We start from the raw sequence: 288358 nt of genomic DNA, 5'->3' as shown, positions 1-288358 counted from the left end.
ATTTGTCGCGCTCTGTCATGCATAAGAGGGGCGACCGAGTCAATAGTTGATGTGAGAGTGGCATTGTAGAAAGCAGTGGCGCTGTGTCGTGGAGCGAGGAGATGGATGTCAGTGGTAGAATAGAGTCAGAGAGTGTGTGAGTGTCTAGATGTGCAAGGTTTCTGTAGGGGTGTGCTAGTTGCTGGACATGGGTGACAGGTGAGGAGGACAGGGATGAGAGAGTGAGTATATGGTGGACAGATAAGGGTAAGGGGGAGGTTGTGAGGTTAGATAGGAAGCAGAATCGGGTGAACATGAGGTCTAGTGTGTGTCCATCTGTGTGGGTGGCTGAGGAGAACCACTGAGTAAGTCCAAAGGATGAAGTAAGCGACAGGAGTTTGGATGCTGTTGACTGGCGAGTGTCAGTGGGGATGTTGAAATCGCTCATGATGATTGTGGGAATGTCAGCTGAGAGAAAGTAAAGAAGCCAGGAGGAGAATTGGTCAATAAAGGTAGTGACCAGGCCCGGAGCTCGGTATGTGACAGCCATAGGTATAGAGAAGAACAAAGTCCATCTAGCCTGCCTATGGTTTAATTTCTTTGCTGGTTCTAAATAAGTAAGATTGTGGGTTAATTGTGACTTTATTTTTGACACCTTTGATGAAGTGGCGCCATTCCTTGAAGGCCCAATTAATTGACAAAAAAGTCACAATTACCAATCAAAGCATCTGGGAATGTTTAGCTTACAAAAAAGAAGGCTAAGAGGAGACGTAATAGCTGTGAACAAATATCTGAAGGGCTGTCACAGCATAGATGGATCATCTTTATTCTCATTTTCACATGGAAACACGAGAAGCAATGGAATGAAAGAGAAAAAGGAGACGATACAGATTAGATATTAGAAAAAACTTTTTGACAGTGAGGGTGATCAATAATTGAAACAGGCTTCCACGAGAGGTGGTGAGTTCTCCTTCAATGGAGGCCTTCAAACAGAGGCTGGACAGACATCTGTCTGAGATGGTTTAGTGAATCCTGCATTGAGCAGGAGGTTGGACACCATGACCCTAGAGGTGCCTTCCAACTCTAACATTCTATGACCTTGTGATAACACAACTCTACCTCTGAGTCATCAATCTCCTCTACAAAAGTAGTTTTAGATCAGACTGCACCAATACAGGGTCAGATAAGGAACTTCCTTTAACTCAGTGAAGACAGGATTGCCTCAGATTTGAGGTTAATCACATCAGCCTCTTTCTTAGGTAGATCAGTTTGGCAATCTTGGAAAAAAATGTGAATATATTTACAATGGTAATTAGCAAACCCAAGAAAGCTGCAAAGGTCTTGGAGATTTGTACCCAATCCTTAATATTTTGGACCTTTGAGGGATCAATTTGGAAAACTTTTGGTGGACAAGTGTGAGATGTCGAAGTAGTGCTGTTGCTTCAAAAGCATCCAGCAACTATTAGAAGTAACACAAGCACAGGAGGCAGGAAGTGTTGTGCTCCAAAAGCATCCAGCAACTAAAGGGGTTAACACAGTCACCCGAGACAGGGAGTGTTTTATCAGAGCCCCACAGGGATTGTGGGGTAGTTGTTTACTGTCTGGCTAGAGCCAAAGAGAAAGGTGGTGTATGATCTGCATCTCACAGAAGGCAAGGGAACAGAATTCAGGTCAGGAGGGAAGCTAAACACAGGTCAGATAGACTCCCTGAGCTAACAGTGCAGAGTATTATCAGGCAGAAAGATAAGGACTGGAAGGAATCCTGTCATAAGGATCATCTCCCTCATCAAACCCTCCCCCGCTCCATCTCCATGCAGGATAAAGAATGATAAGTACTATTGAGTCTCGCCCCTAAAGGTCTCGCCCCTATCTGAACTTAGGCGGCATATGTGTAACACAGGATATACCCCAGAACGTTTATTTCTTGAACCCAAAAAAAAGTTTTCATGTTAAGCAAATAAAGAATTTTCTGAGTCTTCGAAGCACTTTCCATACAGGTAGGATGTGTGACTCATAATCTGGTGAATACACCAATATTTCATCTACATAGATAGTCACATATCTCTTAACATGTCATTACTTTGCCCAAAAGGCATCACAAGATGCTCATAGTGACCCTCAGGTGTATTAAATGCTGCATTTTACTCATCACCTTCTCTTACATTGATCAGGTTACAATCCCCCTTGAGATCAAGTTTGGTGAACCAATGGGCTCTCAACCGCTGGTTATAGAAATCAGGGATGAGTGGCAGAGGATACTGATTCTTTACAGTAATTTTAAGTTCTCAGTAGTCAATACATGGTTTTAGACCACCATCTTTTTTATGAACTAAAAAGAAACCTGTCCCTACTGGTGACGAGAATGGTATTATGAACTCTTTTTGCAGACTGTTTGCTATATAAAATTTTATGGCCTAATGTTCTGAACCTAAAAGATTATATATTTTGCCCTTGGGGGGTGGGAGATAGGTACCAGATCAATAAGACCACTTGGTAAAGCTTTAGACAAATCCCCATTGTACAATATCACCCAGGTGACAATCATTCACCAGGTAATTTTGCAGAACCATAGGTAAAAATATCCCTGCATCTAACTAGGTGCTGGTGCTTTTTTGGCAGCAGCTGTCTCGGGCAGGCATTTATGTGATGTCCAGAATCTCCACAATTTCTAAACAGATCTTGCTTTAGACCAGGGGTGGGGAATCTTTTTTCTGCCAAGGACCATTTGGATATTTACAGTATTATTATTATTCTATCCTTCGGGGGCCGTACAAATCGTGATAACTCCTCCCACAAAGTACATCCTGACGCTGGGTGTCAGGACAGAATCTTTCATTGCACGGGCTTCAGTATTGAACACAGAGCAAGAAGAAATGAATGGGCCGGCGGTCGTCAATATACAGGTGCCGGCCCAAGCACTGCAGTCCCCCGAAATCTGCCTGGAGGCCGGATAAAAGGTCATCAAGGGCCGTAAATAGCCCGCATGTCTGAGATTCCCCACCCCTGCTTTAGACGCTTGATCTTTTGTTGTTGATTGGACTGAGTCACCCTAATCTGCATGGGATCCTCAGTAAGCGTAGTAGGCACATGAGTCTTAAGTGGAGGTAAAAAATTAGTGATATGCTCCTGTCTGGGTTCACGCAACCTATCAAGAGGAATTGCCAAGGACTGGCAGAGTTAAGGGAATCAGGAGAAGGAAACTGTACTAACAAGTCATTAATTTGGTCAGAAAGTCCAGTACGAAAATGATAGTGAAGTACTCGGTAGTTACATTGAGAATCTATGTGCTCAGTATGGCATTCCTGGGTAGTGTTTCGCTTGGCGGAAGGATGCAATTTTACTTTCTGCTAATGCTACACAGGGTCATCATAAAGGAGCCCAAATGGCCTCAACAAAAGAGTTACATGAGGAGAGTTCTGAAGCAGCAAAGGGTTAGAAGAAGGCCCAAGCCTGGGGTCACCTTGCAACAGGGAAACCATGAGTCCTGCATGCTCGCTCTCAGAAACAGATGAAAGTGGGCTCTTAATAAAGGTTCCACAGACAGGCTTTGCACAAGCTACTCCATTTAGCAGGTCCCAAGAGGACGACCTTGGGCTTCACCTTAAACTTCTATACAGAGATCTGGACTTGGGCAAGGTGCCTTGGGTTATGTCCATGGAGTGGCTGCTGGGTGGTAGAGCAAGCTGGCAGCGACAAGTGTGGGTCAAGCTGGGTCATTATCACGAGGTTAAGGTCCGGGACAGAATCGTGAATCAGTCAGGTAAACATAAAAAATAAATACCAGAAGATACAGGGCACAAGGGGCAGACAAAGAAACAAACTATTGTAGTAATGCACTATTACCGGCAGGTAGAAGTAGCTGTTGAGGGTTTAAATAGAGTGTAGCACCGCCAAGGCTCAAAGCATGGAGCTAATTACATTAACCCACAAGCTTCCATTCTGGATGGCACCATAAGTCTCAAAAATCACCCAATAGACTGCTCTTGTGTCGCTAGAGAACACATGCAGATGTTTTTTAATACCTGATTTCTTATTTTTGACCAAGGCTTTCCCCATTTTTTTTAGACTCTCTTTCCATGCCAGAAAGGTGTTGCGTGATGCTGACCTCAAATGTGACCGGTTTACCTACCTAAGGTCAATATAAAGTTCTGTCTGGTCATGTGTCTCTGCAATAGTGTTCCTCACGCTTCCACATTGATTGTTGTGGCAACAAAGGCATGCTAGTTCTTGGCAGAATATGACATTGTGAAGCCTGTGGCAGAGTAAAAAAGAAAAGTAGGAGCCGCTGCCAGTTCTCGGGGCCCTAGGGCATAAGAACTGTGGTTAACTATATTTAGTCTGTATAGTCTGTCTGTCTGATACGTTCATTTCCACTGTGAATATGAAATGACCCATAGTCATTGGGCCTCATGTAGGAATGAAGTGTGGAGATGAAGTAGAGGTTTTGACCCAAGAAACGAATCATATTGAAGATTTGTTTGTCTAGATAGATGACCACCTGCAGATCGCTGCTGCTTCTTTGTGATTGCTTTTAGATAATGTGGCGCCCCTGCGGGTCCAGTTGCCACAGAGGTACTGCATCTCACCAAGAGGTGTTGTACCCCACTCTCAGGTAAGAAGGGAGTACTACCCTGGACCCACACACCCAAATCCAATACACTCCACTTCAGTAAGGAAGGGCAAGATTGCTCCTAAGGGAGAGCACAGTCCATGGTCTCTAGCTGGAGGGTGGAACTAGGTAGAGGAGGTGGGTGGAGGAAGAAGTTTAGTGGAGCACAAAGGGTAGGAGTATAAAAAGAAGGTAGGAGGTTCTAGAACAAGCCAGTCTCCTGCTCCAGTCCTTGGAGCAGGAGTGCAGAGTGAGTTGGGAGCTCAGGAGAAAGAGAGGAAAGAAGATGGGAGCAGTGAGGAGGGCTCCAGAGAGACAGAGGGGATCCCAGGGGCATGGCGAGTGCAGATGCCACCCGTGCGCCTGAATTCATGCTGACGTGGAGGGATCAGGCCGCAGTAGGGTACCGGCCTCAGCCTAGTGGAGTACTTTAGGTATCAGCTAGCAAACTGGAGGCTGCAGCATTTCAGATGCTGAAGCCACACTCCACACCTAATCACCGAAAAGGTGGCCATAGAGGACCCAGGGGACGAAGAGGACGTCGCCCGACAAGGCCCGCGGCCACTGGCTTGGGACACTGGGTGTGAGGCACTGAGCAGGAGGGAGAAAGCCAGCGCAGTGAGAAGACCTGGAAAAGTACATAGAACGGAGTCCCGTCCAAGTGCTCCTGAGATACCTGAGAGTTTGCTGGACCCCTACCCCGGAGGACACAGGACAACGTGGGCGGTTACACACCGGTAACTGTAACCTTGAACAACTGTGAGTAAAACCTGAAGACTGCACCCCTCTGTGTCCTTAAATAATTGCTGCACCATCACCCGCCCTGCACTACACTGCACCAACAAATTCTACCTCTTAAAATCATCTACACTGCCCTGGAGCTTAGCTCTGCCCGTGGAGAGCTGAACCAACTCTGCTGCGTCACCATCAGCTCCAGAGGATCTGCACCGCAGAGCCGGCCCCATATAACCGCAAACCACGGGTGGCGTCATGAACATTATTCCCAAAAACTTTATTCCCCTTTTCTTTAATTATTTGACCGCCCGGGGCCATGGACTGGGTCACTGCCACCATGACTACCCCGAAAAGGACCGGCCCGGCTACTGAGTACCCTACGGCCCCAAGGGGTGCGTCAATAACATTCACAGTATATTTTTACTTGACTACTTATTTCACTTTTTTTGTTAATAAGTGCCAGCATATTCAGTGTGTCTACTGATATAACTTTACACTGTGTTCCAAATTATTATGCAAATAATATTTTCTCAGATTTTCCCAAATTACCTATATGAATTGCAGTCATTGTAATTTTCCAGTCAAATAACTATTAGAGTACAATTGAAAGGTTTTTGTACAAACTGCCTTTGATAACAGTATATTTTTAAAAAAATAAAAAACTCAAACTGCACTCAAAATGCATGTTCCAAATTATTATGCACAGCAGAGTTTTCAACCTTTTCATTTTAATAAAGAACAAAAAAATGGTCATTTTTGAAATTATAAGCATTAGCAGGTTATTACAAACTGAAATCAAACAGTTTTCAACTCAAAACTTTATTCTAGGTGATGTTACATTTGCACATAGGACCCCTTGTTCGAAAGAAGCTTCTGAACTCTCTCGTCCATTGAATTTGTCAGGTTTTGGATGGTTTCTGCTTCAATTGTTTTGCATGAGGACAGAATACCCTCCCAGAGCTGTTGCTTAGATGTGAACTGCCTCCCGCCATCATAGACACTCCTTTTAATGATGCTCCAAAGGTTCTGAATGGGGTAGAGGTCAGGGGAGCATGGGGGCCACACCATAAGTTTGTCCCCTTTTATGCCCATAGCAGCCAGAGATGCAGATGTGTTATGTGCAGCATGAGACGGGGAGAGTTCCCCAGGTGGGAGTTCCAGAGCGTCAGGGACAGAGAAGATAAGTACCGGCCATACTGGCAATATAGTTCCCTAGAGCGGAAAGAAGATGCGTGTTGAGAATAGGACTCTTGCTAACTGGACTGTAGTACTGAGCTGGGCTGTAGTGAAGCTGAGGGGAATGGTGAAGATAGAGAACAAGTGAGTAAAGAGGAAGGAATTGGAACTGTGTCTGGAAAATGCTCCGTATTGTAAAGGAAACGTTCATAAAGTTGTGTGCCCGCTATCTACTGTATATAATTCCCAACAGGTTATCGTTTAGTAAAAAGTTTATTTTGGACTGATGGTCTCCCTCACTGAACTGTTGAACATCAGGTCCTGGCCAACCAAAGTCATCGGTAACATGTGGCCTGCAAGGGCGTAGCGCCCCCATAGCATAAGTCCACACATCCAGCCAGGACCCCACCTTTATGTAATGTGCCGGGGCGTAAGAGATGAGTACCTCACCCACAGCTACCGGCCCACGCCACGTTACACACCCTGGGAACAGCAGTACGTCATCCTTCCTACGTGTCTTCCATCTCTCTCCTCTTCCTCTTTCTTTGTGATTAACAGCTCTAGCTTTACAGGAGCGATGAATAACAGGTGTACAGTAGGTGTAAGGCTGTGTGCCCACAATGCGTTTTTCAAGCGTTTATGCTGCGGAATTTCCACAGTGTAAACGCTTGGTAAACCTTCCCCAATGGTCTCCAATGCAATTGCGCACTTTCAATGCCCATGCTGCGGATTTTTCTGCAGCGTTTATGCTGCGCTCAAAAATATGCAGCATGTCCATTAATTTTGCAGACACGCAGCGTAATCGCCGCCTTTGACTTGCATTAGAAAGCGCCAATTCCGCAAGACTGCATCGGTACTTGCGTAATTGTCGCGTTCTAATGTGCGGATGGTACCCAAGTCTGGAGGAGAGAAGACTCTCATCTAGACCTGGGTACCATAGAAACTGTAAAAAAAAGAATTTAAAATAAAAAATAAAGTTTATACTCACCCATCACATGACTCAATGACGTCACCGCAGGTCCTTCACACCACCGCAAGCAATGCAAGAGACAGGACACAGCAGAGATGACACCGGGAAGACACCGGAAGGTGAGTATAATCTTTTTTTTTTTTTACCATTCTTATTCTTTTTTTAACTATTACTTGGTCACACTATATAAATCCATGCCGGTTGCATGGATTTATATAGTGTGACCAACTTGTCAAGCACTTTTCCAAGTGATGCTCAAAATCGCTTGGAAAACTGTTTGAAAAAACGCATGTGAAAACGCATGTAAAAACGCTTCTCTCTGGCAGAAAAAACGCATGTAAATCTGCATGTAAATCTGCATGCATTTTTTTCTGCCAGAGAGAGGCAAAAACGCTCTGCATCAAATCTGCTACGTGGGCACATAGCCTAAGGCTATGTGCCCACGTTGCATTTATGAAGCAGAAAATTTCTGCTGCATAAATGCAAGTCCTCTCCCGGAAAAACGCATGCGGAATTCCGCACGCGTTTATCGCGCATTTTTCGCGCGTTTATCACGCGTTTTCCACATGCGGAATTGCCTTGCGTTTTTTATGCATTGGACAAAGGCAATTCCGCTTGCGGAAACGCAAAATTAAATGACATGCTGCGGATTTTTGAACGCGGCATAAACGCTGCGGAAAAATCCGCAGCATGTGCATAGAACTTGCGGAATCCCATTGGGGACCATGGAGTGCGGATATACATGCGTTTTTCAAGCGTTTACGCTGCGGAAATTCCGCAGCATATATGCTTGAAAAATGCTACGTGGGCACACAGCCTTAGGCTATGTGCCCACGTTGCATTTATGAAGCAGAAAATTTCTGCTGCATAAGGCTATGTGCCCACGATGCAGAAATGAAGCAGAAAATTTCTGCAGCATTTCTGCATCTCCCTGGCAGAAAAAAACGCATGCAGATTGTGCATGCGTTTTTCCTGCAGAATACATGCGGATCCACATGCGGGTTCACATGCGTTTCCGCATGCAGATTGACAAGCACTTTCCAGGCGATAGCATCACTTGGAAAGTGCTTGACAACTAGGTCACACTGTATAAATCCATGCAAACAGCATGGATTTATACAGTGTGAACCGTAAAAATTAAAACAAATAAAGCTATACTCACCCCCGAGGCCCCGGCGTGGCTGCAGCGCTCGTTCCTGTCTGGTTCCTGGATGCCGGCATATCGCGAGACAGAGCGGTGAAGGGCCTGCGGTCACATGACTGTGACGTCACCGCAGGTCCTCAAGCGATGCCGGCATTCAGAGAGAAGCCGCCGGACAGGTGAATATAAACTTTATTTGTTATTTTATTCTTTTTTTCCAGGTACAATGGTACCCAGGTCTGGATGAGAGTCTCCTCTCCTCCAGAACTGGGTACCATCCGCACATAGAGACGCATAGAAGCCGCTTGTAAAAATGTACAGTCGCGGTTTCTATGCGTCTCAATGCAAGTCAATGGCGGGAGTTCCGCTGCACTTCCGCAAAATTAAATGACATGCTGCGGATTTTTGTACGCAGCATAAACGCTGCGGAAAAATCCGCAGCATGTGCATAGAACATGCGGAATCCCCTTGGGGACCATGGGGTGCGGATTACCTAGCGTTTCACATGCGCTTATGCTGCGGAAATTCCGCAGCATAAACGCTTGAAAAACGCTACGTGGGCACACAGCCTAAATGCAAGTCCTCTCCCGGAAAAACGCATGCGGAATTCCGCACGCGTTTATCGCGCATTTTTCGCACGTTTATCACGCGTTTTCCACATGCGGAATTGCCTTGCGTTTTTTATGCATTGGACAAAGGCAATTCCGCTTGCGGAAACGCAAAATTAAATGACATGCTGCGGATTTTTGAACGCAGCATAAACGCTGCGGAAAAATCCGCAGCATGTGCATAGAAGTTGCGGAAACCCATTGGGGATCATGGGGTGCGGGTTACCAAGCGTTTTACAAGCGTTTCCGCGGCGGAAATTCCGCATCAAAAACGCTTGTAAAACGCTACGTGGGCACACAGCCTTAAGGTGTACTGAGCTGGTTTGCCACACCAAGTGTGCGCCAAGTGCCTGTGCTTGGTTTGAACAGTCATTTTATGCTAACAGACTTTCTTTAAGCCGTGAATTGTGAGTGGGCACAAAAGATCCTTTTGCACCATACATAAAGACAAGTACTATAAATTAGTAGTGTTGAGCGAGCACTAAAATGCTCGGGTGCTCGAAGCTCGGGCCGAGCTCACTGTGATACTCGGTGCTCGACCCGAGCAACGAGCCCAATGTTAGTCTATGGGAGACCCGAGCATTTTTGCGGCGGCACCCCCGGCAGTCTGTAGAAAGCCTAAAAAGTGCCCAAAACGATAGTGACAGTGCTCAAATGACATGGGGACAGCATGGGGATCGCCCCTGGAAGCATTTCTGACCCCCAGGTCACTGCTGTCAACAACGTGGTCAGAGGTATTAAGCCACTTTTACAGGCTCACAATAAAACGTTCAAAAACGAAAGTGAAAGTGCTTTCCTGTGAAATATGTTAACCCCTTAACGACCATGGGTCTTTCTGTTTTTGTGTTTTCCTTTTTTGCTCCCCTTCTTCCCAGAGCCAGAACTTTTTTAATTTTCGTTCAATATGGCCATGTGAGGGCTTATTTTTTGCGGGACGAGTTGTACTTTTAAACACCATCACTGGTTTTACCATATCTTGTGCTGGAAAATGGGAAAAAAATTCCAAGTGCAGTGAAACTGCAAAAAAAAATGCAATTCCACAGTTGTTTTTTGGGTCCTTTTTTTACCACGTTCACAGATTGCTAAAACTGACTTGCCATCATTATTTTCCAGGTTGTTACGAGTTCATAGACACCAAACATGTATAGGTTCTTTTTTATTTAAGTGGTGAAAAAAAAATCCAAAGCTTGCTAAAAAAACAAAAAAAAAATGACGCCATTTTCCGAGACCCTTAGCTTCTCCATTTTTCGGGATCTGGGACCAGGTGAGGGCTTATTTTTTGCGTGCCGGGCTGACGTTTTTATTGATACCATTTTGGGGTAGATCCGATGTTTTGATCGCCCGTTATTGCATTTTATTGCAAAGTTGTAGCGACCAAAAAAACTTAATTCTGGCGTTTAAAATTTTTTTCTCGTTACGCCGTTTACTGATTGTATTAATTCTTCTTTTATATTGATAGATCGGGCGATTCTGAACGTGGCGATACCAAATATGTGCATGTGGTTTTTTTTTTTTTATATATATATATATTTTATTTTGAATGGGGCGAAAGGGGGATGACTTAAACTTTTATATATTTTTTATTTTTTTAATATTTTTAAAAACTTTTTTTTTACACTTTCTGCTTGCTTCTATAGTCTCCAGAGGAGACTAGAAGCAGCAGTTGTCTGATTGCTTCTACTGCATACAAGCGATGAGCAGATCGCTTGTATGCAGGAGAAATGCTCACTTGCTATGAGCGCTGACCACTAGGTGGCGCTCATAGCAATTGAGACATGACAACCACAGGCGTCTGCGGCAGACCCTGAGTTGTCATGCCCACCCACTGGTGACCCGCGATCACGTGACGGGGTCACTGATGGGCGGGGCTTAGGACTCCCGGAAGCGCGAGTTAAATGCCACTGTCAGAGATTTAACATGTTAACAGCCGCGGGTGGATTGCGATTCCAATAATCAGCTGACATGTGCTCGCTTCAGTGCGGGCTCACCGCCGGAGCCCCTGCTGAACCGGCCTTCCCGACCTGGTGCGTACTATTACTGACCAGATCGGAAAGGGGTTAAGGAACATCCTTTCCAGGGTAAAGACTTGTGTATAAGGTAAAATAAATATCCAAAAACAAAAATACTCCTCCACACCTTGGGCTATGTTCACAAGTAGCATTTTTTATGCGTTTTTGCACGTTTGTATTGCTTTCAACCGTGACAAATGCATTCACCGGGAAATGTCATTTTAACATTTTACAACCTTATCTGGCCATGTGCTGTGTGACACATGCATACAGTGCTAAAAAGACATGGGAACATCATGGGGTAGACCCCTAGAAGCATCTCTGACACCCAGGTCACTGCCTAAAAGTGTGCCCATCAGAAGTGATCCTTGCCGCATCAGAAGATGCAGACTTGCAACTATCCCCGTGCAAGTCCTTGTCCCAGGGCAGTGTTCAATTGTACCTCCCCCATAACTTGCAATACAAGCGCAAGTATGCAGCCTGCCACCCACCCACCCCCAGGCTGCAATACCATACTGCTAGCTTGCTTGCACTTGAAATTGGGCCTTTTAGGCATGTGGAGGTGGAATCTGGCCACCACGTCATGGCTGCGTCGGTAGCCTGGTATTCATACTCAGTCCCCAGCCGCCCGGCGGCCGGGTGTCCACGCTTGGTCCCCAGCCGCCAGGGGGCGGCCGGGTGTCCATACTCAGTCCCCAGCCGCCCCGCAGCCGGGTGCCCATACACAGTCCCCAGCCGCGTGGGGGTGGCCGGGTGTCCATAAACGGTCCCCAGCCGCCCCTATTTGTCCCGGTGCACCTTATACACAAGCGCGCATACCAAAACATTACCTGTGCCCTCCCCAGTGCATTTAGTGGGAAGGACAGCCTAACCACAAACACGTGTACAAGTGAATGTCGCCAGGAATGGTCCATCTCACTGACGCCTTCACACTGGGTTAATATTGTGGAAGCCGGGACACAGTTGGACAGTGGGATGCAACACGTCCTCCAGACATAGAGGATTGCGGGTCCTGGGTCAATCAGGCTTCAACACAAAGTTCAGAAGGTAGACAGCAGCAGTGGTCGGCCTCCTACACAACGAGTAAATTATTTATGATCATGAGGTCATCCACCTCCTTAGCTTTCTGTTCCTTGAAATGCAAGCGCATGTATGTAGTAGCAGCTAGGCCTGAGGTGGTCCGCGTTTTGGCGCATATTCTACCTCCTTCGAGGATTGCTGGATGTTTTCCTGCTACTATCCCAGTTCTATGACTCCCGTTAAAACAAAGCTTCAGGTGATGAATGATGGATGAGGTGGTGGCAAAGGAGAAAGAGCAGGAGGAACAGGGACCATTCACATCAATATCAGGCCAGCCAACCACACATGTCTTGTAGGATATGTTTCTGTACCAAAAGGAGCGGTTCAGCTACACAGTTATAAGGCATACAGTGAATGCACTGCCTACCAAAAATTTCGAGGCACTCCAATGCCCCTTGGAAGTGACATGGAGGTCAGAGGGCCTTAACTAAACTGTTTTTTCCATTTATAGCAACTGGGTCTCCTGTACACTGTTGGCCTAAGCAGGGAATGGAAGGCTTTCCAAAAATTATTAGGCACTGCAATGCCCCTTGAAACAGACATGGATTACAGCGTATTAAAAACCTTCTACCCATTATTGGGGAGTGGGTCTCCCTTAGTGTTCGCCTATGCATTGAAAAGCAAAAGCTGACAAAAATTAGGAGGAAATGCAATGCCCGTTGCAAGAGTCGTGGAGGTTAGAGGTAATTAAAAACAACATGTCAATGCCCCTTGGAAGAGCTGTGGAGTTCAGAGTGGTTTAACAAGACGGTTTTAATGCCCCTTGGAAGAGATGTGGAGGTCACAGTAGCTTAACAAGATGGTTTTAATGCCCCTTGGAAGAGACGTGGAGTTCAGAGTGGTTTAACAAGACAGTTTTAATGCCCCTTGGAAGAGTGGTGGAGGTTACAGTGGAATAAAAAGACAATATCAATGCCCCGTGGAAGAGACGTGGAGGTCACAGTAGCTTAACAAGACGGTTTTAATGCCCCTTGGAAGAGTGGTGGAGGTCGCAGTGGAATAAAAAGACAATATCAATGCCCCTTGGAAGAGTGGTGGAGGTTACAGTGGAATAAAAAGACAATATCAACGCCCTGTGGAAGAGACGTGGAGGTCACAGTAGCTTAACAAGACGCTTTTAATGCCCCTTGGAAGAGTGGTGGAGGTCGCAGTGGAATAAAAAGACAATATTAACGACCCTTGGAAGAGACGTGGAGGTCACAGTAGCTTAACAAGACGATTTTAATGCCCCTTACAAGAGCCATGCAGTACAGCATATTAAAAACATTATTCCCATTATTGGGGAGTGGGTCTCCCATAGTCTTTGCCTATGCCTTCCAAGCAAAAGCTGCCAAAAATTAGGAAGGGGGAACTTGCAATGTCCCTTACAAGAGCCATGCAGTACAGCATATTAAAAACATTATTCCCATTATTGGGGAGTGGGTCTCCCATAGTCTTTGCCTCTGCCTTCCAAGCAAAAGCTGCCAAAAATTAGGACAGAGGAACTTGCAATGCTGGCAACATGGACCACGGTCACCCTGGTGGTATAGTGGTCGTGGAGGCTGAGGATAAGGAGAAGAGCAAAAAACAGCCGAAATGAGGAAGCGTATACCCATGTGTGGGTGTGAAGAGATGCATGGGAATACACCTCCCGAAATAACACAGTGGATTTGACTTTATGTTACTCTGCTGTCATTTGGTGGTGATGAGAAGTCTGGCCCAATCCAGCCCTTGTTCATTTTGATAAGGGTCAGCTTGTCAGCATTGTCAGTTGACAGGCGAGTGCGCTTATCAATTATAATTCCCCCAGCGGCACTAAAAACACGCTCCGATAACACGCTAGCGGCAGGGCAGGCCAGGACCTCCAAGGCATACAGAGTGAGTTCATTCCAAGTGTCCAGCTTGGATACCCAATAATTAAAAGGCACAGAGGAATCACAGAGGACGCTGGTACTCCCTCACCATCTTTTGAAACTTTCCACTCCTTGTGAGAGTACCCTGCGCCTCAGGGCCTGTAAGCTGGGCAGATCTCAGAAAACTGTCCTAGAACATTGACAGTGTTCCCCTGCCTCTGCTGGATTGGAGTTGCGTCTCTCTCGCCTGTATGCCTTAGTTGGGCAGCAAACTGTGACCTCTGCCGCTACCGTGTTCAGATGGGAATTTTTTTAATAGTTCTGTAGCAAGGGCCTTCTGGTACTGCCCCATTTTTGTAGACCTCTCCAACTCAGGAATAAGAGAGTGAAAGTTCTCCTTGTAGAGGGGGTCTAAAAGTGTCATCAACCAGTAATGACTGTCACCCAACATTTTGACAATGCGAGGGTCACGGTTAAGGCAGCGTAACATAAAGTCAGTCATGGGTGCCATACTGGTAACGGGCAAGACTTCCGTGTCCTCACCAAGATGACGACTGATAGTGTTGAGCGATCACTAAAATGCTCGGGTGCTCGAAGCTCGGGCCGAGCTGACCGTGATACTCGGGTGCTCGACCCGAGCAACGAGCCCAATGTTAGTCTATGAGAGACCCGAGCATTTTTGCGGCAGCACCCCCGGCAGTCTGTAGAAAGCCTAAAAGGTGCCCAAAACGATAGTGACAGTGCTCAAAAGACATGGGGGCAGCATGGGGATCGCCCCTGGAAGCATTTCTGACCCCCAGGTCACTGCTGTCAACAACGTGGTCAGAGGTATTAAGCCACTTTTGCGGGCTCACAATAAAACGTTCAAAAACGAAACTGAAACGGTTTTCCTGTGAAATATGTTAAGGAATTTCCTTTCCAGGGTAAAAACTTGTGTATAAGGTAAAATAAATAACCAAAAACAAAAATACTCCTCCACACCTTGGGCTATGTTCACAAGTAGCATTTTTCATGCGTTTTTGCACTTTTGTATTGCTTTCAACCGTGACAAATGCGTTCACCGGGAAATGTCATTTTAACATTTTACAACCTTATCTGGCCATGTGCTGTGTGACACATGCATGCAGTGCTGAAAAGACAAGGGATCAGCATGGGGAAGACCCCTGGAAGCATCTCTGACCCCCAGGTCACTGTCTAAAAGTGTGCCCATCAGAAGTGATCCTTGCCGCATCAGAAGATGCAGACTTGCAACTATCCCCATGCAAGTCCTTGTCCCAGGGCAGTGTTCAATTGTACCTCCCCCATTCCTTGTAATGCAAGCGAAAATATGCAGCCAACCACCCACCCACCCGCAGGCTGCAATACCATACTGCTAGCTTTCACTTGAAATGGGGCCTTTTAGTTTGGAGGAGGCCGAAGCTGGCCACTACCTCATGGCCGCTTCGGCAGCGAGGTATCCATACTCAGTCCCCAGCCGCCCGGCGGCCGGGTGTCCACGCTCGGTCCCCAGCCGCCAGGTGGCGGCCAGGTGTCCATACTCAGTCCCCAGCCGCCCTGATTTCTCCTGTCACCTTCCCCCACACTTTTCTTAGCCTGGCCTGCTTTAGGGCAGCATTGGACGAGCCCACCAGAGAACCAGACTCCTCCGGTGGGCCCTGGCTTCTCCATCAGGGGAGTTGAGAGTGCCTAGGTGAGGAGCATGATGATGATGATAGAAGTTAGCATCTGCTTTGTTTTCTTGGAATGCAAGTGCATGTATGTAGTAGCGGCTAGGCCTGAGGTGGTCCGCGTTTTGGCGCATATCCTACCTCCTCCGAGGATTGCTGGATGTTTTCCTGCTACTATCCCAGTTCTATGACTCCCCTTAAAACAAAGCTTCAGGTGATAAATGATGGATGAGGTGGTGGCAAAGGAGAAAGAGCAGGAGGAACAGGGACCATTCACATCAATATCAGGCCAGTCAACCACACATGTCTTGTAGGATATGTTTCTGTACCAAAAGGAGCGGTTCGGCTACACAGTTATAGGGCATACAGTGAGTGCAATGCCTACCAAAAATTTCGAGCCACTCCAATGCCCCTTGGAAATGACATGGAGGTCAAAGGGCGTTAACTAAACCTTTTTTTCGATTTATAGCAACTGGGTCTCCCGTGCACTGTTGGCCTAAGCAGTGAATGGAAGGCTTTCCAAAAATTATGAGGAACTGCAATGCCCCTTACAAGAGCCATGTGTGGCACCCCAGGGGTCTGGTCACCACAGTAATAGAGATATTACGTCGGAGAGCAAGTGGGAGGTTTCCTGGTCAGGATCCCTTAAACATGCAACATCCTCCTGCCCCAGTCCTGGGAGGGGAGAATTCTGCCCTTATAAATTGGATCTGGGGCGGGGTTGAGTGAGTCAGAGAACAGTCAGAGTCAGAGTGAGAGCAAGGGAAAGTAACAGCAAGGAGCTCTGTAGAAGCTAGGAGCTAAAGACCAGGGGCTGGAAGCTGAGCAGAGCTCGCCCTGGCAGAAGACAATAGGAACCGGACACAGGAGTCCGAAGCTGTGAGGACTTAGATATCCAGCAGCAGAAACCAGCCGGCAGGGGATTTCAGGTCCTCTGGCCATAGAAGCCCGGAGGCTCAGTCACAAGCAAGGGACCAGCACCGCCGTCGTGGAGCGGAGGCTAACAGAAGGCCCCAAGTCACCAGCCATACGGGTGAGCACTACACGGTACACTCAGGGACGTGGGCTACTTCTACCCGCTTACAGCAAGGTAGCCAGGAAGAGTGCAGACAGACGGGGAGGCCTACAACTCCACCTGGCCAGGGGAACTCCTGCTTGCTCACAGACTGACCAGGCCTCTTATGCTAGCCAGTACTCCCGGGAGGGTCTACTTTATAATCATCAGTAAAGACCCTGAACTGCACTGCAAAGACTCTGAGTCGTTCCTGCTGCGCTCGTGCACCATCACCCCCATCATCCACACTCACTGCCCTGAGGCTATACTCCTCCCGAGGGGAGTTATCCCATTCTATGCTGCGCACACAACACCAGCCTCAGCGGTCTGCCTCGCAGCGGTGGTACTCCCTGACCGCAATCCACGGGTGGCGCAGTCGGACAATTAACCTCAAAACCTAAGAAAGACTGCCACTGGTTTGACCAGCCTGAGCCACGGGACCGGGTCACCGCCACGGAGAATACAGACCCCAGAGACCCGGCACCGGGTATCCCACACACGTGTACACACGGCCCAGGGGGCGCGTCACATGCAGTACAGCATATTACAAACAAAGTCCCATTATTGGGGAGTGGGTGTCCCATAGTATTTGCTTATGCCTTGCAAGCAAAAGCTGCCAAAAATTAGGACGGAGCAACTTGCAATGCCCCTTACAAGAGCCATGTAGTACAGCATATTACAAACATAAGTCCCATTATTGGGGAGTGGGTGTCCCATAGTATTTGCTTATGCTTTCCCAGCAAAAGCTGCCAAAAATTAGGACGGAGCAACTTGCAATGCCCCTTACAAGAGCCATGCAGTACAGCATATTACAAACATAAGCCCCATTATTGGGGAGTGGGTCTCCCATAGTATTTGCTTATGCTTTCCCAGCAAAAGCTGCCAAAAATTAGGACGGAGCAACTTGCAATGCCCCTTACAAGAGCCATGCAGTACAGCATATTACAAACATAAGTCCCATTATTGGGGAGTGGGTGTCCCATAGTATTTGCTTATGCCTTGCAAGCAAAAGCTGCCAAAAATTAGGATGGAGCAACTTGCAATGCCCCTTACAAGAGCCATGCAGTACAGCATATTACAAACATAAGTCCCATTATTGGGGAGTGGGTCTCCCATAGTATTTGCTTATGCTTTCCCAGCAAAAGCTGCCAAAAATAGGATGGAGCAACTTGCAATGCCCCTTACAAGAGCCATGCAGTACAGCATATTACAAACATAAGTCCCATTATTGGGGAGTGGGTGTCCCATAATATTTGCTTATGCCTTGCAAGCAAAAGCTGCCAAAAATTAGGACGGAGCAACTTGCAATGCCCCTTACAAGAGCCATGCAGTACAGCATATTACAAACATAAGTCCCATTATTGGGGAGTGGGTGTCCCATGGTATTTGCTTATGCTTTCCCAGCAAAAGCTGCCAAAAATTAGGACGGAGCAACTTGCAATGCCCCTTACAAGAGCCATGCAGTACAGCATATTACAAACATAAGTCCCATTATTGGGGAGTGGGTGTCCCATAGTATTTGCTTATGCCTTGCAAGCAAAAGCTGCCAAAAATTAGGACGGAGCAACTTGCAATGCCCCTTACAAGAGCCATGCAGTACAGCATATTACAAACATAAGTCCCATTATTGGGGAGTGGGTGTCCCATAGTATTTGCTTATGCCTTGCAAGCAAAAGCTGCCAAAAATTAGGACGGAGCAACTTGCAATGCCCCTTACAAGAGCGATGCAGTACAGCATATTACAAACATAAGTCCCATTATTGGGGAGTGGGTCTCCCATAGTATTTGCTTATGCTTTCCCAGCAAAAGCTGCCAAAAATTAGGACGGAGCAACTTGCAATGCCCCTTACAAGAGCCATGCAGTACAGCATATTACAAACATAAGTCCCATTATTGGGGAGTGGGTGTCCCATAGTATTTGCTTATGCCTTGCAAGCAAAAGCTGCCAAAAATTAGGACGGAGCAACTTGCAATGCCCCTTACAAGAGCCATGCAGTACAGCATATTACAAACATAAGTCCCATTATTGGGGAGTGGGTGTCCCATAGTATTTGCTTATGCCTTGCAAGCAAAAGCTGCCAAAAATTAGGACGGAGCAACTTGCAATGCCCCTTACAAGAGCCATGCAGTACAGCATATTACAAACATAAGTCCCATTATTGGGGAGTGGGTGTCCCATAGTATTTGCTTATGCCTTGCAAGCAAAAGCTGCCAAAAATTAGGACGGAGCAACTTGCAATGCCCCTTACAAGAGCCATGCAGTACAGCATATTACAAACATAAGTCCCATTATTGGGGAGTGGGTGTCCCATAGTATTTGCTTATGCCTTGCAAGCAAAAGCTGCCAAAAATTAGGACGGAGCAACTTGCAATGCCCCTTACAAGAGCGATGCAGTACAGCATATTACAAACATAAGTCCCATTATTGGGGAGTGGGTCTCCCATAGTATTTGCTTATGCTTTCCCAGCAAAAGCTGCCAAAAATTAGGACGGAGCAACTTGCAATGCCCCTTACAAGAGCCATGCAGTACAGCATATTACAAACATAAGTCCCATTATTGGGGAGTGGGTGTCCCATAGTATTTGCTTATGCCTTGCAAGCAAAAGCTGCCAAAAATTAGGACGGAGCAACTTGCAATGCCCCTTACAAGAGCCATGCAGTACAGCATATTACAAACATAAGTCCCATTATTGGGGAGTGGGTGTCCCATAGTATTTGCTTATGCCTTGCAAGCAAAAGCTGCCAAAAATTAGGACGGAGCAACTTGCAATGCCCCTTACAAGAGCCATGCAGTACAGCATATTACAAACATAAGTCCCATTATTGGGGAGTGGGTGTCCCATAGTATTTGCTTATGCCTTGCAAGCAAAAGCTGCCAAAAATTAGGACGGAGCAACTTGCAATGCCCCTTACAAGAGCCATGCAGTACAGCATATTACAAACATAAGTCCCATTATTGGGGAGTGGGTCTCCCATAGTATTTGCTTATGCTTTCCCAGCAAAAGCTGCCAAAAATTAGGACGGAGCAACTTGCAATGCCCCTTACAAGAGCCATGCAGTACAGCATATTACAAACATAAGTCCCATTATTGGGGAGTGGGTGTCCCATAGTATTTGCTTATGCCTTGCAAGCAAAAGCTGCCAAAAATTAGGACGGAGCAACTTGCAATGCCCCTTACAAGAGCCATGCAGTACAGCATATTACAAACATAAGTCCCATTATTGGGGAGTGGGTCTCCCATAGTATTTGCTTATGCTTTCCCAGCAAAAGCTGCCAAAAATTAGGACGGATCAACTTGCAATGCCCCTTACAAGAGCCATGTGTGTCACCCTGGCCTGGATGCCACAAGTGTAATTAAAGCTGTGTCTGATAGCAAGGGGGAGGTTCTCTGGTCAGGGGAACATTAGCATGCAATGCCTCCTGTCTCAGGCCAGTAGTGGGAGCTGGCTGCCCCTATAAAAGCTGGTACTGGGGGCAGGGTTAGAGAGAACTGGACGACCTGCCTCAGCACTGAGAGGTGTCCCAGAGCAGGGACAGAAAGTTGTGTTGCACCTAAGAGGAAGTGTGGCAGGAGGAGAGCCACAAGCCAGAGACAAGAGGCGAAGAGAGCCTGTCTTGGCAGATAAAGGACTTAACTTACCAGACTTTGGTGTCTGAGGCTGGAAGGATTCCACATCCCCCAGCAGATAACCAGTCCGCAAGGGACTGTATATTCCTTGGCCTAAGAAGCCTGGAGGCCCTGCCACAACCGAAGGGACCAGTAAAGCCGTACAGGGCTGGGAGCAGAAAGGAACCCACGTTGCAGGCCATACAGGCGAGAATACACGGAAAGCTCGGAAACGTGGGCTGTTACCCTATAACGAGGAGAAAGCCAGAAGGAGCGCAGAAAGCACGGTAGGCCTACACACTCACCCTGACCAGGGCCAATTTCGCCGTTGCTCTCAGACATCCAGGTCCCCTCCTAGCTGGGACTGTTGGTGGGTCAATTTACCTGTTCTAGTAAAGACCCTGGACTGCAACCTGTTGTCTGCGTGCTCCTTGCTCCTCCAGCACTATCAGCACTGGGACTCTCACTACCATCACTCCCACCATCCACTACACTGCCCTGGGGCTGCACTCTTCCCGTGGGGAGTCACACCATCCCAGCTGCATACATCATCAGCCCCAGCGGTCTGCCTTGCAGCGGCGGTTCCTAATGACCACAAATCCACGGGTGGCGTAGTCAGACATAATCAATAGCACATAACGGACTACCACTGGCCTGACCACCCTGAGCCACGGAACCGGGTTGCCACTACTACTCCCATCGTTCCCTATTGCCCGGATCCGAGTGCCCCAAGGCCCAGTGGGCGAGTCAGCTTTGGCGTAGTCGGCAGGATTTCGTGCCCGCAACCACCGGGTACTGCGTGCCTGAAAAAGACTTTTGTAACTTACCTGTGGCGAAGTTTCCCGCCGTCCGGAGTCGTTTCCCGCCATCCGGAGCCGATTCCCGCCATCAGACGCCATCTTGGACCGTTTCCCGCCGTCTTCTGCCGTCTTCCCGCCATCCGCAGCTGCTTCCCGCCATCGGACGCCATCTTCAGGACGCCGCGCGGGAAGAAGAGGGGCGTGGACGTCAAAACCGCGCGAGATCCGAAGCTCCGCCCCACGCACCGACGCTGCGCAAGGTCCTGGAAGGGAGAGAGAGCGACGCTGACGTCATCAGGACGCGACGCCAGGTCCTCGTCCATAGCAGCAGCAGCGGAGCCGCGGCATACAGAAGAGGATCGTCGGAAGGTAGGCCACGCTTAACTAGGGGGGAGGAAGATGTCGGACACAGAGGCGCCCACTACCACCAACGCAGCTGCAGCAGCGGTGATGCCCTTTTCCCTGCCTTACATCCCTGGAGCGGCCTGGCTGCCCAAGTACTCAGGGGAGCCCCATGCCCTAACTGACTTCAAGGAAAGGCTGTACAGTTTGTTCCAAGTCTACCCCCTGACAGAGGAACAGAAGGTCAGCATACTAACAGGGCAGTTAACTGGCGCAGCCCAAAGGGAGGTAAAATCATGGCCCACTGAGGAGAAAAGGACTGTGAAGGGTATTCTGGCCCGGCTGCGGGGTACCTTTGACACACGTACCTCCGCTGAGATTAAAATGAGGTTCTATGGATGTAAGCAGCGGGCACAGGACAGCATCAGAGACTATGCCCTAAATCTGCAGGAAGCCTTGAGGGCTATTCAACAAACTGACCCTGGCAGTGTGCAGGAATCCGATAAGCTGCTAACAGAACAATTCATAGAAGGTCTGCTGTCTAGCGCCCACAGGGCCCAACTGCGCCTCATGTTCTTTCAGAACCCCGACCTGACCTTTGCCCAATTTAAGGACAGGGCCATAAGGGTTCTCCGTGAATCTGCAACCAGTGGCGCTATAAACCCCCGGCGCCCTGCTATCACCTACCACCAGGAGGCGGCGCCCTCCTCTATGGACTCCGTGGAGGCTGATGCACAGGCCCTGAACCAGGCCCCGTCGAAAGACCTGCACCACCAAGTCCAGGAGCTGACCAGGAGCGTCGCGGCGTTGACCAGGACCGTCCAGGCGTTACAAGTGGACCCGTCAAGACCCATCGAGCTGGCTTCAAGTCCGGAGGATGTCCCGTGGCGTCGACAGAGGAGGATCCCGTCGTTCCGAGGGAGGCCCACAGACCGCTACGCAGAGGATGGACAGCCCATTTGCCGTCGATGCAACCAGCCCGGACACATTTCCAGGTACTGTAATTTAAACGGGTCCAACCTGGGGCAGAGGGCCGACCCCCAGGCATAAGATCACCAGGCCCTTATAATTGGTGTGATAAGTACGTTGGGGGGCGCCCGGTTTTACCCGTGGTGCTGGACGGTATCCCCATGAGCGCCTTGCTGGATACTGGGTCGCAAGTAAACACAATCCCTTATGTACTTTTTAAGCAGTATTGGACTGATGCTGATATCACACGGTATCCAGACAGTAACTTGAGCATCATCGCCAGTAATGGCTTACCCGTGCCGCAGATGGGGTTCAAGGAGATGACCATTAAAATTGGTAAAGTTGAACTGCCGGCACAGGGAGTGATTATTGTGGACATTGACCGTCATGAAAGTCACCCTAAAATAACTGTGGGTAGTAACATAATTGAAAATTGTCTTTCAGAGGTAATTGTAATTCTACAACAGGTGGCGGTGAATGCTAGTTCCAGCCAACAGAGAGTCCTCAACAAGGAGATAAAAGCCCTGATGAGACGGCAGCAGGTAGAACTGTCTGGTGGTGAGATCGGTAGCGTAAGACTCAGTGATCCATTCCCCATTTCCATGCCTCCCAAAAGTGAAATGATGATCTGGTGTCGGACTGCAATCGGGTTGAGAGGTAGAGACTACCAAGCCATGGTAGAACCCGTGTACTCAGACAGCAGGCCCACCATTTTGACAGCCCGGGGGGTGGTTGATGTCCGTCATGGGAGGGTGCCCGTCCGCATCCTCAACATTGGGGAGAGGGAGTACACTTACCCAGGTACGCTACACTCGCCAAACTGTTTGTTGTCGAACACCAAGCTATCAGGGCCGTGGAGCCCTTGCCTCCATCTCCACAGGCGGAGGGTAATGGCTCCCAGAAACAAAAGGAGGACTGGTGCCAGAAACTCCATGTGGGTGCTGACTCCACTCCCCTGCACCAAAAACAAGGAGTCTACCGGGTGGTACAGGAGTACGAGAGAGTCTTTAGTAAGCACCCGCTAGACTTCGGCAGAGTAAAGGGGATAGAACACTACATCCCCACAGGGAGCCACCCACCGATAAAAGAAAGACACAGACCTGTACCCCCTGCACATTATCAGAACGCAAAGGGCATGCTAAGGGAGATGAAAGAAGCTGGGGTCATTAGAGACAGCTGTAGCCCCTGGGCAGCCCCCTTGGTTCTGGTAAAAAAGAAAGACGGCACCATGAGAATGTGCGTGGACTATAGACAAATCAACCGTATCACCCACAAAGACGCATATCCGCTGCCTAGAATAGAAGAGTCTTTAGCCGCACTAAAATCAGCTAACTTCTTTTCTACTTTGGACCTTACTAGCGGGTACTGGCAGGTTCCTGTGGCAGAGGCTGACAAGGAGAAGACCGCCTTCACCACCCCGATGGGACTGAGTGAGTTCAACTGTATGCCTTTCGGGCTCTGCAACGCACCAGGGACCTTCCAGCGGCTGATGGAATGCTGTCTAGGGCACCGAAACTTCGAGACGGTCCTCCTTTACCTGGACGACGTGATCGTCTATTCAAAGACCTACGAGGACCACCTAAATCACCTGGCCGAGGTGTTCGAAGCCCTGGCAGGCTATGGCCTGAAGGTAAAACCATCGAAGTGTCACCTGCAGAAACGAAAGGTCCAGTACCTAGGGCACGTGGTAAGCGCGGAAGGAGTGGCCCCCGACCCTGACAAGGTCACGGCAATCAAGAGCTGGCCAAGCCCCTCAAACATCAAAGAGGTGAGACAGTTTCTTGGGTTGGTAGGCTACTACCGAAGGTTCATCCCCGGGTTCACTAAGATGGCAGCTCCTATGCAGGACCTCCTGATCGGACAGTCTAAGTCCCGAAGTCAAAAGCCACCCTTCAAGTGGGATAAACCGGAAGAGGAGTCCTTCCGCCAGCTAAAGATGGCCCTCACGGAGGAAGAGATCCTGGCCTACGCTGATTACGGCCAGCCTTTCATTCTCCACACAGACGCCAGTAATGTGGGACTGGGAGCCGTACTGTCCCAAAACCAACAGGGCAGAGAACGGGTGATCGCATACGCCAGTCGGAAGCTGAGGCCCACCGAGAGGAACCCGGAGAATTACAGCTCCTTCAAGCTAGAATTCTTGGCGGTGGTGTGTGCCGTGACGGAACGCTTCAAGCATTACCTGGCCTCCGCAAAGTTCACCGTGTACACGGACAACAACCCGTTGACACACCTGGACAATGCAAGACTGGGTGCCCTGGAACAGCGGTGGATGGCCCGTCTCTCCAACTATGACTTCGTGATCAAGTACCGGGCAGGCAAAACCAACGCCAATGCAGACGCCCTATCAAGGATGCCTCACTTACCTGAAGGTGACGAAGACCCAGAAGAGCTGGAGGAGGTAGAACTCCCCGCGTTTCACCGGTATGGAGCCGCTCAATACTCTCACCGCGTGAAGGAGGAGGATCTAACAACTGTGATGATCAATCCCCTACCTCACCACAGCTGGGCCGAGACCCAAGATAGTGACCCTGCAGTCCGCCTGGTGAAAGATCTGCTGACCCGGGAAGATGCCCGCCTAGATCCAGATGCCCCAGAGGAAGCCAAGCAGCTATGGAAGGAGAAGAGCAAGCTGTTCCTCTACGAAGGCAAGTTGTGCAGAAGGATTGTTAACCACCGGACGCACAAGCTGACCTGGCAAGTCGTGGTCCCAAGGCGAGATGCAGCTATGGTCCTGGGGGCTTACCATGACAGAGCGGGGCACTTCGGTTGGAAGAAACTGGAGTTCCTACTAAGAGGAAGGTTCTTTTGGGTCGGCATGAGAGGAGCAGTAGAAAAGTGGTGCAGAGACTGTGGCCCTTGTCACCTGAGGAGGAAGGACCGCACCAGCCAGAAGACACCCTTGAGGCCCATCGTCACCACGCAGCCTCTTGAGCTGGTAGCTCTGGACCATGTCAAATTGGCTCCCAGCCGGTCAGGATACATCTATGCCCTGACAATCGTGGACCACTATTCCCGTTTTCTAGTGGTGGTCCCGGTAAAGGACTTGACAGCCCAAACAGCGGCCAGAGCCTTCCAGCAATACTTCTGCCGTCCACACGGGTATCCGGAACAGGTCCTGACAGACCAGGGTCCAGCGTTCGAGGCTGAAATCTTCCAGGAGTTCTGCAACCTCTATGGCTGTAAGAAAATTCGGACAACGCCTTACCATCCACAAACCAACGGGATGTGTGAGAAGATGAACAATATAGTCATTGATCTCCTGAAGACGTTGCCCCTGGAGGAACGCAGCCTGTGGCCAGAAAAACTGCCGGACCTGATAGACCTATACAACAATATCCCGGTGAATGCTACAAACTGCACCCTGGCTTACCTGATGCGAGCTAGACCAGGTAAGCTGCCCGTAGACCTGGAGATGGGAGTCCTAATACCTGAGGACACCTCCCCGGATGCGGACTGGGATACGGAAAGGCAACTGCAGTACAAGAAGGTACAGGAGAGTGTGGAGAAGAGCCTGGCCCAGGAGAGAGAGAGTGAAGAAAAACTCTTCAATCAACACGCCCCTGCTGGTCCCCTAGAACCTGGTGAGCAAGTCCAAAAGCGAAAAAGAAGGCTACATAAGTTAGACGACCAGTGGGAAAGGGAACCCTACACCGTACTGCAGTCTGACCACGACAACCCAAAGGTGTGCGTAATCACCAAGGACGGAGGAGAAACCACTAGTGTCGTCTCCAGAGACCACCTCAAAAGATGCCCCGAGCAACTCCGTAGTGCAGAAGAGGATCAGAGTGACCTTGAACCCGCAGAGGACAAGGAAGAAATGATCAGCACCATTCTCGGAGAGTTCCCTCAGTCCTGGACTCGCATAAATGATGCTATAGTGGTACCCGTCCTGCATTTCCTGCAACCGGCCCAGCAACAACCAACACCAGAGCCGGAAGGTGAAGAGGAGCAAGCGGTTCCAGAGGCAGAAGAGCCTGTACCAGCAGCCCAGGAGAGTCAACCCTCTGCTGACAGTGAGCCTGCCATGCCTGCGGTAAGCCAAAGAACCCGCAGACAGCTGCCTGCCCTACCTGTACACCCAGCTGGTAGCTGTACCCCTAACGCTAGTGGGGAAAGCCAGGTTGGTCCACCACCAGACAGTGGGCTACGTAGGTCAACCAGGAGCACAAAGGGACAGATACCCGCTCGCTGGAGAATATAGAGTGTACTAAAATTGTAAATAACCCTGTTGCAAAATGTTGAAATGTTTGCCAAGTTACCTGCGTGATTATTAATAGCGTGTTTCAGTTTCTTGCAGCTACCGTAAGGACTCAAAGGTTATGGACTTTTTATAACCGGGACCTTGTATGGACTGCGTTCGGAGCCTAACCCAGGAATGAACTAAGACTGTGAAGGACTTGGGGTAGGACAGACCCCCACCTGGTTAAGGCTCCCCGTTGTGCTGGTGATATGGACACCCGGTCACAGGCCACACTGTGACCTTAAGAACTCAATCTGTGCGTAGTTTGCCTATTAATGTTTTATAGTTATGCATATTGTCTTTGTTTACTGTTTAGTCCCGGAGTACTAAATTTCACTAGGGGGGAATGTGTCACCCTGGCCTGGATGCCACAAGTGTAATTAAAGCTGTGTCTGAGAGCAAGGGGGAGGTTCTCTGGTCAGGGGAACATTAGCATGCAATGCCTCCTGTCTCAGGCCAGTAGGGGGAGCTGGCTGCCCCTATAAAAGCTGGTACTGGGGGCAGGGTTAGAGAGAACTGGACGACCTGCCTCAGCACTGAGAGGTGTCCCAGAGCAGGGACAGAAAGTTGTGTTGCACCTAAGAGGAAGTGTGGCAAGAGGAGAGCCACAAGCCAGAGACAAGAGGCGAAGAGAGCCTGTCTTGGCAGATAAAGGACTTAACTTACCAGACTTTGGTGTCTGAGGCTGGAAGGATTCCACATCCCCCAGCAGATAACCAGTCCGAAAGGGACTGTATATTCCTTGGCCTAAGAAGCCTGGAGGCCCTGCCACAACCGAAGGGACCAGTAAAGCCGTACAGGGCTGGGAGCAGAAAGGAACCCACGTTGCAGGCCATACAGGCGAGAATACACGGAAAGCTCGGAAACGTGGGCTGTTACCATATAATGAGGAGAAAGCCAGAAGGAGCGCAGAAAGCACGGTAGGCCTACACCCTCACCCTGACCAGGGCCAATTTCGCCGTTGCTCTCAGACATCCAGGTCCCCTCCTAGCTGGGACTGTTGGTGGGTCAATTTACCTGTTCTAGTAAAGACCCTGGACTGCAACCTGTTGTCTGCGTGCTCCTTGTTCCTCCAGCACTATCAGCACTGGGACTCTCACTACCATCACTCCCACCATCCACTACACTGCCCTGGGGCTGCACTCTTCCCGTGGGGAGTCACACCATCCCAGCTGCATACATCATCAGCCCCAGCGGTCTGCCTTGCAGCGGCGGTTCCTAATGACCACAAATCCACGGGTGGCGTAGTCAGACATAATCAATAGCACATAACGGACTACCACTGGTCTGACCACCCTCAGCCACGGAACCGGGTTGCCACTACTACTCCCATCGTTACCTATTGCCCGGATCCGAGTGCCCCAAGGCCCAGTGGGCTAGTCACATGCAGTACAGCATATTACAAACATAAGTCCCATTATTGGGGAGTGGGTGTCCCATAGTATTTGCTTATGCCTTGCAAGCAAAAGCTACCAAAAATTAGGACGGAGCAACTTGCAATGCCCCTTACAAGAGCCATGCAGTACAGCATATTACAAACATAAGTCCCATTATTGGGGAGTGGGTGTCCCATAGTATTTGCTTATGCCTTGCAAGCAAAAGCTGCCAAAAATAAGGACGGAGGAACTAGCAATGCTGGCACCCTGGTGGTATAGTGGTGGTGGAGGCTGAGGATAAGGAGAAGAAGATTAAACAGCCGAAACGAGGAAGCGTATACCCATGTGTGGGTGTGAAGCGGTGCATGTGAATACACCTCCCGAAATAACACAGTGGATTTGACTTTATGTTACTCTGCTGTCATTTGGTGGTGATGAGAAGTCTGGCCCAATCCAGCCCTTGTTCATTTTGATAAGGGTCAGCTTGTCAGCATTGTCAGTTGACAGGCGAGTGCGCTTATCAGTTATAATTCCCCCAGCGGCACTAAAAACACGCTCCGATAACACGCTAGCGGAAGGGCAGGCCAGGACCTCCAAGGCGTACAGAGCGAGTTCATTCCAAGTGGCCAGCTTGGATACCCAATAATTAAAAGGCACAGAGGAATCACGGAGGACGCTGGTACGATCGGCAAGGTACTCCCTCACCATCTTTTGAAACTTTCCACTCCTTGTGAGAGTACCCCGCGCCTCAGGGCCTGTAAGCTGGGCGGGTGTCAGAAAACTGTCCCAGAATGTTGACAGTGTTCCCCTGCCTCTGCTGGATTGGAGTTGCATCTCTCTCGCCTGTACGCCTTGGTTGGGCAACGAACTGTGACCTCTGCCGCTAGCGTGTTCAGATGGGAATTTTTTTAAGAGTTCTGCAGCAAGGGCCTTCTGGTATTGCCCCATTTTTGTAGACCTCTCCACCTCAGGAATAAGAGAGTGAAAGTTCTCCTTGTAGCGGGGGTCTACAAGTGTCACCAACCAGTAATGACTGTCACCCAACATTTTGACAACGCGAGGGTCACGGTTAAGGCAGCGTAACATAAAGTCAGCCATGCGTGCCAGACTGGTAACGGGCAAGATTTCCGTGTCCTCACCAAGATGACGACTGACCATGCTCTCCTCCTCCTCTTCCTCCTCCCCCCTGACTTCAGGCCACCCACGCTGAACCGACGGTATGACACTTGTACAGGTACTACCGTCTACAACACATGATAGCAGCTCCTGTTTTTCCTCCTCCTCCTCCTCCTCCTCCTCTCCCTCATTGTCCCCCAATGCACGTTGGGATGAGATGAGGCTGGGCTGTGTGTAATCGCCTGCTACGGCTTCTTGATCCATCTCATCGTACTCTGGCTGCAATGCCTCTTCTTTAATTCTCTGCAGAGAGCGTTGCAAAAGACAGACAAGTGGGATGCTGACACTAATGATGGCATCATCGCCACTCACCATCTTGGTGGCCTCCTCAAAGTTTGTCAGGATGGTACATATGTCAGACATCCAGGTCCACTCCTGAGGTCTTATGTGTGGAGTCTGACCTGAATATCGACGGCCTTGTTGCAGCTGGTACTCCACAACTGCTCTCTTCTGCTCACAAATCCTTTGCAACATGTGGAGGGTAGAGTTCCAACATGTGGGGACATCACACACCAGTCGGTGTGCCGGAAGCTGCAAACGCTGCTGCAACACAGCAAGGGCCGCGGAAGCTGTAGCCGACTTGCAAAAATGAGCTGACAGGCAGCGTACTTTCACGAGCAGATCTGGCAACTCGGGGTACGATTTAAGAAACCGCTGAACCACGAGGTTAAGCACATGAGCCAGGCATGGTACGTGTGTGATCTTATCTCGCCTCAGAGCCGCCACCAGGTTACGGCCATTGTCACACACGACCATGCCGGGATGTAGGTTCAGCGGTCTCAGCCACAGATCTGCCTGCTCTTTCACAGCTGTCCACAACTCACAAGCAGTGTGAGGTTTATCACCTAAGCTTATGAGTTTCAGCACAGCCTGTTGCCGCTTGGCGGAGACAGTACTGCAATGCTTCCAGCTTGTAACTGATGTGGTGATATCTGAGATGGAGGCTGAACATGAGGAGGAGGAGGAGGAGGAGGAGGATGCGCAGGAGCTGTACACTGTGGGGGCAACTCTGACTGACATAGGGCCCGCAATCCTCGGTGTGGGGAGGATGTGTTCCGTCCCAAGGTCCGGCTGGGTCCCGGCTTCCACTATGTTTACCCAGTGTGCCGTCAGAGAGATGTACCGTCCCTGGCCACAAGCACTTGTCCACGTGTCCGTTGTCAGGTGGACTCTCCTAGTAACTGCGTTGTTGAGGGCACGGCAGATGCTTTGGGACACGTGCTTGTGTAGTGCGGGGATGGCACACCGGGCAAAATAGTGTCGGCTGGGGACCGAGTACCGAGGGACAGCCACCGCCATAAGTTTGCGGAAGGATTCCGTCTCCACCAGCCTGAAAGGCAGCATTTCCAATGCAAGCAGTCGTGAAATGTGCGAATTTAGGACTGTGGCCTGTGGGGCGTTAGCTGCGAATTTCGGCTTTCGTTCAAAGGTCTGGGATATGGACAATTGAACGCTGCGGTGGGACGTGGACGTGGACGTTGATGCTGTTTCTTGAGAAACTGCCATAACAAGTGAAGACTGAGAGGAGGGGGCATCTTTACATGCAGTATGGACAGAGGATTGCCTTGCACACACAACAGGGGGTTCTATTGCACGCACAACAGTGGAAGAAGCAGTGGTGACACCCGCTGACACTGGTCGTGGACCCTGGGTTTCGCCCCACAAAGTCGGGTGCTTTGCTGCCATGTGCCTCATCATGCTGGTGGTGGTCAGGCTGGTAGTTTTGTCACCCCTGCTGATGCTGGCATGGCAGGTGGAACATATGGCCTTTTTGGGGTTATCAGCAGAGTCTTTAAAAAAATTCCAGAATCTGGAAGACCTACCGCTTGTACTGGCAACGTCCCTCGTGTTGGTGTTATGTGGAACGGTTGCCTGCCTTCTGTCTGCGGCCACCACACTGCTTCTTCCTGCCTGTTGGGGTACTCTGCCTCCCTCCCCCTGTGTGCTGCTGGCCTCACTCTGCATGTCCTCCTTCCACGTTGGGTCAGTTACTAGATCATCCACCACCTCCTCCTCTTCCACTTGCGCACCACGATCCTCCTCCTTACTTCCTGGCAATTGTGTCTCGTCATCGTCCACCTCTTGTGACAGATTGCCAACGTCGACTTCCTGTGGCCGTGGCTGTTCAAATATTTGGGCATCGCAACATGGGATCTCCTCTTCCACCACTTCAAGCGTATCAGGCGAGGGGCCCAAATATGGAAATGGACCAGTGAACAGCTCTTCAGAGTGTCCAAGTGTGGGATCACTTGCTGTCTGACGACACTTGGCATGGTGGGAGGAAGGAGCATCAGGGTGAGGAGGAGTATGCGGTCGAGACTCACGGCTACTAAGAGTTGACCGTGTGGAAGACAGACCGGAGGTGGTGGTGCCCAGGTAACTGGAAGTATTGTCTGCTATCCAATTAATAACCTGTTCATACTGATCAGTTCTCAATACTGGTGTTGTTCTGTGCTTCCCTAGTAAATCGGTCAAGAAGTGGGAGCGAGAAGATGTGACTGTTGGTTGTGGCACATTTTCACCTTGGCCACGGCCCCGTCCTCTGCACGAACCATCACCAGAACGTCCACTTCCACGTCCCTTGCCACGCGCCCTGCCCATTGTAAATGAAGTAAAATAGCTTACACTTGCACTATCAATGGAAAAAGGGTAATAAAGAGTAGATTAGAACCGTGGAAGAGGAAAACCACAGTTATTGTTTACTGGGGTATACCACACTTTTTTAAATAGAGATATTTGCGGCTGAACAGTGAGCGACACACTCAAACTGCTTTTTTTTTAGATACCAAAGGCCCAAAACTGGATAGTACAGCGATTTGACCCGTGGAACTGCGAAACCACACTGGGATGTCGGGCCTACACAAGACTATTTTCAACAGATATATTTTTGTGTCACAACAGTCAGGAGACACTACTGTTTTTCTTTACGGAAAAAAACTACCAAAACCTGAATAATAGAGATTTTTTACCGTGGGATGGCAAAACCACAGTTATTGTTTACTGGGGTATACCACACTTTTTTAAATAGAGATATTTGCGGCTGAACAGTGAGCGACACACTCAAACTGCTTTTTTTTTAGATACCAAAGGCCCAAAACTGGATAGTACAGCGATTTGACCCGTGGAACTGCGAAACCACACTGGGATGTCGGGCCTACACAAGACTATTTTCAACAGATGTATTTTTGTGTCACAACAGTCAGGAGACACTACTGTTTTTCTTTACGGAAAAAACTACCAAAAGCTGAATAATAGAGATTTTTTACCGTGGGATGGCAAAACCACAGTTATTGTTTACTGGGGTATACCACACTTTTTTAAATAGAGATATTTGTGGCTGAACAGTGAGCGACACACTCAAACTGCTTTTTTTTTAGATACCAAAGGCCCAAAACTGGATAGTACAGCGATTTGACCCGTGGAACTGCGAAACCACACTGGGATGTCGGGCCTACACAAGACTATTTTCAACAGATATATTTTTGTGTCACAACAGTCAGGAGACACTACTGTTTTTCTTTACGGAAAAAACTACCAAAAGCTGAATAATAGAGATTTTTTACCGTGGGATGGCAAAACCACAGTTATTGTTTACTGGGGTATACCACACTTTTTTAAATAGAGATATTTGCGGCTGAACAGTGAGCGACACACTCAAACTGTTTTTTTTTTTAGATACAAATGGCCCAAAATGGATAATACAGAGGTTTGAACCGTGGAAGTGCAAAACAACACTTCTATTTCTCTGGCCTACACCAGACTATTTTCAACAGTTATATTTGTGTCTGAAAAATCAGAGACACGCTTTTTTTTTTGGGGGGGGGAGGGGAACGGACACACCAAAAGGTTAATAAGACGGGTATTTGTACAGTGTGAAGGAGGAAAAAAAAAGGAGGATTTAGATGGAAAAAAAAGGATTTTTCCTGGCCCCCGACACCTGGTGCTAAGTCCAGCAATTTGAGCAACAGGAGCACACAGGACTGTAATGCAGCGTTTGCTGGTATAACCACTGTGTCTCCTATACAGCCTGCCTGCCTGGTATCTGGGATGGATATTAGTCCTGAAAAGGACTGTTTGTTTGATCTGGCAGCCTTTACAGACCCTACACTAACTATTTCGCAGTTTATATCTCTCCCTAAATCAGCAGCGCTGTCCGATCCGGAGCGACTGTGTCCAAGATGGCGGCGCCCAGTTTTAAATACTCGAGGTGACGCTGTGAGGCCAGCCAATCACTGTAATGCCCACAACCAACATGGCTGCAGCATTACAGTGACTGGCTGGCAATCCCTGCATGTTCATTGGCTCTGTAAAGAGCGCCAAACATGCAGGGCGGAGACCCGAGCTCCCGCCCGAGTAACCGGAAATGCTGGGTGCTCGCCGAACATCCCGAGTAGCGTGATGCGCGGGCGAGTACCGAGCAGTGTCGAGCATGTTCGCTCAACACTATAAATTAGCCATAATACTGTGAGAGTAGGGTAGGGGGTCTGTTATATGTGTTGTGCTGCCCCCATGGCTCTGACCACTATCATTACAGGACACTATGGGGTATCCACCTGTGAAGAGAAGCTCCGTTCCTGTTTTCCTCTTCTCTAACCTATAATACATTGGCAGTGTTACAAAGTCCTGGTCACTAGCTGTGTCAGCCTGTTATCTGAACTTTGCAGGGCTGTGTTCAGACATCCAAGAGAGGAACAAAGAAAGCCTGACAACATTTCTTGTATTGCCTAAGTACCTATGCCAGAAGCCCCAGGATGCAATGCTTGGGATGCAGCCCCTTTAAGAAGGAGAAGGTACTGATGATGGAGTGCTGGCATGGGCCCCTGAAGTGCAGCACACATCCTTCCATTGTACATGTCTTTGGGTCTTCGGCATAAAGCAAGACCCTTATACAGCCTTGTGCACAGCAGGGGAATGGTAGAATGTGGCAGGAGGCAGACAGTGAGCAGAAATGCCTCTGAGGAGGGAGCAGCAAGAAACTCCAGCTGAGGAAAGTGGCCAGTGAGGGACTTGAGCTAAAAATAATTTTTTGCAATTGGTTTTCATTAAAAAAATGTTTTCCCCTATTTGACTTTACAGGCTTTTTGTTTCCCTGCATATTGCTGGCTACTATATCAGTTAACCTGAGAATCTGTCAGTGAGCTCAGACTCCGGGAGAATTTGTAATTGTTTAATTGCCCATAAAGCTTAATTCATTTTAGATATAGTCTGATATCATAAGTCAGCTAAACAAAAAGTAAGGGAAAGCTCTGAGCCTGTCTTCACGTAAATTCATGTAATCCATGCAATCCCGCAACCACAGAATTGGGGACAATTACTGGATTTACTCTAACATGGACTACATCATAAATCAGCACATGGGAGCTCATAAAAGACAGTCAACGCTCCCCTCAAAAGGAGCTCACTGATGGATTCCCAGTTAACTCATTCTGCAGTCAGTAGTAGTGCAACACAAGGGCTATAGTAGGCAAATTGTGGGAAATTTTCAATTGAACCTAATTGAAATAATCATTTTTAGGTCAAAATACATACATTTAAAATGCACTGAAGGTATCCATATCATTTAAAGGAGTTTTTCTTTTTGGTAAAAATGTCTAAAAGTAATAATAAAGAAAAGTACTGTTGCCCATGTTGCTTAGTGCCTACATACCATAAACTGTGAATATCTTTTCCTTTCCATGTAGTCCCTTTCAAGCTGCAGCACTTGTTTATACCCTAATGCAGCAGGGATGTGGTGTGTCACTAGTTTAGCAAGCCCCCTTTTGCCTCCACTCTTCCCCCCTTCTCCCTTCCCTCTCGCCCCCTTCTCCCGCCCCCTTCCCCCTCCCTCGTTACCTCTTGGTTCCTCATCTTACTGTTCGCTCTACCTCTCTCTTATCTGTGTTGCTTCTTCTGCAAAATGGTAATACTAATTGTAGTGGAATGGCCGGCGCTCCTGCATAGTGTCGCTTTCCCCCGCCATGCAGGGACACCTGCTTACTCACCTTCCAGGCCCCACGTCGTGCTCCCCTGCACGTTCCCGGCTCCCTGCTCTGTACTGAGTCCCGGCAGAGTGCCTAGTGCACGCGTGCTCTCCCCTGCTCTTAGGCTATGTGCCCACGATGCAGAAATGAAGCAGAAAATTTCTGCAGCATTTCTGCATCTCCCTGGCAGAAAAAACGCATGCAGATTGTGCATGCGTTTTTCCTGCAGAATACATGCGGATCCACATGCGGATTCACATGCGTTTCCGCATGCAGATTGACAAGCGCTTTCCAGGCGATAGCATCACTTGGAAAGTGCTTGACAACTAGGTCACACTATATAAATCCATGCAAACAGCATGGATTTATACAGTGTGAACCGTAAAAATGAAAACAAATAAAGCTATACTCACCCCCGAGGCCCCCGGTGTGTGCAGCAGCGCTCGTTCCTGTCTGGTTCCCGGCTGCCGGCATATCGCGAGACAGAGCGGTGAAGGGCCTGCGGTCACATGACTGTGACGTCACCGCAGGTCCTTAAGCGATGCCGGCATTCAGAGAGAAGCCGCCGGACAGGTGAATATAACCTTTATTTATTATTTTATTCTTTTTTTACAGGTACAATGGTACCCAGGTCTGGATGAGAGTCTCCTCTCCTCCAGAACTGGGTACCATCCGCACATAGAGACGCATAGAAGCCGCTTGTACAAATGTACAGACACGGTTTCTATGCGTCTCAATGCAAGTCAATGGCAGGAGTTCCGCTGCGCTTCCGCAAAATTAAATGACATGCTGCAGATTTTTGTACGCAGCATAAACGCTGCGGAAAAATCCGCAGCATGTGCATAGAACATGCGGAATCCCCTTGGGGACCATGGGGTGCGGATTACCTAGCGTTTCACAAGCGTTTCCGCTGCGGAAAATCCACAGCATAAACGCTTGAAAAACGCTACGTGGGCACCCAACCTTAAAGGGGCAACGCGCATATGGTAAATGCCCTCATCCTGTTACTGAGAGACATTTAGTCTAATGACCTCACCTGCTGGATGGCTCTCAGACTTTTTCTGAGAGTCATCCTGTATAAGGCTGTGTGCCCACGTTGCGGATTACAAGCGTTTTTGCTGCGGATTTTCCGCAGCGGAAACGCTTGTAAAACGTTTGGTAATCAGCATCCCATTGTCCCCAATGAGAATCTGCAAGTTCTATGCCCATGCTGCGGATTTTTCCTCAGCGTTTATGCTGCGTTCAAAAATCCGCAGCATGTCCATTAATTTTGCGTTTCCGCATGCGGAATGGCCTTTGCAATGCATTAAAAACGCAAGGCAATTCCGCATGTGGAAAACGCGTGATAAACGCGCAAAAAACGCGTGCGGAATTCCGCATGCATTTTTCCGGGAGAGGACATGCGGAAATGAAGCAGAAATTTTCTGCTTCATTTCCGCAACGTGGTCACATAGCCTAAAAGACTCCCTCTCCCTTGGGGAGTCACCGAAGCAACAGCTTTTATTAGTATGCAGTCACCCCTACTAGCGAGTTGTTAGGTCCTCTGGTCCTGGTGTGGCCAGTGTCCTGAACCCGGATCCCTGATCCATGTGCTGCCAGTGACTGAACATTGTCCCCTGGTCCCGGTGCAGCCAGTCCTGTTCCCAAAGTCCCCTGGTCTAGGTGCGGCCACAACGTTTCCAAATCTGAATCTCCGTGTCACTAACCGTTCAGCAGTGATCTGAACTGAACCTATTAGTCTGAATGGAGCCCTAGTCTGTGTCAGCTAACCCGACTCCTGGGGTCAGCAGCTGCAGTACCGGGCACTGCCTAGGAGTGGTACCTGGCGGATACCTGCAGCCCAGCTTGTCTCCATCATCAGGAGCTCCAGTGAACACCAGGTAGCCGGTGAGCTACGCCCCTCCTAAGTAAGCCCGGCCCTGTACCACAGTGGGTCCACTAATCCACAAGCGCCACCGTGGGCGTAACAATAATGCTTACTATGGCGTTTTTTTTAATTTCATCCCACCTTTCATCCAAGTTGAATTTTCTATACTCTTCTCAAGGTGTTTGTTCTCCTTCCCACAGCTTAATCATTCACTCTGCCTTTAACTACTGTGCTGTGGAAGATCTACATACACAGTCAGCTCTGCTACACCAGACACAACACACAGTCAGCTCTGCTACACCAGACACAACACATATACATCTCTGCTACAGCAGACACAAACACACAGTCAGCTTTGCTATACTACACACAACACAGTCAGCTCTGCTACACCAGACACAACACATAGTCAGCTCTGCTACAGCAGACACAAACACACAGTCAGCTCTGCCATACCAGGCACAATACACAGTCAGCACTGATACACCAGACACAACACACAGTATATATATTGTGTATGGTATAGCTCTGCTATACCAAACACAACACAACACACTGAGCTCTCCTATACAAGAAGCAACACACAGTCAACTCTGCTGCACCAGACGCAACACACAGTCAGCACTAGTAAACCAGGCACAACACACAGTCAACTCTGCTACACCAGACACAACACAGTCAGCTCTGCTACACCAGACACAACACATATTCAGCTCTGCTACCAGCAGACACAAACACACAGTCAGCTTTGCTATACTACACACAACACAGTCAGCTCTACTACACACAACATAGTCAGCTCTGCTACACCAGACACAACACATAGTCAGCTCTGCTACAGCAGACACAAACACACAGTCAGCTCTGCTATACCAGACGCAACACACAGTCAGCCCTGCTATACCAGACGCAACACACAGTCAACTCTGCTACACCAGACACAGCACACAGTCAGCACTGGTAAACCGGACACAACACACAGTCCGCTCTGCTACACCAGATACAACATAAGACACAGTGAACTCTCTGGGATGGTGGGTGCAAAGATATTACCACCACCTACAAGAGGCCTCATTCACATATTTTTGCCATGGACGGTCCCCTCTGCTCTATGTGTACTTCTGTAGGTTAGTGGCTATCTCTACAAAATGTGTACTTGTTTTTTTTTTTCTATTGTTAGAACCGGTATAAACAGTGATTTAGTTTAGCTGCATTTTTCTCTTCCCCCATGCTTTATACTGCAGTGAAAGAAAAAATAGGAAGGGAAATAGGTGATTGCACATGACTGGATATCTGTATAGAAAGGCGAAATGCTGGCGTTTGTCTTTAGCAAAAAAAAAAATCCAGTACGATTAATGCAGCATTAAAATGTAAAAATAAGACTTTTACTTTTTTTAAAAAATATTAGCATGTTTGATTTATCTGTTTTGTTTCAGTTTTAAAAATGCAAATTTACTGTTAAGTCATATGGGAAAGAAATATTATAGGAAAACATCGCGCTGCAGTGTCCTGCTCACCAATTCTGTACAGTCGTGAATGTAGGGGTAATGTTAGACAGGCTGGAACATGAACGCGTGATTTCATCTTCCTGCAAAAGCAAACACAGTTTAATGAACTTTGTTCTCCCCGGCAGCTCACAGCGGGGCCTTCTGCCAACCTGCCGGCGCTCCTGACAATATCGTTATACGGGCTAGAGCCGATCAAAGGATCGATCATTACATGTGAAGGCCGACGCCGCCGACCCATCGCTTGTCTTGTCGCCTTTTATCTAGCTTTATCTCTAGTGTATTTGATCAGTAAAACAGAACAGGAATATAATGTTTCTGGTGATACAATGTGTTTTCCTTTTGGAGCTGGTTAATAATTTTCTTCTTCAATCATACAATAGTGTGCTTTTACTGGGACACATATTTGTAAGGAAGTTGTCCTCTAAAGTGAAATTCCACCTTTAAAACGGTCATTTTACGGGAGATTTTTCTTTTTTAATATATTCAAATCTCTTGCCGAGATATGTAGATAAGAGATAAAATTCTGTCTGCCATCACTAGGGCGAGCTCAGGAGCTTACTGCATACTGTTAGTATTCTAGGGGTTCCCCAGCCACCTAATAAAAAAATACTGCTTAGAATGCTATAAAGTAACAATCACCTTCTTGATTCCCCGACACTCTCATATTGACCCTTTCCCAGTTCTCATGTGGTTGCTGTTCTTCAGGGAACCATCGTGTCAACATGTGATGACTGCAACCAATTTTTATTTTGCACATATAATGTTTCATTACCAGTCCCGTCCATATATGCATTCCTGCCTCCTGCTTGTAAGAGATGACAGGGAGAAACATATCACAAGTAAAAAGCAGACAGACAGTCTGAAGTTTCATCAGAAATGATACACTGGGAACCTGCATTATGAAGCTGCATCACATAGGATACAATGAGTCTCTGCAATATTAAACTGCATCATATAGTATACACCGTGACTTTGCAATGTGAGCCCACCAGTCAAAGGCATCCTCATGATCCTGATTTCTACAAAGCATGAGTAACACGGTTTTCATAATGCCATGTTGATCCAAGAGCTCAAATACATTCTTGATTCTGCATACAGGGAGTTACTTCTTATCTGTTATAGAATAACTACCATAAACTGGTCATGACTGGATGGGGAAAAAGAAAGCGCTGTAGTCAAAAAGGGCATAAAACAAGTTTGACATGGACTTAAGCTTTCTATTTGAAAAAATAATGCTCTATATTTAGCACACCCTAACTGAAGTGTCCTCCATAACTAGTTAATGTGCACCAGGTTGTCTGTCAGGGCAAAATTATGTTATAAAGTAAGCAGAGCTGGGCTGGGATTAAAAAGCATCTAAGGCACACAAATACCACCTGTCCAGATACAATGTCATCCCATGTTGCAGAAAAATTGTAACACGCAATGCACACTATGGTGAATTTTGCTGAATATTCTTCTAAAGAGAACCTGTCAGGTTGGATAAAACTATTAGGGAATGTGCCCACACCACAACAAATCACCCCAGAAGTGCAAAATACTACAGTGCACCATCACAAACCACCACAGAAGTGCCAAATAATACAGCGCACCAGAACATACCACCCCAGAAATACCAAATAATACAGTGCACCGCAACAACCCCCCCCAGAAGTACCAAGTAATATAGCGCACCAGAACATACCACCCCAGAAGTACCAAATATTACAGTGCACCGCAACAAACCACCACAGAAGTACCAAATAATACAGTGTACCAAAACATATTACCCCAGAAGTACCAAATAATACAGTGCACCGCAACAAACCACCACAGAAGTACCAAATAATACAGTGCACCAGAACATACCACCCCAGAAGTAACAAATAATACAGTGCACCAGAACATACCACCCCAGAAGTGCCAAATGCTGCAGTGTACAGCAACATACCACCCCAGAAGTGCCAAATACTACAGTGTACCACAACATACCACCCCAGAAGTGCCAAATACTACAGTGTACCGCAACATACTACCCCAGAAGTGCCAAATACTACAGTGTACCGCAACATACTACCCCAGAAGTGCCAAATACTACAGTGTACCAGAACATACCACCGCAGAAGTGCCAAATACTACAGTGCACAAGAACATACCACCCCAGAAGTACCAAATAATACAGTGCACTGCAACAAACCACCACAGAAGTACCAAATAATACAGTGCACAAGAACATACCACCCCAGAAGTGCCAAATAATACAGTGCACCGCAACAAACCACCACAGAAGTACCAAATAATACAGTGTACTAGAACATACCACCGCAGAAGTGCCAAATACTACAGTGTACCGCAACATACCACCCCAAAAGTGCCAAATACAGTGAAGGAAATAATTATTTGATCCTTTGTTGTTTTTGTAAGTTTGCCCACTGACAAAGACATGAACAGTCTATAATTTTAAAGGTAGGTTAATTTTAACATTGAGAGATAGAATATAAAAAAAAATCAAGAAAATCACATTGTATAAATTAGATACATTTTTTTTGCATTTGGCAGTGAGAAATAAGTATTTGATCCCCTACAAACAATTGAGTTCTGGCTCCTACAGACCAGTTAGACTCTCCTAATCAACTCATTACCTGCATTAAAGACAGCTGTCTTACATAGTCACCTGTATAAAAGACTCCTGTCCACAGACTCAATTAATCAGTCAGACTCTAACCTCTACAATATGGGCAAGACCAAAGAGCTTTCTAAGGATGTCAGGGACAAGATCATAGACCTGCACAAAGCTCAAATGGGCTACAAAACCATAAGTAAGACGCTGGGTGAGAAGAAGACAACTGTTGGTGCAATAGTAAGAAAATGGAAGAAATACAAAATGACTGTCAATCGACATCGATCTGGGGCACCATGCAAAATCTCACCTCGTGGGGTATCCTTGATCATGAGGAAGGTGAGAGATCAGCCTAAAACTACACGGGGGAAACTTGTTAATGATCTCAAGGCAGCTGGGACCACAGTCACCAAGAAAACCATTGGTAACACATTACGCCTTGCTCAAGAAGGCACATGTGCAGACCCATCTGAAGTTTGCCAATGAACACCTGGATGATTCTGTGAGTTATTGGGAGAAGGTGCTGTGGTCAGATGAGACAAAAATTGAGCTCTTTGGCATTAACTCAACTTGCCATGTTTGGAGGAAGAGAAATGCTGCCTATGACCCAAAGAACACCATCCCCACAGTCAAGCATGGAGGTGGAAACATTATGTTTTGGGGGTGTTTCTCTGCTAAGGGCACAGGACTACTTCACCGCATCAATGGGAGAATGGATGGAGCCATGTACCATAAAATCCTGAGTGACAACCTCCTTCCCTCCGCCAGGACATTAAAAATGGGTCGTAGCTGGGTCTTCCAGCAAGACATTGACCCAAAAAGTACAGCAAAGGCGACAAAGGAGTGGCTTAAAAAGAAGCACATTAAGGTCATGGAGTGGCCTAGCCAGTCTCCAGACCTTATTCCCATAGAAAACTTATGGAGGGAGCTGAAGCTCAGAGTTGCAAGTGACAGACTGAAATCTGAATGATTTAGAGATGATATGAAAAGAGGAGTGGACCAAAATTCCTCCTGACATGTGCGCAACCCTCATCATCAACTACAAAAAACGTCTGACTGCTGTGCTTGCCAACAAGGGTTTTGCCACCAACTATTAAATGTTGTTTACCAGAAGGATCAAATACTTATTTCTCACTGCAAAATGCAAATACATTTATGTACTACAGTGCACCACAACATACCACCCTAGAAGTGCTAAATACTTCTACCCCTAGAAGCATCATACAAATATTACAATACAACACTAAATACCTCCCCAGCAGCGCCAAATAAATCAGTGCAGCAAAACATACTATTCCAGCACCAAAAAAATAGCACATTGCAGTACTTAAAAGGGTTGTGCGGTAGTTTAGATTACCCTCCCATGTATCCGGCCCCCAGGTCCCTAAGACTTTTTGTAAATACCTTCTGCTATTGATAATGCCTGTGAGTGGCGCTATCGGTGGCCGCTCACAGGCATCACGTGACCCCAGCGCCTACGTCACGACAAGTGAGGCATGACTCAGCGCTGGGGTCCCCGCGGTGGCTGCTGTGTTGCGGGCGGGGTTACCCCCCGCGTCACACCCGGCATCCAGGGGCGCTGTGTGCATGATTTGCGACTGTTTGACAGCTTTATTACATTTGAGGAATGTGTAAGAAATAGACATTCCTCACATATTTTAAAGCTGTCAAACAGTTGCAAATCATGCACACGGGAGCGATTCAACCATATCACCGAGCAGCTGTAAATACTCGGAGATCGGCCCGAGCATACTCGGCGAAAGGGTTAACAGAACATACTCGCTCAACACTATTCACAACCGACACATCAGTACTGTTAGAGTCTCGTGCTGCCCTGTGAGAGACTGGTGCCTATGAGAGACAGGTAGGACAATAAGTGTGTCCTAATAAGGGAGAAGATAGGGCCCGGTTATCGCACGATCGATCTGCAGGACCGTGTCAGAAGGAAAGAGGTGCATTGCATATCCAGTGTGGTTCTCTCCGAGCACCTGTATCCTGAGGGATGAAAAAACTCTGTGGTACCAGTGATCCCTCAACATTGAGAGTAGGAATGAGTCTTGCCCAGACCTGGAAGAGGACGGATTTGTTAACCTGAAGGAAGAGCTCAATACAAACAGCTTGGCTCTACTGCATCAGGACTAAGCAGCAACTACCAGACTTTCTTCTAAACCATACAGAACGGTGAGTGTGACATCGGTGTTCAACTGTGTTACAGTGTAGAGAAGGTTTCTCTAGTTGGGTGCTGTAGCAACGTGGCCAGATTATTGGAAGCCAGGTAGTAATTTAGCAGAGAGTAGTTTGTAGAAATTGTTTATACTGTTTGCATTTAACTGTGCATTGCCATAGCTGGAGCGCAGCTTGTGTGACACGTTCCGGCCATCTCTTCTTGTATCCACTATTGCTATTATCATTACAATAACTACTACTCTTATTTTCCAGCATATAATCCTCTGTCTCTCAATAAAGCAGGTGTACTGTTTCTGCCTACTCTACCATATTTGAGTCCTGCCCGGCAGAGTTGTTCAAGCACCGCTACACCTGCGCAGGAGCACAGTGACGGGGACACTGTGTGGATGCATCATCCACATGAAGCAAGAATGAGGACGGCATCACAAGAAGAGGGCAGCACGGTGGCTCAGTGGTTAGCACAGCAGCCTTGCAGCCCTGGGGTCCTGGGTTCAAATCCCACCAAAAACAACATCTGCAAGGAGTTTGTATGTGACCCATGTTTGCATGGGTTTCCTCCGGGCTCTCTGGTTTCCTCTAACACTCCAAAGACTGATAGGGAATGTAGACTGTGAGCCCCAATGGGGACAGTGACAATGTCTGTCTGTAAAGCACTATGGAATTAATGGCGCTATATAAGAGAGTAAAATAAATAAATAAAGAGAGGAGGTGTCAGGCCAAGACAGTGACACCCCTCAGACTGGACCACCCCCAGGTGATAATAATAAAAGCTCTTTTTCTTTTCTTGCAGGCCAGATCAGGGGCATATATACAGCATTATAGAATGCTGTACAGTATATCAGGGCTACAAGGTGGTGTTCTTACCTCATATGGGACAAACCTGGTGATGGGTTCCCTTTAAAGGCATTATCCACTACTAGGACAACCCCTTCTCAATCTGAGTGTTTGGCACTGATAAAATAAAAACAACTATACTCACCCCCGGTGCCGGTGCTATTCCAGCAGTGTCAGCACTTGCTCTCCGGGGCGCACGTGAGGTTGCGGCTGGCCATTCACTCCCTGTTAATTACTTCTACGACTGAAGGTGGGGACAGTGATGTGGCGCCCCTGAGGGTTCAGTCGCCACAGGGGTACTGCACCTCAAAATGAGGTGTGGTATCTCCTCTCCAAGGTAAGGATGGAGCACCACACAGGACCCCACTACACACTCAACACTACACCACTCCAGTTCTGCAGGGGGCCTAAAAGCACCATAGTGCTGCCCCGGTCCTGAATGGAGGAGTTGGGGGGAACCAAAGTTAGGGGGAACCAAGTAGTTAGTGAGGGTGGAGAAAGCACTTTACTTTAGCACTTAATAGAATCATATATAACTGGAGGCCATTTTAATAACCAGGTCTTTAGTCGTGGGTCTTTGGGACGGCAAGTCAGCACAAGTCTGCTGCCGGCTGGAGGGTCCACGGTTCCCGGTCTCAGGCCTCGAGACGGGGGACTGGGGCAGAGTTAAAACCGGCTCTGTCCCCGGTCAGAGTCCAACAAAGAAGGCCCAGGAGGGGAGCAGAGGAGTTAAGCTCCACAGGCGAAAGGATCTCAGGGGGTGCGGACGGAGCGGAGTCGCCACCTGCATACCTTATTCTGGCCCAGCCAGAGAGACCCTGCCGCAAGAGGGGGTACCAGTCCCCGATTATCTGACTTTGCACTTCACGTCTCTGTCGGAAAAGTCTGGAGGCTTACGTGGATCCCAGGGGGATACGGACGGAGCGGAGTCGCCACCTGTATTCCTTAATCTGAGTTCATCCAGAGGGACCCGGCCTTACGCCAAGTTCTCACCACTAGTAACCAAGAAGGGCACCCAGTCGGTCCGGGAGCTACAAGCTACCCATCCAGGACATCGCAGTACCCGTACGGGATGCAGTGGGGGACACAAGGCGGGAAAAGCTTCACAAGGAGAGGAACACTTTGCAAGCGGGGGGTCCTGTCAAGCGCTCCTGAACTACCTGGAGTGTGCTGAACTCCACCCTGGCAGCCGCAGCTCGCCGTGTGACTGCAGAGAGAAGCTTTGAGCTGAGAAAACACTACCGTGCGTAAAGACTTGGATGACTTCAAATCCTGCCTCTGTCTGTTCTTTCCTCCGCGGCTCTGCACCCGCCAGCGCTCTGTTCTGCATCCCTTCTCCCACTCTGCCCTGAGGCCTCGCTCCATCTGTGGGGAGCCGCACCAACTAAGCTGCCTGACCACCGGCCTCAGAGGACTGTAGCAGCACTGGTGATCCTCACCAGACACCACGGGTGACGTCACAAACGATTCCCCTATCCCATACACCTTTTCCCATTCCTTCTTGCTTTTAAGAGTGACCCCAGGGTACGGCCCCGGAGCCGGCCACCGCGCCATCCCCCAAAACCAACAGCAAGGCCTGGGCGCCGAGTCCCCATCCCTTGGGCGCGTCAGTGACACCAGCAATGATTGGGCACAGGGCTTGTGTGACATAACAACCCCACGTGAGTCCCGGGAACGTGAGTGCCAACTCAGCTGGAACAGCGCCGGCATCGGAGGTGAGTATAAGCTGTATTATTTTAATGGAGCCAAACATGAGGAATGAGAAGGGATTGTCATAGTAGTGGACTTTACCTGTGCATTAAGATCTATAAGTTCAATTCTCTGATGGGGGATCACAGCATTTGAATCTGAGGTTTTGAGTACAAATCCCACCAAGGACAACATCTGCAAGAAGTTTGTATGTTCTCCCCGTGTTTCGTTGGTTTCTTCTGAGTTCTCCAGTTTCCTCCCACACTCCAAATTCATACTGATAGCGAATCTAGATTGTGAGTCCCAATGGGGACAGTGATAATGTCTGTAAAGCGCTGTGGAATGAATGGCGCTATATAAGTGAGTAAAATAAAACATATATATATATATATACAGTACAGACCAAAAGTTTGGACACACCTTCTCATTTAAAGATTTTTTTGTATTTTCATGACTATGAAAATTGTACATTCACACTGAAGGCATCAAAACTATGAATTAACACATGTGGAATTATATAGTTAACAAAAAAAGTGTGAAACAACTGAAAATATGTCTTATATTCTAGGTTCTTCAAAGTAGCCACCTTTTACTTCGATGACTGCTTTGCACACTTTTGGCATTTTACTTGATGAGCTTCAAGAGGTAGTCACCAGAAATGGTTTTCACTTCACAGGTGTGCCCTGTCAGGTTTAATAAGTGGGATTTCTTGCCTTATAAATGGGGTTGGGACTATCAGTTGTGTTGTGCAGAAGTCTGGTGGATACACAGCTGATGGTCCTACTGAATAGACTGTTAGCTGCTTTTTTATTGCCATAATACAAATTCTAAGTAAAGAAAAACAAGTGGACATCATTACTTTAAAAAATGAAGGTCAGTCAGTCCGAAAAATTGGGCAAACTTTGAAAGTGTCCCCAAGTGCAGTTGCAAAAACCATCAAGCGCTACAAAGAAACTGGCTCACATGAGGACCGCCCCAGGAAAGGAAGACCAAGAGTCACCTCTGCTTCTGAGGATAAGTTTATCCGAGTCACCAGCCTCAGAAATCGCAGGTTAACAGCAGCTCAGATTAGAGACCAGGTCAATGCCACACAGAGTTCTAGCAGCAGACACATCTCTACAACAACTGTTAAGAGGAGACTTTGTGCAGCGGGCCTGGTAGGAATCCAATGCTAAGGACAGGCAACAAGCAGAAGAGACTTGTTTGGGCTAAAGAACACAAGGAATGGACATTAGACCAGTGGAAATCTGTGCTTTGGTCTGATGAGTCCAAATTTGAGATCTTTGGTTCCAACCACCGTGTCTTTGTGCGATGCAGAAAAGGTGAACGGATGGACTCTACATGCCTGGTTACCACCGTGAAGCATGGAGGAGGAGGTGTGATGGTGTGGGGGTGCTTTGCTGGTGACATTGTTGGGGATTTATTCAAAATTGAAGGCATACTGAACCTGCATGGCTACCACAGCATCTTGCAGTGGCATGCTATTCCATCCGGTTTGCGTTTAGTTGGACCATCATTTATTTTTCAACAGGACAATGACCACAAACACACCTCCAGGCTGTGTAAGGGCTATTTGACCAAGAAGGAGAGTGATGGGGTGCTACACCAGATGACCTGGCCTCCACAGTCACCAGACCTGAACCCAATCGAGATGGTTTGGGGTGAGCTGGACCGCAGAGTGAAGGCAAAAGGGCCAACAAGTGCTAAGCACCTCTGGGAGCTCCTTCAAGATTGTTGGAAGACCATTTCCGGTGACTACCTCTTGAAGTTCATCAAGAGAATACCAAGGGTGTGCAAAGCAGTCATCAAAGCAAAAGGTGGCTACTTTGAAGAACCTAGAATATAAGACATATTTTCAGTTGTTTCACACTTTTTTGTTAAGTATATAATTCCACATGTGTTAATTCATAGTTTTGATGCCTTCAGTGTGAATGTACAATTTTCATAGTCATGAAAATACAGAAAAATCTTTAAATGAGAAGGTGTGTCCAAACTTTTGGTCTGTACTGTATATATCTTCTGCAGAAAATATGCATTTGAACCTGTACCTTTTCTGCAGAATGTATAGGTACAGGGGTGGACATACCATTGGTGCAACCTGTGCAGTTGCACAGGGGCCCAAGGCTTGAGGGGGCCCATTTTGACCTCCAAAGCATTTGGAAATGTGCACTATAATGAGTTATTTGGACTGTGAAGGGCCCATTCATTGTTCTTGCACAGGGGCCTCTTATGTCTGTGTCCACCATTGTATAGGTACAAATGTTGGGAAATCAACAGTTTAATATTTGGTCATCTTTGAAGAACGGCTTTAAGTTTAACATTTCTTTTTATTAATTGTATCGATAGATGGATCAATTTTAATTCATTTTTATTGTCATAATACCCAAGGTATAATTTCCTACATAACCGCAATGGAAAATCAGACCCATAACTCATTTCTCATTGCAGCTTATTATCCCATATAAGAGAATATATTATTTTGAATCCAGTTGCCGCTTTGGCTTTTAGCCTTTCTCTGACGACATTTATTTGTCTTTAGATGCTGTGAACTTTCTCATGTCGCCGCTGCTTGTGATGTGAGTGAAAATTTAGATAAAGATTAGAATTGACAGGGAGGATGAGGCTGCAGGGGACAGCAGCTATTGCCACTGACTTCAGGGTTCACTCAAGGTGACTCCTTACTTGCATTGATCTCATGCACGTTTTATTCCTGTCCGTCAAGACTTGCTTTTACTTCAGTTTTTACAATTAAAAAAAAATACCTTTTTTTTAAATTCCTAATATAAGAAAATAACAAAACAGAGATTTTTTTGTTTGTGTTTTTAGATTTTTGATCCTACTATTTAAAGGGAATCTATCAGCAGGAGTTCACCCCCCCCCCACCAAACAATTTATATACTCATGTAGCTCTTTCAATGTCAAATCCAGCAATACCTTGCCATGGCCAGTCCACTGCTCCATTACCGAGAAATCAGAGTTTGAATTGATATGCAAAAGAGGCTGAAGAGCTATGGTAGATCTGAAGCCTCTGTCACTCCAGTTCTATTCTCCTCCTGCTTGACTGACAGCTCTTCTGTCTGAAGTAGCACAGCATTGAGGCTGTCAGTCAGGCAGGAGTAGGCGACGCTGGGCGGGGAATAGAGCTGGAGTGACACATTTATATGTCGTGTCCCCAACTTTGATGTGGGCTCCGGCGCTGAGCCTGCATCTTTCCCGCACATGACAGCTGATTTAATCAGCCTTTAACAGCCGCGGGTGGACCGGAGCTGCAACCGCGGCTGTAAACCAGTTAAATCCCACTATCAATCACTAACAGTAGGATTTAACACGCGCCATCCGGAAGCGCGTCACAAATCCCACCCATCGGTGCCCCTGTCACGTGATCGGTGCTGAAGCCCTTCTATGCGTAGCACAGGTGATCGGACGATCGCAGCTTCAAGTCTCCAAAGGGAACTATTCAAAACAGTAAAAAGTGGGGAAAAAAAGTTTTTAAAAATATGAAAAAAATAAAAAAACACTAAAGTTCAAATCGCCCCTCCCCTTTTGCCCCATTGAAAATAAAACAATTAAAAGAAAAAAAATACACATATTTGGTATCGCTGCGTTCAGAATCGTCCAATCTATCAAAATATAAAGTAAATTAATCAGATCGGTAAACGGCATAACGCCAGAATTACGTTTTTTGGCCGCCACAACATTGCAATAGAATGCAATTAGAGGTGATCAAAACATTGTATCTACCCTAAAATGATATCAATAAAAACATCAGCTCAAGGCGCAAAAAATAAGCACTAACCCAGCCCCAGATCCCGAAAAATGAAAATGCCACAGGTCTTGGAAAATAACGACAAACACAAATACTGTTTTTCATACAAATTTCGGATTTTTTTTAAAATAAAAAATAAAATATATATGTTTGGTATCTGCTTACTCGTACTGACCTGGGGAATTATAATGCCAGGTCAGTTTTAGTATTTAGTTAACATGGTAAATAAAAACCCAAAAAACAATTGTGTAATTGCACTTTTTTTTCAATTTCAACGCACTAGGATTTTTTTTCCCGTTCTCCAGTACAATATGTGGTAAAATCAATGGTGTTATTCAAAAGTACAACTAGTCCTGCAAAAAACAAACCCTCACATGGCTATATTGACTGAAAAGTAAAAAAGTTATAGGTCTTGGAAGAAGGGGAGGAAAAGATGAAAATGAAAAAACGGAAAAGGTTGTTTCCATTTTTTTCTTCATTTGCAGATGGTTAATGTGTCTGTTCAACCTATGACTCCCATAATTCCTTGAATTTTCCTTCTTGGTGTTGCAATGGTACAATATTGAAGAGAGTAGTTAAACCTTCCCAAAAAAATTTACACTTCAAAATTATAAACTAAGTAGCTTCTTCTGGAGCCTGTGGGAAACATGAACAAGAAATGCACCATCTCATCTCCTTGAAACGAGAGTCAAAAAGATAAAGAACGCCTCCTGATCAGAAGCCCCCGGGATCACCGTCAGAAGGAAATCAAGTTTTAACTTCTGCTGTGGAGCAGGACATGGCAGGAGCACCTTTTCATCCGATCCGATCGTAGCCAGCCATTTTGCTTCTTTTATCCATGCCTTGTGATTATGGTATTGCAGCTCAGCCTTATTTCACTGAATGGGGATGAAATTAATGATGGCTGAAAGGTAGAGATTTGCTTTAGAGCACCCCCATGGACAATAGGAAATTTCTATAAAATGATTAGTAACCTTTTCATATGTTGGGAAGGAGGAGGAGGTGAGCTGTGACCATCACTTCCAAGAGCCACAACCTCTTCATTTTTACATAAGATTCACTATATGACTCTGCTTTATTGCTAGAAAATTTTTAGTTTTTTTATGTGCCATATTGCCAAACACATCTGTAAGGCCATGTTCACACGTAGAGTAAATGCTGCATTTTTTTGCAGGTGTCCACACCAAACTACTCACTAATACATCTTCTCTGGTCATCACATGCCTCCTTAATTGATCTTTTTTGGTGAAGGTTTGAGCCGCGTTTTTAATGCATTTTTTATGCCTTTTCCTCCTTATTTGATGCATTTTTTGGTGCAGGTTTGTAGCAGCGTTTTAATGGATTTTTTTGCTGCATTTTTTATTCCTTTTCCTCCTTATTTGATGCGTTTTTGGTGCAGGTTTGTAGCAGCGTTTTTAATGCATTTTTTGCTGCATTTTTTATGCCTTTTCCTCCTTATTTGATGCATTTTTGGTGCAGGTTTGTAGCAGCGTTTTAATGGATTTTTTTGCTGCATTTTTTATACCTTTTTCTTCTTATTTGATGCATTTTTGGTGCAGGTTTGTAGCAGCGCTTTTAATGCATTTTTTGCTGCATTTTTTATGCCTTTTCCTCCTTATTTGATGCATCTTTGGTGCAGGTTTGTAGCAGCGTTTTGATGGATTTTTTGCTGCATTTTTTATACCTTTTCCTCCTTATTTGATGCGTTTTTGGTGCAGGTTTGTAGCAGCGTTTTAATGCATTTTTGCTGCATTTTTTATGCCTTTTCCTCCTTATTTGATGCGTTTTTTGGTGCAGGTTTGAAGCAGTGTTTTTAATACATTTTTTGCTGCATTTTTTATGCCTTTTCCTCCTTATTTGATGCATTTTTGGTGCAGGTTTGTAGCAGCGTTTTAATGCATTTTTTGCTGCATTTTTTATACTTTTTCCTCCTTATTTGATGCGTTTTTGGTGCAGGTTTGTAACAGCGTTTTAATGCATTTTTGCTGCATTTTTATGCCTTTTCCTCCTTATTTGATGCGTTTTTGGTGCAGGTTTGTAGCAGAGTTTTAATGGATTTTTTGCTGCATTTTTTATACCTTTTCCTCCTTATTTGATGCGTTTTTGGTGCAGGTTTGTAGCAGCGTTTTAATAGATTTTTTGCTACATTTTTTATACCTTTTCCTCCTTATTTGATGCGTTTTTGGTGCAGGTTTGTAGCAGCGTTTTTAATGCATTTTTTGCTGCATTTTTTATGCCTTTTCCTCCTTATTTGATGCATTTTTGGTGCAGGTTTGTAGCAGCGTTTTAATGGATTTTTTGATGCATTTTTTTTATACCTTTTCCTCCTTATTTGATGCAGGTTTGTAGCAGCGTTTTTAATGCATTTTTTTGCTGCATTTTTTATACCTTTTCCTCCTTATTTGATGCGTTTTTTGGTGCAGATTTGTAGCAGCGTTCTTAATGCATTTTTTGCTGCATTTTTTATGCCTTTTCCTCCTTTTTTGATGCGTTTTTGGTGCAGGTTTGAAGCAAAGTTTTTGATGCATTTTTTTTTATAGTACAGAAGAACTTTGATTCTGCACTGAAAAACACAACTGCATTTTTTCAGGCTCCATGTAGTTCAGTGTCTGTAGACGCACAGTGGGCGCCGTTAAATGCTGCAGATTTTCTGTACACATAAAAAACGCTGCATTTACGCTACGTGTGAACCTGGCCTACCTGTCCAAACAAAGTGGATGTGATTTTATGAAAACTCCTGCCCACTGTGCATCTAAAAATGCTGCTGAACTGTGCGATTTTAGTATTTTTGTTTCACTATAGGCTTCAACGTACATTACATTTTTTTTTTTTTTTAATGGAAAAAAAATCAATCACAACATTTTTTAACGCCATTTAACGATCACCATAAATAATCTGATCGCTGTGTTGTGCGGGTTGTTGTGATGGCAGGGACACCAAATATATTCATAATATTTGCTGATTTGTGATGTCTATTTTTTTTTTTAGATGTGCATTAATATGTTTATTATTTTGTAGTAATTTTAGAGGAAGAAAAAAAAATCTGTCCTAGAATAACGGTTCACAGAAATGCAAAAAAAACCATAACAGAAAAAATGCAGCTGTAATTGCAAACAAACGTCACAAAACTAGCATTACAGAATGCAGCAGCCACCATGATAAAGGCGGGGACAGAACCGGTGCAAAATACTGATGGGTGCACTTATATAGTGCTGGGCAGCCCACCTGATCTAATAGTACGGGCATCACTAACAGGCTGTCAGCCAGACACTGTGCACTACACAAATCTGTGTGACTGGTGCCCAATACAAGTCTTATCTGTGTACATTTATAAAACTAGGCAACCGTCTCCTCCATGAATGGTCGGCGTGTGAGTGGTTGTTTCATCAGTATTTTGTTTTACACCTGTGCTGCCTCTGCCTTTATCATGGGGACTGCGACATCCTGTAAGTGCATTAGTTTTGGGACCTGCGTTGGTAAATATGGCTGCGTTTTTTCTGCTATATTTTTTTTACATTTTTTTTTGTCATTTTGCTGTATATTTACATAGAAATGTACTGGTATATAGAGATGTATCTCTATATACCAATCCACTGAGAAGTAGAATACAGTGCACATCCAAGTATAGAAAATTGTCCTACTCACTACAGTGCTGCCTTTGTCATATACATTTTGCTGCTGCCTTCAGTGATATAGGTTGGGAGTTTGATTCCCGGGGAGACCAAAGTTTGAAAAAAGAGCAGTTATTTAAATGACTGTAATTATAAAAGGTACAGAGAGATGCCGGCCCCACTTCCCACAGAGGAAATGCACACAAGAAGCAAAGATTTCACTTCAGAAGACATCACAGACAGCGCGAGCAAACGTCAGGATATAGCCCGCTGACCTCCCGGGACAGCTCCCCCAAATCGGGACAGTCCAGCTGAATTCGAGATAGTCGATAGCTACGTATTTGGTACGTTGTTGGTGCTGCAGATTTTATGCACCAAATAGTTAAATTAGATTACTTGCGTTGTTTCATTGCATTTTCAAGTGCGTTTTTATTGCATTCTTTGTGCTGCTGGTTTTTGTCTCCTTTTGGTATGTCATGTTTTCAACAAAGTTTTTTTTTTTATATATATATCCTGATATTTGGCTTTGATAAAATTGACCACATGCGTTTTTAGTATGTTTCTGCCGCAGAACACTAAAAATGCATATGCGTTTTTTTATCTGTGGATTTTCTGCATCTCATTCAAGTCTATGTAGAAAATATGGAAATAACTCACACCTATGATAGTCTATGGGGCTGTTCACATATCCGATTTTTTTTATTCTTTGTGGAATGAGTGGTCTGAGCTAAATCATGGAGACAAGTCCAATATTGATCCAAGTGACCAATCAAAATGCAAGTCTATGAGTCTGTGGAAAAAATCCAACAGCACTCTGATGCCGTCCAAGTGCTGTTCTCTTTTCATGGACTGCTAGATAGAAGTTAGAGAAACTTTTTCTTTTTCTCATCGGATAAAGTTCGGATGAAAGTCTGATGACACTCTGAACAAAATCATTGATGAAACTAGGACTGTTTTTTTTGTATGTGAAAAAATGGACGTCTGAATGAGCTGTAACTGTGATTTTCCTGCAGGTTACATTTCTGCCCATGGACAGGTATCTGCACAGTCGGGCCCCATTCCCATATTCACATTGAGGTCGACTGACGCAAGGTAAGGTTTTAATAGGAGACAGGATAGGATCATCCCGATTGGGTACACCTTGTCGTGGTGGGATGACTTTTACTTAACTTTTAGCAAAATAGTGAAAACTAAGTCCCCTATGTTATTTACATGTACTATTACTATTTACTTATTTCAGGGTATATGCTCATTTTGTTTTTTTTCTTGGGTTTTCTCTGTGAAAAGGCCACAGTGTGAACATGCTCTGACTCATTTCATTGGTTTTCAGCTTACATTTCTGTTAGATGATTTGAGCACTTATTCTGATAATTCTGATTTTTAAAATTATGGCAAAAACAATGCAGTGAGATTGCATTGTATGAACACGGTCCTATCTTGATGTCTGCATTAGGCTGCATTCACACAGTGCAATTAATGGTTGCAGGAAAAACCACACTGTTATGCCACAAAAAAATGTGCTGCAACTGCAATGGGTGAATACAGTCTGGCTCTGCACCTGTAACGTGGCGCAGCGAGGTAGCTGTGGGCGAGGCACTCGTTCCCAGTGTCGCCCGGCACGTTACATGAAAGTGTGGGTCTTGGCTAGGTGTGTAGACTTGTGATGTGAGGGCCTAAGGGTGGTTTCACACGTCCGTATATTTCCCTGTATATTTCCGGTACCGGAAATATCCGTGTGTCTCACACTTGTAAAACCGTGTGCCGGCCGTATACTGCATCAGGAGCACACGTACTGGCGCCTGGGAATCCGTGTACTGTTAGCGCTGTTCCCAAGCGCCGGGTGCTGAACACTGCCCTCATCATGGTTCTTTGCTCACGCTGTGATCAGCACAAGCAGGCAATGTTGTTAGTAGTAGTGTCTGCTCCCGCAGTCTGTTGCTGGGCAGACTTAAACTTTCACACAGTTCTATGCAAACAGAACACCTATCTCTATCATGCATTATATTACTATACATTACCAACGTTGCCTAAATGTGTCACCCTGGCCTGGATGCCACAAGTGTAATTAAAGCTGTGTCTGAGAGCAGGGGGGAGGTTCTCTAGTCAGGGGAACATTAGCATGCAATGCCTCCTGTCTCAGGCCAGTAGGGGGAGCAGGCTGCCCCTATAAAAGCTGGTACTGGGGGCAGGGTTAGGGAGAACTGGATGGCCTGTCTCAGCACTGAGACGTGTTCCAGAGTGGAGCAGGGACAGAAAGTTGATTGCACCTAAAAGGAAGTGTGGCAGTAGGAGAGCCACCAGCCAGAGACGAGAGGCGAAGAGAGCCTGTCTTGGCAAATCAGAGACTGACCTTACCAGACTTTGGTGTCTGAGGCTGGAAGGATTCCACATCCCCCAGCAGAGAACCAGTCCGCAAGGGACTGTATATTCCTTGGCCTAAGAAGCCTGGAGGCCCTGCCACAACCGAAGGGACCAGTAAAGCCGTACAAGGCTGGGAGCAGAAAGGAACCCACGTCGCAGGCCATACAGGCGAGAATACACGGAAAGCTCGGAAACGTGGGCTGTTACCCTATCAGGAGGAGATAGCCAGAAGGAGCGCAGAAAGCACGGTAGGCCTACACCCTCACCCTGACCAGGGCCAATTTCCCCGTTGCTCTCAGACATCCAGGTCCCCTCCTAGCTGGGACTGTTTATGGGTCAGTTTACCTGTTTCAGTAAAGACCCTGGACTGCAACCTATTGTCTGTGTGCTCCTTCGCGTCTCCAGCACTACTGGCACTGGGACCCTCACTACCATCACTCCCACCATCCACTACACTGCCCTGGGGCCGAACTCTTCCCGTGGGGAGTCATACTACCCTAGCTGCACACCTCATCAGCCCCAGCGGTCTGCATGCAGCGGCGGTTCCTAATAACTGCAATCCACGGGTGGCGTAGTCGGACATTATCATCAGCACATAACGGACTACCACTGGCCTGACCACCCTGAGCCACGGAACCGGGTTGCCACTACTACTCCCATCGTTCCCCCTATTGCCCGGATCCGAGTGCCCCACAGCCCAGGGGGCGAGTCATATACACTACTTCACACGATGCATATTATACTTATACTTCACATGATATCACCACAATAAAACTTGTCTTCAGGGGGGAAACTATCTGATAACACCCACTTGGCCTTAACTAAAGTTAACTTGTTAAGTGCCAAATACTTTGATTGCTAATATCGATACAACAAAGACGCGAAATAAAAAAAACAACACATTTTTATTCTTCTCTGTAGCCACTATTACATAGTGTTACCAGCTCAAAATGAAAAATTTGGTGAAATGTCCTCTTTAAGGCTATGTGCCCACGATGCAGAAAGGAAGCAGAATTCATTTCTGCATCTCCTTGCCCGGAAAAACGCGTGCGGAATTTGAAACGCATTTTTCGCACGTTTTTTGCGTGTTTTGCACATGCGGAATTGCCATGCGTTTTCTAATGCATTGTAGATGGCAATTCTGCAGCATGGGCATTGAAAGTGCGGAATTCCATTGGAGACCATGGGGGACGGATTAACAAGCGTTTCCCAAATGTTTACGCTGCAAAAATTCCGCAGCATAAATGCTTGAAAAACGCATCGTGGTCACGGACCCTTAGGGTACAAATAAGTATTTTTTTTTTTATACATTCACATTTTTTACTCTGCTATTCTTTTTACAGCATAACTTGATGTAGTGGCAACTATGCCTTCACATTTTCTAGTAACACCCCTAGTAACACCCCTACCAGGCACATTTCATATGGGGAGAGAGATCTCCACCCCTGAGATTCCCTGTTTGGTGATCTTGTCTGTCTGGTAGGACGTGACAAGGTGACCACACATCTACAATGCTCTCTCCAAAGGAGTTGCCGTCTTTGTAACTCTCATAGACTTTAATGGAAACGGCCACTCACATACACACAACAACATTTTTATATCTCCATTTTCCAAGACCTTTAAGGTTTTTACTTTTCCATCAATAGAGCTCTGTGAGTGATGGCTTATTTTTTTGTGGTAGTTTTCATCGATTTCATATGAGGGTATATACAATGTTTTTTTTAATAACTTTTTATTGTATTTTTTCAGGGAAAAAGCGCATTTTTGGCATTTTTTTCTTGTTATGGCGTTTATTGATTGGCTTAATAATTTTTTTATATTGATAGATCTGGCTTTTGCAAAGGCGGCGATACCAAATATATGTTTTTTTTGTCTCTTTATTTTTAATGGAGAAAAAGAGGGATGATTCAAATTTTTAGATTTTTTTTGTAATTGAATTAGATTTTTTACTTTTAACTTTTAGAAGACTTGAACCTGCAATCGTCCTATGACTTAAACTATATACTGGAAATTCCAGAGTATTGTAGTATATGCAGTGTAAATCTTGGTCCTTCCGCTTTAGAGGAGTACAAAGATGGTGGACAACTGTCATAGTGACCCATCGGCACCCCGTGATTGTGTCACAGAAGGTCGATCAGAGCCGGTGCCCGCTTGCACCGCCTGTGACATCATTGAAATGCGACCGCCAGTGACTGTTTTGACCTACAATTATAATTGAGGAAACTCATGCAAACATCCTGAGATCTTTACAAACTCAAAGCGGATGATGTCCTTGGTCAGGTTCAAAATCCAGAACTCCAGCTATAGTGCTCGCCACCATGCTGCCCATAGTTCCCCAATGTATTGACTAGACCCACTGTACATGTTCAACTGTTAAAAGAAGAATAATATTCTGGCCGACACCTTTAGTGTCATCTGCTTAGCTCCCAGGTGAACAGAGGGCTGCGTCTTACCTGCTTGGGATTTTTTTTTCCTTTTAATACAGTGGTGTGTGTGTTTCCTTTTTATTACTGGGTCAGTGATAGGGGGGGGTCTGATAGACACCTCTCTATGACTAGCACCAGGGCTTGATGTCAGCTGTGTCATTGGACAATTCCCAGCTGATATCAACCCCAAGCCCCATTACACCGATTGCCACCGCACTAGGGCAACCGGGAAGAGCCAAAGCTAAGCATCAGAATTGGAGTATCTCATGTGATGCTCCAATTCTGGGGTGACTGTGTAGCACCCCGAGGGTTCGGTTGCTACAGAGGTATTGCATCTCACCCAGATGTGCGATATCTCACTTCCAGGTAAGGATGGAGTGTGGCTCAGGACCCTAACACCCACATGCACTTGGTGGATTTACCGGGAATCCTTTGTACAGTTAGTGGAGCGTAACCCAGGATGGACTAAAAGACTGTTAAGGACTCGGGGCAGGACAGACCCCTACCTGGTTACGTCTCCCTGTTTTAGGAAAATGGACACCTGGTTGCAAAATAAACTGTGACCTGTTATAAAGAGACTTCTTCGTGGATCTGCTGCTAGAAATGTTTTATATGAAAAATTTATATGCTAGAATGTGTTACTATGAAAAAGAGTTCCAGAACAGTACATATGCACTTATACCGTTTAAGAGAGAGCCGTTCCCATAAAGGGAAACTGAATGTTGATACCTGTTATACTTGTTGTTTATGAAAAATTTGCATGTTCTAATGTATACCCTGTCTTTTGCTCAGTTCCAGCCCGCGGACGTGCTGGGTTTTGCCAGGGGGGAATGTAGCACCCCGAGGGTTCGGTTGCTACAGAGGTATTGCATCTCACCCAGATGTGCGATATCTCACTTCCAGGTAAGGATGGAGTGTGGCTCAGGACCCTAACACCCACATGCACTACACCACATTTCCGGGGGACAGCTCGACGGTGCTCCCATTAGTTATGCAGGCACGAGTGAGCATGTCCCTGGCTGGAGTGGGGGGAGGGAACACCTAGAGAAGGGAACCCGGTAGTGTGTGCGTGGGGGAAGTAGATCCTGGGTGCACTCTGTACAGGAGTATAAAGGGAGGCACCATCTTGGAAAGGGAGTGAGTTGAGAGAGGAGAAGACAGGGAGCAGAGCTGCTTTATGGGCTCTGCTCCACAGGCAGGCCCTGTCAGGAGGCCTGAGCCTGGAGGAGGGAAGAAGGAGGAAGAGGAGCAGACTGGGCTCCAGGAAGGACAGAGGGGACCCCAGGGGTGTGGACTGGCTGGTAGCCACCACACGCCCGCCGCTACCTGAGTAGGGGGGTCAGGTCAAGAAGATGGGAACCGGATCCCAAATTAGTGGAGGAGAGAAACTACCCTCAACTAAGAACCGGAGGCTGCGACATTACATGTGGAGCAGCCCCTCACCACACCCGCTAGAAAGGCACCACATAGGACCTGGGAAACGCAGGCCAACGTTTGCCCACCAAGAAGGTCCGAGGCAGCTGGACATAAGCGTGGTCACTAGTGGGGTTGAAGACCAGAGACAGGGGACATAAAGGGGGTCCTGCAAAGCACTCCAGAAAGACCTGGGAGTTAACCGAGCCCCTCACCTGGTGAGCACAGCGCGACACAGGCGGCCACCTCTGCAGCGGTGGCTTGGAGCAGTAACCAAGTAACCGTGAGTAAAGACCCTGAACTGCACCACCAAGACTCCGAGTTGTCTTTGTTGCGCTCGTGTACCACCATCACCCCCATCATCTATCCCTGCTGCCCTGAGGCCATACCCCTCCCGTTGGGGGTTATACCACCACGCTGCACATCCTCATACACCTGGCCTCAGTGGACTGTTCTGCAGCGGCGGCTTCAAAGCCGCACTCAACGGGTGGCGTAGTCGATCAAGTTAACATCTACTGCCATAGACTGCCACTTAGTTTGACTCCCTGGGCACGGACCGGGTCACCGCCACGAGACTACTACCCCCATCTGATCCGGCTCCGGGGAAGTCCCCGTGCGCGCAAAACCGCACGACACAGAAGGCCCAGGGGTGCGTCAACTTTTGGCGTAGTCGGCAGGATTTCGTGCCCGCAACCACCGGGTACTGCGTGCCTGAAAAAGAGACTTTTAAAACTTACCATCCGTGAAGTTTTCCCGCCATCCGGCGCCATCTTCAGCCTTCTTCCCGCCATCCGTGAAGATTCCCGCTATCCGGCGCCATCTTCAGCCTTCTTCCCGCCATCCGTGAAGATTCCCGCCATCCGGCGCCATCTTCAGCCTTCTTCCCGCCATCTGTGGAGTTTTCCCGCCATTGGGCGCCATCTTGAGGACGCCGCGCGGGAAGAAGAGGGGCGTGGACTCCGAAAGCGCGCGAGAACTGAAGCCCCGCCTCACGTCCGGACGTTGCGTAAGGTCCTGGAAGGAGCCCAGCAGACGCCGACGTCACTGGAGCGCGACGGAAGGTCCTCGACCCTGATGATCAACTGCGGAGCCGCGCCTACGGAAGAGGATCATCGCCAGGTAGGCCACGGTCCACCAGGGGGGAGGAGGACACCAGGAACGGACAGCAAGATGGCGGACCGGCAGCAGACTAAGCTGCCCAGCATCGGCAGCGCCCCAGCCGTCGCGGGCCCCGACCAGCACCAGGAGAAGACGCGTGACGCAGGAGCGGTCGCGGGAGCAGGTAAGAGGAGTCTCCCTGTCCCGGACGCTGCCAGCGTCAGCCTGCTCCCGGGCCACCCGGTGGAGCCGCCGATTCCGGGCGCTGCAGACGCAGACCTGCTCCGGACCCCGCAACAAGCCCTGCAGCCGAGCCCTCCAGACCTGGGCACTGCCACCACCAGCCCGCGCCCAGGCCCAAAGTCGCACCCCCTGACCCCGGGCGTCATTAACAGTACCACTCAGACCCCGAGTACCAAGAGGGCCCGGACGGGTCTGAACCTGAAAAAGAGAAAGGAGCGGGTGGAGCACACCGTTAATCGTAAACGGTAAAAGAGGAGATGTAAATAGTTACCCGACCGGGTATAAGGACTGTTGTGGGACTGTTTCCACTAAGAGTGTGGTCCCCGTTGGGACAGAAAGAAAACTGTTTCCCTTACCCCCTATCTGGCTGGGGACTGAGAACAGCCACCCCTACCTGGCCGAGGACTGAGAGCGGCCATATCCTGTAAATAATTATGTGTTTCTAGTAATGTATAGGAGTCCTTGGTGGATTTACCGGGAATCCTTTGTACAGTTAGTGGAGCGTAACCCAGGATGGACTAAAAGACTGTTAAGGACTCGGGGCAGGACAGACCCCTACCTGGTTACGTCTCCCTGTTTTAGGAAAATGGACACCTGGTTGCAGAATAAACTGTGACCTGTTATAAAGAGACTTCTTCGTGGATCTGCTGCTAGAAATGTTTTATATGAAAAATTTATATGCTAGAATGTGTTACTATGAAAAAGAGTTCCAGAACAGTACATATGCACTTATACCGTTTAAGAGAGAGCCGTTCCCATAAAGGGAAACTGAATGTTGATACCTGTTATACTTGTTGTTTATGAAAAATTTGCATGTTCTAATGTATACCCTGTCTTTTGCTCAGTTCCAGCCCGCGGACGTGCTGGGTTTTGCCAGGGGGGAATGTAGCACCCCGAGGGTTCGGTTGCTACAGAGGTATTGCATCTCACCCAGATGTGCGATATCTCACTTCCAGGTAAGGATGGAGTGTGGCTCAGGACCCTAACACCCACATGCACTACACCACATTTCCGGGGGACAGCTCGACGGTGCTCCCATTAGTTATGCAGGCACGAGTGAGCATGTCCCTGGCTGGAGTGGGGGGAGGGAACACCTAGAGAAGGGAACCCGGTAGTGTGTGCGTGGGGGAAGTAGATCCTGGGTGCACTCTGTACAGGAGTATAAAGGGAGGCACCATCTTGGAAAGGGAGTGAGTTGAGAGAGGAGAAGACAGGGAGCAGAGCTGCTTTATGGGCTCTGCTCCACAGGCAGGCCCTGTCAGGAGGCCTGAGCCTGGAGGAGGGAAGAAGGAGGAAGAGGAGCAGACTGGGCTCCAGGAAGGACAGAGGGGACCCCAGGGGTGTGGACTGGCTGGTAGCCACCACACGCCCGCCGCTACCTGAGTAGGGGGGTCAGGTCAAGAAGATGGGAACCGGATCCCAAATTAGTGGAGGAGAGAAACTACCCTCAACTAAGAACCGGAGGCTGCGACATTACATGTGGAGCAGCCCCTCACCACACCCGCTAGAAAGGCACCACATAGGACCTGGGAAACGCAGGCCAACGTTTGCCCACCAAGAAGGTCCGAGGCAGCTGGACATAAGCGTGGTCACTAGTGGGGTTGAAGACCAGAGACAGGGGACATAAAGGGGGTCCTGCAAAGCACTCCAGAAAGACCTGGGAGTTAACCGAGCCCCTCACCTGGTGAGCACAGCGCGACACAGGCGGCCACCTCTGCAGCGGTGGCCTGGAGCAGTAACCGAGTAACCGTGAGTAAAGACCCTGAACTGCACCACCAAGACTCCGAGTTGTCTTTGTTGCGCTCGTGTACCACCATCACCCCCATCATCTATCCCTGCTGCCCTGAGGCCATACCCCTCCCGTTGGGGGTTATACCACCACGCTGCACATCCTCATACACCTGGCCTCAGTGGACTGTTCTGCAGCGGCGGCTTCAAAGCCGCACTCAACGGGTGGCGTAGTCGATCAAGTTAACATCTACTGCCATAGACTGCCACTTAGTTTGACTCCCTGGGCACGGACCGGGTCACTGCCACGAGACTACTACCCCCATCTGATCCGGCTCCGGGGAAGTCCCCGTGCGCGCAAAACCGCACGACACAGAAGGCCCAGGGGTGCGTCAACTTCGCGCTGGCATTTTTCAGGCTGGGAAGGGCCAATATCTATGGACTTTCCCAGCCTGGTAATATCAGCTGGCAGCTCTCTGCTTTACCTTTGCTGGTTTTAAAAAATGGGAGGGGACCACATCATTTTTTTTTCATTTATTTATTAGGTAAAATAGAAAGCTGTATAATAAGCTCCACCAGCATTGCACTAATGTATCGTGGGGTTGTGAAATTATATATCTGCCGGATATCTATCTATCTCGTTATATAAGCTTGCCTCTTTTTTTTTTTTTTTTTCTTCAACTAGCTTTATAAGCTACAAATGGCAATCATTGCTGAACAAAAATGCTTCCGAAAACGCACTTATTGTTCGCTTCATTTTTCCTGCCAAGAGATGCAGAAATGGTGCAGAAATTTCTGCATTCAAATACTCAACGTGTGCACATACCTTTACCCACCTAGCCTGATTGAGAGCTCCTCAGTGTCTCTCCTACCTGCTGAGATCTCACAATGCTAAGTACAAGCTGCAGCTGTCAGTCAAGCTGGGTGAGTGGAGAATGAAAACACTTGGATCTCTCACTCTTTAGCTGGACTCCTAAAATGTTCATTTTTATATCAGGTTCATACAGTCATTCTGACATGGATTTTCAGAGTGGGTACTCAAACTTCATCAGGTATAAGAGTTCTATTTAATGATGATGAAGTTTTTATTAAGCAATCTGGTAACAGATCTGCTTTAAGTAGCCCAGCATAAATATGAAGGTGCATACATTTATATAAATATCCATGAAGAACTCCACTAATAAAGTAATTGGGATTGTCTGCTCACATCCATGCTGTTCTTCTTCACTAGAAGTTTTTACAGTCATTGAATAATTCTTTGCTGTTTCTGAATGTTAGATGTATACTTTCCTTTTTGCACACCTGAAGAAGCCAACGTGACTCAGCTCGTTTTTGTGGGGTGCCCTGAGGGGGTTCAGTGCAGCAAATCATATGAGAAACTGATAATTTGGTAGTTTCTAAAGGAGAAAAATAACAGATCAGGTCCAGACTTGATGCGGAGGCGCATCGTGTAATGCAGTTACTTCTCTCTGCACACATATACCTGCAGGATACACCGCGCGACAAGGCCTCGTAAATCAGTCTCACTCCTCATGACGTGGACAAATTGGGCAGAGATTAAACGGTTAGTTTTATGAGCCCTGAAAATCTGCTATGGAGATTTTGCAATGTTGCCTACCTCTGCCTGCCCACCACATAGGCAGGAGTCACCCTGGCTACTGCCGCAATGGTGACGCAACTAGTGCAATCCTGTTGAGAGAAAAAAAACATAGAAGGACTGAATATCCTTGTCCTTATATCCTCCCTGTAGCCGCTGCCCATATTCAGGCCAGTGCATGGAGTGGTTACCGTCACTGCTCACCATATTGTTAGCACGACTGTGCTTGCTCCCAGACATATTGATTGACAGCCTGCTCTGCACACGCTGCACATGCCCGCTGCACAGCAGACTGCCAATCAATGTGCAGTGTAGTGATTTTTGCCGCGCTCACTGCATAATGAGTAGTGATCGTTACAGCCCCCTGCACCACCCCGATGACCATAAGCGAATAGCTGAAAGGACATTATAACTTAATTTTCTCCCTATAGCCACTGCTCCAGTTAGGTAGCATGATGTAAACACCATTTACCTGCAGATCACCATTGTATTGGCAGATAAATAGAATTTTTGTATGTGACAGGTTCCCTTTAATTGAGCTTTGTCATCTCGTCATCTCGGTTGTTGCCTATGGACAGCGTAATGGCAGGTGATGAACAATTCATTTTGAGTACAGTCTGCAGCTCCCTCCCTCTCATCTCACTTGTAATTTTATGAGAGGCGAGACAAGGACCGGTTGGAGGATAGACCAAAATTTATATACGTAAAAGTATTCCTTGTAAAAAAAAACAAAAAAAAACAAAGGAATAATGCTATAATAAACCTCATTTTTTTGCATAACTTTTCTAACACTAACTAGGATTTCTGCTAAGACTAGGGTTAAGGTTAGGACTAGATTAAGAGACTGGACTAGGGTTAAGGTTTGGAATAGAGTTAAGGGTAGGACTAGGGTTGGGGCTAAGACTATGGTTAGGACTACGGTAAGGGTTATTGCTAAAACGAGGGTTAGGGATAGGACAAGGATTTGGACTAGGGATAGAATTAGGATTAGGAGTAGGGTTATTTGCCAAGACTAGGGTTATTGTTAGGACTAGGGTTATTGTTAGGACTAGGGTTATTGTTTAGGACTAGGGTTATTGTTTAGGACTAGGGTTATTGTTTAGGACTAGGGTTATTGTTTAGGACTAGGGTTAGGGATGGCACTAGGGTTAGGGATAGCAGTACGGATGGGACTGGGGTTGGGGATGGGACTGGGTTTAGGACGGCGGTTTGGAATAGTGCTAGCGTTAGGGATAGGATTAGTTAGGTTTAGGGCTACGTTAATAAAATAGTAAAAAAAAAAAAAATAAGACAAAAAGTAATAAAAAATAACAATGCATAATGTTAATTTTAAAATGTTATGTTTAACAGTCTATGTGTTTTTCGACACAAAATAGTTGCCTTGTCCCAGGCCCTGACAACCCATGTCACTGATTAGAGTCCACATCGCTATCATGGATACCTCCCCTACACCAGCTCTGCACAAGTGTCTCCTGACATTCCCAGCTCTGCTACATCGCTGGGCACTGCTACATTGCCACAAGTTTGTCTCTTGACAAACCTAGCTCTGCTACATCGCTGGACACTGCTACATTGCCACAAGTGTGTCTCTTGACAAACCTAGCTCTGCTACATCGCTGGAAACTGCTACATTGCCACAAGTGTGTCTCCTTACATACCCTAGCTCTGCTCCATTGCTGGGCACTACTACATTGCCACAAGTGTGTCTCCTTACATACCCTAGCTCTGCTCCATTGCTGGGCACTACTACATTGCCACAAGTGTGTCTCCTGACATACCGAGCTCTGTGCCTCTTGTCATTCTAACCCTCCGTTCTTCCAGCTGTCCTCCGGCCTCTACAGCCTCCAATGCTTCAAACGATTCAACTTGCTGCATCAACATGTTATTTGTCCTAGAGACTTACAACTGGGTGGTACCATTTCCCTTGACAAAGGGGTGTGTCCATACAGAGTCCTATTCTGAAAACACTAATGGGACAGTCTTAGAGTGTGTAGGGATAAATTCCCAAATGGTAACACCCAGGTGATAATTTATTCATTAATTTCCAGGAGGAATAACAGAGGAACAGCACAACACATAATGATAAGAAAAGATGGCCCAGAGTTATTATTGGACATTGGATAGAGATGATATGTTGGTGACAGTAAATCTGTACGGGCTACATTTGGGCCGATGTCGGTTCCGGTGTAAGTAGATAAGATGTCCACATTATCAGCAGAAAAAGTTTCTTAGAAAGTGACGTTTCTTTGCCAAGACAGATTCCCAGAAGTGTAATTTGAAGCTCCTGGGCCCCAAAGCAAAATCTACAAAAGTTCTCCCGTCCTCACCCACTATGGATCTGCTTATATAGTAGAGGGGCTTTTGGGCCTCCTCAGTCATGGTGACATTAGCTGTTGTGAAACCACAACTCCCAGCCTGTGGCTGTGGGGAAATGCTGGAAGTTGTAGTTCACCATGGGTCTACTGCTACCTTTACGCCCCTACAGATTGCCATTAGTTGTTTTTTTTTTATCCTCCGTCCTAATTGTGTTCGCCGCCTTCTTCTCCAGTTCTAAATATTGTACGAAAGTAACAAAAAAAAAAAGAAGTAAAGAAACCCTTTGTAAACCGCACCTAATCCAGCTGTAAATAGTCAGCTTTTGTCATCCCAGTTAAAAAGTCACATCCGTTAACACTTCTGATGCCTCCGATCCAGCGCAATGAAAAGAGGCCGGGAGTCATTTTTTCCTCTCCTCGTCCCTCTGCCAATATTAACATTCCCAAACAGAACAAAGCTCACACTTGGAGGCTGGCCAGTAAAATGAGAGGAAACAGACTGTGATCTATGACATAGTTGCTGATTCTGAATCTGGAGTAATACCCAGGGGTTGGGCGAGTTTGGAGGCATTTGCAGCCTCTGTTTATAAATAGCAAACCCGGCTAAGAAGCCTCACAAGACACACAATCGACCGATTTCAAAATAACTGTTGAAAACAATGTAACGTGAGACGCTGAAGCTCTACCCCCTTTAAACTTTTGCTCCTGGACCAACCTCCCCCCCCACTCTCAAAACTGACTCATAGGGTTTTTATTGCTGTCTCCTAAGTGCCATCTAGTGGCCACGTGGTGCTTATGCAAGAGGGCTGTTAAATATACATTTATTTATCACATCTCATAAAGTCAGATGCTGACAATCCAATTGCTTTGGTTCTTGTAATGCTGACCAGTCTTCTGTCCAGATCTGCCGTCAATGAAGTGCATTGTGCTCACATGGGACGCGATACACCCTACGATGTGTATTCCGACCCACTGAACTGCGTTAGGCCAAATCAGCGCTAGAATGGCCGGATCAAAGACTGATAGACATGTCCTGCAGCGGCAGGACAGGTGAGGGTAAGGCCTAAGTATTAGCCATTAAGTGAGATGATTTTTAAACTGGCATAAAAATAAATCATCATTCTCGACAGCACATCTTGTGTAAACAGGACATATGCAGCTGAGAGTAATGATCTCTTATGCGGACTGAACAGACATATTAATAATTGTTCTGTGTATGGAAGTGTAGCTGGCTTGCATGCACCGCTTGCCTAAATAAGCCCTCTCTCTGCTGAATCTGTCCCATTCTACACATCAAAGTTGACAGGGAGCTGCAGCAAATGTCAACATTTTGTGCCAGTTTCATTTTTATTCATATTGATAGACATAAAATTGATTTTATTGGTCGCTCTATGCACATCTCAACCTAAAATTACACTCCTGCTTAATATAGACCAAGCTCTGCTTAATATGCCTCATTCTACACAGCAAAGTTGATAGAGAGCTGCAGCAAATGTCACCATTTTGTACTTGCTCTAGTGGCCAGTATAATTCTTCTTCATATTGATAGTCATAATTGATGTGATTGGATGCTGTAGGCACGTCTAAACCTAATATTATTCTCCGCTTGATGTAGCCCAACCTCTGCTTAGTATGTCTCATTCTACACAGTAAAGTTGACAAGGGAGCTGCAGCAAATGTCACCATTTTGTGCTTGCTCTAGTGGCCAGTTACATCTTTCTCCGTATTGATGAGCTTGGAGTCTGTAGGCATGTCTAAACCTAAAATTACTCTCCACCTAATGTAGCTCAACCTCTGACTAATATGTCTCGTTCTACACAGTAAAGTTGATAAGGAAGCTGCAGCAAATGTCAGCATTTTGTGCTTGCTCTACTGGCCAATGTCATTGTTTTTATATTGATTTGCACAAATATATTAACATAGTGATCCCTACTGAGATCTATTGGGGTCTTCTGGTAGGTTTTAATTGATATCTATATAGGGAAGGACCCACTGTAAAGACCAAATATTTGCACAAAATGAGAGATTTCCTATACCAATCCCCAACCACATGTATCAGACTGGCACACTCCAATGTTGGCTGTCATAAGAGCTGCCATTTTTTAGATCATCTTTCTATAGAGCTACATAATGTCATAACTCATAATCTTTTCCACATACCCTAAAAAGGTTTCATAAATAGCACCATTATGTTCGCTGTGCAACATTTTGAGAAGTATATGGGACAGAAGTTGGTGCTTTTCCAAGTCCCATATCAGTCATGTGCAGTCACATACGGCCCTGTCAGAGAGATGGCTATAGGTAGCAGCTGCATCCAGGCCCTATTTCCTTGAGGGGACCAAAACACCCTTCGGTCACATAATGATAGATCAGCATCATAAATGCCACATGATAGGAATGGGAACCTATATCCTGGTTTGCATTGTGGTCAAGAAGACAGGATTAGCGTTAAGGAGGAGAAAAGCTGGACGATTGCCCAGGATCCCAGTCCTTAAAGGGCCCTCAGGCATTATAAGCCAGAAACTGCATTGATAATACCAGTCCTGAATTATCAGCATAGTTTCCAAGGTTAAAAGTAAAGAAGCCCATTTGGTTAAATCATTGGATTATGGAGAAACCGAAGAGGAGGAGAAAGTCTGGTATGTCCTTTACAGTGTGTATGTGTAATATATATAGTGTGTGTATGTGTGTAACATGTAGTGTGTGTGTACCTTTGTGAGTGTAGCATAGAATGTGTGTAACATAGAGAGCGTGTAGCATGGAGTGTGTGTTTGTGTGTAACATGCAGTCTGTGTATGTAACACAGTGTGCATCGCATGGAGTGTGTAACAAAATGTGTGTAGCATGAAGCATGTGTGCAACATGCATTGTGTGCGTGTATAACATGTAGTGTGTGACACAGTGTGTGTAGCATGGAGTGTGTGTGCATGTAACATGCAGTGTATGTAATATAGTGTGTGTGTGTACCATGGAGTGTGTGTGTATGTGGCGCCCCTGAGGGTTCAGTCGCCACAGAGGTACTGCACCTCACCCAGAGGTGTGGTGTCTCCCTTCTCTCAGGTAAGATGGGAGTGCTGCCCGGAACCCCAAAACACCTGCATCCAACACTACACTGCTCCAGGCCGGCTGGAGGGGCAAGACTCAATGTATGTTTCTGCTGAGCCCTGACCCTGGCTGGAGTGGGGGGAACCAGTAGTGGGTGTGGGTGGAGGAAGTAGATAGAGGGAGCACTTTAGTAGGAGTATATATAGGGAAGCCATCTTAGGGTGGCAGGTCAGTAGTAGTGTGAGTTCCAGGGAGCTGTTCAGGAGAACAGCTCGGGACTGTTCACACGAACAGTCCGGGAGCAGAGTCTCATTAGGAGATCTGCTCCACAAGCAGGGCCAGGTCAGAAGGCCCCAGAGGAGAGCAGGGAGTAGGCTCCGTTTTACAGAAAGGATCCCAGGGGGTACGACGCGTGCAGGACGGCACCCGTACGCCCCGCATCTGTCAGAAGACAGAGGGATCGCTGCGGCATTCTAATCCCCAGGAGGGTCAAGTAGGTCCCGGATCTGACGTACAGGAAGGACTCCAGAGCACCCGAGCGGGATTGAGAGTGGGCAGCGCAGAGCGGGAGGGAGAAGGACCAGAGTAAAGCCGGTCAAAAATAGGAACACGAGAAAGTGGGGTTCTGCCAGGTATTTCCAAGTTGCCTGAGGAAGGATTGAACCTCGGCCCAGTGAATGCAGCGCGACGCGGGAGGCCTTTACCTGTATAGTGCACCTGTGAAGTGTCTAAAGAACTGTGAGTAAAATCTTGGATGACTGCACTGCACTGCCTCTGTCCATTCTTCATCGGCGCTATCGCTCCCCCTGCACTACGACCCCCAGCGCGACCCACTCTCTTCTACTACACTGCCCTGTGGCCTGCTCCACCTGTGGGGAGCCGTCCCATCACAAGCTGCCCTAACATCTGCCTCAGAGGACTGTTGCAGCGCTGGTGATCCTCACCAGACACCACAGGTGGCGTCACAAACTTTCTACAAATAACCCCCTTTTTGCACTGACCGCCCTGGGTCATGGACCGGGCCAGCCACCGTGATATTCCCCGCCAGCCGGCATCCAGAGGCCCGGCTGCCGAGTACCCCACGGCCCTGGGGGCACGTCATGTATAACATGCAGTGTGTGACACAGTGTGTGTAGCATGGAGTGTGTGTGCATGTGTAGCACCCTGAGGATTCGGCTGCTACAGGGGTATTGCACCTCAAGCCAGAGGTGTGATATTCCACTCCCGGGTAAGGATGGAGTGTGGAACTGAGCTCAGTTAGCTGCATACACTACATACATCCCATTTCCGAGGGACAGACCGATGGTACTCCCACTAGGTATATGTGCAGGTACGACAGTGTCTGTCCCTGGCTGGAGTGGGAGGGGGGTGGAACATCCCAGTAGTGTAGGGGCAGATAGGGGGAGCAGTCTGGGTAAGGCTAGGAGCTCATTGGGTGCTGGTCACCTGAGCTCACACATAGAGGGAGTATATAAGGTGGGAACCATCTTAGATCAGGGTCAGACAGGCAGACAGTTACCAGTCAGTCTTTTGTAGAGGGTCAAGCAGTCCTGAAAGAAGAGAGAGAGGAGAAAAGAAGGACCCAGAGGGGAAGAAGAGGGAACCCCAAGAGCCCAAATACAACCAGAAGGGTGAAGGGTTGGCACAAGGGTACCGGATCCCAAGCTGGTGGAGGGCACTAATCCTCAGCCAGAGACCGGAGGTTGTGGGCAGGATCTGCCACGACCCCCCACTAAATCCACTGCAAAGGCACACCGAGTATAGGGTCAGGGAACCCAGAGACAAGGGTTTTACCAACAAGAGGCCCGAGGGAGCCGGACATAAGTGGATCCCTGGTGGGGAAGGCCAGAGAAAAGGAACGTCAGAAAGGGAGCTCAGAATCATGCTCCAGAATTACCTGGGGGTTGGCCGAGTCCAGGACCTGGTGGACGCAGCACGGCTCGGGCGGTCACTCAAGGCCGGAGTGACCAGCACAACAGCAGTAAGTAAAAACCCTGAACTGCACAGCCCGACTCTGAGTCTGATTACCATCCTCACTGCACCACCACAACCACCATCCTCTACAACTGACCCCCTGAGGCTATACCCCTCCCGTTGGGGGTTATACTACCAGAAGCTGCACACACACCACCAGCCTCAGCGGACCCTGCTGCAGCGGCGGCCGTATTGACCGCAAATCAACGGGTGGCGTAGTCGACACTAAAGAACATCCAGCAACATCTGTAGGACTGCCACACACGGAGTTTGACACCCTGGGCACGGACCGGGTCACCGCCACTCGGAGACTACAACCCCCATCTGATCCGGCTCCGGGTATCCCCCAAACAACACTGGCCCAGGGGGCGCGTCAACTTTGGCGTAGTCGGCAGGATCACGTGCCCGCAACAACCGGGTACTGCGTGCCTGAAGGAAAGTTCACCGTTACCTCAAAAAGAAGTCTCCCGCCGGTTCCGGAGGGTCCCCGCCAACGGACCCCATCACAGGTCGTTTCCCGCCGGTTGTCCGCCATTTGCAGCTTTTTCCCGCCATCCATGGAGTTTCCCGCCACTGGGAGACGATTCCCGCCATTTCCAAAGATTTCCCGCCTTGGAAGAGCGGACGCCATTATGGGCGTGCCAGAGGGTGGCAAAAGGCCACCTCCCATCGTGGGGCAGGTCGAAGAATGGCGCCAAAAGCGGAAACCGCGCCCACCAACAGAGACTGTGATGCTGGAAGTGTCCATCAGCGTGAGAGAACTGCCCCTGGAACTGACAATCACTAAGTTGCCCCGGGACCACCCTCAATGTGGGCGGAGACAGAACAAAGGAGCGAAGATGGGTGCAGCCTGGAGGAGTCTGGAGAGAGCGCACCCGGAGACAAGAAGTCTGGAGAGGAGTCCAGAGAAAGCGTACCCGGAGATGGAGGGAGAGACAGGCAGCACCGACCCAGTGGTCAGGAGCCTGCTGCAAGCAACAACCCCACTAGGCTTAGTGGAGATCCTAGCACAGCTCCCCCGAGACTGGGAGTGTGCACAGACCGCGGTGGAGGGCCTCGCACGGAGGATGGTCCAGGTGCAGCAAGACACGCTGACGGAGTGGAGCCGTGAGATGGCCCAGCAGACCGGAACCCGTCAGCGGAGCACGCCGCCCGAGACGAGGAGACAGACCGCCTCTGAGGATGGCGCAGGAGGAATGAAGGCAGGAGACGGCGCCGAGAAGGGAGCTGAACGGACGGAGGCAGGTAAAGGGGACGTCTCTACCCCGAGCCGAGAAACCGTGTACCTGTCCCAGCTCCCCGTCGCAGAGCCCGAAATTCCCCCTGCCGTGCCCGTCGCTGCATCGTCACCGTGCCAGACTAGGCCTCAAGCAGAAGCCGCGGCCGCGACCCCTGTGACGTCACGCGCCTCAACTCTGAGCGCGGCGAAGCAGGAAATACCATCGGCCTGGTCGCAAGGTCTAGTACCTCCGGGCGCCGCAATTCCAACAGCGCCCCCTACCTCCGCGGAGCCACCGGCCTGGTCGCAAGGCCGAGTAACCCCGGGCGCCGCCGTCCTTACGGTGCCCTTTACCTTTAGGGTGCCCCAAGCCTGGTCGCAAGGCCTGGTCGACCCGGGCGCCGCTACCATCAACGCGCCCTCAACATCTTGAGTGCCGCACCTGGGCGAAGATCTATTTGCCCAGCACACGTGCCCGGATGGGCAGCCCTTTGTATGGCCCCAGGAGTACTACCAACTGGAACTCCAAAGAGCAAGGCCCCTGTGCGAGCCCCTGATTCCGGCTCCGAAGCCCGTCAGGAGAACCCCGCTCCCGCTAGAAGAAGCACAATTCGAGTGGGACCCCACCGGAGGAGACCTCATGGGGTTCACTCAAGAAACGCGGGCAGCCGCAGCAGAGCGAGTGGAGTGCTGCCGCCAGCAGTTGGCAGCCTTCGAGCAAGAGCGGAAAGAGAGGCGGATCCGTGAGCAGCGGCTGCAGGAACAGAGCGCAGGGCAGAAGAGCCGGACCAGGAGGAACCCCCGTGCAGCTCATGGTCCCCGTACCACCGGGACTGTGATTAAATTCAACCTGCAGCATGGGTGGGGCTTCATAAGAGACCATCATACCCCCGGCGACGTCTTTGTAACCCGCAGAGACGTAGAAAGCCATCTGCCGGAGGGACACAGAGGTCGTGACCTGTACGTAGGGGACGAGGTCACGTTCACCCGGCACAAGTGTGCCAAAGGACCCTACGCCCTCCATGTACATCGCCTGACGGAGGAGGAGCTGCAGTGTGAGGAGGAGCAAGAGGACCCGGACGGGTCTGAAGACAAAGAAGGAGCAGGAGGACGCCGTCGTTACGGTAAAGAGACTGTAAATAGTTACCCGTCGGGGTACAGTGAACTGTTGCTGCTTTAAATATGTCCCCGTTGGGACAAGAGTGAACTGTTAACCCGTGTGTCCCTTAATCCCACTGGCCGAGGACTGAGAGCGGCCATACCTCCCCTTGTATATAGTTGCGCTTTTTAAGGCGCCCCCTACTGGTTTTTTAGGAAACCGTGTTTCTAAAAGAGACTGTCGCACTTTACCCGGTCACAAGTTGCACCGTGGCCGAAGGAACAAGAAAAAGTTTATGCTGATGATATATATATAATGTTTTATATGTTTATGTTGTTATGAAAATTTGTATGTTTGTGGATGTTTTGTTTTCTTACAGCCCGAGGACGTGCTGTGATTTACCAGGGGGGAATGTAGCACCCTGAGGATTCGGCTGCTACAGGGGTATTGCACCTCAAGCCAGAGGTGTGATATTCCACTCCCGGGTAAGGATGGAGTGTGGAACTGAGCTCAGTTAGCTGCATACACTACATACATCCCATTTCCGAGGGACAGACCGATGGTACTCCCACTAGGTATATGTGCAGGTACGACAGTGTCTGTCCCTGGCTGGAGTGGGAGGGGGGTGGAACATCCCAGTAGTGTAGGGGCAGATAGGGGGAGCAGTCTGGGTAAGGCTAGGAGCTCATTGGGTGCTGGTCACCTGAGCTCACACATAGAGGGAGTATATAAGGTGGGAACCATCTTAGATCAGGGTCAGACAGGCAGACAGTTACCAGTCAGTCTTTTGTAGAGGGTCAAGCAGTCCTGAAAGAAGAGAGAGAGGAGAAAAGAAGGACCCAGAGGGGAAGAAGAGGGAACCCCAAGAGCCCAAATACAACCAGAAGGGTGAAGGGTTGGCACAAGGGTACCGGATCCCAAGCTGGTGGAGGGCACTAATCCTCAGCCAGAGACCGGAGGTTGTGGGCAGGATCTGCCACGACCCCCCACTAAATCCACTGCGAAGGCACACCGAGTATAGGGTCAGGGAACCCAGAGACAAGGGTTTTACCAACAAGAGGCCCGAGGGAGCCGGACATAAGTGGATCCCTGGTGGGGAAGGCCAGAGAAAAGGAACGTCAGAAAGGGAGCTCAGGATCACGCTCCAGAATTACCTGGGGGTTGGCCGAGTCCAGGACCTGGTGGACGCAGCACGGCTCGGGCGGTCACTCAAGGCCGGAGTGACCAGCACAACAGCAGTAAGTAAAAACCCTGAACTGCACAGCCCGACTCTGAGTCTGATTACCATCCTCACTGCACCACCACAACCACCATCCTCTACAACTGACCCCCTGAGGCTATACCCCTCCCGTTGGGGGTTATACTACCAGAAGCTGCACACACACCACCAGCCTCAGCGGACCCTGCTGCAGCGGCGGCCGTATTGACCGCAAATCAACGGGTGGCGTAGTCGACACTAAAGAACATCCAGCAACATCTGTAGGACTGCCACACACGGAGTTTGACACCCTGGGCACGGACCGGGTCACCGCCACTCGGAGACTACAACCCCCATCTGATCCGGCTCCGGGTATCCCCCAAACAACACTGGCCCAGGGGGCGCGTCACATGTAACATGCAGTGTGTGTTTGTGTGTAAATTGAAATGTGTGTGTATCATGCCACACTTTGTCTTAAACCGTCTATGCTTTTATATAACTTGTTCTCTCACAATGGTATATTCTATGGAAGACACTTATGATGGGCCCTGAGCTACAATAGTGGCATGAAAAAGTCAAATATTTTTGCACAAGCCTCACTATAGTGGGAAGGGCTGCTGATGTGAGCAGATCTGTCCATCAGTCTCATCCAATTGAAAAATATCTTCCCTATGTGCAGTGTTTTTTAATTGGAGGAGGGCTTGGACAGATCTGGTCACATGCTTCTCCGCGAGCAGCCATTTTGAGAACAGGAGAGCTGTGCAGTCTGTGAGGAAGGCGACAATAACAAGTGAGGGAGGATCTGTAACATCTCTATATTAATAAGTGCCACAAAATCATGTCCCCAGCACTTTTTCTAAAATATAGATAAGATGGTCAACCCGTTTAAGTAATTTACGATTCGGTATCCCTTCCCTTTTTAACTTAATCTAATGTTAAGACAATAAACTTTTACTTATTTCCATGATTTATTCCTATAATAACTTTCTTTAACCATAGCCTATCTTTCTATGTAGCTGAATTCGGGCACCTGACGTTCTGTTCGCAGCACTTTTTTTTTTTTCATATATTCAGAGTTCCGAGACCCCCAAAGAGCATTTAATATGACTCATGTTAGAAGCGATATAAGTAATACTTAAAAAAAAAAATCACAGTTCTTAAAGCGGATTTGGCTCATGACTCCATTCTTAAGGAAAGGAACTGACTGGTCCTCTCTTATGCACTTTTGGCCGGGTGCCAGGTTTAAATGAACTATTCAACTTGAAAGTACAAAAGCGCATTCACAGAAATGAGCAAATACGAGGGGGGACTGATTTTATATTATACTTTTTATTGGTCTCCTGTAAATCTTTCCTGCTGAGATTTTAAATCATACTTTGTTGGATATAAAATATAATACAATTTACTGTACAGGTCAACAGAGTCCTCAAAAATGAGTGTTAGAAGCAGGTGACAAATACGTCTGGTTTTGGTAAATCCACATTTTGTTTCTCCATGCTGCTTTTTCTCCCCTCTCACAGCAAGCAATCTCATCCAAGCACTGGGAGAGGTGCTGAAGTTCCACCCCGTCCTCCTTACTTGCATCTTTAGTTTTTACTGTTTTATTCTATACCAGGGATGTCAAAAGCAAACACAGAGAGCCAAAAAGAAAAACTAGACAAAGTCGCAGGCCAACCAGTATACAGTATAATAGGCCCCATATAGTCCGCCATACAGAATAATGGGCCCCACATAGTCCTCCATATAGTATTATGGGCCCCACATAGTCCTCCATACAGAATAATGGGCCCCACATAGTCCTCCATACAGAATAATGGGCCCCACATAGTCCTCCATACAGAATAATGGCATCACATAGGCCTCCATACAGAATAATGGGTCCCACATAGTCCTCTATACAGAATAATGGGCCCCACATAGTCCTCCATACAGAATAATGGCCCCACATAGTTGTCCATACAGAATAATGGGTCCCACATAGTCCTCTATACAGAATAATGGGCCCCACATAGTCCTCTATACAGAATAATGGGCCCCACATAGTCCTCTATACAGAATAATGGGCCCCACATAGTCCTCCATACAGAATAATGGCCCCACATAGTCCTCCATACAGAATAATGGCCCCACATAGTTGTCCATACTGTATAATGGACTTCACATACTCCTCCATACAGAATAATGGGCCCACGTAGGGCCTGTGGTTCTGGTGTCGCGGGCCAAATAAAATCACCATGCGGGCCAGAGCTTCACATGTGTGCCCTAGACAGTTATTAGAGACTCGGAAGATTCCGGACATCTTCAAACAGACTGCCAGCAGAAAACGTTGGCTATTGGAGGATGAGAAAGATGCAACGTATTATACTGTATATTCACAGGGAGTACTGATTTATGCACCACCCTGTGACATTCACAGCCAACAAAGGCAAATATTTGCGTCAAATTTTTCAAGGTATTTTTGCAGTCCTCCGAAATTCATTCATCTCCTCCCAGGATAGGTAATAAATATCTGATCATTGGTGGACACCACCGGTCACTGGTGGAATTATAACTGATCAGCGCATCCGCCTGTCAACTGAAAATGCTGACAGGCTGACTCTTACAAATGAACAAGGGCTGGATTGGGCCTGAGTTCTCTATACCACCGAATGATAGCAGCGTAACAAAAATTCAAATCCAGTGTCTTTTCTTGGGAGGTGTATTCCCATGCACCTTTTCACACCCAGACATGGGTATACGCTTCCTGATTTTGGCTATTTGCTCTTGTGCTCCTCCTTCTCCTCATCCTCCACCACCATATCACCAGGGTGACCGGGGTCCGTGATGCAACACCCACATAATTTTTTGAAGGAGTGTTTATGATGCCCGTAAAAAATTTTTTTTTATACAGTATGTTCATGTATACCCCCAGGGGTAAATGTTTGTCAGCCCATACACTTAGTGCATGGGTATTACAAGTATAGGAGGCCCGCTCCTTTCTAATGGGAACATTTTTTATGAGGCCCTCCTCCACGTCTCTTCCAAGGGGCATTGAAGTGCCTCCAAATTTTTGGCAGCCCTTGCATTCACTGCATAGGCCAACACTATGGGAGACTCTCTCCTTTCTAATGGTAATTTGTCGTTACTGTGGCCCTGCTCTATGTGTCTTTAAATTCTTAGTGGGTTTTTTCCTAAATTTGGTCAGCTGTTGGACTCACTGCATACCCTATAACTGTATAGCAGACCCTCTCCTTTCCAATGGGAACATGTCGTACCTTGTTACTGTGGCCCTGCTCTATGTGTCTTTCAGAATCCCTCCATCATCAATGAAACAGGATGTGTTTGATGATGTGTCACACACCACATTGCCAGATAAGGTTGTAAAAGGTTAAAATGACATTTCCCGGTGAATGCATTTACCTTAAAAATAACGTAAAAAAACAAAACAAAACAGTAGGATCTTTCTTTAGTATAAAAACAGAGTCGCCAATGTAACCTTAATGTAATCACATTGTTTAGCTCCTGCACCTCCTCCTCAATCTCCGAAATGACCACATCAGTCACAAGCTGAAAGCACTGCAGCACTGCCTTGGCCAAGCAGCAACAAGCTGTGCTGAAGATAACATGCTTAAAGCTTAGGTGACAAACCGCCCAGCGATGCAGAGTTGTTGAAAGCTGTAACACAACAGCCTGATCTGTGGCTCTCATTGCTGAACATACAGCCAGGCATGATCGTGTGTGACAATGTGCAGAACCTGGTGACGGAGAAAAGACTGCCGGAGTAGATACGATTTCCCTCTATGCCAGTCCTTTCACCGAGCTAAAGAATGTGGCTGTGGTGAAATACAACTCTCAGCAAAAAAAGCTGTGGACTGGCTCCGTACCGTCCCTGGCCGCATTCACCTGTCCACGTGTTTGTGGTTAGGCAGTACTTCCCAGTAAGTGGACTGGGGAGGGCACGGGTAATGTTGTGGGACCCGTGCTTGTGGAAGGCGGAGATGATACCGGGAGAAACAGTGGCAACTGGGGACCTAGTATGGACACCTCCACTAGCCTAAAAGGCCACATTTCAAGTGAAAGCAGCTTTAGGCTGCGTGCTCACGATGCGTTTTTCAAGCGTTTTTGCTGCGGAATTTCCGCAGCGTAAATGCTTGTAAAACGCTTGGTAATCCGCACCCCATGGTCCCAAATGACAATCCGCAATTTCAATGCCCATGCTGCGGATTTTTCCGCAGCGTTTTTGATGTGCGGAAAAATCTGCAGCATGTTCATTATTTGTGCGTTTACGCATGCGGAATTGCCTTCTCAATGCATTAAAAAATGCAAGGCAATTCCGCATGTCCAAAACGCTTCAAAAACGCGTGAAAAACGCGTGTCAAATTCCGCACGCATTTTTCCGGGCAAGGACATGCAGAAATGAAGCGGAAATTTTCTGCTTAATTTTTGCATCGTGGGCACATAGCCTTAGGCTGTGTGCCCACGATGCGTTTCCACAGCGGCAAAAACGCTGCAGAAACGCTTAAAAAACACATGGTAGAAGGCCTGACACGTCCCCCAATGATAATCCGCATGTGCTGTGCACATGCTGTGGAAATTTCCGCTGCGGATTATAATTGCCGAAAAAAACGCAGCACTACCAATTATTTTGCGGAAGTGCTGCGTTTTCGCCGCCATTGACTTGCATTAGAACGCGCCAATTCCGCAAGACTGCATCTGTACTTGTGTAATTGGCGCGTTCTAATGTGCGGATGGTACCCGGGTGTGGAGGACAGGAGACTCTCCTCCACACCCAGGTACCATTAAAAAAGCTGTAAAAAAGAATAAAATAAAAAATAAATGTACACTTACCTTCTGGCGGCCCGCGGTGCGCTCTTCCTTGCTTCCCGGCACTTCGCGATGAAATGAAGGACCTGCGCTGATGTCAGAGTCATGTGACGGGTCACGCGACGCTGATGTCGGCAGGTCCTTCAGTCTACCGCTACCGGCAGCCGGGACCGAGCGAAGCAAGACAGCGCGGGCCATCGGAGGGTAAGTATATATTTATTTTTTTATTTTTTGACATTCTCTCGGGTCACACTATATAAATCCATGCCGTTTGCATGGATTTATATAGTGTGACCAAGTTGACAAGCACTTTCCAAGTGATGCTAAAATCGCTTGGAAAGCGCTTGTCAACCCGCATGCAGAAATGCAAGTGAAGAACGCTTCACTTCCACATGTCCCTGGCAGGAAAATGCATGTACAATCCGCATGCGTTTTTTTCTGCCAGGGAGATGCAGAAACGCTCAGGAAAAAATCCTGAGAATTTCTGCATCGTGGGCACATAGCCTTAGAGGACTTCCTTCGAGAAATGACAGCTGGGTAGATATGGTTTCCCAAGTCCTTTCACCAAGCTAAAGAATATGGCTGTGGTGAAATACAACTTGGCAAAAAAAGCTGTGGACTGGCTCCGTACCGTCCCTGGCCACATTCACCTGTCCACGTGTTTGTGGTTAGGCGGTCCTTCCCAGTAAGTGCACTGGGGAGGGCACGGGTAATGTTGTGGGACCCGTGCTTGTGGAAGGCTGAGACGATGCCGGGAGAAACAGTGGCGGCTGGGGACCGAGTATGGACACCCGGCCGCCGCCGGCATGAGGTTATGAAAAGCTTCCGCCTCCACGAGCCTAAAAGGTCACATTTCAAGTGAAAGCAGCTTTAGAGTACTTCCTGGGAGAAATGACAGCTGGGTAGATATGGTTTCCCAAGTCCTTTCACCAAGCTAAAGAATTTGGCTGTGGGAAAATACAACTCAGCAAAAAAAGCTGTGGATTGGCTCCGTACCGTCCCTGGCCATATTCACCTGTCCATGTGTTTGTGGTTAGGCGGTCCTTCCCAGTAAGTGCACTGGGGAGGGCATGAGTAATGTTGTGGGACCCGTGCTTGTGGAAGACTGAGACGATACCGGGAGAAACAGTGATGGCTGGGGACCGAGTATGGACATCCGGCCGCCGCCGGCATGAGGTTATGAAAAGTTTCCGCCTCCACAAGCCTAAAAGGCCACATTTCAAGTGCAAGCAGCTGTCAAAAGTTTGGCAGTATAGTATTGTAGCCTGTGGGTTGGTGGGTGGCTGGCTGCATACTTGCGCTTGCCTTCCAAGAAATGGGGTAGGGACAACTGAACGCGGCACTGGGACAAGGACGTGGACGGCGATTGTTGCAAGTCTGCAATGACAGGTGCATGGCGGGAGGCATCTTCGCATGCGCCAAGGATCACTTATGATGGGCACACTTTTAGGCAGTGACCTGGGAGTCAGAGATGCTTCCAGAGGTCTTCCCCATGCTGTTCCCATGTCTTTTCAGCACTGTATGCATGTGTCTGATGATGTGTCACACACCACATGGCCAGATAAGGTTGTAAAATGTTAAAATGACATTTCCTGGTGAATGCATTTGTCTTGGTTGAAAGCAATGCAAAAGTGCAAAAACGCATCAAAAACGCTACGTGTGAATTTAGCCCAAGGTGTGGAGGAGCATTTTTGTTTTTGGTTATTTATTTTGCCTTATATGCAAGTCATTACCCTGGAAAGGATGTTCCTTAACATATTTCCCAGGAAAATCCATTTTGGTTTCATTTTTGTATGTTTAATTGTGAGTCCATAAAAGTGGCGTAATACCTCGGACAACGTTGTTGACAGCAGTGACCTGGGAATCAGAAATGCTTCCAGGGGTCTTCCCCATGCTGTTCCCATGTCATTTGAGCACTGTTCCCATCGATTTGGGCAATTTTTAGGCCCTCTGCAGACCGCTGGGGGGAGCCGCCTGAAAAATGATAGAGTTTCCCATAGACTTACATTGAGCTCGTTGCTCGGGTCGAGCACCCGAGTATTCCAATGTGCTAAACCCGAGCAACGAGTACCCGAGCATTTTAGTGCTCGCTCATCACTAATAATAAGTATGAATCATGCAGTCCCAAAGGGCTTCCAAAATCAATGGCAGTCAGATACTAGACCTTACAAGATACCAGTCTTATGCCGCCCCATACAAATTACCTCTCAATGTCACTAATTAGTACCAGCCACATGCCCCCACATACAGTGCTCAATGTATTCCCCTAATGCTCTGCATTGGCATACAATTTTTTTTTTTACATTTTCATACATCCGATTAGTGAATTTTGAGCTAATAGAGGGGTGGTCCTCCTTTCAGGATCCTCTTCTAAAGAAAGTGTAACAGGTTACAAAGGGTGTAAGGACAGACGCCCTTTAAGTCCCCATACACCTTAGATTAATGGAAGCCAAATCAGCGCATTTCAGTGGCCATACTGACTATCCGATATGTATGCCTCTCGACTTTCCCCCGACACATGATTGGGGTAAGAAAGATCTAGCAGTTGAAATTTCATCACCCTATACTTTTTGCTTTCAGGTGAGATAAGCCACTGCCAGAAGAGTCTAGCGGCATTTTTTTTTCCTCTCTATCTGGTAAAAACACGGCCAATCGAGCACTCATATGTATTGGGGAGTTGGGAAACATGGCGGTCTACTGATCGAGTTTTCAGCTCGTGTGTGTGTCAAGCTTTAGACTACTCATCTCAACTGTCAGTGCCAACCCTAGTTGACCCCAAAAATGGATCTCATCCGTGACAGCTGTACTGACATGATTAATGAGTCCACCAACAAGAGCCAATAATTATTACACCTTAAATATTTTAAGTCTCCGTAATTATATATATATATATAAAAAAAAATCCTTTCTTAATGGGCCGTTCCATTGTTTACACGGCGTCTATGAGAACTTCTACCTTTTAATCAACGCAGACGCATCTCCTAATGCTACATAATTACAAAAAAGAAGGTTTGTAGCCGACGATGACTTCCCGGACAACTGACTATTTACATAACACACAGCCGTCTTGCACACTTCGAAGGCAACGCTAGTTGTAACATGTGCAGCTTTCTTACTAAACGGCACAAAAATATGCCTCGAGGTGTCCTACAATTTCCATTCTAAAACTTGCAGACACGCGTGCGGGATGATGAGATCATATATCCAGACAAAGTTTCCAGCTATATTTTTTTTTTTCCCTCTTTGGAAGAGAAGCTGCCTGCCATTTATTTCTATAGACTGGGGGAGGGGAGCGGATAAACTTTTAAGAAATTTGGAAGGGAAATAAGAGTGCATGGCTAATCAGAGACAAAATACAGAGCTTTCTATACAAATGAAACACAGTCTTCGAAGAGTTCTGTACTGGGTTATCTTTGCCTGGAATTCATAAACCTAATAGGCACAATGCCTTGACCTTGACTGACTGGGGAAAGTGTACAGACGGTTTAATCCCTCGCCCTCCCCGCGTTCTCACTGCCGGTTTATTACAGCTAAACATTGCCTGAGTTTCAGCTTCATATGTTTAACTACTTTTGCAATCCTTTGATATCGATCACCTTGCGTAGTTCTATACTTTTGTTATTGCAGACTATGATGACGTAAGAGAACAAGTTTAACTCGTTTTGGAAAATTAGAAAAAGAAAATTGACAATAAAAATCTAAAAGTATTGAAGGGTCCAGACGGGAGGAAATAGAAACACCCTAAACTTTGCTTCTACCCCCAACCCCTCCCTACTTTTTATCAAGTTATTTCTCGGGGTATGGTTTTGCACGAGAACGTCACCCAATTCTAGTAACCCTCCAGGCACTTACTGATTTATTGACCTATCAAATAGTATAGAGAGAGGGGTACTCAGTCCTTGTGGATCCCATCCCCTTTGCTTCTAGGAGGCACTAATCTGTGAAAAACTCCTCTTTCCTGAAATATGCAAATTGGGTCTTCAGAGAGGAAGAGAACTTGAACTCCAGCGCTACCTATTGGAAGTAGCAGTAGGATTGCTACTTCCAATAGGTGGCGCTAGAGTTCAAGTCCTCTTCCTCTCTGAAGAGATACTGTAATTTGCAAATTTAATTTTCCAGAGGAACATGCAAGGCGTTTAAGTCCCCTCATACTAACATGCCAAGACCTGGCATGTCGGTCTCCATAAGGAGAAGACTTACCCCTTAGATCCCAGCCTTAGCATTGGATGTAGAAAGGGCATGGAGGGGGACACAAAAACTTCATGATGGGGAACCCATTTAGATCTTTGTTGTAGGACCTCTTCTCTTCTGTGTGTGGCTCTGCTTGTAGGGAACCCCTTGAACTGTAAATTGTTTCTAAAATCTGTGTTATCATTGTGAATATTATTAATAAATCTTGTTAATTGGCCATAGGGGTCAAGTATAAAGGGAATGCCTAATTTATTAAGAGGGAGTCTGACGCTGCCAAAATGCCAAATAAACTGCATACACATTTATATAGGGGATGTAGCCCCTATAAAAATCAAACTAGGAAAAATCAGTTTAACTTAAGATTTGCCAAAAAATCTAATTTTATTTCATATGCATATGAGGGTGCTAAAAGGTGCACCCTTGGCGTTGCTTTATGCCTGGGTGTACAACACTAAACTATTGACAGTGCGCCGTTGTTGAGAGAAAGTGCTGTTTAAAATCAGTCTGCGGCGCGCATCTGTGCTTGCACACTGACACTGGAGGAGCGCAACGGCATGCTCCAAGTGTCAGTGTGGTCGCGCACACAATGCCTGTCTGTATTCACTGCTTCAGCATCTTCAGTGAGAAGGGGTGGACGATGGAGTGAGCAGACAGCACAACACCCTCTTCTCTTCACTGAAGCCGCTATCTACACTTTAGGGTGTATCGAGCAGCGGCCACAGACGCCAAGCAGCAAAGCGCACCTGCAGCCACATTGTGTATGCACCTCCAGTGTCAATGCGCAAGTGCAGACACACAAACGTATTTTAGACAGTGCTCACCCTTACCAATGAGTAAGGCAATCAAGCAAATAGGGTGCTTAACGGTGCGCTAAGGCATAGGTCACCCCAAGGGTACACCAAAGCGCCCTCATTTGTATGCCAAATAAAAGTAGATTTTTCAGAAAATATTAAGTTAACCTGTACATTTCTGGTATGATCTTCATAGGGGCTACATCCCCTATATACAGTGCTGGCCAAAAGTATTGGCACCCCTGCAATTCTGTCAGATAATACTCAGTTTCTTCCTGAAAATGATAGCAATCACAAATTCTTTGTTATTATTCTCTTCATTTAATTTGTCTTCAATGAAAAAAACACAAAAAGAATTGTCCTAAAGCCAACTTGGATATAATTCCACGCGAAACCTAAAAAAGGGGGTGGACAAAAGTATTGGCACCCTGTGAAAAATCATGTGATACTTTTCTAATTCGTGTAATTAACAGCACCTGTAACTTACCTGTGGCACCTAACAGGTGTTGGCAATAACTAAATCACACTTGCAGCCAGTTAACATGGATTAAAGTTGACTCAACCTCTGTCCTGTGTCCTTGTGTGTACCACATTGAGCATGGAGAAAAGAAAGAAGACCAAAGAACTGTCTGAGGACTTGAGAAACCAAATTGTGAGGAAGCATGAGCAATCTCAAGGCTACAAGTCCATCTCCAAAGACCTGAATGTTCCTGTGTCTTCCGTGCGCAGTGTCATCAAGAAGTTTAAAGCCCATGGCACTGTGGCTAACCTCTCTAGATGTGGACGGAAAAGAAAAATTGATGAGAGATTTCAACACAAGATTGTGCGAATGGTGAATAAAGAACCTCGACTAACATCCAAACAAGTTCAAGCTGCCCTGCAGTCCGAGGGTACAACAGTGTCAACCCGTACTATCCGTCGATGTCATAATGTAAAGGGACTGTATGGTAGGATACCCAGGAAGACCCCACTTTTTACCCCGAGACATAAAAAAGCCAGGCTGGAGTTTGCCAAAACTTACCTGAGAAAGCCTAAAACGTTTTGGAAGAATGTTCTCTGGTCAGATGAGACAAAAGTAGAACTTTTTGGGAAAAATCATCAACATAGAGTGTACAGGAAAAAAAAAGAGGCATTTAAAGAAAAGAACACGGTCCCTACAGTCAAACATGGCGGAGGTTCCCTGATGTTTTGTGGTTGCTTTGCTGCCTCTGGCACTGGACTGCTTGACTGTGTGCATGGCATTATGAAGTCTGAAGACTACCAACAAATTTTGCAGCATAATGTAGGGCCCAGTGTGAGAAAGCTGGGTCTCCCTCAGAGGTCATGGGTCTTCCAGCAGAACAATGACCCAAAACACACTTCAAAAAGCACTATAAAATGGTTTTAGAGAAAGCACTGGAGACTTTTAAGGTGGTGGCCAGCAATGAGTCCAGACCTAAATCCCATAGAACACCTGTGGAGAGATCTCAAAATGGCAGTTTGGAGAAGGCACCCTTCAAATATCAGGGACCTGGAGCAGTTTGTCAAAGAAGAATGGTCTACAATTCCAGCAGAGCATTGTAAGAAACTCATTGATGGTTACCGGAAGCTGTTGTTCTCAGTTATTTTGGCTAAAGGTTGTGCAACCAAGTATTAGGCTGAGGGTGCCAATACTTTTGTCCGGCCCTTTTTGGAGTTTTGTGTGAAATGATCAATGATTTGATTTTTGCTTCATTCTCTTTTGTGTTTTTTCCTTGCAAGCAAATTAAATGAAGAGAATAATACCAAAGAGTTTGTGATTACAATCATTTTCAGGAAGAAACTGAGTATTATCTGACAGAATTGCAGGGGTGCCAATACTTTTGGCCAGCACTGCAAATGTATGTTTATGTAATTTAATTGGCATTTTGGGAGTGACAGATTCCATTTAATTTTTGCTTCATTATTCTGATATATTGTAGTTGTCTAGTCTGTAGAAGAGAAATATTTTAAAAAAAAAAATGTTTTATTTTTTAAAACTTCTTTGGCAGTAGGGCATACTGGAGGAACGGTCACGGGTGTGTCAGGTGTGACAGACAGTCGCTTTGGATCTGGCTGTAGGAGGTCACTGCGCTTGGCATTGCAAATGCCTTCTTTATCCTCTCATCTCTGTGGTATAGTAATTTCCTTCTCTCTTTCAGATCCAGCAGCTACTTCCACCTTCTGCTGATGATTGACACACCCTTGCTTGGTAGTTAAAAACTCTCAGTTTCTCCAGGTAGTCGTCGGTGATAGTTCCTCTGTGCAGACTTGGAGTACTGGCAGTCGGCTAGTCTCATCTTTGGTGCCCTTAGAGGACAGTTGCCGTTATCTCTCTGGTGTCTGCTCAAGCTAAGTGTATCCCCTTTGTTTGCCTTGTTGTCTTTAGTTTGTACTGCGGCCTGACTAGTGCTCACCCTGTCCTTTCCCTACCTAGGGCCAAAGTCTAGGGACATTCAGGGTTTAGGTTCCTGCTCTGCAATAGGTGCAGAACCTATATAGGGACGATAGGGTAGGCAGGGTGATATTAGATCTCCTTTCCCCCTCTTCCCGTCATTGTACACTTATTCCTTCCTTCACCTTGAGTGACATTATCACTAGCCATAAGAACCTGTCATATCTTCAATCGGTTAAACGTCTCAACCCTAGGCAATCTAGATGGTCCCTGTTTTTTACTAGGTTCAATTTTGTTGTCACTTTCCATCCAGGGGTCAAAATCATCAAGGCTAATGCTTTGTCCCGGAACTTCCCTGGTGGTGGCCATGAGAACCCTGCCCCAATTTTGCAGAAGGGGTTAGTCATTTCGGCATTGTACCCTGAACTGGAGGGAGAGGTGTTGGAGGCTCAGGGGGAAGCTCCTGCCTCCTGCCCTTTGGGGAGGTTATTTGTACTATCTAATCTGCGCTGCAAAGTAATTAAGGAACATCACAACTCTGTGCTTGCTGGTCATCCAGGTGGTAAGGCAACTGTGGACCTCATTTCTCTCCGTTTTTGGTGGCCGGAGTTGCATCGGGATGTGGTTGAGCATGTGTCTGCTTGTAGTATATGCGCACGTTCTAAAGTATCGCATACCCGTCCGTCTGGTACTCTTCTTCCACTACCTATTCCTAGCAGGCCATGGACACACTTGTCCATGGATTTTATTACTGGTATTTGCAGGTAAGACTGTTATTTTGGTGGTTGAAGATAGGTTCAGTAAAATGGTTCACTTTGTCGCATTACCGACACTTCCAAATGCCAAGACTCTTGCTCAGGTATTTATGAATGAGATTGTGAAGCTTCACAGGGTTCCCTCCGATGTGGTGTCAGATCAGGGGACCCAGTTTGTTTCTAAGTTCTGGAAAGCTTTCTGTTCTCGACTAGGGGTGCAGCTGTCCTTTTCCTCTGCCTTTCATCCTCAGTCGAATGGGCAGACCGAGCGCATTACTCAGAATTTAGAGACTTACCTCAGGTGTTGTCTACGAAACCCAGGAGAATTGGGTATCTTACTTACCGTTGGCAGAATTTGCTATTAATAATCATCGCCAACAATCTACCGGCAGGTCACTGTTCTTTGGTGCATACGGTTATCACCCACAGTTTGGTACTTTTAGTGGGGGAGGGGCTTCGTGAGTTCCTGAGGAGGAACGTTTTGCTTTGTCACTCTCCTCTGTGTGGCGGGGGGTTCTGAGTAATTTGAAGATCATGGGAGACAGGTACAAACGTATGGCTGACAGGAAATGCTCGCCAGGTCTGGGCCTATGTGTAAATGACTTTGTGTGGTTGTTTACCAGGAATGTCAAGCTTAAGGTTCCTTCCTGGAAGCTGGGACCTAGATTTATTGGTCCCTTTAAAATAACCGTCATTATTAACTCAGCAGCGTTTCGCCTTGAGCTACCTCAGGGCCTTAAGATGCACAATGTGTTTCACAGGTCTCTGCTCAAAAAATATGTAGAACTTCTTGAGTCCTCTCCCCTACCACCACCCCTAATCATGGTTGATAGTAATTTGGAGTTTCCAATTTCGAGGATTGTAGATTCTCGCCTCCAGCGTCGTTCCCTACAGTACTTAGTGCACTGGAAGTGTTATGGTCCACTGGAAAGAATGTGGGTTTCGGCATTAGAGGTGAATGCTCCCAGGCTGGTTTGTTCGTTCCACACCTCTTATCCTGAGAAACCTGGTCCTGAGTGTCCAGAGGTCACTCGTAGAAGGGGGGGTACTGTCACGGGTGTGTCAGGTGTGACAGACAGTCGCTCTGGATCTGGCTGTAGAAGGTCAATGTGCTTGGCATTGCAGACGCCTTCTTGATCCTCTCATCTCTGTATAGTTATTTCCTTCTCCCTTTAAGACCCAGCAGCTACCTCCACCTTCTGCTGCTGATTGAACCACCCTTGCTTGGTAGTTAAAAACTCAGTTTCTCCAGAAAGTCGCCGGTGATAGTTCTATGTATGTCTGTGCAGACTTGGAGTACTGGCAGTCGGCTAGTCTCATCTTTGGTGCCCTTGGAAGACAGTTGGCGTTATCTCTCTGGTGTCTGCTCCTTTCTCCTTTGCTTGTTTGTTTACCTAGTTGTCTTTAGTTTGTAGTGGGGCCTGACTAGTGCTCACCCCGTCCCTTCCCTATCTAGGTCCAAGTTCTAGAGACATTCAGGATTTAGGTTCCTGCTCGGTGATAGTTGCAGAACCTATACAGGGATGATAGGGTAGGCAGAGTGATATTAGATCTGCCTAGGGGCCTCTACTCCCCCTTTCCCTAGTTGTTGGGCTCCCTTCCCCCTCTTCCCATCTTTGTACACTTATTCCTTCCCTCACCTTGCGTTACAGGAACACACATTTCTGTATTGTCCTTTTAAACATTGCAATGGTTAATGGAAGTTCATGGTCATAAAATTGTCCATAAACATATATGCAAATTGCCTCTTCACAGAAAAAAAGGACTTGTACTCTATAGCGCCACCTATTGGAAGTAGCAATCCTACAAGACACAATCAACCCTTTAACGAGTCGTGCAATATGACTTAGGACAAAAGCCAAATCAGAATCTCAATTTGCAGACACGGTGTTTCGGGCTGTTGGCCCTCGTCAGTGCAAAGTGTGAGAACTGATTTGGCTAGGTGAGAGGCTCTGGAATGAGGTCTAAGGGGTAGCGTTTCTCCTTATGGAGTGTGACACACCAGCTCTGGCACGTCAAGGTAAGGAGGTTTATTCGCCATGTAATGCTTCTCTGGGAAATTTTAATATGCAAATTGCCTCTTCAGAGAAAAACAATAAACATAAACATATAGCTTCTTCAGAAAGGTGGTGGAATATACCTCGGTTGGCAACAGAGCAGGGTTGCCAACCATCCAGAGATTCAAGGATAGTCCGAAAAATAGGGTTCTTTTTTGTCCTGTCCGTAATAAAAATTGAAGGTGTCCTAGATTTTTTTGAGGCTGAAGAAACTTGCACAAATTATTTTGACTGTAATTCTCATCATTTTACAGCTTACAGTGAATGCAGCTAATGTCTTCATATCAGGATTATGGGCTGTAGACATTTGACTTATAATCATAATGATTAATTATGGTTTAAAATGTGTCTGTAAAAATTGTCAAGTTAAGTTGGCAACCCTGATACAGAACCTTCTTTATGTGTATAGTGACTGTACTGCCTTACCTTGCAACTTGCTGTAAAAGTCAACAGTCATATGGTAATAAACCTGAGAAGACTCGGATCATACTGTCAAAGTCTACACAGCAAATCTGAAAAATGAGCTATAGTAAACAGTGATAAGCGAGCGTGCTCGCAACTACTCGAAACTTGATCAAGCATCAGGGTGCTCGGGTACACTCGTTACTTGATCGAGTATTGCGGGTGTTTGAGCGCCAATAGATAGCCAATAAACATGAGTGGATTGCCCACAATACACGGTAATGCCGTAGCCATGTTGGCTACTGGCATTACTATTATTGGCTGGCCACATCGCATCATCGGGTCTTGTAGAAGACTCGATGACGCGATGCTTAGCACACTGTCCTCTGGAAGCAGGTTAGGGAGAGTTGTTATAAGAGGGAGAGCTGTGGGCTGGTAATTTTAGGCTGGGAAGAGCTAAATAACCATGGACCTTCCAGGCCTTATAATATAAGCCTGCAGCTGTCTGGTTTACCTTGGCTGGTTATCAAAAACTATTTATTTAATTATTTATGTAGTTCACAGCAGCGGCCTGCGAGTCAGAGATGTGTCCAGGCTCCTTCCTCATGATGATCCCATTCCATTTGAGTGCTGTTTCTATCCATTTCAGCGATCTTCCTGCTCTCCTCCCAGCCTTCCTGTTAGTCTCCTGGAAAAATACTTGAGTTTTCCATTATATTCGGTACTCGAGTCGAGCCCATGTGAGCGTCCGACCTGCTCGATTCGAGTACCAAGCAATTGAGGATTTTAGTGCTCATTTATCACTAGTAGTAAACATGAAATGTCAATCTATTGTGTCATTCTACTCTAAGCACTAATTTTAATATAGTAATATTTCAGGATTTTTCTATATGAATAGCCACAAAAAACCTAATAAAATATATCTATATTTATAAATCCCATTTGGTGCTACAGTATTAAACTCTTAATAGACCGGTGTAAACCCAATTAATCTGCTCACTATAAACAACATATTGGAACAGTTTAGTAAGCTGATGGAGACATGACTGTTTTCCAGCATGTTAAAGTGTGATAATGGATAACAGATCATGAGATACTTTTGTATGTTTATTTATTATTGGATTTGGGATTGCATAAAAGAGCATTTCTGAATTACTTCCAACTTACTCGATTGCTCTTGCTGAGCTGGGTGGGTTCCCAAGAGAGAACAAGCTCGGTTCACATGTTTTATACCTCCAGTAACCTCAAAAGTCAAAGTAGAGAGCAATGTGATCTGGCAGCAAATATCAGTAGTTCGATTTTGACTATCTTTGTTGTCAACCTGGTCTGAGGTCTTTATAAATTGAATAGTTGTACTTGTTAATAGACCTGGGTGTTATTTTTAGATGGTGACCACTACCTCTGCAACCCTATACCTGCACCCTTTTTTACCATCAATGTTAACACTTGACAGAACTTATCCTGCACTTTTGGCCCAGATTAATAAAAGAGAATACACCAGAATTATTTTGCACAGTGTGAAGTTGCACAAAGATGTTGTGTCTTTTAGTGTTTTTACGCTAGTTTCACTCAGCGCCATCAAAATGGGTGGCGTTAGGGAGACATGGTGGGGGGCGTGATGCCACAGTTACTCTAGTTCATGACGAACGTTGACGTACCTTACAGTTGTCATTTGTGGCAAGGTGCCTCTTAATAAATCAGGAGCCTCTGACTCCAAGACCCCCCTCATCAAGACCAGAGTGAAAATTGACAGTCTTAATGAATCGAGGCCTTTGTCTCATGTCAATGTCCAGTTGGCAAAGGCCTAACACTGACAGCTACTGATAGGCAGCCCATTTGTTAATCCCACTAAAAGAGCAATCTTAATTTACTTATTATTTCTGTCTCTTCTTCTATCTCCTGTATTGTTTGTATAATCAGGCATTTTCATTAATTTTGCTTATTTTGTCTAATTTTCTCATTTATCTTCTTTCTTGTAGTTTTTGCTCCTGATTTTTCTCTTATCAGTTTCTTTATGCTCTTTTCATTCTGTTCATTTCTCTACTTTCTGTCCACTACCCCGACCTACAGTATATTACCACTCTTCTTACCTTCTTCTTCACTTTTTCCCCTACCATCCCTTTTTAGTTTGGATATAATTTTTTCTCCCCACTTCTCATTTATCTCCCCATCTATGTTTCCTATTCCCTTACTTTGTTTTTGTCTTCTTTTCTTCTTCTTTTACCTATTGTTTTTCTTTATCATCACCTTTTAGATTTTTGCTCCTCTGTCTTCTTCCCTGTTCTCTAATCTATCCTCTTCTTATGTCAGTATTTATTTTCTTTCTTTGTCTTTTTTTCTCTTTCTTTTTCATTCGCTCATTCATTCTTCCTTTCTTTCTTATTTCTTCATTGTGCTGGTCTTATCTTTATTTTAATTTCATTATTGTATCTTTGTTTATATTTTTTCCTTTCTTTTATTCCAACGTTTCTTTTTTTTACCTCTTGTATCCCTAGAATTTCCATATCACTTTCCCTCCTTATGCTTTTTCACTCCACTATCTGTCTCCTTCTCGCTTTTGATGTCTTCTCTCACCTCCAATTTATCTTCTTCATTCACCATTGTACTCTTTCTTTCTCCTCTTCCATGTTTTCTTTATTGTATTCTTTTTATGATTATAATACTTTGATTTAATCGTTTCATCTTTTTCTTTTTTTTCCTTTCTATTATTCCCACGTTTCATCTTAAACTTAATAAAAAAATATTTCTACTTTCAACCCAAGGAACTTTGTAACATTTCTTGACCGTCCCTCCCCTGTTATCTCCTCTGTTCTCATGTTTCCCCTCTTCTTCGATTCTCTGCTATACTCGTAAGGTATATACTGTATACTATAAAGTACTTGTAATACACATTAGTTGGAGATAGGCTAATCCCACCCATTTAGAAGGCTGTCTAATCGACCATATTAGGTGTACTAAATATATGAAAAGTATTGAGTCAGAGAAAAAAAAGAATTGGGTATTTAATTTTTAAAATGTTAACTCCTTCTTTTTTTTTTACAAGAAATAAGCTGTTGCCAAAAGTGTCTGGCAGTGACTTACTCACCTCTATCTATTTTGAACACCGGCATATTCATTCAAACTGAGCGTGCCGGTGTATGTGCATTTAATTAGGAATAGCTGTCAGACTAAGGGTTTGTACACATTGAGTTTTTTAGGAGCTTTTGGAACGGAAACTCCAAGTTTTTCAGGAGTTTTGATTTTTGAGGAAGATTTAGAGAATTTCTGCTTCAAAAATAATTGCACATTGACATTTCCTTTAAATCCTGTGCCCAGATGACTCCTTTGTACAATAGTACCCTTTTTTCAACAGAAAAAAAACATCTTCCATAAAATGACAGATTCAAGACATTTATTTTTAGACTGTACAGACTGCTGAAGATAAAGTTCTCCGAACCATGTAAAGACTGAGGACATTTTTGAGGACATTTTTGGCTATTAGCGGCCGTGTGTACAAATGTCAGGTACTTTCCAGATAAAGTTATATAATATTATTATTATGCCTTGATCATTGTCCACCCATTAGCACTTTTTAAGAATACACGACGGAGGCAGACATTTTTCTAGCTGACATTTACAATTGTATCATAATTTGCTGGTCGATCAGAAATATTGTATAATAATAACTATCTCTTGCACTGCAGGATTTGCCAAATCTGTGCTTTGAACGGACAGCATATACATTTCAAAGTGAACTGTGTAATGCTCCATTTTGCCTGCGGGGGCATTGTAGGGTAGCTGAACACTTAGTGACAAGCTCCTGTTTTCTTTGCACTTTCATTTCAATAAACAATTACTAAGCAAAATGTAGAAAAATTTTGCAGGAGATTGCAGCAAAAGGACATAGTACATTGCTTTTTATTTGACAGTTGATCTGATGAACATGTTTCCATGGAGAAGGTATGACATTTTGACCACAATTCCCTCATGAAGACCATTTCTGGCCAGACTTCTCTGAATAGCATATGGGCATAGCTGGGTTCCACTGGATTCTGCCAGTTCTGAGATGATGGCACTCCTGGACATCTTCTTAATTTGTAGGATGGTAAGCATGATTTGTCTTTCATCTGCTGCACTCTTTCCTTGGCCGATCACTGCCTCTACAGTCCTCATTATTGACCATTTCTTGGTGCTTCTTCAAAAGAGTTTGAGCAGCACATCTTCATTCTCCTGTCTGCTTTAAAATCTTTGCCTGGGATTGATCTCGCTGATGCAGTACAACTACCTTGTTTTTGTTGCTGTACTAAGTCTTGTCATGTTATATAACCTATGACATGAATCTGTCTTGCACAACCCCACCCTTATAGCTGGGTTTGGCCGTTTCTCACCTAGTTGTAAGCCTCCTACACACCTATTTCTGCTTCAGTTAAAGAAGTTCTCCAAGAATGTAATAAAATGCCCCCATCATGTCATTCAAACAGCAGCCAATCCTAGTCATGTGCGAGGACCGACTGCAGTCTGAAGAAGCACAGGTCCCCAGATCTGTGTCTCAACCAACAGAGGAGCTGTATCGTAAGCACACCTCCCAATGAGGTGCCAGACAAGGGTAGTGACCGGAAAAGAAAAAAATCTTCTCCTCGGCTCACTGAACACTGAATATTTTTCTCCAGCCTCAATCCTCCCTTAAATGACTGTGTTTCAACCTACATATGAAAATGATGATCATTATCAATTGTTTGGTATAATTGATTTCTCGTACACCTGACTATAATCCAACAAAATCCCTGACTTTGCCATCAAAACATCATCAATTCTGCTACTTTCACTTGCACAAAGGGCAGTCACGCCAAATATTGATTTTATTTAGCTATCTCTATCTGCGCATTCACTTTCATTTTGACAATTGATAAAAATAAACATCTTAGGCCTCAGTCACAGGTCGGTTCTTCTCGTATGAGTGCTATCCGTGTTTTTCATGGATAGCACTCGTACTTGTGATAATCTATGGGGCTATTCACATGGCCGATTCTTTTTTTTCCTCGGACTGAGTGGTCTGTGCAAAATCGTGAAGACATGTTTGATTTTGGTAAGTGTTGGATCAAAATTGTCAATGCAAGTCTATGGGCCTGTGAAAAAATTGAACTGCACTTGGATACCATTCGAGTGCAGTCTGATTTCAATGGACTGTCACATAGGAAACGGTAGAGACACTTATTTTTTGTATGTGTGAGAAAAACTAATGAAACTTGGATGAAGCTGATGAAAATGACTGATGAAACTTTTACTTGTGCATGAAAAAAACCGACGTGTGAATGAGGCCCAACACTTCTATTTTTTAAAGCATTCTTATTTTGCAGTATTTTTCCCACACTTGCCTACAACTTTTGCACAGTTCTGTATGACCAACCTCTAGATGAGGTATTTTATCCGGTTGATTCATTCTTCCAACATTTGTCCTCTATTTACAGTTATGCTCAAAAGTTTACATACATTTCTTGGCCTTGTTTCAGAGAATATGAGTAATAACAAAAAAACTTTTTCTCCACTCATGGTTATTGTTTGGGTGAAGCCATTTATTGTCAAACTACTGTGTTTTCTCTTTTTAAATCTTAATGACAACCAAAAACATCCAAATGACCCTGATCAAAAGTTCACGTACCCCAGTTCTTAATACCGTGTATTGCCCCCTCTAACATGAATGACAGCTTGAAGTCTTTTGCGGTAGTTGTGGATGAGGTTCTTTATTTTCTCATATGGTAAAGCTGCCCATTCTTCTTGACAAAAAGCCTCCAGTTCCTGTAAATTCCTGGGTTGTCTAGCATGAACTGCGCGCTTGAGATCTCCCCAGAGTGGCTCAATGATATTGAGGTCAGGAGACTGAGATGGCCACTCCAGAACCTTCACTTTGTTCTGCCGTAGTCAATGACAGGTCGACTTGGCCTTGTGTTTTGGATCGTTGTCATGTTGGAACGTCCAAGTACATCCCATGCGCAGCTTCTGGGCTGATGAGTACAAATTTGCCTCCAGCATTTGCTGATAATGTGCTGCATTCATCTTTCCTTCAACTTTAACCAAGTTTCCTGTGCCTTTTGTAGCTCACACATCCCCAAAACATCAGCGATCCACCTCCATGCTTTACTGTAGGAATGGTGTTCCTTTCATCATAGGCCTAGTTGACCTCTCTCCAAATGTAACGTTTATTGTTGTGGCCAAAAAGTTCAATTTTGCTCTCATCACTCCAAATTACCTTGTTCCAGAAGCTTAGAGGCTTGTCTCTGTGCTGTTTGGCGTATTGTAGGTGAGATACTTTGTGGCATTTGCGCAGTAATGGCTTTCTTCTGGTGACTCGACCATGCAGCCCATTTTTCTTCAAGTGCCTCCTTATTGTGCATCTAGAAACTGCCACACCGCTAGTTTTCTGAGAGTCCAGAATTTCAGCTGATGTTATTTGTGGGTTTTTCTTTGCATCCAGAACAATTTTCCTGGCAGTTGTGGCCAAAACTTTTGTTGGTCTACCTGACTGTGGCTTGGTTTTTACAGAGCCCCTGATTTCCCATTTGGTAATCACAGTTTGAACTCTGCTGACTGGCATTATCAATTCCTTGGATATTTTTTTGTATCCCTTTCCTGTGTTATACAGTTCAACTACATTTTCTCATAGGTCCGTTGACAATTCTTTTGCTTTCCCCATGACTCACAATCCAGAAACGTCAGTGGCTGGATGAAAGATGCAAGAGTCTGTCTGGATCCCAGAAACTCACTCACCTTTTATGCACACACACTGATTACAAGCAAACAGGTTACAGGTGAGGATGTTACCTTTATTAGACATTCAAACCCATTTTTGTCAAATCTGTGCATGTTATCAGGTCAAAATCACCAAGGTATGTGAACTTTTGATCAGGTTCATTTGGATGCTTTTGGTTGTCATTAAGGTTTAAAAAGAGAAAACACAGTAGTTTGACAATAAATGGCTTCACCCATCCAATAAATATGAGGGGAGAAAAAGTTTTTTTGTTATCATTCATATTCTCTGAAACAAGGCCAAGAAAGGAAAAATGTAAACTTTTGAGCACAACTGTATATAGGTGGAAGCTGCTGGGGAATGGGCAGATCTGTGCAGATCACATACATGTGGCAGAATAAGTAGAGGCTAAAATAAACAGTAGTATTGTACTGTAGACAAAAGTGACCAGTGTTTGCTGCCTTTTAGCACTCCAGCATTTGCTCAGAGGAAGATGGTTTGTTTAATGTGAGCCAAAGCAAACATATTCTGAATAGAGGTCATGAAGAGGTCCCTAGAGATGGGCCAACATTAGGGTGCGACCCCTATAGTCACCCCTATGTCAGATCTCTCAAGACACTGTAATACAGAAAGCTGTATGCACTGCAGAACCGTGCGCCCATATTGTGCTTTATTTTAAACTTGGCCCTGGGATGTAAGAACAGTAGGAAATTATCACATTAAGACAGATTTTCTCCTAATTTCAAGGTTACAATCCCTGGTCTACAACTGTGAAAGAGTCAATGATAAATTCAAGCTTCTGCTGCCTTTGAGAATCCCCTATGGAAGTGGGCAATGCCCTGTATGCCACCCACTAAATCCATCCTCATATGTGGCATTCAATATTCTACTGCCCTCTGGTGGTACTTGTAATAACTATAATATTCTATAAGAAACAAAAAATGTAGAGTTAGGGTATGTGCACACGATGCAGAAATGAAGCAGAAAATTTCTGCATCATTTCTGCATCTCCCTGGCAGAAAAAACGCATGCAGATTGTGCATGCGTTTTTCCTGCAGAATACATGCGGATCCACATGCGGATTCACATGCGTTTCCGCATGCAGATTGACAAGCGCTTTCCAGGCGATTTTAGCATCACCTGGAAAGTGCTTGACAACTAGGTCACACTGTATAAATCCATGCAAACAGCATGGATTTATACAGTGTGACCCGAGAGAGTGTATATACTTACCTCCGATGGCCCGCGCTGTCCTGCTTTACAAAGTTCCCGGCTGCCGGCAACTTTGAATTGAAAGACCTGCCGACGTCAGCGTCACGTGACCCGTCACATGACTCTGACGTCAGCGCAGGTCCTACAACGCACTGCAAGTGCCGGGAACCAAGCGGGAGCGCTGCGCGGGCTGACAGAAGGTAAGAATACATTTATTTTTTATTTTATTCTTTTTTTATAGCTTTTTTAATGGTACCTGGGTGTGGATGAGACTCTCCTCTCCTCCACACTCGGGTACCATCCGCATATTAGAACGCGCCAATAGCGCAAGTACAGATGCTGTCTTGCGGAATTGGCGCGTTCTAATGCAAGTCAATGCCGCGTTTCCGCAAAATTAATTGACATGCCGCGGATTTTTGACCGCAGCGTTCACGCTGTGGAAAAATCCGCATCATGGGCACAGCACATGCGGATTTCCATTGGGGAACATTGCTTCCCTTCTACCATGCGTTTTTCATGCGTTTCCGCGGCGTTTCCGCAACTGCAAAAACTCCGCGGAAACGCATGAAATACGCATCGTGTGAACTCAGCCTTATGATTAAGGGCATTTGTTGTGTCAGAAACACATCAGTTTTTAACATGTTTCTGGATGGATCCACTTGTTTTAAAGATGTCCTAATAAAGAATTTTCATTTTACCCGGTGGACGTGCTGCATTACTTCTTCTTCTACATGCAATATTTGAGTTGGCATAAAGGTCATGTTTTAAACCATTTTAAACCAATGCATTTTTTTTACATAAAATAGAAAAAAAATAATTTAGCTTATCATTAATTTTTTCATGAGCTACAAAATTCCATAAGCTTTTTTTTTTGTTTTTGTTTTACTGCGTCCAGTTTTTCATCTCTGTGAATGCTGCGAATGCAGCTCAGCCATGAAAGCAATGGATGGGGGGACAATTGACAATTTCCCCCAGACCTCTCTTCATCCCCCTCCCCTATAGTATTTGTCAAAAGCGAAAAGCTAACACTTTGGCCAGTGGAATCTATGCAAATTAACACACAAAGAGAGGTAGCAAATGCTAGCAGTAAGTGTGCTACCAACCCAATTCAAATGCGAGGGCAGTTTCCACTGACGCAGGCCTGCGATAATTTACACCTGGATGAGGAGGAAAGCTTGTTTAGGCTTCAAACACACTCCCAATATTCCAAGAGCTTCAAAGGGAATTCAACAGACATCTTTAGTCGGGTCGGCGCCGATACGGAATATGGAATATTTCAAGTTTCATATGTCCGATAATAAGGGGACCTATATTTTTAGTGGCAGGGTCAGCAAGGAACAATATGCTTATTTTTACACAGCTGTGAGCCCCTCCGCGGAGCTGTGGCGCAAAAGTACCAGAATAACGGATCACAGCTATGCCATGTATAGTCTCAAAGGAGAGGTAAATTCCTAATAAAAAATATGGTATCCCTTTCGGGCTTCTGCGATCAACCAGTGAGGAGTTTTTGAAGAAGTTAGAGTTTAATAAAAACATGAAGGGTGGAGCCGAGCCCACATGATGACTTGTGGGCAGGTCCCCCCTTCGGCATAAAAAATTCAACTGAAGATTGATCCATACTCATGTTGGAGTACATATTGATGTGTAACACGGGCCACTTTCGCTGAACGGTCCAATAGGAGCGCTTCCCTCCAACTATACGGAGTCGTCTCTGCGAACTTTATAGTAAGTTTCTTCTTTAATCCTGTTTTATTTTGTGTAACTGTCTATTCTGTACTGTAAATGTCCCCTTTGTAAAATACTTGTATATTTTTCATAACTGCCTCCCTTTTGGATTAAATATAAAATGTAATAGTCTTATTTCTTCTGCTCTGTAACCGTTCCCTCCCCCGAAGCCATATACGCTACCAAAAAGCAGGCGTCCGACCCGGCCTGTATTATATTTCAAATTGGGTTAGTGGTGGCAGCGAATAATAATAAGTGGGCTATTGTGAAGCTGGCAGTAATTGTACTGGGGCGTATACCGATATTCCATGCGTCGGAATCCGGAGGTGTGATGCCATACGCTTTCTGCTCGCTTGCCATCGGGATCGTGTGCTCGCGAATCCCTGCTCAATCGTGAATTATTGACAGAGCGATGGCAGCGGTGGAATATTGTGTGATCTCCCTGGTGTCGTCCCTGATGTTCCTGACACCGGCTCTTCTGCGTGAGCGGTCAGGTGGACTACAGTGCGGGACACCTTCGGACAGGTGAGTATAAGGATTTTTTCATTTTATTCTTATTTTTACACCAGGACACAGCGGTAGCAGACACTACTACTCTCATCATTGTCTCTTGATCTTGCTGATCACAGAGCAAGCAGGGGACAATGATGAGGGCTGCGTTCAGCACCCAGCGCTTGGGAACAGTGCTAATGGTACACTGATTCCCAGGCACCAGTACGTGTCACACGGATGTCATCCATGTGTCATCTGTGTGGGACATTTTGCGGCCTGTGCAGAGTGAAAAAAAAACAAATGTCAGCGTATTTTGCCCATGGACACATGGTCCATGGAAACACACTGACATGTGCTCAGACCCATTCATTTGAATGGGTCTCCGTGTGTATGTGTCTTCGGTACGTGTGGAACCTGTCACCACATGTACCGGACACACTGACTTGTGAAAGAGGCCTAACGACCCAAACGCGACATGGCGTCCACTAATTATTCAAGCAAATTTTACATGCAAAAAGTCAAATGGCGCTCCTTCTCTTCCGAGCCCTGACATGCGCCGAAACAGTGGTTTTCCCCCACATATGGAGTATCGGCTTACTCAGGAGAAATTGCACAACAAATTTTGGGGTCCATTTTTTCCTGTTACCCTTGCAAAAATAAAATTATTTGAATCTAAAGTAACATATTTGTGAAAAAAAAAGTTAAATGTTCATTGTTTTCTTCCATATTCCAAAAATTCCTGTGAAGCACCTGAAGGGTTAATAAACTTCTTGAATGTGACTTTTGGGTATCTTCTGTCATAAAGACCCCTCAAAGTGACTTCAAATGTGATGTGGTCCCTAAAAAAAAAAAAAAAAAGGGGTTTGTAAATTTTGTTCGAGAAATTAGAAATCGCTGGTCAACTTTTAATCCTTATAATTTCCTAATAAAAAGAAAATTTAGTTCCAAAATTGTGCTGATGTAAAGTAGACATGTGGTAAATGTTATGTATTAACAATTTCTTTGACATGCTGTATCTCTCTGATTTAAGGGTATGGAAATTCAAAGTTTGAAAATTGTGAAATTTTCGCCAAATTTCCGATTTTTTTCGCAAATAAATGGCAGTCATATCAAATACATTTTACCACTATCATGAAGTACAATATGTCATAAAAAAACAATCTCCGAATCAGTGGGATCCATTGAAGCGTTCCAGAATTATTACCTCATAAAGTGACAGTGGGCAGAATTGTAAAAATTGGCCCGGTCATTAACGTGCAAACAACCATCGGGGGTAAAGGGGTTAAAATATGAGATTCCCTGATATAGTGGAGAATAGTCGTGCACCATACTGCCCTCTTGTGGCAATAAAACATTTACAGCAGCTAGTTATCACAGTTGCAGTTCGTGCTGCAATTGTTTCGTTCAAGATTTTCTTCTCTCCGCTTACTTTAATGCCCAGTTAAAGTGCACCATATTAATTTAAAGAAAGGAATATAGTCCAGCATCGTAGTAGATTAAAATAGACGTTTCCTTATTGTGCACACATATTAAAATCCATAATTGAAAGTGGAATTACCACTGATGGGTTTCAAACAAATACTCACATGTTTAGTCATTGTATTCTGAAATTCAAATGTGGACAGATTATATAGTATTTCCAATTTCTTCCAATGTTCCATCCAATTGTTGCAGCCTTTGGTTCCTTAAATGAAAATATATGTGCCTAGGTTGACCGGCTACTTCAGCCTATTATTAAATTCATCCCAGGTCACATCCAATATTCTACAAATGTTGTAACTGTATTGGATAACTGGGAGTGGAGGACAGACTACAACTGGATTTTGGTTGTTGTCATTTCCCTTTATACAGATATTCCACACAATTTAGCATTAAATGGGGTGTCTGGGACTTTTACATTGATGGTCTATCCTTAGGATAGGACATCAATATCTGACTGGTGGGAAGAAATATTCCAATGTGGGAGTTCACATGCATTAAACGTAATTGCTCCGATGATTGTGAATGTGCGATCAAGGGTGATAAATTGGCCTCCAGATTGATGAATAGGGGCATCCTAATTGGTCCTTACATAGAGCAAAAAAAAATTGTGGCTCATAAAAATAGACATGATCTGTTCCAATATAAATCAAAAACATAACAGATAGCTATGTAGCCATTTTTTCATCAATTTACAGTTTGGAATATTTGGATATTTGTAATTCCTGTCCCCATTCTTCATCAAGATTATGGATTATTCACAGTCGAGGTCTGAGTGTTACGATACTGGCCTAGTACTTTTGGGAACCAGTGGCCGAAGGAGCACGAGCAGGAATAGCTAGCAGTAGTAGAAATTCTTGTAGTTAGCAAAAGGAGTTGTAGGAAACAATCCGTAGATAGGAGAGAACAATCTAGGTAAGAATGTTCAGGAGCTTGGAGACTGGAAACTAGGCTAACAGCTAGACACAATACTCAAGCAATGAGTGAGAGATCCATGCGTCTTTAAGTAGGACCAAACAGGAAACAAGATGGATCCCACAGGTTCAGTATCAGCCATCTTAGTAAAGGGCAATTGCAACAGCAGCCTAAAGTGGTAAGGAGTGGGATTGCAGCACAATTATTAAGATGAACAATAGCAGCCACTAGTGGTCAAACTGTAGAAGGACAACCGGAATTCTGACGCTGAGATATCACGTAAAGCCTGCACCTTTGGTAACATTTTGTCCCCTTGTTTTTTCGGCAGCTTTCAAAATTCAGGGTTCTCACAGAAAGGGCTTGAGCATACTAACGATTTTCTCAGACGAGTGCTAACCGTTTTTACAGATCGCACTCGTACTCATGATATTCTATAGAGCTGTGCACATGTCCAATCTTTTCTTCGGGCTGAGTGGTCTGCGGAAAAATTGGTGTCATGTCCAATTTTGATCTGAGTGTCGGATCGCACTTAGCTATGCAAGTCTATGGGTTCATGAAAATAATTGGAACACAATCAGATGACATCAGAGTGTGCTCTGATTTTCACAAATTGACAGAATGGAGGAGGTGGAGAAACTTACTTTTTTTTGTCCAAGAAAAACTGATGCCATTCTGATCAGCATAATCGAACCGTTTTTCTTGGATGTCGAGAAAACAGTCGTGTGATACTACACTTGCTTCTTGGTGATGTGCAAAATTCTACTACATTTAATTCTTTACACTATACAATAATATATTAATTGCAAGTCATCTTTTGTAGTTTACTTGATATCACGTTCTCTTTGTTATGTTCATTATGTGGGGTGCACAACTGGCCCTCTGGTTTCTCTGTTAGACGGATTGAAAAGGTGAATGTTCCTTTAAGAGGCTGCGATCATTACTGCAAACTTTGCAATATGGAATCCTTCTGGATATTTAAGAAAGGAACTTGTGTTCCAAAAGGTTTTAATAGAAAAAAAGATATCATGCTACATGAATGAATAAATTGGACTCTTTATCTACATATGTTGCTTGTGATACATAAAGTGCAGTTCTCCACCCAACCCCCCACAATTCATCAGTATAAATAAAATAAAAATATTTGTATATCAGTTTTATTTTATATTTGTTGAAATATTGATACTTGTGTCATTCTCATTCAAACATACGCTTTTCCTGAAATGTTGATCCTGAATCGTAATTAAGCATACATTCACCATCCGTTCTCCCTTTTTCTTCTTAATGTGTTTATTTTAATTATTTAATTAAATAAATCCTCCTAGTATTATTTTTTTATGTCCAAAATGCGTCAACGGTAATTCTCCTCTTTGTTATGGGTCTTTATATGTGTTCACAATAAGGGTAGACAAAACTTCTGTTTTAATCTACAACAGTGCTTGACTATATTCCTTTCTACCAGTTACTGCTAGTGCACCAGAACAGGTCCTTGCTTGTGAGCTGAAAATTACTCTACCTGTTTATTTTATTTACTATCTCCCAAATGTCTCAGATTCAGCAGGGCATTCTTGGATTTACGTAGTAGTCCCACTGTCCCGGGAGTTCAGGGGTTTGTCTGGATTTCAACTGTATCTGCATCTTCAGGACATACAGTGGCATGTAAAAGTTTGGGCACTCTGGGTCAAAATTACTGTTATTGTGAACAGTTAAGCAAGTTGAAGATGAAATGATCTCTAAAAGGCCTAAAATTAAAGATGACACATTTCCTTTGAATTTTTTTTAAAAAAAATATATATTTTCATCTTTTACATTTTACATACAAAAAGGAAAATAGGTTGATGCAAAAGTTTGGGCGACCTGCATGGCTAGTACCTAATAGCAGGGGCGTACAGACCGCGGCAGCAGGGGCGTAAATACCGCAGTTGACCGGGCCCGGCTTGTCAGGTGCCCACAGACACCAGCAGAAACTTCAACTGAATGCGAGTCCAGACACATCGGGTCTGCGTGCCACAATACACGCTGCCAGCCAATCAGAGGCCAGCAGCTGACATCGGTGTGCATGTGATGGAGCGCATGGCAGTGACGTCACATGTTCCCGCATCACGCTGAAATCAGCTTCCGGCTTCACAGGATGATGCGCGCGTCAGGGGAGCGAAGGGAAGATGAGTATTTATTTATTTATATCAGTTGTGATACTACTATGGACGATTATGGGGTGCATTATACTTTATGGATGACTATGGAGGTGCATTATACTTTATAGGATGACTATGGGGTTACATTATACTACATGGATGACTATGGGGGTGCATTATACTTTATGGATGACTATGGGGTGCATTATACTTTATAGGATGACTATGGGGTTGCATTATACTACATGGATGACTATGGGGGTGAATTATACTACATGGATGACTATGGGGTGCATTATACTTTATAGGCAACTATGAGGTTTCATTATACTACATGGATGACTATGGGGGTGCATTATACTTTATAGGATGACTATGGGGTTGCATTATACTATATGGATGACTATGGGGGTGCATTATACTTTATAGGATGACTATGGGGTTGCATTATACTACATGGATGACTATGGGGTGTATTATACTTTATGGGCGACTATGGGGTTTCATTATACTACATGGATGACTATGGGGGTGCATTATACTTTATAGGATGACTATGGGGTTGCATTATACTACATGAATGACTATGGGGTGTATTATACTTTATGGGTGACTATGGGGTTGCTTTTTACTACATGGATGACTATGGGGGTGCATTATACTTTATGGGTGGCTATGGGAGTGCTTTATACTTTATGGGTGACTAGGGTTGCGTTATACTACATGGATGACTATGGGGGTGCATTATACTTTATAGGATGACTATGGGGTTGCATTATACTACATGGATGACTATGGGGTGTATTATACTTATGGGTGACTATGGGGTTGCTTTTTACTACATGGATGACTATGGGGGTGCATGATAACTTATGGGTGACTATAGGGTTGCATTATACTACATGGATGACTATGGGGGTGCATTATACTTTATAGGATAACTATGGGGATGCATTATACTTTATGGGTGACTATGGGGTTGCATTATACTACATGGATGACTATGGGGGTGCATTATACTTTATGGATGACTATGGGGAGTGCTTTATACTACATAGATGACTATGGGGGTGCATTATACTTTATGGGTGACTATAGGGTTGCATTATACCACATGGATGACTATGGGTAGTGCATTATACTTTATGGATGACTATGGGGTGCATTATACTTTATGGAGAACTATGGGGTGTGCATTACATTATATAAAGGATATGAGCTGTGCAGTATATTATATGGCGGACTGTGGGATGCATTATACTACATGGATGACTATGGAGGTTGCATTATCCTTCTTCTATGTACTCCCCTGGTGAGTATAATGGTTTATTTTCTTCTAGACATTAAAGAACAGCGGTAGAATGGGGGACATATACCAAGATGGGGGATATATTTACCAGGATGGGGCCAGGATGAAGGACATACTGTTATTATGAACAGTTAATCAAATTGAAGATCTAATGATCTCTAAAAGGCCTAAAGTTAAAGATGACACATTTCCTTTGTATTTTAGGAAAAAAAATGTTTTCATCTTTTTACATTTTAAATACAAAAAGGAAAATGGGCCGATGCACAAGTTTGGGCACATTGTATGGCTAGTACCTAGTAGCAGGGGCATAACAACTGTGGTCGCTGCTGTGACCGGGCCCGGCGGGTCAGGGGCCCACCAACGCCAGCAAAAACTTCAACTGGATGTGCGTCCAGACACATCGGGTCTGCGTGCCACAATACATGCTGCCAGCCAATGAGAGGCCAGCAGCTGACGTCGGCATGCACGTGACGAGGTGCATGGCAGTGACGTTATGCGCTGCCGTCGCATGCTGAATTCAGCTGCCGGCTTCACAGGAGGACGCGGGGGAGTGAAGGTAAGGTGAGTATTTATTTATTTAAATCAGTGGCCATACTACTATGGATGACTATGGGGTGCACTATACTTTATGGATGACTATGGGGAGTCCATTATACTTTATGGATGACTATGGGCTGTGCAATATACTTTATGGATGACTGAGGAGTGCATTATACTATATGTATGACTATGGAGGTGCATTATACTTTATGGGTGACTATGGGAATGCATTATACTACATGGATGACTATGGGGTGTATTCTGCTGCCGATGTACGTAGGTGAGATTTGTCTGAGAGATGTGAACACGGATCTCTGTACACTGTGTGCAGAATTATTAGGCAAGTTGTATTTTAGAGGATTATTTTTATTATTGATCAACAACTATGTTCTCAATCAACCGAAAAGACTCATAAATATCCAAGCTTAATATTTTTGGAAGTTGGAGTGGGTTTTTTTTAGCTTTGGTTATCTTAGGAGGATATCTTTTTGTGCAGGTAACTATTACTGTGCAGAATTATTAGGCAACCTAATAAAAACCAAATATAATCCCATCTCACTTGTTTATTTTCACCAGGTAAACCAATATCAGTGCACAAAATTTAGAAATAAACATTTCTGACATGCAAAAACAAAAAAATTAGTGATCAATATAGCCACCTTTATTTATGATGACACTCAACAGCCTTCCATCCATAGATTCTGTCAGTTGCTTGATCTGTTTTCGATCAACATTGCGTGCAGCAGTCACCACAGCCTCCCAGACACTGTTCCGAGAGGTGTACTGTTTTGCTTCCCTGTAGATCTCACATTTTATGATGGACCACAGGTTCTCTATGGGGTTCAGATCAGGTGAACAAGGGCGCCATGTCATTATTTTTTCTTCTTTTAGACCTTTACTGGCCAGCCACACTGTGGAGTAGTTGGATGCATGTGATGGAGCATTGTCCTGCATGAAAATCATGTTTTTCTTGAACGATACCAACTTCTTCCTGTACCACAGCTTGAAGAAGTTGTCTTCCAGAAACTGGCAGTAGGTCTAGGAGTTGAGGTTCACTCCATCCTCAACCCGAAAAGGTCCCACAAGTTCATCTTTGATAATACCAGCCCATACCAGTACCCCACCTCCACCTTGCTGGCGTCTGACTCGGAGTGGAGCTCTCTGCCCTTTATTGATCCAGCCTCTAGCCCATCCATCTGGCCCATCAAGAGTCACGCTCATTTTATCAGTCCATAAAACCTTTGAAAAATCAGTCTTAAGATATTTCTTGACCCATTCTTGACGTTTTATCTTATGTTTCTTGTTCAAAGGTGGTCATTTTTCAGCCTTCCTTACCTTGGCCATGTCCCTGAGTATCACACACCTTGTGCTTTTTGATACTCCAGTAACGTTGCAGCTCTGAAATATGGCAAAACTGGTGGCGAATGGCATCTTGGCAGCTTCATGCTTGATTTTCCTCAATTCATGGGCAGTTATTTTGCGCCTTTTTTGGCCAACACGCTTCTTGCGACCCTGTTGTCTATTTGCCATGAAACGCTTGATTGTTCGGTGATCACGCTTCAAAAGTTTGGAAATTTCAAGACTGCTGCGTCCCTCTGCAAGACATCTCACAATTTTGGACTTTTCAGAGGCCGTCAAATCTCTCTTCTGACCCATTTTGCCAAAGGAAAGGAAGTTGCCTAATAATTAAGCACACCTTATATAGGGTGTTGATGTCATTAGTCAACACCCCTCCTCATTACAGAGATGCACATCACCAGATTTACTTAATTGGTAGTTGGCTCTCAAGCCTATGCAGCTTGGAGTAGGACAACATGTATGAAAAGTATCATGTGATCAAAATACGCATTTGCCTAATAATTCTGCACGCGGTGTATAAGCAATGGCAGATAGCGTTACTCACTAACCTGTGCTTCTATTCTTATAAACTGCACGTGATAGTCCGGAAGGATGATGCAGTTATACATTTCAACAGGTTTTATTCACAGCACTTTGATGAGATGAAATGTCAAGGAAAATGAGAGGATGAAGATGAGGTAGAAGTTAGAACTGCAGGTTATTAGAAGTGCCAGGTAGAGGTAACAAGAGAATCCTTTCTCCAGTCCTGTAGCATGTGTTGTCCAAGATGGCACTGACAAGAAGAAGCAAGTGTGGAAAAGATAGGAGGGGTTGCAGACAGGAAGGATTGTGGGTAACACAGTAATAATACATAACCGACGTATTAAAACAATGGCCAGTAGATGGTAGCAAAGTACAACAAATACAATAGCCATATTATATCTACACTAAGATATAACATTAAGTAAATGTTCCAAAATGGCTGAAAGTCTTTGCAAACAATTAGCTAACAACACACACCCTGTCTGAAATCCTTGGATTTCACCATTTTAACAGTCTAGAAGTAGAGATGTTTTCCTGAAGTACCCTGAGGGATACCTCAACCTGAAAGACAAAGAGTGCATGCAATTCAACAATAACATTAACATATAAACGAGGTAGACGAATGTCTATAACAAGTTCCTGAAGTAATCCAAAGGATAACCCATCTTCGGATTGGAGAAGCCGCACTAGGCCAAACTGTCTCCAACCCAATTGTAATCCAAAAGTTACAGTTCCTGGTTGCAATCAAGAGAGCATCTTAAGTAGTCCGAAAGTTCCTTCTGGTTGAATGGATAGTTGTTAATTCTCAACTGACATGAGGAAGATAACCTCTGATATAGGCATAATGAAAGATTTGGGGTCACCTCGCTTCGTGACTGTCACTTCCACTTTGCGCATCTTGCCATCTTCGCTTGGAAAGGTTTTTGATATAAGTCCCATGGGGCATGCATTTCTTTCCGCCTTCTGGTCTTTCATGAGGACAAGATCTTCTACTTGTAAGCTCGGTTTTACTTGTTGCCATTTTCTTTCTTTGGAGGAGAGTAAGGTACTCCATCTTCCATCTACTCCAGAAACAATTAACCAGATGTTGTACATGATATTTGTTGCCGGACACAGAGTTTTCAGGTGGGATAGGAACGGTTCCAAGTTTCTGAGTGAGGAGAGTAGGTGATGTAAGAATAGTAGGAGATTCTGGATCCATAGATATGGGAACAAGAGGTCTTGAGTTTACAATAGCAGACACTTCTGCTAAAAAAGTGGTTAAGGTCTCGTGAGTGAGTCTCGAAAGGTTTGAGTCCATCAACATAGACCTCAGTATCCTACGAGTGATGCCTATCATTCTTTCCCATGATCTGCCCATATGGGAAGCGTGAGGAGGGTTGAAGACCCACGAACAGCAATTGTTTGCCAAGAAGTCCTGGACTGGTGTTGAATTTAATTGTAGTCCTCGACAGGCACCTACAAAGTTTGTTTATTTGCTTGACTGGTCCTCGTATGGTGAGGAATCGTCTTAAGGCATTGATAAAACTGGAGGAATCCATTGATTCTATTACTTCTATGTGTATTGCTCCTACACTCATGCATGTGAACAACACTGCCCAACGTTTACTCTCTCCATGTCCGCCTCTGGTCCTACGTGCAGTGACTTCCCATGGGCCAAAAACGTCCAAACCAACATAGGTAGATTGTGGCTCTGTGTTTGTCCTATTAGCAGGAAAATCAGGCATCTGTTGTTGCAGTTTTCCTCTTGTCTTGCGACACTGAACACAATGATGAATTAAATGGGAAACCTATCTCTTTGCTCCCAGAATCCAGAAGCCTGCAACTCTTAAGGCACCTTTGGTGTCTGCCTTGATGTTTGATTTTTTTTATGGTAATGTCGTATTAGTAGAGTGGTGATATGGTGATGGCCAGGAATGATTAGAGGATTCCTGTCTGACTCCTCCAACTTGGATTTGTTTAAAAGACCACCGACTTTCAGTAAATGCTTCTTTTCAATTACCGGATATAAGTCGACAATGGGGCTATTTTTAGGAACATCTTGTTTTTTACATATACATTCCAGTTCCTTGTGAAAAACTTTCTGCTGCACATTACGTATCACAAACAGTTCACTCAGAGCAATGTCTTCTGCAGAGAGAGGCTTATGACAGATGTGCCAACCGCGACACTCAACATTACTGTCCTTATTGCGATAGCATTGTGCGATATGGACTAACCTTGCAATTGCACGAACAAGCCTTGTCCATCTGGAGAAGCGATCAAATCGCCGACAGTCCAAGCCCACTTTCTCCTTGGATTTGGTGATGAGGGTGCTGACATCAGGACGGATCTCTGGGTCGACGTCCGGATCTTGAAGGCTGAAGCTGTCTTCAAAGGCAGTCTTTTCAAACTGGCTGAAAAGGACCTCCGGTCCTGTTAACCAAGAAGAATTTGAAAAAGCACCAACAAACACTGGTCTGGTAGCAAGGTCAGCAGAGTTAAGATGGGATGGAACATACTGCCATTGCTCAGGTTTAGAGGATTTCCTGATCCTTTCTACGCTGTTACTGACATAGACATAGAACCGTTTTGTCTGGTTGTATATGTAGCCCAGAACAACCTTGCTGTCTGTGTAGAATCTTGTGTCATTCATGTGAATAGCTAGTTCACTCTGTATAAAGTCTGCAATCCATGTGGCTAGTACAGCCCCACAGAGCTCAAGTCTGGGTATGGTGTGCTCTGAGTTAGGAGCCAATTTAGTCTTTCCAAATAGAAATCCAACATGGGCGTCATGGGAGTCTATAACCTTCAAATAGGCAACAGCTGCAATAGCTTCAGTAGAGACATCAGAGAATATGTGGATCTCTTTCCTTTGACTCGTAGCAAGGGATGCTGGAGTGTAACAATGTGGTATGTGGATTTTATCCAAGGCGCAAAGAGATTCCCTCCATGACTTCCATTTTAGTTGTTTGTCAGCAGGGAGTGGTACATCTCAGTCCTTAATAGACTGAGAGTTGTCTTAACAGAAGCTTGCCTTGTATAGTCAGGGGTGTAACAAACCCGAGTGGATCGTATAGACTGTTCACTGACAGAACCCCACGCTTAGTAAATGGTTTTTCTGCACCACTAACCTAAAAGCTGAAGGAGTCCTTTAACAAGTTCCATCTCAAGCCCAGACTTCTCTGTACTGGTGGATTGTCTGAGCCTAGATTCAAGTCTCTGAATTCAGCAGCATGATCATTAGGGTGCAAGGCCTTCATGACAACAGCACTATTGGAGGCAATTTTATGAAATGTTAAATGAGCTTTAGAAAGCATACCTTGTGTCTGTTTGAGAAGATCTAAGGCTTCTTCTTGTCATGCAAGGTGTGGGAAAGACTTAGTGCAACACAAAGGGAAGAGGAAAAGGGAGGCCAGACTCTAGGGAAAGGGGGGAGTGGAGACCTCCTAGGCTGATCTAAAATCACCCTGTCTCCACTAACGTCCTTGTATTGGCTCTTCACCAATTGCCGTACGCGAACCTCGCCCTGTCTTTCCCTGGAGTTGAGCCCTGGCTAGGTAAGGGAGGGGGATGAGCGCTAGTCATTCCCCACTGACCACTAAAGACAACAAGGGGGAACAAACAAGGGAAGATAGCTTAGCTTTTAGTCGACTTCAGAGAGATTAACACCTATTCTCATAGTTCCAGAGAGGATGACGTAAAACACTTGCTCCGAGCCTTCACAAAGGGTAATGTGAGTATCGCCGGCACCTCCTCCTATCAGACAGCAGGTATTTATACACCCAGGCCAGTGTGTTAATTAGCCAGAGGAACGTAGTCGCTGGGTCCTAGAGAGACAACCTATAAGAAGGTGTCTGCAATGCCAAACGTAGTGATCTCCTGCAACCAACTGCAGGGCGACTGTCACGCAAGGTGTAGGAAAGACTTAGTGCAACACAAAGGGAAGAGGGAAAGGGAGCCCATACTCTAGGGAAATGGGAGAGTGGAGACCTCCTAGGTAGATCTAATCTCACCCTGTCTCCACTAACATCCCTATATTGGTTCTTCACCAGTTGCCACGCGCGTACCTCACCCTGACTTTCCCTGGCAGTGGGCCCTGGCTAGGGAGGGGAGGAGATGAGCGCTAGTCGATCCCCACTGACCACTACAGACAACAAGGAGGGACAAACAAGGGAAAATCGCTTTGCTTTAATCGACTCCAGACACGTCCTATAGCACCAGAGCGGTAGAAGTACTGCTCTTGCTCAAGCCTTCACAAGGGATAATGTGAATATCGCCGGTACCTCCCTCTGGCACACAGCAGGTATTTATACACTCAGGCCGGGGTGTTAGGCAGCCAGAGGAAGGTAGCCGCTGGGTCCTAGAGAGACGGCTTCAAGCAGATGTCTGTAATGCCAAACAAAGAGATCTCCTGCAACAAACTACAGGGCGACTGTCTGTCACTTCTGACACACCCATGACACTTCCGCTGTGGGCAGGGATTTGAGACCGTCGTCCACATAGAAGTCCTTCTCAATGAACTGTTCGGCATCCTTCTCGAACTCTGATTCGCCATCAGAAGCAGTCCTACGTAGGCCGTATGTAGCAACTGCAGGAGAAGGACTGTTTCCGAACACATGCACCTTCATGTAGTATTCAACCATTTCCTTGTTGGTGTCGTTGTCTCGGTGCCATAGAAAACAGATAATTTCTGTGATCTTGTCGCACAGTGAAACAATGGAACATTTGTTCAATGTCAGCAGTAATGGCGACTGGCTCTTTTCTGAATCTCATGAGCACTCACACCAGGTTATTAGTCAGGGTGGGACCAGTGAGGAGAATGTCGCTCAGAGATATACCATCGTGTTTGGCGCTTGAATCGAACACCATTCTGATTTGTTTAGGCTTTCTTGGATGATACACTCCAAAAGAAGGTAGATACCAGCATTCTTCATTGGCTTGCAAGGGTGGAGTTGGCTCTGCGTGGTCATTGCGAAATATCTTGTCCATAAAGGCTACGAAATGATCCTTCATTTCAGGCTTGTTTCTCAATGTTCTCTGCAGTGAGATGAACCTGGATAAGGCCTGTTCTCGGTTGTTAGGAAGCTTGGCCCTTGTAGCTTTGAAGGGTAAGGGAGCAACCCAACTGTCAGATTTGTTCTTGAAGAATACACTGTTCATTATTTTAATAAACTCCTTGTCTTCTATGGATAAGCCGGCCTTGTTGTCATCTTGTGTTGTGCGAAACACTGTTTTCCCTAAGTCATCACTATAGGGAGTGGGAATGATGTCAGGCTCTTGGATGAAGTCAGAGAACCTTTCTTTCACTTCATAGTGATGAGAGCATGGTTTGAAGTGAGTTGTGCGACCATTTTGAAGTACATACGTTTTAAAGGAGTTGATTTCGGATGCCTTGTGACTCTTATCCAGACATACATTGCCCACGATTACCCAGCCTAGATCGAGTCTTTGGGCATATTGAGCATCATCTGGGCCATTGCATTGTTGGCGCACCTTGTGGACTTTCAGAATGTCCATCCCTAGTAGAATTAGAATATCAGCATTCATGTCCAGAAGAGGAATTTCGTTAGTCTGTGTTTGCAGACTTTTATCTTCTCCAGTGTTCTATAGCAGTGGTCCCCAACCTTTTTTGCACCAGGGACCGGCTTGAAGCAAGATAATTTTTCCATGGCCCAGCAAGGAGGGGGTGGGGTGGGCGGGGCTTTGGTCATATGGGGGCGGGGTAATGGAGGGATTTGGAGTTTAGTGCATACTTATCATATAGTGTAGACCAGGTCCCCGCCAGGAGCCCCACATAATGTGCTGTGCCAGGAGCCGCATCACTGAGGCCCCATCACGCCCTGCAGCAGGACAGGGCAGCTGTCCTGACAGCTGCTGTTCAGCTGCATTTACTTCATCCCAGGGGCGGACACAGACTGTAGTGGGCCCCTGTGCAAGAAATTTTTGGGGGCCCCCCCCGCCCTTCATAAGGCAACAAAGTTATGTAAACATAACCCCCCCATGTGCATCTCTCACCCCCCCATGTGCAGCTCACCCCCGTGCATCTCTCATCCCCCTCCGTGCATCTCTCATCCCCCTCCGTGCATCTCTCATCCCCTCCGTGCATCTCTCATCCACCCCCCGTGCATCTCTCATCCCCCCCGTGCATCTCTCACCCCCCCGTGCATCTCTCATCCACCCCCCGTGCATCTCTCATCCCCCCGTGCATCTCTCACCCCCCCGTGCATCTCTCATCCACCCCCCGTGCATCTCTCATCCACCCCCCGTGCATCTCTCACCCCCCCGTGCATCTCTCACCCCCCCGTGCATCTCTCATCTCTCCCCTCCCTACCATGTGCATCTCTCATCTCTCCCCTCCCCCCATGTGCATCTCTCATCTCTCCCCTCCCCCCATGTGCATCTCTCATCTCTCCCCTCCCCCCCATGTGCATCTCTCATCTCTCCCCTCCCCCCCATGTGGATCTCTCATCTCTCCCCTCCCCCATGTGCATCTCTCATCTCTCCCCTCCCCCCCATGTGGATCTCTCATCTCTCCCCTCCCCCATGTGCATCTCTCATCTCTCCCCTCCCCCCCATGTGGATCTCTCATCTCTCCCCTCCCCCATGTGCATCTCTCATCTCTCCCCTCCCCCCATGTGCATCTCCCATTCCCCCCACTACTAGTTAATTGTATTTAAAAAAAAATAAAACTTGTTATACTTACCCCCATGCGATCCCTGCAGAATCCTGGCGCTCGTCCAAATCGCTGACACCAGGTTCTCCTGACTTCCGGCCATGTGACGGCGCCGTCACATGACCGGAAGTCAGGGGAATCATGACGGTGCTGCCGCAGCAGCGCAGCGCTAAGATGTCCCGGACCCGGCGCTTAGCATGGGGCCGGGGGCCCCATGAGGAGAGAGACGCACAAGAGGGGGGCTCCGAGGGGGCTCCTACCGGCCGGGCCCCATACTGGAGTCAGGGCAGTCATGCCCTGATGGCGGCCCTGCTGGAGGCTGGAGGGGCCCCCTCTCCCCGCGGACCGGCTGAAAAACCCCAACTGCCCGCTCCTGGTCCGCGGACCGGCGGTTGGGGACCTCTGTTCTATAGCACTGATACAGTGTCTTTAAAAATAATACAGAAATTAGAATGCCACCTGAATAAAAATCACCACCTATTCTGTGCCGTAAATAAGCCCTGAATACAATAATTGCTCCTCACTCTGCTCCCTGCACAAAACAACTCTCACATTGTTCCTCTTATGTTTCATGATGTTCACACTATTCTCTCCTATAAAATATCCCCACCACACTGTCCTGGTTATATACTATGACCACCACCATACTGCATGCCCTGGTGAATCACAATTGCCACACTGTCCTCCCATAAGAGTTATACCCACCATACCTTGGTCCATTATAAAATATGACCTCCACATTGTTCCCCCATGCCGATCCCCCACTATTCCTCTACTTCAAGTTGAGCCCCCTCTTCACACTGTCCCCACACTCCATATTGAGCCTTTTCTTCACACAGTCCTTCCCATGCTGCCTCTTCTCCATACTGATCCCCCCCACACAGCCCCTCCAGAAGCTGGAGGAGACCGACACATCTGAGAGAGGTCTGGGCCTACCCAAGTAAATCCGTGGAATCCATGCAGGAAAAGCTCCATCAATCACCAGGAAAACCTTCTCTGACCCCATCGAGCCAAGAGGATCCCTTTGAGCCCACTCTTGCAGGCAGACACCACCTCTGCAAGTTAAGGCCTACCTGACTGCCTGAAGCCGCAGACTTTCCTGTGGGCTGTCCTGCGTTCCGGCTTCGCTTTCCCCTTGTGGAGAGACTCCTGTTGGTGGTGAGGAGTTCCTAAAGAAGGAGGCCTCCCTCGCATCTTCTTCAGGGGCTTACCCATATCCTCACAGCCAGATGAGGTGTGGGCCGGCAGTGATGCAAAAGTCAAGACCCACGCGGCTAGAACCAGACAAACATGCCTCATCAGTGGGGATTCCTCCCTCTGGCCACACAGTACCCCAGTTGAGGGATTTCTCACCCAGTGCCCTTCTCCTTCAGCACTCTGGAGATGTTGTGGGGCCTTACTGTAATCCCAGTTGGGGTCCCCCTGCTGCTTCCCACCTTTAGCTGCCATCTTGGAGCGGTATAGGCCAGAGACCTTGTGCCCTTCCTTGGAGACTACCTCTGACATGGAGGTGTAGTGATCACATAGCCTTTCCTCACAGGCCTGAATCACTCTGAGGCGCTGAAAAGATCTGGGCGATTCCATCACTTAAAATCTTACGCTCAGTCTCAATTTCTTGCAGTGCTCTGCTGACATCTCATGGCCTTTTTCTATAATTGCACCCTTGTTCTCAAATATAACCGTCTTTATCTCCAGCAGAAATTAGTGAAGGCAACAACATACCCCCTTGAACACAATATGCCTTCTAAGCCACAAAGACCTCCACTAAAGGGTACAACTAAAGGAGCTTTCATCTCTGGAGAACAGGCTGACCCGCCCCCTGACAATCTGGGGGCTACACCATCTCTCTGGCCTCACTGAGGGACCGAATCCATGGTATGACACCTTTGATCTCACTCCTTCAAAATACTAACTCTCCCTCAAGCTCCTCTATACCTTAAGTGTTTCCCTCTAACTTATAATAAACAAAGAAGACTTTAAAGCCCTCATCTCAGAAGTGAAAACCACTTGTAGATGTGAGATCACTGCGATCTGTAAAGATATCAAACTTATTGCGGAATGCGTGGAATCACTGGAGGGGGCTCATGATGACACACGTAAACACATGACCCTTCTACAAGAAACCGTTTTCTCTCATGCAGAGGCTCTCAGGGTTGCCAATCGGCATCTGGAGGACCAAATCAATAGAGGAAGGCGCAATAATGTTTAATTGAGGGGCCTACCTGAATCTGAGAGAATTGAGGACCTTCAGAAAATAATAGAATCTATCATTAATGGAATCCTAGGTCCACCACATTCCAACAAATCAAACTGAACAGAGCTCACCGTGCTCCCAGACCAAAGGAGACCTCATCCTTAACCCGCAACATTATATGCTGCGTACATGACTAGATGACTACATGACTACACCACTTAAGAAGCTATTATGTCTAAAGAATGCAGCATGTGGACCTTTCTTGGATAACACTGCAGAAAAGGCGACACCTCACCCCCCTGCTCTTTACTCTTCGCGACTGCTATATCATTTACTGCTGGGGATTTCCTTTCTCTCTTACACTTACAGCTAGGATGGACTGTCGTTCGGTTTTCATGACAGCATATAGAGACCTATCTACTTTCTGTAAAACTTTGGACATTCTGCTCACGGAGATTTCAGATTTGGAATAGGGGCATCCATTGCTACTGTCACTTCACTATGGCAATCAAACCACAAGAAGCGGATCCAAACTCCACCCAATCCACTCCATTGCCTTAGCCATTCAGACAATACACCTCTTGATAAATTTACATAAGAGATGTTCATCCTTCCTTGGTTTCTGAGATTTAACATGACAATTTAGGGTTGCTATTACTAGTCCCTGTAAAGATTTCACTTAAGGCCTAAATATATATAACTTTAGCCATATAGTTGCCTGGGTACTTTCCTCAACTTTTTAAAATTTCTGCTCATTTCAATCACTATTGATTATAACTGGGTTTTTTTCTGTGGTGTGCTCAAGACTATGCCATTGCTTCCATGGAGATCTTGGACGCAAACCTGCTTGACGTGCAGATTTCCCTAGGAGTCAGGAATCCTGAATCAAGAATTCCTTGAAGTAATGTTTTATTAACATGCTTGATAACCATATTTGCTACTTATCTAATGTCATTTTATGTCCCCTTTTCATTTTTGTTTTTACCCTTCCTTCCTACAATTCTAGATCTATTGATTTTAGGGATGACCTGATGGACCTCAAGACCTTTTATCTCACGCCTGGCATTGGTAGATCTACTACCTGACCTGGTAGATCTGTACAACAACATACCTGTGAGTTCCACCAATTGTACTCCAGCATATCTCATGCGAGCCAGACCCGGGAAGTTGCCCATGGACCTGGAGCTTGGCGTAGTAAAACCAGAAGCAGATATGTCCACTGAGGACTGGGACACGACCAGACAGGAGCAGTACAGAAGAGTACAGGCCTGTGTCGAAGACAGTCTCACTCGGGTGATGGACAAGCAGGAAGCCCACTACAATAAAAATGCGCCCGCAGAACCCTTCACACCAGGAGAAGTGGTGTTAAAGAGGAAAAGGAGAAACCACAAACTTGATGACCAGTGGGCGAGAGAACCCTACACTGTGTTGAATTCAAGATTTGATAACAAGAAGACCTGTTTGATAAGCAAAGACGGAGGAATAACGACTGCAACGGTATCTAGAGACCATCTGAAGTTGTGTCCAGACCTGCTAAATCCCCAAGAAGAAGTGCCTCTCACCGTACCGGAGGAGCCTAAAGAAGCAGTACTCCATACTGACTTAGGAGATTTCCCGGCAGATTGGACTCAACTAGGAGGAGCAGTAATAATACCTGTGATCCACTTCTATCAACAGCCAGAGGACCCTCCACAGCAAGTTGACCCTGTAAGTGCTGCAGAAGAGCCAGCTCAAGAAGAATCCCCGGAAGAAGGATTCCCGGTTGGAGCAGAGCAAGAAGGCCCAGCCAATTGTATACTTGCCAGTCCTGTGGAGAGGTTAAGGCGACCCTGCAGTTCCCCAACACTTAGAACTGACAGAATGGGAGGTAGTGCAAATACTAGTGCCTCATGCATCCCAGTACCACGTAGGTCGACACATAGCACACGAGGTCAGACCCCTGTCAGATATAGAGAGTAAAGAAGGAAACTCTGACAGTGTAAATAGTTGCCACTGGGGTATTATATTGTGTATTTTCATGTATATGTATTTATTAACTTGTGTTTTGCCTTATAATGGACAATCTAAGTGAAATGGACACTTCCCTTGTTACCCCTAGTTACCCGTCAGGGTACATAAAGAACTTTGTGGCTGAGGACTATGTGCAGCCGAAAAACTATTTGTTGTAAATAATTGCACTCCCAGGAGTGCCCCTTTAGGTGACCTCAGAAGAAAAACCTGTCTGATGTGGCACAAGCGGAGGTCCAACTCAGGATCACCATGCCCTGCAGCCACCCCATTGCCTACGTGGAGAGTTTGCTTTGGACAGGTCCCTCAAGCTACCAAGTACTCTACCCTGTGAGATGGACATCCTGTCGGGGAACCTCACCAGAAGAGACTTGAATTTCGAGGTTGCTTATTGTATATATATGTATATATTTGTTATTTATAATGTTTTATTATGTAACGTTCAAGCAAAGTGCCTCCCATAAAGGGAAGATTGTTATTATTGTTATTATAAAAAGTACTTCAGTCCGGGAGTACTGAGCTTTGCTAGGGGGGAATGTGACGCCCTGTTGTGCATTAGTGCCACAGATCCTAGAGGGGTGAATGGACGGATTCCTCCACAAGAGGCCCTCACAGCATTCACACACCTCCACCTTCCACCTCAGTCCACCAGAGAGAGCCCGATAGGGATATAAATAGGGAAGGTGGAGCTAGACAGTTCAGTCTAGAGAACAGTTTCCTCAGGGGACAGAGGTAGTTCCAGTCCCTCTAGAGAGAGTTCAGACTCCAGAAGCTCAGTCAGTAAGCCTAAGGCGTGCCGATGCCATAAGAGCGGTGAAGAGTAGCGACAGCAAGGCCCGGGAGCCGAGTCCCCATCCCCTGGGCGCGTCAATAACACTAATACTGCAGCCTGCAAATAATCAGTAATTAAAGTGGTGGTCCAAAATCCAAATTCATTTTCATCCTAAATCTATATCTATTTAATGCCATAATCTAAACTATATTCTAATATACTTGGATTAAAAATCCTGTATCCTTCCCTCACCACACGATATAGCTGCTTTTCTTTTTTTTCCTACTTCCTTTTTGATGACATTTGAGAATCCCAGTGCATGACCCTTGACATTAAATTAAATGCATTTAATCATGGTGGAGAAATAAGAAAATAGGCTAATGTAGACTCACCAATTCTGGCACCACCTCTCAATGGAACTGTGCATTCCTACCCAATAAAACCGACACTTCAGCAGGGTTTCTAGCTTCTTCCAGCCAAAGTGCCCCGCCTGATCGTGGTAGGCCTTCAACACCATCTGGATGTCTGTCTTGGGCACCACTATCTGCCATACCATCTCATGGGTTTTGGGGTTGACGTACCTCCGGCACAGCTTCTCTCTATAGATGAACAGCCGGCTCTTCTCATTCCACAGCTGCTTGGCTTGTAGAGACGCTTCCTTCTCCAGGGAGGAACCTTCCTGGGTTATAAGCTCTTTGATACAGCTGACAACCGGGTCGCTGTCCTGGGTCTCCTTCCAGCTGTGGTGAGGCAGGGGGTTCAACGTTTTACCACGAGGCCTCCTGGAGGCTCGTTGCTCGTGGACCATTCCATTCCAATGAAAGGCGGGTAGTTCAATCTCCTCCAGGTCATCCACTTCTTCTTCAGTGTCTGACTGGTGAGGCATCCTGGACAGGGCATCGGCGTTGGCGTTCTTGCGACCCACCCGGTACTTAATAGTGAATTGGTAGTTTGACAGCCGAGCCATCCATCGTTGCTCCATGGCTCCTAGCTTGGCTGTTTCTAGATGAGTCAAGGGGTTGTTATCAGTGAAGGCAGTGAACTTACTGGAGGCTAGATAGTGCTTGAACCGCTCGGTGATGGCCCAGACCAGGGCCAGGAACTCCAACTTGAAGCTGCTATAGTCCTCTGGGTTCCTCTCGGTCGGGCGGAGCTTCCTGCTTGCATAGGCGATCACCTTCTCTTTGCCATTCTGCTTCTGACTCAGTACAGCTCCTAATCCTTCGTTGCTGGCATCAGTATACAGCAGGAACGGTTGGCTGTAGTCAGGGTAGGCAAGGATCTCTTCGCCGGTCAGGATCTCCTTCATCACATTAAAGGATTCAGCTTGCTCCTTACCCCACTGGAACGGGGGATTTCTGCCTCTGGGGGACTGTCCTACCAGGAGGTCTTGCAGAGGCGCCGCTTTCTTTGTATAGTCCTTCACAAACCTCCGGTAATACCCGACTAGTCCCAGGAACTGACGTACCTCCTTGAGGCTCTTCGGCTCCTGCCATTTCTGGATGGCAGTGACCTTCTCCGGGTCTGGTGCTACTCCCTCTAGACTAACGATGTGCCCCAGGTACTGTACCTTTCGCTTGAGCAGGTGGCACTTTGAGGGCTTCAGCTTCTTCCCATACCGGGACAACGACTCAAATACCTCCGCCAGGTGCTTCAAGTGGTCCTCATTCGTTTTGCAGTACACTATCACGTCGTCCTGGTATAGTAGTACAGTCTCGAAGTTGCGGTGTCCCAGGCAGCATTCCATCAATCTCTGGAACGTTCCGGGGGCGTTGCAGAGTCCAAACGGCATACTATTGAACTCGCAGAGTCCCATCAGGGTGGTGAAGGCCGTCTTCTCCCGACCCTCCTCAGCAACAGCTACTTGCCAGTACCCACTAGTGAGGTCAAGGGTGGAGAAGTAATTTGCACGCTTTAAGGCAGCCAGGGATTCCTCTATACGTAGTAAAGGGTATGCATCTTTATGTGTAATGCGATTTACTTGTCTGTAATCTACACACATTCTCATGCTTCCGTCCTTTTTCCTGACTAAAACTAGGGGAGCTGCCCAGGGACTACAACTATCCCTTACTACCCCTGCCTTCTTCATGTCATGCAACATCTCCTTCGCCTTCTGGTAGTGTGCTGGTGGTATAGGCCGGTAACGTTCTTTGATGGGTGGAGGGTCACCTGTGAGGATATGGTGTTGAACCCCCTTAATCCTCCCAAAGTCAAGTGGGTGCTTACTGAATACCTGCGCGTATTCCTGAACCACCCGGTGTACACCCTGCTTCTGATGGGCAGGAGTGGTGTCTGTCCCAACATGGAGCTGTTGACACCAATCCTCCACCTGGGTTGCCGGGTCATTATCCTCCACTTCGTCTGGTGAGGTTAAGGACTCCGCTGTGTGTATGGAGTTGTTATTTACTGTGTACAGTTTAGCAACAGTGGCGTAGCGTGGTAATCTAACCTCTTCCTCCCCATAGTTTTGGAGGCATACGGGCACCCTCCCATTGCATACATCCACTACCCCTCTGGCAGTCAAGAGTGTAGGCCTATGTTCCGAGCTAAGGTGCTCTACTACCGCCTGGTAGCTCCGTCCTTTGAGACCTATTGCTGCTCTACATCAAAGTATAAGCCTGTCTGTGCAATCTTCACCACAGTTAAATACACAGTTCAGAATAAAGGCGCACAGTACCCGGTGGCAATGGGCACAACACTCCGTCGTTGCAGCGGGCACGGAATCCTGTTCGTGACGCCAGGAAGAGATGACGCGCCCAGGGGATGGGGACTCGGCGCCCGGGCCTTGCTGTTTGGTTTTGGGGGATGCCGCAGTGGCCGGCTCCCGGGGCCGTACCCTGGGGTCACTCTTAAAAGCAAGGAAGGAATTGGGGGAAAGGTGTATGGAATAGGGAAAGTTCGTGACGCCACCTGTGGTGTCTGGTGAGGATCACCAGCGCTGCTACAGTCCTCTGAGGCCGGTGGTCCGGCAGCTTGGTTGGAGCGGCTCCCTACAGGTGGAGCGGGGCCTCAGGGCAGCGTAGAAGAAGGGATGCAGGACAGGGGGGACCCAGCCGGGTCAGAAGAAGAATAGGCACACACACGATAGTTCACTTCAGTACCTTTACTGGTGGTGTTTCAGGCATGATCCAGGGCACTTTAGGGTGAAGGGTGCACTTCAGGACTCTCCCCAATGAGCGGGTGTGGAGCCTCCTGTTTCTTGCCTTTTCCTGTTAAGCTTATGGCCTGCCTGAAGCTAGGCCTAACTTGGTCTCTGTCTTGCACCTGCTGACCTGGTAGTAGGGCCTTCCATTGGAGATCACACTCCCTAGTCTCTTGGGCCTCTGTGATTCCTGACCCTGGTATAACGGTCAGCTTCTGGTGTTCCAGGGACATGTAGTTCGCCAGGAGTTCCGGTAGTTTCAGCTGGTCCTAGAGATCCCTGCAGACGCGGACCCAGTGTCCGGTAAATGAACTTGGAGTGAGCTGGCTAAGCTCCTCTGCCCCCTATGTAGCTCGCTTACTCCACTTGCCTTCGGCCGCACTCGGGGCCCTCACTAGGCTTCACACTGGCAGTAGGCCTCGCTACTCTTCACCGCTCTTATGCCGTCGGCACGCCTTAGGCTCACTGATTGAGCTTCTGGAGTTTGAACTCTCTCTAGAGGGACTGGAACTACCTCTGTCCCCTGAGGAAACTGTTCTCTAGACTGAACTGCCTAGCTCCACCTTCCCTATTTATATCCCTATCGGGCTCCCTCTGGTGGTCTGAGGTGGAAGGTGGAGGTGTGTGAATGCTGTGAGGGCCTCTTGTGGAGGAATCCGTCCATGCACACCTCTAGGATCTGTGGCACTAATGCAAAGCAGGGCACCACATTATAACTATAGAGATATAGACTATATCTGTTCTTTACCCATTAGTTTGCAGCCTCGCTGCATACAACTACTTATTGCAGTAGACACTGACATCTACCGGATGCTTATTATAATGCCACAGTATTAGCACTAATATTACCACTGGTGACATTATACACAGGAGATCTGAAGATTCTATGAGTATATGTAAAACAGATAAATCCAGTGATCTACCGGCAATGCATCCAAATAAAGCTGTTCGTTTTCCATTTTCTTCTTCATCCGGCACAAACCGCTATGACTTCTTTCAGGTAGGACTCATCTCTGCAGAAAGTAACACACATACACTTATGATTGATCACTTCGACAGCACCCGCCATACTTTTTCTCCCACTTCTACAATGCACCAGATGAAGAAAAAAAGTGCAATAGTGCCACCCTGGTGCTGTGCACAGTAACAGTACTGTACCTCTCTATTGTTCACCCCATAGTAACAGAATCCGCAGGAATCACAGTGGCAATGTCCCCCTCTGTAGCCCTCATACAGTATTAATGCTTATGTCCCCTTCCCTTTTGTGGCCTCCGTGCAGTAATACAATTCCTCTTTTATTTTGTAGTAATGTCTGCCTTTTTGCTCAAATACAACAGTAGTGCCCCCTCCCCAGTGGCAACAATACAGTAATAACAAACACCATTTCTGCCCCATACAGTAATATCTTTTCAATACAGTTGGAACATCCCATATTGTGAGTCCCCATAAATTAATAATAATGCAAAAACCACAATGGGGAATATTATTAATGTTCCCCATTGTGGAATTATAGTGTTCCCTATTCTGGCCCCATACAGTAATGTTGTCCCCATACCGTAATTATGTCCCCCAATTAGTTTCATACAATGATAAAGTCCCTGATTGGCCCTACACAGTAATTATGTGCCTCGCCACCATAAAATAATAATGTATGTTTCCCATTCTGGCCCCCATACAGTAGTTATGTCCCCCATCTTCTAATAATGCCCGGTTCCTGGTCCCTTCCTGTTATCATGTCTCCAATCCCCTTCCTTTAAAAATGTCCCCTGTCCTTCTCCCTTACTGTAATAATATCCTCTGTACTGGCCCCAATCCTGGTCCTCAACCTATAATAATGTCCCTCGTCCTGGCCTCTTTGTTTAACAATGACCTCTGACCTGGCCTCTTTTTGTAATAATGTCCTAATTCCTGGCCCCTTCCTGTAATAATGTACCCCATCCTGGCACCTTCTTGTAATAATGTCCCCCTTGCTAAATAATATGCTCTATCCTTGCCCCTTTGTTTAATAATGTCCACCATTCTGGAACCCTTCCTTTAATAATATCCCCATCCTTGCCCTTTGTTCAATTATGTCCTCTATCTTGGCCCCTTCTTGTAAGAATTTCCTTCTTCCTGGCTCCTTCCTGTAATAATGTCCCCTGTCCTGGTCCCTTTATTGAATAATGTCCTCCGACCTGGCCTCTTTGATTTATAATGCCACCCATAATGGTCCCTTCCTGTAATAATGTCCCCCAATCCTGTCTCCATTCTGTAATAATGTCCTTCATCTTAGCCCCTTTGCTTTATAATGTCCTCCATCCTGGCACTTTTGTTTAACCCCTTTACCCACCAAGCCTCCTTCATGACTAGGCCAAATTTTACAATTCTGACCACTGTCAGTTTGTGAGGTAATAACTCTGGAACGCTTCAACGGATCCCACTGTTTATAATTTTTGTGCCCCCTAAGTCAGAGAGTTGTCACACAAAATAGTTAATAAATAACATTTCCCACTTCTCTACTTTACATCAGTACAATTTTTGAAACATATTTTTTTTTATTAGGATGTTATAAGGGTTAAAAGTTGAAAAGCGATTTCTCATTTTTTCAACAAAATTTACAAAACAATTTTATTTTAGGGACCACATCACATTTGAAGTGACTTTGAGGGGTCTATATGACAGAAAATACCCAAAAGTGACACCATTCTAAAAACTGCACCTCTCAAGGTGCTCAAAACCACATTCAAGAAGTTTATTAACCATTCAGGTGTTTTGTTTTGTTTGTGGGTTGCCAGGGCTTATGGAGCAGCAGCTCGCTCATGGCTACCGCCCTGGGCACCTTGCACAGTCATGACTATCTCCTCCCAATCCTATGGAACACAATGCCCTGAAATGGGAGCTGAGGGATATAAAAAGGAGACTGCTCCTGTCAAAAGTGTGATTCTACAGGACTTCAGCCTAGGGACCATGGTTCCAGTTTGTGGATTACAGAACTGTTCCACTGCCCAACACTGAGCCCACAAATTTGTTTGGATAACCCAGGTTGGGACTATTCGGTCACCTCCCACATTCCTCATTGTGCTTGGTCAACTTCCTAGGCTTGCCGCTACCTCCTCTCTGTGGGTACCCGCCAAAAGTGGGGTGCTGCTGGTTGGGGTAGTTGGCCCTGGATGCCCCTAAGTTGCGGAGGTTCTTAACCCTGGCAAACCAGCGAAGGGTAAGACTCTGTCACTCGCACCATCTTGGGTCTTTGTTAGGAATGTAATATATGCTGTTAACTGTTGGTGAATCAATAAAGTCTTACCAGAGTGTGGTACTTTCACCCTGTGTTGTCTGAATAGTGTTCTGCCCACGGGGAAGGAGTATGGGCATTCAATGGGATGAGCCCCGGCCCGTGCGGTCTTTCTATAGATAGCCAGGCCAGCGGACAACAGGACCCACTGACCCTGTGTCTCCACAGTATCCTCTGTACTGGCCCCTTTGTTTAATAAAGTCCCTCATCCTGGCCCCCTTGTTTAATAATTTCCCCCGTCCTGGTCACTTCCTGTAATATTGTCCCTCATCCTAGTCCCTATGTTTAATAATGTACCCCATCCTGGCCCCATCCTATAATAATTTTCCCTGTCTTGGCCCCTTTGTTTAATAATGTCCCTGACGCGCCCCCTGGGCCGTGGGGTACTCGGTGCCGGGCCGGTGCTAGGGGAGATGTCACAGTGGCGGTGACCCGGTCCATGACCCAGGGCGGTCAATCCAAAGGGGAATATTATTTACGGGGGATTTATAGTTCTTATATACAGTTCGTGACGCCACCTGTGGTATGCGGCTAAAGGGAGCCGCCGCTGCGGAGCAGGTCTTCTGGAGCTGGTGTGAATGCAGCAGAGTTGGTTTAGCTCTCCACAGGGAGAGCTTAGCTCCAGGGCAGTGTAGATGTTGCTGTTATGGTGCAGTGCAGAGGATGGCGCAGATAATGATCACAGAGACAGTAAGGTGCAGGCCTCAGGGTTTACTCACGGTTTCTTAGACTTCCAGTTACCAGTACTAGAGTAACTTCTCACAGCATTCTGTGCTCACTCAGGGAGGGGTTCAGCAAACTCCCAGGTCTCTCCGCACTTTGGTATCCCCCACTCCAGCCAGGGACAGGGCTCAGCAGGGAAGCGACGCATCTTGCCCCTCCTGCTGGTCTGGAGTAGTGTAGTGTTGGATGCAGGTGTTAGGGTCCCGGGCTGTACTCCTTCCTTACCTGAGCGTGAGATACCACACCTCTGGGTGAGATGCAGTACCTCTGTGGCAACTGAACCCGCAGGGGCGCCACATCCCTCATCATGGCCCCTTTGTTAAAAAATGTTCCCGGTCCTAGCCCCTTTGTTTAATAAGGTCCTCTATCCTGGCCCCTTTGATTAATAATGTCCCCCATACTGGCTCCTTTGTGTATTAATGTCCTCCATTCTAGCACCTTTGTTTATTAATGTCCCCAATTCTGGCACCCTTCCTGTAATAATATCTCCATCCTGTAATAACGTCTCCCATCCTGGCCCCTTTGTTTAATAATGTAATCTGTCTTGGCCCCTTCCTAGAATAATGTCTTCCTTCCTGCAATAATGTCCCCCATACTGGCCCCATGTGTAATAATGTCTCCTGTCCTTGCTCCTTTGTTAAATAATATTCTCTGTCCTGGTCCCTTTATTTAATAATGTCCCCCATACTGACCCCTTCCTGTAATAATTTAACCGATCCTAGCCCCTTTGTTTAGTAATGTCCCCCATCCTAGCCCCTTTGTTTAATAATGTCCCCTGTCTTGGCCCTTTCCTACAATAATGTCCCCCATCCTGGCCCCATCCTGTATTAATGTCGCCTTTCCTGGACCCTTTGTTTAATAATGTCCTTTGACCATGCCCCTTTGATTTCTAATATTCCCCATATTGGCCCCTTCCTGTAATAATATCCCCCATCCTGGCTCCATTCTGTAATAATGTCCCTTAATGTCATCTTAGCCCCTTTGCTTTATAATGTCCTCACTCCTGACACCTTTGTTTAATAATGTCCCCCGTCCAAGCCCCTTTGTTTAATAATGCCTTCCATCCAGGTGTAACGCTGGTGGGTGTGGACCCACTGCACCACGGGCTGGGCTTACCCGGGAGAGGCATAACTAAGCATCTGCTGGGTCTTCACTAGGTCCTCTGATGGTAAGGATAGGCTGGGCTGCTAGTAGACACTAGGTGCCACTCCAGGGCTGTCCCCGGGATAGCACAAGGTGACCGGAGGGTCAGAGATGCAAGTACGAGGCACAGGAGGGCAAGACTGAAGTGTAGTCAGATGGTCTGAGGTTGGGGCAGGCAGCACGGGTTCACTATTCAAAGCTGGAGTCAAGAATGGAAATGTCAAACAAAGTGGGTGTGACATGCACAAGTAGTGCTGTTGCTTCAAAAGCATCCAGCAACTATAAGAGTTAACACAGTCACAAGAGACAGGAAGTGTTGTGCTTCAGAAGCATCCAGCAACTAGAGGGGTTAACACAGTCACAGGAGACAGGGAGTGGTTAGCAGAGCCCCACGGGGATTGTGGGGAAATTGTTGATTAGTCTGGCTGGAGCCGAAGAGAAAGGTGGTGTGTGATCTGTATCTCACAGAAGGCAAGTGAACAGAATTCAGGTCAGGAGGGAAGCTAAACACAGGTCAGATAGACTCCCTGAACTAACAGTGCAGAGTATTATCGGGCAGAAAGATAAGGACTGGAAGGAATCGTGTCACAGGGATCATCTCCCTCATCAAACTCTGCCCCCCTCCATCTCCATGCAGGATAAAGAATGCTGTGCACTATTGTGTCCTTGTGAAGGAAAAATCTGTGGTTGTGTATGCATAGAAGTGTGCTGCAAAGAGATCTGTGCTGAATTATGCTACTGAAGAGACTGACGTTACTGTGCCTGCTTTAATAGACTGTACTGTGGTGAAACCTGTTGCTTCAAAGAGTTAAATGGTACTGGCCATACTTCATTAAACTCCACTGTTCAACTGTTTATGAAGACTCTTGTCAGATATGTCTGGTCAGCAATTGAATCTATCGTGTGCCTGAGAGAAGCTGCAGCCTATGGTCACTCTGGGTAACTGTTCCCCCAAGAAATCCAACAAATTCATGAAACCCGTCTCGCCCTATCTGAACCTTGCGGTGTGCGTGTAACACGGGTAAACAGGCCGGGTCGCTAACGGGAGACAGAATATGCAGAGGTACGCATGAACTAGGTACTAGCAGGCTTGGAACCAACATTCAGGTGAGGAATGGAGGGTGGAGTCGCTTGATATATCCTCTGTTAGCAGGTGATAGGCTAGAGAAGCAAATCTCTGCAGGACAGAGTGGATACAAATTCCTGCAGAGTTTGGCCACGGCACCTATGACTCCCAACCAGCACATGGCAACTCAGAAGGATGGTCAGGTACTGGGTGGAGCTGAGCAAAACACACGGTGAGTAACCGGTTTTACACTGGACCCCATCCTGGCATCCTTTCTGTAATAACATCCCTATCCTGTGTTAATGTCCCCCTTTTTGAACCCTTTGTTTAATAATATTCCTCATCCTATCCCCATCTTGTAATATTGTCCCCTGTTCTGGCCTTTTCCTGTAATAAAGTCCCCCATTCTAGCCCCTTTGTTTAATAATATCCTCTGTCCTGGCTCCTTTGTGTAAAGCACCACTCCAGCCGGTTGTTTTTTTTTTCAGTGTTTGAGTGGCGCTTTAAATATAAGTCCCCTGCCTCCGGTCATTTATTCACCCTCCGGCGTCTTCACCAGTTTTTGGCACCGCTCTGGTCCCCACGCCATCTTGTGAATACAGCTTCTGAGTAGTCGGAAGTCCTTTTGCTACATCACAATCTCTCAATGCAAGTCTATGTGAGACAGAACGAGGATCTCATGGACTTGTATTGAAAAGTGACCCCGGAAATACTGGAGCAGCTGGCAGGTCACATTTTTTGCCAGACATAGACTGGAGCAACGATGGAAAAGGATAAAGGCGGCGGCAGGGGAATTATATTTAATGCACCACTCAAGTGGTGGTGCTTTAATAATGTCCCCCATCCTGTCCCCTTTGTTTAATAATTTCCCCCGTCCTGGCCCCTTCCTGTAATAATGTCCCCCATCCTAGCCCCTTTGTTTAATAATGTCCTCCATTCTGGCACCTTTGTTTAATAATGTACCTAATCTTGGCCCCATCATATAATAATGCTCCTTGTCTTTGCACCTTTGTTTAATAATGTCCTTCATCATGGCTCCTTTGTTAAAAAATTTCCCCGGTCCTAACCCCTTTTTTAATAATGTCGTCCATCCTGGCCCCTTTGTTTAATAATGTCCCCCATACTGGCCCCTTCCTGTAATGTCCTCCATTCTAGTTCTTTGTTTAATAATGTCCCCAATTCTGGCACACTTTCTGTAATAATATCTCTATCCTGTCATAACGTTCCCCGCCTTGGCCCCTTTGTTTAACAATGTCTCCCAACCTAGCCCCGTCCTGTAATAATGTCCCCCATCCTAGCCCCTTCCTGTAATAATGTCCCCCATCCTAGCCACTTATTTTTAATGATGTTCTCCGTCTTGGCCCCATCCTATAATAATGTCCACTGACCTGTTGTTTTTTATGTGACTACTAGTACTTTTGAATGCCTTGATCCATTTTATCATACAGTGTACTGGAAAATGGGGAAAAAAGTCCAAGTGAAGTGAAATTGGAAAAAAATGCAATTCCACGATTGTTTATTTGGTTTTGGGTTTTTTACAGCATTCATTTTGCAGTAAAAATTACCTGGAAATATGATTGTCTTAGTCAGTATGAAACCAAACTTGCATATATTTTTTTTATTTAAGTGGTAGAAAAAAATTCAGATCGCCATTTTACAAAGCCTTTAACTCTTGGTTTTATTGATACTATTTTGGGGTAGGTATGAGATTGCTTCGTATTGCATTTTCTTGTGGAGTTGCAGCAACCAAAACTCAGCAATTCTGGAATTTCCATTTGTTTTTAATCTTTGCACGTTTTACAGGTCGGCTTAATTCATTTGACATTTAGATAAACTGGACTTTTCTGGACAAGTTGAAACTAATATGTGCATTTTTTTTTTACATTTTTACATTTCTTTATTGTTAACTGGATTCAAATTTTTTTTTTTTAAATCTTATTTTCTTTATCTATATTTTAATTTTTAATCCCCTTAAGGAATTTGAACCTGCAATTGTCTAATTGCTTGTACTATATACAGCAATAGCACAATATTGTTGTATATGGTAAAAATCACGGTCTCCTATGACGCCCTGCCACAGGGTGGACATCATAGAAGAGATCAGATGACAGCCACGGGAACATTCAGCTAGGCTGTAACAGAAACCCATGGGCTCCCTGCAATTAAGTCGCAGAGAAGCTGGTGGCCTCCCAAACTAACATCCAGCAAACTTGACTCCATGCAGGCTGTGCGGCTGTCTGCTGCCCTCCAGGACTCAGCACCCATATCCTCCCATCTTTCCCATACAAAGTTGTGAGCTCCGCCTGGTTTCTTTTTCACTGCCTGTTCAGATAAGGCTGGTTTGGCACATGGAGAGGTAGGACATATAGTGGTTAGGGATCAGTGGCATATCGCGGCACGCCACGCGACTATGGGACCCATGAGTGGGGGGGTCCCATAACAGTCCAGGGGCAGACATACTGGCAGTGCAGCTGCACTGGGGCCTGGAGGGTCAGGGGGATCTTTGCCGGCTGGCAGGGAACGATCCCTGCAGCTCCGCTGCTGACAGGAGAAAGTGGCAGTGGAGCTAGAGGGATCCGTCCTCTGCTTCCTACCCGGCACTTCCTCCCTCACACAGATACGCACAGCTTGATGATATCATCATACAGCGCGCGCCTGGGTCAGGGAGAAAGTTTCCGGCAACGAAGAGGATGCTGCTGGGGAGCGGGCTGAGAGGTAAGTTGTGTTTTTTTTTTAACTGAAACGCTGGGGAGAGGAACAGGAGAATGAAGGGAGGTGGGGGAGAGCAATAATGAGGACGGTGGGGATGGGGAGAGCAATGATGGGGATGGGGAGAGCAATGATGGGGATGGTGGGGCTGGAGAGAGCAATGATGGGGATGGTGGGACTAGGGAAGAGAGCAATGATGGGGATGGTGGGGCTGGAGAGAGCAATGATGGGGATGGTGGGGCTGAAGAGAGCAATGATGGGGATGGTGGTGTTTGGGAGAGCAAAGATGGGGCTGGAGAGAGCAACGATGGAGATGGTGGCGATGGGGTGCAATGATGGGGATGATGGGGCTGGTGAGAGCAATGATAGGGCTGGGGAGAGCAATGATGGGGGTGCTGCGAGAGAGCAATGATGGGGGTGCTGGGAGAGAGCAATGATGGGGGTGGTGGGGATGGGGAGAGCAATGATGGGGCTGGGGAGAGCAATGATGGGGAGAGCAATGATGGGGGTGCTGGGAGAGAGCAATGAAAGGGGTGCTGGGACAGAGCAATGATGGGGGTGCTGGGACAGAACAATTATGGGGGTTTCACTTTGCTTGTACTATAAAGCCTTCTGTATTTTCCGCGTGCACATAGCCTTACAGTTAATTGGGGAGAGTCACAGAGACTGAATAATTTATATTATTGGCCAGTGGAGATTATAGTTAATGGCGGGCACAGTGCTGCTTATCACTTTATATTTTGATTACTAAGTGGTTAATAGTATATTAATGGGGGGGGACATATCTCTAGTCAGGGGCACAGTGCGGGGGAGACACTGGTATCTATACAATATATGTGACCTTGTTATTTTTAGGGCTACGATGATCATCGTGACAAGATGAGTCGTCACTGGGAGATGTCGACATGAAGGTCTGACCAGATGGAGAAGAAGCAGCAGAAACCGACTCTGATCAGATGAGACGTCAGCGGTAAGTGTCTGGATGTAAATATTGTTCTGTATCTGCACTGAGTAACTTTGAGTGATATTGTTATCTGTAAAATCCCTTAGGCTGCAGATTTTTTTTGCCGGATGGTCCACAGACTTGTAGAGTTTTAAAGATCCATTCACACAACCATGAAAATCATGGATCTGAGAATGAGATCCATGAAGGTCAGAGAATGTCCTGTTCTGATCCGATTTTGAGGCTCACAGTTGGGGGATCAGCATACTTTGCAGTGGGAGTTGAGGTGGGGTTCAGTAGGGTCATTATACTGCGCATGTGGAGGAATTCACCATGGGGGTATGTCGTGCCCCCGTGGGCCTTACTGTTTAGATTAGTGTTGAGCAAGCATGCTCGACACTGCTCGGTACTCACCCGAGCATCACGCTACTCGGGATGTTTGGCGAGCACCGAGCATTTCCGGGTTACTCGGGCGGGAGCTCGGGTCTCCGCCCTGCATGTTTGGCGCTTTTTACAGAGCCAATGAACATGCAGGGATTGCCAGCCAGTCATTGTAATGCCGCAGCCATGTTGTTTGTGGGCATTACAGTGATTGGCTGGCCGCACAGCGTCACCTCGAGTATTTAAAACCGGGCGCCGCCATCTTGGACACAGTCGCTCCAGATTAGACAATGTAGGGACAGCGCTGCTGAGCTAGGGAGAGATTTATCCTGCGGAATAGTTAGTGTAGGGTCTGTAAAGCCTGCCAGATCAAACAAACAGTCCTTCTCAGGACTAATATCTATCCCAGATATCAGGCAGACAGGCTGTATAGGAGACGCAGTGGTTATACCAGCAAATGCTGCATTACAGTCCTGTCTGCTCCTGTTTCTGAAATTGCTGGACTTAGCTCCAGGTCTCGGGGGCCAGGAAAAATCCTTTTTTTTCATCTAAATCCTCTTTTTTTTTTTCCCTCCTACACACTGTACAAATACTCGTCTTATTAACCTATTGGTGTCCCCCCCCCACCAAAACAAAAGTGTGTCTCTGATTTTTCAGACATATATATCTGTTGAAAAGAGTCTGGTATAGGCCACAGAAACAGAAGTGTGGTTTTGCAGTTCCACGGGTGAAATCTCTGTATTATCCAGTTTTGTGCCTTTTGTATCTAAAAAAAAAACAGTTTGAGTGTGTCGCTTACTGTTCAGCCGCAAATATATATATATTTAAAAAAAGTCTGGTATACACCAGTAAATTATAACTGTGGTTTTGCTGTTCCACGGTAAAAAATCTCTATTATCCTGCTTTTGGCATTTTTTGCTGTAAAAAATAAATAGTGTCTCCTGATTGTTCAGACACAAATATATCTGTTGAAAATAGTCTGGTATACACCAGTAAATTATAACTGTGGTTTTGCTGTTCCACGGTAAAAAATCTCTATTATCCTGCTTTTAGCATTTTTTGCCATAAAAATAAATAGTGTCTCCTGATCGCTCAGACACAAATATATCTGTTGAAAATAGTCTGGTGTAGGCCCGAGAAATACAAGTGTGGTTTTGCAGTTCCACGGTTCAAACCTCTGTATTATCCACTTTTGGGCCATTTGTATCTAAAAAAAAACAGTTTGAGTGTGTCGCTCACTGTTTAGCCGCATATATATATATATATATTTAAAAAAGTCTGGTATACACCAGTAAATTATAACTGTGGTTTTGCTGTTCCATGGTAAAATATCTCTATTATCCTGCTTTTAACATTTTTTGCCGTAAAAAATAAATAGTGTCTCCTGATTGTTCAGACACAAATATATCTGTTGAAAATAGTCTGGTATACACCAGTAAATTATAACTGTGGTTTTGCTGTTCCACGGTAAAAAAATCTCTATTATTCAGCTTTTGGTATTTTTTCCGTAAAGAAAAACAGTAATATTTTCTCCCTGATTGTTCAGATTGTTTAAAAGAGTCGGGTGTAGGCCAGAGAAATAGAACTGTGGTTTTCCTCTTCCACGGTTCTAATCTACTTTTTATTACCCTTTTTACATTGATAGTGCGAGTGTAAGCTATTTTACTTACTTTACAATGGGCAAGGCGCGTGGCAAGGGACGTGGAAGTGGACGTTCTGGTGATGGTGCGTGCAGAGGACAGGGCTGTGGCCAAGGTGAAAATGAGTCTGGAATTTTTTTAAAGACTCTGCTGATAACCCCAAAAAGGCCATTTGTACCACCTGCCATGCCAGCATCAGCAGGGGTGACAAAACTACCAGCCTGACCACCACCAGCATGATCTGGCACATGGCAGCAAAGCACCCGACTTTGTGGGGCGAACCCCACGGTCCACAACCAGTGTCAGCGGGTGTCACCACTGCTTCTTCCGCTGTTGTGCGTGCAATAGAACCCCCTGTTGTGTGTGCAAGGCAATCCCCTGTTCATACTGCATGCAAAGATGCCCCCTCCTCTCAGTCTTCATTTGTTATGGTAGTTTCTCAAGAAACAGCATCAACGTCCACGTCCCAAAGCAGTGTTCAATTGTCCATATCCCAGACCTTTGAACGAAAGCGGAAATTTGCAGCTAACGCCCCACAGGCCACAGTCCTAAATTCGCACATTTCACGACTGCTTGCGTTGGAAATGCTGCCTTTTAGGCTGGTGGAGACGGAATCCTTCCGCAACCTTATGGCGGTGGCCGTCCCTCGGTACTCGGTCCCCAACTGACACTATTTTGCCCGGTGTGCCATCCCCGCACTACACAAGCATGTATCCCAAAACATCTGCCATGCCCTCAACAACGCAGTTACTGGGAGAGTCCACCTGACAACAGACACGTGGACAAGTGCTTGTGGCCAGGGATGGTACATCTCCCTGACGGCACACTGGGTAAACATAGTGGAAGCCAGGACCCAGTCGGACCTTGGGACGGAACACATCCTTCCCACACCGAGGATTGCGGGCCCTATGTCAGTCAGAGTTGCCCCCACAGTGTACAGCTCCTGCGCATCATCCTCCTCCTCCTCCTCCTCATGTTCAGCCTCCATCTCAGATATCAACACATCAGTTGCAAGCTGGAAGCACTGCAGTACTGCCTCCGCCAAGTGGCAACAGGCTGTGCTGAAACTCATAAGCTTAGGTGAGAAACCTCACACTGCTTGTGAGTTGAGGACAGCTGTGAAAGAGCAGGCAGATCTGTGGCTGAGACCGCTGAACCTACATCCAGGCATGGTCATGTGTGACAATGGCCGTAACCTGGTGGCGGCTCTGAGGCGAGGCGAGATCACACATGTACCATGCCTGGCTCATGTGCTTAACCTCGTGGTTCAGCGGTTTCTTAAATCGTACCCCGAGTTGCCAGATCTGCTCGTCAAACTATGCCGCCTGTCAGCTCATTTTCGCAAGTCGGCTACAGCTTCCACCGCCCTTGCTGTGTTGCAGCAGCGTTTGCAGCTTCCGGCACACCGACTGGTGTGTGATGTCCCCACACATTGGAACTCTACCCTCCATATGTTGCAAAGGATTTGTGAGCAGAAGAGAGCAGTTGTGAAGTACCAGCTGCAACAAGGCCGTCGATATTCAGGTCAGACTCCACACATAAGACCTCAGGAGTGGACCTGGATGTCTGACATATGTACCATCCTGACAAACTTTGAGGAGTCCACCCAGATGGTGAGTGGCGATGATGCCATCATTAGCGGCAGTATTCCACTTGTCTGTCTTTTGCAACGCTCTCTGCAGAGAATTAAAGAGGAGGCATTGCAGCCAGAGTATGATGAGATGGATCAAGAAGCCATAGCGGTCGATTACACACAGCCCAGCCTCATCTCATCCCAACGTGCATTGGGGGACGATGAGGGAGAGGAGGAGGAGGAAGAACAGGAGCTTGTGTCATGCGCTGTAGACGGTAGTACCTGTACAACTGTCATACCGTCGGTTCAGCGTGGGTGGCCTGAGGACAGGGGGGAGGAGGAGGAGGAGGAGAGCATGGTCAGTCGTCATCTTGATGAGGACATGGAATTCTTGCCCGTTACCAGTCTGGCACACATGGCTGACTTTATGTTATGCTGCCTTAACCGTGACCCTCGCGTTGTCAAAATGTTGGGCGACAGTCATTACTGGTTGGTGACACTTTTAGACCCCCGCTACAAGGAGAACTTTCACTCTCTTATTCCTGAGGTGGAGAGGTCTACAAAAATGGGGCAGTACCAGCAGGCCCTTGCTGCAGAACTGTTAAAAAAATTCCCATCTGAACACGCTAGCGGCAGAGGTCACAGTTCGTTGATCAACCAAGGCGTACAGGCGAGAGAGAGGCAACTCCAATCCAGCAGAGGCAGGGGAACACTGTCAATGTTCTGGGACAGTTTTCTGAGACCCGCCCAGCTTAAAGGCCCTGAGGCGCGGGGTACTCTCACAAGGAGTGGAAAGTTTCAAAAGATGGTGAGGGAGTACCTTGCCGACCGTACCAGGGTCCTCCGTGATTCCTATGTGCCTTTTAATTATTGGGTATCCAAGCTAGACACTTGGAATGAACTCTCTCTGTACGCTTTGGAGGTCCTGGCCTGCCCTGCCGCTAGCGTGTTATCGGAGCGTGTTTTTAGTGCCGCTGGGGGAATTATAACTGATAAGCGCACTCGCCTGTCAACTGACAATGCTGACAAGCTGAACCTTATCAAAATGAACAAGGGCTGGATTGGGCCAGACTTCTCATTACCACCAAATGACAGCAGAGTAAAATAAAGTCAAATCCACTGTGTTTTTTTGGGAGGTATATTCACATGTACCGCTTCACACCCACACATGGGTATACGCTTTCTCATTTTGGCTGTTTTATGTTCTTCTCCTTATCCTCAGCCTCCACCACCACTATACCACCAGGGTGACCGTGGTCCGTGTTGCCATTATTGAAAGTTCCTCCGTCCTTATTTTTGTCAGCTTTTGCTTGGAAGGCATAAGCAAAGACTGTGGGAGACCCACTCCCCAATAATGAGAATAATGTTTGTAATATGCTGTACTGCATGGCTCTTGTAAGGGCCATTAAAAGCGTCTTGTTAAGCTACTGGGACCTCCACGTCTCTTCTGAGGGGCATTAAAAGCGTCTTGTTAAGCTACTGGGACCTCCACCACTTTTCCGAGGGGCATTAAAAGCGTGTTGTTATACCACTCTGACCTCCACGTCTCTTCCAAGGGGCATTAAAAGCATGTTGTTATACCACTCTGACCTCCACGTCTCTTATGAGGGGCATTAAAACCGTCTTGTTAAGCTACTGCGACCTCCACCACTTTCCCAAGGGGCATTAAAAGCATCTTGTTATGCTACTGCGACCTCCATGTCTCTTCCGAGGGACATTAAAACCGTCTTGTTAAGCTACTGCAACCTCCATGTCTCTTCAAAGGGGCATTAAAAGCGTCTTGTTAAGCTACTGTGACCTCCACCACTTTTTCAAGGGGCATTAAAAACGACTTGTTAAGCTACTGTGACCTCCAAGTCTCTTCCGAGGGGCATTGAAATGTTGTTTTTAATTACCTCTAACCTCCACGACTCTTCCAACGGGCATTGCATTTCCTCCTAATTTTAGTCAGTTTTCGCCTTTGCATTGAAAAGCAAAAGCTAACGGAGACCCACTCCCCAATAATGGGTAGAAGGTTTTTAGTATGCTGTAATCCACGTCAGTTTCAAGGGGCATTGCAGTTCCTCATAATTTTTGGAAAGCCTTGCATTCACTGCTTAGGCCAACAGTGTACAGGAGACCCAGTTGCTATAAATGGAAAAAACGGTTTAGTTAAGGCCCTCTGACCTCCATGTCACTTCCAAGGGGCATTGGAGTGCCTCGAAATGTTTGGTAGGCATTGCACTCACTGTATTCCCTATAACTGTGTAGCAGAACCGCTCCTTTTGTTACAGAAACATATCCTACAAGACATGTGTGGTTGACTGGCCTGATATTGATGTGAATGGTCCCTGTTCCTCCTGCTCTTTCTCCTTTGCCACCACCTCATCCATCATTTATCACCTGAAGCTTTGTTTTAACAGGAGTCATAGAACTGGGATAGTAGCAGGAAAACATCCAGCAATCCTCGGAGAAGGTAGGATATGTGCCAAAACGCTGACCACCTAAGGCCTAGCCGCTACTACATACATGCGCTTGCATTCCAAGAAAACAAAGCAGATGCTAACTTCTATCATCATCATGGTCCTCACCTTGGCGCTCTCAACTCCCCTGATGGAGAAGCCAGGGCCCACCGGAGGAGTCTGGTTCTCTGGTGGGCTCGTCCAATGCTGCCCTAAAGCAGGCCAGTCTAAGAAAAGTGTGTGGGTCGGTAACAGGAGAAATCGGGGCGACTGGGGACCGTGTGTGGACACCCGGCCGCCCCCTGGCGGCTGGGGACCGAGTATGGACACCCGGCCGCCCCCTGGCGGCTGGGGACCGAGTATGGACACCCGGCCGCCCCCTGGCGGCTGGGGACCGAGTATGGATAAAAGGGTCGCCGACGCAGCAATGACATGGTGGCCGGCGTCTGCCTCCACAAGCCTAAAAGGCCCAATTTCAAGTGCAAGCAAGCTAGCAGTATGGTGTTTCAGCCTGGGGGTGGGTGGGTGGCAGGTTGCACACTTACGCTTGCATTCCAACAAAACAAAGCAGATGCTAACTTCTATCATCATCATGCTCCTGACCTTGGCAATCTCAACTCCCCTGATGGAGAAGCCAGGGCCCACCGGAGGAGTCTGGTTCTCTGGTGGGCTCGTCCAATGCTGCCCTAAAGTAGGCCGGGCTAAGAAAAATCTGTGGGGATGTTCCGCGGAGAAATCGGGGCGGCTGGGAACCGTTTATGGACACCCGGCCGCGGGGCGGCTGGGGACCGAGTGTGGACACTCGACCGCCCCCTGGCGGCTGGGGACCGAGCATGGACACCCGGCCTCCAGGCGGCTGGGGACTGAGTATGGATACCTCGCTGCCGAAGCAGCCATGAGGTAATGGCCAGCTTCGGCCTCCTCAAAACTAAAAGGCCCCATTTCAAGTGCAAGATAGCAATATGGTATTGCAGCCTGCGGGTGGGTGGGTGGTTGGCTGCATATTTGCGCTTGCATTGCAAGGAATGGGGGAGGTACAATTGAACACTGCCCTGGGACAAGGACTTGCACGGGAATAGTTACAAGTCTGCATCTTCTGATGCGGCAAGAACCACTTCTGATGGGCACACTTTTAGGCAGTGACCTGGGAGTCAGAGATGCTTCCAGGGGTCTTCCCCATGCTGTCCCCATGTCTTTTCAGCACTGTATGCATGTGTCACACAGCACATGGCCAGATAAGGTTGTAAAATGTTAAAATTACATTTCCCGGTGAATGCATTTGTCACAATTGAACGCAATACAAAAGTGCAAAAAACGCATAAAAAATGCTACTTGTGAACATAGCCCAAGGTGTGGAGGAGTATTTTTGATTTTGGTTATTTATTTTACCTTATACCCTGGAAAAGAAATTCCTTAACATATTTCACAGGAAAAAAGTTTCACTTTAGTTTTTGAACATTTTATTATGAGCCTGTAAAAGTGTCTTAATACCTCTGACCACGTTGTTGACAACAGTGACCTGGGGGTCAGAAATGCTTCCTGGGGCGATCCCCATGCTGTCCCCATGTCATTTGAGCACTGTCACTATCGTTTTGGGCACTTGTTAGACTTTTAAAAGACTGCCCGGGGTGCCGCCGCAAAAATGCTCGGGTCTCCCATAGACTAACATTGGGCTCGTAGCTCGGGTCGAGCACCCGAGTATCACGGCGAGCTCGGCCCGAGCTTCGAGCACCCGAGCATTTTAGTGCTCGCTCAACACTAGTAGCGATTATTAATAAGTTCTGAGAATTTATGACGTCTGCTGTCTGGTGAAGGTCACCAGCGCTACAGCAGTCCACTGAGGCAGGTGTCAAGGCAGCTAAAGATGGTACAGCTCCCCACAGGTGGAGCGGGCCTCAGGGCAGTGTAGATAGATAGATAGTGGGTGCGCTGGGCGTTGTGGTGCAGGTAGAGATATAATGGCGCGGCCGGAGTAATGGACAGAGACAGGGGGTTTTGCTTCGTTACTTTTACTGGTACAGCTGGTAGATATGGTCCAGTATACTCTAGGTGAAGGGCACACTTTTGGACTTCTCCCCAGGGAGCGGGTATAAGGCCTCCTGATCCGTGTCTGCCTCTGTGTAAGCTCCTGGCCAGCCTGCAACTGTGCCTAGCTTATGTGTCTTGCTTTTTCTCTACCTGTTGCTCTGAAGTAGGACCTCTGGTTGGTAACCACTTTCCCTGGACTTCTGGGCCGTCGTGGTTCCTGGTCCTGTACGTGTCTAGCTTCAGGTTTGCCAGGGACTTGTAGTCCTCCTGGGATTCTGGTTAACCCTACTGGGTGTAAAGGGGTCCCTGTAGGCTCGGACCCGGTGTCCAGTGTATATACTGGGGTGAGCCTGGTATGCTCCTCTGCCCCCTAGATCACTCCTTTCTTCCACTCGCCTTCGGCCACGCTTGGGGCCCTCACTAGGCTTCAGGGCTGCTGGAGGCCTAGCTTGCCTCACACAGCAGCCTGCGTGCTCCTCTCTGAACACTCACTGTACTGTAACTAAGAACTGGCTAAAAACTTAACTGAGAACTGAGCTGCCTGGCTCCACCTTCACTTTAAATATCCCTATCAGGGCTCCCTCTGCTGGTATGAGGTGGAAGGTGGAGGTGTTTGCATGTAGTGAGGGCCTCTTGTGGAGAATTCCGTCCGTGCTCCCTTCTGGGTTCTGTGGCACCATGCGCAGCAGGGCGCCTCAGGTATACTGTGGTTGAGGGACACTTTTGTTGGCATCATACTTTATGGGGCAATGAAAGAGGAATCTAGGACTTCAGCAGGTGGAAAATTAATATGTAAAGGATGGAAAGTTGTGAGATCTGCTCTTCTATGACCCCGACAATTATCTTCATTTTTTTCTTTTTTTGGGGGGTGGGAATTAGAACTTCTGCTATGGGGCCCCATGATTCCTATGTACGCCGCTGGTAGGGACCATCCATAGTTGGGTACACTGATTCCTATTCTACTCCGTAAACGGTTTGCAGATCAAACTTGGCCATGCAAGTCAATGGTGAAACACGGATAGAATTCGGAAGGCTTCCAAATTTTCCAGGGGTCTTTCTATTGGATTCAGACTACATTTTTCAGTAGAAAAAAAAATGAAAGAGAACAAAAATGGATGCATTGTGGATTCAACAAGGATGACACTTGGGATAAAAAAAATTAAACTGTCCTTTTCTCATGGAAGGTAAAATGAACACGGATGTGTAAGTGTAGTCTAAGGCAGCGAATCCTTGTGTTCAAGTGCCTGAAAAATGATCACACACCACTGTTTAGCTGCCACTAGAGGGAGCTCACTGTACTAGTATTCATACAGCTCTGACATTACAGCATGATGTGAGCTCCTGTAGGCTACGTTCCCACCATGACCTTTTGGTAAGTTTTTGATGATTATCTGCAGCATTTCTGCACCTATTAAATAAATTAACGCAAGTAACTTTTTCCTTGTATTTTTAGTGTGGTTTATTCTATGCTTTTCTTATTGCTTTCTGACGCTACTTTTTTTCTCTCTTGTTGATATGTCATATTTTAAATAAAGCTGCTTTGTTTTTGATACTTCTGGGTATTTGGCTTTGACAAAACTTTAGTGTTACAGTCATGTGCAGATTCGATGAGTTTTTCCCTGCTTATTTTCCTCATCTAATGCAATTGTATGGGAAAAATCTGCACATAAATCTCAGTGCATCTGCAGGAGAATTTGACATGTTGCGGATTTGAAACGCGCAGTTCAAGTCAGTATACGCATAGTGGGCAGAAGATTTCTATAAATCCCATCCATTTTACTAGAACTGTAAGATGCTGCATTTTTCAAGCAGCGAAACTAAGCAGGGTCAAAACCTCATCAAAAACTTATCGTAGGCACACAGTCTTAGGCCTCGCTCACACTAGCATATAATACGGAGGAGTGCAATGCGAGAAAACATCACATTGCACTCTGACCAATGTTATTAAATGAGCTAGTGCTCATCTGTGAATAAATCGCAGCATGAATAGTATCACACTTGTCAATGTAAGTCAATTGGTGTCAGAAAAAAATTTCACAGCACACGCACCATGCGCCAGCCCGAACAAAGCTTGTTGAAAGGCTGCAGCACAGTCAATCATCAAGCATTCTTGTGTGGGCCCTTTCGGCTCAATCACAGACATGTCAAGTATTAGCATAGTTGTGAGTGGCCAGTGCAGTGTGTAAAATAAATACATTAAAAAAACGCAGCATGCAGTCCCCTCTATTCTTGATAACCAGCGCAAGTAAAGCTGACAGCTGCGGGCTGCAGCCCTCAGCTGTCAGCTTTATCTTGGATGGTTATCAAAAATAGAATAGAATAGAACCCACTCTGCTTTTTAAAAAAATTATTTAAATAATTTAAAAAACGGCGTGGAGCTCCCCTCCATTAATGATAACCAGCCAAGCTAAAGCAAACAGCAGGGGGCTGGTATTCTCAGACTGGGAAGGGGCCATAGATATTGACCCACTCCAGCCTAAAAAGAGCAGCCCGCAGCCGCCCCAGAAAAGACGACTCCATTAGATGGGATATATGGATTATCGACAGACAGGTCATGAATACTGTGATTTTTTTATTTTTATATTAATAAATGGGTAAAAGAGGGTCGGGTTGTATTTATTTCAATTAAAGGACTTTTTTTCTGTGTGTCATCCGTATGTCTTCAGTGATTTGGATCAGGGTGCCATCAGTGTTTTTCTGGTATGGCAAAAGAAAAAGAAATTACAAAGCTTCTCCTATACTTTGCAATGTTAAACTCGTACATCACACGGATTGTAAACTGATGTCATCCATGTGCTGTATATGTTTTTCACTGAGACTTAGACTTGTTATTGGCCCTTGTCATCCGTGCTTCCCGAAAAACATGAAAATTTGAACAAAAAAAGCACTCCTAGTACCGATCATAGAGCTGAATTGCTGGTTAGGTGGGAATAATCGCTCGCCTGTAAGTGTTGTGCAATGTCTGGCACAATGGCTGGGAAACACAGGAATAATCTCTCCCACAGCTGCAGCTATGCCCGCTGGATTTTGGATATTTTAAGTATTACGGTGCAAGAAGGGCTTCTGGCACCATAGCATATTTCAATTGAGGGACGCACAATCAGTTGAAACCAGCGAGCCCCCAGAACTAGTGATGAGCGAGCATACTCGCAAGTACTCGGTACTCGCCCGAGCATCTCAGTGCTCGAGATGCTCGGAGCTCGCCGAGTACTTGCGAGATGCTTGGGCGGATGCTCGGGTCCCCTCCCTGCATGTTTGGCGCTCTTTATAGAGCCAATCAACATGCAGGGATTGCCTGCCACTCATTGTAATGCCGCAGCCATGTTGGTTGTAGCATTACAGTGAATGGCTGGCCGCACAGCGTCATCAGGTCTATATCAGACCTGGCGCGGCTGTGCTCGTCACAGTCACTCCGGAATCAGGCAGAGTAGGGAGAGGTGCTGCTGCGTCAGAAAGAGATTTGCTTGTTTATTAGGTAGTGTAGGGATAAAAACCGTACATTACACACATCCATCTTAACAAACAGCCCTTCTGAGGACTAATCCATCTACAGAGATATCAGGCAGGCAGTGTATATAGGCAGGCAGGGTATATAGCAGATTGCAGTGCATATATCACAAGAGGCTTCATTCCAATTCTGCCTTCTGCTGCTGTTAGATATTTCTATACAAAGACCCAGGTCTCAGGGACCAGGAATACTTTTTTTGGGATCTTAATCCTCATTATTTGCTTAAAAAGCAATCCAGGGAAACCTGCACCATTTGCTTGTTGGCACTGCAGAATATAGCCAGATCCTTTCCATATTACAGCGCTAGAAATACAGCTATTTAAAACTCTGTTTTCTCTGTCACACGGATCACATATAAGTTCGCTCCAAACTCAGTCATTTGTAGTGAGCATGGAAGATACTGTCCTCCATTTAAAATGGGCAAGGCACGTGGCAAGGGAAGGGGAACTGGACGTGATGGTAATGGTGCATGCAGAGGCCGAGGACAAGGCCGTGGGCAAGCTGAAATTGTGCCACAACAAACACCCACATCTTCTCGCCCGACCTTCCTGTTCCAATTCCTAGGGGACCGCAGCACACCACTATTGAACCCAGTGCAGTGTCAAAAGGTTGTTGGTTGGATAGCGGATAATGCTTCCAGTCACTTAGCCACCACCACCACCACCACCACCCTGTCTTCCACACGGTCAAGTCTCAGTAGCCGTGAGTCTGGACCGCATATTCCTCACCCTGATCCTCCTTCCTCTCACCAAGCCGAGTGCCCGGAGACAACTGATCCCACACTTGGACACTCTGAAGAGCTGTTCACTTTTCCTTTTATAGATTCGGGCCTCTCGCCCGATCCACTTGAAGCGGGGTAAGAGGAGATTGCATGTAGCGATGCCCAAATATTTGAGCAGCCACGGTCACACAAAGGCGACGGTGGGAAAGTGTCACAAGAGGTGGACGATGATGAGACACAATTGCCAGACAGTCAGGAGGAGGACCAGGGTGCGGAAGTGGAAGATGAGGTGGTGGATGATTTCGTAACAGACCCAACCTGGCAGGAGGACATGCAGAGCGAGGACAGCAGCACACAGAGGAAGGGAGGCAGAGCACCCCAACAGGCAGGAAGAAGCAGTGTGGTGGCCGCAGACAGAAGGCAGGCAACCGTTCCCCGTAACACCAACACGAAGGAATTTGCCAGTACAACTGTTAGGTCTTCCCGAGTCTGGTTGTTTTTTAAAGACTCTGCCGATAACCCCAAAAAGGCCATTTGCACCACCTGCCAGGCCAGCATCAGCAGGGGTGGCAAAACGACCAGCCTGACCACCACCAGCATGATCAGGCACATGGCAGCAAAGCACACCGACTTTGTGGGCCGAACCCCAGGGTCCAGGAACAGTGTCTGTGGGTGGCACCATTGCTTCTTCTGCTGTTGTGCATGCAAGCCAATCCCCTGTCCATGGTGCATGCGAAGATGCTTCCTGCCCTGCACCTGTCGTTGCAACATCAGGAAGCACGTCCATGTCCTTGTCCCAGCGCTGCGCTCAGTTGTCCATACCCCAGTCCTTGGAACGCAAGCGCAAATATGCAGCCAATGTCCCACAGGCCACACTACTAAATTCTCACATTTCACGACTGCTTGCGCTCGAAATGTTGCCTTTTAGGCTCGTGGAGACGGAAGCATTCAGCAACCTGATGGCGGCGACCGTCCCTCAGTACTCGGTCCCCAGCCGCCACTATTTCTACTGGTGTGCCGTCCCCGCATTACACAAGCACGTGTTCCAAAACATTAGCCGTGCCCTCAACAACACAGTAACCGGGAAAGTCCACCTAACCACGGACATGTGGACAAGTGTGTAACATACCTGGCCGCGTACTTGCATAGTGCACCATCTCCCACTATGCAAACTTAATCTTCAGTCCAGTCTGCCAGCCTGGCTTCTGTTCTTGGTGTCTGCTTGTCCCTGTCCTGACTGCTTAGGGCGGTGGCCCGGTTACTTCCTGTTTCTTGTAGCTGCTGTGGGCACACCCCTAATGCGTCTCCAGCCTATTGCTGTCTGTCACTGGATATTTAAACCAGCTCCACCCTGAAGCTGGTGCCTGAGCAACTCTTACCTTCAGAGGGCTCCTTGCCTCTGATGTGCCAGGTCCCGTTCTGTTCTTGCCTGTCCGCCAACCTGGGGGCTGTATTCCCAGGCCTGTCTAAACTATCTCTTAGCCTGTTTGTCCACCTCTCTGGGGGCCGTATACCCATACATGCTCCTGTATCTTGTTGCAGTGTCAGTTCCTGTCTGAACACTCTCCTAGCCTGTTTGTCCGCCTCTCTGGGGGCTGTATACCCAGACTCGCTCCTGTATCTTGTTTCAGTGTCAGTTCCTGTCTGAACACTCTCCTAACCTGTTTGTCTCTGTGTCCGTACCTTCCCTTTTCCTGCAGTCTCTGAACCTGCACCTAAGTCCTACTGGATGTCTCTGTACTTCTGTTGTGAGTTTAGAGTCCACTCGCTACTTCATTGCAAGTACCTTGTGTGTATCTGGTTCTGCTTTTCCCTTCCAGTCTGTTCAGTGTGAACAGAGCCCTGTCCGCTCTTCTTTGCTCACCGCTCCGGCGGTTCCTGCCCGCTCTGCCTTGCTCACCGCTCCGGCGGTTCCTGCCCGCTCTGCCTTGCTCACCGCTCCGGCGGTTCCTGCCCGCTCTGCCTTGCTCACCGCTCCGGCTGTTCCTGCCCGCTCTGCCTTGCTCACCGCTCCGGCGGTTCCTGCCTGCTCTGCCTTGCTCGCTGCTCTGGCGGTTCCTGCCTGCTCTGCCTTGCTCACCGCTCCGGCGGTTCCTGCCCGCTCTGCCTTGCTCACCGCTCCGGCTGTTCCTTCCTGCTCTGCCTTGCTCACCGCTCCGGCGGTTCCTGCCTGCTCTGCCTTGCTCACCGCTCTGGCGGTTCCTGCCTGCTCTGCATTGCTCACCGCTCCGGCGGTTCCTGCCTGCTCTGCCTTGCTCTCCGCTCCGGCGGTTCCTGCCTGCTCTGCCTTGCTCACCGCTCCGGCGGTTCCTGCCTGCTCTGCCTTGCTCACCACTCCGGCGGTTCATTCCTGCTCTGCCTTGCTCACCGCTCCAGCGGTTCCTCTCTGCTCTGCTTGTCTACAACATCTGCGGTTCTGTTCCTGAATCCCAGTCTGTACTGGACCCTATCCAGCCTGTGCTCCAACCTGCTAGTACCTCCCCGCCTGCACGCCAGCCGTACTTGTCAGTACCCTCCTGTCTGCATACCAGCCGTGCCTACCAGTATCCTCCCGTCTGCACTCCAGCCGTGCCTGCCAGTGCCCACCTGTCTGCATGCCAGCCGTGCCTGCCAATACCCACCTGTCTGTGTGCCAGCCTAACCTGCCTGTTCCTGTATTCCCAGGTGTGGTTCAACAGCCGTGTCCGCGGTCTGGCCTGGAGTAGCACCCGGTCCCTCTGCTCGGTTCCTCCCTGGTGCACGGCGTTGTTAGCCGTCGTGCAACCTTGGTCGGATCGGATTGATACTTAGTTACGCCCCTCCAGGCACTCTCCGGTTTATGGCACAGTGGAATCACTAAATCACGCACACGCCAGTCAGCCCGGGCGTGTGCATAACAAAGTGCTTGTGGGCAGGGACGGTACATCTCGCTGAAGGCACACTAGGTTAACATAGTGGAAGCCGGGACCCAGTCGGACCTTGGGACGGAACACGTCCTCCCGACGCCAAGGATTGCGGGCCCTAGGTCAATCAGGGTTGCCCCCACAGTCTACAGCTCCTGCACCCCATCCTCCTCAGCCTCCTCCTCCTCTTCAGCCTCCATCTCCGAATTGACCACATCAGTCACAAGCTGGAATCACTGCTTCGGCCAAGCGGCAGCAAGCTGTGCTGAAGCTAATATGCTTAGGTGACAAACTGCACAATGCTGAAGAGTTGTGGACAGCTCTGAAAAAGCAGGCAGATCTGTGGCTCACATGGCCGGAACCTGGTGGCGGCTCTGAGGCGAGGCGAGCTCACACACGTACCATGCCTGCCCCATGTGCTTAACCTTGTGGTTCAGCAGTTTCTCAAATCCTACCGAGAGCTGCCGGATTTGCTTGTTAAAGTATGCCGCCTGTGTGCCCATTTTAGAAAGTCAGCTACAGCTTCCGCCGCCCTTGCCGTGTTTCAGCATCATTTGCAGCTTCCGGCTCACAGACTGGTGTGTGATGTCCCCACACGATGGAACTCTACATTGCAGATGTTGGGAAGGATTTGTGAGCAGAAGAGGGCAGTTCTTGAGTACCAGCATCAACAAGGCCGTTGGTATTCAGTTCAGACTCTACACATAAGACCTCAGGAGTGGACATGGATGTCAGACATATGTACCATCCTCCAAAACTTTGAGGACTCCACCAAGATGGTGAGCGGCTATGACGCCATAATTAGCGTCACCATCCCGCTTGTCTTCTGAAACGCTCTCTGCTCACAATCAAAGAGGATGCATTGCAGGCGGAGCACGATGAGATGGAGCAAGGAACCATACAGGGTGATTACACACAGCCCAGCCTCATCTCATCCCAATGTGGATTGGGTGACAATGAGGAAGAGGAGGAGGAGGAAGGACAGGAGCTAGTTTCATGCACTATAGATGGTACTACCTGCACAGCTGTCATACCATCTGTTCAGCATGGATGGCCAGAGGACAGAGAGGAGGAGGAGAAGGAGGAGAGCATGGTCAGTCATCCTCTTGGTGAGGACACGGAAGTCTTGCCTGTTAGTAGTCTGGCACGCATGACTGAGTTTATGTTACGCTGCCTTTCCCATGACCCTCGCGTTCTCAAAATTTTGGGTGACAGCCATTACTGGTTGGTGACACTTCTAGACGCACGCTACAAGGAGAACTTTATATCTCTTATTCCTGAGGCGGACAGGTCTACAAAAATTGGGCTGTACCAGAAGGCCCTTGTTGCGGAACTATTAAAAAAATTCCCATCTGAAAACTCTGGCGGCAGAGGGCACACTTCCCATTGCACAGGCCCTGAGGCGCGGGGTACTCTCACAAGGAGTGCAAAGTTTGGGAAGATGCTGAGGGAGTACCTTGCCGACCGTACCAACATCCTCTGTGATTCCTCTGTGCCTTATAATTATTGGGTATCCAAGCTGGATACGTGGAATGAACTGGCTCTCTATGCCTTGGAGGTCCTGGCCTGCCCTGCCGCCAGCGTTGTATCAGAGCGGGTTTTTAGTGCCGCTGGTGGAATTATAACTGATGAGCGCATCCGCCTGTCAACTGAAAATGCTGACAGGCTGACTCTTATAAAAATGAACAAGGGCTGGATTGGGCCAGACTTCTCAACACCACTGAATTATAGCAGCGTAACATAAACTCAAATCCAGTGTCTGTTCTTGGGAGGTGTATTACCATGCACTTTTCACACCCAGGCATGGGTATACGCTTCCTCATTTTGGCTATTTGCTCTTGTCCTCCTCCTTCTCCACCACCATATCACCAGGGTGACCGTGGTCCGTGATGCAACACCCACATAATTTTTTTAAAGGGTGTTTATGATGCCCGTAAAAATTTTTTTTATACAGTATGTTCATGTATACCCCCCAGGGGTAAATGTTTGTCAGCCCATACACTTAGTGCATGGGCATTACAAGTATAGGAGGCCTGCTCCTTCCTAATGGGAACATTTTTTATGAGGTCCTCCTCCAAGTCTCTTCCAAGGGGCATTGGAGTTTTTTCCAAATTTTTGGCAACCCTTGCATTGATTGTATAGGCCAGCACTATGGGAGACCCACTTCCTAATAATGGGAACATTGTTTTCAGGAGGCCCTCTGACCTCCATGTCTCTTCCAAGGGGCATTGAAGTGCCTCCAAATTTTTGGCAACCCTTGCATTCACTGCATAGGCCAGCACAATGGGAGACCCACTTCCTAATAATGGGTACATTGTTTTCAGGAGGCCCTCCTCTAAGTCTCTTCAAAGGGGTATTGGGGTGCATCCAAATTTTCAAAGTGGTATTGGGGTGCATCCAAATTTTGGGCATACGCAATAATAGTATAGGAGACCCACTCTTTAGTAATGGGAACAATAAAACATAGCCGGCTGATGGCTCTCTAAGAATAGTAAAGGCCGCCTGATGGCCCTATAAAAATAGGCTTTGTGACTTTCAGAGTCCCTCCTTCATGAATGAAATACAATGTGTCTGATGATATCTCACACACCACATGGCCAGATAAGGTTGTAAAATGTTAAAATGACATTTCCTGGTGAATGCATTTGTCACGGTTGAAAGCAATGCAAAAGTGAAAAAACGCATCAAAAATGCTATGTGTGAACATAGCCCAAGGTGTGGAGGAGCATTTTTGTTTTTGGTTATTTATTTTGCCTTATATACAAGTCATTACCCTGGAAAGGATGTTCCTTAACATATTTCCCAGGAAAATCCATTTTGGTTTCGTTTTGGTATGTTTTATTGTGAGTCCGTAAAAGTGGCGTAATACCTCTGACAACGTTGTTGACAGCAGTGACCTGGGAGTCAGAAATGCTTCCAGGGGTCTTCCCCATGCTGTTCCCATGTAATTTCAGCACTGTTCCCATCGATTTGGGCAATTTTTAGGGCCTTTGCAGACAGCCGGGGGGAGCCGCCTGAAAAATGCTCGAGTTTCCCATAGACTTACATTAGGCTCGTTGCTCGGATCGATCACCCAAGTATTCTAATATGCTCGACCCGAGCATCGCGCACCCGAGCATTTTAGTGCTCGCTCATCACTACCCAGAACTGGATCGGGGCACTACTTCCTGCCTGTTCAGGGAACTAGTTGCAATTTCAACAATCTGTTCCCTCGAACCGGTCGGAACCGACTGAATCCTACTCTTGGTTGAGGGAGATGTAGATTGTGGATGTCCAATTTCAGTCTACCAATCACATTGTTCTCCTGGAGATTAGTCATCGCCAGATATGTTTTTACAGTGGATTTCTCATAGAACACAGGAGAGTTCGGCCGAACGAGCGTTCATGTGTGGAAGAGTTGGATGAGATGGCTGCCGTGTGGACGATCGGCCGAAGCATCGTTCATCCGACAGCCATCTAATGTATATGGGCTTTAAGGCTGCACAGATCCTTTTTTTTTTTTGGTTAAATTTTAACGATTTATATCAGTTATTGATTTTTGAACCTTGTTTTAAAATTTGATAAGGCAAATAATACCCTACACACTGATGAAATAAACACTGATGCTCTTTTGAGTTACTAATGAAGATATTTTAGCAGAAATCATTGGAGGAATCTAAAGTTGCGGATGGTCAGCGCCTGATTCTTTTTCTATTTGTGTCACTGATGACCTACTTCTTCATGTACTGTAAATATTTATGTCCTATGACGGAAAGTCACAAGATAGAAATGTAAATACATTTCCTTGTATAACACCTGACCTCTTATGTGCAACTAGCATGGGACTTAGCAAACTCCTAAATTCCCAATGCATTTACTTACTCCATCCATGTGATATTTTGAGTGAGTGCAAGCTTGCTAAGTAATGATATAAAATATCCTACAGCAATGGGAATGAATCCACAGCTGTGTGTGTGGCAAACAGGTGTGGAGTCAATAACCCAGAATATGTTGTTGCTCCAGGCGACCACCCAGATTCCAAAATTGTTCCAGACGCTAGACTAGACACCAGTTAGTCATCACATCCCCAATCTACAACCTTTTATTTACCTTTTATTTTTCATTTTTTAGCTTGTAAAAAATGCCATGAACTTGATACAGTTTTCATTTAGTTTTTCAACACTTCTCGACATGAATATTTTCCATTTTTGCGTTTTAATTTTTTCCTCTTATTTTTCCAAAAGCAATAATTTTTAATTTTCCGTCGACATATGTGGGCTTGTTTTTTTGTGGAACAACTTGTACTTTTGAAGGACATCATCAGTTTTATCATGTGATGGACTTGAAGCGGAAAATTTTCAGCAGACCCCCCAGACATCATGGCAACTCATGGAATGACAAGCCTTTGTCAAAGATTGACAGTGGCACTTAAAAGGTTAACAGCTCCGCTCCACCCGCAGCTGTTAGAGGCAGATAATGCTGTGGCACCCATGAGGGTTCAGTCGCCACAGAGGTGCTGCATCTCACCCAGAGGTGTGGCATCTCCTTCTCTCAGGTAAGGATGGAGTACTGCCCGGGACCCCAACACCTGCACTCAACACTACACTACTCCAGGCCGGCTGGAAGGGCATTATGCACTTCTTTTGCTGCCCCATCCCTGGCTGGAGTGGGGGGGAACCAAAAGTGAGGGGGAACCAAGTAGTGGGTGTGGGTGGAGGACACAGAACAGGGGAGCAATGAATAGATACATATATAGGGAAGCTATCTTTGGAGAATGAGTTTAGTGTGAGTGAGAGAGAAGAGGAGAGGAGCAGTCTGAGGAGCAGAGTCTCTTCAGGAGCTCTGCTCCAGACTGGGGCCTAGAAAGAGGCTCAAGAGTGAGAGAGGAGCGGAGGAGAAAGGCTCCAGTAACAGAAGGGATCCCAGGGGGTACGGTGAGTGCAGGACGGCACCCGTACGCCCGAATCTGCCAGGCATCAGAGGGATCAGGCCGCAAGAAGGGCACCAATCCCTGGACTAGTCGAGTTACTTCAGGTTTCGGCTGGAAAACCGGAGGCTTCTGCACTTTCAGGGTGTAGTTGCCACTTTCGCACCTAAGCCGCCAAAAAGGGCACCAAGTCAGGTCCGGGAACTTCAAGTTGCCCAGAGGGATCTCAAGGTACCCGTTTGGGACTTCGTGTGGCGAGGCGCAGGGCAGGAGGGAGAGACCCAGTGTGGGAAGACGGTTAAGCAAGGAACATAAAGAGAGGGGTCCCGTTAAGTGCTCTTGAGATACTTGAGGGAGTGCTGAACCCCTGCCTGGTAAACGCAGCGCGAAGTGGGAGACTGTCAGCTATCTAGTGCTACCTGAGGAACCTAAATGACTGTGAGTAAACTCGGTTGACTGCACCCCACTGTTTCTGTCAGTTATTTCTACCACGCTATCGCTCCTGCACTACAACGCCCAGCATCACCATCTGCACCTACACTGCCCTGGGACTGTGCTCTGCCTGTGGAAAGCCGCACCAACCAAGCTGCCCTAACACCTGCTCCAGAGGTCTGCAGCAGCGCTGGTACTCATTACCAGGGACCACAGGTGACGTCACGAGACAAAACTAATATTCATCCCATCAAGTGACAAGACCCTTTTAGAGAGTGACCCCAGGGTACGGGACCGGGAGCCGACTGCCGTCACATCTCACAGAAGGTAAAGGCCTGGGTACTGAGAGTCCCCCATATCCTCCCTGGGCGAGTCAATGGCTGAATATCACACCCATCATCTGTTGGGAAAGATGTAGACTCAGTTCCTGAGCCCGCATCAAAGTCAGGGAGTCGGCTTATGATGTAACTTTAAGGGGTTAAAGAATCTTTGGCAGTTTTTTTGCCATTTTTCAAGTCCAAAAACTGCCATGCCCAGAGAATGCTACATCTAAAAAAATTAAACAAAGGCCAATGTCCCCTGGCTCAAGAAATACTACCAAAACATATTAGCCTTAACAAGTAGCATAGCTGCTGGGGGGGGGGGGGGTAGAGGGGGCCATCGCCTCAGGCCCTGTCACTTGAAATTGACAACCCGGAGCCACAGCCACTTCTGTCATAAGCCTCTGAGGTGTCAGGGAGAGCAGCAAAATGCCTGCTCTCCGATCTGACTGAGACCCTCAACATTGGCTAGCACAGTGGCAGAGTCTCAATCTGTGTAGTACAGTGCTAACCTGATAAGCTTCTGACAGTCAGCTCCGCTCCATGCTGGAACTCTCGGGAGTCCTAGTGCCCACCGTAGATTTACCTCAGACGCTGCCTGGCCCTGGCCTTATCTTATATTCTTTGTTTGCCCCAGCAAGCTGGATGACAAATTGCCAGTGCCATCCATTAACCACCTGCCTACAACTTCCATCTGAGGGTGACCAGAATTTATTGGGTTAATTAAACTCAGATAACTCATGTGAAAGTGAGTGGATGGGGGTATTGTGGGAGCTGATGTGGTGGTGGAGGGAGAACCTTATTATTATTGTGTTTAGTGTTCTGAGATTACATGCACTCCATCGCATTTAATAGGTGCTGCTTGAGGAGGGTGTAGATGGGGAGGTAAGGGGCTTATTATTCTTATGACCTGAGTCTTATTATAAGACCCAGCCTGTTAGTATAACAAGCCACCATACAGTAACCATGGAAGGAGCTCTACTGTATTTCATAATAAGAAACTTATTAGAAAGTTAATACAGGGAACCTGACATCTGATGAATACTTCCCAAACCATGTGCAGCATGTATCAGGCCCCAGCTGTAGTGTTCCAGCCATGTATGTTTCTCTCTGTAATGCAAACACCATGGATTTATATAGTGTGACCGAAAGAATGGTAAAAAAATAAAAAAATAAATATATACTTACCCTCTGATGGCCCCCGCAGTCTTGCTTCACCGTCCCGGTTGCCGGCAGCGGTACACTGAAGGACCTGCCGACGTCAGCGTCGCGTGACCCGTCACATGACTATGACGTCAGTGCAGGTCCTTCAGTCCATCGCGAACTGCCGGCAAGCAAGGAGGAGCGCATCGGGGGCCGCCAGAAGGTAAGTATATATTTATTTTTTATTTTATTCTTTTTTTTAACAGGTTCTATGGTACCCGGGTTCGGAGGAGAGTCTCCTCTTCTCCAGACCCGGGTACCATCCGCACATTAGAACGCATGGAATGCGCATCTACATATACGGTGATGCGGAATCCATGCGTTCTAATGCAAGTCAATGGCGGCGAAAATGCAGCACTTCCGCAAAATAATTGGTAGTGCTGCTTTTTTTTCCGCAATGATAATCCGCAGCAGAAATTTCCGCAGCATGTGCACAGCACATGCGGATTATCATTGGGGAACATGGCAGGCCTTCTACCATGCGTTTTTTAAGCATTTCTGCAGCATTTTTGCCGCTGCGGAAACGCTTAAAAAACGCATCGTGGGCACACAGCCTTAGGCTATGTGCACACGATGCAGATTTGAAGCTGAAATTTCCTGAATATTTCTGCATCTCCTTCGCAGGAAAAACTCATGCAGATTTTACATGCGTTTTTTTCAAGCTTTTTTCCAAGCGATTTTGAGCATCACTTGTTAAAGGGCTTGACAAGTTGGTCACACAATATAAATCCATGCAACTTGTATGGATTTATATTGTGTGACCAACTTAGAGGAAATTTCTACTTCAAATGCTGCATCTAAAAAGTAAAAAAAAGAATTAAAAAGTAAAAAGAAATAAAAAAAACTTATATTCACCTCTCCGGCGGCCCCCAGTCACTGACGTCAGCGGTCAGGTGATGGTCTTCTGACTATCAGCGGATTAAATAACGTCACTGCAGGTGCTGCCAGTACACCGCGGGACGCCGAGGAGAGAGGACGTGGCCGGAAGGAGACTGGGGGCTGCCTGAGAGGTGTGTATGAATATTTTTTTAATTTTTTTACTTCATAATTCTCTTTTTACTTGCAGATACGATGGTACCTGGGTCGGATGAGTCTCCTCTTCTCCAGACCCGGGTACCATCCCCGCATTGAACCGCATAACATCCGCAAGTATACAAGCGGATATTATGCTATACAATGCAAGTCAATGGCCGCGATTTCGCCGTGAAATCGAGCCCAAATTGGTTGTGCTGCTTATTTTTCCGCAATGATAATCCGCAGCGGAAATTTCCTCAGCATGTGCACAGCACATGCGGATTATCATTGGGATACATTCCAGACCTCTTAACAAGCGATTTTAATACATTGCCACCGCGGAAACGCATTAAATCTGCATCGTGGGCACTCAGCCTTAGTATATTTGCGCAGCATAGATGCATGGGACAGGGCTTGGACCAGCATTTCTAGCTTAAACATTGATCAGTAACTGGTGGATAAGTGACAGGTGTAGGCCTGGTACTCTGAGAGCCCTGCCAAATTCAGGCAACACACATGAAGGAGACCCAACTTGGAGTCCAAACATTTCCAAAAATTAGGGGCAGACACCAGGAAAAGTGGCATCAATTGACCCACAGTATAAATTTTATAATGGCACAGCAGCAGTCATGCATTGGCCAGGCATGAGGTATCAGGGTCTGGGCCAGCATTTACAGTTTGAATTAAGTTCAAATTAAGAGGTGGGTGAGCGACCGGTGTTATCATGCTGTGCTGGGAACCCTGATACCTCATGCAACAGCTCAAACTGCTTTTTTGCTCAGCCGCACTCAGGTGGCACAAATATCAGCTTCGTAGACTACTATTGTAGAAAAATTTAAGAATAGTAACACAGGTAGTTGACTGAAAGTAAGTGCAGACCTGCCGGTCTGGGAGCCCTACTGCTACAGTCAACACACATGAAGGAGACCCAACGTGGAGTCTCCACATTTCCAAAAAGTATTGGCACACACCGCTAAAGTGGCATCAATTTCCCTAGAGTAGAAATAGTTGAATGGGGCTCTGACACCCCTTCCACTACAGGCAACCCACCAGATGGAGACAAAACTTGGAGTCTCCACATTTCATAAAATTGTTAGTAACATCAGCAGCAGCAGCAGCAACAGCAAGCACAGAATTCACAACAAAGGTGTCACAGACTGCAATAACGCAAGATCAACGTAGCACACTAAAAACTACACTATCGCCTAATCTGCCGAGTTTGCGAATGGGGTGCAAAAGTTATTGGAGATCCTTGACTTGTTCATCTTGATCAAAGTTAGGTGTTCTACACTTTCAGGGGATAGTCGGATGCACTTATCCGTCAGGACACCACCAGCAGTGCTGAAGACACGTTCTAAGAGAATGCTGGTTGCCGGGCATGACAAAACCTCCAAGGCATGACAGGCAAGCTCAGGCCACTCTTCCATTTTTGAAGACCAAAATGGAAAAGGGTCCAAACCCCACCTGATGGCATTGATATTGAGCTTGAGATACTCCTGCAACATCCTCTCCAGTCGTTCACTACGTGTCAGACTTGTATTCTGTTCTGCTGGTTCCCGGGCTCGTCTAAAAAATGTGCGAAACTACTTACAGAAATTGCTTCTGCCACTTACACTGCTACTGCTGCTAATGTTTTTGCATTGACGACTCGACGTTCCCGGGGTGGGTAGTCTAGAGCTGCGAAGCATTGTGTGCCTCACTGTTGTCTTGGGGAAAACCACTCTTAAGATTTTCTACAAGCGTGTTTTCGGGATCATTATTAGTGTTGAGCCACCCCCGTAGTGTTCGAGTTCGGTTCGGTTCGTCGAACACCCGTGTGTTCGCCGAACTGTTCGTCGAACTGTTCGTCGAACACCTTCGAACACCGTTAAAACCAATGGCAGGCAAACAAAAACACATAGAAACACATAGAAAACACCTTCAAAGGTGTCCAAAAGCTGACAAACTGCTCTGAAGACACAACTAACACATGGAAAAGTGACAAGTACATATAGTCATGCGAAAAGAAAAGAGGTGGAGGAGTAAAAGGAGGGGGAGACACAGATATAGGCATGTCATGCCCTTCTAAAATCCAAAAAGTGAGAAGCCGACACGTTCAGTCCGCTCCTGCCCGTGCCACCTCCGTGTCACCGGGTTTGTGCCAGAGCCGCGGTGAACCCTGACGGCCAGCCCCCCTCTCCCAATACTGGTGCCTGTCCGCTGGTGGGTCGAGCGAGCCCCCCTGTGGTGGAGGCAGCTCTAAGCTTTTTAATTTAAATTGTCTCTCTAATTTGAATGAATGCACTTTAAATCCATTTACAAGGATCTATTGGAGGGCAAGTCTCATGCCAGCAGCCGCGTAATTCCAGCTCCAGTAGCGTCCACTAAAGCTGCTGCAGTTAAAAAGCTTTTATAAGGATCGAGTTCGGCTGTCCACCGCAAGGCATCCTACTGCCAGTCCCAGCCCCTATGCCTTGGGGTGCCTCCTGATGCTCTTCACTGAGTATCCCGTGGTCCCGAAGCATTTCCTTTGAAAAAATGAAGTGTCAAAACTACAGGTGGTGTAGCTTGCTTAACAGCCGGGATAATCCGCTGACTAGCAGACACTGCTACTAGGCACAAAGTATTTCCTGGGCTAGATGCAGTTAAAAATTTGTAATTAGATACTCTCGTTGGATGCTGAGAAAGCATTCCATAGAGTCTCCTGGCACGCCATATATGATTCTCTTAAAAAGCTTGGGGTAGGGGTCTAGGGGACCCTTTTATAGCCAAAATCACGGCCCTGTATCGCAATACGTCACCTAGGCTGAAGATAAATGGAAATGTATTACCCTGAGGGCTCGGTTGCTACAGAGGTATTGCACCTCACCCAGAGGTGTGATATCTCACTCTCAGGTAAGGATGGAGTGTGGATCAGGACCCGACACCTGCATGCATTACACCACATTGCCGTGGGGCAGGGCGACCAATATGCCCCTGAGATGGGCACGACAGTCCCTGTCCCTGGCTGGAGTGGGGGGAGGGAACACTGAGGAAGGGGAACCCTGTAGTGCAGGAGCAGGGAGGAAGCAGTTCCTGGGTGCATTGAGAAGGGAGTATAAAAGGTGGGCACCATCTTAGTTCAGTGCAGAGAAGTCTGAGCAGAAGTGGCAGGGAGCAGGGGCTCTGCATGAGCTCTGCTCCGGAGGCGGGCCTAGTAACAGAGGCCCAGGCCTGGAAGAGGGAGAAGGAAGGAAGAGGAGCGGAGAAGGCTCCAGGAACGAGGAACGAAGGGATCCCAGGGGTGCGGACGGGCGAGTCGCCACCGCACGCCCGAATCCACCTGCGTGGAGGGGTCAGGCCAAAGGGGGAGACCGGTCCCCGAAACTAGTGGAGGCAGGAAACGACCCTCAGCTAGAAACAGGAGGCTGTGACATTTTATGTGGCGCAGCCCCTCGCTACACCCGCTAGGAAGGCACCACATAGGGTCAGGGAAACTGGCGCCAAGTTTACCAAGAGGAGGCCCGAGGCAGCCGGACAGAAGGGTTGGTAAGAAAGGCCAGACAAAGGACACACAAAGGGGGTCCTGTGAAGCGCTCCAAAGTTATCTGGGAGTTGTCTGAGCCCCTCACCTGGTGAGCACAGTACGACGTGGGCAGCCGTTACCTGCAGACGTGGTCTGGATAATAAGAACTGTGAGTAAAGGCCCTGGACTGCATCACTGACTCCGTGTCGTTACTGCTGCTGCCCTGCACCATCACCCCCATCCTCCGCATACACTGCCCTGAGGCTATACTCCTCCCGTGGGGAGTTATGCTACGCTCTGCTGCACCCACAACACCAGCCTCAGCGGTCTGCCCTGGAGCGGCGGTTCACTCTGACCGCAATCCACGGGTGGCGTAGTCGGACATTTAAACATCAAAACCACATAAATAGTTCCGCCACTGGTTTGACCGCCCTGAGCCACGGAACCGGGTCGCCGCCACGGAGACTACAACCACCAGCATCCACCAAAAAGGGTCCGGCTCCGGGTGTCCCAAGGCCCAGGGGGCTCGTCAGAACATTTTCATCACCTTTCACAATCACCAATGGGACAAGGCAGGGATGTTCTCTGTCCCCTCTCTTATACATCCTAGTGACGGAGCACCTGCTCTCATCAATTCGCCATAACCCCAATATTAGGTGGATTGAGGTGGGAGGCACCGAGTACAAGTGCTCTCTATTTGCTGATGATGTCCTAGTATATATCACTCAATCACATATATCCATCCATGCTGTTATGGCTGAAATAGATCACTTTGTTACATGGTCAAATTTTAAAATCAATGCAGCGAAGTCTGAGGCCCTCGATGTCTCCCTCCCCAAATCCATATAGGATTCCATCCAGTCCAACTTTCCCTTTGCCTGGCCCTCACAGGGTATCAAATACTTAGGAATTCCTATTCATAGAGACCTCTCCCATCTATGTTATCTTAATTTTGTGCCCTTTATTGAACAACTCCATACAGACCACGGTTGGCAAGTTAGAACTGTAAGATTCACTACGTGAACCACTGGTGTTTTGTGGAAAAGCACATGTACACTGTGTTCCAAATTATTATGCAAAAAGTGTTTAGGAGTGATAAGGGAAGAATTTGTTTGTTTGTCAGTTAAACTCATTGATGGTGATGTGTGTCAGGGCTCTTTATATCACTGTAAGCAATTGCAGACACCTGTGCTAATTAGTTTGGCAGGTGTGTCCAATGAAAGGCAAGACTACTTAAGAAGGCTGTCTCACATTATTAAGCAGCCTACATTTTCTGCCAAAATGGGAAAGAAAAAGGATGTGTCGGCTGCTGAGAAGCAACAAATTGTGGAGTGTTTAGGTCAAGGCATGACTACAATCAACATTGTGCGATGATCAGGATGAAGTGTCTTGGCAATCAAGAAGTATGTAGCTGATTCACAGTACACACGTGTGCGTGCTGATAAGGGCAAATTGAGGACTCTTTCCTACAGGCAATTACGTCAGGTTAAAAGAGCAGCGGCAAAAAAGCCTTGTCATAGCAGCAGACAAGTTTTTGAAGCTGCTGGTGCCTCCAACGTCCCCCGAACAACAAGATGCAGGGTCCTTCAGAGGTTTGCAGCTGTGCATACGCCATCCTGTCGACCTCCTCTATCCACTTCACACAAGCAGAAACGGCTCCAGTGGGCCAAACATTACATGAAGACTGATTTCAAAACTGTTTTGTTCACGGATGAGTGCCGTGCAGCGCTCGATGGTCCAGATGGATGGAGTGGAGGATGGCTGGTTGATGGACACCCCACGCAAACACGGCTACAGCGCCAACAAGGAGGAGGTGGAGTAATGTTTTGGGCTGGAATCATGGGGAGAGAGATTGTCGGCCCCTTTAGGATCCCTGAAGGCGCTAAAGATGAACTCCATAATGTATGTGGATTTTCTCAAACAGCACTTCCTGCCATGGTTCAAGAAGAAGAACCGTGTATTTCACAGCAAGATCATTTTTTTGCATGATAATGCACCATCTCATGCTGCACATAAAACATCTGCATCTCTGGCTGATATGGGCATAAAAGGGGACAAACTTATGGTGTGACCCCCATGCTCCCCTGACCTCTACCCCATTCAGAACCTCTGGAGCATCATCAAAAGGAGTGTCTATGATGGCGGGAGGCAGTTCACATCTAAGCAACAGCTCTGGGAGGGTATTCTGTCCTCATGCAAAACAATTGAAGCAGAAACCATCCAAAACCTGACAAATTCAATGGACGAGAGAGTTCAGAAGCTCCTTTCGAACAAGGGGTCCTATGTGAAAATGTAACATCACCTAGAATAAAGTTTTGAGTTGAAAACTGTTTGATTTCAGTTTCTAATAACCTGCTAATGCTTATAATTTCAAAAATGACCATTTTTTTGGTCTTTATTAAAATGAAAAGGTTGATCGAAAAGTTTGGGGGATCTAAGAGTGTGGCAACCCAGTAGTCATGATTACTTCGAATTCTGACAATATGAGGGTCATGTTGCAGGTAGTGCAGCAAGAAGGCACTTATGTGTCTTGCACATCTCGGAGCCCCAAAATTATTTTCCGGGCTAGATGCAGCTAAAAATTATTATTAATTTTAAATCTGGTGGAGCTTAGTATAGATGGCCTAATAGAATCAGTGCTGCACACTGCTACAAAGCCCAAATTATTTTCCAGCCAAGATACAGATAAACATGATTAGTAATTTTAAATCTGGTGGAGCTTATTATAGATGGCCTAATAGAATCAGTGCTGCACACTGCTACAAAGCCCAATTATTTTCCAGCCAAGATACAGATAAACATGATTAGTAATTTGAAAGCTTAAAACGGTTGGTAGGGTGATTTTAACCAATCATCCATCTTTTACTCTCCCCAGGATGACACAGGGGTAGAAAAGTCATTTCGGATCCATGATTTCTTCATCTTTATGAACGTGAGTCTGTCTACATTATCAGTGGAGAGCCGCGTGCGCTTATCTGTCAGCACACCACCAGCAGCGCTGAACACACGTTCAGACAGAACGCTGGCTGCGGGGCATGACAAGATCTCCAAGGCGTAAGTGGCTAGCTCCGGCCATTTATCCAGATTGAAAGCCCAAAAAGAGCAAGGGTCCAGTGACACAGTCATGTCTTCAATGTTTACTTGGAGATACTCCTGTACCATCGTCTCTAGGCGTTGACTATGTGTCAGACTTCTTGTCTCCTGTGGCCTTGCAAAGGATGGGCTAAAAAAGTGGTGAAATGATTCCGCAAAATTGATGTTACCAGCAGATACTGTGGTTCTGTTACGGTTTGAGTGCTGAACACTTGACGGTCCCACGGTTGGCAAGTTGGAACTGTGAGATTCACTACGTGCACCACTGGTGTTTTGTGGAAAAGCACATGTAAGATTCTGCAACAGTCTCTGCTGATACTCCTGCATGCGTGCATCCCTTTCTATGGCAGGAATAATTTCTGCAAATTTACTTTTGTACCGGGGATCTAACAGTGTGGCAACCCAGTAGTCAGGATTATTTCTAATTCTCACAATTCGAGGGTCATGTTGCAGGTAGTGCAGCAAGAAGGCACTCATGTGTGTTGCGCATCCAGGAGCACCAAGTCCCTGTTGTGTTGGTGGCGAGGTAACAATCATGCTTCCTTCCTCTGTCCTCTCCCCCCAACCTCGCACAACAGAAATGTGATCAAGGTCTCCCTCATCTGATGAGTCTTCCATCAGTTCGTCCTCCACTTCTTCCTGGGCTCCTGCACCTTCCTCACTAGTTTGGCTGCTACCATGCGCCCTGGTAAAACCATCTCCCCCACCCTCACATGCCTGCCGCCTTGGTGCTGCCGACCGTCTGGACCTTGCAGATGTTAGCCCTTCCGCATACAACTCCTCCTCCTCTACTTCCTCCACCTCCTCTTGTGCCACCACCTGACTCCGAATTCTGTTTAACATGTGCTCCAGCATGTAAATCACCGGAATAGTCATGCTGATAATGGCATCGTCAGCACTAAACATCTTCGTCGCCATTTCAAAACTGTGCAGAAGGGTGCATAGGTCCCTGATCTGAGACCACTCCTCCAGCGTGATATGCCCCACGTCTGGATCTCGTTGGCCCAGGCTATACGTCAGAACGTATTGCACCAGGGCTTGTCGGTGCTGCCACAGTCGCTGCAACATGTGCAGAGTTGAATTCCACCGGGTAGGCACATCGCATTTTAGCCGGTGAAGTGGCAGGCCCAACGACTTCTGTAGAGATGTAAGTCGCTGAGCTGCGGGATGCGAACGGCGGAAGTGAGCACACAGCGACCGTGCCCTCTGCAGAAGGCCATCTAGTCTGGGATAGTGGGCTAAAAATTGCTGGACAACCAGGTTCAACACGTGAGCCATACAAGGCACGTGTGTGACATTGCCCCGGCGAAGGGCCGCACCCAGGTTTGCAGCATTGTCGCACACGGCCTTCCCTGGTTTCAGGTCCAGTGGAGACAACCATTCATGAAATTGGTTCTCCAGAGCTGACCACAACTCCTCAGCTGTGTGACTCACATTTCCCAGACATTTCAAAGTAAAAACCGCCTGATGACGTTGAGCCCTACTGCCAGCATAGTAAGGAGGTGTGCAGGATCCCTTCTGCGCAGTTAGAAAGCTTGTGGCATGACCAGACAGGCTTTGGGTGCAGGTGGAAGACCGAGAGGAGGTTGAGGAGGCAGAAGCAGTGGAGGAACTTTGACATAAAGAGGATTGACGCACAACTCGTGGGGACGGCAAGACTTGGACAGCAGCCCCTTGTCCTGCTGTCACCATAGTTACCCAGTGCCCAGTCAGCGACATGTAACGCCCCTGTCCAAGCCTACTCGACCAAGTGTCTGTGGTGAAATGCACCCTGTCACACACAGAGTTTCTCAAAGAAGCGGTGATGTTGTGTGCGACATGCTGGTGGAGCGCAGGCACACCTTTCTTTGAGAAGTAGTGCCGACTGGGCATCTGGTACTGGGGCACTGCGACGGACATAAGGTCTCGAAAATCCTCTGTGTCCACCAGGCGGAAAGGCAGCATTTCTGTAGCCAAGAGCTTGCAGATGGTGAAATTCAACCTCTTAGCTTTCTCATGGCTAGGAGGAAATGGTCTTTTACTTGTCCACATCTGAGGGACCGAGGGCTGGCTATTGTGCTTAGACGGGGTTGATAAGGGTGTCCCCGGCAAACTGCCGGTCTGTGAGGAAGATGCAGGCGGACATGTTAGGTTGCCTTGATCCAAAGGTGGTGCTATCGATGTCGGACAGCGCTCAACACCAGCTGGTGTTACCACCTCCAAAGAAAATGATGACCTGCCAATCACGCTGGCTGTTGCGGGTAAAGAGGTGGCAGGTCTGCGCCCCAAAACAGGTGTGACTGCTGTCCCCCCAGTCACAGAGGATGAAGAGGCCGCGGATGCACAAGATATGGCAGACGGTGGTTGGCCCGGCCGGCTAGGCCGCATTGTAGCACACTGAGCTTCCCACTGCAACTTATGCTTCATGTCCATGTGCCGGTTCATGCATGAAGTACTCAAACTATGTATTTTTTGGCCTCTACTTAGCTTTTGCTGACAAATGTTACAGATAACACGAGTTGGGTCATCTTTATCGATCTGAAAAAATGCCCAGGCTATGCAAGGCTTAGCACCCATGCGACCTGAAGAGCCACCACGACTTGTGGTGAGAGGCAGAGTTGTGTTTGAGGATGCAGTTGTTGACGTGCTTCCAGTACTACGTCTCTGTCCAGGAAGGCGCAACCTGACCTCGTCGTCACTAGCATCTTCCTCCACCTCCTCTGCTGACCTCATCTCTTGGCTGACTGTGGGTTGACAGTAAGTGGGAACTCCAACCTCATCATCATCACCCTGTGCGTTATCACACCCGTCGTCCTCAGAGCCAACCTGTTCCTGCCCTGACAAAAAACTAAAGTTGTCGCTCCAATCAGGTATTTGAGTCTCATCATCGTCTTCCTCATTGTCTCCACCAACAGGAGTTACAGTTTGGGAATGAGGGTCTACATTATGGTCAGAACCTTCTGCGTCTGGTCCTGGATCCGACTCATAAAGATTCTGGGCATCAGTGCAGATCATTTCCTCGTCTGGATTCACAGAAGCGCTGGAGTCGACCTCTGATTCCCAGGCTATAGTATGAGTAAACAGCTCTGCAGACTCAACCATCTGTTCTACCTCATACTCAGACGGGCAGCTGGAGATTTGGGAGCTGTGAGGAAGCAAGTGCGATTGGGGTGACACCTTTGAGGACTGGAGTATTTGTGATGTTGAAGTTGATGTGGAGGAGAGCCCACTTAAAGGAGCACTTGATATCCGTTGAAGCACCTGCTGTTTTTGTGCCTCATCTGGAATTTGTAGCGATTGGCGTGGCCGTAAGAAAGGGATCTTATCACATTGTCCGCTAAAAGAAGTAGACATTTTAGTTTGGCTGGAAGATGGTCTTTCTTCTGCAGATGTTACTGTTGCTTTAACACCTACCCCACGGACACAACCTTTTTTCCCCTTCCCAACATGCCTATTCCCCTTTCCACCAGCAGCAGGCCTTTTTCCACTCATTTTGGTGGTTAACTAATTCACAACTCTGGAGTTGTTTGCACAAAAAAACAATGGATGGGAACCGAGCAGAGCCGAGTGGCCAAACTGTGGTATTAGGCCAAAACTATTGGCTGGGTTAGATGCAGAAAAAAATGATATTCAATTTGCAACCTGATGGAGGTCAGTATAGATGGACTAATAGAACAAGTCCCACACACAGCTAGAAGCCCAAATATTTTTTCAGAGGTAGATGCAGAAAAAAATATATTCAGTTTGCAACCTGATGGAGGTCAGTATAGATGGACTAATAGAGAAAGTCCCACACACTGCTAGAAGGCCAAATATTGTTTCAGAGCTAGATGCAGACAAAAAATTATTTTGAATTTGCAACCTGATGGAGGTCAGTATAGGTGGACTAATAGAACAAGTCCCACACACCGCTAGAAGCCCAAATATTTTTTCAGAGCTAGATGCAGAAAAAAATTATATTCAGTTTGCAACCTGATGGAGGTCTGTATAGATGGATTAATAGAACAAGTCCCACACACAGCTAGAAGCCCAATATTTTTTCAGAGGTAGATGCAGAAAAAAATATATTCAGTTTGCAACCTGATGGAGGTCAGTATAGATGGACTAATACAACAAGTCCCACACACAGCTAGAAGCCCAATATTTTTCAGAGCTAGATGCAGAAAAAAATTATATTCAATTTGCAACCTGATGGAGGTCAGTATAGATGGAGTAATAGAACAAGTCCCACACACAGCTAGAAGCCCAAATATTTTTTCAGAGCTAGATGCAGATAAAAATTATTTTTAATTTGCAACCTGATGGAGGTCAGTATAGATGGACTAATAGAGAAAGTCCCACACACTGCTAGAAGGCCAAATATTTTTTCAGAGCTAGATGCAGACAAAAAATTATTTTGAATTTGCAGCGTGATGGAGGTCAGTATAGATGGACTAATAGAACAAGTCCCACACACAGCTAGAAGCCCAAATATTTTTTCAGAGGTAGATGCAGATAAAAATTATTTTTAATTTGCAACCTGATGGAGGTCAGTATAGATGGACTAATAGAGAAAGTCCCACACACAGCTAGAAGCCCAAATATTTTTTCAGAGCTAGATGCAGATAAAAATTATTTTTAATTTGCAACCTGATGGAGGTCAGTATAGATGGACTAATAGAGAAAGTCCCACACACTGCTAGAAGGCCAAATATTTTTTCAGAGCTAGATGCAGAAAAAAATTATATTCAGTTTGCAACCTGATGGAGGTCAGTATAGATGGACTAATAGAATGATGCTATGCCCAAAAGATTTTACTTCACTAGGTGCAGTAAAAAAATTGGTATTCTATACACAGGTGGTATATCTTGCAACACAGATAGGCTACTCCACTGACTAACACACTCTGCAATAGGCCAAAAAGGATTAGCTTTGCTAGATTCAGCCAAATGCTGTGAAAAAAACTTGCACAGCACTGGCACAGACCTGCCTGGCAAAAACTGATAGGAACTGATGTAACCTAGTCCTGAAAAGGACTCCAATTACAATTAGTCTTTACTCCCACAATCTATCTATTTAAGAGCACAGACCTGCCTGATAAAAGTCGTAGGAAATGCTGTAACCTAGTCCTTAAAAGGACTGCAATCACAACTATTCCCTACTCCCAAGCTATCTGTAGATTTGTGCGAAAATTGGCTTGAAATTAACAAGGTATAGCGCACACAGCAACAGCGGTGCCGTCTAACACGCAGCTGCAGCAGTGAGAAAATGGTGGCGACGGGGAAAATGGCTTGGTCTTATAGGGCAAGGACATGTGACATACACTGCCCATGACACATGCCCTTGCTTGTGTGAAAAAAAGTACTTCGCTCCGTGTGTGCGCTGCTGATAGGCTGACAGATTGCACCTCCCCACTGTAAATGCGGGAAAGAGAAAAAAAATGGAGATCTTCATTATTCCTGCAGAGATCCATCCCCTGCCCCTCCCCCCACCCCGCTGTACACTCAAACATTAATTTTCATCATTACTGAGAAAAAATCCAGTTATGATTTTGGTGCACGAACAGTTATCGAACATAACCTCGAACAGCCAAATTTTTCTGAAATCGTTCGTGTTCGCCGAACGGCTCGAACACCGCCCAAAACAGCTCGAATTTGAGATTGGCGAACAGTTCGAGTAGAACAACGCTCATCTCTAATCATTATCCTCTTTATCTCCTGACTGTTGCACACCCATCACCTCTTCTTCCTTGCCCTCCTCCATTTGTTCCTCGGCTCCTGCACCATCACTAACAGTTTGTCTGTGTAGCGCCGGCGTCCCTGCCCTCTGCTAGGCAGGGACGCTGTTCCCCTCACCTCTCTGCTCCGTGCCCGGCGTCCTCCTCCCGCTCTGCTGGCAGCGCGCGCTCCTTCCCGGCCACTGTGCTTAGGGCGCGCGCGCTCTCCCTCCCTCTTAAAGGGGCCGCGCGCGCCGTCCTAAGGAGTCCCCGGCCAATGGCCGGAGGACTTCACCATATATAAGGCACCTCTCCAAAATGGAGATGCCCGAGCAATGTTGTTGCACTGTTCACTACTCTGCTTCAGCCCTCAGGTCCCGTTGCCAGTTACCTGCCAGATACCTGCCAGATTCCTGCCAGCTTGCTGTCTTATTCCTGCCTGATATTCTGCTACCTGCCTGCTAGCCTGAGGTCCGACGGTCTGCCTTACTACTCCTGTCAGTCTGTCTAAGGACCAGCTTGCCCGCTCACCTGGGAGCGCACATCTGCTACCTGCCTGCTAGCCTACCTGGAGGCTCTGCCGTCACGTGCTGTGACCACCTGCCTGTCCAGTGACTCCTGCCCGCTCACCTGGGAGCGCTCATCTGCTGCCTGTCTGCTAGCCTACCTGGAGGCTCTGCCGTCACGTGCTGTGACCACCCGCCTGTCCAGAGACTTCTGCCCGCTCACCTGGGAGCGCTCATCTGCCGCCTGTCTGTTGGTCTTCCTGGAGGCTCCGCCGTCACATGCTGTGACCACCCGTTTATCCAGAGACTCTCGCCTGCTCACCTGGGAGCTCACGTCTACCATCTGCCGCCACAGGTCGTACCAACCCTTTACCCAGAGACTGCCCCGGTCACTTGCCGTGACCATCTGCCCGTTCACCCAGAGACTGCCCCGGTCACTTGCCGTGACCATCTGCCCGTTCACCCAGAGACTGCCCCGGTCACTTGCCGTGACCATCTGCCCGTTCATCCAGAGACTGCCCCGGTCACTTGCCGTGACCTCCTGCCCGTTCTTCTAGAGACTGTCCCGGTCACCTGCTGTGACTGCCTGCCTGGTCGCCACCCGCTCCCTTACAAGGACCGCCCCCTTGTATAGTAGCTCAGAGGTTCCGCCTCCCAGACCCGTTACAGTTTGCTCGGGCCATGGAACCCGGTGGCACCCAAGCTCCCTCGCTCTCGGACCTGTGTCATGAACTGTCCCGTCAGAGGTCCCAACAGGAGTCCATCCTGGGTCACCTGCGGAATGTCAATTCTCACCTGGACACTCTGACTGCTCCGCCAGCAACCTCCGCCAGTGCCATGACTCGCAATCCGGCAGCTCCGCTGTCCACTAATACCATGGTATCCTACCCCGGACCCCGGCTTTCTGCACCTCCTCGCTTCGGAGGCGACTCTGCCCAGGCTCGGGGCTTCATAAATCAGTGCACCCTGCACTTTGAACTCCTGTCCCACCAGTTTAACTCCGACCGGGCCAAAATTGCCTTCATCATGTCCCATCTCACCGGGGAGGCCCTGGCCTGGCTAAATCCTCTATGGGAGAGAGGAGACCCCCTGGTGTCCGACTTGCCTGCCTTTCTCATGGCTTTCCGGAAAGTCTTCGACGAACCCGGACGGAAGACCTCATCCGCATCATCACTGCTACGCCTCCGTCAGGGAAGTCTCACCGTGGGCCAATATGCCATACGGTTCCGTACCCTTGCCTCGGAGCTGGCCTGGGATAACGACGCTCTGGTATCCGTCTTCTGGGAGGGTCTGTCCGGCCGTATTAAAGATGAACTTGCCGGTCGGGACATTCCTACCACTCTCGATGACCTAATAACTCTTGCCACCCGGATTGACCTACGGTTCCAGGAGCGTGCCAAAGAGGTCACCCGTGAGAGGAGGTTTCCACGTCTAGCTCCTACTTTTCAGAAATCCATCTCTCCCCAGGTACACTCTCCTGAGCCTATGCAGGTCGACCAGACCAAGATGGTCAAAACCCGTCAGGACTTACGCCGTGCCGAGGGGAGCTGCTTCTACTGTGGCAGTAAGGAGCACCGGATCCGTGCCTGCCCGGAGAGGTCGGGAAACGCCTGTGTCTAGGTTCGCTCAGAGAGGTCGACCTAGACAAGAATAAATCCTCTCCATCTCTGCTGCTGTCAGTCTCAATCGTCTGCGGGGAGAACCGTTATTTCGAACTAGCCCAACTTGACTCTAGAGCAGCCGGGAATCTTATTTCACAGTCCCTGGTAGAGAAATACCGCATCCCCACCAAACCTCTGGCTGTACCCTTGTCTGTTGCTGCCGTGGATGGGGGTCTCTTACCACGCCCCATCCAACTCATCACCGAATCCATTACTCTGCAGGTGGGAATGCTGCATTCTGAGAGTATCTCCTTTCATGTTCTGCCTGGACTCTCTCACGCCCTCTTGCTAGGTCTACCTTGGCTCCAGAGACATGCACCCGTGCTTGACTGGCAGACCGGAGAAGTCCTTCGCTGGGGACAGGACTGCCATAAGACCTGTCTGGTTCCCGTCCATCCCGTCCGTCCTTCTCCTACCCCAGCTAATCTACCTGGACTTCCGATTCCTTATTGGTCTTATGCTGATGTCTTTAATAAAAAGGAGGCAGAGACACTACCCCCTCATAGACCATACGACTGCCCTATCGACCTGTTACCTGGTACTACTCCTCCCCGTGGGCGTATTTATCCATTATCCGCTGCTGAGACCCGGTCGATGTCCGAATATATTGAGGAGAATCTGGCCAGGGGATTCATCCGGAAATCTACCTCCCCGGCGGGAGCAGGCTTCTTTTTCGTCAAAAAGAAGGACGGCTCTCTCCGTCCCTGTATAGACTATAGAGGCCTTAACCAGATCACGGTGAAGAATAAGTACCCCCTTCCGCTCATTCCGGAGTTATTTGATCGTCTGAGGGGGGCTAGAATCTTCACCAAACTGGACCTCCGTGGGGCGTACAACCTGGTTCGTATCCGTCAGGGGGATGAATGGAAGACGGCATTCAACACCCGGGACGGCCACTATGAATATCTGGTAATGCCCTTTGGTCTCTGTAACGCTCCTGCCGTCTTTCAAGAGTTGGTCAATGACATCTTCCGGGACCTTCTCTACTCCTGCGTAGTGGTGTACCTGGACGACATCTTGGTCTTCTCTCCGGATCTGAAGACTCACCGGAGGGACGTTCGTCAGGTCCTGCTCAGGCTCAGGCAGAATCACCTCTTCGCTAAATACGAGAAGTGCCTCTTTGAGCAGACCTCGCTTCCGTTTTTGGGCTACATTATTTCTCAGACCGGCCTACGAATGGATCCAGAGAAACTGTCTGCCATCGAGAAATGGCCTCGACCGGAGGGGTTGAAGGCCATTCAGCGGTTCCTGGGCTTCTCCAACTACTACCGCCTCTTCATACCGCACTTCTCTTCCCGGACTGCCCCAATTTCCGCGCTCACCCGTAAGGGTACTAATCCCAAAGAGTGGCCGCCCGAAGCAGAGGAGGCCTTTCTTTCCTTAAAACAGGCCTTCTCTTCCGCCCCGGTGCTGCATCGCCCGGACGGCAACAAGCAGTTCTTCCTGGAAGTTGACGCCTCCTCCTCTGGAGCCGGAGCGGTACTTACTCAAAAATCATCTTCCGGGAGGATGGTAACTTGCGGCTTCTTCTCTAAACTCTTCTCCTCCTCAGAGCGCAATTATTCCATAGGAGACCGAGAGTTATTGGCCATCAAACTGACATTGGAGGAGTGGCGTTACCTGCTCGAGGGGGCTCTTCACCCGGTAATAATTTACACTGACCACAAGAACTTGGCTTGCCTCCAGCATGCCCAGAGACTTAACCCGCGCCAAGCCCGTTGGTCCTTGTTTTTTGCTCGCTTTGATTTTGTTCTTCATTTTCGCCCGGCTGACAAAAACGTCAAGGCGGACGCCTTGTCTCGATCCTTTCTGGTGTCTGATCTCGAGGAAGATCCGAAACACATCATCGATCCCGCCAGAGTAATGCAGGTGGCTCCCGTGAGTCTAAATCGTCTCCCTCCTGGAAAGACGTTCGTATCAGTACCTGATCGGGAGAAGATCCTTCACTGGGGTCACTCGCCTAAACTGGCTGGCCACGCCGGTCAGAAAAAGACCCTCCAGCTTATTACCCGGCACTACTGGTGGCCTACCCTGCACAAGGACGTAATAGACTTTGTTTCTGCCTGTGTGTCCTGCGCCCGCAACAAGGTTCCGAGACATCTGCCAGCCGGTCGCCTCCTTCCGCTTTCTGTACCTGCTGCCCCCTGGCAGCATATAGCAATGGACTTTATAACTGACCTCCCAGTCTCTGCCGGTTGTACGGTCATTTGGGTGGTCGCTGACCGCTTCTCCAAGATGGCTCATTTCGTTCCCCTGCCAGGCCTCCCGTCTGCTCCCGAGCTAGCTAAAGACTTTATTCGTCACATCTTTCGTCTTCATGGCCTGCCCCTCCACATCGTGTCGGATCGTGGGGTACAGTTCACCTCACGCTTCTGGAGAGCCACTTGTAAACTGCTAGACGTCACCCTGGACTTCTCTTCCGCTTACCACCCACAGTCCAATGGTCAAGTGGAGCGGATCAATCAGAACCTGACCAGTTACCTCCGGCACTTCGTTAATACCCATCATTCAGACTGGGTGGATCTCCTACCATGGGCCGAGTTCTCTTATAACAATCACGAGAGCGAATCCTCCTCCAAATCCCCGTTTTTTGTAGTCTTCGGTCAGCATCCTCGGATTCCTTTTCCTGTCTCCACCTCTGTGGACAACCCGGCTGCGGAATCTCTCGTTAGCAAATTTTCCTCCATTTGGGAGAGTACCCGATCCGCACTCCTTCAGTCGTCCGAACGGATGAAAAGACACGCTGACAAAAAACGCCTGGATCCTCCACAATTTCGTCCTGGAGATAAAGTCTGGCTCTCATCTAAATATGTCCGACTCAAGATACCTTCTTACAAGTTAGGGCCTCGGTTCATCGGTCCTCTGGAGGTCATCAGTCAGATCAACCCGGTGGCCTATAAATTGAAACTCCCGACCAACTTACGGATCCCTAACTCCTTCCATGTATCTCTCCTCAAACCTGTGGTACTTAACTCTTTTTCCAAGTCTACAGGTACGCCTCCTGCTCCGGTTTCTGCTGAGGACGAGTTTGAGGTAGAGAACATTCTTGCCACCAAAAGGGTAAGAGGAAAGACCTTTTTTCTAGTAGATTGGAAGGGGTTTGGTCCTGAGGAGAGAACGTGGGAGCCCCGGGAGAACATCCATGCCCCGCTCATCCTTGCTAAATTTCTGTCTGGCCTAAAAAAGGGGGGGCCTAAAGGGGGGGGGGGTACTGTAGCGCCGGCGTCCCTGCCCTCTGCTAGGCAGGGACGCTGTTCCCCTCACCTCTCTGCTCCGTGCCCGGCGTCCTCCTCCCGCTCTGCTGGCAGCGCGCGCTCCTTCCCGGCCACTGTGCTTAGGGCGCGCGCGCTCTCCCTCCCTCTTAAAGGGGCCGCGCGCGCCGTCCTAAGGAGTCCCCGGCCAATGGCCGGAGGACTTCACCATATATAAGGCACCTCCTCCAAAATGGAGGTGCCCGAGCAATGTTGTTGCACTGTTCACTACTCTGCTTCAGCCCTCAGGTCCCGTTGCCAGTTACCTGCCAGATACCTGCCAGATTCCTGCCAGCTTGCTGTCTTATTCCTGCCTGATATTCTGCTACCTGCCTGCTAGCCTGAGGTCCGACGGTCTGCCTTACTACTCCTGTCAGTCTGTCTAAGGACCAGCTTGCCCGCTCACCTGGGAGCGCACATCAACTACCTGCCTGCTTGCCTGAGGTCCGACGGTCTGCCTTCCAACTCTTGTCAGTCTGTCTATGGACCAGCTTGCCCGCTCACCTGGGAGCGCACATCTGCTACCTGCCTGCTAGCCTACCTGGAGGCTCCGCCGTCACGTGCTGTGACCACCTGCCTGTCCAGTGACTCCTGCCCGCTCACCTGGGAGCGCTCATCTGCTGCCTGTCTGCTAGCCTACCTGGAGGCTCCGCCGTCACATGCTGTGACCACCCGCCTGTCCAGAGACTTCTGCCCGCTCACCTGGGAGCTCACGTCTACCATCAGCCGCCACAGGTCGTACCAACCCTTTACCCAGAGACTGCCCCGGTCACTTCCCGTGACCATCTGCCCGTTCACCCAGAGACTGCCCCGGTCACTTGCCGTGACCATCTGCCCGTTCACCCAGAGACTGCCCCGGTCACTTGCCGTGACCTCCTGCCCGTTCTTCTAGAGACTGTCCCGGTCACCTGCTGTGACTGCCTGCCTGGTCGCCACCCGCTCCCTTACAAGGACCGCCCCCTTGTATAGTAGCTCAGAGGTTCCGCCTCCCAGACCCGTTACAGTTTGCTCGGGCCATGGAACCCGGTGGCACCCAAGCTCCCTCGCTCTCTGACCTATACCATGAACTCTCCCGTCAGAGATCCCAGCAGGAGTCCATCCTGAACCACCTGCGGAAAGTCAACTCCTGCCTGGACACACTGTCTGCTCCACCAGCAACCACCGCTAGTGTCACGACTCGCACCCCGGCAGCACCGTTGCCCACCAATACCATGGCATCCTGTCTCGGACCCCGGCTGTCTGCACCTCCTCGCTTCGGAGGGGACCCCGCTCAAGCTCGGGGCTTCATAAACCAGTGCACCCTGCACTTTGAACTCTTGACTCACCAGTTTATCTCCGACCGGGCCAAAGTGGCATTCATCATGTCCCATCTCACTGGGGAGGCACTGGCATGGCTTAACCCCCTGTGGGAGAGAGGGGATCCCCTGGTGTCCGACCTGTCGTCTTTCCTCATTGCTTTCCGGAGAGTCTTCGATGAACCGGGACGAAAGACCTCATCTGCCTCCTCTTTGCTACGTCTCCGTCAAGGGAGTCTCACCGTGAGCCAATATGCCATACGGTTCCGCACCCTCGCTTCTGAGCTTGCCTGGGATAATGAGGCCCTGGTGTCTGTCTTCTGGGAGGGCCTTTCCGGTCGGATTAAAGATGAGCTCGCCGGTCGGGATATTCCTACCACCCTGGATGACCTGGTGTCGTTGGCTACCCGGATTGACATCCGGTTTCAAGAACGCACCAAAGAGACCACCCGAGAGAGAAGGTTTCCCCGCCTAGCTCCTACTTTCCAGAAACCTGTCTCCTCTTCTGTCACTCCCCGGGCACACTCACCCGAGCCCATGCAGGTCGACCAGACCAAGATGGTCAAATCTCGCCAGGAGTCTCTCCGAGCCGAGGGGAGCTGCTTCTATTGTGGCAGTAAGGAGCACTTGATTCGTTCCTGCCCGGAGAGGCCGGGAAACTCCAGTGTCTAGGACCGCTCGGAGAGGTCGCGCTAGACAAAAATAAATCCTCTCCAACCCTGACTTTGTCTGTATCTATCTCCTTGGGAGAGATCCGTCACTTTGAACTCGCCCACCTGGATTCTGGATCTGCTGGAAACCTCATCTCCCAGTCCCTGGTTGAGAAATACCGTATTCCCACCAAGTCTCTGGCTGAACCCTTGTCGGTCGCCTCAGTGGATGGAAGACTCCTTCCGGTGACCATCCTGCTCGCCACGGAACCCATAACCCTGCAGGTGGGAATGCTGCACTCTGAGGTAATCTCCTTCCATGTGTTGCCCGGACTCTCCCACTCCCTATTGCTAGGTCTACCTTGGCTCCAAACACACGAACCCGTGTTGAACTGGCATTCCGGTGAAGTACTCCGGTGGGGGCCGGACTGCCATAAGACCTGCCTGGTTCCGGTTCGTCCGGTTCGTCCTCCACCTACCCCAGCTAACTTACCCGGTCTTCCGGCTCCTTACTGGACCTATGCTGACGTCTTTTGTAAGAAGGAAGCAGAGACATTGCCACCTCATAGGCCATATGATTGCCCGATTGACCTGGTTCCTGGCGCCACTCCACCCCGTGGGCGTATTTATCCGTTGTCTGCGGCCGAAACCCGGGCCATGTCTGAGTACATAGAGGAGAATCTGGCCAGGGGATTCATCCGGAAGTCTACTTCCCCGGCTGGAGCCGGATTCTTCTTTGTCAAAAAAAAGGATGGCTCGCTACGCCCCTGTATTGACTATAGAGGACTCAATCAGATCACGGTTAAAAATAAATACCCCCTTCCGCTCATCTCCGAGTTATTTGATCGCCTTAAAGGCGCCAGGATCTTTTCCAAGCTGGATCTACGTGGAGCGTATAACCTGGTCCGTATCCGTCAGGGAGACGAGTGGAAAACGGCATTTAATACCCGTGACGGACACTATGAGTACCGTGTGATGCCCTTCGGTCTCTGCAATGCTCCCGCCGTCTTCCAAGAACTGGTCAACGACATCTTCCGTGACCTTCTTTACTCCTGCGTGGTGGTATACCTGGACGACATCTTGGTCTTCTCTCCGGATCTTCCCTCACACCGGAGGGATGTTCGTCAGGTCCTGCTGAGGCTCCGTGGCAACACATCGCTATGGACTTCATTACCGATCTTCCTGTCTCTGCCGGGTGTACTGTCATTTGGGTGGTCGCTGACCGCTTTTCTAAAATGGCCCACTTCATTCCCCTGCCTGGTCTTCCATCTGCACCTGAGCTGGCTAAAGACTTTATCCGCCATATCTTCTGTCTTCATGGCCTACCCCTCCACATCGTGTCGGATCGAGGAGTTCAGTTCACCTCGCGCTTCTGGAGAGCCACATGTAAACTGCTGGACGTCACCCTGGACTTCTCCTCCGCTTACCACCCTCAGTCCAATGGTCAAGTGGAGCGGATCAATCAGATCCTTACCAGCTATCTCCGGCACTTTGTTAATGCCCACCATTCTGATTGGGTGGACCTCCTCCCTTGGGCGAGTTCTCTTACAATAACCACGAGAGCGAGTCCTCTTCCAAATCTCCGTTCTTTGTTGTCTTTGGCCAGCACCCCCGGATTCCGTTTCCCGTCTCCGCCTCTGTGGACAACCCTGCCGCGCAGTCTCTTGTCAGCGAGTTTTCTACCATTTGGGAGAGTACTAGATCCGCACTTCTTCTGTCCTCCGAGCGGATGAAGAGATATGCTGATAAGAGACGTCTGGATCCGCCTCAATTCCGTCCGGGAGACAAGGTTTGGCTCTCCTCCAAACATGTACGGCTCAAGATACCCTCCTACAAGTTAGGTCCTCGCTTCATCGGCCCATTCGAAATCCTCAGGCAAATAAATCCGGTGGCCTACAAACTAAAACTCCCGGCCACCTTACGGATTCCTAACTCCTTCCATGTGTCTCTCCTCAAACCCGTTGTCTTTAACTCTTTTTCCAATAATCCAGGTGCACCTCCTGCTCCGGTTTCCGCTGATGACGTCTTTGAGGTAGAGAGTATTCTGGCCTCCAAGAGGGTAAGAGGAAAGACCTTTTTTCTGGTAGATTGGAGGGGGTTTGGTCCTGAGGAGAGAACTTGGGAACCCAGGGAGAACATCAACGCCCCGATTCTCCTTGAGAAATTTCTTTCTGGCCAAAAAAAGAGGGGGCCTAAAGGGGGGGGTACTGTAGCATCGGCGTCTCTGCCCCGTTCTAGGCAGAGACGCCGTCCCTCTCACCTCCCCGCTCCTGGCGCGGCGTCCTCCAGCGCTGCTCTCCCCGCTGCTTCCGGCACGCGCTCCTTCCCCGGCAGTCTGCTTAGGGCGCGCGCGCGCTCCCCCTCTCTTAAAGGGACCGCGCGCGCCGTCCTAAGGAGTCCCCGGCCAATTGCCGGAGGACCTCCCATTTAAAAGGCACCTCCTCCAAAATGGAGGTGCCCGAGCAATGTTGTAGCACTGTTCACTACTCTGCTTCAGCCCTCAGGTCCCGTTGCCAGTTACCTGCCAGATTCCTGCCAGTCTGCTGTCTAATTCCTGCCTGATATCCTGCTACCTGCCTGCTAGCCTGAGGTCCGACGGTCTGCCTTACTACTCCTGTCAGTCTGTCTGAGGACCAGCTTGCCCGCTCACCTGGGAGCGCACATCAACTACCTGCCTGCTTGCCTGAGGTCCGACGGTCTGCCTTCCAACTCTTGTCAGTCTGTCTATGGACCAGCTTGCCCGCTCACCTGGGAGCGCACATCTGCTACCTGCCTGCTAGCCTACCTGGAGGCTCCGCCGTCACGTGCTGTGACCACCTGCCTGTCCAGTGACTCCTGCCCGCTCACCTGGGAGCGCTCATCTGCTGCCTGTCTGCTAGCCTACCTGGAGGCTCCGCCGTCACATGCTGTGACCACCCGCCTGTCCAGAGACTTCTGCCCGCTCACCTGGGAGCTCACGTCTACCATCAGCCGCCACAGGTCGTACCAACCCTTTACCCAGAGACTGCCCCGGTCACTTCCCGTGACCATCTGCCCGTTCACCCAGAGACTGCCCCGGTCACTTGCCGTGACCATCTGCCCGTTCACCCAGAGACTGCCCCGGTCACTTGCCGTGACCATCTGCCCGTTCATCCAGAGACTGCCCCGGTCACTTGCCGTGACCTCCTGCCCGTTCTTCTAGAGACTGTCCCGGTCACCTGCTGTGACTGCCTGCCTGGTCGCCACCCGCTCCCTTACAAGGACCGCCCCCTTGTATAGTAGCTCAGAGGTTCCGCCTCCCAGACCCGTTACAGAGGCTCTGCCGTCACGTGCTGTGACCACCCGCCTGTCCAGAGACTTCTGCCCGCTCACCTGGGAGCGCTCATCTGCCGCCTGTCTGTTGGTCTTCCTGGAGGCTCCGCCGTCACATGCTGTGACCACCCGTTTATCCAGAGACTCTCGCCTGCTCACCTGGGAGCTCACGTCTACCATCTGCCGCCACAGGTCGTACCAACCCTTTACCCAGAGACTGCCCCGGTCACTTGCCGTGACCATCTGCCCGTTCACCCAGAGACTGCCCCGGTCACTTGCCGTGACCATCTGCCCGTTCACCCAGAGACTGCCCCGGTCACTTGCCGTGACCATCTGCCCGTTCACCCAGATACTGCCCCGGTCACTTGCCGTGACCATCTGCCCGTTCATCCAGAGACTGCCCCGGTCACTTGCCGTGACCTCCTGCCCGTTCTTCTAGAGACTGTCCCGGTCACCTGCTGTGACTGCCTGCCTGGTCGCCACCCGCTCCCTTACAAGGACCGCCCCCTTGTATAGTAGCTCAGAGGTTCCGCCTCCCAGACCCGTTACAGTCTGTTACCATGAGCCCCCCCTCAATTGCTGTAATTCACCCTCCCATGGCACCCGCTTGTGCGACGACAGACCGGAACTTAGAGATATTGTTATCCCTTCCGCATTCTCTTCTGTTTCCTCCTCTTCCTCTGGGACCACCACCTCCTCCCACAGACTATTCAAAGTGTGCGCCAGCATGTAGATAACCAGAATAGTGATGCTGATGATGGCATCGTCAGCGCTAACCATCTAAGTAGCCATTTCGAAACTGTGCAGAAGGGTGCAGAGGTCTTTCATCTGTGCCCAATACGCAAGCATGATTTGCACCATGTCCTTACTGCACACATGTGACACATCGCATTTCAACCGGTTAACCGGTAGGCTGAAAGACCTCTGTAGCGATGCAAGTCGATGACCCGCGAGGTGCGAACGGTTGAAGTGAGCACACAGAGACCGTGCTTTCTGCAGCAGCGCATCCAGGCCGGGATAGCGGGGGAGAAATTGCTGTACCACCAGGCTGAAGATGTGAGCCAAGCAAGGTACGTGTGGTAAATTGTCCTGGTGTAGGGCCGCCACAGCACACGGCCTTCCCATTGCTCAACTTTGGCATGGATAGCTGTCCATGACGCTCCCCCTGGCCCGTGGGGTACTCGGTAGCTGGGCCGGTCTGTGCTGGGGGATGTCACGGTGGCAGTGACCCGGTCCGTGACCCAGGGCAGTCAATTAAAGGGAAAGTAAAAGAGGAATAAAGTTTTTAGAGATAATGTTTGTGACGCCACCTGTGGTATGCGGCTATATGGGGCGACCTCTGTGGTGCAGATCCACTGGAGCTGATGGTGACGCAGCAGAGTTGGTCCAGCTCTCCACATGTATAGCTAAGCTCCAGGGCAGGATATAGTGATTTTATGAGGTAGCTGTTGTCAATGCGGTGTAGTGCAGGGCTGGTGGCGCAGTAAAGAGTCAAGGACATAGTGGGGTGCAGTCTTCAGGCTTTACTCACAGTTCTAGGCAGTTCCAGGTTACCGCTGCAGCCGGTAATGACCACCCACGTCGTCCTGTGTCCTCCAGGGTAGGGTTCCAGCAAGCTCTCAGGTATCTCAGGAGCACTTAAACGGGACCTCGTTCTATGTACCTTTCCCGGTCGTCTCACTGTGCTGGCTCTCGCCCTCCTGCCCTCACAATCAGTGTCCCAAGCCAGTGGCCTCGGGCCTTGTCGGGCGACGTGCTCTCAGTCCCCTGGACCCTTTGTGGCCACCTTTTCGGTGATATAATTGTGGATTTTGGCTGCAGCACTTTGAAAATGCTGCAGCCTCTGGTTGGCTAGCTGAGCCTGATTGTTCTCCACTAGTCTAGGGCCGGTCCCCTTCTACGGCCTGATCCCTCCATGTCGGCATGAATTCGGGCGCACAGGTGGCCTCTGCACTTGCCGTGCCCCTGGGATCCCCTCTGTTTTACTCTGGAGCCATTCTGCACCGCTCCCGTCCTCTCTCTTCACTTTCCTCCTCCTGGGCCTCTCTGACTGGGCCCGACTCCTCTCACTCTCCTTCCTTGCTTTCCTCCTGAGCTCTCACTGACACCTCTCAACTGGACTCCTTCTAGAACCCTCCACCCTCCTTTTTATACTCTGACCCTCTGTGCTCCACTGACCTACTTCCTCCACCCACACCCACTACATGGTTCCTTCTCCTTTGGTTCCCCCCTTCCAGCCAGAGACAGGGCTCAGCAGTGAACAAGTGCATTTTGCCCCACCTGCTGGTCTGGAGTGGTGTAGTGTTGGATGTAGGTGGGTGGGTCCCGAGTAGTACTCCCTCCTTACCTGAGAGTGGGGTACCACACCTCTGGGTGAGATGCAGTACCTCTGTGGCAACTGGACCTGCAGTGGTGCCACATTCACAACACTTGAGCTGTGTGACTGCGATTTCCAAGACATAATAATTTAAACACTGCCTGATTGCGGTGAGCCCTGGCTGCGCAGTACGGAGGTGGGGGTTCTCTCTGCACTATTGGAAAGCGTGTCTCATTAAGGTAAAGGTTGAGGGCGCATATGGAGGCCCTAGAGGAGGTGGAGGAGGCAGAAGCAGTGGAGGAAGTGTTAGATACAGCGGTTTGTCCCTAAAGCCTTTGGGATTCTAAGACTTGTGGAGCAGTCCCTTCCCTTCCTGCGCCCACAGCTACCAAAGTCACGCAGTGCCCAGTTAGCGAGATGTAACGCCCCTGGCCATGCTTGCTCGTCCAACTGTCAGCGGTGAAATGCACCCTGTCAGACATACATTTTTTCATGTCTACGACATACTGGTGTAGAGCAGGCATAGCTTTCTTAGAGAAGTAATGGCGACTGGGCAAATGATACTGGGGGACTGCGACGGCCATCAGCTTTTGGAAACCATCTGTATCTACCAGGCGGAAAGGCAGTATTTCCAAGGCCAACAGATTGGAGATGGTGAAGTTCAAGCTCATAGGTTTGATATGTGTAGGAGGAAACAATCTTTTACGTGACTACAACTGAGGGACCGAGGGCTGGCTGCTGTGCTGAGAGAGGGTGGAGTAGGGTGAATACTATAAACTGCTGGATTCTGATTGAGGTGCAGGCGGAGATGTTATGGTGGATTGAGAAACATGTGGTGTGCTCGGTGTCCGAGATAGGTCAAAAACAGAAGGCATGTGCACTTCCATAACAGCTGGCGGGCTCTAACTCACCCCGACTGTAGCGGTTAAACAAGCGGTTAAACAAGTGCAGGTTCTGCAGCTGGAGACCTGTGTGAGAACACTTGCCACAGTGATGGAGGAGAAAGAAGCAGCAGATGTGGTTGATGGGGTGGCCAGTGTTTGGCGAGGCCAACTAGTCTGCATTTTAGCGCAGTGAGATTCCCAAACTAAAGGAATGTTGATCATGCATGTGCCGGTTCATGCATGTAATAGTCAAATTATAGGAATTTTTGCCTCTACTTGTAATGACCGGAGGTCCGAGAGAGATCCAGTGAGTCACAAACTGAGACAGAGACAGAAATAAACAACACTTTCTTTACTAAAACAGGGATTAGACTAAAATTCAGTATTGCATGAATCAGTCTCAGGTTCTGCCTGGGACACTGTCTCTACTAAATACACACAATCAGCAAGAGCTGAAATCAATGTGCCAATCTCAAGGTTTCCAGCTTGTGTGAATTATTCTAGAGATCTGGAACAATTTTACCTAAACACTGTGTCAGTCTAGTGAGGGCGGTATATGGGGATCCCCTGAGATGGCACACTGCATACAATCCTACGACTATGAACAATAATAATGCATGAAACTATATCAATTGCTCTTATACCCTTATTATCAGGATACCCGGATATCTTAAAGTTATGGTACCGTTAACCTCAGATGCAGTCTATCACAGGCCTGTGAATCACGGTGGCTGCAGCTAGTCCCGGAAAACTTTGGCGCCAAAACAAAAACAAAGTTCACAAAAACAGCAAAAATTCCTTGTCTTGTCGGCCGATGCCGAGCCCACACACCGGGAACTTTAGTCCTGTAGCCTCAGATTAAGGTCTGGGAAGATCTCTTCACAAAGTCTTGTCAATATCCTCTCAGTGGAAATGGCACCAGAAACCTTCTTTCCTCCCGAAGTCTCTCACTGTTATCCAGTACACCAACTGTGTGCTCAGTCACAGAAATGGATTACTCAGTCCCTTCATCACTCGACACGTGACTCCTTCAGCACAAAGTCTATAATCCACTCAGCATGGACTTCCACAAAACTCCACAGAGCCACACAGCTTCCCCAGCTCAGCACTTGTCCTTAAACAGGGAAAGGGGTAAACAAACTCCACACGAAGTGTAAAGATAGCGTCTTATTGCAGCTCCTTCTCACAGATTTCCTGTCTAGACTCACACATCAGACGATCTTAGAATACACACAGTTTCTAGCACTGCTCCTCCTCTGAGCCCAGCCAGGCAAAAATCACAGGGTCCTAGTGCTCTCCTGCTGTTATCACATTTCACACTCTCACATACTAAGTCGTTTTTTAAAAAAATGGCAGATAACGTGAGTTGGGTCATCCTTTGCCTTCTCAAAAAAGGCCCAGGCTAGGCAACCCTTGCTGCCCCTGCGAACTGCAGACCCGCGATCGCTGCTTGCCACAGCCACAGTTATGGCTGAGGATTTAGTGCTTGTCGTGGTTACATCACTTCGTGTATGTGCAGGAAGCCGCATGTAACCTCCTCATCTTCCTCCTCCACCTCCTCTGCTGAGCTACTCAGCTGCGTGCATCTGGGTTCATACCAATTGGGATCTTCAACCTCATCGTCATCCTCCCTGTTCTCCCACTCCTTTCCCTGAGAGTCACCCTCCTCTTCTTACTGCCCTGACAGCACAGTACAGTCTGCATGCGCCTCAGGTATCTGAATCTCATCAGGATCACCTCCACACCCCGGGGGTTAACGTCTGGTGATGAGGGTCTGGATTCTGCTTGGATTATGCTGGAAGGTCGATTTGACACAGTATGCTATCTATCTGAACTAGCTGGCAATAAATCGCCTAGCTAACTATCTGACTACTTGCAGCAGCAGCCTCACTGTCACTGTTACACTGACAAAATGGCGCCGAAGCCACATGTCCATTTTTTATTTGGTGAGGCACATGTGACTTCAGCAGCCAATGACACCAGCCCTTGTGTCTGGACATTGTGGATGGTTTCTGTGCCCTGATTGGCTGCCAGAATCTCCACACATTAAGTTAATTAAAAAGAAAAAGAATAACAGTCCATCGTTCCTCTGACTTCTCCCCAACCCCTCCCCTCATCAAACATGTCCCCCCTCGTTCATCATACAGCACCAGTATCCTAGCCAAAGTCCTAACAAAAGCATTAGTGGAAACTCGATCATTTACAGAACTTTGGCTGAATTTTGGCAATTTTTTTAACAAAAATGCTTGGGAATCTGAACACGAATCCGAATGTGCAATGTTCGTGCCGACTTTGAAATTGGCGAAAATTTTCTAAACAAGTTTGCTCATCTCTATTCTTGATCCTGAACATCAAAATATGAGGATGACCCCCCAAGTTCCATTTCATTACTGTATTGTACATTTGTTTTTCCAGGAAATTAATGTTCACTGTAATTGAGGTTGCAGGGCACTGAAATATTGGAGCCAGTCTCCAAATATTAATTTTACATCTCCTTCCTCTCTGTCTGCAATTTCTTATACACTAGACATCTTTTTTGCAGACTGCTATATTTACAGATGGCATGCAAGCATCGAAAAGGGACATCGAAGAAAGTGTCATCTTCCTGATCTTCCATCAGCCTAATAATTAATACATGTTACAAAGTTTCATACAGATGTGTCCTTCCTAACCTAAAAGAATGGATATTTTGGGGGTGTTCCTGTGCTTTTTGGGGCGTTCCAAGAGGGCAATGTTTAAATTTGTGTTTTGAGCTTCAAAATGTTGGGTAAAGTATGGACAACTATTTTTATTAGCTACAAAATGTTCCTAGTACCAATAACGATAACACAACAAGGGGTGAGAGTTAAAAACTAATAGTGGCAAAGGGACACCGGGTGTATGCATTTCGAGTCCAGCAGGGTCTGTTAATCATGATAACTCATTATTTTTCTTTAAATTCAAGTCCAAATAAAATGTAAACTTTAATTCATCCTATATGCAGATGCCAGACCCTTTCCATTTTTTCTATGTTGTATGTTCAGCAACGAGCCTGGAGTTGTCTATCCTGAATTAACCAGCAGGATATCCCTTGGATTAATTGGTATGTTGATGTCTAATCTCTCTCTTTTTTAGGTAGTTACTATTTGTGCTTGCTCTGCCAGGCACCAATCTCAGCCGACTCAGAGCGGTCACTGACCTCTCCTCTTAGTGATTCTGCTGCCTCCGTTGACATCACGTCAACAAAGCAACTTCTTTTCTGCTCTGCTGACGGGACGTCACTGCTGATGTCATGCTGTCAATCAGTGACAGCCCATCGACAGAGGAGACCAAAAGAGGAAGAGCTGCTCTGTTGATGTCAGGTCAAATGAAGCCGCAAAATTGGCAACAGCATCAGTACGTGACCGTTCTGATCCAGCAGACATTGGTGCCAGGCAGAATAGTCAGGTAGTTGCTAAGTTCTTAGCCACATAAGAAAAAAAATACAAAATACTGAATGTCCAATGTTCATGCTCACTTTGAGATTGGTGAACGTTTTCTGAACAAGTTCGCTCATCTCTAGTCCTAACTAACACCGGCCATATGACTGCTACTACTGCATCGATCCAGGGCTCATTCTCAGTTTTAGGGTTGAGCATATAAATCGGACGTGCGCTATCCAATTTTTGTTGAGATAGCACACAGACATCACACTGACCCATGTTATTCAACAAGGCTGTTCAGATGAACGATTTTTCTCTTGGTCTGACTGTCCATGAGAAAAAAATCAAAGCATGTCCTGCTCTCTGCCGAGTCTCAGATGAGACTCACCCATTCAAGTCTATGGACAGTGCTTCCCCTGGACAGCTTCTCCCAGCACAACACCAAGTGATTGACAGGTCTATTCGATGTGTGTACTTAGGGAGAGAGCTGTCATTCCTTAGAGCGGTGCCGGAATAATCTCGTCTCTCCTATGGTCCTGGATCAGCTCCTTAAATTACATTTTATCTGAAACACCAGAGCATTTCAGTGTAATATATACCTTGCTGTAATTGTGCAGCCAGTGTCTGATTCATGCTGCCAGTGGTGTTGGCAGCATGAATTGAGGGACAGGTTCCTGTTAACTTTACTCTTCTTGAACCATTCTTTTGTAGAACTACTTGAGTTATTGTCTTGCAGCATGACCCACGTTCTCTTGAAATTCCAATCATGGACAGGTGTCTTGACATTTTCGTTTAGAATTTTCTGGTATAATTAATAAGGGGTAACGTTTCTCCTTGCGGAGAGTGACAAGCCAAGCCTGGCATGTCAGAGTGAGGAGACTTATAAGGCTATGTGCCCACGATCAGGATTTGAAGCAGAAATTTTCTGCACGTTTCCGCATCTCTTTGGCAGGAAAAACGCATGCGGAAATTCTGCTCGTTTTTGACACCAGTTTTTGATGCGTTTTTTTAAGCGTTCTTGTACATCAATGAATGCTTTTTGGAGCTAAATAAAGTTATTTGCTTAAACTCTTGGATTACCTTCAGAACTGGGGTGAGAATATTGGTTAATTTCCATGATTAAAGAATGTGTCTGATGTATTTCAAATAAAGTGTTTACTCTGTGTCTGTGTGTTTATTTAACTCTTTACTTTACTTTAATTAGGTTTGGTCATGAAAAGGTCTGATTGACACCTTGTCATAACCAAACAAAAGAGCTAGGTGTCAGCTAATGCCATTCACCGATTAGCATTTCTATTGACCTAATTTATGTGGATGCTGTGAGCTGGTATTTTTAGCCTGGGAAGGTGCCATTTGCAAACATGGTCCCTGGCTATAATTAACAGCTCACAGCTGGTTTGTTAGCAACTACATCCCCCCGATCAGCACTCAGCAGCGCTTTGGACTCAGCGTATTTTTGTTGCGTCCAAAACGCGGTGTTCAAATGCCACACTTTGATGTTGGTACATGTGAATCCACTGCATATAATGACACTTCAATCTGTCAAAATTTGCAATGGAGACTGGCGTGTCCGCTACAGAAATTTACAGGCTGCGGGTGACTTTGAGTACGTGGCCACGATCAGGAGACGCTGTGGGTTTGAAGCTGCGTGTTTATACAGCGTCAAACCCGCAGTGTCCAGATAAGACGCCCCCATTACTAACAGCGTAGTAAAATGGTCGTCACTTTTTCAATAAAAGACACGGCCAGAATAAAGTATTTTAATGAAATAAAAAATACACGGTTCTACAATTTTTTTATTACCCTCTGTCCGCGAAGCCATCGATCTTCTGAAAAAAACGTGAAATAACAAACAACCATATCCCTCACCTGTCCGCCGTCAACGACGCAGTCCACGTACCGCCAACAATTGTCCCACGGCGATCGGGGTCACTTCTACAGCAGTGACATCAGCAATCACTGATGTCACTACTGTAGAAGACAGCAGTGTATACTGACAGGAGTATAAAATCACCCCTGTCAGTATACATGCTGCTGCAGGAGGTCACTGGAGTTGCTTAGCTGAAGATCAGCTGATCAGCCCTGGTGAACTTACCACCGTGGGAGCATTTTTGAGAATGTTCCCACGGGGAGGTCACGCAAGCATCAGTTGATCGCTGTCAACGCAGGTCCTGGCAGTTCAGTACACTGCTGGGAGCGGGTGCTCTCCCGCAGTGTACCTCTGGCCGCCGGGAGCATTGGATCGCCACCAGGGACCAGGAGAACACCGAGGACCGCTGGACAGGTGAGTATAAGGTTTTTTTAAACTTTTTTTTTCTCTTTTTTTCTGACCACGGGCTGGGCAGAGCAGACTACTGCTCCTCCAAGCTTCGCCGCTCTCGCTGTTATCAGGGGGAGCGGCGGTCGGATGAGAGGAGTTGTAGTCCTCCTCTCGAACCAAGGTACCAACCGCACCGCGTTTCTGGCACGAATTCGTGCCCATTGACTTTAATTCTAATGCAGCAAATTCGCAAGTATAGATATTATATCTGCGGATTTGATGCGGTTCAATGCAAGTCAATGGGCGCGAATTCACGGCTGAAACGCCCGAACAATGGTCATGCTGCGGTTTTTACCGCAATGGTAATCCGGAGTGGAAATATCCACATCTAGTGCACAGCACATTCGGATTACCATTGCTATACCTGGCAGACCTATTAACAAGCGTTTTCGCAGCGTTTCCGCGGCGGAAAAAACGTCGCGGAAATGCAGTAAAAACTCTTTGTGTGCACATAGCCTTAGTCATGCATGCACCTCTGGGAAATTAAATATGCAAATTGTTTCTTCAGAGATGGAGGGGACTGGAACTCTTGTGCCACCTATTGGAAGCAGCAATCCTAAAGGTCAATATTGAGTCTTTAACAAGCCTTGCAGTAAGACTTAGGATAAAAGCCAAACCAGAATCTCAATTTACAGACAGTGTTTTGGGTCGTTTCCCCTCATTAGTGCAAATTATGAGATTTGATTTGGCTAGGAGTGAGGTCTAATTTACGTTTCCTCTTATGGAGAGTGATAAGCCTCTTACCTAGCCAAATCAGATCTCCTACTTTGCACTGATGGGGAGTGTGAAGCCCAGCTGTGCTTGGTATCACAACTCCTAGAAGGGTGTATTGAAGGATTCCTCCACAAGAGGCCCCCATAACCATTCACACATCTCCACCTTCCACCTCAGGCCACCAGAGGGAGCCCGTTAGGGAGATATAAAAGGGAAGGTGGAGCCAGGCAGCAGTTAGTCTAAGTCAGTTGGAGTCAGAGTTCAGTCTGGTTTAGCAGTGAGTCCAGTGCAGTCTGAGAAGAGTTACCGCAGAGGAAAAAAGTCTGTTCCAGCTCCTGCAATTGCTATCCTGCAGTGGAGCTTCCAGATCAAGACTCCGTGTAGCTCAGAGAGGTGAGCTTCAGGTGTGCCGGCGCCATAAGATCGGTGAAGCGCGGCAAGCTGCCGTTAGTGTGAGTAGCCTATTGAGGGTCCGAGTAGGCCGAAGGCGAAAGAGTAGAGAGAGTTAGTTCATAGGGGGCAGAGGAGCTTAACTAGCTCACCCCGAAGAAGCAGTTACCGGGCACCGGGTCCGAAGCTTACCGGGATCTCCATGACCCAGTAAGATAAACCGGAATCCCTGGAGAACTACAAGTCCCAGGATCGCTAAAGTGCTGATACGTACCAGAGCCAGGAGACACATAGGCCCCGTAGGTCGGGAGCGTGCACTCCAAGAGAAGGCCCTACCACAAGGTCAGCCAGCGCAGGACAGAGACAAAGTTAGGCCTAGCTCCAGGCAGGTCAGAAACTTACTACGCAGAGTCAAGAAGCAGGAGGCCCAAAACCCGCTCATTGGGGAGGATCCGGACATACACCCTTCACCCTACAGTGCTCCGGGGAGTGCCTGAATTTCCATCAGTAAAAGGTACTGAAGTGACTATTGTGTCCGTCCCTGTTCTTGCTCTGACCCGGCTGAGTCTCTCCGTCCTGCATACCCCGTCCGTACCCTGCCCTGAGGCCTAGCTCCACCTGTGGGGAGCTATACCATCTAGCTGCCTTATCACCGGCCTCAGTGGACTGCGCAGCGCTGGTGAATATCATCAGAAACCATAGGTGGCGTCACAAACTTTTATAAACTTGATATCTATCAACGCCTTTTTAAAGAGAGACCCCAGAGTACGGGCCCGGGAGCCGACCACCGCGACCTCCTTAAGGCTAAAGGCCCGGGTAACCGAGTCATCCCCCATCCCCTGGGCTAGTCATCTCTTCCTGGCGTCACGAACAGGATTGCGTGCCCGCTGCAACGACGAAGTGTTTTGCCCGTTGCCACCGGGTACTGTGCGCCTTTATTTTGAACTGTGTACGTAAAGTTGTGGTGAAGATAGCCGCCATTGTTGTGCCGTTGAGCAAGAAGAAGGGCGTAACTGCGGGAAAATAAGGGGCGTACCTGCAAAAGAGCGCGAAGTCCCGGACACGCCCCACACCTCGACGTCAAAGCAGGAAGCGCCAGGTCCTGTACGGAGCGTCGCTGAATGCTCTGACGTGGGACGCAAGCGACGCAAGGTCCTGAAGATAACCGTCACCTGCGGAGCTGCGGTCTACCGGAAGAAAAACCAGACGGTAGGCCACGGTTAACTAGGGGGGCGCTAAGATGTCCGTCGAACAGCAGAACGCCGACCTACCAGTCAACGTCCCTGAAGTTCAGCCCGCACCCGATAATGGGCAGGCCGAAGCCGCCGCTCCACCAGCAGCGCCTGTAACACCTGTTATTCCTATGACTTTACCGTACATTCCTGGAGCAAAGTGGCTCCCCCAGTACAACGGCAAACCAGATACCCTGTCTGGATTCAAGCGGAAGATATGTGGTATTTTGGACATGTACTCTATGACCGGCAAACAAAGAGCTGCCGTTGTATTAGGACAACTGACCGGTGCTGCGGAGCGGGAAGTGGAAACATGGTCAGCCGCAGACCAGGAGTCAGTGTCCGCAATATTCCAAAAACTACAGACTGTATTTGAGGACCTTACTGAGGCGGATCTCCGGATGAGGTTCTACAGCTGCTCCCAACAACCAGAGGACAATGTTCGGGACTACGCCTGGCGTCTCCAAGGGGCCCTGCGGGCTCTGAACCAGGTTAGTCCAACCAGCATTGAGAATGAGAACAAAATGCTGAAGGAACAGTTTGTCCGGGGACTGAAGTCTCCAGAGGAGAGCAGGACTGTGCGTTGGTGGTCCCTGGATAATCCAGATGCCACCTCTGACAATCTCAAGGACATGGCTATAAAAGGACTGCAGCCCCTGGAAACAAATGCCATCCAACGTTACCAGGGTGGGGCTACTCCTGTGCCTGCTACACCCACCTTTTCCCCAGTGACTGCTGAAGTTAAAGTCCTAGCAACGTCCCCTAAAGAACTGGACAGTCTGCGCTCTGAGGTGCGTCAGTTGAGCAAAATCCTGACCACCGTGCTGAGTGCCCTGCAGCTGCGGACAGAGCCCGAGGAAGGAGGGAAGATCCTGCTAGCCGACAGCCCTGAGGATGTTCCCTGGATGCGGAGAAGGAGGAGGCCAACACCACCCTCGCCAAGGACCAGTGACCAGCGCCGCCCACCAAGGGAACCAACCTGCTACCGATGCCGCAAGACTGGACACCTCGCCCAGAAGTGTCCTTTAAACGAGAAAACCCTGGGTCAGAGGGCCGACACCCAGGAGTAGACTCACCAGGTCCATCAGACTGGTACAACAGGTTCGTCGGAGGAAGACCCTTCCTGTCCGTTGTATTGGACGGGATCCCGACGCATGCCCTGCTGGACACAGGATCTCAGGTAACCATCATGCCTGAAGTCCTCTACAAGAGGTTCTGGTCCATGGACGATCTACGTCCGCCAGCTCCAACTTTGTCTGCCTATGCTTCAAATGGACTCCCTCTTAACATACTTGGGGTTAAGAATGTGACTGTAAAGGTGGGGAGAGTGGAGCTGAAGGACCAGGGACTAATTGTAGTGGAGACTAACCCTGATGACAGCAACCCATATATGGTACTAGGCACTAATGTTGTTGGTAACTGTTTGGGAGAGGTTGTGTTCTTACTCCAACAGATTGCTGACACTGCCAGACCGAGACAAAGGAGGGCACTGCAGAGAGAGATCCGCGTCCTGATGTATCAACAGCAAGTAAGGTTGACAGATGGTGAAATCGGTAACGTGAGGGTAACAGACCCCATACCCATTGTCATCCCCCCAATGAGTGAAATGCTCATCTGGTGTAGAGCTGCCATAGGTCTTAGAGGACAGAGCTACCAGGCGGTAGTAGAACCCCTTTGCTCTGAGCATAGACCCACGCTCTTAACCGCCAGGGGAGTGGTAGATGTACATAATGGGAGGGTGCCTGTCCGTCTTCTCAACCTAGGGGAAGATGAGGTCAGACTGCCACGTTATGCCACTGTTGCCAAATTACATGCTGTCAATAATAACTGCATCCATGAGGCGGAGTCCTTAACCTCACCAGATGAAGTAGAGGATAATGACCCTGCAACCCAGGTGGAGGATTGGTGTCAACAGCTCCATGTTGGGACAGACACCACTCCTGCCCATCAAAAACAGGGTGTACACTGGGTGGTTCAAGAATACTCGCAGGTGTTCAGTAAACATCCACTAGACTTCGGGAGGATTAAGGGGGTTCAACATCATATCCCCACAGGCAACCATTCCCCAATCAAAGAACGTTATAGGCCTATACCTCCAGCTCACTACCAGAAGGCAAAAGAAATGCTGCATGACATGAGGAAGGCGGGAGTAATTAGGGATAGTTGTAGTCCCTGGGCGGCTCCCCTAGTGCTGGTTAGGAAAAAGGATGGGAGCATGAAAATGTGTGTAGATTACCGTCAAGTAAATCGCATTACACATAAAGATGCATACCCTTTAACACGCATGGAGGAGTCCCTAGCTGCCTTGAAGTCTGCAAATTACTTTTCCACCCTTGACCTCACTAGTGGATACTGGCAAGTAGCTGTGGCTGAGGAGGATCGGGAGAAGACGGCCTTCACCACCCCGATGGGACTCTGCGAGTTCAACAGTATGCCGTTTGGACTCTGCAATGCCCCCGGAACGTTCCAGAGATTGATGGAGGGCTGCCTGGGACACCGCAACTTCGAGACTGTGTTACTTTACCTGGATGACGTAATTGTGTACTCCAGAACGTATGAGGACTACTTGAAACACCTGGCAGAGGTATTTGAGTCACTGTCCCGGTACGGGATGAAGTTGAAGCCCTCAAAGTGCCACCTGCTCAAGAGGAAGGTACAGTACCTGGGGCACATTGTCAGTCCGGAAGGGGTAGCACCAAACCAGGAGAAAGTCACAGCCATCCAGAAGTGGTCGGAGCCGAAGAACCTCAAGAAGGTGTGTCAGTTCTTGGGACTAGTAAGATACTACCGGAGGTTCGTAAAGGACTACACAAAGAAATCAGCTCCTCTGCAAGACCTCCTGGTAGGGCAGTCCCCCAAAGGCAAAAGCCCTCCATTCCACTGGGGTAAGGAGCAAGCAGAGTCGTTTCAGGAGATGAAGGAGATCCTGACAGGTGATGAGATCCTAGCCTACCCTGACTACAGCCAACCGTTCCTGCTGTATACGGATGCCAGCAACGATGGCCTGGGCTCTGTCTTAAGTCAGAAGCAGAATGGGCAAGAGAAAGTCATCGCATACGCAAGCAGGAAGCTCCGTCTGACTGAGAGGAACCCAGAGAACTATAGCAACTTCAAATTTGAGTTCCTGGCCTTGGTCTGGGCCATCACTGAAAGATTCAAGCACTATCTGGCTTCCAGCAAGTTCACTGCCTTTACTGATAACAACCCCTTGACCCATCTTTAAACAGCTAAGTTGGGGGCTCTGGAACAACGATGGATGGCTCGGCTGTCAAACTACCAATTTACAATTAAATACCGGGCGGGCCGCAAGAACGCCAATGCCGATGCCCTGTCTAGGATGCCTCACCAGTCAGACACAGAAGAAGAAGTGGATGACCTGGAAGAGATAGAGCTACCTGCCTTTCGCCGGAGTGGGATGATCCATGAGCAACGTGCCTCAAGGAAGCCGCGTGAAAAGACGTTAAACCCCCTTCCTCACCACAGCTGGAAAGAGACCCAGGACAGCGACCCGGTTGTCAGCCGCATCAAACAGCTGATAACCCAAGAAGGTGCCTCCCTGGAGAAAGATGCGTCTCTGCAAGCAAAGCAGCTGTGGAACGAGAGAAGCCGGCTGTTTATCTACCGTGAGAAGCTGTGCCGGAGGTACGTTAATCCAAGAACCCATGAGATGCTATGGCAGATAGTAGTCCCTAAGACAGACATCCAGATGGTATTAGAAGCTTACCACGATCAGGCGGGGCACTTTGGCTGGAAAAAGCTAGAGACCCTGCTGAAGTGTCGATTCTACTGGGTAGGAATGCGCAGCTCCATTGAAAGGTGGTGCCGGGACTGTGGACCCTGCGGCCTGAGAAGAAAGGACTTCAGCAGCCAGAAGGCACCCCTGCAACCATCAAGATGACTCGGCCCCTGGAGATCGTGGCCCTGGACCATGTCAAGCTCTCCCCCAGCAGGTCAGGGTACTCCTATGCTCTGACCATGGTGGATCACTACTCACGTTTCTTGGTGGTCGCCCCTGTCAAAGACCTGACAGCAGAGACAGCAGCGAAGATGTTCGAAGCGTACTTCTGCAGACCCCATGGATACCCTGAGCAGGTGCTGACGGATCAAGGCCCGGCCTTTGAGGCTGAATTGTTCAAGGAGTTCTGCCATCTCTACGGGTGTAAGAAGATAAGAACTACACCTTACCACCCACAAACCAACGGTCTCTGCGAAAAGATGAACAACATCATCATCGACCTGCTAAAGACCATACCACTTGAGGATAGAAACCAGTGGCCAGACCTACTACCAGACCTAGTGGATCTGTACAATCATATACCAGTCAGTTCCACCAATTGCACTCCGGCATATCTCATGCGGGCAAGGCCAGGAAATCTGCCCATGGATTTGGAGCTTGGTGTTGTTGAACCTGAAGCTGATATGACCACTGAGGACTGGGACACCACCAGACAAGAGCAGTACAGGGTACAAGCTTGTGTCAAGGACAGTCTTACTCGGGTGAGAGAAAAGCAGGAAATGCACTACAACAAAAATGCACCCGCAGAACCTTTCACACCTGGTGAAACAGTACTAAAAAGGAAAAGACGCAACCACAAACTCGACGACCAGTGGGAAAAAGACCCCTACACTGTGTTACCATCAAGGTTTGACAACAAAAAGACCTGCGTAATTAGTCGTGATGGAGGAAGAACATCTGCTACAGTGTCCAGGGACCATCTAAAATTGTGTCCACATCTACTAAAGACTCCGGAAGAAGTGTCTCTCACAACCCAGGAAGAACCTAAAGAAACAGTGATACACACTGACCTAGGAGACTTCCCAGCTGATTGGCCTCAGATAGGAGGTGCAGTAATCATTCCAGTACTCCAATTCTATGAACAGCCAGAAAACCCTCCACAGCAAGTTGTACCTGTAAGTGCTGCAGAAGAGCCAGCTCAAGAAGTGTCCCCAGATGAAGGATCCTCGGCAGGAGCAGAGCAAGAAGGCCCAGCCAATGGTAGACTTGCCAGTCCAAGAGAGAGGTTAAGGCAGTTTTACAACATGGTTACGCGTAGAACTGGTAGAGTAACTGAGGATACAGACACTGACACTCCACCAACCACAGCACTGCGCAGATCAGTACGCAGCACGAGAGGTAAACCCCCTGCTAGGTACACTGAGTAAAGTAGCAAAATTTCAGAGAGTGTAGATAGTTACCCCTGGGGTAGTGAGTATTAATTGGTAATGTTGAATTACTGTGTGTTTTCATGCATATGTTTAATAATTTGTGCTTTTTCCTATTAATTCTTTATTTGCATAATGAACTGCGTGGCTGAGGACTGTGTGCAGCCCAAAAACTTTTATTGTATATAATTGCGCTCCCTGGAGTGCCCTTTAGGTGACCTCAGAAGCAAAACCTGTCTGGAGTGGCACGTGTGGAGGTCCGATTCGGGATCTTCATGCCCTGCAGCCACCCCAGGGCCTACGTAGAGGGTTTAGGACAGGTCCCTCAAAACCACCAAAGTACTCTACCTTGTGAGATGGACATCCTTTCTGGGAACCTCACCACAAGAGACTTGGATTCTGAGGACACTCTGTAATTGTTATGCAACGTTCTAGTATTGCTTAAGTTACTATTGTTACTGTTATAAAATGTACTTCAGCCCGGTAGTGCTGAGTTTAACTAGGGGGGAATGTGAAGCCCAGCTGTGCTTGGTATCACAACTCCTAGAAGGGTGTATTGAAGGATTCCTCCACAAGAGGCCCCCATAACCATTCACACATCTCCACCTTCCACCTCAGACCACCAGAGGGAGCCCGTTAGGGAGATATAAAAGGGAAGGTGGAGCCAGGCAGCAGTTAGTCTAAGTCAGTTGGAGTCAGAGTTCAGTCTGGTTTAGCTGTGAGTCCAGTGCAGTCTGAGAAGAGTTACCTCAGAGGACAAAAGTCTGTTCCAGCTCCTGCAATTGCTATCCTGCAGTGGAGCTTCCAGATCAAGACTCCGTGTAGCTCAGAGAGGTGAGCTTCAGGTGTGCCGGCGCCATAAGATCGGTGAAGCGCGGCAAGCTGCCGTTAGTGTGAGTAGCCTATTGAGGGTCCGAGTAGGCCGAAGGCGAAAGAGTAGAGAGAGTTAGTTCATAGGGGGCAGAGGAGCTTAACTAGCTCACCCCGAAGAAGCAGTTACCGGGCACCGGGTCCGAAGCTTACCGGGATCTCCATGACCCAGTAAGATAAACCGGAATCCCTGGAGAACTACAAGTCCCAGGATCACTAAAGTGCTGATACGTACCAGAGCCAGGAGACACATAGGCCCTGTAGGTCGGGAGCGTGCACTCCAAGAGAAGGCCCTACCACAAGGTCAGCCAGCGCAGGACAGAGACAAAGTTAGGCCTAGCTCCAGGCAGGTCAGAAACTTACAATGCAGAGTCAAGAAGCAGGAGGCCCAAAACCCGCTCATTGGGGAGGATCCGGACATACACCCTTCACCCTACAGTGCTCCGGGGAGTGCCTGAATTTCCATCAGTAAAAGGTACTGAAGTAACTATTGTGTCCGTCCCTGTTCTTGCTCTGACCCGGCTGAGTCTCTCCGTCCTGCATACCCCGTCCGTACCCTGCCCTGAGGCCTAGCTCCACCTGTGGGGAGCCATACCATCTAGCTGCCTTATCACCGGCCTCAGTGGACTGCGCAGCGCTGGTGAATATCATCAGAAACCATAGATGGCGTCACAAACTTTTATAAACTTGATATCTATCAACGCCTTTTTAAAGAGAGACCCCAGAGTACGGGCCCGGGAGCCGACCACCGCGACCTCCTTAAGGCTAAAGGCCCGGGTAACCGAGTCATCCCCCATCCCCTGGGCTAGTCAGGAACAACACCCCAAAACTCCGTATCTTCAAATTGACATTCTTATTTGGCTTATATCATGTGGCAAGGCTTGATAAAGGGTCGATATTGACTTTTAGGATCGCTACTTCCAATAAGTGGTGCTAGAGTTCTAGACCTCTTCCTCTCTGAAAAGACAATTTGCATACCAATATAATTCAGAATTCATTGTTCCATCAATGATGACCCAAATGCAGTAAAACAGGACCAAACAATGATACCTTCACCGTGTTTCACAGATGGTATGAGGTTTTTATGCTGTACGGCAGCGTTTTTCTTTCTCCAGAGATAACGCTTCCTATTTAAACCAAAAAGTTCTATTTTGGTCTTACCCGTCCACAAAACATTGTTCCAGCAGCCTCCAGTAGTGTGGAGAAATGCAGGCAGCATGGGAGACAACTGCATTTCTCAGCATGTTCACTGCGATACTGGATCAGGAAAGAAAATAATATTGATTCTTCATAGATAATTTAAAAAAAAAGTAAAATTCAGAAATTAGTAAAACAACTTTAACCTAGATGTGTGGAATATTTCACATTTGCACTTATGGCCCTGGGTGTTGAAAACTTGTTTGATTCATAATATTTTCTCTTTTTATTTATTTTTTGTTCTTACTTGGAAATACTTTTAATGAAGACCTGTAACTAGGTCAAAAGTAAAATTAAAATGTCTCATCTGTGGAAATGTGTTTCAAATATATTTAAAAAACAACAACGGAATACTCAGGGGAACAGTGGGAATAAAATAGGATCAGAATCTGGCAACTTTTAACCTGGTGACAGGTTCTCTTTTTAACGTATAGTGGAGTTTATAGTATAGACACGGTGCCAATAGTTATAGTGAAAATAGAGGTTAACTTTTCTGTGTGGTGGGGTAATTATTCAAGGGCATTGATAAGATAGAGGCGGCCTCAGTGACTACCATAGCCCCCATGATGGGAGGGAATCTGCAGGAGTAAGGAGGTCTTGAACAAGTGAACAAAAAAAGCAACCATCAAAAGAAAATAGCAAAATGGCGGCCAGCTGGCTGCCATTTAGCTGGATTTGGACAAATTGAATCGCCCAAATTTTGTATTTTTCAGAATCCAAATTTTTAGGGAAATTTTTACAGGTTGATTCGCTCATTTCTAGCCATACGATAACAATTCTCAAACTTCTTTTCCTAGAACTCTGAGTTGTTTAGTTTCTCCTAAGAAATTTATCATAAATTCATAATTGTCAAATCGCTATAATTGTGAGGGGCAGAAGCCGCTGCTGTGGACGCAGTGATGACTTCCAGCACCATGTCTTGAAAAGTACAGATTGGAGAGGAAAGGAGCATGTCCAAGGGAGTCAGAGGACATCAGCGGAGATGGATCTAGGACCACGATGCCGGTAATGGTGGTGCCAACAGCCTGAGGATGGAGTTGGTGGTTCTAGGTGGCAGTGGTGTCCGGAATTTGTCAGCAATGATGGATCCAGGAGGGTGCACTTGCCTTTTGCCCTCAACCATAAAGGGGGCAAAATTTAATGTTGCCTCCATGGAAGAGACACAGGCACAATTTACAGCAACCATTTCACAGGTTTTCTTGTAGCACATTTTCAGATCTAACTGCTGGGAAATAGTGAGAAATCTAAAAATACACACAATAGTTTATAATTTTTCATATATTCATAAAAATATTCACTGCACATCTCTGATATTAGATCAGGAAAAAAAGTAATACTGATTCTTTAGAGATGATTTAAAAGTTTATTAAAGCTGTGAAACGCGTGGGTAACAGAAACCTAAATGTGTAGAACAGTTGACATTTACACCTATATATGTAATTCTGCGTTCCACTTACGGCACAAATTTGAGTCATAAAGCCTGTGGGTGTGACAGCATGACGTGCATAAAGCTGAAAATAACAATTAAAAAGGGGTTGTCCCAAAGATAAATGTGAATTTACTGGAACATTACGCTAAAATGACTTTTTGTCTTTATAATCCGCACATGACTGTGTCAATAACGTTTTGTCTAAACCAAATACCAGGAGGTAGCAAAACCAAAGCAGCTTTGTTTAAAACATAACACACCGTGAAGAAGCAAAAAACGCAGTGTCAAAAACGTGATAAAAATGCATGTAAAAAAAAACCCACTCAAAAAAGCAATAAAAAAAGCAAGTAACCTAATTTACAGGTGCAGAAAATCTGCAACATCAAAAACTCCCCAAAAGCTCATCGTGGGAATGTAGCCTCATGGTACGTTTGACGCGCCCCCTGGGCTGTGGGGTACCCGGCGCCGGGCCGGTAAATGCTGGAGGATGTCACAGTGGCGGTGACCCGGTCCGTGGGCCCAGGGTGGTCATTCAATAGGGAAATATTTACAGGGGAATTATGTAAAATGTTCGTGACGCCACCTGTGGTATGCGGCTAAGGGAGCCGCCGCTGCGGAGCAGGTCCTCTGGAGCTGATGTTACTGCAGCAGGGATGGTGTGGCTCTCCACAGGTAGAGCTTAGCTCCAGGGCAGTGTTGATGATGTAGGTTGTGCGGGGTGTTGTAGTGCAGGGTTTGATGGCGCAGCAATAATCACAGAGACAATGAAGTGCAGTCCTCAGGGTCTTTACTCACGGTTATTGCAGTCCAAGTTACAGGCGCCAAAGTAACTTCCCTCGTCGTGCTGCGCTTACTCAGGGAGGGGCTCGGTCCACCCTCAGGTATCTCTGGAGTACTTAGCAGGACCCCCTTCTGTGTCCTCTCTCTGGCCGTCTCCCTGCACCTCATACCAAGTGTCCCAATCCGGTACCTGCGGGCCTTGTCAGGCGATGTCTGTTCCGTCCCCTGGGTCCTATATAGCTTCTTGGTGAGACTGATATGGACTGTTGGCTGCAGGACTTAAAATACTGCAGCCTCCGGTTTCTGGTTGAGTCATAAAGTTCTCTGCTAGTTGAGGGACCGGTCCCTTTTGTGTGGCCTGACCCCTCCACCTCCCGGTAGATTCGGGCGTACGGGTGACTTCCAGCACTGCCCGTACCCCTGGGGTCCCTTCTTCCGTTCCTGGAGCCCTTCCTGCTCCCTCTCCTTTTTCTTCAGTCCTGGGCCTCCCCTCAGGCCTCTGCCTGAGCAGAGCTCCTGCTGTGCCCTGCCCCACTCCTCTCACTGTAGATTGTTCTCTCTCTTTCTCTCCTCAGACTGAACTGACCTTCTAAGATGGCTTCCCTTTTTATACCTCCCTCTCATGTGCTCCCCTAAGCTACATCCTCCACCCACACCCGGTCTCCATAGCGATCCGTCCTGGCTCACCGGCAGCTCGCGGTGGACTAAAAAGGACCTGCCATGACGTCATTTACTCATGTGACGGGTCACACGACCGCCGACGTCAGCGGTCGTGTGACCTGTCACATGACCAAATGACGTCATGGCAGGTCCTTTTTAGACCATCGCAAGCTGCCGGTGAGCCAGGACGGATCGCTATGGAGACCGGGGGCCATCAGAAGGTAAGTATAATGTATATTTCTTATTTTATTCTTTTTTTTACAGGTTCTATGGTACCCGGGTCCGGAGGAGAGTCTCCTCTTCTCCAGACCCGGGTACCATCCGCACATTGAACCGCATGGCATCCGCATCTGCAGATGCAGTGATGCGGATGTCATGCGGTCCAATGCAAATCAATGACAGCGAAAACGCAGCAATTCCGCAAAATAATTGGTAATGCTGCGGATTTTTCCGCAATGATAATCCACAGCGGAAATTTCCGCAGCATGTGCACAGCACATGCGGATTATCATTGGGGAACATGGCAGACCTTCTACCAAGCGTTTTTTAAGCGTTTCTGCAGCGGAATTGCCGCTGTGGAAACGCTTAAAAAACGCATAGTGGGCACAGCCTTACAAATACTGATGTAAAATACTGACCAAATACTGAACGTGTGAACGTGGCCTAATTCACATACTCCTTTCTGGAGCCAAACTAGTCAAGACACCCCATTATCTTAACTGAAAAAAAAATTCCAAAAGGGGCCCAGAATAGCGTAAAAGCTGAAAAAAATACATAATTCAACCATTGTTTTTTGGGTTTTGGTTTTACAGCGTTCATTCTGTGGCAAAAATGATCCGTCCTTGAGGTCAGTATAATTATGATGATACCAAACTTGTAAGTTTATGCATTATATAGGTTTAAAAAAATCAGAACTTTGTAAAAAAAAATAAATAAATATTTTGTTTTGCCATTTTTGAAGACCTATTTTTTTTACTTTTTTGTTTTTCCGTGTGACAGCTTGATTTTCACGTGGCGAACAGATTTTTTATTGATACCATTTTGAGGTATATATGATGTTTCTTGATGTGTTTTATTGCATTTGGGGGGTTCAGTGGCAGTACACAAAACAAAAAAAACAGCAATTCTGGCATTCATTTTTTCCGTGTCTATTTTATATTTTAAATTATTTAATATTTTGAAAGATTGGACTTTTACAAATATAAAAATATCACATATTTCTTTTTTATTTCTTAATTTTTGAACTGAGAAAAAGGCGGTAAACCTTTATATTTATTCTATAAATATTCTTGAAAGTTTTTTCTTATTATTTTTACTTTATTTTCTAGGACTTTAACTTATTTTCCATGAATAGAACCTGTGATCATTTGATTGCTTGTTCTATAAACGCCAATATTGGAGTATTCAAAATCTATAATAAAAATAATATTAATTATTATAATATTCTTAATAGGAGCATTGAGATTGCAATGATGGGGGCCTTCACCATGCTGCCGGTTGCCATTGCAACCCATCGGGCAATAGGTACCAGAACTAAATGGCCACACGAATGAGCAATATTAAATGCCACTGTCAAAGATTGACACTGGCATTTAAATAGTTAAACAGCAGCTATCGAAGCTAGATCCAGTCACTGTTGATAGAGGAAGGTGCTGGGTTTATAACACAGGGGACTACAGCCATGTAAAATGCAGTCTTAATTCCCAAGCCCGCTCAATAACCCCACACCTGACTTATTACACAATACTGTGGGAAGGGGTTATTCATGGGATAACCTTTTCAGGTTTCACAATCTGGAGGTGAAAAATAAATATGTCTATTTTCTTCCATCAACAGCGCCACCATTAACCAAAAGTCTATGCCTGGCACTGCAACTTTTCCAAGTGAATAGAGCTGAGTTGCAATAGCAGACACACATCCTAGAACAAGTGTTTCTGGAAGGAAAAATACATATTTTTCTTATAGAACAGCCTTTTGCTTATGGAAATCGTAGATTAGTTATACAGTTAAATTTGATGTGGACTTTAAAAAAAAATATATCTATATATCTATCTATACTATAACGCTACAAGCGTCCCTCTATCTGAAGCCTTTTTTAGACTGCGCAAGCACGACACGCCTGCACAGTCTGGCTCCAGACAGAAGAACGCATAGAGCCGTTACAGGTAAGAGGAGTGTATGGCACCCGAGATTGCGGTATGCAGAGACACTGAACGCATACCGCGATCTCCAGCGCCATACTTACCTGACCGGGAAGAGTGTTGCCGTGGCGCCTATCTTCGCCGGAGACCGGGGCAGGAGTGAAGGCGTCGGAATCGGCGCATGCGCATAGTGCTATCCGGCACCATTTTACTGAAGACACATTTGTGTCTTCAGCAAATAGGCGCCAGACAGCGCGGTATGGGCACGTGTGTACTCTGGCGACGCACTCCTTCCCCGGACTCCAGCAGAACAGGACATCGCAGCGCTGGGGCACAGGGAAGAAAGGCGAGTATAAGTGTTTTTTTTTGTATGTGTGCAGCGTGAAAGGGATGAGCGGGCCATACATACCAGGAATGGGGGGTGAGGGGGCCACACACACCAGGATTGGGGAATGAAGGGTATCATACATACCAGGATTGAGGGGTGATGGGACCATGCATACCAGGATTGTGGGGTGAAGGGACCAGGCATACCAGAATGAGGAATGGGGTGCCAATGCCATGCATACCAGGATTGAGGGGTGGGGGGACCATGCATACCAGGATTGGGGGGTGAGGGGACCATGCACACCAGGATTGGGGGTGAGGGGACCATGCATACCAGGATTGGGATGAGGGGTACCATGCATCCCAGGATTGGGGATGAGGGGTGCCATACATACCAGGATTGGGGGATGAGGGGTACCATGCATACCAGAAAAGGGATGAGGGGTTCCATGCATACCAGGATAGGAATGCAGGGTACCATACATACCAGGATGAGGGATGGGGTGTCATGCATACCGGGATGAGGGGTACCATGCATACCAGAATAGGGATGAGGGGTACCATGCATACCAGAGTAGAGATGAGGGGTACCATGCATACCAGGATTGGGGGATGAGCAGACCATGCATACCAGGATTGGGGGATGAGGGGTACCATGCATACCAGGATTGGAGAGTGAGGGGACCATGCATACCAGGATTGGGGGTGAGGGGACCATGCATACCAGGATTGGGGATGAGGGGTGCCATGCATACCAGCATTGGGAATGAGGGGTGTCATGCATACCAGCATTGTGGATGAGGGGTACCATGCATACCAGAATAGGGATGAGGGGTACCATGCATAACAGGATTGGGGGATGAGGGGTACCATGCATACCAGGATTGGGGGATGAGAGGTACCATGCATACCAGGATTGGAGAGTGAGGGGACCATGCATACCAGGATTGGGGGTGAGGGGACCATGCATACCGGGATTGGGGATGAGGGGTGCCATGCATACCAGCATTGGGAATGAGGGGTGTCATGCATACCAGCATTGTGGATGAGGGGTACCATGCATACCAGAATAGGGATGAGGGGTACCATGCATAACAGGATTGGGGGATGAGGGGTACCATGCATACCAGGATTGGGGGATGAGAGGTACCATGCATACCAGGATTGGGGGGTGAGGGGACCATGCATACCACCAGGATTGGGGGTGAGGGGACCATGCATACCAGGACTGGGGATGAGGTGTGCCATACATACCAGGATTGGGGGTTGAGGGGTGCCATGCATACCAGCATTGGGAATGAGGGGAGCCATGCATACCAGCATTGGGGATGAGGGGTACCATGCATACCAGAATAGGGATGAGGGGTACCATGCATATCAGGATAGGAATGCTGAGTACCATGCATACCAGGATGAGGGATGAGGTGCCATGCATACCAAGATTGGGGTTGAGGGATGCCATGCATACCAGGATTGGGGGTAAGGGGTGCCATGCATACCAGGATTGGGGATGAGGGGTGCCATGCTTTCCAGGATTGGGGATGAGGGGTGCCATGCATACCAGGATTGAGGATGAGGCGTGCCATGCATACCAGGATTGGGGATGAGGGGTGCCATGCATACCAGGATTGGGGATGAGAGATGCCATGCATACCAGGATTGGGGATGAGGAGTGCCATGCATACCAGGATTGGGGATGAGGGGTGCCATGCATACCAGGATTGGGGAATAGGGGTGCCATGCATACCAGGATTGGGGATGAGGGGTGCCATGCATACCAGGATTGGGATGAGGAATGCAATGCATTTCAGGATAGGGATGTGGGGGTGCCATGCATACCAGGATTCGGATGAGGAGCCATACATACCAGGATAGGGATGAGGGGTGCCATGCATATCAGGATGAGGGATGGGGTGCCATGCATACCAGGATAGGAATGAAGGGTACCATCCATACCAGGATGAGGGGTACCATACATAAAGGATAGAGATGAGGGATGGGGTACCATGCATACCAGGATGGGGGTGAGGGGCCCATGCATACCAGGATGTGGATGAGGGGTGCCATGCATTCCAGGATTGGGATGAGGGGTGCCATGCATACCAGTATTGGGGGTGAGGGGTGCCATGCATACCAGGATTGGGGGTGAGGGGGTGCCATGCATACCAACATTGGGGGTGAGGTGTGCCATGCATACCAGGATTGGGGATGAGGGGTGCCATGCATACCAGAATTGGGGATGAGGGGTGCCATGCATATCTGGATTGGGGATGAGGAGTGCCATGCATACCAGGATTGGGGATGAGGGGTGCCATGCATACCAGGATTGGGGATGAGGGGTGCCATGCATACTAGGATTGGGATGAGGAGTGCAATGCATATCAGGATAGGGATGTGGGGGTGCCATGCATACCAGGATTCGGATGAGGGGCCATACATACCAGGATAGGGATGAGGGGTGCCATGCATATCAGGATGAGGGATGGGGTCCCATGCATACCAGGATAGGAATGAGGGGTACCATCCATACCAGGATGAGGGGTACCATGCATACCAAGATAGAGATGAGGGATGGGGTACCATGCATACCAGGATGGGGGTGTGGGGCCCATGCATACCAGGATGGGGATGAGGGGTGCCATGCATACAAGGATTGGGGGTGAGGGGGTGCCATGCATACCAGGATTGGGGGTGAGGGGGTGCCATGCATACCAGGATTGGGGGTGAAGGGTGCCATGCATACCAGGATAGGGATGAGGGGTACCATGCATATCAGGATAGGATGGCGGGACAGGATGGGGGCAGCACAAATACCAGGATTTGGGGTGAGGGATGCCATGCATACCAGGATAGGGGGTGAAGGGTGCCATGCAAACCAGGATAGGGGTGAGGGGTGCCATGCATACCAGGATTTGGGGTGAGGGATGCCATGCACACCAGGATAGGGGGTGAGGTGAAGGGTGCCATGCAAACCAGGATAGGGGTGAGGGGTGCCATGCATACCAGGATTGGGGGTGAAGGGTGCCGTGCATACCAGGATAGGAATGAGGGGTACCATCCATACCAAGATGAGGGGTACCATGCACATCAAGATAGAGATGAGGGATGGGGTACCATGCATACCAGGATGGGGGTGAGGGGCCCATGCATACCAGGATGGGGATGAGGGGTGCCATGCATACAAGGATTGGGGGTGAGGGGTGCCATGCATACCAGGATTGGGGGTGAGGGGTGCCATGCATACCAGGATTGGGGGTGAAGGGTGCCATGCATACCAGGATAGGGATGAGGGGTACCATGCAGATCAGGACAGGATGGGGGGACAGGATGGGGGCAGCACAAATACCAGGATTTGGGGTGAGGGATGCCATGCATACCAGGATAGGGGGTGAAGGGTGCCATACAAACCAGGATAGGGGTGAGGGGTGCCATGCATACCAGGATTGGGGGTGAAGGGTGCCATGCATCCCAGGATTGAGGATGAGGGGTGCCATACATACCAGGATTGGGGGATGAGGGGTACCATGCATACCAGAATAGGGATGACTGGTTCCATGCATACCAGGATAGGAATGCAGGGTACCATACATACCAGGATGAGGGATGGGGTGTCATGCATACCGGGATGAGGGGTACCATGCATACCAGAATAGGGATGAGGGGTACCATGCATACCAGAGTAGAGATGAGGGGACCATGCATACCAGGTTTGGGGGATGAGTGGTACCATGCATACCAGAATAGGGATGAGGGGTACCATGCATAACAGGATTGGGGGATGAGGGGTACCATGCATACCAGGATTGGGGGATGAGAGGTACCATGCATACCAGGATTGGGGGGTGAGGGGACCATGCATACCACCAGGATTGGGGGTGAGGGGACCATGCATACCAGGACTGGGGATGAGGTGTGCCATACATACCAGGATTGGGGGTTGAGGGGTGCCATGCATACCAGCATTGGGAATGAGGGGAGCCATGCATACCAGCATTGGGGATGAGGGGTACCATGCATACCAGAATAGGGATGAGGGGTACCATGCATATCAGGATAGGAATGCTGAGTACCATGCATACCAGGATGAGGGATGAGGTGCCATGCATACCAAGATTGGGGTTGAGGGATGCCATGCATACCAGGATTGGGGGTAAGGGGTGCCATGCATACCAGGATTGGGGATGAGGGGTGCCATGCTTTCCAGGATTGGGGATGAGGGGTGCCATGCATACCAGGATTGAGGATGAGGCGTGCCATGCATACCAGGATTGGGGATGAGGGGTGCCATGCATACCAGGATTGGGGATGAGAGATGCCATGCATACCAGGATTGGGGATGAGGAGTGCCATGCATACCAGGATTGGGGATGAGGGGTGCCATGCATACCAGGATTGGGGAATAGGGGTGCCATGCATACCAGGATTGGGGATGAGGGGTGCCATGCATACCAGGATTGGGATGAGGAATGCAATGCATTTCAGGATAGGGATGTGGGGGTGCCATGCATACCAGGATTCGGATGAGGAGCCATACATACCAGGATAGGGATGAGGGGTGCCATGCATATCAGGATGAGGGATGGGGTGCCATGCATACCAGGATAGGAATGAAGGGTACTATCCATACCAGGATGAGGGGTACCATACATAAAGGATAGAGATGAGGGATGGGGTACCATGCATACCAGGATGGGGGTGAGGGGCCCATGCATACCAGGATGTGGATGAGGGGTGCCATGCATTCCAGGATTGGGATGAGGGGTGCCATGCATACCAGTATTGGGGGTGAGGGGTGCCATGCATACCAGGATTGGGGGTGAGGGGGTGCCATGCATACCAACATTGGGGGTGAGGTGTGCCATGCATACCAGGATTGGGGATGAGGGGTGCCATGCATACCAGAATTGGGGATGAGGGGTGCCATGCATATCTGGATTGGGGATGAGGAGTGCCATGCATACCAGGATTGGGGATGAGGGGTGCCATGCATACCAGGATTGGGGATGAGGGGTGCCATGCATACTAGGATTGGGATGAGGAGTGCAATGCATATCAGGATAGGGATGTGGGGGTGCCATGCATACCAGGATTCGGATGAGGGGCCATACATACCAGGATAGGGATGAGGGGTGCCATGCATATCAGGATGAGGGATGGGGTCCCATGCATACCAGGATAGGAATGAGGGGTACCATCCATACCAGGATGAGGGGTACCATGCATACCAAGATAGAGATGAGGGATGGGGTACCATGCATACCAGGATGGGGGTGTGGGGCCCATGCATACCAGGATGGGGATGAGGGGTGCCATGCATACAAGGATTGGGGGTGAGGGGGTGCCATGCATACCAGGATTGGGGGTGAGGGGGTGCCATGCATACCAGGATTGGGGGTGAAGGGTGCCATGCATACCAGGATAGGGATGAGGGGTACCATGCATATCAGGATAGGATGGCGGGACAGGATGGGGGCAGCACAAATACCAGGATTTGGGGTGAGGGATGCCATGCATACCAGGATAGGGGGTGAAGGGTGCCATGCAAACCAGGATAGGGGTGAGGGGTGCCATGCATACCAGGATTTGGGGTGAGGGATGCCATGCACACCAGGATAGGGGGTGAGGTGAAGGGTGCCATGCAAACCAGGATAGGGGTGAGGGGTGCCATGCATACCAGGATTGGGGGTGAAGGGTGCCGTGCATACCAGGATAGGAATGAGGGGTACCATCCATACCAAGATGAGGGGTACCATGCACATCAAGATAGAGATGAGGGATGGGGTACCATGCATACCAGGATGGGGGTGAGGGGCCCATGCATACCAGGATGGGGATGAGGGGTGCCATGCATACAAGGATTGGGGGTGAGGGGTGCCATGCATACCAGGATTGGGGGTGAGGGGTGCCATGCATACCAGGATTGGGGGTGAAGGGTGCCATGCATACCAGGATAGGGATGAGGGGTACCATGCAGATCAGGACAGGATGGGGGGACAGGATGGGGGCAGCACAAATACCAGGATTTGGGGTGAGGGATGCCATGCATACCAGGATAGGGGGTGAAGGGTGCCATACAAACCAGGATAGGGGTGAGGGGTGCCATGCATACCAGGATTGGGGGTGAAGGGTGCCATGCATCCCAGGATTGAGGATGAGGGGTGCCATACATACCAGGATTGGGGGATGAGGGGTACCATGCATACCAGAATAGGGATGACTGGTTCCATGCATACCAGGATAGGAATGCAGGGTACCATACATACCAGGATGAGGGATGGGGTGTCATGCATACCGGGATGAGGGGTACCATGCATACCAGAATAGGGATGAGGGGTACCATGCATACCAGAGTAGAGATGAGGGGACCATGCATACCAGGTTTGGGGGATGAGTGGTACCATGCATACCAGAATAGGGATGAGGGGAACCATGCATACCAGCATTGGGGGATGAGCGAACCATGCATACCAGGATTGGGGGATGAGGGGACCATGCATACCAGGATTGGGGAGTGAGGGGACCATGCATACCAGGATTGGGGAGTGAGGGGACCATGCATACCAGGATTGGGGGTGAGGGGACTATGTATACCAGGATTGGGGGTTGAGGGGTGCCATGCATACCAACATTAGGAATTAGGGGAGCCATGCATACCAGCAATGGGGATGAGGGGTACCATGCATACCAGAATAGGGATGAGGGGTACTATGCATATCAGGATAGGAATGCTGAGTACCATGCATACCAGGATGAGGGATGGGGTGCCATGCAGACCAAGATTGGGGGATGAAGGGTGCCATACATAACAGGATTGGGGATGAGAGGTGCCATGCATACCAGGATTGGGGGTAAGGGGTGCCATGCATACCAGGATTGGGGATGAGGGGTGCCATGCATGCCAGGATTGGGGAATAGGGGTGCCATGCATACTAGGATTGGGGATGAGGGGTGCCATGCATACATGGATTGGGATGAGGAATGCAATGCATTTCAGGATAGAGATGTGGGGGTGCCATGCATACCAGGATTCGGATGAGGGGCCATACATACCCAGATAGGAATGAGGGGTGCCATGCATATCAGGATGAAGGATGGGGTGCCATGCATACCAGGATAGGAATGAGGGGTACCATCCATACCAGGATGAGGGGTGCCATACATACCAAGATAGAGATGAGGGATGGGGTACCATGCATACCAGGAGGGGGGTGAGGGGCCCATGCATACCAGGATGGGGATGAGGGGTGCCATGCATACCAGGATTGGGATGAGGGGTGCCATGCATACCAGTATTGGGGGTGAGGGGTGCCATGCATACCAGGATTGGTGGTGAGGGGGTGCCATGCATACCAGGATTGGGGGTGAGGTGTGCCATGCATACCAGGATTGGGGATGAGGGGTGCCATGCATACCAGGATTGGGGATAATGGGTGCCATGCATACCAGAATTGGGGATGAGGGGTGCCATGCATACTAGGATTGGGAATGAGGGGTGCCATGCATACCAGGATTGGGATGAGGAGTGCAATGCATATCAGGATAGGGATGTGGGGGTGCCATGCATACCAGGATAGGGATGAGGGGTGCCATGCATATCAGGATGAGGGATGGGGTGCCATGCATACCAGGATAGGAATGAGGGGTACCATCCATACCAGGTTGAGGGGTACCATATACCAAGATAGAGATGAGGGATGGGGTACCATGCATACCAGGATGGGGGTGAGGGGCCCATGCATACCAGGATGGGGATGAGGGGTGCCATGCATACCAGGATTGGGATGAGGGGTGCCATGCATACCAGGATTGGGGGTGAGGGGTGCCATGCATACCAGGATTGGGGGTGAGGGGGTGCCTGCATACCAGGATTGGGGATGAGGGGTGCCATGCATGCCAGGATTGGGGGTGAAGGGTGCCATGCATACCAGGATAGGGATGAGGGGTACCATGCATATCAGGATAGGATGGGGGGACAGGAAGGGGGCAGATAAAATACCAGGATTTGGGGTGAGGGATGCCATGCATACCAGGATAGGGGGTGAAGGGTGCCATGCAAACCAGGATAGGGGTGAGGGGTGCCATGCATACCAGGATTGGGGGTGAAGGGTGCCATTCATACCAGGATAGGGATGAGTGGTACCATACATACCAGGATTGGGGATGAGGGGTACCATGCATCCCAGGATTGGGGATGAGGGGTGCCATACATACCAGGATTGGGGGATGAGGGGTACCATGCATACCAGAATAGGGATGAGGGCTTCCATGCATACCAGGATAGGAATGCAGGGTACCATACATACCAGGATGATGGATGGGGTGTCATGCATACCGGGATGAGGGGTACCATGCATACAAGAATAGGGATGAGGGGTACCATGCATACCAGATAGAGATGAGGGGTACCATGCATACCTGGATTGGGGGATGAGTGGTACCATGCATACCAGGATTGGGAATGAGGGGTGCCATGCATACCAGGATTGGAGATGAGGAGTGCCATGCATACCAGGATTGGGAATGAGAGGTGCCATGCATACCAGGATTGGGGATGAGGTGTGCCATGCATACTAGGATTGGGGATGAGGGGTGCCATGCATATCAGGATTGGGATGAGGAGTGCAATGCATATCAGGATAGGGATGTGGGGGTGCCATGCATACCAGGATTTGGTTGAGGGGCCATACATACCAGGATAGGGATGAGGGGTGCCATGCATATCAGGATGAGGATGGGGTGCCATGCATACCAGGATAGGAATGAGGGGTACCATCCATACCAGGATGAGGGGTACCATACATACCAAGATAGAGATGAGGGATGGGGCACCATGCATACCAGGATGGGGGTGAGGGGCCCATGCATACCAGGATGGGGATGAGGGGTGCCATGCATACCAGGATTGGGATGAGGGGTGCCATACATACCAGGATTGGGGGTGAGGGGTGCCATGCATGCCAGGATTGGGCGTGAAGGGTGCCATTCATACCAGGAAAGGGATGAGGGGTACCATGCATACCAGGATTGGGCATGAGGGCTACCATGCATCCCAGGATTGGGGATGAGGGGTGCCATACATGTATATCAGGATAGGATGGGGGGACAGGATGAGGGCAGCACAAATACCAGGATTTGGGGTGAGGGATGCCATGCATACCAGGATTGGGAGTGAAGGGTGCCATGTATACCAGGATAGGGGTGAGGGGTGCCATGCATACCAGGATTGGGGGTGAAGGGTGCAATGCATACCAGGATAGGGATGAGGGGTACCATGCATACCAGGATTGGGCATGAGGGCTACCATGCATCCCAGGATTGGGGATGAGGGGTGCCATACATACCAGGATTGGGGGATGAGGGGTACCATGCATACCAGAATAGCGATGAGGGGTTCCATGCATACCAGGATAGTAATACAGGGTACCATACCTACCAGGATGAGGGATGGGGTGTCATGCATACCAGATTAGAGATGAGGGGTACCATGCATACCAGGATTGGGGGATGAGTGGTACCATGCATACCAGAATAGGGATGAGGGGTACCATGCATACCAGCATTGGGGGATGAGCGAACCCTGCATACCAGCATTGGGAATGAGGGGTACCATGCATACCAGAATAGGGATGAGGGGTACCATGCATAACAGGATTGGGGGATGAGGGGTACCATGCATACCAGGATTGGGGGATGAGAGGTACCATGCATACCAGGATTCGGGGGTGAGGGGACCATGCATATCACCAGGATTGGGAGTGAGGGGACCATGCATACCAGGATTGGGGATGAGGGGTGCCATACATACCAGGATTGGTGGTTGAGGGGTGCCATGCATACCAGCATTGGGAATGAGGGGAGCCATGCATACCAGCATTGGGGATGAGGGGTACGATGCATACCAGAATATGGATGAGGGGTACCATGCATATCAGGATAGGAATGCTGAGCACCATGCATACCAGGATGAGGGATGGGGTGCCATGCATACCAAGATTGGGGGATGAGGGGTGCCATACATACCAGGATTGGGGTTGAGGGGTGCCATGCATACCAGGATTGGGGGTAAGGGGTGCCATGCATACCAGGATTGGGGATGAGGGGTGCCATGCATGCCAGGATTGGGGATGAGGGGTGCCATGCTTTCCAGGATTGGGGATGAGGGGTGCCATGCATACCAGGATTGAGGTTGAGGTGTGCCATGCATATCAGGATTGGGGATGAGGGGTGCCATGCATACTAGGATTGGGATGAGGAGTGCAATGCATATCAGGATAGGGATGTGGGGATGCCATGCATACCAGGATTCGGATGAGGGGCCATACATACCAGGATAGGGATGAGGGGTGCCATGCATATCAGGATGAGGGATGGGGTGCCATGCATACCAGGATAGGAATGAGGGGTACCATCCATACCAGGATGAGGGGTACCATGCATACCAAGATAGAGATGAGGGATGGGGTACCATGCATACCAGGATGGGGGTGAGGGGCCCATGCATACCAGGATGGGGATGAGGGGTGCCATGCATACCAGGATTGGGATGAGGGGTGCCATGCATACCAGGATTGGGGGTGAGGGGTGCCATGCATACAAGGATTGGGGGTGAGGGGGTGCCGTGCATACCAGGAATGGGGGTGAGGGGTGCCATGCATACCAGGATTGGGGGTGAAGGGTGCCATGCATACCAGGATAGGGATGATGGGTTCCATGCATATCAGGATAGGATGGGGGGACAGGATTGGGGCAGCACAAATACCAGGATTTGGGGTGAGGGATGCCATGCATACCAGGATTGGGGGTGAAGGGTGCCATGCATACCAGGATAGGGGTGAGGGGTGCCATTCATACCAGGATTGGGGGTGAAGGGTGCCATGCATACCAGGATAGGGATGAGGGGTACCATGCATACCAGGATTGGGGATGAGGGGTACCATGCATCCCAGGATTGGGGATGAGGGGTGCCATACATACCAGGATTGGGGGATGAGGGGTACTATGCATACCAGAATAGGGATGCGGCGATCCATGCATACCAGGATAGGAATGCAGGGTACCATACATACCAGGATGAGGGATGTGGTGTCATGCATACCAGAATAGGGATGAGGGGTATCATGCATACCAGAGTAGAGATGAGGGGTACCATGAAAACCAGGATTGGGGGATGAGTGGTACCATGCATACCAGAATAGGGATGAGGGGTACCATGCATACCAGCATTGGAGGATGAGCGAACCATGCATACCAGGATTGGGGGATGAGGGGTACCATGCATACCAGGATTGGGGAGTGAGGGGACCATGCATATCAGGATTGGGGGTGAGGGGACCATGCATACCAGGATTGGGGATGAGGGGTGCCATGCATACCAGCATTGGGAATGAGGGGTGTCATGCATACCAGCATTGGAGATGAGGGGTACCATGCATACCAGAATAGGGATGAGGGGTACCATGCATAACAGGATTGGGGGATGAGGGGTACCATGCATACCAGGATTTGGGGATGAGAGGTACCATGCATACCAGGCTTGGTGATGAGGGGTGCCATACATACCAGGATTGGGGGTTGAGGGGTGCCATGCATACCAGCATTGGGAATGAGGGGAATCATGCATACCAGCATTGGGGATGAGGGGTACCATGCATACCAGAATAGGGATGAGGGGTACCATGCATATCAGGATAGGAATGATGAGTATCATGCATACCAGGATGGGGGATAGGTTGCCATGCATACCAATATTGGGGGATGAGAGGTGCCATACATACCAGGATTGGGGATGAGGGGTGCCATGCATACCAGTATTGGGGATGAGGGGTGCCATGCATACCAGGATTGGGGATGAGGGGTGCCACGCTTTCCAGGATGGGGGATGAGGGGTGCTATGTATACCAGGATTGAGGATGAAGTGTGCCATGCATACCAGAATTGGGGATGAGGTGTGCCATGCATACCAGGATTGGGGATATGGGATGCCATGCATACCAGGATTGGGGACGAGGAGTGCTATGCATACCAGGATTGGGGATGACGGGTGCAATGCATACCAGGATTGGGGAATAGGGGTGCCTTGCATACTAGGATTGGGATGAGGGGTGCCATGCATACCAGGATTGGGATGAGGAATGCAATGCATATCAGGATAGGGATGTGGGGGTGCCATGCATACCAGGATTCGGATGAGGGGCGCCATGCATTTCAGGATGAGGGATGGCGTGCCATGCATACCAGGATAGGAATGAGGGGTACCATTCATACCAGGATGAGGGGTACCAGACATACCAGGATAGAGATGAGGGATGGGGTACCAAACATACCAGGATGGGGGTGAGGGGCCCATGCATACCAGGATGTGGATGAGGGGTGCCATGCATACCAGTATTGGGGGTGAGGGGTGCCATGCACACCAGAATTGGGGGTGAGGGAGTGCCATGCATACCAGGATTGGGGGTGAGGTGTGCCATGCATACCAGGATTGGGGATGAGGGGTGCCATGCATACCAGGATTGGGGATGAGGGGTGCCATGCATACCAGGATTGGGGGTGAGGGGTGCCATGCATACCTGGATTGGGCATGAGGAGTGCCATGCATACCAGGATTGGGGATGAGGGGTGCCATGCATACCAGGATTGGGGAATAGGGGTGCCATGCATACTAGGATTGGGGATGAGGGGTGCCATGCATTTCAGGATGAGGGATGGCGTGCCATGCATACCAGGATAGGAATGAGGGGTACCATTCATACCAGGATGAGGGGTACCAGACATACCAGGATAGAGATGAGGGATGGGGTACGATACATACCAGGATGGGGCTGAGGGGCCCATGCATACCAGGATGTGGATGAGGGGTGCCATGCATACCAGTATTGGGGGTGAGGGGTGCCATGCATACCAGGATTGGGGGTGAGGTGTGCCATGCATACCAGGATTTGGGATGAGGGGTGCCATGCATACCAGGATTGGGGATGAGGGGTGCCATGCATACCAGGATTGGGGATGAGGGGTGCCATGCATACCAGGATTGGGGATGAGGACTGCCATGCATACCAGGATTGGGGATGAGGGGTGCCATGCATACCAGGATTGGGGATGAGGGGTGCCATGCATACTAGGATTGGGGATGAGGGGTGCCATGCATACCAGGATTGAGATGAGGAGTGCAATGCATATCAGGATAGGGATAAGGGGGTGCCATGCATACCAGGATTCGGATGAGGGGCCATACATACCAGGATAGGGGTGAGGGGTGCCATGCATATCAGGATGAGGGATGGGGTGCCATGCATACTAGGATAGGAATGAGGGGTACGATCCATACCAGGATGAGGGGTACCATACATACCAAGATAGAGAAAAGGGATGGGGTACCATGTATACCAGGAAGGGGGTGAGGGGCCCATGCATACCAGGATGGGGATGAGGGGTGCCATGCATACCAGGATGGGGATGAGGGGTGCCATGCATACCAGGATTCGGGGTGAGGGGTGTCATGCATACCAGGATTGTGGGTGAGGGGGTGCCATGCATACCAGGATTGGGGGTGAGGGGTGCCATGCATACCAGAATTGGAGGTGAAGGGTGCCATGCATACCAGGAAAGGGATGAGGGTTACCATGCAGATCAGAAAAGAATGGAGGGACAGGATGGGGGCAGCACAAATACCAGGTTTTGGGGTGAGGGATGCCATGCATACCAGGATTGGGGTTAAGGGTGCCATGCATACCATGATAGGGGTGAGGGGTGCCATGCATACCAGGATTGGGAGTGAAGGGTGCTATGCATAGGAAGATAGGGATGAGGGGTACCATGCATACCAGTTTTGGGGATGAGGGGTACCATGCATCCCAGGATAGGGGATGAGGGGTGCCATACATACCAGGATTGGTGGATGAGGGGTACCATGCATACCAGAATAGGGATGAGGGGTTCCATGCATACCAGGATAGGAATGCAGGGTACCATACATACCAGGATGAGGGATGGGGTGTCTTGCATTCCAGAATGAGGGGTACCATGCATACCAGAATAGGGATGAGAGGTACCATGCATACCAGATTAGAGATGAGCGGTACCATGCATACCAGGATTGGGGGTTGAGTGGTACCATGCATACCAGAATTGGGATGAGCGGTACCATGCATACTAGCATTGGGGGATGAGCGGACCATGCATGCCAGGATTGGGGGATGAGAGTTACCATGCAGACCAGGATTGGGGAGTGAGGGGACCATGCATACCAGGATTGGGGGTGAGGGGACCATGCATACCAGGATTGGGGATGATGAGTGACATGCATACCAGCATTGGGAATGAGGGGTGTCATGCATACCAGCATTGGGGATGAGGGGTACCATGCATACCAGAATAGGGATGAGGGGTACCATGCATAACATGATTGGGGGATGAGGGGTACCATTCATACCAGGATTGGGGGATGAGAGGTACCATGCATACCACCAGGATTGGGGGTGAGGGGACCATGCATACCAGGATTGGGGATGAGGGGTTTCATACATACCAGGATTGGGGGTTGAGGGTTGCCATGCATACCAGCATTGGGAATGAGGGGAGCCATGCATACCAGCATTGGGGATGAGGGGTACCATGCATACCAGAATATGGATGAGGGGTACCATGCATATCAGGATAGGAATGCTGAGTACCATGCATACCAGGATGAGGGATGGGGTGCCATGCAAACCAAGATTGGGGGATGAGGGGTGCCATACATACCAGGATTGGGGTTGAGGGGTGCCATGCATACCAGGATTGGGGGTAAGGGGTGCCATGCATACCAGGATTGGGGATGAGGGGTGCCATGCATGCCAGGATTGGGGATGAGGGGTGCCATGCTTTCCAGGATTGGGGATGAGGGGTGCCATGCATACCAGGATTGAGGATGAGGTGTGCCATGCATATCAGGATTGGGGATGAGGGGTGCCATGCATACTAGGATTGGGATGAGGAGTGCAATGCATATCAGGATAGGGATGTGGGGATGCCATGCATACCAGGATTCGAATGAGGGGCCATACATACCAGGATAGGGATGAGGGGTGCCATGCATATCAGGATGAGGGATGGGGTGCCATGCATACCAGGATAGGAATGAGGGGTACCATCCATACCAGGATGAGGGGTACCATGCATACCAAGATAGAGATGAGGGATGGGGTACCATGCATACCAGGATGGGGGTGAGGGGCCCATGCATACCAGGATGGGGATGAGGGGTGCCATGCATACCAGGATTGGGATGAGGGGTGCCATGCATACCAGAATTGGGGGTGAGGGGTGCCATGCATACAAGGATTGGGGGTGAGGGGGTGCTGTGCATACCAGGATTGGGGGTGAGGGGTGCCATGCATACCAGGATTGGGGGTGAAGGGTGCCATGCATACCAGGATAGGGATGAGGGGTACCATGCATATCAGGATAGGATGGGGGGACAGGATGGGGGCAGCACAAATACCAGGATTTGGGGTGAGGGATGCCATGCATACCAGGATTGGGGGTGAAGGGTGCCATGCATACCAGGATAGGGGTGAGGGGTGCCATTCATACCAGGATTGGGGGTGAAGGGTGCCATGCATACCAGGATAGGGATGAGGGGTACCATGCATACCAGGATTGGGGATGAGGGGTACCATGCATCCCAGGATTGGGGATGAGGGGTGCCATACATACCAGGATTGGGGGATGAGGGGTACTATGCATACCAGAATAGGGATGAGGGGATCCATGCATACCAGGATAGGAATGCAGGGTACCATACATACCAGGATGAGGGATGTGGTGTCATGCATACCAGAATAGGGATGAGGGGTATCATGCATACCAGAGTAGAGATGAGGGGTACCATGAAAACCAGGATTGGGGGATGAGTGGTACCATGCATACCAGAATAGGGATGAGGGGTACCATGCATACCAGCATTGGAGGATGAGCGAACCATGCATACCAGGATTGGGGGATGAGGGGTACCATGCATACCAGGATTGGGGAGTGAGGGGACCATGCATATCAGGATTGGGGGTGAGGGGACCATGCATACCAGGATTGGGGATGAGGGGTGCCATGCATACCAGCATTGGGAATGAGGGGTGTCATGCATACCAGCATTGGAGATGAGGGGTACCATGCATACCAGAATAGGGATGAGGGGTACCATGCATAACAGGATTGGGGGATGAGGGGTACCATGCATACCAGGATTTGGGGATGAGAGGTACCATGCATACCAGGCTTGGTGATGAGGGGTGCCATACATACCAGGATTGGGGGTTGAGGGGTGCCATGCATACCAGCATTGGGAATGAGGGGAACCATGCATACCAGCATTGGGGATGAGGGGTACCATGCATACCAGAATAGGGATGAGGGGTACCATGCATATCAGGATAGGAATGCTGAGTACCATGCATACCAGGATGAGGGATAGGTTGCCATGCATACCAATATTGGGGGATGAGAGGTGCCATACATACCAGGATTGGGGATGAGGGGTGCCATGCATACCAGGATTGGGGATGAGGGGTGCCATGCATACCAGGATTGGGGATGAGGGGTGCCACGCTTTCCAGGATGGGGGATGAGGGGTGCTATGTATACCAGGATTGAGGATGAAGTGTGCCATGCATACCAGGATTGGGGATGAGGTGTGCCATGCATACCAGGATTGGGGATGTGGGATGCCATGCATACCAGGATTGGGGACGAGGAGTGCTATGCATACCAGGATTGGGGATGACGGGTGCAATGCATACCAGGATTGGGGAATAGGGGTGCCTTGCATACTAGGATTGGGATGAGGGGTGCCATGCATACCAGGATTGGGATGAGGAATGCAATGCATATCAGGATAGGGATGTGGGGGTGCCATGCATACCAGGATTCGGATGAGGGGCGCCATGCATTTCAGGATGAGGGATGGCGTGCCATGCATACCAGGATAGGAATGAGGGGTACCATTCATACCAGGATGAGGGGTACCAGACATACCAGGATAGAGATGAGGGATGGGGTACCAAACATACCAGGATGGGGGTGAGGGGCCCATGCATACCAGGATGTGGATGAGGGGTGCCATGCATACCAGTATTGGGGGTGAGGGGTGCCATGCATACCAGAATTGGGGGTGAGGGAGTGCCATGCATACCAGGATTGGGGGTGAGGTGTGCCATGCATACCAGGATTGGGGATGAGGGGTGCCATGCATACCAGGATTGGGGATGAGGGGTGCCATGCATACCAGGATAGGGGTGAGGGGTGCCATTCATACCAGGATTGGGGGTGAAGGGTGCCATGCATACCAGGATAGGGATGAGGGGTACCATGCATACCAGGATTGGGGATGAGGGGTACCATGCATCCCAGGATTGGGGATGAGGGGTGCCATACATACCAGGATTGGGGGATGAGGGGTACTATGCATACCAGAATAGGGATGAGGGGATCCATGCATACCAGGATAGGAATGCAGGGTACCATACATACCAGGATGAGGGATGTGGTGTCATGCATACCAGAATAGGGATGAGGGGTATCATGCATACCAGAGTAGAGATGAGGGGTACCATGAAAACCAGGATTGGGGGATGAGTGGTACCATGCATACCAGAATAGGGATGAGGGGTACCATGCATACCAGCATTGGAGGATGAGCGAACCATGCATACCAGGATTGGGGGATGAGGGGTACCATGCATACCAGGATTGGGGAGTGAGGGGACCATGCATATCAGGATTGGGGGTGAGGGGACCATGCATACCAGGATTGGGGATGAGGGGTGCCATGCATACCAGCATTGGGAATGAGGGGTGTCATGCATACCAGCATTGGAGATGAGGGGTACCATGCATACCAGAATAGGGATGAGGGGTACCATGCATAACAGGATTGGGGGATGAGGGGTACCATGCATACCAGGATTTGGGGATGAGAGGTACCATGCATACCAGGCTTGGTGATGAGGGGTGCCATACATACCAGGATTGGGGGTTGAGGGGTGCCATGCATACCAGCATTGGGAATGAGGGGAACCATGCATACCAGCATTGGGGATGAGGGGTACCATGCATACCAGAATAGGGATGAGGGGTACCATGCATATCAGGATAGGAATGCTGAGTACCATGCATACCAGGATGAGGGATAGGTTGCCATGCATACCAATATTGGGGGATGAGAGGTGCCATACATACCAGGATTGGGGATGAGGGGTGCCATGCATACCAGGATTGGGGATGAGGGGTGCCATGCATACCAGGATTGGGGATGAGGGGTGCCACGCTTTCCAGGATGGGGGATGAGGGGTGCTATGTATACCAGGATTGAGGATGAAGTGTGCCATGCATACCAGGATTGGGGATGAGGTGTGCCATGCATACCAGGATTGGGGATGTGGGATGCCATGCATACCAGGATTGGGGACGAGGAGTGCTATGCATACCAGGATTGGGGATGACGGGTGCAATGCATACCAGGATTGGGGAATAGGGGTGCCTTGCATACTAGGATTGGGATGAGGGGTGCCATGCATACCAGGATTGGGATGAGGAATGCAATGCATATCAGGATAGGGATGTGGGGGTGCCATGCATACCAGGATTCGGATGAGGGGCGCCATGCATTTCAGGATGAGGGATGGCGTGCCATGCATACCAGGATAGGAATGAGGGGTACCATTCATACCAGGATGAGGGGTACCAGACATACCAGGATAGAGATGAGGGATGGGGTACCAAACATACCAGGATGGGGGTGAGGGGCCCATGCATACCAGGATGTGGATGAGGGGTGCCATGCATACCAGTATTGGGGGTGAGGGGTGCCATGCATACCAGAATTGGGGGTGAGGGAGTGCCATGCATACCCGGATTGGGGGTGAGGTGTGCCATGCATACCAGGATTGGGGATGAGGGGTGCCATGCATACCAGGATTGGGGATGAGGGGTGCCATGCATACCAGGATTGGGGGTGAGGGGTGCCATGCATACCTGGATTGGGCATGAGGAGTGCCATGCATACCAGGATTGGGGATGAGGGGTGCCATGCATACCAGGATTGGGGAATAGGGGTGCCATGCATACTAGGATTGGGGATGAGGGGTGCCATGCATTTCAGGATGAGGGATGGCGTGCCATGCATACCAGGATAGGAATGAGGGGTACCATTAATACCAGGATGAGGGGTACCAGACATACCAGGATAGAGATGAGGGATGGGGTACGATACATACCAGGATGGGGCTGAGGGGCCCATGCATACCAGGATGTGGATGAGGGGTGCCATGCATACCAGTATTGGGGGTGAGGGGTGCCATGCATACCAGGATTGGGGGTGAGGTGTGCCATGCATACCAGGATTTGGGATGAGGGGTGCCATGCATATCAGAATTGGGGATGAGGGGTGCCATGCATACCAGGATTCGGGTTGAGGGGGTACCATGCATACCAGGATTGGGGGTGAGGTGTGCCATGCATACCAGGATTGGGGATGAGGGGTGCCATGCATATCAGGATTGGGGATGAGGGGTGCCATGCATACCAGGATTGGGGATGAGGAGTGCCATGCATACCAGGATTGGGGATGAGGGGTGCCATGCATACCAGGATTGGGGATGAGGGGTGCCATGCATACTAGGATTGGGGATGAGGGGTGCCATGCATACCAAGATTGAAATGAGGAGTGCAATGCATATAAGGATAGGGATAAGGGGGTGCCATGCATACCAGGATTCGGATGAGGGGCCATACATACCAGGATAGGGGTGAGGGGTGCCATGCATATCAGGATAAGGGATGGGGTGCCATGCATACCAGGATAGGAATGAGGGGTACGATCCATACCAGGATGAGGGGTACCATACATACCAAGATAGAGAAGAGGGATGGGGTACCATGTATACCAGGATGGGGGTGAGGGGCCCATGCATACCAGGATGGGGATGAGGGGTGCCATGCATACCAGGATTGGGATGAGGGGTGCCATGCATACCAGGATTCGGGGTGAGGGGTGTCATGCATACCAGGATTGTGGGTGAGGGGGTGCCATGCATACCAGGATTGGGGGTGAGGGGTGCCATGCATATCAGGATTGGAGGTGAAGGGTGCCATGCATACCAGGAAAGGGATGAGGGTTACCATGCAGATCAGAAAAGAATGGGGGGACAGGATGGGGGCAGCACAAATACCAGGTTTTGGGGTGAGGGATGCCATGCATACCAGGATTGGGGTTAAGGGTGCCATGCATACCAGGATAGGGGTGAGGGGTGCCATGCATACCAGGATTGGGAGTGAAGGGTGCTATGCATAGGAAGATAGGGATGAGGGGTACCATGCATACCAGGTTTGGGGATGAGGGGTACCATGCATCCCAGGATTGGGGATGAGGGATGCCATACATACCAGGATTGGTGGATGAGGGGTACCATGCATACCAGAATAGGGATGAGGGGTTCCATGCATACCAGGATAGGAATGCAGGGTACCATACATACCAGGATGAGGGATGGGGTGTCTTGCATTCCAGGATGAGGGGTACCATGCATACCAGAATAGGGATGAGAGGTACCATGCATACCAGATTAGAGATGAGCGGTACCATGCATACCAGGATTGGGGGATGAGTGGTACCATGCATACCAGAATAGGGATGAGCGGTACCATGCATACTAGCTTTGGGGGATGACCGGACCATGCATGCCAGGATTGGGGGATGAGAGATACCATGCATACCAGGATTGGGGAGTGAGGGGTCCATGCATACCAGGATTGGGGGTGAGGGGACCATGCATACCAGGATTGGGGATGAGGGGTGCCATGCATACCAGCATTGGGAATGAGGGGTGTCATGCATACCAGCATTGGGGATGAGGGGTACCATGCATACCAGAATAGGGATGAGGGGTACCATGCATAACAGGATTGGGGGATGAGGGGTACCATTCATACCAGGATTGGTGGATGAGAGGTACCATGCATACCAGGATTGGGGGGTGTGGGGACCATGCATACCACCAGGATTGGGGGTGAGGGGACCATGCATACCAGGATTGGGGATGAGGGGTGCCATACATACCAGGATTGGGGGTTGAGGGGTGTCATGCATACCAGCATTGGGAATGAGGGGAGCCATGCATACCAGCATTGGGGATGAGGGGTACCATGCATACCAGAATAGGGATGAGGGGTACCATGCATATCAGGATAGGAATGCTGAGTACCATGCATACCAGGATGAGATATGGGGTGCCATGCATACTAAGATTGGGGGATGAGGGGTGCCGTACATACCAGGATTGGGAATGAGGGGTGCCATGCATACCAGGATTGGGGTTAAGGGGTGCCATGCATACCAGGATTGGGAATGAGGGGTGCCATGCATATCAGGATTGGGGATGAGGGGTGCCATGCATAACAGGATTGGGGATGAGGTGTGCCATGCATACCAGGATTGGGGAAGAGGGGTGCCATGCATACCAGGATTGGGGATGAGGAGTGCCATGCATACCAGGATTGGGGATGAGGAGTGCCATGCATGCCAGGATTGGGGATGAGGGGTGCCATGCATACCAGGATTGGGGAATAGGGGTGCCATGCATGCTAGAATTGGGGATGAGGGGTGCCATGCATACCAGGATTGGGGTGAGGAATGCAATGCATATCAGGATAGGGATGTGGGGGTGCCATGCATAACAGGATTCGGATGAGGGGCCATACATACCAGGATAGGGATGTGGGGGTGCTATGCATATCAGGATTGGGGATGGGGTGCCATGCATATCAGGATAGGAATGAGGGGTACCATCCATACCAGGATGAGGGTACCATACATACCAGGATAGAGATGAGGGATGGGGTACCATGCATACCAGGATGGGCGTGAGGGGCCCATGCATACCAGGATGTGGATGAGGGGTGCCATGCATACCAGGATTGGGATGAGGGGTACCATGCATATCAGAATAGGAATGCTGAGTACCATGCATACCAGGATGAGGGATGGGGTGCCATGCATACTAAGATTGGGGGATGAGGGGTGCCATGCATACCAGGATTGGGGATGAGGGGTGCCATGCATACCAGGATTGAGGATGAGGTGTGCCATGCATACCAGGATTAGGGATGAGGGGTGCCATGCATACCAGGATTGGGGATGAGGGATGCCATACATACCAGGATAGGGATGAGGGGTGCCACGCATATCAGGATTGGGGATGGGGTGCCATGCATTCCAGGATAGGAATGAGGGGTACCATCCATACCAGGATGAGGGTACCATACATACCAGGATAGAGATGAGGGATGGGGTACCATGCATACCAGGATGGGGGTGAGGGGCCCATGCATACCAGGATGTGGATGAGGGGTGCCATGCATACCAGGATTGGGATGAGGGGTGCCATGCATACCAGTATTGGCGGTGAGGGGTGCCATGCATACCAGGATTGGGGGTGAGGGGGTGCCATGCATACCAGGATTGGGGGTGAGGTGTGCCATGCATACCAGGATTGGGGATGAGGGGTGCCATGCATACCAGGATTGGGAATGAGGGGTTCCATGCATACCAGGATTGGGGATGAGGAGTGCCATGCATATCAGGATTGGGGATGAGGGGTGCCATGCATACCAGGATTGGGGATGAGGGGTGCCATGCATACCAGGATTGGGGATGAGGGGTGCCATGCATGCCAGGATTGGGATGAGGGGTACCATGCATATCAGGATAGGATGGGGGGACAGGATGGGGGCAGCACAAATACCAGGATTTGGGGTGAGGGATGCCATGCATACCAGGATTGGGGATGAAGGGTTCCATGCATACCAGGATAGGGGTGAGAGGTGCCATGCATACCAGGATTGGGAGTGAAGGGTGCCATGCATACCAGGATAGGGATAAGGGGTACCATGCATATCAGGACAGGATGGGGGGACAGGATGGGGGCAGCACAAATACCAGGATTTGGGGTGAGGGATGCCATGCATACTAGGATTGGGGGTGAAGGGTGCCATGCATACCAGGATTGGGATGAGGAGTGCAATGCATATCAGGATAGGGATGTGGTGGTGCCATGCATACCAGGATTCGGATGAGGGGCCATACTTACCAGGATAGGGATGAGGGGTGCCATGCATATCAGGATGAGGGATGGGGAGCCATGCATACCAGGATAGGAATGAGGGGTACCATCCAAACCAGGATGAGAGGTACCATACATACCAAGATAGAGATGAGGGATGGGGTACCATGCATACCAGGATGGGGGTGAGGGGCCCATGCATACCAGGATGGGGATGAGGGGTGCCATGCATACCAGGATTGTGGGTGAGGGGTGCCATGCATACCAGGATTGGGGGTGAGGGGTGCCATGCATACCAGGATTGGGGGTGAGGTGTGCCATGCATACCAGGATAGGGGTGAGTGGTGCCATGCATACCAGGATTGGGGGTGAAGGGTGCCATGCATACCAGGATAGGGATGAGGGGTACCATGCATATCAGGATAGGATGGGGGGACAGGATGGGGGCAGCACAAATACCAGGATTTGGGGTGAGGGATGCCATGCATACCAGGATTGGGGGTGAAGGGTGCCATGCATACCAGGATAGGGGTGAGGGGTGCCATGCATACAAGGATTGGGGGTGAAGGGTGCCATGCATACCAGGATGGGGATGAGGGGTGCCATGCATACCAGGATGGGGATTAGGGGTGCCAAGCATACCAGGATTGGGATGAGGGGTGCCATGCATACCAGGATAGGGATGAGGGGTGCCATGCATACCAGGATGGGGATGAGGGGTGCCATGCATACCAGAATGGGGATGAGGGGTGCCATGCATACCAGGATAGGGATGAGGGGTACCATGCATATCAGAATAGGATGGGGGACAGGATGAGGGCAGCACAAATACCAGGATGGGGGCAGCACAAATACCAGGATGGGGGGCAGCACATACCAGCATGGGAGACCATATACCATTAAAAATGCTCGCCACCCTGGCGTAGAATGGGTACAATAGCTAGTCTATAATATAACGCTACAAGCGTCCCTCTGTCTGAAGCCTTTATAGACTGCGCAAGCTCAACACGCCTGCGCAGTCTGGCTCCAGACAGAAGAATGCATGGAGCCGTTACAGGTAAGATTAGTGTGTATGGCGCCGGAGATCGCGGTATGCGTAGACACTGAAAGCATACTGCGATCTCCGACGCCATACTTACATACTTACCAGACCGGTAGGAGCGTTGCCGCGGCGCCTCTCTTGTCGCCGGAAACCGGAGCAGGAGTGAAGGCGTCGGAATCGGCGCATGCTCATAGCGCTATCCGACGCCATTTTACTGAATACACATTTGCAGTGTGTTCAGCAAAATGGCGCCGGACAGTGCGGTATGGTCACGCGCGTACTCCAGTGCCGCACTCCTCCCCCCTTCCTCCGGCAGAAGAGTGTAAGGGGGAAGACTGGCGTGTAAGTACTTTCAGAGCAAGGGATCCGGAACTGCCGGGGTCGTGCCTCTGGTTGCTGGGGGAAGACAGACTGCGAGCACAGGAGTCAGGTGACTGGGAAGCTAGGGGCGTGTCCAGAGTGAAAGCTGGGAGGTCAGGTGACCGAGAGACTGGTGACGTGGGTAGAGAGAGGAAGAGACGAGGACATTTTACGCGGGAAAGCGGAGCTGGATCCTGCTCAGCAGAGCAGTGTGAGAGGGTCCAGGCTCCTGGCTCCAGGATTGGGAGCAAGAGCCGAGTGCAGTGGACCGGAGGAGTCAAGCCGACTAGAGAAGAGACGCAGGGTCGGTGGAGCCGGGCACGTGAGGTGCTGTATTATGGACTAGGGGCTCAGCGGGTAAAACCGGAGACCGCCCGCTGCCGTCAGAAGACGGAGCATTGTTTGGGTGGGGAAGCCTGAAGAAATCAACACCGGCCTCTGCTGGCAACTGCCTTGTGGAGGAAAAGAGTCAGCTAAATGTAAAAACTGTCGTTTACAACCGGTTCGACTCTGCTATATCTAGTTAAACTGTGAACTGTCAGCTAAAGACTTTTACCTGCTACTTTCCTTGTTTACCCCCATATTTTTCCCTGATACTCCCTGCGTGGAGATTTACCCTGTTATTATAAACTTCCCCTGTTTATTAACCCAGCATTGGCTGCTCTGTGTTTCTGTTTCGCTGCATCTAAAGTACCCGTGTTACAACAGGACACAGCAGCGCTGGAGCACAGGCAAGAAAGGTGAGTATAAGTGTGTTTTTTTTGTATGTGTGCAGCGTGAAAGGGATGAGGGGTACCATACATACCAGGATTGGGGGATGAGGGGTACCATGCATACCAGGATTGAGGGGTGAGGGGTACCATGCATACCAGAATTGGGGGGTGAGGGGACCATGCATACCAGGATTGGGCGTGAGGGGACCATGCATACCAGGATTGGGGGCTGAAGGGTACCATGCATACCAGGATAGGAATGCGGGGTACAATGCATACCAGGATGAGGGATGGGGTGCCATGCATACCAGGATGAGGGGTACCATGCATACCAGAATGGGGATGAGGGGTACCATGCATACCAGGATTGGGGTGTGAGGGGACCATGCATACCAGGATTGGGGGTGAGGGAGCCATGCATACCAGGATAGGAATGCGGGGTACCATGCATACCAGGATATAAATGCGGGGTACCATGCATACCAGGATGAGGGATGGGGTGCCATGCATACCAGGATGAGGGGTACCATGCATACCAGAATGGGAATGGGGGGTACTATGCATACCAGGATTGGGGATGAGGGGTACCATGCATACCAGGGTTGGGGTGTGAGGGGACCATGCATACCAGGATTGGGGATGAGGGGTACCATGCATACCAGAATTGGGGTGTGAGGGGTACCATGCACACCAGGATTAGGGGTGAGGGAGCCATGCATACCAGAATAGGAATGCGGGGTACCATGCATACCAGGATAGGAATGCGGGGTACCATGCATACCAGGATGAGGGGTACCATGCATACCAGGATTGGGGATGAGGGTTACCATGCATACCAGGGTTGGGGTGTGAGGGGACCATGCATACCAGGATTGGGGGTGAGGGAGCCATGCATACCAGGATAGGCAGCACAAATACCAGGATGGGGGCAGCACAAATACCAGGATGGGGGGCAGCACATACCAGGATGAGAGACCATATACCAATAAAAATGCTCGCCACCCGGGCGTAGAACGGGTTCAATAGCTAGTATATATATATATATATATATATATATATATATATATATATATACACAGTACAGACCAAAAGTTTGGACACACCTTCTCATTTAAAGATTTTTCTGTATTTTTATGACTATGAAAATTGTACATTCACACTGAAGGCATCACAACTATGAATTAACACATGTGGAATTATATACTTAACAAAAAAGTGTGAAACAACTGAAAATATGTCTTATATTCTAGGTTCTTCAAAGTAGCCACCTTTTGCTTTGATGACTGCTTTGCACACTCTTGGCATTCTCTTGATGATCTTCAAGAGGTACTCACGGGAAATGGTTTTCACTTCACAGGTGTGCCCTGTCAGGTTTAACACCATGGAGAGCGATCTGCTGCCTGCAACATCCTTCAGCATGACCGGTTTGGCAGTGGGTCAGTAATGGTGTGGGGTGGCATTTCTTTGGAGGGCTGCACAGCCCTCCATGTGCTCGCTAGAGGTAGCCTGACTGCCATTAGGTACAGAGATGAGATCCTCAGACCCCTTGTGAGACCATATGCTGGTGCGGTTGGCCCTGGGTTCCTCCTAATGCAGGACAATGCCAGACATCATGTGGCTGGAGTGTCTCAGCAGTTCGTGCAAGATGAAGGCATTGATGCTATGGACTGGCCCGCCCGTTCCCCAGACCTGAATCCGATTGAGCACATCTGGGTCATCATGTCTCGCTCCATCCACCAACGTCACGTGGCACCACAGACTGTCCTGGAGTTGGCGGATGCTTTAGTCCAGGTCTGGAAGGAGATCCCACAGGAGACCATAAGCAACCTCATCAGGAGCATGCCCAGGTGTTGTAGGGAGGTCATACAGGCACATGGAGGCCACACACAATACTGAGCCTCATTTTGACTTATTTTAAGGACATTACATCAAAGTTGGATCAGCCTGTAGTGTGTTTTTCCACTTTAATTTTGGGGGTGACCCCAAATCCAGACCTCCATTGGTTAATAAATTTGATTTCCATTGATGATTTTTGTGTGATTTTGTTGTCAGCACATTCAACTTTGTACAGAACAAAGTATTCAATGAGAATATTTCATTTATTCAGATCTAGGATGTGTTATTTGAGTGTTCCCTTTATTTTTTTGAGATAAATAAAATATATATTTGCACCAAGAATGTACAGCCACAGCACGAAATACTAGGTCTTCCAATATACGGTATATACAGCTGGTGCTGCCCCATGGATTATTTAGTCTGAATATGCCTTTAAACGGCACAGTGCTACTTTTTCTTTAATATGCTACTCTCTTTCAGTGAACGGAACCACGATACTTTAGGCTCACGTTAAGCAGACTGCAACTTTTAGTTTTCTTTACTGAAATTAATTGTAATTAGAAGAAACGAAACAAAATGCTTCAGAAGGTTTCGGCACGTGATACAATGAATCACTTTCACTTTCATGACTCAGAAAAAAGTCCCTTTTGGCAATCTGTCCAGCATCCTGCACATATGTCCCCAACTGAGTTTCAATAGTCTGAATAGAAAAAGGAAATCCTCAGGGAATTTTTCATTTAGTAAGAAATGCAGCTGTCAAATATTTGCTGTAGAAGAAAGAGTGAAGGATGACATGAGCCGGAGAGAGAGAAGAAATGAAGGAGAGGAAAAAGATACAAAGAATTGCGGATAAGGATTGAAGAGACAAGAAGATAAAGACAGAAAGGCAAAACGGGAGATGTAGAGAGAGAAAAGAAATAAATAGAGAGATAGATGAAGACTGATAGACAAAAGATACAAAGAATGAAAGAAAGAGACAGATAGGTATAAGATAGAGAAAAAGAAATATAAAGACAGAAGAGTAAGACAGAGACAATGATAGACAGAAACAAGAGATACAAAGACAAAGAATGGCAAAAGGTGATAAACAGGTAGAAAAGAAACAATAAGATAAAGAGGGTGATGCAAAAAGATAGCGAGACATACAAAAAGAGACTGAGAAAAACTGAGATGCAAAGATGGAGAAAGAATGAAAGACAAAATATACAAAGGCAATGGTGGATCGACAGAAAAGAGACAGACAGAAAGACAGTATTCTGAATCCATAACTAGGCTGCAAGTGTGGCTGCAAGCGTTTCTATGGATGTCTGTATTGAACCAGTACTCACACCATAAAAATTCATCAGATAGCTTAACTCGACTGCAGAGGAAAGTATGAAGGTTTATTCTCAGGCTGAAATTCTTGTATTGTGCACTAAACAGTGAAAAGATGATTCTTAACCAGAGATGTACAACTGATGAACATTAGACAATGATGGCTGACAATACTAACTGAAGAGGAAGAAGGGGAGGGGGTACTTACATCAAAGCTAGACACAGAAGAAGCAGAGAGTACAAACTTGAAAAAGCAAACCTGATTGCATAGCATTATAGCAGCAATAATACAATGATAATACAATGCTTTATAATTCCTAAGTCAGGGAACATGACAGACAGAGTGGAAAGCAACAAAGACAGACATAAAGAAAGAGACAAATGATCGGCAGTTGTTTAATGGTGAACATGTGCGTGTAAACGAGAGATGTGAAAACGGAGTCCAAAATAGAGACAAAGGTAGACAAAGACTAGAGGGAGACCAATCCTTAGAAACACATCACTTCCGAAGTCCTAAAGGTTGAATTTTGATGAGTGTCCTGAACATAAGCACTAGAACTACTAGCTGACTCTTTTTTTTTTTTTGAACAATTAATGGCCTGTGCAATTATTTTCTGCAGTATTACCACATGTGCCCAATTTTTCCAAAAGCTGTCAAAGAAAATGATAAAACTTTTACTGAAAGTAACCAGCTGTCCAGTCTGTTCATATCTTGCATTACATAGTTATGGCTCCCGGGGAATAGATTAATCTGTTTTATGTTTGTCATTTATAAGAAATGTAGTCATCATAGTGAAACTTTCATTTATGGCATTGGTATCTAAATGGGTGAGATGGGAATTAACCGATAGATTTACTTTCGGTCTCTATTTTAGACACTTATTATTTTTACTTTCGACTATCAAGTCAGCTCATACATATCGAGACAATACTTTTAAGCGTAAAGACCTCGAAAATGATGGTAAATTATATCATTATCAAGATACTTTCTGTAAAGCAACACACTACCACACCCAACACAAGGTCACAATTTACATCCTGGTTATAGCATGTTACCTACTGTAGCCACATAGTAACATAGTAACGTAGGTTGAATAAAGACCTGTGGGGAATCAATATTGGGCAAATCTTTTCAACCAGAAGAATGGGAAAACGCTTTATCAGCAACTTTTTCATCCAGCATTTCAATGCCCCTCCATGAATCTTATTTTAAGTAAGTTTCCAGGTGGTATTATACTCCTCTAACACTATCATATATTAATCCTGATACACTACCTAATTGTTGGAGAAATTGCGGAATGAATGGAGATCTTTTTCACTTTTTCTGGAAGTGTCCAAAAATTAAACCCTTATGGACTCAAGTATTCGATCTTATAAAAGAAATTTCTCATAATAAAGTTTCTATTCCTCCCCAGTTAGTATTATTTTCTATGGGAATAGATAAAATCGAACCCTCACTTAGATCTTTAATAATACACATCTTTTTGGTTGTAAAGAACGCTATTGCTTTACTTTGGAAAAGTAATGAAACTCCTCTTTTCTCAGACATTCTAGAGAAAATCAAACTACATCGAATCTATGATTATAAATTTGCTATAGCAAATAACTGTTTTAATAGATATACTAAAAAATGGGACCATTGGCTGGAAATTTCCCAATAGTCAATTAATTTGTTTTGTCATGTTCACTTTAAACCTTGATATGTTAGGTTAACTTGTTTACTCAAAATATTCTGTACAAATCAATACTTAACACATATACAGTATGTCCTTACCCAACTGCTGATTTGTATTATGATTTATGTTAATCTTGCATACTAAATCTTCTAATGTTTGTCAGTATGTAACTTTTCCCTTTCCTTTTCATTCCCTTGTCCCTTTTCCTCTCTTTTCCCCCTGATTTAGAATTGTTAATAAAATTATTGAAACATCCAGTTCAACCTTTCTCCCCCAATTATACTCCCTACACTAACACTACACTAACTTACTAAGTTACTGGGACTAGGCCTCACAAATGTATTATTACCATTTTTATTATTGCTGCACTATTACAATTACAAATGAACCAGTTTATAATTTTTTTAATTAGTTTGATTTTTTGTATTACTCTTATGATTCTAATAATAATATTACTAAATCCCTATACCTAAATCTGTTGATCCTGAAGAAAGCAAAAACCCCGGGATACATTCAGCCAATTTGCATCACGGGGAAAAGTTCCTTCTTGACCCCAAGAAAAGGCGATCAGTACAAGAACCCAGGATGAAATGTACTACTATAGGTGTAACATTTTGTCTAATTTAACTGTAGCCTGCAATGTTATGTGTATCGAGGAAATTGTCCAGCCCTTTTTTGAAAGCTGTTATAGTGTCGGCCATCACTACCTCTTGTGGTCGGGCATTCCACAGCCTGACTGTTGTGACTTTTCCTGTTTCCTTTCCTGTTTATGTGCCGGAATCGCCTTTCTTACACCCGTAATGAGTGTACCCTGGTCCTTAGTATAGTCTTTGGAAGGAATAAGTCATGTGCCAGTCCTTTGTACTAGCCCCACATATATTTATACATGTAAATGAGATTCCCTCTGAGGCATCGTTTTTCTAAGTTAAACAAGCTCAACTTTTTCAACCTCTCATCATATGAGCGGCCTCCATCCCTTGTAATAATCTAGTTGTCGTCCTTTGAACTGACTCTAACTTCTGAATATCCTTTTTAAAATGTGGAGCCCAAAACTGGATCCCATATTCCAGATGTGGTCTCACCAGTGATTTATAAAGGGGTAACAGTACATTGGAATCGCGGGATTTTATTTCTCTTTTTATACATCCTAAAATCTTGTTTGCTTTTGCGGCTGCTGCTTGACATTGAGTACTGCTGCTCAGCTTACTTGTAACCAGAATACCCAAGTCCTTCTCCTGTTCTATAGTCCCGAGTATACTCCCATTTAATGTATATGTAGCAATAGGATTATTCCGTTCTAGGTGCATAACTCTACATTTATCTACATTGAACCTCATCTGCCAAGTGTTTGCCCATTCAGTCATCTCATCCAGATCGTTCTGCAATATCATCATTTCAAGATCAGATTTTAATATCCTACATAGTTTGGTATCGTCAGCAAAAATTGACACTTAACTCTCAATCATTAATAAAGAGGTTAAAAAGAATTGATCCTAGCACAGATCCCTGCGGCTCCCCGCTGCTGACTATATCCCATTTAGAGAATGTACCACTTACCTCCTCATAGAACCCCAACATGTTGGTTAAACTCGGCCTATTCTTCATGAATCCGTGCTGATTATAATTTATTATATTATTCTCTGCAATATAACTCTGCAGGTCATCTCTTATGATGCCCTCAAAAACGTTGCACACTACTGATGTCAGACTTACCGGGATCTTTAGTTACCTGGATAAACCTTTTTACCTTTATTAAATATCGGTACCACATCGGCTATTCTCCAATCCTGTGGCATTACCCCTGTTACAAGAGAGTCTAAGAATACGAGATACAGCGGTTTGCCAATTACTGGTCTCAATTCCCTCAGTATCTGTGGATGAATACCATCTGGGCCAGGGGATTAGTCAATGTTTAATTTGCTCAGATGCAGGTGTACTTGTTTTTGTGTTAAACTAGTTATATCAGGTGGTGAACTTTGATTTTTGCCCTGTTGAAAGATCCCTGGAACAGACTGTTTGCTGATGAACATGGATGAAAAGTGTCTGTTTAATATCTCAGCCTTTTCTTTGTCCTCTATAATTATCTTGTTATTATCATCTTTTAAAGGGACGATACCATCTGATTTTCTCTTATTGGCATTGATGTATGTATACATTTTTTGGGGATTTATTTTAATGTCCCTGATGATTTGTTGTTCTGTAGATAATTAGCTTGATTTCATTTTTACATTTCTTATTTAGGTCTTTATACTCCTGAAATGCTATTTCTGTATTCTCGGCCTTCAAGATTTTGAATGTCCTTTGTTTTAGTCTTATTAAACTTTGTACTGTCTTATTTATCCATAATGGTTTCTTTTTATTCCTGGACATTTTATTACCAGAGGGTATAAATTTTCTACAGGATTCTAGTAGTATTTCCTTAAACATGCCCCATTTACGTTCGGTATCCCCAGTTACCATGACATGGTCCCAGTCTACACGATTAAGCTATTCCCTTAATTTGTTGAAATCAGCTTCCCTGAAGTTACAGGTTTTTGCATTTCCTTTTTGAAATGTTTTATTGAATATTACCCTATTACCCTATTATGGTCAGTGTTTTCCAAATGCTCCAGGACCTGTAGATCTGAAATTGTATCTGGTCTATTTGACAGCACCAGATCCAGCAGATTACCTCTCCTGGTTGGTTCATCTACCAGCTGAGAGAGGTAATTGTCCTGAACTGTGGAGAAGAACTTCCAGCTTTTACCACAACTGAAAGATTCTATGTCCCATTGAATATCTGGATAGTTAAAATCCCCCATAATAAGGACCCTATTATTATTTGCTGCATTTTTAATTTGTTCTAGCATTTCGTCCTCTACCAGTTCAGCTATATTAGGAGGCTTGTACAGACTCTAATTAGCAGCTCTCCATTATTGCCATCCCCATGTACATTAAAAGACATCCCCATATACAATTAAATAGAGCATGTCACTTCTTTCAGCGTCTCTGCAGCAGAAAACGCACCTGCGGTTTTGCTGTGTATTTGCTGCGTTTTTTTACCCATAAGACGTAATGGGTGGTCAAAAATACGCAGCAAATATGCAGCAAAAACAGCAACAAATCCGCAGCAAATGCGCGCATTTTTTACGCAGCTGTTTTCCTGCCAGAGAAAAGTTAGCAGCAGATTTGTAGTAGAAAAAAACACAACGTGTGTGAACATAGCCTTACCCAGACTGACTCTACATTGTCACAGCTCCCCCAATGTTGTCGTTGAACACAGGTTTTAAGTTGGATTTTACGAAAATACACACCCCTCCACCTTTTTTGTCTTTCCTGTCCTTTCTAAATGTAGTATATCCCTCCATGATTGTCACCCAGTCGTGGCTTTCATCCAGCCAGGTTTCCGTAATACCCACCGCATCATATTCCATGACCGACATAAGAGCCTCCAGTTCAGCCATTTTGTTTGCCAGACTTCTTGCATTTGCCATCAGACATTTAATAATATTAACACATTTGTTACTCCTACTCGGCTCCCTATTTTCCTTGCGTATCCCAGCCCCCCCTAGATTCTCTATAACCCCTGCTGTCCCACTCTCTCTGTGTACTCTATCTACCCCTTTATAAGTGTGTCACCCCAGGCCTGGATGCCACAAACTTGTAAGGCTGTGTCTGAGAGCAGGAGGGAGGTTCTCTGGTCATGGACCATTTGCATGCAGCACCTCCTGTCCCAGGCCAGTAGGGGGAGCAGGCTGCCCCTATAAAAACTGGTACTGAGGGCAGGGTTAGGGAGACCAGGACCCACTTCTGAAGTATCCAGAAGGGTTCCCAGAAGAGAGGGACAGGTCAGCCGCAGCTGAGGAGTCCAGGAGGCAAAGGAGGAGCAGAAAGCCAGAGACAGAGGCTACGAGAGGCGGTCCTGGCAGAGAGAGACTGCACAACCAGACACTGGGGTCCGAGGCTGTCAGGGTTGCAAGCCCTGCAGCAGATAACCAACCTGCAAGGGATTTCAGGTCCCTTGGCCAAGAAGCCTGGAGGCTCTGCCACACAGAGGGACTGGTACAGCACGGAGAAGCTACAGGGTACCTAAGGCCCGAGTCGCAAGCCATATAGGCGTAGTACACGGCAAGCTCAGGGACGTGGGCTATCATACCACTAAAGGGGGAGATAGTCAGCAAGGGCAGAGAGAGAGAACGGTAGGCCTACCCACTCACCCTGACCAGCGGAGCTCGCCCGAATGCCCTCAGACACCCAGGTCCATTCCTACCCTGTACTCCTGGTGGGTCTGTGATAAGATCAGTAAAAGACCCTGGACTGCATTATTGGACTCTGTGTGGTTACTGCTGCGCCTGCACCATCACCCCCAGCATCCTATTACCTGCCCTGAGGCTACACTCTTCCCGTGGGGAGTTGTACTATTCCCCGCTGCATCCCCAAAACCAGCCTCAGCGGTCTGCCTTGCAGCGGCGGTCCTCCCTGACCCCAATCCACGGGTGGCGTAGTCGGACATTACCTAAAACATATAAAAGACTGCCACTGGTCTGACCACCCTGAGCCACCGGACCGGGTCGCCACTACTACTCCCAGCATTGCCCTGAAGCCCGGTCCCGAGTGCCCCACGGCCCAGGGGGTGAGTCAGCTTTGGCGTAGTCGGCAGGATTGTGACCAACCCGCCACAAACGGGCAAGGCGTGCCTGAAAAAAGACTGTACACGTACCTTAAAAAGGAGTTTCCCGCCATCCGGAGCCGTTTCCCGCCGTTTTCAGCCGTCTCCCACCATCTTCAGCAGTTTTCCCGCCATCTTCAGCCGTTTTCCCGCCATCGGACGCCGTGCGGGAAGAAGAGGGGCGTGGACGTCAAAAGCGCGCGAGACTTGAAGCCTCGCCCTACGCACCGACGCTGCGCAAGGTCCTGGAAGGGAGAGAGAGCGACGCTGATGTCACCAGGACGCGACGCAAGGTCCTCACACGGAGCAGCACCAGCGGAGCCGCGGCCTACAGAAGAGGATCGTCGGAAGGTAGGCCACGCTTAACTAGGGGGGAGGAAGATGACGGACATTGAGGGGCCTTCTACAACCAGCGGGGCTGCAGCAGCAGTGATGCCGTTCTCTATGCCCTACATCCCCGGAGCAGCCTGGCTACCCCAATACTCAGGGGACCCCCATACCTTAACTGACTTTAGGGAAAGACTGCAAAGTTTATTCAAAGTTTATCCCCTGACAGAAGAACAGAAAGTGAGCATCCTGACGGGGCAGCTCACTGGTGCAGCCCAGCAGGAAGTGAAATCATAGTCAGATGAGGAGAAAAGGACAGTAAAGGACATTCTGACCTGGCAGCGGAGTACCTTTGATACCCGTACCTCAGCAGAACTCAAAATGCAGTTCTATGGCTGTAAGCAGCGGGCCCAGGATAGTATCAGAGACTATGCCTTGAACCTGCAAGAAGTCCTGAGAGCTATCAAACAAGCTGACCCTGGTAGCATGCAGGACTCTGATTAACTGTTGACTGACCACTTCATAGCAGGTCTGCTGTCCAGCGCCACAGGACCCAGCTGCGCCTCATGGCCCTACAGAACCTCGATTTGACTTTTGCGCAGTTCAAGGATCGGGCCATCCGGGTGCTCAGAGAACCCGCAGCAGGTGGCGCTGTAGCTTCCGGGCGCCCTGCCATCACTTACCACCAGGGGGCAGCGCCCTACCCCGCAGACCTTGTGGGGGCTGATGCACAGGCCCTAAATCCATCCCAGCCTGCAGACCTGCACCATCAGATCCAGGAGCTAACAAAGAGTGTGGCTGCATTAACCAGGACCGTACAGTCGTTGCAGGTGGAACCGTCAAGACCAATCGAGCTGGCTTCCAGTCCGGAGGATGTCCCGTGGCGTCGACAGAGGAGGATCCCGCCGTTCAGAGGGAGGCCCACCGACCGCTACACTGAGGATGGACAGCCGATTTGCCGCCGTTGCAGTCAGCCAGGACACATAGCAAAGTACTGTACTTTAAATGGGTCCGACCTGGGGCAGAGGGCCAACCCCCAGGCATAAGGTCATCAGGCCCGTCTAATTGGCGTGATAAGTACGTGGGGGGACGCCCGGTCTTACCCCTAGTGCTGGACGGTATCCCCATGAGTGCACTGCTGGACACCGGGTCTCAAGTGACTACCATCCCCTACGTACTTTTCAAGCGGTACTGGAGTGACGCTGACATAACCCGCTACCCAGACGATGACTTAGGCATCATTGCCAGCAATGGCCAACCCGTGCCGCAGGTGGGGTTCAGTGAAATGACCATCAAGATTGGTAAGGTGGAACTGCCGGCACAGGGAGTGATCATTGTGGACATTGACCGTCGTGAAAGTCACCCTAAAATAACTGTGGGTACTAATGTAATTGAAAACTGTCTTTCAGAAGTAATTGTGATTTTACAGCAGGTGGCGATGAATGCGAGCTCCAGCCAACAGAGGGTCCTCCAGAAAGAGATAAGAGCCCTGATGAGACGGCAGCAGGTAGAACTGTCTGGTGGTGAGATCGGTAGAGTAAGAATGAGTGACCCATTCCCCATTTCCATGCCTCCCAAAAGTGAAATGATGATCTCGTGTCGGACTGCAATCGGGTTGAGAGGCAGAGACTACCAAGCCATGGTAGAACCCGTGTACTCAGACAGCAGGCCCACCATTTTGACAGCCCGGGGGGTGGTTGATGTCCATCATGGGAGGGTGCCCGTTCGCATTCTCAATATTGGGGAGAGGGAGGTACACTTACCCAGGTACGCTACACTTGCCAAACTGTTCGCTGTTGAGCACAAAGCTATCAGGGCCGTGGAACCGTTGCCTCCATCTCCACAGGCGGAGGGTAATGGCTCCCAGAAACAAAAGGAGGACTGGTGCCAGAAACTCCATGTGGGTGCTGACTCCACTCCCCTGCACCAAAAACAAGGAGTCTACCGGGTGGTTCAGGAGTACGAGAGAATCTTTAGTAAGCACCCGCTAGACTTCGGCAGAGTAAAAGGGATAGAACACCATATCCCCACGGGGAGCCACCCACCAATAAAAGAGAGACATAGGTCTGTACCCCCTGCACATTATCAGAACGCCAAGGGTATGCTGAGAGAAATGAAAGAAGCTGGGGTCATTAGAGATAGCTGTAGTCCCTGGGCAGCTCCCTTGGTTTTGGTAAAAAAGAAAGACGGTACCATGAGAATGTGCGTGGACTATAGACAAATCAATCGTATCACCCATAAAGATGCGTACCCGTTACCTAGGATAGAGGAGTCTTTAGCAGCTCTAAAATCAGCTAATTTCTTCTCTACTTTGGACCTTACTAGCGGGTACTGGCAGGTTCCTGTGGCAGAGGCTGACAAGGAGAAGACCGCCTTCACCACCCCGATGGGACTGAGCGAGTTCAACTGTATGCCCTTCGGGCTCTGCAATGCACCAGGGACCTTCCAGAGGCTGATGGAATGCTGTCTAGGGCACCGAAACTTCGAGACGGTCCTCCTTTACCTGGACGACGTGATCGTCTATTTGAAGACTTACGAGGACCATCTAAAGCACCTGGCCAAGGTGTTCGAAGCCCTGGCAGGCTATGGCCTGAAAGTGAAGCCTTCAAAGTGCCACCTGTTAAAACCGAAGGTCCGATACCTAGGACACGTGGTGAGTGCAGAGGGAGTAGCCCCCGACAAAGTTACAGCCATCAAGAGCTGGCCAAGCCCCTCTAACATCAAGGAAGTGAGGCAATTCCTCGGGTTGGTAGGCTACTACCGAAGGTTCATCCCCGGGTTCACTAAGATGGCAGCCCCTATGCAGGAAGAGCTGGAGGAAATAGAGCTCCCTGCGTTCCATCGGTATGGGGCCACTCAGCATTCTCACCGGGTAAGAGACAAGGACTTAACCACCGTCATGTTCAACCCCTTACCCCACCACGGCTGGGCTGAAACGCAAGATAGCGACCCTGCAATATGCCTGGTGAAAGATATGTTAACCCAGGAAGACGCTAGCCCTGGCCTGGACGCTCCAGAGGAAGCCAAGCAGATATGGAAGGAAAAAAGCAGGCTATTCCTCTACGAGGGTAAGCTGTGCAGAAGGCTTGTCAACCACTGGACGCACGAGCTGACCTGGCAGATAGTGGTGTCAAGGCGAGATGCAGCAATGGTCCTGGAGGCCTACCATGACAGAGCAGGACACTTCGGGTGGAAGAAACTGGAGTTCCTACTGAGAGAGCGGTTCTACTGGGTCGGCATGAGAAGGGCTATCGAGAAGTGGAGCAGGGACTGCGGCCCATGTCACCTCAGAAGGAAGGACCATACCAGCCAGCAGACACCCTTGAGGCCCATCGTCACCAGGCAGCCTCTTGAGCTGGTAGCTCTGGACCATGTGAAATTGGCTCCAAGCCGGTCGGGCTACGTCTATGCCCTGACAATTGTGGACCATTACTCCTGGTTCCTGGTGGTGGTTCCTGTTAAAGACCTGACAGCCCAAACAGCGGCCAGAGCCTTCCAGCAACACTTCTGCCGTCCACATGGGTATCCGGAACAGGTCTTGACAGATCAAGGTCCAGCGTTTGAGGCTGAAGTATTCCAGAAGTTCTGCAACCTCTATGGCTGTAGGAAGATTCGGACAACGCCTTACCACCCGCAAACCAATGGGCTGTGTGAGAAAATGAACAATATAGTCATCGATCTCCTCAAGACGTTACCCCTGGAAGAACGCAGCCTGTGGCCGGAGAAGCTGCCAGATCTGATTGATTTGTACAACCACATCCCGGTGAATGCTACAAATTGCACCCCGGCTTACCTGATGCGAGCAAGACCAGGTAAGCTGCCGATCGACCTCGACCTGGAGATGGGAGTCCTGACACCTGAAAACACCTCCCCAGACGCGGACTAGGATATGGAACGGCGGCTACAGTACAAGACGGTACAGGAGAGTGTGGAGAGGAGTCTGGCTCAAGCGAGAGAAAAGCAAGAGAGGCTCTTCAACCAACACGCCCCTGCTGGTCCCCTGGAACCTGGTGAGCAGGTCCTGAAGCGGAAGAGAAGGCTTCACAAGCTGGATGACCAGTGGGAGAGAGACCCGTACACAGTACTGCAGTCCGACCACGACAACCCGAAGGTATGTGTGATTACCAAGGATGGAGGAGAAACCACTAGTACCGTCTCCAGAGACCACCTAAAACGGTGACCCGAGCAACTGCAGAGTCCAAGTGAAGATCAAGATGACCTTGAACCCGCAGAGGACAAGGAAGAGATGAGCAGCACAGTTCTCGGAGAGTTCCCCCGGACCTGGACTCAGATAAATGGCGCAATAGTGGTACCCGGCCTACACTTCCTTCAGCCTACCCAGCAGGAGCCTACAGGAGGACAGGAAGAACAAGAAGAGCAAGCGGCCCCAGAGGCGGAAGAACCCACGCCAGCAGCCCAGGAGAGTCAACCCTCTGCTGACAGTGAGCCTGCCATGCCTGCGGTAAGCCAAAGGACCCGCAGACAGCTGCCTGCCCCCGCCTGTACACCCAGCTAGTAGCAGTACCCTCAATGATAGTGGGGAAAGCCAGGTTGGTCCACCACCAGACAGTGGGTTAAGGAGGTCAACCAGGAGCACTAGGGGTCAAACACCAGCTCGCTGGAGGATATAGGTACAAGATCTAAATGTACCATGTATATATTTAATATGTTTGTTACCTGTAACTAATAGTGTTTTCTCCAGTTTTTCTAGATGTATGGACTGACAGGTTATGAACTTTGGATAACAGGAACTACGTTGTAAATAGTTGCACTTTGTGCCTTTTGCGAAGATGGCCAAGGAAGAAAAACCTGTCTGGCGTGGTCCCGAGTGGTCCAAAGTAGTTTGCTTCGCCTTGCAGCCACGCCCAGGGCCAACGTTTGGGGTTTGCTTTGGACAGGTCCCTGCACCGGTTGAGACTTCGCCTTATTGGGTGAAATGGACACCCGGTCACAGGCCATACTGTGACCTAAAGAACTCAATATGTGGTGTTTGTTGTTTTCTTCTCTGTTATGTTTATGTTATCATTTATACCCTGTATCGTGTTTCTTGTTTAGTCCCGGAGTACTAAGCTTTCCTAGGGGGGAATGTGTCACCCCAGGCCTGGATGCCACAAACTTGTAAGGCTGTGTCTGAGAGCAGGAGGGAGGTTCTCTGGTCATGGACCATTTGCATGCAGCACCTCCTGTCCCAGGCCAGTAGGGGGAGCAGGCTGCCCCTATAAAAACTGGTACTGAGGGCAGGGTTAGGGAGACCAGGACCCACTTCTGAAGTATCCAGAAGGGTTCCCAGAAGAGAGGGACAGGTCAGCCGCAGCTGAGGAGTCCAGGAGGCAAAGGAGGAGCAGAAAGCCAGGGACAGAGGCGACGAGAGCCGGTCCTGGCAGAGAGAGACTGCACAACCAGACACTGGGGTCCGAGGCTGTCAGGGTTGCAAGCCCTACAGCAGATAACCAACCTGCAAGGGATTTCAGGTCCCTTGGCCAAGAAGCCTGGAGGCTCTGCCACACAGAGGGACCGGTACAGCACGGAGAAGCTACAGGTACCTAAGGCCCGAGTCGCAAGCCATACAGGTGTAGTACACGGCAAGCTCAGGGACGTGGGCTATCATACCACTAAAGGGGGAGATAGTCAGCAAGGGCAGAGAGAGAGAATGGTAGGCCTACCCACTCACCCTGACCAGCGGAGCTCGCCCGAATGCCCTCAGACACCCAGGTCCATTCCTACCCTGTACTCCTGGTGGGTCTGTGATAAGATCAGTAAAAGACCCTGGACTGCATTATTGGACTCTGTGTGGTTACTGCTGCGCCTGCACCATCACCCCCAGCATCCTATTACCTGCCCTGAGGCTACACTCTTCCCGTGGGGAGTTGTACTATTCCCCGCTGCATCCCCAACACCAGCCTCAGCGGTCTGCCTTGCAGCGGCGGTCCTCCCTGACCCCAATCCACGGGTGGCGTAGTCGGACATTACCTAAAACATATAAAAGACTGCCACTGGTCTGACCACCCTGAGCCACGGGACCGGGTCGCCACTACTACTCCCAGCATTGCCCTGAAGCCCGGTCCCGAGTGCCCCATGGCCCAGGGGGTGAGTCATAAGCACGAATACCCTCCCTCCCCCAGATCCTAGTTTAAAAGCTCCTCCATCCCTCTGACCTTTTTTTCCCCCAGCATAGCTGCACCCTCCCCATTGAGATGCAGGCCGTCCCTACTGTAGAGCCTGTAGCCGACAGCGAAGTCGGCCCAGTTCTCCATGAACCCAAACTCTTCTTTCCTGCACCAATTTCTAAGCCACTTCTTTATCTCCCTAAGCTCCCGCTGTCTTTCTAGTGAAGCACGTGGCACGGGCAGTATTTCTGAAAACACCACCTTAGAGGTCCTGGCCTTCAGCTTCTCTCCTAGCTCCCTGTACTCATTTTTAAGGACCTTCCACCTCCCTATAACTTTGTCATTGCTACCTATGTGTACCATGACCGCTGGATTTTCCCCAGCCCCACCCAGCAATCTGTCTATCCTATCCTTAATATGTCGAACCCGAGCACCCGGCAGACAACACACTGTTCGGCATTCACAGTCTCGGCGGCAGATGACCCTGTCTGTCCGCCTAATTATAGAGTCCCCTACCACCAACATCTGTCTGGCCTTTGCTGCACTCCTATTTCCCTCCTTCCTACAGCAGTCATCTTCCCGGTTGCTAGGAGCAACGTCCTGCTGCAGAGTTCCCAGTCCTGGGCTTGCAATTCTAATACCAGCCAAACAGGCATATTTACTAGGTTGTGCCCGATCAGGACTGGGCTCCCTGGCACTTTCCCCCTACCCCTGCTTCTAACTATTACCCAGCTACGTACCTCTGGGTCATGATCTTCCCCACCTCCACCCTCCTCCATATCACTGGACCCAGCCAGAGCTAGCTCAGTGAGCTCTAAACTCCTCTCCAGGTTTGCAATGCTCCTGAGTGTCGCTAGCTGCACATTTAGATCCAGTATCTGGGCTGCCAAACATGCAACTTGCTGACATCGAGCGCAGACATATTCACCCTCAAATGGCTGTTCAAGGCATGTGAGACGCTCGCAAGCCCTGGCCTGGGAAGATGGGGGATACTCGGAGCCGGGTCAGATGTTGAGGGGGATGCAGCCGTGGCCTGGACCCGTTCCGTGCCCAGGACCGTCACATTAAAAATGATGTTAGGGCTTTCCGGGTTGAGTGGTAATTGTCGACTACGCCACCTGTGGTGTCTGGTGAAGGGGCCACCAGCGCCGCTACAGTCCGCTGAGGCCCGGTGTCATGGCGGCTAAAGTTCTCGCTGCTCCCCACAGGCGGAGCACGGCCTCAGGGCAGGCAAGGCAGGATGAAGGGGGGGTAGTAGTACCGGGAGTACGGGCACCGCGTTGCGTTGTATGGCGCGTAATGAACAGTCCGGAGGCCATAGGGATGAATTTCCAAGGCTTTACTCACAGTTCTCTCAAGCAGCGCAAGGCTTTTCCCTGCTCCTCGCGGAGTCCTGCGGCCACCAGGGACGGGGGTCCGACTACCTCCGAGGAAGTCCAGTGTGAGGTAGCATCCCTACGCCAGAGTGTTCCTGCACTACAGACTTTACCCCTTCCCGTCTGTGCGTGTGTAAATAGGCCAGGTCTCCCTCTGAGCTCCTCTCAGGTGTAGGGCTCGGGTGGCAATTCCTCTCCATCCGAAGCCCGGCGGGATCCTCAGGGCCTAACCGGGCTTTCCCGTCCTGGACGTAGAGTACAAGGTCGGGTGTCGGGGGCCGGTACCCCTCTTGCAGCCGGAATCCCTCTGAATAGATCAGGTAGGCGAGGACAGGTGGCGTGCTCCGCTCCGTCTGCATCCTCCCCGGGACCCATTTGCTAGGGAGCCACACTCTAAAGCTCCCGGGCCTTCTTGATCCTGGTCCTTGGCCGGGTTGAGACATTCCTTGTCTGCAACCTTCCTCTCGTCCCATAGATCGGGGTACGAGGGCTGTGTCCCATGCCGGTGCAGGCCCACACAGGATCTTCGCTCCCGGAGGGAAGTCACATTACACACAGTATTTTGACAGCACAGTACAACCACTAGGACCACTTGACAGACAGACTGCCAGAGACCAAGATCAAAGATGGCATTCTATTAAATATGAAATTTGAAGTGTCACTAACTAACTGTTCCTCCACCCACACCCACTAACTGGTTCCTACCACTTTGTGTTCACCAGTATCCCTGTAACCAGGGGAGCAGCACTAGTGCATACTAGCTCCCTCTGGTGGAAATGTGGTGTTGGATGCAAAAGGCTAGGTCACTACCATCACACTAGGCTTACCTCAGAGGAGGAACACCACACTCCATTAAAGAAGTGCAGCATTCCTGTGGCGGTCGAACCCTCAGGGGCGCCACACATGCATAGGTTGAAACATAGGTTGAAAAAAGACCTTGGTCCATCAAGTTCAACTTTTCTCTTCCACAATTATACATTTTTTGTCACTAATTTATCTGTAACCCACAATGTTATGTGTATCAAGGAAATCGTCCAGCCCTTTTTTGAAAGCTGTTATAGTGTCGGCCATCACTACCTCTTGTGGTTGGCATTCCACAGTCTGACAGCTCTGACTGTAAAGAACCCTTTCCTATTTAGGTGCCGGAATTGCCTTTCTTCCACCCATAATGAGTGACCCCTGGTCCTTAGTATGGTCTTTGGAAGGAATAAATCCTGTGCTAGTCCTTTGTACTGACCACACATATATTTATACATATAAATGAGATCTACTCTGAGGCTTCTTTTTTCTAAGCTAAACAAGCCCAATTTTTCCAACCTCTCATCGTATAAGAGGCCTCCATCCCATGAAATAATCTAGTTGCCTGCTTTTGAACCAACTTCCCAGTATCCCTTTTACAATGTGCAGCCCAAAACTGGATCCCATATTCTAGATGTGGCCTCACCAGTGATTTATAGAGGGGTAACAGTACATCAAGGTTACGGGATTTAATCTCTCTTTTTCTACACTCTAAAATTGTGTTTGCTTTTGTTTCCTAATAATAAGAAAGATGTCAGATCTTTACACATTTACTATTCAGCAGTAGGTACCATATTTTTTGGACCATAAGGCTCTGTGCCCACGATGCAGAAATGCTCAGGATTTTTTCCTGAGCGTTTCTGCATCTCCCTGGCAGAAAAAAACACATGCGGATTGTACATGCGGATTGTACATGCGGATTGTACATGCGTGTTTCCTGCCAGGGATGCGGATGTGAAGTGTTCTTCACTTGCATTTCCGCATGCGAGTTGACAAGCGCTTTCCAAGCGATTTTAGCGTCACTTGGAAAGTGCTTGTCAACTTGGTCACACTATATAAATCCATGCAAACACCATGGATTTATATACTGTGACCGAAAGAATGGTAAAAAAATAAAAAAATAAATATATACTTACCCTCTGATGGCCCCCGCAGTCTTGCTTCACTGTCCAGGCTGCCGGCAGCGGTACACTGAAGGACCTGCCAACGTCAGCGTCGCGTGACCCGTCACATGACTATGACGTCAGCGCAGGTCCTTCAGTCCATCGCGAACTGCCGGCATGCGATGAGGAGCGCACCGCGGACCGCCAGAAGGTAAATATATATTTATTTTTTATTTTATTCTTTTTTTTTACAGGTACTATGGTACCTGGGTCCGGAGGAGAGTCTCCTCTTCTCTAGACCTAGGTACCATCCGCACATTAGAACGCATGGTATGCGCATCTACATATACAGTGATGCGTAATACATGCGATCTAATGCAAGTCAATGGTGGAGAAAACTTAGCACTTCCGCAAAATAATTGGTAGTGCTGTGTTTTTTTCCGCAATGATAATCCGCAGCGGAAATTTCCGCAGCATGTGCTTAAAAAACGCATTGTGGGAACACAGCCTAAGACGCACTTTTTTACCTCTAAATTTGGGAGGAAAATGGGGGGTGTGTCTTATGGTCCGAACGTTGCGTACCTGTGGTAGTGGTGGAGCGGAATCTCCCTCCTTCAAGGTGGCGGCGGCAGCAAAGGAGGAGGAGGTGAGATGCTGCGGGTGTCTGGCTGGGGGCTGGGGGTGTCTGGCTGGGGGCCAGCGCGGGTTGGACTGAATGTGGGCAGGGGCCTGCCTGCCTGAGGGCAGGGACCGTGGTCTGGCTGCGTGCCACCGAGGCCTGCCTGGTGGTGGTGGTGGCGGCGGAGGCAACAGCAAAGGAGGAGGAGGTGAGGTGCTGCGGGTGTCTAGCTGGGGGCCGCGGGTGTCTGGCTGGGGTTAGACTGGCTGCGGGCAGTGTCTGGCTGCGGGCCAGGGCGGTGAGCGGCGCAGGTTTACGGTGAGCGTGGTCACTTCCTGTGGTCTACAAAAAAAAATGGCTGCCCGAGCCGGCGCATGCGCTGACATGTAGCTCGGGCGGCCATTTTCCTGTAGACCACAGCTTCAGGAAAATGGCGCATCTTACAAGTGATGTGTGCTTCCACCAGTTAGGGACTGGAGTACATTTTCATGAATTAGATGGGAGAGTTCAGTAACACCTCATTACACACTAGCTCTACCCATTTTGGCAAACCAGACTGGGACTGGTGTGAAAACATCAAAAGTCACAATATTTTTGAGCACCTTCTCATTGCACAAAAATGTTCGTAGGTCTTTTCTGCCAAAATTCTGGCAAAAACATAATACTTAAATACATAAAACTTAATAAATCGTCTCCATAATCTTTATATAATCTAACTTATCCTGATAATAGGAAGATTGTATATTGTTAGAGATGGAGAAGTGCAAATTTCCCTAGTTTGATGGAAGTGATAAGGGGCATTCAATATAATTATGTGATGGAAGTGGTGACCACTAAGTGGACCTTCTGAAATTTGTTACTCTTTGGAGAATATGGGAAATTTCTAGAAATATGAATTGCTGAGAACTCGTCTACATTTTATTGTACTGAACATGGGGTTTTTCTATATTTATGTAGCAATAAAAAAGTCTATATAATAGTGAAATAAAAGAATATAAGCTTCCTGTGTTTGGAAATCCCCACTCGTTTAGATTTCTGTGGGAAACAAAACAGCAAAGTAGTTATAGTAGAGGATTTGTACTTTGGGAAGCTGATTCCTTATGTTCTAAGAAAAGACAGAAGATTACTCACATCTGTCTTGAAAATGGTGCCAAGCAACTTTCTCCACTTTTATGGAAATTTCAAAAACAGTTAAGCATAATTGAGCAAAGTGACTGAACAAAGTGAGCACAGGTTATTGTGTAGTGTAAACGGGCTGCTGATCACCTGACAAACAAGCAAAATGGTAATTTGACACATGAATTTTTTAACTTGCTTCATCAACATTCTTGGTAGCACATCACTGTCACATCTCTACCTGGACCTGCTCCTTTGACATCTCCTTCTGTCATAAGGCTCCACTGTATTTATTCTGCGTGTGGTGCTGGTGATGTAGGAAACACCATGGTCAGTAGCTCTAGGCAGCACAGACTCTGTCCAGCCAGAGATACTGGAGTGGTTCCACCTAGTCAGGAAGAGCAGGTGTGTGCAGTCCAGCAGTTCATTAGGAGTAATCCGCTTCCTGCTTGAGTCAACGAGGTAGCACCACACCCTATTTAAACTTCCACCTTACTGCTGGGAGTTGATAGCTATAAATTTATAATGACCCTGGTTTATGCTTCTGTAGTTCTGCTCTGATTCTGTTTGCCAGATTTCTATTGCTGACCCTGGACTGACTTTAACTTCCATTTATCTGTCGATTTTGGCCTCCAACTCCATCCTTTTCCCTCTAATTTATTTACAATCAATAAAAAAGATTTTATCCTAGACCATAAATTAAATGGTCTCTTTCTTTTCTAGATTAGATTTTGTGATAACATTCAGACTGTATACTAAATACAAAAAAGCAATGGCACTCCTGAAGTTTTTGTCTGACTCAGACTGAGGACTCTGAACGGGTTCCACTCTTGCTGAGGTAATCAAACTTAACGTTCCTTCCATGAAGCTGGAGAGCCCGAAATTTATAATATTCTTTGACGTTTTGCCAGTCACATGCAATTTCTGTGCCCAAGCTACAGTGCTCAGATCCTGTTCTACCGGACAACTCCAGACCTTTCCTAGTCCTAAAAGTTCCTGGGCCCACCTCTCCATGAACTTTATTATTAAGCTGCCATCCACGCTTAGAAAAACTGTAATTTGATAATAATTGATATAGTAAACAGTGTCACTTTGTCCCTCTGTCCAAGTTACCTAACTCCCAAACCTTAAAAGATCACACTTGCGTTTCTTTTTTAAATGTACCACCTTGCTACCAATCACTAATCAGAGTGTAGTGTGTGAAATAAAAAACGTAATCATGTTATGTCAATTCCAGCCTTGCTCTGGCCCTCTCCTGCATTATGTGACTGCAGCTCTGTTTTGCCAGACTGTTCATTCCTATCTTAATGTAAGCCTACAAGACCTTTAATCTGGAACTCATAGACTTACATTGAAAAAGTGACCTCTGGAGCACACTGCAGGTGCTGTCTTAGCTGGGAGGTCAAAACTGCTGTCACATGGTGTAGAAGAGGACCAGAGCAGCGTTGGAAAGGTGAGAAACAAGGACAAAACATCAAAAATACAAAAATGAGGTGAAAAAACTGATATCAATAAGCAATATGGTTTTATCCAAGTAACAGTGGGAAGACCAAAGGCAATTGTACTCATCTGGTATGATCGTGTGACCACACCGCCTAGTAAGCTTATGGCTGCTGCAGACCCACAATTAATAAAAACGGAAATGCAATGAAAGGTTTAATTCTGCGCCGCCAGTAGATCAAGCATGGAAAATGAAATGGTATCCAGAAATGCAATTTATTTGTCAACACGTTTCGAAGTTCAAAACTTCTTCATCAGGACAAACCACAATGTGATATTGTGGTTTGTCCTGATGAAGAAGTATTGAACTTCGAAACGTGTTGACAGATAAACCGCATTTCTGGATACCATTTCATCTTCCATGCTTGATCTACTGGCGGCGCAGAATTAAACCTTTCATTGCATTTCCGTTTTTAGTAAAAAAACAAAACCGCTGGAGTGGTCCTTTGAGTAAGTTATTCTTTAACCATTATAAATCTGCATGCTATTCCATAAAACATTTTTCTGACCGGGGTACTCAGTTCATATCCAAATTCTGGAAGACATTCTGTTGTAAGATTAATATTGAATTGACTTTTTCTTCTGCCTACCGCTCAGAGACCACTGGTCAGGCAAAATGTATTAACCAAATTCTCAAGCAATATCTTCAATATTTCAGACCTCATCTGCTAATAGATGTTCTACTGGCCCAAGCTTTGGAGATGGGGACAAGGTGGGGTTGTCCATTAAAAACATGAAACTCAACTTTCTTTCTATCAAGCTGGGGCCCAAATTTATTGATCCATATAAAATAGTTCAGGTCATAAACCCTGTAGCTTTCGTTTAAAGGAAACCTGACAGGTCCCCATGTCCACCACACGGCCTCCATGTGTTTATTCTTATGTTTATATCCTGTCTAACAAGTCCTTTGTACAGTATAAGTGATTGCAGTGTATTGCAAAAAAGAATGTTAAAAATCCGTTTCCAATATGCTAAATAGTTTCAGGCTAGTCGAAGGAGCGTTGGTTTTCCCAGACTAGTCATATTACTAATCATTTTACTGCTCCCCTGTGGGCGTGATAACATGAGTTGCAAGTTTTGTGCATGCACACCTTTCCTCATTTCATGTCAATGCGCAATGAAGTCAGATCTTGCAAATCATGTTATCATGCCTATAGGGTAGCCGTAAAATGATCATGCGGTAATATGATTAGTGGGACAACTACTGTGGGCAAACCAATGCACCACCCCCGCTTTCTAAAACTAATTAGTATATTGGAAACTGATTTGTAATTTGCTTTCACTGCAATTATACTGTACAAAGGGCTTGTTAGGCAGGGCATTAACATAAGAATAAACAAATGGTAGTGGTTTAGGGGGCATGGGACACCAATCAGGATCCCATTAACATTTCCTCTGACCTTTAAGATACCTAACATGTTTCACAAGTTCCAGCTCAAGGTTTATTGTTCGCTTGTTCACCCTATCAAAGATCCTCCTCCTCCTCCTGTAATAATCAAAAACAACTTAGAATATGAAATACAAAAATTCTAGGTTCTTGTGTTATGAGAAGCTTATTGTAATATCTGGCGCATTGGAGAGGTTATGATCCAGAAGAGATCATACGATCGAGCAAGCAACATCAATACTGACAGTAATCAGCTCCCTGCTGTGACCAATGAGGCAGCATCACACCCTACTTAAACTCCCAGCTTACTGCTGGGAGTTTTCAGCTAGAAGTTTTGTATCTGCACATGCATTGCATATTTTTTCTCTTGCATATAGCCAAGTTTTTTAACATGGCGTAATAAAGAAGCCTTTTTATCAGAGTTGAAGAGTGCCTGTAGAAATTCTTTACCCTCAATATATATTTACCATGTTTTACACTCCTGTAGCCCGATTCTAGTGATTCTGCTCACTAGATTCCTGTTGTTGACTCTGGACTGACCTTACTTTCAATTTGCCTGTCAAATGTACCTCTGATTCTTCCTTTCTGGTTCTGACCTCAGCTATCTTCTGACCTCATACCTGACTACTGATTTTGTCCTGCATCATCTCTCCTCTGTCAGCTTTCTCAAATGGCCATTAGCTTCTCCGTAGGTGCAACTCATGGGCACAGGTGTTAAAAGATAAAGGCCCGGGTTTTTCTGGGACTTGCTAAGTGGAGTGGCTTGTGCTCCTTATTTACAGTGCACCCTTACAATCATTATGTTTTAACACAAGACTATGTGGACAGAACAATTTATTACCAATTGTGCAGTCAGCCTCTTTAAACAGGCTATAAAACGACCTCCAATTGGCAAACATGCAGCCGATGGTCATTTGCGATCACAGACCGTGCTAGGCAAGCCTTCCCATAAGTACGACCGCATTATTTTCCCTTAGTCTAGCAATGTGGCAGAAGACCAACAACCATTGTTCTGAATGCAAACAAGACCTTTGACTCAGGGGGGAGAACTAGGAATTCTTCACTGCACGGAGACCCAGAGCAGTGGATTCTCTTTCGTATCCTCTCACGCTCTCGATGGGGCTCTTACAGATTACAAAGACACTCCATCATCTTAAACATTAAAACATATACTGTAGGCTCACAACTTATTAAGACTATTTTTCTTCAGTCTTAATAAAAAAAAAAAAAGGATAGCGTAAATTGCAGAAGTTTTGTCAAATGATGCAGAGCTCTTAAAAATATTTGGTGCATTTTGGACAATTCTAATAAGTGACTACTCCCAACAGACATGGGACCACCATTTTCGGCATCTGTGGAGGTGTCACCCAGTGATTAGACACGCATCATTTGTCCTATGGATAAGTGATTATATGCTTCGATCCTAAGAGCTCTTTGAGGGGTACTTGTCAGCAAATTCATGCTGACAAGTCTCACGGCGGTAACTCGCATGCTTGCTCAGCGCCCCTCTACTCACCATGCAGTTTCTCCCCACATCAGATGTGGCACCCCAGGGGTCTGGTTTTCCACAGTAACAGCAATGTTATGTCTGAGAGCAGGTGGGAGGTCTCTTGGTCAGGGATCCTATGCATGCCACACCTCCTGCCCAGTCCTGGGAGGGGAAGAACTTCCCCTATATAAACCTAGGGCTGAGGCAGGGTGAGTGAGTAGAGAAGAAGCAGAGAAAAGAAGCAAATATAGGAAGAAACAACAGGAGCTCTTTGGGAGCAGTGTTACAAGGAGTCAGGGGCTGGCAGCTGCAGAGCTCGCCCTGACTGAGAAGTTATCACCGGACCCGGAGTCCGAGGCTGTGGGGACTAACTCCTATCCAGCAGCAGAAACCGACCGGCAGGGGATTGCAGGTCCTCTGGCCCAGAAACCCGAAGGCCCCGAGTCACCGGCCATACGGGTGAGCACCACATGGTACACTCAGGGACGTGGGCTACTTATACCCGCCTCTAGCAAGGTAGCCAGGAGAGTATCGTTATTTTGGGAGGCCTACAACTCCGCCTGGCCAGGGGAGATCCCATCTGCTCAAGGACTGACCAGGCCCCAATCGCTAGCCAGTACTCCGGGAGGGTCTATCTTTGTCACCAGTAAAGACCCTGAACTACACAGTACCGTCTCCGAGTGGTTCCTGCTACCCCCATCATCCACGTCGGCTGCCCTGAGGCCATACCCCTCCCGTTGGGGGTTATACTATCACGCTGCACAATCCTACCACCGGCCTCAGCGGTCTGCCCTGCAGCAGCAGCTCCCTGGCTGCACTCAACGGGTGGCGTAGTCGTCCAACATCTACCGCTAAAACAGCGCCACTTAGTCTGACTCCCTGGGCACGGACCGGATCACCGCCACGAGACTACAACCCTCAACAGATCCAGCTCCGGGTAAGCTCCCGCGTGCGCAACGCAGCGCGACACAGGCCCAGGGGCGCGTCAACTTTTGGCGTAGTCGGCAGGATCTCGTGCCCGCAACCACCGGGTACTGCGTGCCTGAAAAAGACTGTGAAAACTTACCCGTGGTGAAGATTCCCGCCATCCGGCGCCATCTTCCGCTTTCTTCCCGCCATCGGTGGAGTTTTCCCGCCATCCGGCGCCATCTTCGGCCTTCTTCCCGCCATCCGTGGAGTTTTCCCGCCATTGGATGCCATCTTGAGGACGCCGCGCGGGAAGAAGAGGGGCGTGGACTCCGAAAACGCGCGAGAACTGAAGCCCCGCCTCACGTCCGGACGTTGCGTAAGGTCCTGGAAGGAGCCCAGCAGACGCCGACGTCACAGGAGCGCGACGGAAGGTCCTCAACCCTGACGATCCACTGCGGAGCCGCGGCCTACGGAAGAGGATCATCGCAAGGTAGGCCACGGTCCACTAGGGGGGAGAAGGATGTCGGATACGGAGGAGAGCTTCACCGCTCCAACCCCCGCCAGCGCCACCGCTGTTGCGGTCATGCCTTTCACCATGCCCTATATCCCGGGGGCAGCCTGGCTACCCCAGTACTCAGGGGAGTCACATACCCTGCAGGACTTTAGAGAAAAACTGGATAGCCTCTTCCAGGTGTACCCCCTCACAGAAGAGCAAAAAGTAAGCATCCTGGTGGCCCAATTAACCGGGGCAGCCCAAAGGGAGGTAAAGTCCTGGCCACCTGGGGGGAGGACTGTCGCAGGGATACTAACCCGGCTGAGGGACACCTTTGATACCCGCACCTCAGCCGAGATCAAGCTTAGATTCTACGGGTGCAAACAGCGGGCACATGAGAGTATAAGGGACTATGCCCTGAACCTACAAGAGGCCCTGAGAGCCATTAAGCAGACCGACCCTGACGGCGTGGGAGACGAGGACAGGCTGTTAACTGAACAATTTATAGAGGGTTTATATTGCAATGCCCACCGAACCCAGTTGCGGGCAATGGCCTTACAGGACCCTCATCTGGGATTTGCACAGTTCAAGGACAGAGCCATCCGGGTGCTCCGAGAACCGGCACCAGGTGGCGTTGTGACCCACAGACGCCCCACTACAAGCGCAGGCTTTGAACAATGACTCGGCTCCAGACCTGCACCATCAGGTCCAAGAGCTAGCTAAAAGCGTTGCTGCGCTAACCCGAACTGTGCAGTCTTTACAGGTTTCCACTCCAGGGAAGATCCAGCTGGCATCCGGACCGGAGGACATCCCGTGGCGTCGACCAAGGAGGACCCCACCGGCCAGAGGAAGACCCAGCGACCGATACAACGAGGACGGACGACCCATCTGCCGCCGCTGTAATCAACCCGGACATATGGCAAGGTACTGTCCTTTAAACTGGCACAACCTAGGGTAGAGGGCCAACCCCTAGGAAAAAGATCATCAGGCCCATCAAACTGGCGTGACAAATATGTGGGAGGACGTCCAGTCTTGCCTGTGGTACTGGATGGCATTCCTATGAGTGCCCTACTGGACACCGGGTCACAGGTCACCACCATCCCGTACGTGCTCTTCAAGCAGTACTGGAATGACTCGGATATTACCCGCTACCCTGACGACGACTTGAGTATCATCGCCAGCAATGGTCAGCCCGTGCCACAGATCGGATTTAAAGAGGTGACCATTAAAATTGGTAGAGTTGAACTGGCAGCACAGGGACTGATCATTGTAGACATTGACAAACACGAGAGTCACCCAAAGATAACTCTAGGAACTAATGTAATTGAAAATTGTCTTGCAGAGGTGATTTTCCTTTTACAGCAGGTTGCCAAGAACGCCAGCTCCGGCGAGCAGCGAGTGCTCCAAAAAGAGATCCGGGCACTGATGCGACGGCAACAGGTGGAACTCTCCGGCGGTGAGATTGGTAGCGTGAGAATGTGTGATCCTTTCCCTATTGCCATGCCCCCAAAAAGTGAAATGATGATTTGGTGCCGGGCAGCTATTGGTCTGAGAGGTAGAGATTACCAGGCAATGGTAGAACCAGTTTACTCAGACAGTAGGCCCACCATCTTGACAGCACGGGGGGTGGTTAATGTACGCCATGGGAGGGTGCCCGTTCGCATAATCAATATCGGGAAGAGGGAAGTGTACCTGCCCCGGTATGCCACGCTAGCCAAATTATATACCATTAACCAAAATGCTATACAATCTGTGGAACCCTTGCCTCCATCTCACCCGGAGGAAGGTAACGGCTCTAAGAAAACAATGGAGGACTGGTGTCAGCAACTACATTTGGGTACTGACTCCACTCCCTCACATCAGAAACAGGGAGTCTATCGGGTGGTTCAAGAGTACGAGAGAGTGTTTAGTAAACACCCGTTAGACTTCGGGCGAGTCAAGGGGGTAGAACACCACATCCCCACGGGAGACCATCCTCCCATAAAAGAGAGGTATCGACCCGTACCCCCTGCACACTACCAACACGCCAAGGGGATGCTTAGAGATATGAAGGAGGCTGGGGTGATCAGGGATAGCTGTAGCCCCTGGGCAGCTCCACTAGTCTTAGTCAAAAAGAAAGACAACACCATGAGGATGTGTGTAGATTACCGGAAAATCAACCGTATCACACACAAGGATGCGTACCCCTTACCAAGGATAGAGGAGTCTTTGGCTGCTTTAAGATCTGCTAACTTCTTCTCTACCTTGGATCTCACTAGTGGGTACTGGCAGGTTCCTGTAGCAGAGGCGGACCGGGAGAAGACCGCATTCACCACCCCGATGGGACTTAGCGAGTTTACCTGCATGCCGTTCGGACTCTGCAACGCACCAGGAACCTTCCAACGATTAATGGAGTGCTGTCTGGGCCATAGAAACTTCGAGACGGTCCTGTTGTACCTGGACGATGTCATCGTATATTCTAAGACTTATGAGGACCACCTGAAACACCTGGCGGAAGTGTTCGAAGCTCTGGCAAGCTACGGCCTAAAGGTGAAACCCTCCAAGTGTCACCTCCTGAAACCAAAGGTGCAGTACCTGGGACACGTAGTGAGCGCTGACGGAGTGGCTCCCGACCCTGATAAGATCACCGCAATTAAGGAATGGCCAAGTCCCTCCAGTGTAAAGGAAGTGCGGCAGTTCCTCGGGTTGGTAGGCTACTACCGCAGGTTCATCCCCGGTTTCACCAAAAAGGCAGCTCCTATGCAGGACCTCCTGATAGGCCAGTCCCGGAAGGCCAAGAACCAGAAGCCGGCCTTCAGATGGGAGAAGTTGGAAGAGGAGTCCTTCCGCCAGCTGAAGATGGCCCTCACGGGGGATGAAATCCTGGCGTACCCGGATTACAGCCAGCCCTTTATCCTCTACACCGACGCAAGTAACATCGGGCTAGGAGCCGTGCTGTCCCAGATCCAGCAGGGGAAAGAACGAGTAATCGCTTACGCCAGCCGAAAACTGCGACCCACCGAGAGAAACCCTGAGAATTACAGCTCATTTAAGCTAGAGTTCCTGGCAGTGGTGTGGGCAGTCACCGAACGCTTTAAGCACTACCTCGCTTCTTCCCGGTTCGTCGTGTACACGGATAACAACCCGTTGACACACCTGGACACAGCAAGACTCGGTGCCCTAGAGCAGAGATGGATGGCCCGTCTGTCCAACTACGAGTTCACAATCAAATACCGGGCAGGATGCTCCAATACCAACGCGGACGCCCTGTCCAGGATGCCAAACCTACCGGACGTAGGAGAAGATCCAGAGGGACTGGAAGAAGTCGAACTTCCTGCGTTCCACCGGCATGGGACTATCCAGTATTCCCACCGGGTAAGGAGTAAGCAAGCCGCTACGTTTAACCCCTTGCCTCACTACAACTGGGAGGAAATGCAAGACAGTGACCCTGCCGTCCGACTGGTGAAGGAGATGCTGACTCGGCCAGAGGCTCGCCTTGACCCAGACGCTCCGGAGGAAGCCAAGCAACTGTGGGCTGAGAAGAGTCGACTGTTCCTTTATAAGGGGAAGTTGTGCCGCAGAATGGTTAACTCCCGGACGCATGAACTAATCTGGCAAGTAGTGGTGCCACGAAGAGACGCAGCCATGGTGATGGAGGCATACCACGACGGGGCTGGACACTTCGGATGGAAGAAGCTGGAGTTCCTGCTGCGCGAGCGGTTCCACTGGGTAGGCATGAGGGGAACCATCGAGAGGTGGTGCAGAGACTGTGGCCCGTGCAACCTAAGAAGGAAGGACCGTGCCAGCCAGAAGACTCCCCTGCAGTACATCGTCACCCGGCAGCCGTTGGAACTGGTAGCCTTGGATCATGTAAAACTGACCCCAAGCAGAAGTGGCTACGTCTACGCACTAACCATCGTGGATCACTACTCCCGGTTCTTGGTTGTCGTCCCCGTCAAGGACTTAACAGCTCGAACAGCAGCGAGAGCCTTCCAGCAGCATTTCTGCCGTCCACACGGGTACCCGGACCAAGTGTTGACAGACCAGGGACCTGCCTTTGAAGCGGAGGTCTTCCAAGAATTCTGCACTCTGTATGGCTGCCGGAAGATAAGGACGACACCCTATCATCCGCAAACTAATGGACTTCGTGAGAAAATGAACCAGGTGGTAATGGATCTTCTGAAAACATTGCCCCTGGAAGAACGCAGTCTGTGGCCTGAGAAGCTGCCCGATCTGGTGGACCTATACAACCACATCCCGGTAGGTTCCACCAACTGTACCCCGGCTTACCTAATGAGGGCGAGACCTGGTAAGTTACCTGTTGACCTGGAAATGGGAGTCCTGACACCTGAGGACACTTCACCAGAAGCAGACTGGGACACAGAGAGGCAGCAGCAGTACCGGAGAGTACAGGAGAGCGTGGAGCGAAGTCTCTGTCAGGCTATTGAAAGACAAGAGAAAACTTACAACCAGTATGCTCCCGCTGTTCCCCTGGTACCCGGAGAACAGGTCTTGAAGAGAAAAAGACGGCTCCACAAGTTGGACGACCAGTGGGAGAAGGACCCGTACACCGTACTGCACTCAAGCCACGACAACCCAAAGGTCTGTACCATCAGTAAAGACGGAGGGGAAACCACAACCATTGTATCCCGGGATCACCTGAAGAAGTGTCCCGAACAGCTACGGAACCCTGAAGAGGAACAAGAAGACCCTCGACCCGTAGAGGAAAGGGAAGACATGGTTAATACTGTGCTCGGAGACTTCCCTCGGTCTTGGACTCAAGTCAATGGTGCAGTTGTGGTACCCGTACTCACTTTCCTCCAACCAGCATCCCAAGCACCTACGGAGCAACAGGTAGAGCTGGAAGAACAGCCGGTCCAGGAGGCAGAAGACCCCACACCAGCAGACCAGGAGGATCAACCCTCTGCTTGCAGTGAGCCTGCCATATCCCTAGTGAGCCAAAGGGCCCGTAGACCGCTGCCCAGTTTACCCTTAACAGCTCCTACACCCTGTAGTTCAGGGCCAGACAGTCAGCTCCGTAGGTCCACTAGGGCCACTAGGGGCCAGTTACCCGCACGTTGGAGGATTTGAAGTGTATAAATTGTTTTATTTGTGGTTACCTGTTTATTGTTGCTTGTGTATAATTATGTGTTTCTAGTTATTTTTAGGAGTCCTTGGTGGATTTACCGGGAATCCTTTGTACATAGTTGGAGCGTAACCCAGGACGGACTAAAGACTGTTAAGGACTCGGGGCAGGACAGACCCCTACCTGGTTACGTCTCCCTGTTTTGGTGAAATGGACACCTTGCTTTCTTCAAAGACTGCACCCGGTTACGGACATGCCGTGACCACCTTTATGTGTTTCTTTATTGTTATTGTTATATCTTGTTATGTTTTTCTAAAATATGTTTAGTCCCGGAGTACTAAATTTCACTAGGGGGGAATGTGGCACCCCAGGGGTCTGGTTTTCCACAGTAACAGCAATGTTATGTCTGAGAGCAGGTGGGAGGTCTCTTGGTCAGGGATCCTATGCATGCCACACCTCCTGCCCAGTCCTGGGAGGGGAAGAACTTCCCCTATATAAACCTAGGGCTGAGGCAGGGTGAGTGAGTAGAGAAGAAGCAGAGAAAAGAAGCAAATATAGGAAGAAACAACAGGAGCTCTTTGGGAGCAGTGTTACAAGGAGTCAGGGGCTGGCAGCTGCAGAGCTCGCCCTGACTGAGAAGTTATCACCGGACCCGGAGTCCGAGGCTGTGGGGACTAACTCCTATCCAGCAGCAGAAACCGACCGGCAGGGGATTGCAGGTCCTCTGGCCCAGAAACCCGAAGGCCCCGAGTCACCGGCCATACGGGTGAGCACCACATGGTACACTCAGGGACGTGGGCTACTTATACCCGCCTCTAGCAAGGTAGCCAGGAGAGTATCGTTAGTTTGGGAGGCCTACAACTCCGCCTGGCCAGGGGAGATCCCATCTGCTCAAGGACTGACCAGGCCCCAATCACTAGCCAGTACTCCGGGAGGGTCTATCTTTGTCACCAGTAAAGACCCTGAACTACACAGTACCGTCTCCGAGTGGTTCCTGCTACCCCCATCATCCACGTCGGCTGCCCTGAGGCCATACCCCTCCCGTTGGGGGTTATACTATCACGCTGCACAATCCTACCACCGGCCTCAGCGGTCTGCCCTGCAGCAGCAGCTCCCTGGCTGCACTCAACGGGTGGCGTAGTCGTCCAACATCTACCGCTAAAACAGCGCCACTTAGTCTGACTCCCTGGGCACGGACCGGATCACCGCCACGAGACTACACCCCTCAACAGATCCGGCTCCGGGTAAGCTCCCGCGTGCGCAACGCAGCGCGACACAGGCCCAGGGGCGCGTCACAGACCTTTCCGTTACTTTGCCTCATGCAACACTGCTGCATTACTTGTGGCATTTATTTAGCCTTAGGGGGCGTGGCCAGGCTTTGCAGGAATTTAACCCTGCTAAGTCCTGCAGAGATTAGGTTCCCCAGCCTATCACCTGCTAGCAGGGCCTTTATTAGGCAGTTCTGCCTACCACTCCCTGCCCGAACATTGGTTCCTATTGTTATAGCACCCATTCATGCATTCCTCCATTTTCTGTATCTTGTTAATGACCCGGCCTGTTTACCCGTCCTTTCTGACCTTTCTGCTCCTGACTTCAGCTACCTGTATTAAACCTGTCCTGCCCCAACTTTGGACCATCTGACCACATTTTTTTATTTGCCCTCCTGTACCACGTACCCGTGCCTCTGACCCTCTGGTCAGCTTCTGCAGTCTTGGGGACGGTCCTGGAGTGGTACATGGCGACTATATGCCACTAAGCCTATCCTCACCACTGGAGACTCTAGCAAAAACCAGGTAGTTTCTTAGTTACGCCCCTCCGGCGTCAGCCCGGCCCGTGGCTCAATGGGTCCACAACCACCATCAGAATGATATAGTGACTTTGCATTAAGAACTTTTAAGTCACTTTTTTAAGTGCTCATCTGGTTGTTTTTTTTAGTTCACCACTCTGGGTGGAGTTTAGTGTTTCTAGATGTTTTCCTCTGATTCGTCTTTTCTCTCAAAATAGATCACAAATGTACTCAAATTAGCCTCTGGAGTAATGTTGTGCATGCCTGAATTCTTTTCAAATGCTACAAGGCAATAAAAGGAGAGTTACTTTAAAAATTGCAAATGATGAATAGGGAACATAGTTTTAAGTAATATTTCACAAAGAAGGGAAAACTGGGCGGCTCCCTGACAGCATAGCTTGATTAAAAGGCGTTTCACTTCACACTAACAGATTTATTAATATAGGGGCACCACCCAGCATACACTTCTATCCAAGCCCAGAACTTTTTAAAAAATTTTCTCTGGAACATTGGAGTGCTTCAGAGTAAAGCATAGTTTAGTTTAGTGTGGGTACTTGTGTGTATATTATGCCACTCATAGCTAGAGCAGCATGACTTTGCCAACAGAGTCCCTTTGAATGATCGATAGCCTTCGATAAACTATGTAAAGTTCTGGATTTCTGGACATTACTCTGTGTGTTGGGTACCTAACGGCCTAATCTTGATAACTGTTGGCAGTGAATTGTGTAGCTGGGCTGTTTGCATTTGTGACTCCCAGCTGCGCTTGGTATCACAGATCCTAGAAGAGTGCATTGATGGATTCCTCCACAAGAGGACCCCATAAACATTCACATATCTCCACCTCCCACCTCAGACCAGCAGAGGGAGCCCGTTAGGGATATATAAATAGGGAAGGTGGAGCTAAGCAGTCAGTTCCTCTGAAGAGTTCCTGCAGTAGAGAAGCCTGAGAGAGGTCAGTCTGCAGTGGAGCTCAGTCTAGTCTAGAGAACTCAGTTAATAGTTCAGCAGTGGAGCACGAGGCTCCTGCTAGCTCGATTCAGGGAGCTCAGTTAGAGCTTAAGGTGTGCCGGCGCCATAAGATCGGTGAAGCGCGGCAAGCTGCCGTTAGTGTGAGTAGCCTAGTGAGGGCCCGAGTAGGCCGAAGACGAGTGGAGAGTTAGTAACCTAGGGGGCAGAGGAGCTTAACTAGCTCACCCCGAAGAATTTACCGGACACCGGGTCCGAAGTTACCGGGACCTCTATGACCCAGTAAGGCATAACCGGAATCCCTGGAGAACTACAGGTCCCAGGATCGCTAAAGTTCTGATACGTAACAGAGCCGGGAAACACATAGGCCCCGCAAGCTGAGGAGCGTGTATTCCGAGAGAAGGCCCTACCACAAGGTCATCCAGCGCAGGACAGAGACAAAGTTAGGCCTAGCTCTAGGCAGGTCAGAAACTTACTACGCAGAGGCAAGAAACAGGAGGCCCTACACCCGCTCATTGGGGAGGATCCTGACATGCACCCTTCACCCTACAGTGCTCCTGGATGTGCCTGAATTTCCACCAGTAAAAGGTACTGAAGTGACTACCGTGTCGGTCCCTGTTCTTGCTCTGACCCAGCTGGGTCTCGCCTATCCTGCATCCCCCCTTCCTACGCTGCCCTGAGGCCCTGCTCCACCTGTGGGGAGCGATACCATCTAAGCTGCCACTACATCGGCCTCAGTGGACTGCTGCAGCGCTGGTGATTCTCACCAGAAACCACAGGTGGCGTCACGAACTTTAATAAAACTAATAAACAAACCAAACCCTTTTTAAAAGCTGACCCCAGAGTACGGGCCCGGGAGCTGACCACCGCGACATCCCCAAGGTCAGGCAAAAGGCCCGGGTACTGAGTTGTCCCCATTCACCCTGGGCGAGTCACTCTTTCTTGGCGTCACGAACAGGATAGCGTGCCCGCTGCAACGTCAGAGTGTTATGCCCGTTGCCACCAGGTACTGTGCGCCTTTATTGAAGTGAACTGTATATTTGACTGTGGTGAAGATTGCCGCCATTCTTGGGTAGCCGAGCGAGAAGAAGGGCGTAACTGCGGGAAACTGAGGGGCGTGCCTCCAAAAGCGCGCAAAGCCCCGGACACGCCCCATGCCTCCACGTCAACCAGGAAGCGTCAGGTCGTAAGCGACGCAAGGTCCTGAAGAAGACCGTCACCTGCGGAGCTGCGGCTTACCGGAAGAAAAATAAAGAAGGTAGGCCACGGTTAGCTAGGGGGGGCGCCAGAATGTCTGTGGAACAGCAGAACGCCGGAGCGCAGGTAATCGGCCCCGATGTACAACCCGCGCCTGCCGCCGAGCAGGTTGAGGCGGCCGCTCCACCAGCAGCGCCTGTAACTCCTGTCACCCCCATAACTCTACTGTATATTCCTGGAGCAAAGTGGCTTCCCCAGTACAACGGCAAACCAGATACCCTGTCTGGATTCAAACGGAAGATATGCGGTATACTGGACATGTACTCTATGACAGGCAAGCAAAGGGCTGCTGTTGTATTAGGACAACTGACCGGTGCTGCGGAGCGGGAAGTGGAAACATGGTCATCCGCAGACCAGGAGTCAGTGTCCGCAGTCTTTAATAAACTACAGACTGTGTTTGAGGATCATACTGAGGCGGACCTCCGGATGAGGTTCTACAACTGTTCTCAGCAGCCGGAGGATGATGTTCGGGACTATGCCTGGCGTCTACAAGGGGCTCTGAAACAGGTTAGTCCAACCAGCATAGACAACGAGAACAAAATACTGAAGGAACAGTTTGTCCGGGGACTGAAGTCTCCAGAGGAGAGCAGGACTGTGCGTTGGTAGTCCCTGGATCTTCCAGATGCCACCTTTGACAGTCTTAAGGACATGGCTATAAAAGGACTGCAGCCTCTGGAAACAAATTCCATCCAATGTTACGAGGGTGGGGCTACCCCAGTGCCTGCAACACCCACCTTTTCCCTGGTGGCTGCTGAAGCCAAAGTTCCAGCAACGTCCCCTAGAGAGCTAGACAGCTTGCGCTCTGAGGTGCGTTGAGCAAAACCCTAACCACTGTGCTGAGTGCCCTGCAGCTGCGGACAGAGCCCGAGGAAGGAGGGAAAATCCTGCTAGCCGATAGCCCTGAGGATGTCCCCTGGATGCGAAGGAGGAGGAGGCCAACACCACCCTCTGCGAGGACCAGTAACCAGCGCCGTCCACAGAAGGACCTTACCTGTTACCGCTGCCGCAAGGTCGGGCATACCGCCCAGAATTGTCCTTTAAACGAGAAAACCCTGGGGCCGAGGGCCGACACCCAGGAGTAAATTCCCCAGGCCCATCAGACTGGTACAACAGGTTCGTCGGAGGAAGACCTTTCCTGTCCATTGTGTTGGACGGGATCCCGACGCACGCTCTGCTGGACACAGGATCTCAGGTAACCATCATGCCTGATGTCCTCTACAAGAGGTTCTGGTCCATGGACGACTTAAGTCCGCCAGCTCCAAATCTTTCTGTCTATGCCTCAAACGGACTCCCCCTTAACCTAATCGGGGTTAAGAATGTGACTGTAAATTTGGGAGAGTGGAGCTGAAGGACCAGGGGCTAATTGTAGTAGAGACTAATCCTGATGACACCAATCCGTATATGGTACTTGGCACTAATATTGTTGGTAACTGTTTGGGAGAAGTTGTGTTCTTGCTCTAACAGATAGCTGACACTGCCAGACCAGGACAGAGGAGGGCGCTGCAGAAGGAGATCCGAATCCTGATGTACCAACAACAAGTAAGATTAACAGAAGGTGAAATTGGTAATGTGCGGGTGACGGACCCCATACCCATTGTGATCCCCCCTATGAGTGAAATGCTCATCTGGTGTAGAGCTGCTATAGGTCTTAGAGGATAGAGCTACCAGGCGGTAGTAGAACCCCTTTGCTCCGAGCACAGACCCACGCTCTTAACCGCCAGAGGAGTGGTAGATGTACGCAATGGGAGGGTGCCCATTCGTCTTCTCAACATTGGGGAAGATGAGGTTAGATTACCACGTTATGCCACTGTTGCCAAATTACATGCTGTAAATAACAATTGCATTCACAAGGCGGAGTCCTTAACCTCACCAGACGAAGTGGAGGATAATGACCCTGCAACCCAGGTGGAAGATTGATGTCAACAGCTCCATGTTGGGACAGACACCACTCCTGCCCATCAAAAACAGGGTGTACACCGGGTGGTTCAAGAATACTCGCAGGTGTTCAGTAAACATCCACTTGACTTCGGGAGGATTAAGGGGGTTCAACATCATATCCCAACAGGTGACCATCCCCCAATCAAAGAACGTTACAGGCCTATACCACCAGCTCACTACTAGAAGGCTAAGGAGATGCTGCACGACATGAGAAAGGCAGGGATAATAAGGGATAGTTGTAGTCCCTGGGCAGCTCCCCTATTGCTAGTTAGGAAAAAGGATGGGAGTATGAGAATGTGTGTAGATTACCGACAAGTAAATCGCATTACACATAAGGATGCATACCCTTTACCATGCATAGAGGAGTCCCTAGCTGCCTTAAAGTCTGCAAATTTTCCACCCTTGACCTCACTAGTGGGTACTGGCAAGTGGCTGTGGCTGAGGAGGATTGGGAGAAGACGGCCTTTACAACCCCGATGGGACTCTGCAAGTTCAACAGTATGCCGTTTGGACTCTGCAATGCCCCCGGGACTTTCCAGAGATTGATGGAGTGCTGCCTGGGACACTGCAACTTCGAGACTGTGTTACTTTACCTGGACGATGTGATAGTGTACTCCAAGACTTAAGAGGACCACTTGAAACACCTAGCAGAGGTATTTGAGTCACTGTCCAGGTACGGGATGATACTAATACTTAGCTGAAACGCGTTGGGACTATTATGTCTTGTGATTTTGTATCCCGTGTTGTGTCCTTGTGACATGGCTGCTTTTATATGTTCCCAATAAAAGCTTAATTTTATTGAAGATCCGCTGGAAGACCACATTTCTTTTTTCTGTTCTAAGAGATTGCCAGGAACCAAGGCTATTCCGTTGTCGGATCAACTTACAGAGCCTCCAGCTGTTAACGATCAGGTGAGCTGATTTTTTTCTCTCCTTCTCCCTCTCCTTATTTATCAAGACTACGGAGGGTTACACTCGCTCTTCAAATTCTGCAGAAGTGCCAGAGTTTAATGCCAGAAATGTTACTCCTGTCCCAAGATGCATCACATTCATTAAGTGTTCTTTTTTCCACCTGCATGACACCTCCTGCTTATGGTTGGACAATGTCACGGAGTGGAAAAAGTACATGGCCACAGTGACAATTCTCTGGTAATGCCCCCTTGGATTTATCCTAAATTATAATCTCCAAGACAGAAATGAGCATTTAAAAGATAAAAACTACATTTAATTCAGATCTGAAGCCACTATTTCATGATGTGGACAGTTTAACATGCAAAAACTGATGAAAGGTCCTCTCTCATGACAATAAATTGTGGCCTAAAAAAACCCATTGTCCTAGTTTATAACTCTGGAATTTTCAAAGAAACTGAATGCGTTCTCTATATATGCGCTTCCTCATATCATCAGAAAGCACCAAAGTCTACAGGAACCATTGTTAACGTAAAACTTTCCCGTAGATTACCTTTGGCTATAATGTCACCTACTGGAGTTTTTACTTTTCACTCAGTTTTTTTTTTTCTCAATATAATGCTATACAATCACTCAAAATCAAGTAATATGGGTTCCATAGCAGAACTTGGAATAGGACCTCAGTTCACCATAACCACCAAAAAGTTATAATTATGTTGGTCTTTACACTGCACAACATGCTTTTACGTACTTCCTGAGAATAATTCAGTTATGACACTTTAAAATAATAAATATCTCAAATAAATTGCAGCACAGGAATTGTGCCAATTGTTGTGTCAGTACAGGACTAATCTATGCACCTTTTGTGTCTCCCCTATTTCCTAATAGATTGTAAGCTTGCGAGCAGGACCCTCACTCCTTTTGATATTTCAGTTATGCTTATTCTGTAACGTCTAATTGTCTGTACAAGTCCCCTCTAAAATTGTAAAGTGCTGCGGAATATGTTGGCGACATAAAAATAAAAAATATTATTATTATTATGCACACAGTAATGTCACAGTGCCAGGATAATGCACATGTTAACACAGTATTCAAATAATGAAAAAGTGATGTCACAGTACAGAGATAATACACACAGTGATGTCACAGTACAGGGATAATTCACACAGTGAAGTCACAGTACAGGGATAATACACACAGTGATGTGACAGTACAGGGATAATACACACAGTGATGTCACAGTACAGAGATAATATACACAGTGATGTCACAGTACAGGGATAATACACACAGTGATGACACAGTACAGGGATAATTCACACAGTGAAGTCACAGTACAGGGATAATACACACAGTGATGTCACAGTACAGGGATAATACACACAGTGATGTCACAGTACAGAGATAATATACACAGTGATGTCACAGTACAGGGATAATACACACAGTGATGTCACAGTACAGGGATAATACACACAGTGATGTCACAGTACAAGGATAATACACACAGTGATGTCACAGTACAGGAATAATACACACAGTGATGTCACAGAACAGGTATAATACACACAGTGATGTCACAGTAGAGAGATAATAAACAGTGATGTCACAGTACAGGGATAATACACACAGTCATGTCACAATACAGGGATAATACACACAGTGATGTCACAGTACAGGGATAATACACACAGTGATGTCACAATACAGGGATAATACACACAGTGATGTCACAGTACAGGGATAATACACACAGTGATGTCACAGTACAGGGATAATATACACAGTGATGTCACAGTACAGGGATATTAAACACAGTGATGTCACAGTACAGGGATAATACACACAGTGATGTCACAGTACAGGTATAATACACACAGTGATGTCACAGTAGAGAGATAATAAACAGTAATGTCACAGTAAAGGAATAATACACACAGTGATGTCACAATACAGGGATAATACACACAGTGATGTCACAGTAGAGAGATAATAAACACAATGATGTCACAGTAAAGGGATAATACACACAGTGATGTCACAGTACAGGGATAATACACACAGTGATGTCACAGTACAGGGATAATACACACAGTGATGTCACAGTACAGGGATAATACACACAGTGATGTCACAGTAGAGGGATAATACACACAGTGATGTCACAATACAGGGATAATACACACAGTGATGTCACAGTACAGGGATAATACACACAGCGATGTCACAGTACAGGGATAATACACACAGTGATGTCACAATGCAGGGATAATACACATCGTGAGGTCACAGTACAGGAATGATACACACAGTGATGGCACAGTACAGAGATAATACACACAGTGATGTCACAGTACAGGGATAATACACACAATTATATCACACTACAGGGATAATACACACAGTGATGTCACAGTAGAGAGATAATAAACACAGTGATGTCACAGTAAAGGGATAATACACAGTGATGTTACAGTACAGTGAAAATACACACAGTGATGTCACAGTACAGGGATAATACACACAGTGATGTCACAGTACAGGGATAATACACACAGTGATATCACAGTACAGGGATAATACATACAGTGATGTCACAATGCAGGGATAATACACAGTGATGTCACTGTACAGGGAAAATACACAGAGCGATGTCACAGTACAGTGATAATACACACAGTGATGTCACAATACAGGGATAATACTCACAGTGATGTCACAGTACAGGGATAATACACAGTGATGTCACAATACAGGGATAATACACACAGTGATGTTACAGTAGAGAAATAATAAACACAGTGATGTCACAGTAAAGGGATAATACACACAGTGATGTCACAGTACAGAGATAATACACACAGTGATGTCACAGTGCAGAGATAATACACACAGTGATGTCACAATACAGGGATAATACACACAGTGATGTCACAGTAGAGAGATAATAAACACAATGATGTCACAGTAAAGCGATAATACACACAGTGATGTCACAGTACAGGGATAATACACACAGTGATGTCACAGTACAGGGATAATACACACAGTGATGTCACATTACAGGGATGATAAATACACTCATGTGACAGCACAGAGATAATACACACAGTGATGTCACAGTACAGGGATAATACACACAGTGATGTCACAGTAGAGAGATAATAAACATTGATGTCACAGAACAGAGATAATACACACAGTGATGTCACAATACAGGGATAATATACACAGTGATGTCACAGTACAGGGATATTAAACACAGTGATGTCACAGTACAGCGATAATACACACAGTGATGTCACAGTAGAGAGATAATAAACATTGATGTCACAGTACAGGGATAATACACACAGTGATGTCACAGTACAAGGATATTAAACACAGTGATGTCACAGTACAGGGATAATACACACAGTGATGTCATAATACAGGGATAATACACACAGTGATGCCACAGTACAGGGATAATGCACACAGCGATGTCACAGTACAGGGATAATGTAACATCCCTGGCGGCGTGCTTGCATAGTGCACCACCTCCCACCATGCAAGACCGCAATCTTACCCATCAGTCCAGCCTGCAAACCTTGCTCCAGTTCATGCTGTGTGCATGTCTCTTGTCTGACTGGTTAGGTTGGCGGCCCGGTTACTTCCTGATTCTTATAGCTGCTGTGGGCGCACCCCTAATGCGTCTCCAGCCTATTGCTGTGAGTCACTCGATTTTTAAACCCCCTCCACCCAGAAAGAGGGGCCTGAACAACACTATCTATCAGTATGCTCCTTGCCTCTGAGTTACCAGGTCTTGTCCTGTATCCTGTCTGTTTCTGCCACCCTGGGGGCTGCATATCCAGGCCTGTTATCTCTGACTTCCAGTCTGCTTCTGCCACCCTGGGGGCTGTATACCCAGGCCTGTTATCTGTGACTTCTAGTCCATTTCTGCCACCCTGGGGGCAGTATACCAATGCTCGTTCCTGTATCTCGTTGCAGTATCAGTTCCTGTCAGAACTGTCTCCTAGCCTGTTACCTGTTTGAACCCTCCCTTTTCCTGCAGTGTCTGAACCTGCACCTAACTCCAAGTCGTTGTCTCTGTACTTCTGTTTGTGAGTTTTATGTCCACTCGCTACTTCATTGTAAGTACCTTGTGTGTATCTGGTTCTGCTGGTCCCTTTTCCCTTCCTCTGTATCTACCTCCTGTGTTCTAGCCTTCTTCCTGTATCTTCCAGTCTGTTCCATGTGAACAGAGCCCTGTCCTCTCTGCCTGCACAGTCAGCCCTGTTCTGCTCCGCTTGCTCACCACGCCAGCGGTTTCTCTTTGCTCTGCCTTTCCCACCGCTCCGGCGGTTCCTCTCTGCTCTGCCTTGTCCACCGCACCTGCGGTTCCTCTCTGCTCTGCCTTGTCCACCGCACCTATGGTTACTCTCTGCTCTGCCTTGCCCACCGCTCCGGCGGTTCCTCTCTGCTCTGCCTAGCCCACCGCTCCGGCGGTTCCTCTCTGCTCTGCCTTGTCCACCGCACCTGGGGTTTTTCTCTGCTCTGCTTTGTCCACCGCTCCGGTGGTTCCTCTCTGCTCTGCCTTGTCCACCGCTCCGGCGGTTTTCGCTCTGCTCTACCTTGTCCACCGCTCCTGCGGTTTCACTCCGCTCTGTTTGCTCACCGCTCCGGCGGTTTCGCTCTGCTCTGCCTTGTCCACCGCACCTGCGGTTCCGCTCAGCTCTGCCTTGTCCTCCGCTCCGGCGGTTTTGCTTTATTCTGCTTGTCTACCGCATCTGCGGCTCTGTTCCTCTCTCCCAGTCTGTACTGGATCCTATCCAGCCGGCGCTCCAACCTGCTAGTACCTCCCTTTCTGCACTCCAGCCGTGCTTGCCAGTTTCTCCCTGTCTGCACTCCAGCCGTGCTTTCCAGTATCTCCCTGTCTGCACTTCAGCCGTGCTTGCCAGTACCCACCTGTCTGCATACCAGCCGTGCCTGCCAATACCCACCTGTCTGTGCGCCAGTCTAACCTGCCTGTTCCTGCATTCCCCGGTGTGGGTCAACAGCTGTGACCGAGGTCTGACCTGGAGTAGCACCTGGTCACTCTGCTCAGTTCCTCCTTGGTTCACGGAGTCGACTGAGCCGCCGTGCGACCTTGGTCGGATCAGGTTGATACTTAGTTACGCCCCTCCAGTCACTCCTCGGCTCGTGGTACAGTGGGATCACTAATCACGCTCACGCCAGTCTTCCGGGCGCGAGCTTAACAGCTTTCTCAGGCCATGGTTCCCGTTGAGCCCCACGGCCATTCCCTCTCAGAGACATTTGAATCCTTGTCTGGCGAAAAGACAATTTTTTTCACAAGCCGAGGTCCCGGTGATTTACGCACCAGCCCAAATGGATCTATCAGCACTCGTTCCTCCGGATCCGCCACGGTACTACGGGGATCCAAAACGAAGCCGTGCATTTGTGGAGCAATGCATGCCGCTTTTCAAGTTCTATGCTCACTATTTTCCTACCGATTGGGTTAAAGTGGCATTTATGATGTCCTATCTAGCGGGTGATGCCTTGAAATGGATCACCCCCCTATGGGAAGCATGGGAACCTATTGTCTTCGACCTGCAGGCCTTCCTGGTGGCCTTTCTAATGGTTTTCGATGACCCTAATCCTGAAGCCTCTGCTAAAGCTTCCCTTCCCAATATCCCGGAGCAGCCCCGATGGGTAATGTGTGTAGGTAGCCTACTAGTTCTCCAGCCTGAAGAGACTGCTGCCCACCCAGAATCCACACAGGATGACTATGCGCCACAGAATACTTCTCTTCCCAACCTCAAGAGGCAGTCCAGACGTGCAAGGCGTAGAGGTAAACCATCACGCCAGGTTCTGTCCTCCCAAAGACCTCCTATTTCCCAGCCTGTAAAGGCTGCTATCCGCACTGAATCCATGAAGGATGACTATGTTCATCAGGCAAAGCAGAGGCCAGAACTCGGTCACAAAATCGGATTGCGGTCCCACTGCGGTTGTTTGGGACCCCCTGATGGTCTTTGTCCATCGAAGGTTGGAGAATCCCAAGACATTAGGCCTGTAGGAGAGGCTGCCCTTGGCGTTAGTGTTTCCTCTCCACAGATGACCATGACTGTCTCCGTGGCAAGTGAAGGCCTCGGATTAACCGGAAGTTTCGGGCTTAAAGCCTTGAAGAGTTGGTGTCTGATTCCCATCCGACAACTCCAGAAGCCGGTTTGGGCATTGTCAGCTGAAGGACGAGCCCTACTCAGAAACAGTCCAAATATGTCTGTTCAAATTAAGCTCCAGATTGGAGCATTACACATGAAGAAGTTCACATTCCAGGTGCTGACTGGCTTACCGACAGGTTGTCCAGAGCCGAGAGATCTAGTGCCCGCTCAGGTCTGGAGATCCTGCATGGTGTATCCTGGGGGACTGTTAAGGTACAAGGAGTGTCCAGTCCTCATATCTTCAGGACAGTCAGCAGTTTCTTCTTCTTCTTCACCAGATCTGCTAGTCGCTGACTCGCTGTGCGCTGAAGTCTCCGAAGGAAGAGAAGCGGAGGCGATGTCCCCACACAGTCTCGACGATTGTACCAATGATCTGGCTCATGTACCGCCCCGCCTCACAGACATGTCTTCTCTGAAACCAGTTTGAAGATGGTCCCAAAGCAAGGACCCTCCGTCTCTAATAAATCTGGTCTTAAGTCCATAAAGGCGGTGGCTACCTCCAAGTCTCTGCACCCCTCCAACCAGGCGGAGGAACCCCAGTTGCCTCCTGAATCCTCCGGGGTGCTATCTGATAACAAATGGAGAGAGACTTTTCTGCACCCTGTACCTGGTACTTCGCCCACTTCATCCAGTAAGCCTGGCAAAGTGTACTTTGAAGCAGTAATTACCCCCGAGTCTCTGCACCCCTCCAACCAGACGGTGGACCTCCATTTGTCTCCTGAATTCCCCAGGGTGCTACCTGATAAATGGAGAGAGACTTTCCTACACCCGGTACCTGGTACACCGTCCACTTCTTCCAGTAAGCTTGGCAAAATGTATGTCATGGCGGTGGTTATCCCTGAGTCTCTGCACCCCTCCAACCAGGCAGAGGACCTCCAGTTGTCTCCTGAATTCCCCGGGGTGCTACCTGATAAACGGAGAGAGACTTTCCTACACCCGGTACCTGGTACGCCGCCCACTTCTTCCAGTAAGCTTGGCAAAGTGTACGTCAAGGCGGTGGTTACCCCGAGTCTCTGCACCCCTCCAACCAGGCAGAGGACCTCCAGTTGTCTCCTGAATCCACCAGGGTGCTACCTGATAACAAATGGAGAGAGACTTTCCTGTGTGCTGTTCCTGGTACTTCACCCACTTCATCTGTTGCTGAGGATGGCTTGATAGGAGGAAGCATCCTAGTCACCAAGATGATGAGACCAGTTTTGTTTCCTCTAGTGGACAGAAGGGGTAATCCTCTTGAAGAGAAGGATTGGCCTCCAAATTCTCTGCAGAAGACCCTTGCAGGCCTGAAGAAGAGGGGGCGTAAAGGGGGGGGGGTACTGTAACATCCCTGGCGGCGTGCTTGCATCGTGCACCACCTCCCACCATGCAAGACCGCAATCTTACCCATCAGTCCAGCCTGCAAACCTTGCTCCAGTTCATGCTGTGTGCATATCTCTTGTCTGACTGGTTAGGGCGGCGGCCCGGTTACTTCCTGATTCTTATAGCTGCTGTGGGCGCACCCCTAATGCGTCTCCAGTCTATTGCTGTGAGTCACTGGATATTTAAACCCCCTCCACCTAGAAGGAGAGGCCTGAGCAACACTATCTATCAGTGTGCTCCTTGCCTCTGAGTTGCCAGGTCTTGTCCTGTATCCTGTCTGTTTCTGCCACCCTGGGGGCTGCATACCCAGGCCTGTTATCTCTGACTTCTACTCTGTTTCTGCCTCCCTGGGGGCTACATACCCAGGCCTGTTATTTCTGACTTCCAGTCTGTTTCTGCCACCCTGGGGGCTGTATACCCAGGCCTGTTATCTGTGACTTCTAGTCCATTTCTGCCACCCTGGGGGCTGTATACCCAGGCTCGTTCCTCTATCTCATTGCAGTATCAGTTCCTGTTTGAACTGTCTCCTAGCCTGTTACCTGTTTGTCTCTATGTCTGTACCCTCCCTTTTCCTGCAGTTTCTGAACCTGCACCTAACTCCAACTCGTTGTCTCTGTACTTCAGTTTGTGAGTTTTGTGTCCACTCACTACTTCATTGTAAGTACCTTGTATGTATCTGGTTCTGCTTGTCCCTTTTCCCTTCCTCTGTATCTACCTTCTGTGTTCTAGCCATCTTCAGTATCTTCCAGTCTGTTCCATGTGAACAGAGCCCTGCCCTCTCTGCCTGCACCGTCAGCCCTGTTCTGCTCTGCTTGCTCACCGCTCCGGCGGTTTCACTCTGCTCTGCCTTGTCCACCGCACCTGCGCTTTTGTTCTGCTCCGCTTGCTCACCGCGGCAGCGGTTTCTCTTTGCTCTGCCTTGCCCACCGCTCCGGCGGTTCCTCTCTGCTCTGCCTTGTCCACCGCACCTGCGGTTTCGCTCTGCTCTGCCTTGCCCACCGCTCCGGCGGTTCCTCTCTGCTCTGCCTAGCGCACCGCTCTGGCGGTTCCTCTCTGCTGTGCCTTGTCCACCGCTCTAGCGGTTTTCGCTTTGCTCTGCTTGCTCACCGCTCTGGCGGTTTCGCTCTGCTCTGCCTTGTCCACCGCACCTGCTGTTCCTCTCTGCTCTACCTTGTCCTCCGCTCCGGCGGTTTTGCTTTACTCTGCTTGTCTACCGCATCTGCAGCTCTGTTCCTGTCTCCCAGTCTGTACTGGACCCTATCCAGCCTGCGCTCCAACCTGCTAGTACCTGCCTGTCTGCACTCCAGCCGTGCTTGCCAGTATCTCCCTGTCTGCACTCCAGCCGTGCTTGCCAGTATCTCCCTGTCTGCACTCCAGCTGTGCTTGCCAGTACCCACCAGTCTGCATACCAGCCGTGCTTGCCAGTACCCACCTGTCTGCATACCAGCCGTGCCTGCCAATACCCACCTGTCTGTACGCCAGTCTAACCTGCCTGTTCCTGCATTCCCCGGTGTGGGTCAACAGCTGTGACCAAGGTCTGACCTGGAGTAGAACCTGGACCCTCTGCTCGGTTCCTCCTTGGTTCACGGAGTCGACTGATCCGCCGTGCGACCTTGGTCGGATCGGTTTGATACTTAGTTACGCCCCTCCAGGCACTCCTCGGCTCATGGTACAGTGGGATCACTAATCACGCTCACGCCAGTCAGTCCGGGCGCGAGCGTAACAGATAATACACACAGTGATGTCACAGTACAGCGATAATACACACAATGATGTCACAATACAGGGATAATACACACAGTGATGTCACAGTACAGGAATAATACACACAGTGATGGCACAGTACAGAGATAATGCACACAGTGATGTCACAGTACAGGAATAATACACACAATTATATCACACTACAGGGATAATACGCACAGTGATTGCACAGTAGAGAGATAATAAACACAGTGAAGTCACAGTAAAGGGATAATACACACAGTGATGTTAGAGTACAGGGATAATACACACAGTGATGTCAGAGTACAGGGATAATACACACAGTGATGTCACAGTACAGGGATAATACACACCGTGATGTCACAGTAGAGAGATAATAAACACAGTGATGTCACAGTACAGGGATAATACACACAGTGATGTCACAATACAGGGATAATACACAGTGATGTCACAGTACAGGGATAATACACACAGCGATGTCACAGTACAGGGATAATACACACAGTGATGTCACAATACAGGGATAATACACACAGTGATGGCACAGTACAGAGATAATACCCACAGTGAAGTCACAATACACGGATAATACACACAATTATATCACACTACAGGGATAATACACACAGTGATGTCACAATACAGGGATAATACACAGTGATGTCACAGTACAGGGATAACACACACAGCGATGTCACAGTAGAGAGATAATAAACACAGTGATGTCACAGTACAGGGATAATACACACAGTGATGTCACAATACAGGGATAATACACAGTGATGTCACAGTACAGGGATAATACACACAGCGATGTCACAGTACAGGGATAATACACACAGTGATGTCACAATACAGGGATAATACACACAGTGATGTCACAGTACAGGAATAATACACACAGTGATGGCACAGTACAGACATAATACCCACAGTGAAGTCACAGTACACGGATAATACACACAATTATATCACACTACAGGGATAATACACACAGTGATGTCACAATACAGGGATAATACACAGTGATGTCACAGTACAGGGATAACACACACAGCGATGTCACAGTACAGGGATAATACACACAGTGATGTCACAATACAGGGATAATGCACACAGTGATGTCACAGTAGAGAGATAATAAACACAGTGAAGTCACAGTAAAGGGATAATACACACAGTGATGTCAGAGTACAGGGATAATACACACAGTGATGTCAGAGTACAGGGATAATACACACAGTGATGTCACAGTACAGGGATAATACACACCGTGATGCCACAGTAGAGAGATAATAAACACAGTGATGTCACAGTACAGGGATAATACACACAGTGATGTCACAATATAGGGATAATACACAGTGATGTCACAGTACAGGGATAATACACACAGCGATGTCACAGTACAGGGATAATACACACAGTGATGTCACAATACAGGGATAATACACACAGTGATGTCACAATACAGGATTAATACACACAGTGATGGCACAGTACAGAGATAATACCCACAGTGAAGTCACAGTACACGGATAAAACACACAATTATATCACACTACAGGGATAATAAACACAGTGATGTCACAGTACAGGGATAATACACACAGTGATGTCACAATACAGGGATAATACACACAGTGATGGCACAGTACAGAGATAATACCCACAGTGAAGTCACAATACACGGATAATACACACAATTATATCACACTACAGGGATAATACACACAGTGATGTCACAATACAGGGATAATACACAGTGATGTCACAGTACAGGGATAACACACACAGCGATGTCACAGTAGAGAGATAATAAACACAGTGATGTCACAGTACAGGGATAATACACACAGTGATGTCACAATACAGGGATAATACACAGTGATGTCACAGTACAGGGATAATACACACAGCGATGTCACAGTACAGGGATAATACACACAGTGATGTCACAATACAGGGATAATACACACAGTGATGTCACAGTACAGGAATAATACACACAGTGATGGCACAGTACAGACATAATACCCACAGTGAAGTCACAGTACACGGATAATACACACAATTATATCACACTACAGGGATAATACACACAGTGATGTCACAATACAGGGATAATACACAGTGATGTCACAGTACAGGGATAACACACACAGCGATGTCACAGTACAGGGATAATACACACAGTGATGTCACAATACAGGGATAATGCACACAGTGATGTCACAGTAGAGAGATAATAAACACAGTGAAGTCACAGTAAAGGGATAATACACACAGTGATGTCAGAGTACAGGGATAATACACACAGTGATGTCAGAGTACAGGGATAATACACACAGTGATGTCACAGTACAGGGATAATACACACCGTGATGCCACAGTAGAGAGATAATAAACACAGTGATGTCACAGTACAGGGATAATACACACAGTGATGTCACAATATAGGGATAATACACAGTGATGTCACAGTACAGGGATAATACACACAGCGATGTCACAGTACAGGGATAATACACACAGTGATGTCACAATACAGGGATAATACACACAGTGATGTCACAATACAGGATTAATACACACAGTGATGGCACAGTACAGAGATAATACCCACAGTGAAGTCACAGTACACGGATAAAACACACAATTATATCACACTACAGGGATAATAAACACAGTGATGTCACAGTACAGGGATAATACACACAGTGATGTCACAGTACAGGGATAATATACACAGTGATGTCACAATACAGGGATAACACACACAGCGATGTCACAGTACAGGGATAATATACACAGTGATGTCACAATACAGGGATAATACACACAGTGATGTCACAGTAGAGAGATAATAAACACAGTGATGTCACAGTAAAGGGATAATACACACAGTGATGTCACAGTACAGAGATAATACACACAGTGATGTCACAGTACAGAGATAATATACACGGTGATGTCACAATACAGAGATAAAACACACAGTGATGTCACAGTAGAGAGATAATAAACACAGTAAAGTCACAGTAAAGGGATAATACACACAGTGATGTCACAGCACAGGGATAATACACACAGTGATGTCACAGTACAGGGATAATACACACAGTGATGTCACAGTACAGGGATAATACACAGTGATGTCTCAGTACAGGGATAATACACACAGTGATGTCACAGTACAGGGATAATACACACAGCGATGTCACATTACAGGGATAATACCCACAGTGATGTCACATTACAGGGATAATACCCACAGTGATGTCACAGTACAGGGATAATACACACAGTGATGTCACAGTACAGGGATAATACACACAGCGATGTCACAGTAGAGAGATAATAAACAGTGATGTCACAGTACAGCGATAATACACACACAGTGATGTCACAGTACAGGGATAATACACACAGTGATGTCACAGTACAGGGATAATTCACACAGTGATGTCACAGTACAGGGTTAATACACACAGTGATGTCACAGTACAGGGATTATACACACAGTGATGTCACAGTACAGGGATAATACACACAGCAATGTCACAGTAGAGAGATAATAAACAGTGATAACACAGTACAAGGATAATACACACACAGTGATGTCACAGTACAGGGATAATACACACAGAGATGTCACAGTACAGGGATATTACACAGTGATGTCACAGTACAGGGATAATACACACAGTGATGTCACAGTACAGGGATAATACACACAGCAATGTCACAGTAGAGAGATAATAAACAGTGATAACACAGTACAGGGATAATACACACACAGTGATGTCACAGTACAGGGATAATACACATTGATGTCACAGTAAAGGGATACTACACACAGTGATGTCACAGTACAGGGATAATACACACAGTGATGTCACAGTACAGGAATAATACACACAGTGATGTCACAGTACAGGGATAATACACACAGTGATGTCACAGTAGAGAGATCATAAACAGTGATGTCACAGTACAGGGATAATACACACAGTGATGTCACAGTACAGGGATAATACACACAGTGATGACACAGTACAGGGATAATACACACAGTGATGTCACAGTACAGGAATAATGCACACAGTGATGTCACAGTACAGGAATAATGCACACAGTGATGTCACAGTACAGGGATAATACACACAGTGATGTCACAGTAGAGAGATCATAAACAGTGATGTCACAGTACAGGGATGATAAATACACTGATGTGACAGCACAGAGATACGCTCCTCAACATTAAAATTGCAACATCAAAAATGAAAAGTTATGAAATTATGGATATCACAGGATGGATAGACAGGTTACTGATCTGCAAATGATGACAAGATGGAAACAAAATTTTCAAAACATCTTAGTATATAGTATGAGTGTCACGCACAGAAATACCCATACTCATACGCCTTCGCTGCTATCAGTGAGGTTATTAATGGTTATCTGAGCAATGTTCTGCCATGCTGAATGCCATTTTGCAACGCGACAACGCCAAGCCGCACGCTGCTTGTGCTACTGTGAGCAGCCTGCGTGGCCTAAATGTGCTGCCATGGTTTGCAGCGTCTCCAGACTTGTCTCCCACCAAGCACATCTGGGACATCATTGGTCGGCGATTGCATACAGAGCTGCCAGCAGCGGATCTTGATGATTTGCTGAAGTGCATTCAGTGTGGCAGAACATTCCTCAGACAACCATTAATAACCTCATTGGTAGGAGCCAAGATGTCTAAGTGTGGGAATTTCTGCATGTGGCGCTCATACTCAATACTGAACAAATCAACATGTTTTGAAAATTCTATTTCCATTTCTTTTCATAATTTGCATATCATTAACATATCAATCCATCCTGTGATTTCTATAATTCCACAAACTTTTCTTCTTGGTGTTGCAGTTTTAATGTTAAGGAGTGTATTTTTAGGTCCTCTAGTGAGAGATGGGGTAATTTCCTAAAATCTCAAGAACAAACCAATAACTATACACTGCAATATCAGCATAAATTGTGCCAACTGACAAGCTCAGCACTGGTACATCTTCATATGTATGAGGTTTTATACCGCATGTAGTATTAATAGCCAACTATTAATAAAGAGTTAATACTAGTTTAAAGAAGTGTTAGAGAAAGGAGAAATTGCATTTGCTTTTGAATTTGTCAGCTAAGTATGTTTTATACTGTTTAACTGTTTGTTTTTTTGGCAACAGCAGCACTAATTGTATTTTATTTAAACGGTTTCCCCCCAAATCCTGAAGCGGTCCCAATATTCTATACGTATAGAGCTAATCATGTGCGCCAAAACAAATTATTTTAAAATCTGCACTGATTAGCACCAATCACTACCCTTGTGATGACCACCCCCCCAGGGCATTCTTTACCCTTCATTGCCAATGCATCTGTCCTCCAGTAGTTCTTATGCTGTCTGTGGAGCCTGCTCAGATGCATCTAATGACCCAGTCTAATATAATATCTGACTGCCAGGTTGTAGCACAGTTCAGCTATGCTATGCTGAAGATCCCACTGACACCTGCTGGATTTGCACCTTCCTCGTTGCTCTAACAGCCACTTTGTTGCACTGCTCAGCTATTCTATGCTCAGCTCTTCTATGCATGCAAGGGAGAGCATGATCTTGCTCTGAAGATCCCTATGACCCACCAATAAAATATGGCATTTGTAAATAGTAATGAATATTGGTCGCATAGTGGATCACAGTAACTACATTCAACAATATCAATCCATATAAACAAAGGTTGCACATGCTGAGATCTATTTATCTCTATTAAGAAGCACACAGAAGAGGAGGGGAGGGGACTGCAGCACTGAGGAGAAACAGGGTGCTGCCGGCAGATAAGAATAGGACAACCCATTGAGATCTGTGAAACTGGTTGCACAGAGATGCAGACGAAGATGAAAAAGAAACAAAAGTACAAGAAAGAAACTTTACGTTGGGCTTGGTCTGTATATTAATAATAGTCACGGAGATACTGCGGTTTGTTGAAAAAAAAATATATATGTGTGGCTATTAGGAATAACAGCTTTGGAAAAACATAATAAAAAATAGAACTTAAATAAACATCTGAATTTGCAGCTAAACTGTGGGAATACTGTACTACTTTTGGCACAGCTCCACTTTATACATAAAGGAGAGCCATAGAAAACATTTAAGAGAACACAAAGTCTATTTATTCTTTATTCTCCTTTATCCAAAATAAATTACACACAAATATTTGGATAAAAAACAATGGAAAATAAAGGTGTAGACTGTTGGACTGAGTTAATTTAAATGGGTTTTACAGGGAAATTCCCCCCTCAAAATAAATAAATATAAAATAATTAACAAAGATTTCACTAACCGATTTCAGGAAAACTGATACTCAGGTCTCTATTGAGGTCCTGGCAGTTTCACTTTGCTTCTCTGTCTATACATGACAGGGACGATGGCCGACTTAGCCATTTCGATAAGCTGAGAGCAACTACTAACATATAGAGGACAGGACTGGCAGCCAAGATGGTGGGACTCTGCATGGAGTGGTTGCCAAAGGATCAATGCACCTGGCCCAAAGACACATTACATGGCTCTTGACCAAACAATAGTTCGGCCATTTGACTGGCAGCCATCTTGGCCATCTCTCCCTGTGCCAAGCACTCCTGTGTTTTTATGAGAGGACTCGGTAGATAAGTCTGGTAGTGGCTTTTTTCCAGGACAACGAAAGAACTGGCAGTCCGAAATCAGATATGCGGGATCCTTAATTCCCCCTATTCCCCGACAGTCAACTGCCACATTTATAGCGCTTCTGAGCCCGCTTCATATATTATGTCACATGTCAAAAAAGGATGAAATACCTAATAAAGATGAACAAATCCAGTTTGTTAAGAATTTCCAGGAAAATTCAGATTTTTTTCTGCATTCAATTTGCACAAATACAGAAAATTGACATCGTAGATGTGCGTCGCACCCCTCCTGCCATATGCGGTCTAGTCAATGCCAAAAGTATAGAAAACTGACGTCTGATCCAAAGATAAATCTGTAGCGAGCGGAGGACAATACGGAGAGCTGTGGTGGTAGGAAAAATGAGGAGCTGGCCTAGGACAAGGGAGTATAAAATCTTCTACCCCTTTTCCGGCTCTCTGTTTATTTTGTGATTTGTTCTCTAGAAAAAGTTCAAAGCATAATAAACAATTATATTTACTGTCATTGCCCCTTAGTCCAGGAGCTTCCTTGCACCAAGCGTAGTGTCTCTAAATAGAAGAGTAACCTCCAGGCCTTGTATCACAGCTGCCAAGTGAACTGCCTAGCCTTGTGCCTCTTAGGAATAAACCACCAAGTCTAGTGCCTCTAAGTAGAAGTGCAACTGTTAAAGAGGTTTTCTCAAGAACAAAAGTTGATTTTAATCAATAGATCTTGGAATAATAATAATTTTCACAATTTTAAATAAAATGTTCCTGTGCTGAGTGTAAGGTGGCAGTGTTCACACCGTGCAGTAACTGAGGCAGTGACCCAGCAAGTCCAACATAAACAGCTTTTATTTCAGCAACTCACGGGTAAACAGAAAGTCCTTCAGTTCACAGCTGAGTTAACAGAAGTCCATATACAACGGTTGCCGTGGGCAACGGCCGCGCCGGGCCACTCAGAGCCTGACGGGTGCAGAGCCTTCCCAAGCGTGGGTTCAGCTATACACAATCCTGCCAAGCTTTCCTGCTATGCTCCTAGCAGGTCCCAATACTGAACACACCTAATCCTTAGTGCAGGGTTTTTAAAGGACCTGTGGCAAAAGCCACTGGAAAACCCGGGTTGGAGGGAGGAGGCCGCCTCACTGACTTCCTGTAGCCTCCACCAAGAAATGAAGGCCCTGCCGGGTTTTACTAATCTGCCTTAGCCAGATAGCCTGACCAGGTCAATGCTCACCTTCATTCCAGCAATGGTCCCCATACAGGGTACCCGGGACAGGGCATCCGCGTTTGCCTGCGACTTCCCAGGGCAATGTTCTACAGAAAAACTGAAATTTTGCAGTGACAGGAACCACCTGGTGACTCGCGCATTCCTCTCCTTGGCATTTCTCATCCATACCAAAGGTGAGTGGTCCGTCATCAAGCGGAACTGACGCCCGAGTAAATAATAACATAGTAATTCCAAGGCCCACTTAATAGCCAAACACTCCTTCTCTACCACGCTATAGTTTTTCTCTGCCGGGATAAGTTTTTTACTCAAGTAGGTGACAGGGTGCTCTTTGCCATTCACTTTTTGTGACACTACTGCCCCGAGGCCGACCTCCGAGGCGTCTGTCTGTACAATGAAGGGTTCCTTGAAGTTGGGGCTGATGAGGACCGGCTGTCCACATAGGGCCAACTTCATGGACTGAAAGGCTTCTTCTGCCTGATGGTTCCACCGAACCATTACCGATTTTTTTCCTTTCAAAAGATCGGTCAGAGCTTCCGTTCTCCCAGCAAAATTAGGTATAAACCGGCGGTAATACCCAAGGATGCCAAGGAACGCCCTCACCTGCTTTGTACTTGACGGTTTAGGCCAGTTTTTTATGGCCTCAACTTTATTGATTTGGGGCTTGATAACTCCTCGGCCAATCACATACCCCAAACATCGGGCTTCCTCTAGCCCTATCGCACATTTTTTTGGGTTTGCCGTTAACCCCGCGGCTCTGAGAGAATCCAGCACTGCTTGTACCTGGGATAGGTGAGTATGCCAGTCGGTGCTAAAGATGATAATATCATCCAGATACGTGGACGCGTACTCCTGATGAGGCTTGAGCACTATGTCCATCAACCTCTGGAATGTAGCCGGGGCCCCATGTAACTCAAAAGGTAAGACCACATAGTGATATAGACCCTTCGGAGTTATGAAGGCGGTCTTTTCCTTCGCGGATTTCGTGAGAGGTACCTGCCAGTAACCCTTGGTGAGATCGAGCGTGGTAAAGTACTGGGCCTGCCCCAGTCTCTCAATCGGCTCATCTACCCTGGGCATTGGATAGAGGTCAACTTTGACACTTTATTCAATTTCCGGAAATCGTTACAGAAGCGTAACGATCCATCTGGAATCAGTATGATGGGGCTAGCCCACTCACTCCGTGATTCCTCGATGACACCTAACTGGAGCATTTGTTTTACCTCAGCCGTGATGGCTTGCCTCCGGGCTTCGGGTACCCGGTACGGTCTCATTCGCACCCTTACCCCAGGGTCGGTGACAATGTCATGTTGGAGAACTGTAGTCCTACCCGGTAGCTCTGAGAACACGTCTGTATTCTGCTGTACTAGCGAGTGAGCCTCCCGTCGCTGCTGTCTAGTGAGAGCATCACTTATCCTGACCTCTCCCCCGGACGCATCCCTGGCTGAAGGTATGCCCGGAGTGACGTCTGTAACTAAACACTCTTGATCTTTCCAAGGTTTTAGCAGGTTTACATGATAAAGCTGCTCAGGTTTCCTACTTCCAGGCTGATACACTCGGTAATTTACCTCCCCCACCTTTTCTCGAACCTCATATGGCCCTTGCCACTTGGCCATGAGCTTACTCTCAGCTGTGGGTACCAGTACTAACACCCGATCGCCCTTGTTAAAAGACCTGACCGTGGCTCTTTTATTATATGTGCGCCTCTGGGCTGCCTGTGCATCTAACAGTTGTTCTTTCACGATGGGCATGACCGGTCCTGCATACTAGCCACATGTTCAATTATACCCCTATGTGGAGTCGGCTCTTGTTCCCACGTCTCCTTGGCTATGTCCAACAGACCCCTAGGGTGTCTGCCGTACAATAACTCAAAAGGAGAGAACCCTGTGGAAGCCTGTGGTACCTCACGGACGGCGAACATCAAATAGGGCAGCAACATGTTCCAATCCCTTCCGTCCTTAGAAACCACCTTTTTTAACATGGACTTGAGGGTTTTATTGAACAGTTCTACTAGCCCGTCGGTTTGAGGGTGGTACACCGAGGTGCGCAATTGTTTAATTTTTAGCAGTTTGCACAGTTCCCTTGTCACCTTGACGTGAAAGTGGTCTCTTGATCCGTCAGAATCTCCTTAAGTAGTCCAAGGCGACAGAACATAGCAAACAGCTCCCGTGCAATCAGTATCGCCGAGGTGTGGCGTAGCGGTATAGTCTCCGGGTACGACGACCACCAGTATATGTTGGTGGCCACGGGCGGATTTTACAATGGGCCCTACCAAGTCCATTGCAATCCGTTCAAAAGGTACCTCTATTACTGGCAGGTGAACCAATGGGCTATGGAAACTGGCAGTGGGTGTGGTCAGTTGACATTCGGGGCAGGATTCGCAGTACTCTTGGACCTCCGCGTAAATCCATGGCCCAAAGAACCGCTGCAAGATACATTCTTGCGTCTTTTTAACCCCGAAGTGTCCACTCAGCAGGTGTGCGTGTGCCAAATCTAGAACCGCCCGACGGTACGACTGAGGTATGACTGAGGTACCACTAACTGTTCCACGACCTCGTCCCTGATCTTGTCAACCCTATAGAGCAACTATAGAGTTGACTACCATGCGTGGGAATACAGTATCTGCACTGGGCTCTTGAGCTACGCCATTTACCTCTAACACCCTTTCCCACGCCCGAGTGTGATCCTGTAGCTGAACTGTCCCAAATGTGCCCTGGGACACTTTCAGCTCGGGGATCAATGGGGTCTCCTCGACCTTTCCTGCCAGCACCACTAGGGGAGACCTATCGGGGTCACACTCTGTCCCTAGGTTGGACACCCCTACGGCAGGTACCCCTGACTCGGGTTCATTGGGTACAGCACCAGTAACACATTTTACCCGGGGAGAGTGGATTTTGTTTTTCCACAGAGTCCAGAACAGGGGCAAGTCTCTTCCCAACTCAGTCCCATAGGGAAGAGTTTTTACCACCCCCACCACATGATTTATGTCGCCACATGGCGTGGACAAAACTACCTCCGCGGTTGGGTACTCTCGGAGATCCCCATGGATACACACAACCCCGACTGTTCATCCACTGGGGTTGTCTCCTGCCACCAGCGACCCATGTATCAAAGTCACTAGGCTGTCCGAGTCTAGGAGGGCCTCCGTGGGGTACCCATTAACCAGTACCTGTCACAGTTGGGGTTCACTGTCCGGGGGGTCGGCGCTCGCCATGCAGACGGTCTGGGCATACATTGAGACCTGGCGGTTATACCCGCAGTCCATGGGCTCTGTAGTCAGGGGGGCAGTTAGCAACCACATGTCCCGGCCCCTGACACCGCCAGCACCTAATGGTGGAGGTACTGTTAGGTCTTGTGACCGCTTGCGAGGTAACCGGTCTCCTGCCACTCTCACTCCGGGGTACCCCTTCAGCACGGGTATGGTGCTGACTGTCCTCAGCAGAGGGACGCGACCCTTTTCTCGGTTCCTGGGTTGGCAGGGATCGGCGTGACAGCCACGAGGGGGCAGAGTATCAGACGAAGTCCTAAGTGGCCGAGTAGTGCTTGATCAGGCTGACCAACTGGTCGAGGGTGCCGGGGTCCCCTTGCCCCACCCAACATTGGATAGCGGCCGGCAGAGTCCTCACCAGCCTGTCGACCACCACCCTCTCCACCATCTCGCCTGGAGTCAAAGACTCAGGCTGGAGCCACCTCTTTACCAGCTGCAAAAGGTCATAAGCCTGAGACCGGGCGGGTCGGGTCTCCACATAGGCCCATGAAAATACGCGCTGAGCCCTCACATATGTATTGACCCCCAGTCGGGCAAGGATGTCACCTTTGAACCTCTGGTAGTCCTGGGCGTCCTCCCGACTAAGGTCGAAGTAGGCCTTTGCCGACCAGAAACGGAGCCACCACACTGGCCGGCTGGTAGGTTTTCCCGCTCTGCTGTGCGCTCATAAATGGTCAGGAAGGCTCCCACGTCGTCCTCCAGTTCCATCTTCCTCAACGCTGAGTGAACCTTGTCCCGGGCCTCTCGACTTTCCAGAA

The sequence above is a fragment of the Phyllobates terribilis genome, unplaced genomic scaffold (assembly GCF_046119375.1).
Source record: "Phyllobates terribilis strain yellow unplaced genomic scaffold, ASM4611937v1 Scaffold_2__4_contigs__length_985480577, whole genome shotgun sequence".
Lineage (NCBI taxonomy): Eukaryota > Metazoa > Chordata > Amphibia > Anura > Dendrobatidae > Phyllobates > Phyllobates terribilis.
Note: the sequence above shows the minus strand (reverse complement) of the source record.